The sequence below is a fragment of the Dendrobates tinctorius genome, unplaced genomic scaffold, assembly GCF_039654945.1.
Source record: "Dendrobates tinctorius isolate UK_male_01 unplaced genomic scaffold, ASM3965494v1 ptg000064l, whole genome shotgun sequence".
NCBI lineage: Eukaryota > Metazoa > Chordata > Amphibia > Anura > Dendrobatidae > Dendrobates > Dendrobates tinctorius.
Window position 1 is genome coordinate 43,585,635 of NW_027361732.1, and position 288,358 is coordinate 43,873,992.

Sequence of the window (288,358 nt, forward strand, 5' to 3'; positions counted from 1 at the left end):
TAGTTTCCATTAGCGGAGAGTCTGGACTGGCTTACTGAGATTGAAATATATACGAAGATTTAAAAGTACCACAACACTGTATACTGTTGTACGTTTCGAATACCTTTCCCTTTCTCTACTTTTTAAATTCTGGTGTAATACATAGTGAGACTGTGAGTGTCTGTGTCTGACTCCGGAAGTATAGACGGAAATTTACAATTACCCCTAGACTGGATATACCTAGTATGTGCTGATACAGTACCTTTGTTCAAAATTTTCTATTACGGTATCATCCATAGTGAGTGAGTTTGTGTGGTTTACGCCTTCTATATATACGGTGAATCGGAGAAACTAATTTTTACCCTATACTCGATACAGCTTGTATCATGTTAAACAGTACCTTTGTTGGACTTATAGTATTATGGTGAAATCCATACTGGGTAAGCGTCTGAGAGTGACTACGGGACTATGTATACGGAGATTTCAATTGTACCCTATAATATATATACTTGCTATCTTGTTATCCAGTACCTTTTTTACAACATTTTTTATTATGGTCAAACCCAGACTGAGTGAGCGTCTGAGGGTAACTCCGGAAATATATACCGAGATTTCAAATTTGGCCAACACTGTATACAGCTGTACGTTTCTGATACAAAACCTTTTTAGCTATTTAGATTCTGGTGTAATCCATAATGAGCCTGTGAACGTCTGTCTGTTACTCCGGAAATATATTTGGAGCTTTAAGATTACGCCAACACTGTATACAGCTGTACGCTTGTGTTACATTACCCATTTACAGCTTTTCGTATTCTTGTGTAATCCATACTGGGCCTGAGAGTGTTTGTGTCTGCCTCCTATGCAAATAAAGTCCATGGAGCCTCATTTAAGAGTCTCAAACACGGGACTAGCCAGATCTTCCTCCAGGAAAGTACCCAGCCAAGGAGTGGCTCCTTTCGGAAACCACCATTACCACCATATTAAGTGGCCCTTTGGCCCCACTCCTTGGCTGGGTCCTTCCCTGGAGGAAGATCTGGCTAGTCTTGTGTTTGAGACTCTTAAATGAGGCTCCACGAACTTTATTTGCATATTCGTATTTCCCAGGGAGCAATGCACCTAGGATTTCTCAGATTGAGTGCCTTTGCCGGCTCCCACAGTGTTTTCTTTGACTGGTCTCCCTGAGGTCAGTGATTGTTTTGTGATGTTGTGTCTGCCTCCTGAAATATATAGAGATTCATAATGTTTACACTATACTATATATACCTTGTATCTGGTGATACTGTACCCGTTTTCAACTTTTTATTTTATTGTGTAATCCATACTGAGCCTGTGAGCATCTGTGTATGACTCATGAAATATATACGGAGATTTACTGTTATCCCTAGACTGTATAGAGCTGTACGCTTCTGATACAGTACCATATATCTGCTGGTATTTTGGGTCAATTTTCCAAAACATGAGGAAGTATGATGGAAGAGGATGCGGACGTGTGTGCGTCATGGTGTAGCTCCGGAAGGCCTGTAAGGCTTCCTTTTCAGGGAGTAGGTAGTCTGCTTTTAAAGCCGGAGCATCAGGATCTGTTTTTGGCTTACATTGCTGAAACAGCCTCCAGCTCTATCGCCTCCTCTTCTGAAGTTTCAAAAAATGCAAGCACTGAGTTGTCAGTGCAGGCTTCTGGTCAGGAGCAACCCCTTTCCTTGTGTCCTACACCCACACCAAAAGTGATGGATGAGGCAGCACACGCTTCAGATTACTCCATGGAGCTCTTTTCACATACCATGCTTGGGTTCATTAAAAATGGGGCCCATCATATACTGGAGCATTCCAAATGGGGGACATCAGACACTGGAGCAGCATTTATGGGGCCCATTATACACTGGAGCATTAGAAATGGAGCGCATTATATATGGAGCATTATTAGGGTCCATCATACACTGGAGCATCATCCATGAGGCCCATCATATACTGTAGCATTCCAAATGGGGGACTTCAGACACTGGAGCAGCATTTACGGGGCCCATTATACACTGGAGCATTAGAAATGGAGCCCATTATATATGGAGCATTATTATGGCCCATCATACACTGGAGCATCATCCATGAGGCCCATCATATACTGGAGCATTCCAAATGGGGGACATCAGACACTGGAGCAGCATTTACGGGGCCCATTATACACTGGAGCATTAGAAATGGAGCCGATTATATATGGAGCATTATTAGGGCCCATCATACACTGGAGTATCATCCATGAAGCTTATCATATACTGGAGCATTCCAAATGACACAGTTTAATAGGTTACGGACATGGCGATACCAAATATGTGTACTTTTATTATTTTTTCTTCATTCAAATATTTATTTAGAGATAGAATATACAGCTCTGTCAAAAACAAACCACTTCCAAATCTTCAGTTTGTCTGATTTTTCTCTTTATAGGTATATTTTTGAGTAAAATGTGAATTGCTCTTTTTGTCTGCAAACTTCTAACATGTCTCTGAATTTCCAAGCAATAAATTTTGTTTTTTGTTCTGAAAAGGAGAAATGGTCAAAATTAAAAAAAATCCAGGGCTTTCAGACCTCAACTAATGCAAAGAAAACAAGTTCATAATCATTTAGAAACAACAATACAAATGTTTTAACTCAGGAAGAGTTCAGAAATCTATATTTTGTGGAATAAACAGCTTTCATGTGTCTTGGCATGCTTTCCATCAGTCTTTCACACTGCTTTTAGCACAAAAAGTTAAGCAGTTCTTCTTTGTTTGAAGGCTTGTGACTATCCATCATCCTCTTGATTACATTCCAGAGGTTTTCAATAGCATTCAGGTCTGGAGAATGGACTGCCCATGACAGGTTTTTGATATGGGGGGTCTCTTAATTTTTGCCAGAGCTGTATATTGATTTTTTTTATTATTATTTTTTATTTTTTTAATATTTTTACAATTATTTAATTTTTTTTTTACTTTTCCTAACTTTTTTACTTAGTCCCACTATGGAACCATCATTTTTTGCAGGCTGATCGCTTCTATGGCATGCAGATGAAGCAGCATCTACATGCCATATTAGCTGTCAGTGCTGCACTGACAGAGAGACTTGCTGATCATACACTGTGCATGATCAGCAACTTTACTTAGCTCTGGTGACCCGGATGTCATCATGATGACATCTGGCTTACCATGGCAACATCGGGACCCCACGTCACATGGGGTCTCTGATACAAAGGCAGAGGGGCTGTCAGACCCTGTGCCGGCTCCCGAATGCTACAATCCTGTTAGATCACAGTATTTTGGGGCTTAAAGTGCCAGGAGCGGTCTGTGACCGCTTCTGGCACTAAGTTCCCGGTGTCAGCTGTGAGAATCAGCTGACACCTGGCCGCGATCGGCCTCACTCCCGTATTATTCCATTCATGGTCAAATTGTGCCAGGACACATGGTCGGAATAGTACTCCTGATGTCAGAATGGGGTTAAAGAAGAAGTTACAGGTTTGTGAGAGCCAAAAATTTTGCATGTTTTTAGGTGACCAAATACTTATTTTCCACCATAATTTGCAAAATAAATCTTCCCAAATCAGACAAGGTGATTTTCTGGATTTATTTTCTCATTTTGACTTTCATAGTTGTTGTCTACCTATGATGTCAATTACAGGCCTCTCTCATCTTTTTAAGCGGGAGAACTTGCACAATTGGTGGCTGACTAAATACTTTTTTTCCCCACTGTATAATTTGTGTTGAACCCTCAATATTTGCTCTCATGAAGTCTTCTCTTTATGGTAATCTTAAATACTGAAATACCTACTTCTTGGAGAGTGTTCTTCACTTGGGTGGATACTGTGAAGGGGTTTTTCTTCACCATGGAAGGGATTCTGGGATCATCCACCACTATTGTCTTCTGTAGACGTTCAGGCATTTTTGAGATCTCTAGCTCACCAGTGCACTCTTTTTTTTTTGCAGAGTGTACCAAACGGCTGATTTGGCCACTTCTAGCATTTTTATCTCTGATAGATTTCTTTTTCAGCAGTGTCTGTTTCTTTTCCATTGAGATCTTCTTTGTGCACAGATTATGAGTTCACAGCAAGAGCTTCCAAATGTAAGGCTGGAATCACACTAACCAGCGCAAAATACGCTCCGTATTTTACATGCGTAATACTGATCAATGACCACTAAATAGTGGTCCGTAGGTCACCCGTAAGCAAGGTGAGGTCGCGTATTTTGCGCATGTGTGTCTCCGTATGTAATCCGCATGCAATCCGTATGGCGAGATTTTCTCGCAGCCTTGCAAAATGGACATTTAACGGTTTTGAGGCCTGCAAACAATTTAAATCATTAGCCTGCACCCTATTTAGACACTCAGAAACAGGTGGCTGCCTACATTCTGTACATTTCTCACCTTGCTTTCACGAGGTGTGTTGGTGTTCTTTGTGCAGCATGGCAGAGGGTCTGACATTCAATACAACCGAGCAGGTTCTCTTTACCTGGCTTTTGTTACGGCGCTTTGGCCAACCATATCCTGTGATAGTGGATCCGCGGAGGAGGAGACGCATGTGGGTACATCCACTTTTGAGGCAACGACTCACAAGAGGGCATTTTCACCGCCTCTATTCGTCTCTGCGGGAGCAACCGGACAAATTTTACCAGTACTGTCGAATGAGCATTTCCACATTTGATCGCCTCTTGGAGACAGTGCGCCCTGGGATCACCTTTCAGGACCCTAGGATGCGCAAAGCCATATCTGCAGAGGAGCGACTTCTACTCACAATACGGTATGTACTCCACAACCACATTCTCTATGTTCATAATGTGTGTGTTAATTTATGTTTTTTTGGCCTTCTTGGACAAAGTTTAATACCCTCATCTTACTCAAAATATGTTTCACCTGACACAGCAGAATGTTACATCTAATATGTACTGCATATCACTTAGTCATTGTGCCACCAAATATGTGTGTGTTGTTCTCTCTCATTTCCTACCAAGTTTGGTCGGCATGTAACTGATTTTTTTTTACTTTAGCCATTCTAACCTGGACTATTTCTGTTGTTCTACAGCTTCCTGTCCACTGGCCTGTCTTATGCCGCCCTCCACCATGAGTTTCTCATTGGAAAGTCCACCATTTCAGGCATAGTGAGGTCTACATGTGCACAAATCTGGACAAGACTCCATCAGGTGGTCCTACCTGAGCCCAGGATGGAAGACTGGTTAAGGATTTCAAGGGACTTTGAGGAGGACTGCCAGTTTCCAAATTGTATTGGGGCCCTGGATGGCAAACATATCAGGGTGCGTAAGCCGCCGAACTCAGGCTCCCAATTCTTCAATTATAAGCAATACTTTTCTGTTGTATTGTTGGCTCTGGTAGACCCTCAATACAAGTTTATAATTGTTGACATTGGGGCCTATGGAAGGACAGGAGACTCTAGAGTCTTCAATACTTCCATAATGGGTCGGCGGCTACGCACCAACCAGTTGGATCTACCACCACCACGCCAGCTACCAGGCTCCCCCGAACAATCAGACCCTTATGTCCTTGTGGCAGATGAGGCCTTTCAGTTATCACGTAATGTCATGAGGCCATATCCCCGGTGCAACCTTGACCACAGGCGCAGAATTTTTAACTTGCGCCTATCACGTGCTAGGCGACTGGTGGAGTGTTCCTTTGGGATTCTTTGTGCCAAATGGCGGGTACTCCAGTCTGCCATTCAGTTGAGTGAGCAAAATGTGAATGAAGTTGTGAAAGCCTGTGTTGTTCTGCATAACTTCACCAGGATCCATGATTGTTCCTCCTCTGATGGTGTTGTGCGTAGGCCGGACAATGTGCGCAGGGTGAGACCACCTATCATCCCTCAACGTAGACCGCTCTCTGGCCTCAAAGTGCGTGATATATTCACAAATTACTTTATCTCACCTGAGGGGGCAACGTCTTGGCAAGAGAATGCTGTGTCTATGTTATAATTTGTTTTTTTCAAAGTGTGTCTAAATATATATTACTCAAGCCTTTTTATGATTCTATGAGTGTTTCTTTGCATTGGTTGGTGTCTGTAAGTATGTTGTGATGGATAGTGAGAAATCACACAGAGACGTTAACTAGAGTAGACAAATTTTTAGTTTTGCCTTTTTTTTTTGTTTTGTCTTAAAGGCAAACATAATTTTGCCCGAACACAAATTTGGCAATGGCCAAAATGACCCTTTGGGCCTTCTTTAACTTGGTGTAACATTAACATTACCGAAAAAAAATGCACCAAACATTATGCAATAACAACATTGCTGCATGCCTACATTAACCTTCATTGGGCAACAAAGGGTGAGCTCCATCACCTAAATAAAGTGAATAAGATAACACTCACATTTCCTCATAATGTTTTCCAATCATAGAAAGATTCCACCATGACAGGCAAGGCTACCTCACATCTTTCACACAGATATTACCTGTCTGTAGAACAGACAATATTTAAGCATGCTACACTGGAAAGGATGAAAATACAAAACTCACTTGTTAAGACATTGAGAGAGCGTGATATTGTGAATGCTGGTCGCCTCAAATTGGTTTAATAGAGAATGCTAATAACAAAGTTGACTACTTAACTAAAGGCAAGCACGCCTTTCCTATGCATTAGCAAGTGATTAGTGTATTTTCATCTTTTCAGGTACCAGTATAGCGCATTTAAATATTCTCTTTTATACACACATGTAATATCTGTGTGAAAGGCGTGAGGTAGCGTTGCCTGTTATGATGGATTGTTTCATGTTTGGAAAACATTGTTTAAAAATGTGAGTGTTAAATTATGTTCTAAATGTAGGTGAAGGAGAACACCTGTTTTTTTGTCTAGATTAGAAGCACCAGTTAGATGTAACTGGACATCTCCAAATTTTTGAGTCATAAATCCTCATATGTAGGGGAAGGGGAACGGGGAGGAACAGCCTGTGGGTGCTGCTGGACATTGTGGCCAACATCGCCCTGTGTGGGGCCATACTGTTGCCCATGATGCTGTTGTTGTCCAGCCTCCTGGGCCTGTTGGTGATACTGCCCAGAGTAATAATGATGATGGTGAGGGGCTTCTTGTTGGCTATGGTAGGCCCGTGGCTCATACCCACCAAGATAGCCAGATCGTCCCCAACCAGGTTGGGACCAGCCTCCAACACTGGGTGGGTACAAGTGGCCATATTGGTGGGGTTGGCTTGAGGAAGACATTTGGGGCTGCGGAATAGAAGGATGGGTAGGGGGAGGAAAGGGTTGAGGTGTTGGCCCACGTATTAGGGGCTGTTCAGACCCTGCTTGAGCAAGCATCTGTGTGGATGGTCTCATGCGCATTAAATTTCTTGGTGAGAGCTGCCACCTCTCCAGAAATTCAAACACCTCATATGGGGTATTGGGGGGGGTGCTTGCATCAAGCAGGATCTGAATACACCCCCTAATACGGAGCCGAACCTCACGGGTAAGGGCACGGAGATAAAGGGTGAGGCTACGTGCATAGGCCTCCTCACCATCATCTGTAGTGACTCTGGACAAGTAATTCAGCACCCCAGTGTCCACATGGGTCCGGCTCTCTTGAATGGCGACCTGGCGCCTTCTTCTTATTCGCCGTGATGCAAGAGCAGCCTGTGGGGAGGGCCTGATCTGGGCAGTTGGGCTGCTGCTCAAGTTGCCCATCTCTTCCAGGATGGGTGAGGTTGCAGCTGCAGACCGTCCTGGTGGTGTATTGTGTAGGGCAGCCATTGTGTGTTCTGGTGATGCCTTCTCTTCAGCCATCCTTCTTGTAGGGGGAGAAGATGGGCCAGCCACCTCATCCCCTACAGGATCAATAATGGGCTCTGCCTCTTAGGCCTTTCCTCGATCCGTAAGGTTGGATTGAGTTCTGTTATGAAATAGAACAGAGGCAAAAATACATCAATATTTTTGTCCCTGTAAAGTATTTGTGTAATGTTTTTGTGTCATGTGGTGTGAGTTATGTACTTACGGTCTCAGAGCCAGAATTGGGGCGAGGAAGTTCAGCCGGTCATAGTAGATGTATTTGCGCTTGACATGGCCAGCATCCCCACTCCTGGACCGCTGCTGGCGTTCACGGCGGTACTGGTCCCGGATGCTTCTCCACCGTTTCATCACATCTTCCACTGCAATGTGACAGGAAAGATTGTCAAAATCACATATTTGAGAGGTCACATTTTCAAACAGTAGTCTAGGCATGGGGCCTTATGGGGGGTGTGCGTTCTACCCATGGTGGCATATGTAATTGGGCTACCCAGGGTCTCATTAGCTCCCCTGAAACTAATTTTAGTGGCTAGGAGGATGAGGAGGTTGTGGCCTAACCCCTAATTATGGCTGTGTGAAGCCACGTGTCACATCCTAATGTAACGGCCTCATGAGGCTAATAAAAGTACATGCACAGGAAGGGGGGGGCTGATTGTAGAGTCATTTTATAGCGCGCGCTAACGTTAATTAGATTTTTATGGTTGCACTTACGAATTTTCTGCAGCTCATCACGTGGTCTGTCACCAAAGTCATGGTACATCTGGCGACAGATGCGCCTCCATGACGCCTCCTTTCTTGTGCGGTTCGCATAGTTTGCGTCGCATGGGTCCCATATTTCTGGATGCTCCTGCACCAGCACAATTAGCATCTCGACATTAATATATGTGGACGCCATGCTGCTGCTGTACTCCGTGGAGGCGTACTTCCTGGATGTCTGGAGCGCTTTTTGAGCTCATTTGCATGTTTACGCTTCCTGATGATGGATTGGCCCATTTCCTGTTCACCAGCCAAAAGACCTGCGTATTGCTCGCAGGTCACACGTGTGTTCAGTGTGTAATCCGTATTTTTTGCGCACCCATAGACTTGCATTGGCGTACTACGGGCGTAGTACGCTGACAATCGCAGCATGCTGCGAGTGGCACGGAGCGGAGGATACGGAGGAGAAATATACGCCTGGTGCGAGTGACCCCATAGAGAATCATTGGTCCGTGTCTAATGCGTGCTTTTTGCGCCTCTCACGCACCCGTATTCCTCGCCAGTGGGACTCCGGCGTTAATGTCACATCTGGAATCAGCTCTAAATTTTTACCTGCTTAATTGAAGGTGGATCAATGAAATAAAAGACCATGCAGCCCAATGAAGAGCTTTTGAGATATTTGCCCATATACTTTTTCTCCTTCTAAAAAGAGGAAACTACATACTGTATATACTTGAGTATAAGCCGACTTGAGTATAAGCCGAGGCATCTACTTTTGCCACAAAAACTGGGTAAGCTTATTGACTCGAGTATATGCATTGTCCCATCATCCCTGTCCTGGTATGCATGGCTCCCCCGTCCCTATCCTTGTATGCATGGCTCCTTATCCCCTATCCTTGTATGCATGGCTCCCCAATCGCTGTCATGGTATGCATGACTTCCCCTTCCCAGTCCTTGTATGCATGGCTCCTTATCCCCTATCCTTGTATGCTTGGCTCCCTGGACTGCCCTTTTATGCATGGCTCCCCATCACTGTCCTGGTATGCATGGCTCCTTATCCCCTATCCTTGTATGCATCCAAACTCACCTGCCTGTGTGCCCTTGATGCATTTCGTTTTGAAGCCAGCAGCTCTTACTGCCAAGCGATTACATGGCTCTGCTCATAAAGGTAATGAATATTCACTCCATGCTTATGGGGGTGGAGATGCATGCATATTCATTACCTTAATGAGCGAGGCCATGTGATCGCTCGGCCGGAAATGCTGCTGGCACCGGAAGATGCAGCGAGGGCATGCGAGAAGGTGAGCAGGATGTCAACTGGAAGCCAGCGACTGCGGGTGTCACTGTGCACGCTGTAAGATAAATGAATATTCATTTCTCTTTAGCAGCAGGCACAGTTACAACTGCAGCCACCGGCTCCTGCCTCCTGTGACCCACTGCTCCGCCGCTCCCCCTCCCCCACTGGCCCTCTGGGACAATTGACTCGTATATAAGGCGAGGGGGGCATTTTCATCACAAGAAAATGTGCTGAAAAACTCAGCGTATATACGGTATTAACCACTTAAAGACAGAGCCACTTTGTACTTTAATGACTGAGCCTCATTTTCCAAATCTGACCAGTGTCACTTTATGTAGCAATAACTCTGGATCACTTTAACACATCCCAGTGATTCTCAGATTGTTTTTGTGACATATTGTACTTCATGTTAGTATTTGTCCATATTATTTGCATTTATTTATGAAAATATAAAAAATTTGGTAAAAAATGTGAACATTTCACAATTTTAAAACTTTGAATCTTTATGAAGATAATTCAAGTCCAGCATCCAAAAACCCCATTAAAAGTACATATTTATTTCAAAAGTTTATAAGTTGGATCTGGGAAAATGTTTTCCCTTTACTTCTAATAATGATTAAGATCGTATAGATCGAAACACATCTGTTTGTTTGTTCTATTTTTACTCATTTTTTATATGATGCCATCATGGATACAATTCTTAAACTTTTGAAATAAAAATGGACTTTTAAAGGAGTTTTTGGAAGCTGGACTTGAATCGTCTTCTAAATTTCCCTTCTTGCATAGTGAGCTTCCCTGTAATCAATACTCTCCAAGAAAGGTGACCTGAAATGTATATTTTTCTTCTTAAATCTTTATGCTCTTACACCAGATAGTTATGCTACACAAGCAAGTTAATAAATAACATTTACCATATGTCTACTTTACATCAGCACCATTTTTAAAACATAATTCTATTTTGTTAGGAAGTTAGAAGGGTTAAAAGTTTATCAGCAATTTCTAATTTTTTCAACAATTTTAAAAAGCCACAAACCATTTTTTTAGTGACTATCTCACATTTTAAGTGATTTTTAGAAGCCTATGTGACAGAAAATACCCAAAAGTGACACCATTTTAAAAACTGCACCCCTTAAAGTGCTCAAAACCACATTCAAGAAGAATATTAATCCTTCAGGTGCTTCACAGTAACTAAAGCAATGTGAACTGAAAAAATGAACAATTTACTTTTTTCCATAAAAATGTTACTTTAGCCTCAAATTTTGCATTTTTACAAGGGTAAAAGGAGAAAATGAACCTTAACATTTGTTGTAGATTTCTCCTGAGTTTGCAGATACCCCATATGTGGTAGAAAACTACTGTTTGGGCGCACAACATGGATCGGAAGGGAGGGAGTGACAGTTTGGAGTACAGACTTTGATGGAATGATCTGCAAGCGCCATGTTGTGTTTGGAGAGCCCCTGATGTGCCTAAGCAATGGAAACTCCCCACAAGTGACACTGTTTTGGAAACTAGATCAAACATGGAATTTTTATAGAGGTGTGCTGAATATCTTGAACCCACAGGTGCTTCACAGAATTTTAAAATATTGGACCATGAAAATTAAAAATTATGTTTTTCCACAGAAATTTTGTTTTAGCCCTAATTTTTTTTATTTTCACAAGGGTAGCAGGAGAAAATTGAATATTAAATTTGTTATTGTCATGCTGCAGCTCTGCAGGTAAATGCAAACTCCACAAAATGGCAGCAGAGTGGAGGAAAGACTGAAATACTGCTCAGAGCAGACCAGCAGCACTGCAGCAAGGCTACCACCAGGTGGCAGCAGAATAGTCAAGCAAGCCAGATCGATACTAGAGAGCAGTGCAGTACCAAGGGAAATACTAAACACAGAATCAGAGGAATGCCAAAAAGCTTAGTACTGGTCAGCAGCAGAAATACCAGAAGCAAGAGACAAGAGCAGGTCAGCACCAAAGTCGAGTCGGGTACCAGGGAATCCAAACACACAAGGACACACAGAGACTGGGCGGGCAGGGATGGAGAACACAGACACAAGCAAGTCAGCAAAGTGCAGCAGGACAAGCAAGGGGTTCTCCAGAGTCAGCTACACAAGCCATAGGCAGGAAATATAACTGATACTGCCTGCAGGAAGCAGTGGCGAAATAGCCGACCTGACACCAGAACGAGGCAGAGAAAAGTTAACCCCTGAATAACCAGACCTGGAAAAAGAGAGACAGGAAAAACCCAGTCTGGATCATGACAGTTATATAATGTCTGCTGAGTATGACAGAGCTCCCTATGGGAAATAATGAGGAAGAACAGCCTCTCATCTGGGTGAAAAACATATAGACGTTTATTGCGCCATGACAGAATGCAACGTTTTGACCATCACATGGTCTTTTTCAAGAATGCTTGAAAAAGACCATGTGATGGTCGAAACATTGCATTCTGTCATGGCGCAATAAACGTCTATATGTTTTTCACCCGGATGAGAGGCTGTTCTTCTTCATTATTTTGGATTTTGTGATGTCCAACTGGGTCTTTGGACTTTGAACGTGCCTCTCCTGGATCCAGAAGTTGCTGGCTGCCATTTCTTCTTTTTTAGAGCTCCATATGGGGTCAGAAACTACTTTTGAGGCACAGTGCAAAGCTCAGAAGGGAAGGAGCATTGAATGATTTACGAGTGCCATGTTACTTTAGCAGAAACTCTGAGGTGTCATGACAGCACGACCCCACATAAGTGACCCCATTTTACAAACTACACCTCTTAATGAAATCAACTAGGGATACAGTGAGCATATTGACACCATATGTGTTTCACAAAACTTTTTACCATTGAGCCGTGAAGAAAACAAAAGTAAAATTTTTACCACTATAATGTTGCTTTAGCCCCAGATTTTACATTTTCACAATGGGAAATAGGTAAAAATGACCACATGATTTGCTACACAATTTTTGGTCAACGTGTCAATCCCCATATTTAGCTGTGCAGAACTGTTTGACCACACGGCGAGATTCGGGGGAGAGGGAGGAGCGCTTTTTGACTCTTGGAGAACAAATTTTCTTAGAATAGTTTGCAGACACCATATACAGAGCCCCTAAGTGTGAAAAGCGCAGAATCCCCCTCAACTGACCACAATTTGGAAATTACACCCCGCTGTGAATTCATTTACAGGTGTAGTAAAAATTTTGCTAGCAATGGATGATGCTAAAGGAAAATGCAAGCAAGCCATTATGTTTGTAAATTTAAATGCAAGCAAACCATTATGCCCAGTATTTTGTAGTGTCCAGTACAATATGATCCGGTTCATGCTAGTGGAGACATGAACCCCATAAGTTAAGTGGGCCAAACATGTGGACACTAACTGTGTATTAGGCACACTATGGGCTTCAGGACGAGAGGTACATTTGGATTTGGGAGCACAGATTTAGCTGGATTTCTTTTGTTGGGAGCTAAGTCACTTTTCAAATTATGTGGACACCCCCTATATTTCTGTTAACAGATGACAACCTGAGTGAGGATTTGTCTTTTGAGGGTTGAGTAGAAGCTTTAATTGGTGGCATTTTGGAGTACAGAACATTTCGGATCACATTTATACTGAGCTCTACGCTGAGCACTTACATAGGAGTCTCCATCTAAATCTGGACTCTATGTGGCTTCTATTCAGCGGTATCCAGCTTTTCAGAGGTGCACATAACTGAGGCTGACCGCACTTTTATCCACAGCGCATCCATCTGCCTCATTATAGAAAATATTCCCATGGAGATTGCGTCTGAATTACATATTTCAGAGATTTACACAGAAATCCTGGTGTAAGCGCTCAGCACAGAGCACAGGATAAATGTGAGCCAAGCCTTACTGAAATCTTTAGGAAGCAGAATGAAAAAATCAACAGCAAGTCAAGAATTGGTTTTATTTATTTTTTACGCTGTTCTTCGTGCTGTATAAGTGATTAGATTACTTTATTCTTTGGGTCTGTGCAATTACAGCTAGGTCGATATATATCTGTTTTTTATGTTTGGCTGTTGTCAATCACTGGAAGATGCTTTTTTTTATAAGACCAACTTTTTTCTCCATATTTTGAGAGCTATATTTCTGCTGACAGAGTTATATTAGGGCTTCTTTTCGCAGGACGAGTCTATGTTTTTCCTAATACTATTTCCGGGCAGGCAGAAAGAACAAAAAACAGCAACTCAGAGATTGTTTTTTTTCTTATGCTGTTCATTATATGGTAAAAAAGATAAGACAGCTTTATTCTTTGGGTAAGTTAGATTACAGCAATATCAAATTTTTATAATTTTTTATGCTTTGGCGCTTCTGCACTAAAAAATAATTTTATTGAAAAAATATTGTTTTTGGATTACTATATTTTGAGAGCTGTAACTTTCATATTTTCCCACTAATCGAGCTGTATTGTGTTTTTTTTTGCGGGACAAGATGATATTTTCATCAGTACCATTTTTATTTACATTTGCCTTTTTTCAACACATTTTAGTCCACTTTTTTCCAGTGGTATGATGAAAAGCCATAGTTTGCAACGTTTTAATTTTTTTTTACTGCATTCATTGAAAGGTTAACTAGTGTGACAGTTTTATAGGCAAGGTCATTCCAGACACGGCAATACCAAATATGTTTATTTTAAATTTTTTACATAAAAATACATATTTATAGGTAAAATATATATTTTTTTTATTATGTTGTAATTTTTTAACCCTTTCACGACCAGAGGTCTTTTCATTTTTACGATTTTGTCTTTTGCTCCCCTTCTTCCCAGAGCCATAACTTTTTTATTTTTTCATCAATGTGGCCATATGAGGGCTTGTTTTTTGTGGGACAAGTAATACTTTTGATTAACACCATAGGTTTTAACATATGCACTGGAAAACATGAAAAATATTCCAAGTGTGGCAAAATTGCAAAAAAAAGTGCAATTCCGCAGCTTTTGATATTTTTGTTTTTTTTACCATGTTCACTAAATTCTAAAACTGACCTACCATTATGATTCTCCAGGTCATTACAAGTTCATAGACACCAAACATGTCTTTTTTATTTATGTGGTGAAAAAAATCCAAAATTTGGTAAAAAAAAAGCACCATTTTCCAATACCTGTAGCATCTCCATTTTCCATATTCTGGGGCTGGGTAAGGGCTTATTTTTTGCACGTGCTGAGCTCACATTTTTTTTTTACCATTTTGGTCTAGATACGATCTTTTGATCACCCGTTACTGCATTTTATTGCAATGTAGTGGTGACAAAAAAAAAATTCTCACGTTTCAAATTTTTTTCTCGTTACGCCATTTAGCGATTGGGTTATTTCTTTTTTTATATCGATAGATTGGGCAATTCTGAATGTGGTGATACCAAATATGTGTATATTTGATTTTTTTTATTGTTTTATTTTGAATGGGGTGAAAGTGGGGTGATTTGAACTTTTATATTTTTTTATTTTTTTAATATTTTTAAAAAGATATTTTTCTACTTTTTGCATGCTTCAGTACTCTCCACAGGAGTCTAGAAGCTGCAGTACTTCGATCTCCTCTGCTACACAAGGGCGATGGTCAGATTGCCTTTGTATTGCAGAAATTCTCACTTGCTATGAGCACCAACCACGAGGCGGCGCTCATAGCAATCCATCAATGACAACCTTAGAGGTCTGTTTCAGACCTCTGGTTTTCATTCTGACCCATCTGTGATCATTCAACAGGGTCACCGATAGGTGGCAATTACGACACACTTCCGGTAAGCGCGAGTTAAATGCCGCTGTCAGAAATTGACAGCAGCATTTATCTAGCTAACAGCTGTGAGTGCGAGTGGCTGTATAGATCAGCTGTCATGTGTCCGGAAAGATGCGGGCACAACGCTGGCGCCCGCACCAAACGGGGAGTCCGGCAGCAGCTTTCTATTACACCCAATGTCAGAAAGGGGTTAAAAAATTTTTTTTACTTTTTTTAAACGTTGCTATTGAGTCCCTCTATTAGACTTCCACTTTTTTCACTTTGATTGCAATGTTTTATAACTATCAGTGCTTCACTGACAGAAGCTTCTTAGATCATGGTCTGAGGCTTTCCATAGCTTGGTGACCCAGGGGTTGTCATGACAACCTCAGGTCACCATGGCAATGATCAGGCCCTTGCCATAACGTCGTGGGTGCACCGATCTTAAGGGAGAGGGAGCTCCGTCCCTTTCCAAGGCTCCAAAATGTTAAACAGCCAGGGGTGATGTTGGCACCGTCTTTGGCTGTTACTGCAGGAGCTTGTCTGTTAGCAGAACCAAGCTCCTGTGGTGATCATGTAGGAGGTGCTGATATTTCAGCACCTCCTGCACAATCATGCTGTGATCGGTCAGTCAGATTGACTTGCCGATCACAGTGCTCTGAGTGTGGGGACTGAAGGCATGGGTTCCCGCACCTCTTCCTGTGCTGCTCAGCTGTCAGTGACAACTGTTGGCACAGAGCTGTCCCTGCGTGTCTGCACAAAATGACAGTTTTAAATCATGTTGGACGTAGCACATCAAGATGCTGAAAGCTAAAACAGCTAAAATGCCAAAACTTGTGTCACTGTCCAAATATTTCTGGACCTAACTGTAGTTGGTAAAAATATAATTAGATAGATATGAGATAGATCGATAGATAGATCAATAGATAGATAGATAAATAGAATTCATGAGGTGTAAAAGATTTATTTAATAACATATGCAGCTTGAATTATGAATACTTGTGACAGATCAACTGTAAGCTATAGACATAATTGGCTGTGCTTTATTTACTATTTTAAGTAATCAATCATTTCTTCTTTGGTTTGGGTTTTTTATATTGTGTTTAGAATTCATAATTGGGAAAATAAGAGATTTGTATTCTATGGAATTGGTGAATATATTGTAAGCATTAACAAGTCAATCAGAAATGTATAGTGTGATGTGATCAATGTCAACAAGGGGGGGACTGTCTCCTCCAAACTCACTCCATTGTACCCTGTATTCTGAGTAGGGTAGCGGAGAGCAGCTCCTGCTACACTAACCTGCACATTCTACTCAGTTTCTACCAAACTTTGACTGCTCGTTACTGCTGCATTCATCGCACACATAAAATGTCTGTACAGAGATGTACAACATAATGTGGGTAGTACTAAGCATGGGACTCGATGCACATTAGTTCTTGCCACAATCAATGTCTATATCGAAGTACAGCACAGCAATGTACAGTGTGATACATGCTAGCATAAGAAGGTCCAAGCTTGGTGGCTCCTGCAATGCAGTTCCTGTGCCAAGTAGTTCCTTTTTCAAATGGTTCCTGCTGCCCAAGCATGATGGGAAAGTTGGGTGGAAAGCATATGCCTCTCACTAAGCAATCTTTGTTCCAGTTGTTTTCCTGCCCTTCAGTGAATTCTTTTTCTCCTAAAGTGGCCATCCTGAGATGGGCTATATACTGGTAAAGATATAATGGTGTAAAGCAGATATCTAAATGAAACATTTCAGAATTTCTACCAATAAATCTCATCAGACCCCACATGTCACCACAAAATACAGTGAATTTATTTTTTTGCTCCGCGTAAAGTCTCATCGAACTAGACATGTCATGGCAGCGCAAAATTAGTACTGCAGGGGGAAGAGTCTTGAGGAGATCATTTGCATATTCCCAGTGCCTTCTGGGATAAGTGAAGAGTCTCCGCGAGCTCAACGATCACTGGGTTTTGGCCATTGCAGCTGAAAAGAGGAAATCGGAAAACCGGGGGAAGAGTCTTGAGGAGATCATTTGCATATTCCCAGTGCCTTCTGGGATAAGTGAAGAGTCTCCGCGAGCTCAACGATCACTGGGTTTTGGCCGTTGCAGCTGAAAAGAGGAAATCGGAAAAACCGCGCGCCGATAGGCGCGCGAATTTGGGCTCATCTTTCATTGTTTTTAAGAAATCTCAAGATGGAAGAGGCCAGGAGCCATTTGGTGAGCTGCATTTCTTGCTACATGTTCACAGACTTACCAGTGGAAAAGCCAAACTTCACATGCCACAAATGCAAGCTTGTGTCCCTGTTGGAGGAAAAGTTGCAAAATCTCGAAGAGAGGTTAGCTACGTTGAAGATCATTAAGGAAGGTGAAGAGTTCTTGGACAGAGCAGAATTATCTCTTCATGTTACAGAAAGAGAAGAAATTCGAAGTGCACCTGAAGAAACAGAGGAATGGAGACATGTGACCCAGAGAAGCAGGAGGATCAGGAGGCAGTCAGCACCCATACTGCTCAGAAACCAGTACCAGGCTCTCACGCAGGAAAACAATGAAGAAATACATCAGGATAAGACTTTGCCATCAAGCAGCAACCTTGTACGCCTTCAGAGTCCTCCTGGATGGAGAAAGAAAAATGTTGTGAAGAAGAAACGGAGAGTGGTGGTCATGGGGGATTCCCTGTTGAGAGGAACTGAGGCCGCTATCTGCAGACCGGATATAACTTCAAGAGAAATGTGTTGTCTTCCAGGTGCAAAAATTAAAGATGTGTCTGACAGGATATCAGGACTCTTCAGACCTACAGATGACTACCCATTCCTGCTACTACATGTGGGGACAAATGACACTGCAAGAAACGACCTGGAAACCATCTGCAGAGACTTTGAAGACTTAGGTAAGAAAGTGAAAGAACTGGGAGCGCAGGTGGTCTTCTCTTCCATCCTCCCAGTGGATGGCCATGGAACAAGGAGGTGGAATAAGATTCTGCAGGTGAACAACTGGCTACGTCGATGGTGCCGTCAGCAACGATTTGGATTTCTGGATCACGGAGTGAACTACTTATACGATGGACTACTTGCTAGAGATGGGGTGCACCTTACGAAGACTGGTAAGCATGTATTTGGAAGTCGCCTTGCTACACTTGTAAGGAGAGCTTTAAACTAGAACAACATGGGAAGGGAAGCAAAAGACCAGAAAAAGCCATACACCTGACAAATGCTATTGAGAACTCTGCTATTAGAAGTGGAAAGGAAGAACAAAGACGAAAGAATCTAATTAATAAAAATATTGGAGAAAGAGAAACCAATCACAAACTAAAATGTTTCTATACTAATGCACAAAGCATGGGCAACAAACAAGGAGAATTGGAACTACTAACACAGTAAAAGAAATATGATGTCATTGGATCACTGAAACTTGGTGGGACAATACACATGATTGGAATACAAGACTAGAAGGATACAACTTATTTGCAAGAAACAGACTTGATAAACGAGGAGGAGGTGTCGCATTGTATGTTAGAAACGCGTATATCTGCACAGAGATTGAAGCTTCAGAGACTGGGAGTTCTGTGGAAACTGTTTGGGTAAGAATACAAGGACAGAACAATGGAAAGGACACCATTGTAGGCATTTACTACAGGCCGCCTGTGCAAGCTGAAGCTATGGATGAACTCTTTATGCATCAAATGGCCAAGTTCTCCAAAAAATATGACATAGTTGTCATGGGAGATTTCAACTATCCAGACATTTGTTGGGAATCTCTCTCAGGCAAAACTAACAGGTCAAGGAAATTCTTATCCTCTCTTGCTGACAACTTTATCTTCCAAAAGGTAAGGGAGAAAACAAGGGGAACTGCTACCTTGGATCTAATCCTTATAAACAGGGAGGAAATGGTTGAGGAGGTAAAAGTGGCTGGGACCCTAGGAGGTAGCGACCATGCTATTTTAGAATTTTGGATAACTAGAGGCGGAAGACCTGTGAAGACTCAGACGTCAAGGTTATATTTCAGAAAGGCAGATTTTAAGGGATTCAGAAAGAGAATTGGAGGGATCCAATGGCTGGATATCCTTAAAGACAAAAATGTCCAGGAAGGATGGGAAATCTTGAAAAATGAAATTCTCAAAGCACAGTTGTTAACAATTCCGAAAAGAGGGAAGAATAGGAAGCATTTAAGGAAACCAGGATGGATGAACACAGAAATTAAGCACATGCTAAAAAGGAAGAAAAAAATGTTTATAAAATGGAAAGAGGGAGGCATATCTAAAGAAGAATATAATGCTGTCTGCAGAACCTGCAGGGCACAAATCAGATTAGCTAAAGCTGAAAATGAATTGAGGCTTGCAAGAGATGTCAAAAGCAATAATAAAGGATTTTGGGGATATGTCAAAAGTAAAAGAAAAGTCAAAGATGCTATAGGATTTTTACAGGATGAAAATGATGCAATGGTAAGACAGGATGTTGAGAAGGCTGAACTTTTAAATTCCTATTTTGCATCTGTTTTCTCTCAGAAAGGAAATGTAACATCAACTGTTATTCACTGTCCTATTAAGGGAATAGAAGAATCCAGGATATCTATAAACAGAAAGATAGTGAGGAAACACTTAGCTAGCCTAAATGAATTCAAGTCTCCAGGTCCAGATGAATTACACCCCAGAGTACTGAAGGAGATAGCAGAAGAAATTTTTGAACCCCTCTCTATAATCTTTGAAAATTCTTGGAGAACAGGAGAAGTGCCAGAAGACTGGAGAAGAGCAAATGTTGTTCCTATCTTCAAAAAGGGGAAGAAGGTGGACCCAGGTAACTATAGGCCGGTGAGTCTGACTTCTATACCAGGAAAGATCTTTGAACAAATTATTAAACAACATGTATGTCAATACCTGGATAAGAATGAAGTGATTAAACAGAGTCAGCATGGGTTTGTAACTAATAAGTCATGTCAGACTAACTTAATTTCCTTCTATGACGGTATCACTGATTGGGTGGATCAAGGAAATGCTGTAGATATAGTATATCTTGACTTCAGCAAAGCATTTGACAAAGTCTCTCATACAATCCTTATTGAAAAAATGATTAAGTATGGAATGGACAAGGCAACTGTTAGGTGGATTCATAACTGGCTTAGTGATCGGACCCAAAGAGTGGTCATAAATGGCTGCACATCCAGTTGGAAGAATGTCTCAAGTGGGGTACCACAGGGCTCTGTCCTGGGCCCTGTATTGTTCAACATCTTTATCAACGATTTAGATGAAGGCATTGAGGGTAAACTGATTAAATTTGCTGATGACACAAAGCTAGGAGGGATAGCTAATACTAGAGAAGAGAGAGAGAGGATTCAAAAATATTTAAATAAACTGGAGAAGTGGGCAGCAACAAACAGAATGGTTTTTAACAGGGAGAAATGCAAAGTACTACATCTGGGCAATAAAAATGGAAAAAGCATATATAGAATGGGAGGAATAGGGCTAAGTGACAGCACATGTGAAAAAGACTTGGGTATACTAATAGATCACAGACTGAATATGAGTCAACAGTGTGATGCAGCAGCAAAAAAGGCAAATGCAATTCTAGGATGTATTAACAGAAGCATACAGTCTAGATCACGTGAAGTCATTATTTCCCTCTACTCCTCTTTGGTCAGACCTCATCTGGAATATTGTGTCCAGTTTTGGGCACCACATTTTAAAAAAGACATCAACAAACTGGAGCAAGTTCAGAAAAGAGCGACCAGAATGGTGACCGGTCTGCAAACCCTGTCTTATGAGGAAAGGTTGCAGGATTTGGGAATGTTTAGTTTGCAAAAGAGAAGACTGAGAGGAGACTTAATAGCTGTCTACAAATATCTAAAGGGCTGTCACATTGTAGAAGGATCAACTTTATTCTGATTTGCACAAGGAAAGACTAGAAGCAATGGGATGAAACTGAATGGGAGGAGACACAGATTAGATATTAGAAAAAACTTTTTGACAGTTAGAGTGATCAATGAGTGGAACAGGCTGCCACGAGAAGTGGTGAGTTCTCCTTCAATGGAAGTCTTCAAACAGAGGCTGGACAGACATCTGACTGGGATGATTTAGCGAATCCTGCTTTGAGCAGGGGGTTGGACCAGATGGCCCAGGAGGTCCCTTCCAACTCTACGATTCTATGATTCTATGATTCTATGATTCTAATTAGGCACTTTTTTGCTTTCATAAAAGAACCCTGAAGTAATTTATATATTGAAATTTGAACATATTTTACAAATCTAAAAATTTTCAAATGAATATAAATGTCATATTTTGTTTTCCTGTGTGCTGCACAGAAGTCTTAATGTTTGATGCAGAGCGTAAATCATGCTCTTGTCCCATATGCCATGCTAAGTGAGGAAGTTTTCCCATACAATTAGAATTGTTAATTGATTTGAGAAAACTATGCTTTGAAGGTATAAAACTGCTGACATTATTTCAGTAGGGAAATGCACTCCCAGGAGAAATAACAGAGAAGTACAATTTCTCTTCTTGTTTTGCTGGAAAATACATCTATAAAAACACTGTGAATCATGCTGTAAAAACTTCTGTGCCAATATCATAAATCTCTGATAATAAAGATTTCATTGTTGAAACAATAAAATACAATTTTATTATAACACAGAGTATCCACCTAAACATTGTCCTTTTAGCTGCCTTGAGTTAAATGTATGCACAGTTTTACAGTCTATAAACAGATCTGGAATAAAAGTTAATAAATGTCAAAATTTGCATTTCAAAAAATTCTAGCTGCATTTTAGGGAAGATCAATCTATGAACCTTTCAACATTATGTCAAATGAAATGCTAATTGTACCTTTAGGAATTTCAGAGACAGTGACAAGAAACTAAATGCTCTGTTCCTTTGCATCAGCAAGTCATAGATAATTGTATATCTACTCTTTACTCTTGTGAACTTCTGTAAAAAAAAAAAAATGGAAGCACGTTAGAAGAAAGGCTTTTCTTTTCTTTAACTCGGCAAAGTAAACTCCTTCAGCCACCCTTCATCAATCTGCCTTAATATGCGTTGTGTTAACATGTTGACAATAGGCGAATCACAAAGTACTTCATTTATTCATTTTATAATAGGTTCATCAAATGAACCCCATGTAAGAAAGCCTTTTGGGGGAATGAGGAGGGAAAAGCAAACTATACTAAAAAAATGTAGAAATTCCACCATGATGGTATGACTATATATACCTAAATTGCTTAGTGTTAATTAAAGATGTTAAAAAAACCTTTTGTGTTTCAAATATCCTAAGATGAAAAATGAATAACATTAAAAGTCTGAAACTAATGGTTTGTTCATTAAAGAGTTATATTTCTAGTGTAAAAAATAATCTTTTCAATAGGAAAACATTAAGTTGACTACTAATGTCTAGTACTGTATTTAAAAAATACATAAAATACATAATTAGGCATATTCTGTGCATAAGGGTGCATATTTTACAAAAAAAATCCCTAAGTTTTCTTTTGAGGTCCACGTTGTCAGACTGTACAGGCCCTTCTTCCTGTGAGTGGCACTTGTGTATCACCCTCTGGGCCCATTCCGTGAGTTCCTGAATCACTTTGTCACCTGGATTACACAGTTTATCCTGTTATATCTGCACCCTTATCATGGGGGACTTTAACATCTCCATTGATGATCCCCTCTTTCCATCTGCCACTCATCTTTTACCTCAGTCCTCCTCCTTCAACCCTTTACAGCTTACCAACTCTCCTAATCATGAAGATGGGAATACTTGTCTTCTGGCTCTGCTCAGTGCATGACTTTACTAACTCCCCTCTCCCACTTTCTGACTACAACCTTCTTTCTTTCTCTGTCAAGAACTGTCACCACACTCAGGACATCTCCACTTACCACACTTATAGAAATATCCATGTCATTAACATCCAGAAACTTTGAAGAATTTGCAGTCATCATTGGCCCCAATATCCTGCCTCTTATGTCCTAACTCTGCACTGAAACATTATAATGAAAAATTGCAAAGTGCCCTGGATGAAGCTGCATCTCCTATATTTAGAAAAGCTCGGCACAGATTGTGACAACCCTGGCAACCCTGGCACATGCTGCAAACACATTTTCTTCAGCGGTGCTCCAAGTGTGCCAAACGTTTGTGGGGAAAATTCAATCTGACCAAAGATTTCATCCATTTTCAAGTTTATGCTTAAAACATACAACTCTGCACTTCACCTTTACAAACAAGCCTGCTTCAACACCCTTATCAATATACTATCCAGAAATCCTAAACATTGCTTTGACACTTTTCATTCTCTCCTCAATCCAAGAGTACAAGCCATAACCATCGACCTCAGTGCTGACAATCTGGCCACTTATTTCAAAGAAAAAATTGACCATACCCAACAATAAATTCTCTCCCAATCCCCTAATATCGTGCATTGTTCTCCCTCCTGCACTGCATCTAGCTCACTTTCTGTCTTTGAACCGGTCATGGAAGAAGTAAACAGTTTTCTTGCATCTGCTTGCCCTACTACCTGCAGCAGTGATCCTATTCCCGCATATCTCCTCCAGTTCACTTCCCTGGTTGTCAGCACTTGCTAAACTAAAGTATTTAACCTCTCTCTTCTGGTATTTTTCCCTCCCCCTTTAAACATGCTAGCATACACCCATTACTTAAAAAAATCATTCAACCAGAACTGTGCTGCTAACTACAGACCTGTCTCTAATCTTTACTTCATCTCTAAACTCCTGCAATGTTTGGTTCACTCACCATCAGCTATCTCTCAGATAACTCTCTTGTTGACCCTTCACAATCTGGTTTCCGCTGTATACACTCTAAGGAAACTGCCCTCACTAAAGTCTCTAATGATCTAAAAACAGCAAAATCTAATGGTCTCTACTCCCTGCTGATTCTCCTGGTTCTCTCTGCAGCATTTGACATGGTATCACCAGCTTCTTCTCATTATGCTCTGTTCTATTGGCCTCAAATATACTGTTCTCCCCTGGCTCTCCTCCTACCTCTCTGAATGCTCCCTCACTGCATCTTTTGCTAGCTACTCTACCTCTCCTTTTCTCTTTACTATCAGGTTACCTCAAGGATCAGTCCGAGGCCCACTTCTGATCTCCTTATATAATGCCCCTATTGGACTACCTTTTCTTTCCTTTCCTTTGACTTTCTACTAATCCGTATCCCTCTTACTAAACTCTACCTTCTCCAATCTGTCTTAAATATAGCAGCCAGGATCATGTTCATTTCCAATGGCTACACCGATGCCTCTACCCTGTGTCAGTCACTGAACTGGTTGCTATCTGTTACAGAGTTCAATATAAACTTATCTGTCATGATCCATGCTGGATCATGTCAGATAAGAACACAAGTAACCTTTTTTTCTTTGAGCTTTGCTCAGGGTTGGTTTTGCCCCGGTGGCCATTAAGGGTTATTACACAGTGGTGTCTTTTTCCTAGTTTGCCCCCGGTGGTGGTTAGTGTCTTTGCACATGATAATTAAGCAGGTGTGATTCCTCACTTAACTATAAAGGTGTATCATTTGCTCTCACTGATTGTTGGTGATAGTATTCATTTCCAACCATCCTTGGTGGAGGAAGGAGCTAGTGAGAGAGTTCCTTGCAGCTCTGACAAGACCTGGTGAAGTTGCAGCGCTTCTGGAGGAAAGCTGCATTCTGGTGGTGGACTCTGTTGCTGGGAGCAAGAGCAACAGAGCAGAGCTAAGTGGTGTTTCCCTGTGTGTCACTTTCCCTTATGTGTGTTTCATTGCAGTGGTGGGATTAGTTTCTGCACTGTCCATTACACTAGCAAGGGATAGGTGCAGGGCGAGCTAGGCTTCTTAGGTTCCTGAGCGGCTCCCGGTGCGGAACCGGCCTAGGGATCGTTAGGAGTGCAGAGACACTGACTCAGGGGAGTGCAGGAGGTCTCCATGTCCCCGCTCCCTATTGCAGGGCCCACCATTGTTATTGTTTCCCTGGTGTTTCCCCTTATTATTTAAATTCGCCCTGCTGGAGGCAGTGTATCCAGGGTCGCGTGTGTTATAAATTCACCCTGCTGGAGGCGGTGTGTCCAGTCACACGTCGATCGTGACATTATCACTCTAACACACAAAGCTCTCCACAGTTCTGCACCTCCCTACATCTCTCCCCTCAAATCTGTCTATCATGCTACCAGTTCCCTCCATTCTGCTAATGATATAAGACTAACATCGCAAATAATCTGAACCTCCCATTCCCATCTCCAAGACTTCTCACATGCTGCGCCTTTTCTTTGGAATGTACAACCCAGGACAATTTGACTAATTCAAACATCTATAGTTTTAAGTGTGCTCTAAAAATGCATTTCTTTAGACTGGCCTATTGCCTCACCACACTTATCTAACTATCCCTGTTTTGCCCATACAAAATTTTCTTAAAAATCTGGACGCTCATAGCATCTGTTCGCACACTGTCCTTGCACTTAATAGCCCACTGTGTGAGTACTTGTACATATATGGGCTGATGACCAGTTCATGCAGTTTTAGGTGAATACCCTATTTATTATATTGATGGCGGGCCTTCCCTTCTTTCTTATGGTGGAGTCATGAACACTGACCTTAACTGAGGCAAGTGAAGCTTGCGGTTCTTTGGATGTTGTGGAGTCTTTTGTGACTGTATATTTTATGATAAGATTATAACTTCCCACAGGAGACTCTGGCAGCTTTCTCTGTAAAGAGGGTATTTGAATCTTTAATTTATGGCACCTCTACTAGTGCATACCATCATGTTAGGTCAGAGACCTCAATATATGCCACCCTTACCTATATATGGGTGTATTTCGGCAGAAAATGTTATTCTAACTTCAATACCGTTAATATAACCATTCTTCTCCTTTTATGTCTGCTTCTCTCCCAATGGAGCAGTGTTTTCTCTTGTTTTAGAGGAATAGCTGGTGGGTTTGGAAGAACCACACCCAACAATTACTAATACGACCTTATTGTATATTTGCATACCTTTGAAAATATTTAGAAGCACAAAGCAATGATCAAACAAGGTTTCTAATAATCTCCATTGCTGTCAATTATGCTTTATTGTTTTTACAGTGCTTTCAATTGCCATTACTACATGTTGACAAATTGGCACAAGTAGTCCCCAAATCATCATTACATCCTATTATAGTGCATGTAATTGCACCCCATATGCTTAGTACATAGTGGAAATAGCAACTCAGTTGAGCGTGGTATAAAAAGAGAACCTGAGTCTATGCTATATAGTAAACATGTATAAATTTTATTCAAAAACATTAAACATACATGTATAAAATTTAAGAAACAAGGGGGATCTTGAGCAGAAACATACAAGTATATATAGAAATTTAGGTCAGTGACGAATAGGCCCAAAAATGTTAACTATGAATAACTGACATATCACAGTAGCAAAAAATGGGGCATGCTGTTAATGTTATTCTAAAGTGCTAGCCATAACTGATATCCCAATAGAAAGGCCTAATGCTTAAATATATAATAGTCCCATGATATCCTGGTCAGTGGCCTAAAGAAAAGGGAGATCAATATACAAATATTGCCCACAAGGTTAATCCAATATAAGTATGTCCGTGGTTAAATGAACACTGACAAATATCTCTGCACCGTGGCCAAAGTGTAACAGGGCTCCAAATTCTGATTGCCAATAAAGACCAGGTATAGGAAAGGGACAGGCAGCAGAAGGATAATAAGTTAGTAATTAACCATAATATTGCCTAGTGTGCACATGGAGACTCGGTCCCCATTGTACGTTTCTCTAATCTTCCTTCCTCAGGGGGCATGGCTTATTAGGTCAGATGTCACTGAATATGTATCTGGCTCACCCGATCACATGGTCAGCGTGAGCCAATCAGGATGGCGTGCCGGTACGTGTGCACTATCGCCGCGGCCACTCACACCAGTACATTATCACATCAAATTAGCCAGGTCACGTAGGAAGGCTGGTGCCTGGCCATTACTACACAACCTAACAAGCCAAAAATGACAAGAGAAAACGAGGAGGAGACGGTCCGGGAAGAGTGTGAAAGCGCACGCATCCCAAGTAAGGTGCCTGAACTGAAAAAAGTGTCCATGCGCAATCTGCAAAAAAGGTTGAATCCAAGGTTAACCCCTAACTAGTTCCTACAGACTGAGAGTATATCAAACATGCAATATAAATATGCGCATATTATAAAACCAGTCCCGAAAGAAAAACTCTTATGCACATAGGCTATAACATGGCCTTAACTTACAGATAGTTATCCAAGCATAATTAAAATACATACTAACTAAATGAAATGTAGACAATTTGGGTCACGCTAATAATACTAATTAATTGTTATAATAAACCGAAGACAAAAAGATCAATCCCACAATACAGGTATCAAGTGGATAAATGTCCACCACAAATATATCCTTGAGGAGAGATCAGAAAGAACAAGGATAAGGAAAAATATTAATAATATAAAAAATTACTTTATTAAGTATTGCAACAAGATTAATATATAGATGCTGAGTAGTCATTTAAAACATACATTGAGACCACAGGTCATCCAGCTGTGATGCAACCAACCAGTCCCTAGCATAGCCTGTAGTGTGTTAGAAAGCAAAAACTAAATATTTGATATGTCTGAGAGTAGGTATATATTTATATGTAAAGGTACGAATAACCATGTGTTCTTTCAATCAGACCATAATGATAAATAACGAGAGTGCTTTGAATCATGTATGGACATTTATACACTTGGTACCTGTATTGTGGGATTGATCTTTATGCTTTCGGTTTATTATATCATAGGATCTAATGGAAGTAAATACCCATATTTTTACGGACTATAAGACGCACCGGACCATAAAACACACCCCAAATTTTAGGGTGGAAAATAGCAAAAAAAAATTTTTATAAGATGGGGGTCCATCTTATCGTCTAAATTTTAGGTATCTTACCTGAGCTCTACAGGGAAACCAATGATGCACTCCTCACCGCCGACACTAAGCTTCAGCATCGCCACACTTCTGTCACTGCCGGTTCCCATTGGAACGGATGTTGCCACAACCCCCTGGTAAACCTGCATTCCGACTATAAGATGCATCCTCCATTTTCCTCCCAATTTTTTTGGGGAAAAAGTGCGTCTTATAGCCCAAAAAATAAGATATTTTCTGTATGATCATTTTTTAGGTTATTATTATTTAATAATTGATTGTTTCTAATACTTTCTGCACTTAAAGAGGTTCTGTCTTCAAGTCAAGAGTGACTATTTTATTTCCGTTGCTCCCCTGAGTATTCTGTTTTTGGTTCTTTTTTTATTCTAATGCTGCCATACAGTTTCAAAGTTAAGGGTCTTTTTGTTTAGTGGCAAATCTTAGGTTCTTTACCAAGGGGGCATTGCTCACAAGACTCCCCGGGGGGCATGTTTTTAGGCTCTTGGTAAAAAACATCTAAATTAGCACTAGATAAAAAGGCCCAAAGCTCTGGAACCGTATGGCAGATTTAGAAATACCAACAAATAGTCAGGAGAGAAGCAGGAATAAAACAGGACAAAAACTGTAAAATTTTGACCTGGCGACAGGTCCTCTTTAAGTATTTTATAATAATTTCCACTGCTATATTTTTCCATGTGGGCAGCCAGAAAGAGTTTATAGATACGTTTACATTAATAAGCAATGCACATTTCTTTTAATAAGACGGCTCTACTTAGAGGAACTCTTGATTTCTTGAGAGTACACTTGTCACATGCTGGGCATATGAATATTGCTTCACATAATAAAATGTTTTGGGAATTATTAATATTCCAATAATTGTGCAACAATTTAGCTACGCTTGCTAGATTATTTAAATTCATTATAACATATATATTCTTTATACACGAAAACTGTATTTTCTGTCCCTAATCTCTTTTATGTTCAGCCATTTAAGCTATTTTTTCATGGTAATATTCAGTAATAATGAAAATTTCCATGAAACTTAGTTATATAAAAGGTTTTGTGATTTACGGAGCAGTGATGTTTCTCCGGTCATTTTCTTCACCTTCAATGTAAGCAAACGTCATTCTATACACTCTATTGGCACGGGGCTCAGACAAAATTCAAAGAGGCAAGCCGAGAAGTTCATTTTAAAATGGACATCATCTAGTAAAAGATATGGGTCACAGGACAATCAGATCTTCACTAATCCATAGAGGCTGCCACATGTGAGCGTTCACACAGATGCTGTTCTTAATAGCTCTGTTCATATTGGCTCTGAATAATAAATGAAATGTATCAGTATATTAATACTATTGTACATCAGTTTTGATATTAAGAGAAATAATGCAATATTAGTCACTAATATATTAAGTTCCCACCTGGGTTTTTACTGAGTTTAGCAATGCAAACCGTGATATTTTTAGCAAATATAAAATTCACCTAACAGTTAGACTTTATAGGGGAAACATTGGATGCTTTTGATGTTGTCATTATTAGTAATCTTCTAATGTGTCAGCGGTTTTATATTTCAGACAATAAGCAGTACACAAAAATCTATATATAGTAGTGTGGTGCACGTCCTCAGGTAGGCTTCAGCCATCCCCTCCACAGAGTCAATACTATAGTCAGAGAAATTATTAGCAGCATTTAGGAATAATCCAAGTTAAGGTATGACTTTTCTTATTACTATGCATTAGATTCCTACCTGGTCCTGTTCTTAGTTTAACATTCCGATCAGACTGTATGAAGCCACGGCCATTTCATGGTGAACCTCTCTGGTGGTCCCTAGCCTAAAAGGTACAGGGCTATGTGCCAATAACTGTTGAAGCACCAGCGCGCAAGCAGGGGGAGAAAACTGGTGTCCCATAGCACCCAGGCTGCAAGGCAAAGCCACCATGGCTCTAGGTCACATCATCCCACAAGCACAGCACCACAGCAGCAGCCGACACACAGCACTAACACCAAGCAGAGCAAAGCATAAAAACTCACCTATCCTGTTGTTTGGGTTTGATCCTGTCTTGGCTTCTTGCCCTTACTATGTTGTCTTTGTGATCCCCCTGATCTTGATCTTGGCTAGTATGATTTTGCATTTGACCCAGATTTTCTTTTGGCTATGATCTTGCATTCTGATTTTGTCTCTGGTTCTGTCCCTTCAGTTACTGAACAGACTGCTTTGACATCTCTTTCCTCAAGCATGCCTCTTCAACCAGGACCTGCTAGGTGGAGTAGGTAGCGATTATGTCTGTTCATGGTTGTCTTTTTGAGCCAATGGACTCAGTTAGACTTAACACTATATGAGCCTTTTTAAAAGCAATATTAGGTAAGTAGATTACCTATTATTTAAATCAGGTTTTTATTTTACACTTTTAGTATTAAATTTTTAAATAGTGATAGTCAAAATTTTGGGCACACCTGTTCATAAAGTGGTCTTCCTTGTTCTTCTTGAGCAGCAAAACCAGAAGGAGACACAAATAGAAACAAGGAGTAAAGAAACATTTCTGTAACAAACTCAGGGCCGCCATCAGGGCATGACAGCCCTTACTGCTGTATGGGGCCCGGTGATCAGCAGTATAGAAGGGGGGCCCGCATGTCAGGGGCCCCACTCCTGTGCTTCTAGTGATTGTGCCCCAAGTGCTGTGCGCTGCGGCCGGGCCTGCAGTGCACACATCAGAAGAGCCGCAACAGTGGCCGACATCAGATGAGAGCTGCAGAAGTGGAAGAGGTGAAGGACCTGTGGTGACATCATCATTATCACAGGCCTTCACTTGGGGATATGTCAAAAGTAAAAGAAAAGTCGAAGATACTATAGGATTTTTACAGGATGAAAATGATGAAATAGTAAGCCAGGATGTTGAGAGGGCCGAACTTTTAAATTCCTATTTTGCATCTGTTTTCTCTCAGAAAGGAAATGTAACATAAACTGTTCTTCACTGTCCTATTAAGGGAATAGAAGAATCCAGGATATCTATAAACAGAAAGATAGTGAGGAAACACTTAGCTAACCTAAATGAATTCAAGTCTCCAGGTCCAGATGAATTACACCCCAGAGTACTGAAGGAGATAGCAGAAGAAATTTTTGAATCCCTCTCCATAATCTTTGAAAATTCTTGGAGAACAGGAGAGGTCCCAGAAGACTGGAGAAGAGCAAATGTTGTTCCTATCTTCAAAAAGGGGAAGAAGGTGGACCCAGGCAACTATAGGCCAGTGAGTCTGACTTCTATAACAGGAAAGATCTTTGAACAAATTATTAAACAACATGTATGTAAGTACCTAGATAAGAATGAAGTGATTAAACAGAGCCAGCATGGGTTTGTAACTAATAAGCCATGTCAGACTAACTTAATTTCCATCTATGACAGAATCACTGATTGGGTGGATCAGGGAAATGCTGTAGATATAGTATATCTTGACTTCAGCAAAGCATTTGACAAAGTATCTCACACAATCCTTATTGAAAAAATGACTAAGCATGGAATGGACAAGGCAACTGTTAGGCGGATTTATAACTGGCTTAGTGATCGGACCCAAAGAGTGGTCGTAAATGGCTGCACATCCAGTTGGAAGAATATCTCAAGTGGGGTACCACAGGGCTCTGTCCTGGGCCCTGTATTGTTCAACATCTTTATCAACAATTTAGATGAAGGAATTGAGGGTACTACTGATTAAATTTGCTGATGACACAAAGCTAGGAGGGATAGCTAATACTAGAGAAGAGAGAGAGAGAGAGGATTCAAAAAGATATAAATAAACTGGAGCAGTGGGCAACAACTAACAGAATGGTTTTTAACAGGGAAAATGCAAAATGCTACATCTGTGCAATAAAAATGAAAAAAGCATATACAGAATGGGAGGAATAGGGCTAAGCAACAGCACATGTGAAAAAGACTTGGGTATACTAATAGATCACAGACTGAATATGAGTCAACAGTGTGATGCAGCAGCAAAAAAGGCAAATGCAATTCTAGGATGTATTAATAGAAGCATACAGTCTAGATCACGTGAAGTCATTATTGCCCTCTACTCCTCTTTGGTCAGACCTCATGTGGAATACTGTGTCCAGTTTTGGGAACCACATTTTAAAAAAGACAACAACAAACTGGAGAAAGTTCAGAAAAGAGCGACCAGAATGGTGACCAGTCTGCAAACTCTGTCTTTTGAGGAAAGGTTGCAGGATTTGGGAATGTTTAGCTTGCAAAAGAGAAGACTAAGAGGAGACTTAATAGCTGTCTACAAATATCTCAAGGGCTGTCACATTGTAGAAGGATCATCTTTATTCTCATTTGCACAAGGAAAGACTATAAGCAATGGGATGAAACTGAATGGGAGGAGACAAAGATTAGATATTAGAAAAAACTTTTTGACAGATAGAGTGATCAATGAGTGGAACAGACTGCCACGAGAGGTGGTGAGTTCTCCTTCAATAGAAGTCTTCAAACAGAGGCTGGACAGACATCTGTCTGGGATGATTTAGTGAATCCTGCTTTGAGCAGGGGGTTGGACCAGATGGCCCAGGAGGTCCCTTCCAACTCTACGATTCTATGACGTCATCACAGGTCCTTCAGCTCACAGGAGCAGCTGCATCTTCACTGCAGGAGCGTGGTCAGGTAAGAAGAAAGTTTTTTTTTTTAAATTTAATTATTGAAAGCGTCCAATATGTTTCCTTGGCAGGATGGAGACACATGTACCATGTGTCTCCATCCTGCCAGGGCAGATTGAAGGCACACAGGCAGATTGGAGTAGTGTGACACTGGGGGGCAGGATGGAGACGCGGCATGATTGGAGACAAGGGGCAGTATTGGAGACAGAGGGCAGAATGTAGATGCGGGGCATGATTGGAGACATGGGGCAAGATGAAAGACATGGGGGCATGATTGGAGACAGGGGGCAGGATTGGAGATACAGAGGGCAGAATGGACATACTGGGAATGATTGGAGACATGGGGCAGAATGGAGATATGGGGGCAGTATTGGAGATACTGGGGGCAGGATGGAGACACAGGGGGCAGAATGGAGATACGGGGCATGATTGGAGACAAAGGGGGCAGAATGGAGACATGGGGGCATGATTGGAGACACAGGGGCAGTATTGGAGATACTGGGGGCAGGATGGAGACACAGGGGGCAGAATGGAGATATGGGGCATGATTGGAGATACAGGGGGCAGAATGGACATACGGGGAATGATTGGAGACACAGGGCAGAATGGAGATACGGGTGCAGTATTGGAGATACTGGGGGCAGGATGGAAACACAGGGGGCAGAATGGATATAAGGGGCAGATTGGAGACACAGGGGGCAGAATGGAGATATGGGGCATGATTGGAGACACAGGGGGCAGAATGGAGACACAGGGGCAGTATTGGAGATACTGGGGGCAGGATGGAGACACAGGGGGCACAATAGAGATACGGGTCATGATTGGAGACACAGGGGGTAGAATGGAGATAAGGGGCATGATTGGAGACACAGGGGGCAGAATGGAGATACGGGGCATGATTGGAGATACAGGGGCAGAATGGACATACGGGGAATGATTGGAGACACGGGACAGAATGGAGATACGGGGGCAGTATTGGAGATACTGGGGGCAAGATGGAAACACAGGGGGCAGAATGGATATAAGGGGCATGATTGGAGACACAGGGGGCAGAATGGAGACACGGGGGCATGATTGGAGACACGGGGGCAGTATTGGAGATACTGGGGGCAGGATGGAGAAACAGGGCATGACTGGAGACACAGGGGGCAGAATGGAGATACGGGGCATGATTGGAGATACAGGGGGCAGAATGAAGATACGGGGCATGATTGGAGACACAGGGGGCAGAATGGAGATACGGGGCATGATTGAAGACACAGGGGGCAGAATGGAGACACGAGGGCATGATTAGAGATACGGGGGCAGTATTGGAGATACTGGGGGCATGATTGGAGACACAGGGCAGGATTGGAGATACAGGGGGCTGAATGGAGATGCGGGGCATGATTGGAGACAGGGGCAGAATGGAGACACGGGGGCATGATTGGAGACACGGGGGCAGTATTGGAGATAGTGGGGGCAGGATGGAGACACAGGGGGCAGAATGGAGAAACGGGGCATGACTGGAGACACAGGGGGCAGAATGGAGATACGGGGCATGATTGGAGATACAGGGGGCAGAATGAAGATACGGGGCATGATTGGAGACACAGGGGGCAGAATGGAGATACGGGGCATGATTGAAGACACAGGGGGCAGAATGGAGACATGAGGGCATGATTAGAGATACGGGGGCAGTATTGGAGATACTGGGGGCATGATTGGAGACACAGGGCAGGATTGGAGATACAGGGGGCTGAATGGAGATGCGGGGCATGATTGGAGACAGGGGCAGAATGGAGACACGGGGGCATGATTGGAGACACGGGGGCAGTATTGGAGATACTGGGGGCAGGATGGAGACACAGGGGGCAGAATGGAGATATGGGGCATGATTGGAGATACAGGGGGCAGAATGGACATACGGGGAATGATTGGAGACACGGGGCAGAATGGAGATACGGGTGCAGTATTGGAGATACTGGGGGCAGGATGGAAACACAAGGGGCAGAATGGATATAAGGGGCAGATTGGAGACATAGGGGGCAGAATGGAGACACAGGGGCATGATTGGAGACACAGGGGCAGTATTGGAGATACTGGGGGCAGGATGGAGACACAGGGGGCACAATAGAGATACAGGGCATGATTGGAGACACAGGGGGCAGAATGGAGATAAGGGGCATGATTGGAGACGCAGGGGGCAGAATGGAGATACGGGGCATGATTGGAGATGCAGGGGGCAGAATGGACATACGGGGAATGATTGGAGACACAGGACTGAATGGAGATACAGGGGCAGTATTGGAGATACTGGGGGCAGGATGGAAACACAGGGGGCAGAATGGATATAAGGGGCATGATTGGAGACACAGGGGCAGAATGGAGATATGGGACATGATTGGAGACACAGGGGGCAGAATGGAGACACGGGGGCATGATTGGAGACACAGGGGCAGTATTGGAGATACTGGGGGCAGGATGGAGACACGGGGCAGAATGGAGAAACGAGGCATGACTGGAGACACAGGGGGCAGAATGGAGATACGGGACATGATTGGAGATACAGGGGGCAGAATGAAGATACGGGGCATGATTGGAGATACAGGGGGCAGAATGAAGATATGGGGCATGATTGGAGACACACGGGGCAGAATGGAGATACGGGGCATGATTGAAGACACAGGGGCAGAATGGAGACACGAGGGCATGATTAGAGATATGGGGCAGTATTGGAGATACTGGGGGCATGATTGGAGACACAGGGCAGGATTGGAGATACAGGGGGCTGAATGGACATACGGGGCATGATTGGAGACACTGGGGGCAGGATTGGAGACAGATGGGGCAGGGTTGGAGACAGATTGTGCAAGATCATGGGGCAGGATGGATACGATGGAGACAGATGGGGCAGGATGGGGAGATCATATGGGGCACAATGGATACTCATGAGGGCAGGATGGGAGAACATATGGCTGAAGCAAGGAATGAGACACACGGGGTTCAGGATGGGGGACATTATTACCATAGGGGCTAATTAAGGGATATTATTACTGCAGTGATGTATTTATTTTATTTTATAAAATACTGTTTTAAATAGGGGGGCGGTCCTGTTACTGTGTAGAGTGATACTATGTTGCCTTTTTTTCTTCATGTGATGTAATGTAGAAGTTGGGAAAAAATAAGTAATGTGTTCTGCAAGCGGAGCTCTAGATAACTATTATTTCTTGCAGAGATGAGTCCTGGCTGGAAGAAGTGATGGCAGTGTGTGCTGGATGAAAGATGAAAAGCAAAGATGAAGGACTTCTCCTAGAGACATCACTGGTGAGTCAGTGTGTTACCTGTACACTGACACTATACACTGTATACTATATACAGAGGTCCTGTGTATAATGTCACAAGTGATCACTGTATTACCTGTGCACTGACACTATATACAGAGCTCCTGTGTATAATGTCACTGGTGATCACTGTATTACCTGTACACAGACACTGGATACTAAGTACAGATCTCCTGTGTATAATGGCACTTATGGTGATAGTATTGTGTTTTTTTATTACTGATCAGTATTGTAGTATTCATTCACCATGTGGTGGTAATATGTGGTCTGGTCATGGTGTTGCCTTTTTTTTTCCTTGTATGTGATAGTATTCAGTCACCATGTGGTGGTAATATGTGGTCTGGACATGGTGTGGCAGTATTTGTTCCTTGTATGTGATATTATTCAGTCACTGTGGTGGTAATTTGTGGTCTGGACATGGTGTTGCATTTTTTTTCCTTGTATGTGATATTATTCAGTCACCATGTGGTGGTAATATGTGGTCTGGACATGGTGTGGCAGTATTTGTTCCTTGTATGTGATATTATTCAGTCACTGTGGTGGTAATATGTAGTCTGATCATAGTGTGGTGGTATTTGATCCTTGTATGTGATATTATTTGAACACTGTGGTGGTAATATGTGGTCTGGTCATGGTGTTGCGTTTTTTTTCCTTGTATGTGATAGTATTCAGTCACTGTGGTGGTAATATGTGGTCTGGACATGGTGTGGCGGTATTTGTTCCTTGTATGTGATATTATTGGTCATTTTAAATATTGAAAAATAAATAAAAATATAACTAAATTGTATTGGATATTTTAACAAATGTATAATAGGTTAGCGTAGAGTAGAGCTCGGCCAAAAGTATCTACTGTGTTATGGTGGCGGCTTAAAAAATCTTTTGGCCAAAACAAAAGCTGCCGGCTATATGTGTGATATGGAGATGGGATCTGTTAATGTGTGATTAGTGAGAAGTGGAGTTTTTCCAAGAGAGACCGGTGGGACTGTGGACAGTTCAAGGGGTGGAGGGCAGGGCTGGGGTGGAGTCTCAAGGGGGCCCCGAAAATTTTGCCAGTATGGGGCCCCGAAATTCCTAGTGGCAGCCCTGAACAAACCAGAATATGTGTGAGGCTGTGTGCCCACGTAGCGATTTTTAAGTGTTTTTGCCGCGATTTTCGGCGCGAAAACGCTTAAAAATCGTGTACAGAACACCCCCCATGCATTCCTATGGCATTCCGCACATGCTGTGCTAATGCTGCGCTTTTTTCCGCGGCGGAATCGCATCGTGGAAAAAATCGCAGCATGCTCATTCTTTTGTGCGGAATCGCAAAGAATTGCCGCGATTCCGCACCCATAGGAATGCATGAGAATCGCTGACTTCCCGCATGTGGCTATGCCCACCATGCGGGAAGTTAAGCGTCTCATGTGCGGTTGGTACCCACGGTGTGGAGAAGAGGAGACTGTCCTCCAGGCCCTGGGTACCATACCCCTGTAAAAAAAAGAATAAAAAATAAAAAATCGGGGTATATTTACCTTCCGGTGTCCCGCGCTGCAATCCCGGCCTAAGCATTCCCAGTAATGCCTTGCGGCAAGGCCCTGTAATGACGTAGTCTCGCGTGACTCTAGCGGTCTCGCGAGATCGCTATAGCAATGCGAGACTACTTCATCACAGGTCTCGCAAGGCATTACTGGGAACGCTGTGGCCCGGGATGGCAGCGCGGGACGCCGGAAGGTAAATATACCCCGATTTTTTTATTTTTTTTAGCATTTTAACATCCTATCTTTTACTATTGATGCTGCATAGGCGGCCTCAATAGTAAAAACCTGGTCACACTTGTCAAACACTATGTTTGACGAGTGTGACCAACCTGTCAATCACTTTCCAAGCGATGCTTCAAATCGCTTGGAAAATGCTTGAATATCGCACGCGAAAATCGCGGCAAAATCGCGATCATAATCGCGGTGAAATCGCGCGGAAAAAAACGCGCAATTTCTGGGAAGGAGTCCGGTTTTTAGTGAGCGTTTTAAAACGCTACGTGGGCACATAGCTTGAAACCTTTGATTCCTCAAAATACCATCCCCTATTATTCTGATGCCAGCTTTAAATATCTTTGGCATTCTCGCAAGCAGATTCATCAGGTAACCACTAGAATGGCTTTCTAAAAGTCTTGAAGGAAGTCCCAGAGTTGCTGAGCACTTGCAGGTTATTTTGCCATCACTCTGCAGTCCAACTCATCCCAAGCCATTTCAATTAGGTTGAAGTTGGGCAATTGTGAAAGCCATAACATTTGATGTAGCACTCCATCTCTCTTTTTCTTTGTCATATAGCCTGAAGGTTTGTGTTCTCTCATTGTCCTGTTGCAACACAAATGATAGTTCTACTAATTGCAAACTAGATGGGATGGCATGTTATTGTAGAATGCTGTTGTAGTCATCCTGGCTAAGTGTGCCTTGAATTTGGAACATATCATTGTCAGCAGTGATATATTCCAAATTCTAGGCAGACCAGTGTCACCAGCAAAGCACCCTCTAAACCATTACATCTTATCCTTCATGCTTTATGGTAGGCATCACACATATGAAAACCATCAGCTCACCTTCTGCATCTGTGCAGAGATAATCTTATAAATGTGCTCCTCCTGTGTACTGTGTAATGGCCGTGTCTGACCGTACAGGAACATGGTCTAATCATACCACAACTCCTGGGCAGAGAAGGAAGCAAAAAATGTATACAGACATTACAGCATGGGATCACAAATAATTCTTTCTTTTAGGTAAAACATTTATTAAAACAGGCAGAGAAATGCTTTGCATCACAAAAATAATCAGTTTTGATCCCATGCTGTCCTGTCTGTATACTCTTTTGCTTCCTCCCCTGCCCAGGAGCTGTGGTATTATCAGACTATGTACCTGTACTGTAAGACACATCCTTTACACAGTACACAGCAGGGGAACATTTACAGTATAAGTCTATCTCAGCACAGGAATTTTTTTTAAACACATCCAATTGTGGAAATTATTATTACAAGAGGTATTGATTAAAATCAACTTTAAAATTAACTTTGTACATGGGAAATCCCTTCAACTCGGCAGTCCCATAGACAATAAATGGAATGGATGCCACACATGTGTACTTCTGCTAAATTCAGGATGTGGCTGCAGAGCCCTGTTCTCAGTCGTGTACAGCCCTCGGCTCAGGATCACTGTGATTCTCAGCAGTCAGATTACCAATTTTTCCCCAATCCCATGGATAGGGAATAGCTTGTTTTATTGTTAATAACCCTTTAAGAATAAGATTGAATTCTTTAGCATTGTTTATAAAGAGAGTAAATAAATGTCATAATAATGTTATATCATTTGGATACACAGAACAAGCATTCACACCATAGAGTAGCCTTATCACTTTAACTTGCTACATTCCCTGACTGTTGCAATATCATGTTTGATTTATTCATTATTGGCACTCAGTACATTAATCCTCACTGAAGTCCGGTAAATCAAAATTATACCATCTGGCTTCCTATTCATAATGATGAATTTGAGGTTGAGATGATTAAGTTTGCTAGTCCTTTGCATTTTAATGTAAAAATTAGAGTATTATAAAGGCATTTAGAAATGACCAATAGTTAGAATAAACTTAGTGACAGGATCTAATTTGTGTACTTGCTAGTAAAGCTTAATTTTAATTAGACGACTTGGTATTTCAGCACCATTTCAAATAGACAGAACTTTAGTGATTAGGAAGATGAAGCTGTTAAATTGACAAATGGAGCAAGAAACATTTACAACAGCACTAAGAAGCAAGGGCATTGATAATGATAACAGTGAGCTGATCTTCATTCTGAAAGATTAGCTTGTGAGTGGAAAAATTCTACATTTTGTTTTTACAACTCAACTTCACAAATGTACAGCTTAATCACATTAGAAAATACAAATCTACTATTGTGTGGCTTTATAGGACCCCTGAAATAGAATATGATCAATCTTTGAATTTTCTAAGTATTAAGACATATTTCTATATCTATGTGAATCATATATTAATCTCTCCAGGATTAGTACATTTGACACACAATTTTGGTATATGAACAAACCTAAATGATGGTGTTCTGGAGTCTAACCTCCATCAATGTCCTTTCTTTTCTTTTAGAGACACTATGCAATTCTACTTTTCAGAATTTTACGTGACTGTCACTAATTTTAATGGAGAGGTTCCCATGGGTGAATTCAAATAAGATGACAGTCATCCCTGTCAGCGGAGAGTCATTTTTGCCCTTTACCAGTCTGTATCTTTGTTGTCCCCAATGTCTGCTGCTTGACCTTGTTGTAATGGACTGCCATCTTAGAAATTTTAAGGATGGAGGCAACATGACGCTCACTGTATCCCTCTACTAGTAAAGCCAGAATTGAGCACTTCTTTTCCTCAGTCATGGTTAAAAGTTATTTTTTCATTCCTATTACTTGTGGTATATTACTAGCACTTGTTTTGCTATCCAGCTTGTCCTATTGCAAGAGGATTGTGAACACCACAGCAGGGTTTTTTATACTTACCTTCATTAAATAAGATTTGGTTCATGTGATCACCTAATTGGAAGCACATTGAGTAGAATGAGGTGTACTCTGGCTGGAACAACTGACACTGGAATGGAATGGCTATCAGACATGTGGAGAAGCTGATTATTATAACACTGTGCAGTGGTCTCTTAATTTTTGCAAGACCTGTATATATATATATATATATATATATATATATATACCGTATATTGTGGGATATAAGACGCACTCCAAATTTTGGGGAGGAAGATGGGAAAACATTTTTTTTTATAAAATTATGCTGTGTCTTAAAGTCCAGTTTTACGGAAGCTTACTGGGGTTGCAGCTTTTGAGAAGCGGGGTCACAGGTGACACGGTTGCTGCTCTGCAAGAAGCTGGCGGTGGTAGAAATGTGGTTATCCTGCAAGGCTGCTGCGAGCCCCAGGGTTTCAGAAAATGTCGGTGGAGTTCCTGCACTTCCTATTGTTTTCACTGTATTGGACTTCAGGAAATTGGCCTCCGGAGGCAGTGAATGCAGAGACTGAGATCTCAGAAGATCTCAGAAGACAAGAAAATGCTCAACCGCAGCTACATTTAGATTATAAGACTCACCAACATTTTATCCCAAAATTGGCAGAAAAAAAGTGTGTCTTATAATCCAAAAAATATGCTATATATATTTTTATAGTACACTATTGGAGGTTCAAGTGGTGAAACCATGAAGTAATCATCTGGCCTAAGACAGCAAAGAATTATTGATATCTAATTTGTAATATGGCATGCTAATTTTGCACTAAACTTCAAATTTGACAAACAGCGACAAACAGTGATATTACATATACAAATATTTTGCATTTTTTTTATTATTAGTTTTTTTTTAAATTCTGGACTCATGAACATAACTGCCACTGAAAGGATTTGCAATTCTTTGAAAATTTTGAGATGTTTGCTAAGTATGACTGAGTTGTTACGTTCAGTAAATCATACAGCCCACTGTTTATTATGTTGTGTAGATGAATACTATTGTTAGATACTGCTCACCTCTGATTTATGTGCATAACTTGGTCCAGCCTGCATGTGTGAAGTGCCAGTGTATGGACAGAGCTAGTGAGCCTTCAGATTTACTTGTTAAAGTCTAATAATAGCTTGAAGTCCAGCTCACAGTGGTTTTACATCTAGTAATCATTACTGCAAATCCACTAGAATTTAGGCTAGTTTCACACTTGCGCTGAAACGCATGTCAAAAGCGCATGCAAACGCTTGTAAACGCTGCATTTTTTTGTAGCATTATTGTGCGCATAACGACAAAAAATTGCAGAGTTTTTATGCGTTTGTAAGCGTTTTTCATGCGTTTGCATTTTTTATGCACAATGGTGTCACTTCACAGGACAAAAAAATCCTTGAAAAATTCTTGCAACACACTCCACCAATGGGACAGCAGTGGGCGTGTATTATGGAAATTCTTTATATAGACCCTGTTTACAGCTGAATTCTTCACATTTGCTTGCATTTGACTTGAGAAACATGGATCTGCGCTGGAAGAGTTTTTACTTTGACTTGGATCTGGACATGAGGATGGCTCAGGCTTATGCAGTTGCTTGCCATGAACAGAGGGAGAGAGAGAGGCAGTGAAGACGGCAGCGGTGGCGTTTGTGGATACATCCATTATTGAACTCCGGGAGAGCCGTGGAGCGTACCACACCCTCTACAGCGAGCTACAGGCAAACCCGGAGAAGTTTACGGATTATACCCAGATGACCCAAGAAACCTTTAGCTATTTGCTTGGTTGGGTACAAGAAGTCATCCGCAGACAGGACACGCAGCTCCGGCGTGCGATTACTCCTGAGGAACGGCTCCTGGTCACATTAAGGTACGTAGTTTTGCAAAACCAATGCCTGCAGAATTTTACTGGTTGTGACATGAACTCTTCCAAATCTGGCAGAATTATAGTTCTGCCATGTAGTTAACAAAAGGCCGCAGTATTTTTTTTATGGCATGTATTAAACAAAAGGCTGCAGATACTGTATATATATATATTTTTTTTACTTTCACGTGTGTACAAAAATCCCTAAACACAAATATTAATTTTTGTTTTTTCTTTGTGTCACAGATTCCTTGCTACTGGAGAGACCCTCTCTTCACTGCACTTCCAGTACTGGATTGGAATCTCCACATTGTCTGGAATTGTAGCGGACACCTGCCGGGGTTTGTGGAACGTTCTTTGTCCAGAATTCATGCCCCTGCCAACCGCAGAAAAGTGGTTGGAAATTGCCGAAAGATTCTGGACTGTCTGCAATTTCCCTAACTGGCTCTGAGTACAACTATAAAAAGTACTTTTCTACTGTACTCATGGCCATTGCGGATGCACACTGTAGGTTTATTGCAGTGGACATTGGGGCATTTGACCGTGGGAATGACACCCAGGCTTTTAAGAACTCGGACAATGGCAGGAGGTTGTATGGCAGTTGGGATGCCCTTACACCCAGGGCTGTGGGGTACTCGGTATCGGGCCCGGTGGATCTCAAAGGGAGTTGTCACGGCAACTGTGACCCGACCCGTGGCCCTGGGCACCCATTGTAAATGTTCAGTGTGAATGAATAAGTCGTGACGCCACCTGTGGTGTTCGGCAACGTAGATGTTAGGCCGATGCTGCAGACAGATCCTCTGGGACAGATGGTGTGGTGCAGCAGTGATGGTATAGCCCTCCACAGGCAGGGCTGTTGTCCCAGGGCAGAGTAGATATGGTGACACTTAGGTGGTGTAGTGTCAGGCGCAGGGGATGTAGCAGTGCCGGGCAGGTTGACGCGGGAATAAGTGGAGGACACCAGGACATGTAGTTCCAAAGCTTTACTCACAGTCTGTGGTACAAACAGGTGCCTGCTTCTGTGCCATGTCCTCCGGGTCTGGGACTCAGTCAACCCCCAGGCCAGATGGAATACTCCTTTCCAACACTCCGCCAACTTGTGCCTTTCTGAACGTCTCCTCTTATAGCGCCTTTAGACGAAGTACTCTTAGTACTGAGTTACACTGGAATTCCTCTCATCTGATGTTCCTATGAACTCTACTTGTACAGCAGACAGCTGTAGCCTGCTTCGGGGACTCCTTGCTACTAAGTCCCGGCTCACTATTCAGTTGCTGTTGTGCCCCCAAGTCTTGTGTGGGAATAAAGCATTTACAGCTTCCTATTCCTCCAGTGTCTGCTGCAGGACCATTAGTATCCATACAACCTCGGGGACCGGGCCCCGGCCTTGCGCTTAGAACTTCTAGGAAGGGCTCTCTTCTCACCCATGTCTTCTGTTCTCTTTTACTCCCCACATTCCGTACTAATCCTTTCTTTCAATGGAGAGTCAAGCTTTCAGTCTCTGTTGCTCTCTCTTTCTCCTTCCCGTGCCAGCAGACCCAGATCACTGGGATCTGCTGCAGCACTTCCATCCATCTATCCCTCTTTCTAGGGATCTTCTTCTCTCTCCTTCCGACTACTGATTAACTCACTTAAACTCTTCCCGCTCCTTGAAATGTAATCTAACTCCACCCACCTCCCAGCACGTTTCGTGTTCCAAGCAGGGAGCCACCAATGGGTGCTTTGCTATACTCCAAGCAGGGAGCCACCGAAGGTGCTTTGCTACACTACTTTGTGGTGTAGGGGTGCATGTGTTGGAGCGTGGTCAGGAGTCTCCACCTTACCTGGATGGTGAGATACCACACCTCAGGAGGAGGTGCAGTACCTCTGTGGTGACTGAGCCTCAGGGGCGCCACATACCCCCATTAAACACAGCATGTCCGCGGTCTGCAAGGCAAACAAAGTTGACAAACACAGGAACATACAAAATTTTTGCAATGCTTAGTAAACAGTTCTTATCTAATCTTCTCAATGTGAGAGGCACTCATTCTTGAACGTTACAAACAATTCTTAATTAACTATCTATCTAAAGTCCTAATTCAAAAGTACAAGTTTCATCATCAACACATTTTTTCATCATCTTTCCTTTCTAGCTCAAAGTGACAACCGCTAATACCTGGTTCATCACCTACATTTTCCCAATCTTCAGTCTTTATTCAAATCTCTCATTTCTTTATTAAAACATTCCTAAATCCTATATAAAAGCTATTTTCTAGTCTTCAATACTCTCATAAGACACATTATCAAATACTTCACATTAAGACATCAAGAATTCTTGTAAGTGCTGGACACCGCACCCAGCCGGGATCTCTTGCAGTGTCCTTTGATTGGAGTCATGCTCCAGATGAGGTAGACCTTATCTTCACAAAGTGTCTATGTAAAACCAAGAGAGGGCACCTAAAGAGGTGCAACTATTTACAAACGCAGTTCTGGATCATTCAGCGTCCATGATCTCCACAGTTCCAAACGAAGAAACGCTGCCAATCAAACTGGGCAACAAAACTGGAAACAGAAAAACATGATGAACTAAATCAAAGAAGGCACAATGGTGCAAATACCTTCCTGGGCAACAAAGTTAGTTGTTTTGCAGGTTGTGGCTAGTTGTCCCCTCCTGGGGTACTGGAAGCTGTTGACTTGGACTGCTGCTTCCAGGGAAATGCTCTGGGTATCCTGTTGCTGGCGGTCTACAAATTGCAGGTATTCCTTTTCTCTGGGAGTAAGGTTGTCATCTGCTGGTGTTAATGGGATGGCAGCGGAAGTAACTGCAGCCTGTACGGGCAGCACATCAACTGCCACTAATAGTATCCCAGTTGCCTGTGACTCTGCAGGAGTTACAGCTGGTACCAAGGGATGTTGTTCTGTCACTTCAGGTGGGACGGCTGCCAACAAGTAAGCTAGGGCTGTAGCCAGTACCGATAGGTGCTGCTCTGCGATCTCCAGTGGTACCACAGTGGACGGTACTACGGCCGGTTGTTGCGGGCTGGATGTAATTTGAGTGCCACCACTCGTGGTCCGGGTAATCACCGGACCATTTCTCTCCACAGGCACGGCTCCTAGTACCAGGATCATGGCAGGGGCGGCGACCATACCTGGTGCTTCCCGGTGATGTTCTGACACCTGCTTAGGTACCGGGTGGCGAATGATGGCAGCCGCAACCCCGGGAGTGGACTGATGAATGGCCGGTAGTTGCATCCGTGTTGGCACAAGATGGGGGCATGCTGGTAAAAGCCTGCGCGGCCGCGCTAGAGCCAGACTTGGACTCAGCTCCTGTCCCACAGCCTCCGGAACCCTCATGTACCTTCTTCTGGCAGGTCGCATCCAGTGACAGCACCGGCCTGGAGGTGGTGGCGGCCGCTGTAAAGGGTGTTGCAGCGGCTGTATGCTCCGCGAGTGTTGCTTGGGGGAGGATGGCTTTTCCCCGCCATTTTCTTCTGGCCTCTGCGCTCCTTCCATCATGACATTCTTCCCTTCTTCTTCCTGTCTCGCCTCTTTTCCCGCCACCGGCTCCCACCCCTCCTTTGGAGGGCGGTGTCTTTTTCCTACTCCTCCATACCAAGCCAGTATATGAACCCCTCGGGGGGTGGGCCATGTTGCCATTGCATAGAAGTTCAGACAGGGGAGGCCCGAACAGTTCGCGGTCTTTTCTTAGGAACACTCATGTTGTCACGCCCTTCTTCTCCGTGCTGGCGGCCATTTTTAGCATTCATTTTACAGTCTATCAAATAGGGTCTTCGGCACATTTCCATAAACTTTTAAGTTCGATAAACCGTAGGCACACAGAACCCGATGGCATCGCGTCTCGACATCCTGTTCGTGACGCCAAGTTGGGATGCCCTCACACCCAGGGCTGTGGGGTACTTGGTACCGGGCCCAGTGGATCTCAATGGGAGTTGTCACGGCAGCTGTGACCCGACCCGTGGCCCTGGGCACCCATTGTAAATGTTCAGTGTGAATGAATAAGTCGTGACACCACCTGTGGTGTTCAGCAATGTAGATGTTAGGCCGACACTGCAGACAGATCCTCTGGGACAGATGGTGTGGTGCAGCAGTGATGGTATAGCCCTCCACAGGCAGGGCTGTTGTCCCAGGGCAGAGTAGATATGGTGACACTTAGGTGGTGTAGTGTCAGGCGCAGGGGATGAAGCAGTGCCGGGCAGGTTGACACGGGAATAAGTGGAGGACACCAGGACATGTAGTTCCAAAGCTTTACTCACAGTCTGTGGTACAAACAGTTGCCTGCTTCTGTGCCATGTCCTCCGGGTCTGGGACTCAGTCAACCCCCAGGCCAGATGGAATACTCCTTTCCAACACTCCGCCAACTTGTGCCTTTCTGAACGTCTCCTCTTATAGTGCCTTTAGATGAAGTACTCCTAGTACTAAGTTACACTGGAATTCCTCTCGTCTGATGTTCCTATGAACTCTACTTGTACAGCAGACAGCTCTAGCCTGCTTCGGGGACTCCTTGCTACTAAGTCCTGGCTCACTATCCAGTTGCTGCTGTGCCCCCAAGTCTTGTGTGGGAATAAAGCATTTACAGCTTCCTATTCCTCCGGTGTCTGCTGCAGGACCATTAGTATCCGTACAACCTCGGGGACCGGGCCCCGGCCTTGCACTTAGAACTTCTAGGAAGGGCTCTCTTCTCACCCACGTCCTCTGTTCTCTTTTCCTCCTCACGTTCCGTACTAATCCTTTCTTTCTATGGAGAGTCAAGCTTTCAGTCTCTGTTGCTCTCTCTTTCTCCTTCCCGTGCCAGCAGACCCAGATCACTGGGATCTGCTGCAGCACTTCCATCCATCTATCCCTCTTTCTAGGGATCTTCTTCTCTCTCCTTCCAACTACTGACTAACTCACTTAAACTCTTCCCGCTCCTTGAAATGTAATCTAACTCCACCCACCTCCCAGCACGTTTCGTGTTCCAAGCAGGGAGCCACCAATGGGTGCTTTGCTATACTCCAAGCAGGGAGCCGCCGAAGGTGCTTTGCTACACTACTTTGTGGTGTGGGGGTGCAGGTGTTGGAGCGTGGTCAGGAGTCTCCACCTTACCTGGATGGTGGGATACCATACCTCAGGAGGAGGTGCAGTACCTCTGTGGCGACTGAGCCTCAGGGACGCCACACAATCACTTCAATTTCCCCATGCCACTGCCTCTTCCCCACACCGAAGCTCCGCCACAGCCTTTTGTAATGGTTGGTGTTGAAGCATTCCAGATGTGCCAAAACCTGCTCAAGCCCTACTCCAGCCGGGACTTGGACCACAACAAAAGAATTTTCAATTACAGGCTGACCAGGGCCAGGAGAACAGTAGAGTGTGCCTTTGGTATACTTGTATCTAGATGGTGCATTCTTGGCACAGCTATTAATCTGAAACTGGAAACAGTGGATGAGCTGGTGAAGGCCTGTGTTGTTCTCCATCATTTTGTAATTTCTCGAGAGCACCCGAACTTAGATCTTGATGATGTTGCTCCTAATCCATTGCCTGAATTTACACAGCACCCTCTCAGGTCATCCGTTGAAGTTGGCTAAATGAGGGACCAATTTGCGGTCTACTTCAACTCAGATGTAGGACGGGTGGAATGGCAAGAGCAAATGGTTTAAAAAAATTTTCTTGTTGGTATGTTAACAAAAAAAATGTTTTGATACCTGTTGTTGGTATGTTAATAAAAAAACTGTTTTGATACCTGTACTGAGTGCATTCTCTGTTTTTACACTCCCAATACCATAAGCAAGTAGCCAGGTGTATCAGTGAATTTATGATGCTGTGTTTTGTGCATCATAAATTCACTAATACTCCTGAGTAGGTAACTATATACTGTATACACACACAAGTTGTATTACCTTTATAATCTCTAGAGTCTGTGTTCAACTAACAGTGATTGTGGAGATAATAAAACACAAATGGGCATTACAATACAGATTAAACTGTAGCATCACTATAATCATCTGCACAATATATGGAGAGTTAAGCAACGCTGCAGGTTCAAACTCATGTGTATTCAGCTGCCCAGGTGTTATAATGATCCAAGGTCAGGGTATTTGTGAAGTATATATAACATTTATTTTCACCATCATTAATCAGTTTCTTCAACACACTCGTAATAAGAGTATGTGGTTAATTACAAGTAATACCTATAGTTCCTTGCCTTTTCTATAATAGTTAAATGAGGACGGTACAAAAAATGCAAGGTAACAATAGATATGCCTTGCACTCCACACCATCCTCTATGCCAGGGTTTCTAAAATCTATTCCTAAATGTCCACCAACAGATCATGTTTTAAGGATGTAATTCTTTTTCCCTCAGGTGATACTGTTATCACCAGAGTAATGGAATTACTTAAAACATGATTTGTTTGTTGGCCTTGAAGACTGGAGTTGGGGAACCCTGCTCAATTCAGTGTGTGCAATACACCTGATATCTCCATTACTAATGCTTCTTCTGTGAGTATAGGACAAATTCTGACTTATCTTTTCCACATCACTCTCTACATTCGTGTAATATTGCACAGACTGGATCCAGCAGGGTTCCCCAACTTCAGTCCTCAAGGTCCACCAACAGATCATGTGGTAATGAAATCCATAGCTCCATTGATAACTGCTTCACAAGAGCCAAAAAAAAGGATTCCATACAACATGATCTGTTGGTGTCCCTTGAGGACTGGAATTGGGGAACCCTGCTGGATCCACTATGTGCAATATTACAAGAATTTAGAGACTGCTGTGGAAAAGACAAGTCATGTAGATTGGTTTGGTTTTTTGGACAACACATATCTATATGTGACTTGTCTTTTCCACAGCAGTATCTACATTCTTGTAATATTGGATTAAAAACACATGTGACATGCACAAATGTGAACAAGTCGGTGGGACAATGTTCACACCACCCACTGACTGAAACACAAACAAAGCACAGAATGAAAAATGTGCAAAAATACCTTGCAGTAAGCCATATAATAGTAGTCAGCAAGTGCTGATAAAAAGATGACAACAAATACAGGGTATTTAGTCGATACTTTTTTTTGCAAAAAATGTATGCCAAGCTGCTCCAGCACGTCAAGGTAACCCCTATTGAAGCAGTCCCTATCTACTATATTTAAAACCTGAACGTGTGAACAGTGTCTAAAATGAGCAGGATTAAGACAGGCACTTACCTGTATGGACTCGTGGTGTGAGACAGCTCCTTTTGTGCATGTCACACAAGGGAGGGGTGGGGTCTCTCAAATCATGCATAAGTACAAACAAAACTGGATTAAAAACACATGTGACATGCACAAATGTGAACAAGTCGGTGGGACAATGTTCACACCACCCACTGACTGAAACACAAACAAAGCACAGAATCAAAAATGTGCAAAAATAACTTGCAGTAAGACATATAATAGTAGTCAGCAAGTGCTGATAAAAAGATGACAACAAATACAGGGTATTTAGTCTATACCTTTTTTGCAAAAACAGTATGCCAAGCTGCTCCACCACGTCAAGGTAACCCCTATTGAAACAGTCCCTATCTACTATATTTAAAACCTGAACATGTGAACAGTGTCTAAAATGAGCAGGATTAAGACAGGCACTTACCTGTATGGGCTCGTGGTGTGAGACAGCTCCTTTTGTGCATGTCACACAAGAGAGGGGTGGGGTCTCACCATGCACTATCGGGCGCACACGCAATGTTCCCATATCTTTAACATGGTGGTCGCAGGGTCTTGCGATTGTACGTGCTCATCAGCATTTAGCGTGCGCTGCGCATTTTACAGGTGTGCGCCCAGATGTGCCGTACGCTACATGTTGCATCTTTTGTTCCGCCTACATCGTTAAAAAATCACACGTGCACGTGTGCACCGAAAAATAGCATTACAGTCTATGGGGTCGCTGACGTGCGCTTGGATGCGCGCATGTCAGCGCTTTGTGTGAGCACACGATTTGAGTAAACAATGTCTAGACACTTGTCTAAACCTCCCCCTAAACAAGCAACATTGTTTGGGAGGAGTGATGATAAAAGAAGGTGTCTTCAGGGTCAGACCAATACTCTACAGACAGCCTTGCAGAGACCAGATAAGAGCATAGAATAGCTTTCCTACTGTGGATTCAAGCTTCAGAAGCCAAAATGTGAGTATTCTTCAACATAATGTCTGTGTGTCCTGTACAATTTTATAATGTACTAATGTATTTTTTGCTTAAATTTCAGCATGTCTTCTTCTGGATCGGTGTGTTCGCCATCTCGGCAAGAACTGGCCCAAGCTGATTGTGAGGTGAGGATGTTGCTGCCTTTGGGTAAGTTTAGCTGCCTCTTGAAATGTGTTATAATTTTTTTTTTCTTTACAGACATCGGACACGGCCAGTGAAGGTGAAGTGTGGGAGGAGTCTGAGCGGGAGCAGTCTGAGTGGGAGCAGTCTGAGCGGGAGCAGTCTGAGCGGGAGGATTCTGAGCGGGAGCAGCGTAGTCAAGTCATGGCGAGGAGACACAATGTTAGTATATAATCTGTCCTTTTTTTCTGTCTTTATTTTCATCTTTTATAGCCAGTTAAAGAAAAAAGAATCATCCAGCACAGTCCCTGAGAAAGAAATACCCGCAAAGCCACTAATAACCGCTATCAGTGTGACACCTGCAACCCTTGCTGAACGGGTGCATGTTTTCTTCCATGTGAAGAAAACACATGAAATATCATAGTAGAAAAAGACAGCAGGATGTCACTCACCGTTCTCTTGAAATGATTCACTTTATTTCATATTAATAAAGCATAGGCAATGTCACGGGAGAAATGCAAAAAGACGGACGACAGCCGTTTCGTGCACAATGCACTTCAACAGGTCCCATTTTCATCTTTTATCTTGCTTCGTCTCTGTTTCTTTTTCTATCTTTTTCAAGCTCCAAAATTACAAACATTCTAATAGTTTTTTTTTTTCTTATTCCCACAACGGGATGACGAAGAACTGTACATAGACAACGAGCACCTGATCCGCCTTGTTGAGGAGCGTATCCCATTGTGGGACAGCTGTGACCAGCAGTACAAAGACACAGTGGTGACCCGGCAGCTCTGGAATGAGGTGGCTGCAGCGATGATGGATGGCTGGGACAGCGCCTCTCCAACTTCAAAAAGGGCGTTCAGTAAGTATAAAGATGCTCTGTGATACTGCATTGATTTTTGGACCTGATGGTGCTGATGTGTTTGTGGCAAGATATATTCTTGCATCAAGCACACCAATGCCTTGTGGAAAACAGTGATTGCTTTTTGTTTTGAACTGCTGTCTTGAAGCTGCATCGATTTATGGTCCTGATGGTGCTGATGTGTTTTTGGCAAGATATATTCTTGCATAAAACACACCAATGCCTTGTGGAAAACAGTGATTGCTTTTTCAACTGCTGTCTTGATCCTATTTTGACTCTTGCTCTGGATGATACTGTTGTTTTGGCTGCTACATATATTCTAGCAGGAAACATAACAGTGTCCTCAGGATCAACAGTGACTGCATTGTGTCTACAATTTATTTATGCTGCAGAATTGACTGTTTGCAAAGTTCTATCAGGTGTGTGCTCATAATTATGTTGCCTTCAGTGCATTGTCTAACATTTTTATTTTTATTTCCCAATAGTGAACAAAATCTGCACACGTTGGCGATCGATGAAGGACCGCTTCAACACTGATGTTCGTGCTGAGGGACAGGTTTGCAGTGGTTCAGCGGCAAGGCGCAGAAGAAAGTACCGCTATCATCGCGAGTTGGCTTTCCTGAGACTGATCCTTGCCAGCAGAGCATAAGTTTTTTTTGTTGTTTTTATTACTATGTGCTTTTCTATTCCACAGCTGATGCTTCTTGTTAATGCATGATACTAATGTTTTCCCTTTCTTTCCACAGCACTTGGAGCAACACCCTGCAACGTGTCCCGGGAGCGGTTCTTCATCCATCGACCTCGGACCCGTCCCAGCCATCCGACAGCCAGGAAGCATCTTCCAGGTCAGCAACACAGACAGCTGGTGACCAGGAAGCTGGTCCATCAGGTGTTCCCCTGTACCAGGTCTCTGTCACTGGTTATGCGGGCACTACCCGCCAGCGGCAGAGGGCCTCGGACAGGTCTGTCATGCCCGAGTTCATGCACTTGAGCAAGGCCTTTCAGGGCAGCTTCAAGACGCTGTCCACCAGAATGGAAAGCGGTTTTCCCTGATGGAACGTGATTTTAACCACATGGAACACCGCTTCCACTCTGTTGACCAGCGCCTTGACCGTCTGGAGGCCGACCTCAACAGACCAGCACACCATTTCTTCAGTAAAATTGAACAGGGCATGGCGGAACACCTTAGTCCTGAGCAACAGCTGAGTGTGTTACAGTCGTGCAACACTGCTTACTTGCAGGCTATGCAGCAGAATTGGTATGTGCAGCAGTCAGTGGTGTCATTTCCAACAGTTCCACCTCTGACTCGCTACACCACCCTACCGACTTCTGCTGCATACCACTGCTCGGTCACCTGCATTCCCAGCGAAGCCAGACAACACTACACCACCCCAAGTCTGAGTGCTGCTGGACACTCCTCCGCCACCACCACTATGTCAAGCGCTGCTCCTGTATGGAGCACCACCACTGCACCACCAGCTTGGAGCCAAACCACCACAGAACCTGCTTCTGCCACTGACATCACCAGTCAACATCAAAAGAGCACTGCCTGCACTCCTCAGCAAAAGAGCACCACCAGCACTTCTCAGCAAAAGAGCACCACCAGCACTCCTCAGCAAAAGAGCACCGCCAGCACTCCTCATCAAAGGAGCACTGCCAGCACTCCTCATCAAAGGAGCACCACCAGCACTCCTCATCCAAAGAGCACTGCCACCAATTATCCTCGTAGTCTCGCCAGAACTTCTGCTCAGATCCCAGACAGGCAACCTCCTTCTAGGTGCACCGACACGACAACATCTCCAAGGATCACCGCCACTTCTTTGAGCACCGACCTAACTTTGTCCCCTTGTAGGAGCACCACCACTGCCACTTCTAGGAGCACCGCCACTGCCACCACAGAGCAGCAAATTGGTGACCCGCATTCCATCTTTTATAGGGCAATGCCACGGTCCACCATCACCAAGCAGTCGAGCAAAGTACGGCAGTCACCCGATGCAAGTCGGTCCAGGCAGGATACTCCTGCGCCAAAGAAAAGCAAAAACTTTGTTCGTCCATCCACCCTCTCCTCCTAATGTGTCTCAACCTGCCTCCATGTCCATTCCAGAGCCCCCTTCCCCCAGTACTTTGTCACCAATTTGCTGCTCTGTGGTGGCGGTGGCAGTGCTCCTAGAAGTGGCAGTGGCAGTGCTCCTAGAAGAGGGACAAAGTTAGGTCGGTGCTCAAAGAAGTGGTCGTGTCGTTGCTCCTAGAAGAAGGTTGCCTGTCTGGGATCTGAGCAGAAGTTCTGGCGGGACTACGAGGATAATTGGTGGCAGTGCTCTTTGGATGAGGAGTGCTGGTGGTGCTCCTTTGATGAGGAGTGCTGGCAGTGCTCCTTTGATGAGGAGTGCTGGCGGTGCTCTTTTGCTGAGGAGTGCTGGTGGTGCTCTTTTGCTGAGGAGTGCTGGCGGTGCTCTTTTGCTGAGGAGTGCTGGCGGTGCTCTTTTGATGATGACTGGTGGTGTCGGTGGCCCAAGCAGGTTCTGTGGTGGTTTGGCTCCAAGCTGGTGGTGCTGTGGCGATGGTGGTGCTCCATACAGGTGCAGCGCTTGACATAGGGGTGGTGGCGGAGGAGTGTCCAACAGCACTCAGACTTGGGGTGGTGTAGTGTTGTCCGGCTTCGCTGGGAATGCAGGTGGCCGTGCAGTGGTATGCAGCAGAAGTCGGTAGGGTGGTGTAGCAAGTCAGCGGTGAAACTGTTGGAAATGACACCACTGACTGCTGCACATACCGATTCTGCTGCATAGCCTGCAGTAAGCAGTGTTGCAGGACTGTAACACACTCAGCTGTTGCTTAGGACTAAGGTGTTCCGCCATGCCCTGTTCAATTTTACTAAAAAAAATGGTGCGCTGGTCTGTTGAGGTCGGCCTCCAGATGGTCAAGGCGCTGGTCAACAGAGTGGAAGTGGTGTTCCATGTGGTTAAAACCACGTTCCATCAGGGAAAAACCGTTTTCCATTCTGGCGGACAGCACCTTGAGGCTGCCTTGAAAGGCCTTGCTCAAGTGCATGAACTCAGGCATGACAGGCCTGTCCAAGGCACTCTGCCGCTGGCGGGTAGTGCCCGCATAACCAGTGACAGAGACCTGGGACAGGGGAACACCTGATGGACCAGCTTCCTGGTCACCAGCTGTCTGTGTTGCTGTCCTGCAAGATGCTTCCTGGCTGTCGGATGGCTGGGACGGGTCCGAGGTCGATCGATGAAGAACCGCTCCTGGGACAGGTTGCAGGGTGCTGCTCCAAGTGCTGTGGAAAGAAAGGGAAAACATTAGTATCATGCATTAACATGAAGCATCAGCTGTGGAATAGAAAAGCACATAGTAATAAAAAACAACAAAAAAAACTTACGCTCTGCTGGCAAGGATCGGTCTCAGGAATGCCAACTCACGATGATAGCAGTACTTTCATCTGCGCCTTGCCGCTGAAGCACTGCGAACCTGTCCCTCAGCACGAACATCAGTGTTGAAGCGGTCCTTCATTGAGCGCCAACATGTGCGGATTTTGTTCACTATCGGGAAAAAGAAATAAAAATGTTAGACAATGCACTGAAGGCAACATAATTATCAGCACATACACCTGATAGAACTTTGCAAACAGTCAATGCTGCAGCACAAATAAATTGTAGACACAATGCAGTCACTGTTGATCCTGAGGACACTGTTATGTTTCCTGCTAGAATATATGTAGCAGCCAAAACAACAGTATCATCCAGAGCAAGAGTGAAAACAGGATCCAGACAGCAGTTGAAAAAGTAATCACTGTTTTCCACAAGGCATTGGTGTGCTTGATGCACGAATATATCTTGCCACAAACACACCAGCACCATCAGGACCATAAATCAATGCAGCTTCCAGACAGCAGTCCAAAACAAAAAGCAATCACTGTTTTCCACAAGGCATTGGTGTGTTTGATGCAAGAATACATCTTGCCACAAACACACCAGCACCATCAGGACCATAAATCAATGCAGCTTCAAGACAGCATTTCAAAACAAAAAGCAATCACTGTTTTCCACAAGGCATTGGTGTGTTTGATGCAAGAATATGTATTGCCACAAACACACCAGCACCATCAGGACCATAAATCAATGCAGCTTCAAAGCAGCAGTTCAAAACAAAAAGCAATCACTGTTTTCCTCAAGGCATTGGTGAGTTTGATGCAAGAATATATATTGCCACAAACACACCAGCACCATCAGGACCATAAATCAATGCAGCTTCAAGACAGCAGTTCAATTCAAAAAGCAATCACTGTTTTCCACAAGGCATTGGTGTGTTTGATGCAAGAATATATCTTGCCTCAAACACATCAGCACCATCAGGACCATAAATCGATGCAGCTTCAAGACAGCAGTTCAAAACAAAAAGCAATCACTGTTTTCCACAAGGCATTGGTGTGTTTGATGCAAGAATATATCTTGCCACAAACACATCAGCACCATCAGGTCCAAAAATCAATGCAGTATCACAGAGCATCTTTATACTTACTGAACACCCTTTTTGAAGTTGGAGAGGCACTGTTCCAGCCATCCATCATCGCTGCGGCCACCTCATTCCAGAGCTGCCGGGTCACCACTGTGTCTTTTTACTGCTGGTCACGGCTGTCCCACAACGGGATACGCTCCTCAACAAGGCGAATCTGGTGCTCGTTGTCTATGTACAGTTCTTCGTCATCCCATTGTGGAACTTAGAAAAAAAAAACTATTAGAATGCTTGTAATTTTGGAGTATGAAAAAGATAGAAAAAGAAACAGAGACGAAGCAAGAAAAAAGATGAAAATAAAGACAGAAAAAAAAGGACAGATTATATACTAACATTGCGTCTCCTCGCCATTACTTGACTACGCTGCTCCTGCTCAGAATCCTCCCGCTCAGACTGCTCCCACGCAGACTGCTCCCGCTCAGACTGCTCCCGCTCAGACCGCTCCCACTCAGACTGCTCCCGCTCAGACTGCTCCCGCACTTCACCTTCACTGGCCGTGTCCGATGTCTGTAAAGAAAAAAAGAATTATAACACATTTCTAGAGGCAGCTAAACTTACCCAAAGGCAACAACATCCTCACCTCACGATCAGCTTGGGCCAGTTCTTGCCGAGATGGCGAATACACCGATCCAGAAGAAGACATGCTGAAATTTAAACAAAAAATACATTAGTACATTATAAAATTGTACAGGACACACAGACATTATGTTGAAGAATACTCACATTTTGGCTTCTGAAGCTTGAATCCACAGTAGGAAAGCTCTTCTATGTTCTTATCTGGTCTCTGCAAGGCTGTCTGTAGAGTATTGGTCTGACCCTGAAGACACCTTCTTTTATCAACACTCCTCCCAAACAATGTGGCTTGTTTAGGGGGAGGTTTAGACAAATGCCTAGACATTGTTTACTCAAATCGCATGCGCGCACAAAGCGCTGACGTGCACGCATCCAAGCGCACGTCAGCGACCCCATAGACTGTAATTCTATTTTTCGGCGCACACCATGCGCACACGATTTTTTTAACGATGTAGGCGTAACAAAAAATGCAACATGTAGCGTACCGCACATCTGGGCGCACACCTGTAAAATGCTCAGCGCACACTAAATGCTGATGAGCGCGAGCAATCGCAAGACCCTGCGACCACCATGTTAAAGATAGGGGAACATTGCGCGTGTGCCCGATAGCGCGATCAAACACTAGTGTGAACCCAGCCTTAGAAGGTACAAAAGAGTTTTTTTGTGCTTTTTGAGTCGATCCAATTCTTCATCATATGTGTTTCTGATGGGCTTTGAGTTGATCGAACTTGTGTTCATACAATTAACTCTTCTGTTCATTCTATATTTTAATGGATTTACAAAAATAATTGCCTCTGTGTGCTGGACTTCACACTATCATTGGTTTTTATCACTTGCTGTAAACTTTGAATATTCCTTTAACCCCTTAGTGACGGGCCAATTTTTTGAAATCTAACATCTGTCACTTTCTGTGGTAATAACTCTGGAATGCTTCAACATATCCCATTGATTTTGAGACTGTTTTTTCATGACACATTATACTTTATGATAATGGTAAATTTAAGTTGATGATTTACATTTAGTTATAAAAAATATCTGAAATTTGACAAAAATTTAAAAAAATTAGCAATTTTCAAACTTTGAATGATTATCCCTTTAGTGACAGAGCCAATTTTGTACTTAACCCCCGGAGCTTTTTTCGGTTTTTCGGTTTTGTTTTTCGCTCCCCTTCTTCTCAGAGGCATAACTTTTTTATTTTTCCATCAATATGGCCATGGGAGGGTTTGTTTTTGCAGGATGACTTTTACTTTTGAAAAACACCATTGGTTTTACCACGTTGTGTACTATAAAATGGGAAAAAATTCCAAGTGCAGTGAAATTGTAAAAAAGTGCAATCCCACAGTTTTTTTGTTTGGCTTTTTTGCTAGGTTCACTAAATGCTCAAACTGACCTGCCATTATGATTCTCCAGGTATGAGTTCATAGACACCAAACATGTCTAGGCTCTGTTTTAATCTAAGTGGTGGAAAAAAATCCAAATTTTGTTAAAAAAAATTGCGCCATTTTCCGATACCCGTAGCGTCTCCATTTTTCATGATCTCGGGTTGGGAGAGAGCTTATTTTTTGCATGCCGAGCTGACGTTTTTAATGATACCATTTTGGTGCAGATATGATCTTTTTTTGTCTGTTATTGCATTTTAATACAATGTCAAGGCAACCAAAAAAAGTAATTCTGGTGTTTTGATTTTTTCCCGCTACGCTGTTTAGCGATCAGATTATACCTTTTTTTATTGATAGATCAGGTGATTCTGAATGCGGCAATACTAAATATGTGCATGCTTTATTTTTTTATTGTTTTATTTTGAATGGGGCAAAAGGGGGGTGATTTGAACTTTTTTATTTTTTTATTTTTGAAAACATTTTCATTTTACTTTTGGCATGCTTCAATAGTCTCCATGGGAGACTAGAAGCTGCCACAACTCGATCGGCTCAGCTACATAGAGGCGTTGATCAGTTCACCTCTATGTAGCTGAATTACAGACTTGCTATGAGCGCTTACAGTAAGTGGGCACTGACAACCATAGCAGTCTCCAGGAGATCTCAGGTTGTTGTCATGCCGACACATCGGTGACCCGCGATCACTTGACGCAGGTCATTGGTGTGCGTATTTCCGGCACAATTGCTGGAAGTGCCATTTAAATGCTGCTGTCAGGATTTGACAGCTGAATTTAACTAGATAATAGCCGTGGGTGGATTGGGATTGCATCCACGTCTATTGCGGGCACATGTCAGCTGTTCAAAACAGCTGACATGTCCCGGGACAGATGTGGGCTCACCACTGAAGCCCATATCAAAGGGAGGGAGTCCGACATCAGCGTAAATGTACTCCTGATGCCGGAAAGGGGTTAAGCCAATTTTTACAATTCTGACCACAGTCACTGTATGAGGTTATACGATGTAGCTCTGGAGAGCTTCAACATACCCCACTGATTCTGAGGAAGTTTTTTTTGTGACATTGTACTTCATGTTTGTGGTAAAATTTCTTCAATATAACTTGCATTTATGAAAAAAATGGAAATTTGGCAAAAAATTTGAAAATTTTGCAATTTTCAAACTTTTAATCTTTGTACCCTTTAATCAGAAAGTGACATCACACAAAATAGTTAATAAATAAAATTTCCCACATGTCATCTTTACATCAGCACAATTTTGGAAACATAATTTTTTTGTTAGGACGTCATAAGGGTTAAAATTTGACCAGTGATTTCTCATTTTTCCAACAAAATTTACAAAACCATTTTTTAGGAACCACTTCACATTTAAAGTGAGTTTGGGGCGTCAATATAACAGAAAATACCCAAAAGTGACACCATTCTAAGAACTTCACCCCTCAAGGTGCCCAAAATAACATTCAAGAAGTTTATTAATGCTTCAGGTGCTTCACAAGAACTAGAGCAAGGTGAAAGGAAAAAATTAACATTTTACTTTTTTCACAAAACATTTACTTTGAAACCAAATTTTTTTATGTTTACAAGGGTATATGGAGAAAATGGACCACAAAATTTGTTGTGCAGTTTCTCCTGAGTACGTCAATAACCCGTATGTGGGGGAAAGCTACTGTTTGGGCGCATGGCAGGGCTTAGAAGGGAGGGAGCAATGTTTGACTTTTTAAATGAAAAATTGGCTGGAATCAATGGCGGTGCCATGTCATTTTTGGAGACCCCCCTGATGAACCTAAACAGTGGAACCCTAACCCCAACACACCCCTACCCCTAATTCGAACCCTATTCATAACCCTAACCACAACCCTGACCACAGCACACCCCTATTTGGAGCAGGCCTTGCATTCACTTCATGGGTAAACAGTATGGGAGTACCAAATGAATAATAATGGGAATTTTTGTGTCATGTGGCCATCCAGGACATGTGTTCAATTGGTTATTGGCATGTGTCCAAATTTGGAGCAGACCTTGCATTCACTTCAAGGGCAAACAGTATGGGAGTTACAAATGAATAATAATGGGAACTTTGGTTTCATATGGCCATCCAGGACGTCTATTCAAAGGGTTATTGTGGTGCGTGTAACTTTGGGGCAGGGCAGGCCTTGCATTCAATGCATAGGCAAACAGTATGGGAGTACCAAATGAGTAATAAAGGGGACTTTGGTTTCATGTGGCCATCTAGGATGTTTGTTCAAAGGATTATTAGGGTGCGTCCAAATTTGGGGCAGGCCTTGCATTCAATGCATAGGCAATATCAGTATAGGAGACCCACTGTTTAATAATGGGAACAACAACGCATACCCAGCTGATGGCTCTCTATGAATAGTGAGGACCAACTGCTGGACCGTTAAGACTAGTGAAGGCCGCCTGATGGCCCTAAAAAAATAGGCTTTGTGACTTTCAGAGTCCCTCCTTGATAAATGAAACAGGATGTGTGAGATGATGTGTCACACACCACATATCCAGATACAGTTGTAAAATGTTAAAATGACATTTCCCAGTGAATGCATTCGTCTTGATTGAAATCAATGCTAAAGTTGAAAAACGCATCAAAAACGCTACATGTGAACATACCCTAAGTGGTGGAGGAACATTTTTGTTTTGGCTTATTTATTTTGCCTTATATTCCAAACATTACCCTAGAAAGGATGTTCCTTAACATATTTCCCAGGAAAATCAATTTTGGTTTAGTTTTTACATGTTTTCTTGTGCGCCTGTAAAAGTGGTGTAAGACTCTGACAACATTGTTCACAGCAGTCACTTCGGAGTCAGAAATGCTTCCAGAGCTCTTCCCCATGATGTTCCCATGTCATTTGAGCACTGTTCCCATCGATTTCTGCTGTTTTCAGACCCTAAAAAGACCCCCCTGGGGGGCGATGAAGAAATGCTCGAGTTTCCCATAGACTAACATTGGGCTCGTACTCAGGTCGAGCACTCGCGCATTTCAATATGCTTGACCCGAGCATCGAGCACCAGAGCAACACTAATTGCATGACATAAGTATTATTATTAGTAATAATTATAATACATACACACGTGGTTAAATTGTTGGTACCCCTCGTTTAATGGCAGAAAAATCCACAATGGTCACAGAAATAACTTGAATCTGTCAAAAGTAATAACAAATAAAAAAATCAATGAAAATGTGCAAATGAAAGTCAAATAGATAAAGCAAGGGAGACACAAAGTGCAATAGGGTCTTATCCGATAGTAAGATAGCACTTTTTAAGTAGGAAGCTGCTCACCTGGTATTAGGTGGTTAAAGCACATGTAGGAGAGGCTGCCACAGATCCACAGGTAGGTAAGCTATATGTGGTATTTTCCTGAAGAAGGGGTGGTATTCACCCTGAAACGCGTAGATTAAACCACTTCTTAACTGTTACTACATCTTGGAAATCTATTATTTGGGCAGCGCTGGCAGGAATCCACATCTTCTCTGCAGTATATTGTATTTCAAATGAAAGTCAGACACTGCTTTTCAACCATGCTTCTAAAAAATAAAACTCATGAAATAGGCCTGGACATAAATGATGGTACCCCTGAAAATAATGTGACAAAAGGGATATATTAAATCAAGGTGTGTCCACTAATTAGCATCACAGGTGTCTACAATCTTGGAATCAGTGAATAGGCCTGTATAGAGGGCTACAGATTCTTTACTGTGCTCTTTGGTGACAAGGTGTGTATCACACACAACATGGACCGGAGGAAGAGAAGGAAAGAATTGTCTCAGGTGATTAGAAAGAAAATTATAGACAAACATCTTAAAGGTAAAAGTTATAATACCATCTCCAAGCAGCTTGATATTCCTGTGACTACAGGTGCACATATTATTCAGAAATTTAAGTTCCATGGGACTGTAGCCAACCTCCCTGGACGTGGCCACAGGAGGAAAATTAATGACAAATCAAAGAGACAGATAATATGAATGGTAAAAAGTAGCCCAGAAAAACTTCAAAACAGATTAAAGGTGAACTTCAAGCTCAAGGAACATCAGTGTCAGCTCACACCATCCGTCGTTGTATGAGCCAAAGTGGACTTAGTGGGGGACGTCCAAGGAGGACACCATTATTGAAAAAAAATCATAAAAAAGCCAGACTGGAATTTGCCAAACTACATGTTGACAAGCCACAAAGCTTCTGGGAGAAAGTCGTATGGACAGATAAGACAACAATGGAACTTTTTGGCTAGACACATCCGCTCTATGTTTACAGATGGAAAAATGAAGCATATGAAGAAAAGAAGACTGTCCCTGCTTTGATGCATCTGGCACAGGGTGTCTAGAATTTGTGCAGGGTACAATGAAATCTCAGGACTATAAAGGGATTCTAGAGAGAAATGTGCTGTCCAGTGTCAGAAAGCTTGGTCTCAGTCGCAGGTCATGGGTCTTGCAACAGGATAATGAAAAATGAGGATGAATGAACTCATGGAGATCAACATCCAACACTGCGGAGACACCATCACGTGTTTCTCAACGCAGTGATTCTAGAGCACTGCCCCCATCCCTTATGGGAAATATGCAAAACATGCAAAACAGAAGCCGCGGAGACACCATCACATGTTTCTCAACGCAAGCAATGACCAGCCAGGTCTTTCCCCGGGAAGGAACAACCACGGGAAGGGCAGTCTCCAATGAAGGAAACCACCTATGCCAAAACATGGTATCCATCCACAGACAGCTGTTTCGGGGTATTGCCCCTCATCAGTGTGGAGTAGGAAACTGGCTGGTAGGAGCAATGCCTAGTAAAAGACTGTGAAAAATGAGGATGAATGAACTCATGGAGATCAACATCCAACACTGCGGAGACACCATCACGTGTTTCTCAACGCAGTGATTCTAGAGCACTGCCCCCATCCCTTATGGGAAATATGCAAAACATGCAAAACAGAAGCCACGGAGACACCATAACATGTTTCTCAACGCAAGCAATAACCAGCCAGGTCTTTCCCCGGGAAGGAACAACCACGGGAAGGGCAGTCTCCAATGAAGGAAACCACCTATGCCAAAACATGGTATCCATCCACAGACAGCTGTTTCGGGGTATTGCCCCTCATCAGTGTGGAGTAGGAAACTGGCATGTTTTGCATATTTCCCATAAGGGATGGGGGCAGTGCTCTAGAATCACTGCGTTGAGAAACACGTGATGGTGTCTCCGCAGTGTTGGATGTTGATCTCCATGAGTTCATTCATCCTCATTTTTCACAGTCTTTTACTAGGCATTGCTCCTACCAGCCAGTTTCCTACTCCACACTGATGAGGGGCAATACCCCGAAACAGCTGTCTGTGGATGGATACCATGTTTTGGCATAGGTGGTTTCCTTCATTGGAGACTGCCCTTCCCGTGGTTGTTCCTTCCCGGGGAAAGACCTGGCTGGTCATTGCTTGCATTGAGAAACATGTGATGGTGTCTCCGCGGCTTCTGTTTTGCATGTTTTGCATATTTCCCATAAGGGATGGGGGCAGTGCTCTAGAATCACCGCGTTGAGAAACACGTGATGGTGTCTCCGCAGTGTTGGATGTTGATCTCCATGAGTTCATTCATCCTCATTTTTCACAGTCTTTTACTAGGCATTGCTCCTACCAGACAGTTTCCTACTCCACACTGATGAGGGGCAATACCCCGAAACAGCTGTCTGTGGATGGATACCATGTTTTGGCATAGGTGGTTTCCTTCATTGGAGACTGCCCTTCCCGTGGTTGTTCCTTCCCGGGGAAAGACCTGGCTGGTCATTGCTTGCGTTGAGAAACATGTGATGGTGTCTCCACGGCTTCTGTTTTGCATGTTTTGCATATTTCCCATAAGGGATGGGGGCAGTGCTCTAGAATCACTGCGTTGAGAAACACGTGATGGTGTCTCCGCAGTGTTGGATGTTGATCTCCATGAGTTCATTCATCCTCATTTTTCACAGTCTTTTACTAGGCATTGCTCCTACCAGCCAGTTTCCTACTCCACACTGATGAGGGGCAATACCCCGAAACAGCTGTCTGTGGATGGATACCATATTTGGGCATAGGTGGTTTCCTTCATTGGAGACTGCCCTTCCCGTGGTTGTTCCTTCCCGGGGAAAGACCAGGCTGGTCATTGCTTGCGTTGAGAAACATGTGATGGTGTCTCCGCGGCTTCTGTTTTGCATGTTTTGCATATTTCTCATAAGGGATGGGGGCAGTGCTCTAGAATCACTGCGTTGAGAAACACGTGATGGTGTCTCCGCAGTGTTGGATGTTGATCTCCATGAGTTCATTCATCCTCATTTTTCACAGTCTTTTACTAGGCATTGCTCCTACCAGCCAGTTTCCTACTCCACACTGATGAGGGGCAATACCCCGAAACAGCTGTCTGTGGATGGATACCATGTTTTGGCATAGGTGGTTTCCTTCATTGGAGACTGCCCTTCCCGTGGTTGTTACTTCCCGGGGAAAGACCTGGCTGGTCATTGCTTGCGTTGAGAAACATGTTATGGTGTCTCCGCGGCTTCTGTTTTGCATGTTTTGCAACAGGATAATGACCCAAAACACACAGCTAAAAACACCCAAGAATGGCTAAGAGGAAAACATTGCCATTTGGAAAAGGCAACGTTCACACACGAGACAACTAGAGCAGTGTGCTCTTGAGGAGTGGACCAAAATACCTGTCGAGATGTGCAGAAGTCTCATTGACAGATACAGGAATTATTTGATTGCAGTGATTGCCTCAAAAAGTTGTGCAACAAAATATTAACCACTATTTCTGTCGAGGCCTATTTCATGAGTTTTATTTTTTTTTTAAATTCTGTGGAAGCATGGTTGAAAAGCAATGTCTGACTTTCATTTGTTCATTTTCATAGATTTTTGATTTATTATTACTTTTGTCAGATTCAAGTTATTTCTGTCACCATTGTGGGTTTTTCTGTCATTAAACGAGGGGTGCCAACAATTTTGACCACGTGTATAAGTGATACATCTTTGTAATCAGATTCACTTACCCTATAATATGCTGCTCAAAGATTACATTGCAAAAACCTGCCCTTTAATAATAAAGGAGTCACAACTATATATAAAGATAAACATTTACTTTGTTTATTCAGCATGCTATTTTACTATTCAGATATTCATATAATAATAAAGATAAGGTAAAGTAATACATATTAAATTGTATTTTATTTAGAATTACCGTATTTTCTGGCGTATAAGACGACCAGGCGTATAAGACGACCCCCCAACTTTTCCAGCTAAAATAGAAAATTTTCTTAAAAGTCGGGGGTCTTCTTATATGCCATGTGTCATCTTATATGCCAGGTGCGGGGGAGTGGTCCCGATGACAAAAGGAGGGTGTATGTGGAGTTATCATCCCCCTTTTACCTCATTGGTGGCAGTGGTGCAGTCTGCGGGTCTCTGTGCTGGGGATTGGTGGCTCCTCCTTCAGCAGTGTGGCGGCTCTGTGCTGTGGATCGGCGGCTCCTCTTTGTCCAGCATGGGGGCGCTGTGCTGGGGGGCAGCTGCGGAGGCTCTCTGTCCAGCGTTGGGGCTCCGCCGGCATTTCCCCAAAGCCTGGAGGCCCAGGCAGCTCCATTGCTGCGATGCGGTGGCCTCCCTGAAAATGGCCGCCGGTTCCCGTGTATGCTCAGATTCAGATCTCGTCTCCCGAGATCTCGGGACGAGATCTGAATCTGAGCATGCGAGGGCTCCGGTGGCAATTTTCCGGGCTTTGGGGAAATGCCGGAGGAGCCCTGACGCTGGACAGAGAGCCTCCGCAGCCGCCCCCCAGCACAGCGCCCCCACACTGAACAAAGAGGAGCCGCCGCCGACCCCCAGCACAGAGCCGCCACACTGCTGAAGGAGGACCCGCCGCACCGCTGCCACCAATGAGGTAAAAGGGGGATGATAACACCATTTACACCCGCCCTTGTTCATCGGGACCACTCCCCCCATATGCACTCATCGTATAAGACGACTCCCGGCGTATAAGACGACCCCCGACTTTTAAGCAGATTTTCAGGGGTTAAAAAGTCGTCTTATACGTCGGAAAATCCGTATTTTTAGTTCAACCTACCCTTTGTAAATAACTTTAGCTTGTGCAATTTCTGGCTATCAACATGTGCATATGACAATATGAGTACTGTATATTCTGCACTCTTTTCTAGAGTGTTTGTTTCCTGAAGTACACATGCATTTATAGAATATTGATATATTGATTTGTTATTCATTCTATTAATATTCCATTTTGTCATAAACCGTTCAAGTGTAAATAAGGAAAATGTTTCAGTTAATGAAACACTTGAAAAATGGAATTATTTAGTGGTTACACGTGAGGAATATGATTTTTATATGTCTGTTATTTGCATGAAAAAACCCCCAGTATTTTCTTATGTCACTGGATGAGGGACGATGAAAGATCCATTCTTGTGTAAATGGCTATGTCTTACCATCACTCTTATGCTCGGCATGAAAGCTGTACTCCTGACATTAACTTGTGCATCAGTTGGAATTGAAGAGAGTTTAAAGTGACCTTGCCTGGCTGTTGAAGTAGAAATTATCTCTACCAGGAAATCAAATACAAGAATTTAATTGTTTGAGGTTTAACACATTTTAATACATTTATTTATACAATTACTTTTAATAAATAAGGTGATCTGAATAATTAGCAAATCTTTTTTACCAACATAATGATGCTCTGAGCAATATTATTTTCCATGTATTAATTTACGCCTTCAGCATTCCAATGATCATTTGTTTATTTTTTTCATTGACTTATGTCTTCCTAATTTTGCATTAAGGGTACATAAAACCTATATTTTTATATTATTTTTTGTTGGGTGGTAAATAGAAATTTTCACCAATTAAGTAATTAGCTGAAAATTAATTAGGTGGTTAAGATATTGTTTTTTCATATAACTGGATTCTTGTTGGTTATCATTAGAGATGAGCAAATATTTCAATGTTCGGTTCGGATTACGATCGCCGAATTTGCAATATTCACCGATTAATTCGTCGAATATTCACCGAACATAGCCGAACACCATTCAGCTCAATGGGAGGCAAAAATAAACGCATGCACAGCCCTTTAAAATGGCCCCAAATGCTGCCAAAGCACATCAAATGTGGTACAGACACCAGGAAAGTGGCTTCAATTCACTCACAGTTCAAATTTTAGCATGGAATTGCAGCAACCAGCCAGGCATGAGGTATTGGCGTCTGGGACAGCATTTACAGCTTTCAATTGAACGTCACAGTAAGACAAGGTAGATGAGGGATCGGTGTAGACCCCCTTTGCAGTGAGTCCTGATAGCATATGCAACACCTCTACCTGCTTTCATGCTGAACCACACTCAGGTGTCACAAATATCTGTCTTGTAAACTACCATTGTCAGAAAAATTTAAGGATAGTAACATGGGTAGTTGAGTCCAAGGAAGTGGAGGCCCTGATGGTGTCGGAAACGTACTGCTACAGGCAACACGCATTTAGGAAACACAACCAGGAGTGTTCACATTTCCAAAAATTATTGGCAGACACCACCAAAGCAGCATCAATTTCACCGCAGCAGAAATAGTATAATAGGCACCGACAGCTCTTCCACTACACCCAATGCAACAGATGGACACCCAACCAGGAGTGTACACAATTAAACAAATGAGACCTTACACCACAGAAGTGGCATCAATTTCACGAGAGTAGAAAGAGTATAATAGAGACCAATAGGTCTTCCACTAAACCAAATTCAGCAGATAGACACCCAACCAGGAGTGTTCACATTTCCAAAAATTACTGTCAGACACCACAAAAGTGACATCAATTTCACCACAGTATAGATAGTATAATAGGGACTGACAGGTCTTCCACTACTCCCAACCAAACAGATGGACACCCAAACAGAAGTGTTCATATTTAAACAAATGAGGGCTTTACACCACAAAAGTGTCATCAATTTCACCACAGTAGAAATTGTGTAATAGGGACTGACATGCCTTCCACAACACCCAATACAGTAGATGAACACCCAACCAGGAGTGTTCACTTTTTAAAAAATGACTTACAGACACCACAAAAGCGTTATCAATTTCACCACAGTATAGATAGTATAATAGGGACCGACAGGTCTTCCACTACACCCAATCCAACAGATGGACACCCAACCAGGAGTGTTCACATTTAAACAAATGAAGGCCTTACACCACAGAAGTGGCATCAATTTCACAAGAGTAGAAACAGTATAATAGGGACCAATAGGTCTTCCACTAAACCCAATTCAGCAAATGGACACCCAACCAGGAGTGTTCTTCACATTTCCAAAAATTACTATCAGACTTCACAAAAGTGGCATCAATTTCACCATAATATAGATAGTATAATAGGGACCAACAGGTCTTTCACTACACCCAATCCAGCAGATGAACACCCAACCAGGAGTGTTCACATTTTAAAAAATGAGGACCTAACACCACCGAAGTGGAATAACTGTCACGAGAATAGAAATAGTATAATTGGCACCGATATGTCTTCCAGCTGATGTAGACCAACCATGACTGTTCACATTTCCACAAAATTGTGTTAACATCAGCAGCAGCCACAGCAGGCACAGAAGCCACACTAAAGATATCAATGAGTGCCGTTATGTGACATTAATGCATCACAGTAAAAAATGCAATATCACCTAGTCTGTACAGTCTACGATTGGAGGGCAAAAGTCCTTGGAGATCCATGACATGTTTATCTTGATGAAAGTTAGGCAGTCTACACTTTCAGAGGACAGCCAGCTGCACTTATCCATCAGGACACCACCAGCAGCTCTGAAGACATGTTCAGAGAGATCGCTGGCTGCCGGGCACGATAAAAGCTCCAAGGTGTGTGAGGTGAGCTCAGGCCACTCATCCATTTTGGAAGACCAAAATCTGAAAGGGCCCAAACCCTCCCTGATGGTATTTATATTCAGTTTTTGATACTCCAGCACCATGCTCTCCATTCATTGACCACGTGTAAGATTTTGACTCTGTTGTGCTGGTGCACAAGTTGGTCTAAAAAAGTGTCAAAGGACTCACAGAAATTGCTACTTCCACCATTGCTGCTGCTAATGTTTTGGTGTTGATGAATTGAGGTGCCGGAGGTTGGAATTGTAGACCTGTGATGAGATCTGTATGCTTCACTGCTGTCTTGGAGAAAAGCTCTCTTAAGGTTGTGTAAAAGTGTGTTTCGATATTCCAGCATTCACGGGTCCCTTTCTATGGTGGTAATGAACTGGCAAAATTTGGTTTTAAAATGTGGATCTAACAGAGTGGCAAACCAGTAGTCAGCATTATTCCTAATCATAACTATACGGGGATCATGTTGCAGATAGTGCAGCAAGAAGGTACTCATATATCAGGTGGGATTTGGATGTTTCGCCCCGAGCAATTCACCCCGGGTAAATTTCGCCCCCGCACATTTCGTCCCCAGCATTTGGCCCCCAGGAGGTTTCGCCCCCGCACATTTCACCCCCAGCAGTCCCCAGCAGTACGCCCCCGGATGTTTCGCCCCCAGCAGTTCGCCCCCGGATGTTTCGCCCCCAGCAGTTCACCCCCCGGCAATTCACCCCGGATGTTTCGCACCCAGCAGTTCGCCCCCAGATGTTTTTCCCCCGGATTTTTCGCCCCCAGCAGTTCGCCCCCAGATGTTTCACCCCCAGCAGTTTGCCCCCGGCAGTTTGCCCCCGGATGTTTTGCCCCCAGCAGTTTGCCCCAGGATGTTTCACTCCCAGCAGTTCGCCCCCGGATGTTTCACCCCAGCAGTTCGCCCTCAGATTTTTCGCCCCCAGATGTTTCGCCCCCAGCAGTTCACCCCCGGCAGTTCGCCTCCGGATGTTTCGCACCCAGCAGTTCGCCCCTGGATGTTTCGCCCTCAGCACTTCACCCCCGGCAGTTCGCCCCTGGATGTTTTGCCCCCAGCAGTTCGACACCAGATGTTTCGCCCCTGGATTTTTCGCCCCCGGATGTTTCGCCCCCAGCAGTTCGCCCCCCGATGTTTTGCCCCCAGATGTTTCACGCCTGGAATTTTCGCCCCTAGCAGTTTGCCCCCGGATGTTTCACCTACAGCATTTTGTCCCTGGAAGTGTCACCATCTGATGTTTTGCCCCTAGCATTTTGACCCCAGATGTTTCACCCTCAGCTTTTGGGGTCAACATACAGGGAACAAAACATCTAGGACTGAACATACGGGGGGTAAAATATACAGGAAACCAATTGCTGGGGATTCTTGTGGCTGCCTTTTCAGCAGCTCTATTGGCTGGCCTTAAAGGAGTATTATCACCCTAGAACACAAAAACTGACATACTTACCTGTCGCAGCTGCAGCTCTTGGGTCCCAGAGTGCAGTCTAGCTGTTCCCCATGACGTCTTCTCCTGCTTCTGGCTGCCTTTTCATTTTGCCTGGATCACAAATCCATGAAGCATGAAGAATGCTGCGGCAGTGAGGCCGAATGTCTCCTGGCTGCTCACTGACATGACATCACTCCTGCCCCATTCATCAGTCAATCCAGGGGGCAGGATGCCTCTCCTGTCACCAAAACACTGCTGCGCATGCGCAGTGCCGCAATGAGATCAAGCAGAAGAAGAGGACGCTGGGAAGAAGGAGAGGACTCGTGGTGTTCTCCGGATCCAGCATGGCGATCACCAGCTCACACAGTCAGGAGAAGATCAGGCAAAGATGATCAGAAGACCTCTAGGTAAGTACCAGGAGGGGAAGATCGGCAGCATGCTTACCACAACATGATTGCTGAAAGCATGCTGCCTTATTTTGCTGTTCGGCATGAGAATACCCCTTTAATGCAGGCTATGTATGGAAGCAGGGGGACTGTTGACTGACTACAGGGTTAATCCCATCAACCATCTCTGCAGAACTGAGATATTGGCTTTGCTGAACTAAAGTTGTGGTTAACCAGCTTCTACAGAACCTCTTTATCAGATCTTCAGAAGGGGGTTTTGGGATTAGCCCTCACAGAACACTCTGCCAGTACACCAAAGAATGGAGCAGCAGATAAAAGTGGTATTCTCACTTCAGGATCCCTTTTTCTGTTGATGCACATTCCTCAGATTAGGCTAAGAATAGGGTCCAGTTGTATTCTGCATTGAACCAGCTGTTTATCAGCAGCTTTCAGCACCAACGACAAGGACAAGTGACTGGAAGCTGCAGTCACAGCACTCCATGATTTCAGTGAGATCCAGGGAAGATGTGACAGCTCTTGGTAAAGAGCTGATCCACCGCGACATGCCTTATACAGGGGCATGCACTGCTCTGTGCAGAGAAATGCATGTTCTGGACGGGACTCGATTGTGTGCATCTGGTCTTTCAGTAACAAACGGCCCTTTGGGGATAACCATTAAATTGGTGTGGCCCTTGGTGAATATGAGTTTGACACCCCGATCTAAGACAAGTGACCATCAATTTACTGTCATGTACTAGTGGTGTTACACTTAATGGCTTCTTTTTGTCATCCATTACATATCATACTATATCTAGTGATGAGCAAACCCGATCTGGAAAGTTCAGGTTTCGTATCGAACATTGCCTGCTCGGGTTCAACCACATCGACCCAAAACAAGCAATGTTTGGATTTTGCTCATCAGAAAATAAAAATCGCTTCTCTCCCCTTTGCCGAGGTCCCTACCTGTGTGGAGAGTCTTCTTGATCAAGGGAATCCCTAGCTAGGAATAATGAAAGGGATTCCCTCGGGAACGATGACATATTCACACAATGTGGAAGTGCATGGAAGAGGATTGAAGAGGACCGACCACGTCTGTCGGTGCCTCATAGAACCATAGGAAAAAGGATGATCACATGGCAATTATTTGTGTGTATAAAAATATAATTTTTATTGAAACAAATTCATTAAAACCATACTGCCAAAACTGGGGAAGTAGGAGAGTACAGATACACTCATTGCTCACAGTCACTCATTAAACGCGCAAATCCAGGAAGAGACAGCTAACACGAAAACGGATAGACATAGGGACTGCCAGCAATATATTGCAGCTACAAGGGGCAGAACTGAAAAAGCCCTAATAATAAACTACTACAAATATTAATATAGCCATAATTATATTGCAAGCTGTAAAAGCCACATAACAGATTATGATTTAGATGTCAACCATAAAACAATGCTGCTTGCCTGGCAAAAACCCTCATACCCATAATTACAATAATACTTCGCAAATATAATCAGACAACCATGGTCACTTCTGGTCCGCGCAACTGGAAGTAACGCTCACCACCCGAATGTGACGTGTCCGGGTGGTGAGTGTCACTTCCGGTTGCGCAGTATACCACGCTGCGGCTGGGAGATATAAATAATGGAGACACATGATTGGTACCAGGCCCCTTGAGAAAGGAGCCGAAATGCACGTCGGGGCGGAAGCGCTAGTCCAGGAGATAGCGGCACCCTGTATAAAAGATACCCAAAGGTAATTTTACCTGTTTATATTAAAAAACACACTCCCCTTGAAAAAGCAAATGCAAACCGCGGGATGGGGTACTGCCACTACTTAAGGTAATGTAGCAATACTTTTTCTTTTATTTATCTTCCTTATACCTTAGCTTTCAAATATCTAATATGTACTCTGGTCATTTCTGCCACATGGATTAACTTTTCTCTACCTGGAGTTGCATATTTTTTCTTGAACACAGGCTAGATTCACACTAGCGTTACTGGGCGCAGCGCAGGGCCACCGCTAAGCTCCGCCCCCGGCCGTGCCTCCTCCGGTCAGCTCCTCCTCCGATCACATGACGCTGCATGCGATCAGCATACCCTATACTTAGCGTTGGGTACGCTGGTCGTGCGCTGGTAGACTTTTGCCCACGCATTCGTCCTTTTTGCGCTGCGCCGACATGCGCCAAACGCACTGTGTTGCATTTTTGTGCGCTCGGTGCAGCGCAAAAAGGGCGGATGTGCGAGAATTTTGGGATGAATTCACAATAAATTTTCCTAATCAGAAGCTTCCGTTATTCTTATCTCACATTAAAAACTCATATTTTGCTTCAGATTTTCTGATTTTAAAACAGAAACATTAAATTGAAGCAAAATCTGGTGTGAAGGAGCTAAACAATAGTTTTTTCTACGACTTGTATTGTCCCAGTGGAAAATGATATATTTCTGTTTAAAAATGCTTCCAAGCTTCAAAAATGTCACATTTTCAAAGTGTGAAAGGAATAACGGGAGCCGAAACTAGCAAAATGCAGAATTCCATGATAATAAAAGGTTTACATCAGGAAAAACGAGCAAACATGTAAGAAGTATTTGTGAAAAAAAGCATACTAACTCAACGGTTCATTAGGTCGGGGTCATATGCAGCGTAAATGTCTAAATCCTATTAACATGCTCATGAAAAAATGCACAGTTAAAAAAAAAATGACATGCAGTGCAGCAGTGGCGTACCTACCATGTAGGCAGGGAACGCCACTGCCCCGGGCCGTCAGGGGCCTGCCACCAAGGGGTGTAATGCGCCCATGAACAGCGGGCCCCCTGGATCTATCATGCTCTAGTAGGTGCCTGTCTCCTCCTGGAGCATGGCAAGGATAAATGAATACTCACCGCCTGCTGGTGCGCTGCTTTCCTCACTCTGCTTCGATGCAGATCCTGAGACGTGAGTTATCACATGATTGCATACATCATTCTAGGTCCTGTATCAAAGCAGCGTGTGGCAGCAGGTGGTGAATATTAATTAACCCCCTGCCATGCTCCGGTAAGTGACTGGCACCTACTGGGGCATGGTGTACCCTCTTCCCAGCACTAATTCAGCATTGGAACTTCATTTCAGGCTGTTGACAGGGGGCATGGCTAAAGGGGCAGGGCAGAGGTTAGGAGACATGTTAATGAATCCTTAAGGTCCATTCACATGCACTAAGGAGTTGAAGCAGAAAATCAGCAGCTAATTCATAGCAGAAAATTCTACACTAAAATTGATATCTAGTGATGCGGGTTTGATGCAACAATCTTGTCCTCTGGATGTGATTGACAATGGCTGGATACCTGCAAATCATGGTTGGTGGACCAGATTACCACTCTGCTTATCAACATGGCAGGCCACTGTATCTCAAAGGCAGGACTTCTACTTTGAAGCTGAGCAGAGAATCAGACTGCAACTAAACAAGTGAGGCAAAGTTGGAATCAGTAGTCCTCACCCTACATTATACTATCCTCAAAGTTTCCCTTTAAGGTAAAATAATCACATAGTATTCTATATCAGCACTTTGTAATAGATAATTTTTCACATTTGTGCAACATAAACTTTGCAATAATTCTATATAATGGAAATGTTAAATGCTTACCAGAGTCATGCAGAAGGAACTGCTGCTGGATACCATCAATATTGATCCCCTTGAACTCCTGGGGAATAACAAGTTGATCAAGGGTTTGGGGCAACCTTGGAATATTGCCAAGTTGCCTTGATAATCGTATTGTTCTCTTCAGTGATGCTTTCTTTGGGAGAAGTGCTACAACATTAGAATAGACTCCTGAAATTACTCCTAGGAGAATCTGTTGTGGTGTCTCCTGTGTTGTCCTTGCCCTGGTGACTGCCTCATTGAGAAGTCGGATTGCTTCAGGTAGGTCTTGCAGCTTGTGCTGCGTGGTTGTGGGGATTGGTTAATTTCACCACTTCACCAGATGCTTCATTGGTCCAAACACGTCCCTTGCAAGTCAACCGTTTTTCACACACCCAGATGGAATGGACATCGTCAGTTGTTCGTTTGGAAAACACGGAAATGTGATTCTCATAGACCAATTTCTGCTTCCCATGTTTGGATAGGACTGAATTCATACTTGTAGAAAGAGAATTGTTGTGGAAGCTGACTGATTTTTTGTGCTAGTACACCTCTCTCTTTGTAGAGATTTTAGACACTGCTATGTTCTGATGTACAGTAAAGATGGAATAAAAGCTAGTCTAATGTAACTTGCAAGACACCTGACATGAAAATTGTTACATCTGCAACAAAACTTGCAAAAAAGCAGGTAAGTGCTTGGTCAGGTAAAAGTTCACAAAATGTTTTGAGTTTAAAGTGGTTTACATTGCCCACCTAAATCAGGCCTCATTCACACTGCATTTTTTTAATCTGTTTATTTTTTTCGTGGTATGTTTTTGTAACACAAAAACGTTTTAGAAACGTTTTGGAAAATGTCTTGTTAAATTAGCAGGCAAAATGCTCTGACACTATAATGCAATCAGTTGTGAGGTTTACAGATGGAAACAGATGATTTAAATTGTCACAAAAGTGCAGCACTCTGTAGAGTACTTTTGTGACATGTGTATTGATGACGAACGGGAATTCATGAACCACAAGTCAAACTGGTGACACATCCAAATACAAAATTCTGGGGCAAAACAGGGTACACACATCCGGGGGCAAACTACTGGGGGTGAACTGCTGGAGGCGAAACATCCGGGGGTGAACTTCCGGGGGCGAAACATCCGAGGACGAACTGCTGGGGTGAAACATCCGGGGGTGAACTGCCAGAGGTGAAAAATCTGGGGGCACAAAAAATCCGGGGGTGAACTGCTGGGGGCGAAACATCGGGGGGCGAACTGCTGGAGTGAAACATCCGGGGGCGAACTGCTGGGGGCAAAACATCCGGGGGCAAACTTCCGGGGGTAAAAAATCCAGGGGCAAAACATCTGGGGTGAACTGCTGGGGGCAAAACATCTGGGGGCGAACTGCTGGGGGTGAAAAATCCAGGGGCGAAACATCCGGGGGCGAACTGCTGGGGGCGAAACATCTGGGGGGAGAACTGCTGGGGGCGAAACATCCAGGGGCAAACTGCTGGGGGTGAAATACCGGGGGCGAACTGCTGGGGATGAAAAATCTGGGAGTGAAACATCCGTGGATGAACTGCTGGGGGCGAAACATCCCGGGGCGAACTGCTGGGGGCGAACTGTGGGGGCGAAATGCTGGGGGCGAAATGTACGGGGGCGAAACGTGAGAGGGAGAATCCTCCTGGGGGTGAAATGATAGGGGTGAAATGTACCTGGGGGCGAACTGCTGGGGGCAAATTACTGGGGGCGAACTCCTGGGGGAGAAACATCCGGGGGCGAACTGCTGGGGGCGAAAAATCCGGGGGTGAACTGCCAGGGGCGAACTGCTGGGGCGAAATGCTGAGGGCGAAATGTGTGGGGGAGAATTCTCCTGGGGGTGAAATGATAGGGGCGAAATGTGCGGGGGCGAAATGTACCTGGGGGCGAACTGCTGGGGGCAAATTGCTGGGGGCGAACTCCTGAGGGCGAAACATCAGGGGGCGAACTGCTGGGGGAAAATTGCTGGGGGTGAACTCCTGGGGGCGAAACATCCGGGGGCGAACTGCTGGGGGCAAAACATCCGGGGGCGAACTGCTAGGGGCGAAAAATCCTGGGGCGAACAGCTGGGGACAAAACATCCGGGGGCGAACTGCTGGGGGCAAAACATTCGGGGGCGAACAGCTGGGGGCGAAACATCCAGGGGCAAACTGCTGGGGGCGAAACACCTGGAGGCAAACTGCCGGGGGCGAAACATCCGGGGGCAAAAAATCCTGGGGCGAACTGCTGAGGCGAAACATCGGGGGAGAACTGCTGGGGGCGAGCTGTTGGGGACTGCTGGGGGCGAAATGTGCCGGGGTGAAATGTGCGGGGGCGAAATGTGAGGGGGAGAATCCTCCTGGGGGTGAAATGATAGGGGTGAAATGTACCTGGGGGCAAATTGCTGGGGGCGAACTCCTGGGGGCGAACTCCTGGGGGCGAAACATCCGGGGGCGAACTGCTGGGGGTGAAAAATCCGGGGGCGAACTGCCAGGGGCGAACTGCTGGGGGCGAAATGCTGGGGGCGAAATGTGCAGGGGAGAATTCTCCTGGGGGTGAAATGATAGGGGCGAAATGTGTGGGGGGCGAAATGTACCTGGGGGCAAATTGCTGGGGGCGAAATGCTGGGGGCGAAACTTCCTAAAACCAAGTCAGGCTCTACCATGAGGTCCAAGCCCATGCAGGGTTGGTGGCTGGGTAACAATTAAACAGTTAGACTCGTGTCCTTCGTCCCCTCCCGTCAATCATGAACAGCAGAGAGGGGAGGATTATCCTCTTCATCTTACAGTTGCTCGTCCATCACCTCTTCCTCCTCCATTTGTTCCTCGGATCTTGCACCTTCAATAACAGTTTGTCTGTTATCACCAGACCCCCTCGAGCTCAGTAAACCACCATCCCTTGGCACCCGCCTGCGTGACAACAGTCTTGAACTTAGAGACAATGTTATCCCTTTCGCATCCTCCTGTCCTTCCTCCTCTTCTTCTGGGACCATTATCTCCTCCCACAGGCTATTCAAAGTCTGCTCCAGCATATAGATGACCGGAATAGTGATGCTGATGATGGCGTCATCAGCGCTAACCATCTTAGTAGTAATTTCGAAACTGTGCACAAGGGTGCAGAGGTCCTTAATCTGTGCCCACTCTATAAATGTGATATGTGCCACGTCTGTACTGCATTGACCCAGACTATACAACATGACATACTGTGTCAGGGCTCGTTGCCAGTGCCACAGTAACTGCAACATGTGAGGAGTGGAATTTCACTGTATCAGCACATTGCATATCAACCTGTTAACTGGCATGGACAAAGACCTCTCTATTGATGCAAGTCGATGACCAAAGGGGCGCAAATGGCAGCAATGAGCAAACAGCTTACTTGCTTTCTGGAGCAGCTCACCCAGGCTAGGATAGTGGCAGAGAAAACGCTGTACCACCAGGTTGAGGACATGAGCCACGCAAGGCACATGTGTGAGCTTTCCTTGCCGTAGGGACGCCATCAGGTTTGCAGCATTATAGGACACGGTCTTCCCTGGATGCAGGTTCAGAAGAGACAGCCATTGATCAAACTCAGCCTGGAGAGCTGTCCACAACTCTTCAGCTGTATGACTGCGATCATATCAATTTTAATACTGCCTGATTGTGGTGACCCCTGGCTGTGCTGTATGGAGGTGGTGAGGATTCGCTCTGCAGTGTTGGAATGCATGTCTCATTAAGGCAGACGTTGAGGGAGCAGGTAGAGGCCCTAGAGGAGATAGAGGAGGCAGAAGTAGTGGAGGAAGTGTTAAATGTAAAGGTTTCTCATGCAATCCTTGGGAATTCCCAGACTTGTGGAGCAGCGCCTGTCCCCCCAGCCTCCAGAGTCACCCAGTGCCCAGTCAGCGAGATGTAATGCCCTTGGCCATGCTTACTCATCCAAGTGTCTGTGGTGAAATGTTCTCTAGCGACACAGATTTTGTCAAGGAATGGGTGATGTTGTCTGCGACATGCTGGTGAAGCGCAGCCACAGCTTTCTTAGAAAAGTAATGGCGACTGGGTAATTGGTACTGGGGGACTGTGACTGCCATCATCTTTCAGAATCTGCCAGGCCGAAAGGCAGCATTTCTGTGGCCAACAGATTGGAGATAGTGGAGTTCAACTTCTTAGCTTTGTCATGCATAGGAGGAACTTTTATGTGACCCCAACTGCGGAACCGTGGGCTGGCTGCAGTGCTGAGAGAGGGCTGAGTACACTGAACTGGACAAACTGCTGGACCGTGACAGTGGTGCAGGCGGAGAAGTTATGGTGGATCGAGAAACTTGTTTTGTGCTCATTCTCTGGGATCAGTCAAAAACAGCAAGCATGTCTGCTTCCATTACAGCTGAAGGCAGGCTCTCAGTCAGCGTTACTGGAGTAGGTAAAGAACCCGAGGTTCTGGGGTTGAAGACCTGCGTCTCAATAGTTGGCACGGTAACAGAGGAGGAAGGAGAAGCAGATGTGATTGATGGGGCAGCTGATGGCTGTTGAGGTCCGCTGCTCCACATCTTTGAGCAGTGGGATTCCCACAGTAAAGCAGGTGATTGCGCATGTGAAGGTTCATACATGTAGAAGTCAAATTATAGCACTTTTTACCATGACTAAGCTTTTTTTGGCAAAGTTTGCAGATTACGTGAGTTGTCTCATCCTTTGCAGTGTCAAAAAGAGCCCAGGCTAGGTAACCCTTGCCTCCCCTGTGAGCTGCAGACCCACAGATGCTGCTGGTCACAATTACAGGTGTGGCTTAGGATGCACTGCTCGTCGTGGCTGCATCACTACATGTCTGCGACGTATGGTGCAACGTAAGCTCCTCATTTTCCTCCTCAGATGACCTACTCAGCTGTGTGCCTCTATGTTCACACCAACAAATATATCGTGGCACTGCTGCGTTGGTGCACAAAAGAAGGTTCCCACACCAGTATAGATAATAATAAAAAAATTTTTGCACTCAACTTGTTGCAAAGTGAAGGTTTTTATTTGCAGTCACAAATCTAGACGTTTCGGCTATACAAACAAGCCTTCATCAGTATGCTGCAGGGTTGGTAAGAATACACACGGTACAAGTCAGATGCTACAAATCATACAGTCAAATAAAATAAAATGAAAATAAAAACATCTGAACAACACCAGAAAAAACTTCCATGGGTGCTTAAGTGATAGGAGGGACGGATTGAGGTATGAGGGAATGGAACTGAAAAAGAAAATATAAAGGAATAAAGAAAATATAAGAAAAAGGTGAAACCTACCAAGACTGCTCGTATGAAAAGGATTGCTGTATATCTAAAGTAGGAAAAGTATGGATGTATTGTAATTATGCCCAATAGTATAAATGAGATAGGTTGGTGATAGTTATATAACTACTCACTAGATATAAAGCCACCAACAGGGCGACGGTGGAGGTAGTGTGATCCATCTTGAAGATTTAGTTACAAAGATCTGGATTTTTTTTAAAAAAAAGGAAAAAATTATATATATATATATATATATATATATATATATATGTGACACAAGTCTTAAATGAAAACGCATCACGATACTATAATGATATAAGGTTTAATGCTATGTAGACTGACCTGTTATAATTAATAAAGGGAATGACAGGTTGAAATCCCATGGGAGACCTTGCTTAAAGGGTCTGGTGATGATTAGTGTTGAGCATTCCGATACCGCAAGTATCGGGTATCGGCCGATACTTGCTGTATCGGAATTCCGATACCGACTTCCGATATTTTTTCAATATCGGAATTCGGCATCGGAATCGGAAGTTCAAAGTTGATTGACAGCCTGACGTCATCATGATGCGCGGTGTGTGCGCATCATGATGCGCCGTCATTTCGGGCCTTCCGGGGGTCTCTGCCGGCCTGCCGGGGGGCTGTGTGGACTGCCCGGGGTCTGTACCGGCCTGCCGGGGGCCTGTGCCGGCCTGCCGGTGGTCTGTGCACCCTGTGTGGGTCTGTACCGGCCTGCCGGGGGGCTGTGCCGGCCTGCCGGTGGTCTGTGCACCCTGTGGGGGTCTGTACCGGCCAGCCGGGGGGCTGTGCCGGCCTGCCGGTGGTCTGTGCACCCTGTGGGGGTCTGTACCGGCCTGCCGGGGGGCTGTGCCGGCCTGCCGGGGGGCTGTGCTGATGTCCGGGGGTCTGTGCAAGCATCGTCCGATGGGACTACAAGTCCCATCTGGCGATGCCTGCTACCATGACAGTGATTGACACATTAGCCAATGATGGGACAGTAGTAGTCCCATCATCCGGCTAATGTGTTAAATGTTAAAAAAAAAAAAAAATACTACATACATACTACATACATACTACATGCATGCTACATACATACTACATGCTACATACATACTACATGCTACATACATACTACATGCTACATACATACTACATACAGTATATACTACATACATACTACATACATGCTACATACATGCTACATACATACTGCATGCTACATACATACTACATACATACTACATACATACTACATACATACATACTACATGCATGCTACATACATACTACATGCATGCTACATGCATGCTACATACATACTACATGCTACATACATACCACATACATACTACATACATACTACATACATACTACATGCTACATACATACTACATATATACTACATGCATGCTACATACATACTACATGCTACATACATACCACATACATACTACATACATGCTACATGCTACATACATACTACATATATACTACATACATACTACATACATACTACATGCATGCTACATGCATGCTACATGCATGCTACATGCATGCTACATACATACTACATTCTACATACATACCACATACATACTACATACATACTACATGCTACATACATAATCTTTGTTACCAGGGTAAAACGTTACAATTATGCCCATCATTAATTATATGATCTTAAAGAGGATTCTATCACTGCTTTCTGTAGAAGATACTCTAACTTCTATGACCACTAATTTTAGAGGTAAAAAGAGACACAATTGGATGCTGAAAAAATAGAATATGCAGAAAGATATATACACAGATGAGCTATAGGAGGCAGGGAGGGGAAGTCCGAGGGGGAACAAGAACAGGCGGTGACAATTGCGTGTAGTTCTGAATTGACGACTCTGTAAAATTAAGACAATATGTTAGTAATCCTGTAATAATAACACATTGACTTATTGACAAAAACTGTTCTCCATCTAAATAATGTTAAAGTGAAATTATAAGAGAATGGTAATAGCCACAAAATGGGGGAAATCTCAGATAAACAGATCTGGACACTCATTATATGAAAGACAGTAAATCATATTCTCTGTTAAGACCTTTTGGTGCTAAAGTTTGTAATTCATGTATCCAAAAGCAGTGATAGAATCCTCTTTAAGATCAGATAATTAATGATGGGCATAATTGTAACGTTTTACCCCGGTTACAAAGATTATTTTTCCATATGGGCACTTTTATGCCTAATTTCTCCTACAGCGCTTATCCTGTGTAAGTTTTACACAATATTACCACGGCACGCAGTGCATTTGGTCGTCAGCTTAACATTCCCATCTACAGTGTTTATTTCAAACGTCCCTTCCTGTGACGTGGTCTGGTCACTAGGGGCGACACTCTGGACACTGGAGGATGACGCGTGCTCCAGCGCCACCTCCTACCACACGCCCCCTACATTCACTCAGTATCAACTGAATGAAAACATGGACGGAAACGTCACTTCTGGTGACGCGGTCCAGTCATTCCAGGGTAGTCCCGCCCACCGCCTATTTAAAACCCACGTTACTAGCCATGGACACCCGGGATACAAGCGGTGGATACCGCGTTCTTCAGGGCATATCACGCCGCCACCCACCAACGGTAAGCCGACTCCCCCTCACTCCACTTCAGATATAATAGTGCTTTATAGCAACCTTAATCCTTAATGTACTATTTTCTTGATACAGCCGTTTTACACAGCGTGGCAACCATGATCTGATTCCCTATTTACTCTTAAATGAGCTGTGGCATGGCACTAAGTGAGTAACTTCATTAGTATTATGAGGCTCCTTTCTTTTTCAGCTACATAGATGAACTTATTAGTTCTTTTCTATCATCACTAGAGTTGAGCGATACCGTCCGATACTTCAAAGTATCGGATCGGAATGGATCGGCCGATCTTTAAAAAAAGTATCGGTATCGCCGATTCCGATACCGGAAGTCCCATTCAAGTCTATGGGACTTCCGGTATCGGAATAAGAAAAACCCTGTTTTTGCCTTGTACAGCCTCTCTGGGGTCTGTACGGGCCTTTCGGGGGGCTGTGCCGGCCTGCCAGGGGGTCTGTGCAGGCTCCGGTGGTCTGTGCCGGCCTGCCGGGGGGCTGTGCTGGCCTGCCGGTGGTCTGTGCAGGCTCCGGTGGGCTGTGCCGGCCTGCCGGGGGGCTGTGCCGGCCTGCCGGTGGTCTGTGCAGGCTCCGGGGGGCTGTGCCGGCCTGCCGGGGGGCTGTGCCGGCCTGCCGGTGGTCTGTGCAGGCTTCGGGGGTCTGTGCAGGCATCGTCCGATGGGACTACAAGTCCCATCGGGCGATGCCTGCTACCATGACAGTGATTGACACATTAGCCAATGATGGGACAGTAGTAGTCCCATCATCCGGCTAATGTGTTAAATGTTAAAAAAAAAAAAAAAAAATACTACATACATACTACATACATACTACATGCATGCTACATACATACTACATGCTACATACATACTACATGCATGCTACATACATACTACATGCTACATACATACTACATATATACTACATGCATGCTACATACATACTACATGCTACATACATACTACATGCTACATACATACTACATATATAATACATACATACTACATACATGCTACATACATGCTACATACATACTGCATGCTACATACATACTACATACATACTACATACATACTACATACATACTACATGCATGCTACATACATACTACATGCATGCTACATGCATGCAACATACATACTACATGCTACATACATACCACATACATACTACATACATACTACATGCTACATACATACTACATATATACTACATGCATGCTACATACATACTACATATATACTACATGCATGCTACATACATACTGCATGCTACATGCATGCTACATACATACTACATACATACTACATGCTACATACATACCACATATATACTACATACATACAATACATTCATACAATACATACATAGACATACAGTACATATAACATAGAGTAACATACTTACCAATACTTGTCACATTTATTCGTCAGCTTAACATTCCCATCTACAGTGTTTATTTCAAATGTCCCTTCCTGTGACGTGGTCTTGTAACTAGGGGCGACACTCTGCACACTGGAGGATGACGCGCGCTCCAGCGCCACCTCCTACAACACGCCCCCTACATTCACTCAGTATCAACTGAATGAAAGCATGGACGGAAACATCACTTTTGGTGACACGGTCCAGTCATTCCAGGGTAGTCCCGCTCACCGCCTATTTAAAACCCACGTTACTAGCCATGGACACCCGGGATACAAGCGGTGGATACCGCGTTCTTCAGGGCATATCACGCCGCCACCCACCAACGGTAAGCCGACTCCCCCTCACTCCACTTCAGATATAATAGTGCTTTATAGCGACCTTAATCCTTAATGTACTATTTTCTTGATACAGCCGTTTTACACAGTGTGGCAACCATGATCTGATTCCCTATTTACTCTTAAATGAGCTGTGGCATGGCACTAAGTGAGTAACTTCATTAGTATTATGAGGCTCCTTTCTTTTTCAGTTACATAGATGAACTTATTAGTTCTTTTCTATCATCACCAGACCCTTTAAGCAAGGTCTCCCATGGGATTTCAACCTGTCATTCCCTTTATTAATTATAACAGGTCAGTCTACATAGAATTACACCTTATATCATTATAGTATCGTGATGCGTTTTCATTTAAGACTTGTGTCACATATATATATATATATATATAATTTTTTCCTTTTTTTAAAAAAATCCAGTTCTTTGTAACTAAATCTTCAAGATGGATCACACTACCTCCACCGTCGCCCTGTTGGTGGCTTTATATCTAGTGAGTAGTTATATAACTATCACCAACTATCTCATTTATACTGTTGGGCATAATTACAATACATCCATACTTTTCCTACTTTAGATATACAGTAATCCTTTTCATACGAGCAGTCTTGGTAGGTTTCACCTTTTTCTTATATTTTCTTTATTCCTTTATATTTTCTTTTTCAGTTCCATTCCCTCATACCTCAATCCATCCCTCCTATCACTTAAGCACACATGGAAGTTTTTTCTGGTGTTGTTCAGATGTTTTTATTTTCATTTTATTTTATTTGACTGTATGATTTGTAGCATCTGACTTGTACCGTGTGTAGTGTTGAGCATTCCGATACCGCAAGTATCGGGTATCGGCCGATATTAGCGGTATCGGAATTCCGATACTTAATTCCGATACTTTTTTCATATCGGATTCCGGGATCGGAATCGGAATAGGAAGTTCCCATCATGCTATGAGCCTGCTTGCTTTGATTAAGCCAATGGGAATCCTCCGAAGTGTGGGCACATCCTGTTAGGCATGTAGGCATGTTAACTATTGGCATGGCTGTGATTGGCTGCCGAAATGATGTCATGATGCACTATAAAAGCCACCGCAGCCGCCATTTCTGGTCACTCTGCTGTGAATTCAGTTAGGGACAGGCTGCTGTAGAAGACTGTGAGGGACAGTTAGAAATAGCGATTCCACCAAACATCTAGTGCTTTACCCAGGCTACATAAACCACCACTGTAGCCTTCTTTGCCCTAGCAGCAGTGTTCACAGCTGTCTGCAAGGGCTGTGTGAGTGCAGCTCACGCTGTGGAGTGGGTCCTGCAGCCACGTCAGGCTGTAGGCCACCCAGTGTGATCACTGCTGCCTCATACATCTTTTATTTTTTGAGCTGCATTTTTTAAATAATTTCAATCTAGTGTGCTTCCATCCGTATCCATATACGTTGGTTGCAAACACTAGTAGTAGACAGCGGAGCCTTTCTGCAGCCTTTCAGTGCTAGTGTCCACTTTGCTGCACTGTTCACGGCTGTCTGAGAGGTCTCTGACTGTGTGTGAGTGCAGCTCACGCTGAGTAGTGTGTCCTGCAGCTACGTCTGGCTGTAGGACGCTCAGCGTGCGTCACTGCCTCACACATATTTTTATTTGAGTGCAGCTCATTTTTTCTTCTATTAGTGTGCATCCATCCGTCTCCATCTACGGTGGTTGCAAACACTATATAGGAGTACACAGCGGAGCCTTTCTGCAGCCTGTCAGTGCCAGTGCCCACTTAGCTGCACTGTTGACGGCTGTCTGAGAGGTCTCTGACTGTGTGTGAGTGCAGCTCACGCTGAGTAGAGTGTCCTGCAGCTACGTCTGGTTGTAGGACGCTCAACGTGCGTCACTGCCTCACACATATTTGTCTTTGAGTGTAGCTCATTTTTTCTTCTCCTATTAGTGTGCATCCATCCGTATCCATCAACATTGGTTGGTTGCAAACACTATATAGGAGTAGATAGAGGAGCCTTTTTTTCTGGCTTGTGCCCTGCCGGCGCAGCCAGATTAGTATTACCCAATTTTTTGGGAGCCTCATCTTTTGCATTGTAGGTTACCTGCCTGCATTGTAATAGCTCCAAAAAGTTGGTGATACTATCAGTTTCAATTCTTTGTTCTCATACTTTGAGTTTGTTTCAAACAAAGAAACCACATAAAAAGTTCACCAAACACTACATTTTGAACTTGTGTAGGCCACATCAGCTCCTATTAAAGTCTAGTCCACACACACACACTTCATAAAATTAGTGTTTCTTGTACCTGTAACCAGCTGTTCAGGAATAAGCACACTAAGGCCCCCCTTTGTACTTTTTTGCCTATCTTAAGCAGTCTTGCAAGATGAAGAAGGCAGGGAGTAAGGCGCGTGGGCGTGGGCGTGGAGTTTCAGCAGGGAGAGGACGTGGGGATTCTGCAGGGAGAGGACGTGGGGATTCTACAGGTAGAGGACGTGGGGATTCTGGGCCTGCTGCGGGCACCAGTGGATCAGCATCCCCCAGTTTTAGCAGGCAGCAGTCCTTTATGCGCAGCTTTGTAGGACCTCAACGTACCCCACTGCTGCGGGAGGAACAAATTGAAGCCGTTGTCGGATGGATGGCAGCTAACGCATCGACTTCAATTACTTCCGCATCCTCTCAGGGTCAGAGCACCGAAGAGCAACCATCTGTCTCTTCACCACCTGCCAAAGTGCCCAGGCAGTCAGAGAGACATGGACAGGAGCCATCACAGTCTCTACTTCTGTTCTCGGAATCTGTTGGCTTGGAAAGAGGGGGCCAGCCAAGCAGCATTCCTGAATGTGAAGAAGAGGGAGTATGCAGTGATGCGCAACTTCTTTGTCCCTCTGAATCTGAAGAGGCGAGTGGGCCAGTGCCTATGGTCAGCACACCTCAGTACGCATCAGATGATGACGAGACTCAGTTGCCACTTTCTGGTGCGTACGGTGCTGGCGAGACAACCCCGGAGAAGCAGCTGTTTGAAGAGGGGAGGGAAGATGATGAGGTCCTTGACCCATCATGGCGTGAGCAACAGGAAGGTGGTGGGAGCAGCTCGGAGGAAGAGATTCCCCTACCGGCCAAAACAGGAGGCAGAGGGAGGGGGAAGACTTGGTTGCCTGTACCCTCCACTTCGGCACCCGTTAGGAGCATTCCTCCTTCCAAAGGCAAACCGGGCGCTCACAAGAGTTGCAGTGCGTGGTCCTTTTTTGACACAGTTGCAGATGACATTTGCTTTGTCAAATGCAAGCTGTGTCATCAGAGAGTCAAAAGAGGGAGAAATGTCAGCAACCTCAATACCACAAATATGTGGAAACATGTGCGCACCAAGCACGAGTTGGAGTTGCAGAGACACCCTGAAGACGTAGGCCAACGTACAGCACCACCTACCACCTCTTCAGTTCGTGTTGGGCCCTCTTCCTCCAGCTCACACACTGCTGGTTCGGCTTCCTCACAGGATCGCCAAGGAAGAACCTCTGCCACTGTTGTCCGGAGACCCTGTCAGATTCCACCCATAACAGCACGTTCCCATCCATCACAGCCATCGGTAGCACAGGCATGGGATAAAAGGCGCCCTTACTCGGCAAACCATCCCCGAGCACAGTCTCTGAATGCTGGCATTGCCAAACTTCTGGCAGTTGAAATGCTGTCATTCAGGCTGGTGGACACTGACACCTTCCGGGACTTAATGGCATTGGCAGTCCCCCAATACAACGTGCCCAGCCGCTTTTATTTCAGCAGGCGAGCCGTCCCTGCCCTGCAGAAACATGTTGAGGGCAAAATAAAACATGCGCTACTAAACGCCGTTAGTAGCAAGGTCCACCTGACCACCGATGCGTGGACCAGTAACCATGGACAGGGACGATACCTTTCCCTCACTGCCCACTGGGTCAATGTTGTGGAGCCGGGTACGGATCTGGAGAGTGGCGCTGTACGTGTTCTTCCAACGCCACGGTTTGCAGGACTCCAGTCTGTACACATAGACTCCTCCTCCTACTCAAGTTCCTCAGAAACAGCAGAGCAGGAGCCTGTTACGACCGATATGAGCACAGCCGTGGCCAAACGTCAACAGGCTGTACTCAAATTAATTTCTTTGGGGAATCGAAGCCACACAGCGCAGGAGCTCTGGAATGCTATCAAGCTGGAGAGCGATGTGTGGTTTGGGCCAGCGAATCTCCAGCCGGGCTTGGTAGTGTGTGACAATGGCCGAAATCTGGTGGCAGCTCTTGGCCTAGGCAACCTCACACACATCCCATGTCTGGCACATGTTCTTAACTTGGTCGTGCAGAGCTTTCTGAGGGACTATCCGGATCTTGATGCACTGTTGCACAAGGTCCGCATAGAGTGCGCTCACTTGCGACGTTCCAGCACGGCAAGATCGCGCCTCGCTGCTCTGCAGCGACGATTTGGCCTTCCGGAACATCGCATCATATGTGACCTACCCACCCGGTGGAATTCAACGTTACATATGTTGGAGCGGTTGTGTGAGCAGCAGGCAGCAGTCATGGAGTACCAGCTGCATCAGGCGCAAACAAGTCGCACTGTGCGCCGTTCACACTTCAGCACCATTGAGTGGGCCTCTATGAAGGACATCTGCCTCGTTTTGCGTGCCTTCGATGAATCCACGCGGATGGCGAGTGCAGATGATGCACTAGTCAGCATGACTGTCCCCCTTATCTGCCTGCTTCAACAAACACTGCAAGCACTAAGGGATGAGGTTTCAGAAGAGGTGGAGGATGAGGAGTCCCAAATGCCATCTGCTTCTGGACAGTCTGCGCTACGTGTTTCCTCACAAAGGCCTAGGCAGGGGACACTTTGTGAGGAGGATGAGGAGGAGTCGATGGAGGAGGAAGACATCTCTCCAGAGGAGGGAGGTACACAAACCTCTACTCAGTATGTACAGCGAGGGTGGGGTGATGCAGAGCAGGTCGAGGTCACGCCTCAAACAGGGGACAGCGGTTCTTTGGCAGTTGGGAGTCTGCAGCACATGGTTGATTTCATGCTGCAGTGCCTGAGAAACGACCGCCGCATCGCCCACATTCTCGTCTCGGCTGATTATTGGGTGTACACCCTCCTAGATCCTCGCTACCGGGACAGCGTACAAAGGCTCATACCAACGTTGAACCGGGAGCGTAAAATGCGGGAGTACGAAGAGTCACTGGTGCAGTCCATAATGTTTTCCATTCCACCCGACAGCATTGTTGCTAGTGCTTTACAAAGCAGCTCTGTGCGTCGAGGCAGTGGAGGAAACTCTGCACAAAGAGGGAGCAGAGGCAGTGCCGCAGCACAAGGCAAGACCACTATGGCCCAAATGTGGCAAAGTTTTGTGTGTCCACCACAATTGTCTACACCATCAGCGACGCCTCGAGTCAGCAGGAGGCAACGCTTCCGTCAGATGGTGTCAGACTACATGTCTTGCCCTGTCGCTGTACTCCCAGATGGCTCTTCCCCCTTCAAGTTTTGGGTCTCTAAGCTGGATACATGGCCAGAGCTTAGCCAGTATGCATTGGAGGTGCTGGCTTGCCCTGCTGCCAGTGTATTATCGGAACGTGTCTTTAGTGCCGCAGGTGGTGTACTAACAGACCGTCGCACGCGACTATCTTCTGATAATGTTGACCGGCTGACTTTTCTGAAAATGAACAAGGCCTGGATCTCCAAAGACTTTGCCATTCCTCTTACAGACTAAATTAGTGGTTGGCAACTGTATCCAGGTCTGCTGGTGTGTTCATTTTTCTACCACCTGAACTATAATCCCTGTGCTTCAACACAGCCAGTTGTCGCTCAGATGTGTCGTCTGCACAGAGAAACACACTAGCTCCTGTGTTACTGGGGTTCAGTAATGCCAGCTGATCCCCTGCTGTGTAGATGGCAAAGTCTCCTGCTGCCTACACAGTCATACCACTACTGATTTTTAACCGTGCTCCAATTAGGCCTGTGGCTCCACTGTCTCTCGTATTTCCCCTGTCCTCCAACCCCGCCAGTTACAGCTCCGAAGTGGCGTCTGCACAATCCACACTTGTTCCTGTGTTACAGGTGTTCAGTCCGGTCAGTTAATCCCCTGATGTGTGTCCGGCAATGTCGCCTGCTCTGTCCACATTCCCATTATGGGAACAAGTGTGGATTGTGCAGACGCCACTTCGGAGCTGTAACTGGCGGGGTTGGAGGACAGGGGAAATATGAAAATCAGTGAAGCCACAGGCCTAAGTGGAGCTTGGTTCAAATTAGTAGTCTACAACCGATCTTAAAATTTCTTCAATGCAGCCTCAGCCTGCTCCGTGCTTGTCCCTGGGCTTCAACACAGCCAGTTGTTGCTCGGAAGTGCCGTCTTCACAGAGTAAAACACTAGCTCCTGTGTTTGTGGGGTTCAGTAACGTCAGCTGTTCCCCTGCTGTTTTGATGGCAATCTGTCCTGCTGCCTCCCAATTGACAGCACATCAGGCCTCAGCCTGCTAAGTGCTTGTCCTGGGCTCCAACATCGCCAGTTGCTGCTCATAACTGACTTTGGCATGGGTACTCCCTCCTGCCCAGCTTGGTTCCAGCCCTGCCTGCTGTTTCCGGGAAGTGTCAATGTCAGTTTGCCACCCCAAGTTGCCATGTCGTGTTGCGGTTGGGTTAGCCGAGGCTAGGGTGCCAGCAGTTTAGGTGCTTCCTATGTGGACTGCGGGTTCTGGTAAGAAAGGCTTGTTCCATAGTGCCAGTAGGACAAGCACCCCCTGTAGGACTGTGTGATTCGGTAACTGCGGCCAGCTTGCGGCATGCCAACTTTGCTTTTCAGGGGTAACTTCTGATACCCCTCCGTGTTCCAGCACCGTCAGCTGGTTCTCGTCAGAGCCTTTGGCCTAGGTGCCTCCATCTCGGTATCCGAGTTCCGGCAACGTCTGCTGGTCCTTGGTAGTGCTTTGTAGCACAGGTACCTCCTGCTTAGTAACCGTGTTCCAGCACCGTCAGCTGGTCCTCGGTTGTGCCATTGGCTCTTATTCCTTCTGCTGCCCCTCCGGGTGCCAGCACTGTCAGCTGGTCCTCGCTATTTCCATTTGCTCTTGCAGCTTATGCTACCCCTCCGGGTTCCTGCACCGTCAGCTGGTTCTCGGCAGAGCCTTTGGCCTAGGTGCCTCCATCTCGGTATCCGAGTTCCGGCAACGTCTGCTGGTCCTTGGTAGTGCTTTGTAGCACAGGTACCTCCTGCTTAGTAACCGGGTTCCAGCACCGTCAGCTGGTCCTTGGTTGTGCCATTGGCTCTTATTCCTTCTGCTGCCCCTCCGGGTGCCAGCACTGTCAGCTGGTCCTCGCTATTTCCATTTGCTCTTGCAGCTTATGCTACCCCTCCGGGTTCCAGCACCGTCAGCTGGTTCTCGTCAGAGCCTTTGGCCTAGGTGCCTCCATCTCGGTATCCGAGTTCCGGCAACGTCTGCTGGTCCTTGGTAGTGCTTTGTAGCACAGGTACCTCCTGCTTAGTAACCGGGTTCCAGCACCGTCAGCTGGTCCTCGGTAGTGCCATTGGCTCTTGTTCCTTCTGCTGCCCCTCCCGGTGCCAGTACCGTCAGCTGGTTCAAGAGGACAAAGAACAGGAAGACAACCACCAAGATGCAGAACAACAAGAGAGAGAAGACCAAGAAGCATAAAAAAAACAAAGCAGAAGAACATTAAGCATAAGACTAATACTCTGAGCAAATGATATTATCTTATTTATAAGCAGAAGAAGACTAAGCAGTGTATGGGGGTGAGTCCGTTCCTCCTCGTGGTGCCCCTGGAAAAGGCCTGCTGCTGCAGGCCAAACTGAACGCGGACAAATCCTGTTGTAAATCTTTTGTGACAGGCAGAACGGAAGGTGTAAACTTCTAACTTTTCCAGATAACAACTACAGGAATGCCTGACACAAACAAGAATATGATGAAGAAGAATAGGAAGAAGATGAAGAAGTTGAATATGTAGAATAATAATTGTTGAATAAGAAGAATATGAAGAATGTAAGAAAAGGAAGAAGAAGAAGAATGTAAAAAAAGGAAGTAGAAGAATTTAAAAAAGGAAGAAGAAGAAGAATGTAAAAAAGGAATAAGAAGAAGAATGTAAAAAAAGGAAGAAGAAGAATGTAAAAAAAGGAAGTAGAAGAATGTAAAAAAAGGAGGAAGAAGAAGAAGAAGAATGTAAAAAAAGGAATAAGAAGAAGAAGAAGGTAAAAAAAAGGAAGAAGAATAAGAAAGAAGAAGAAAGAAGAAGAAGACATACATGTCTGGCAAAATATAAATGAGGCTAACATAGTCAATATCTTTGTAACTCCTAACATCTTTAAAAAAAAAGTTTAATTCCTGCTATTCCATTTGATTGGGCTAAACCTCTATGGCTTTAATGTCTCCTCCACCTCCCACAATACATTCTACATTATTCTTAGTTGTTTTTCTTCATGTAGAATTAACCTACAAGGAAAGAAAGGTTTTTTTTTAATTCCGATATTTTGGCCCCATTGACTTGCATTGGTTCCCGGTATCGGAATCGGCGATACCGATACTTTTTTTTAAGATCGGCCGATCCATTCCGATCCGATATTTTCAAGTATCGGCTGGTATCGCTCAACTCTAACCGTGTGTATTCTTACCAACCCTGCAGCATACTGATAAAGGCTTGTTTGTATAGCCGAAACGTCTAGATTTGTGACTGCAAATAAAAACCTTCACTTTGCAACAAGTTGAGTGCAAAACATTTTTTATTATTATCTATACTGGTGTGGGAACCTTCTTTTGTGCACCAACGCAGCAGTGCCATGATATATTTGTTGGTGTGAACATAGAGGCACACAGCTGAGTAGGTCATCTGAGGAGGAAAATGAGGAGCTTACGTTGCACCATACGTCGCAGACATGAAGTGATGCAGCCACGACGAGCAGTGCATTCTTAGCCACACCTGTAATTGTGACCAGCAGCATCTGTGGGTCTGCAGCTCACAGGGGAGGCAAGGGTTACCTAGCCTGGGCTCTTTTTGACACTGCAAAGGATGAGACAACTCACGTAATCTGCAAACTTTGCCAAAAAAAGCTTAGTCATGGTAAAAAGTGCTACAATTTGACTACTACATGTATGAACCTTCACATGCGCAATCAACCTGCTTTACTGTGGGAATCCCACTGCTCAAAGATGTGGAGCAGCGGACCTCAACAACCATCAGCTGCCCCATCAATCACATCACCTGCTTCTCCTTCCTCCTCTGTTACCGTGCCAACTATTGAGACGCAGGTCTTCAACCCCAGAACCTCGGGTTCTTTACCTACTCCAGTAACGCTGACTGAGAGCCTGCCTTCAGCTGTAATGGAAGCAGACATGCTTGCTGTTTTTGACTGATCTCAGAGAATGAGCACAAAACAAGTTTCTCGATCCACCATAACATCTCCGCCTGCACCACTCTCACAGTCCAGCAGTTTGTCCAGTTCAGTGTACTCAGCCCTCTCTCAGCACTGCAGCCAGCCCACGGTTCCGCAGTTGTGGTCACATAAAAGTTCCTCCTATGCATGACAAATAGAGTTGAGCGATACCGTCCGATACTTCAAAGTATCGTATCGGATGGTATCGGCCGATCTTTAAAAAAAGTATCGGTATCGCCGATTCCGATACCGGAAGTCCCATTCAAGTCTATGGGACTTCCGGTATCGGAATAAGAAAAACCCTTTCCTGCCCTTGTACAGCCTCTCTGGGGTCTGTACGGGCCTTTCGGGGGGCTGTGCCGGCCTGCCAGGGGGTCTGTGCAGGCTCCGGTGGTCTGTGCCGGCCTGCCGGTGGTCTGTGCAGGCTCCGGGGGGCTGTGCCGGCCTGCCGGGGGGCTGTGCCGGCCTGCCGGGGGGCTGTGCCGGCCTGCCGGTGGTCTGTGCAGGCTCCGGGGGTCTGTGCAGGCATCGTCCGATGGGACTACAAGTCCCATCGGGCGATGCCTGCTACCATGACAGTGATTGACACATTAGCCAATGATGGGACAGTAGTAGTCCCATCATCCGGCTAATGTGTTAAATGTAAAAAAAAAAAAAAAAAAAAAAAAATTACATGCTACATACATACAACATGCATACTACATACATGCTACATTCATACTACATACTACATACATGCTACATTCATACTACATATATACTACATGCAACATACATACTACATATATACTACATGCATGCTACATACATACTGCATGCTACATACATACCACATATATACTACATATATACTACATGCATGCTACATGCATGCTACATGCTACATACATAACACATATATACTACATACATACTACATGCATGCTACATACATACTACATACATACTACATACATACTGCATGCTACATACATACTACATACATACTACATACATACTACATGCATGCTACATACATACTACATATATACTACATGCATGCTACATACATACTACATGCTACATACATACTACATATATACTACATACATGCTACATACATACTACATGCATGCTACATACATACTACATATATACTACATGCATGCTACATACATACTACATGCTACATACATACTACATATATACTACATACATACTACATACATGCTACATACATACTGCATGCTACATACATACTACATATATACTACATACATACTACATACATGCTACATACATACTGCATGCTACATACATACTACATACATACTACATACATACTACATGCATGCTACATGCATGCTACATGCATGCTACATACATACTACATGCATGCTACATGCATGCTACATACATACTACATGCTACATACATACCACATATATACTACATACATACAATACATTCATACAATACATACATAGACATACAGTACATATAACATAGAGTAACATACTTACCAATACTTGTCACATTGTTCCCCGAAGCCATTGTCTTTTCCGGGATAAATATTAACATAACAAACCACAAAAATACTCACCCACGATCCGAAGCAGTCCACGAGTGTGTCCCACGATGATCTTGGGTAGAGAACTGCAGCATCAGATGATGCTGCCTTTCTCTACGGGCTGCAGGAATCCAATGACGGAAGGTAGGTATCCTTCCGCACTGTATTCCTCCGCCACTTAAAAAAAAAAAGTCCCTAGTCTCACTTTATGCCATTGCTGTGTGGGAAATTCCCACACAGCAATGGCATAAAGTGAGACTAGGGACTTTTTTTTTTTTAAGTGGCGGAGGAATACAGTGCGGAAGGATACCTACCTTCCGTCATTGGATTCCTGCAGCCCGTAGAGAAAGGCAGCATCATCTGATGCTGCAGTTCTCTACCCAAGATCGTCGTGGGACACACTCGTGGACTGCTTCGGATCGTGGGTGAGTATTTTTGTGGTTTGTTATGTTAATATTTATCCCGGAAAAGACAATGGCTTCGGGGAACAATGTGACAAGTATTGGTAAGTATGTTACTCTATGTTATATGTACTGTATGTCTATGTATGTATTGTATGAATGTATTGTATGTATGTAGTATATATGTGGTATGTATGTAGCATGTAGTATGTATGTAGCATGCATGTAGCATGCATGTAGTATGTATGTAGCATGCATGTAGCATGCATGTAGCATGCATGTAGTATGTATGTAGTATGTATGTAGTATGTATGTAGCATGCAGTATGTATGTAGCATGTATGTAGTATGTATGTAGTATATATGTAGTATGTATGTAGCATGCAGTATGTATGTAGCATGTATGTAGTATGTATGTAGTATATATGTAGTATGTATGTAGCATGTAGTATGTATGTAGCATGCATGTAGTATATATGTAGTATGTATGTAGCATGCATGTAGTATGTATGTAGCATGCATGTAGTATATATGTAGTATGTATGTAGCATGCATGTAGTATGTAGTATGTATGTAGTATGCAGTATGTATGTAGTATGTATGTAGTATGTATGTAGTATGTATGTAGCATGCAGTATGTATGTAGCATGTATGTAGTATGTATGTAGTATATATGTAGTATGTATGTAGCATGCAGTATGTATGTAGCATGTATGTAGTATGTATGTAGTATATATGTAGTATGTATGTAGCATGTAGTATGTATGTAGCATGCATGTAGTATATATGTAGTATGTATGTAGCATGCATGTAGTATGTATGTAGCATGCATGTAGTATATATGTAGTATGTATGTAGCATGCATGTAGTATGTATGTAGTATGTATGTAGTATGTATGTAGCATGCAGTATGTATGTAGTATGTATGTAGTATGTATGTAGCATGCATGTAGTATGTATGTAGTATATATGTGTTATGTATGTAGCATGTAGCATGCATGTAGCATGCATGTAGTATATATGTAGTATATATGTGGTATGTATGTAGCATGCAGTATGTATGTAGCATGCATGTAGTATATATGTAGTATGTATGTAGCATGCATGTAGTATGTATGTAGTATGTATGTAGCATGCAGTATGTATGTAGCATGTATGTAGTATGTATGTAGTATATATGTAGTATGAATGTAGCATGTATGTAGCATGCATGTAGTATGTATGTAGTATTTTTTTTTTTTTTTTTTTAACATTTAACACATTAGCCGGATGATGGGACTACTACTGTCCCATCATTGGCTAATGTGTCAATCACTGTCATGGTAGCAGGCATCGCCCGATGGGACTTGTAGTCCCATCGGACGATGCTTGCACAGACCCCCGGACATCAGCACAGCCCCCCGGCAGGCCGGCACAGCCCCCCGGCAGGCCGGTACAGACCCCCACAGGGTGCACAGACCACCGGCAGGCCGGCACAGCCCCCCGGCAGGCCGGTACAGACCCCGGGCAGTCCACACAGCCCCCCGGCAGGCCGGCACAGCCCCCCGGCAGGCCGGCAGAGACCCCCGGAAGGCCCGAAATGACGGCGCATCATGATGCGCACACACCGCGCATCATGATGACGTCAGGCCGTCAATCAACTGAACTTCCGATTCCGATGCCGAATTCCGATATTGAAAAAATATCGGAAGTCGGTATCGGAATTCCGATACAGCAAGTATCGGCCGATACCCGATACTTGCGGTATCGGAATGCTCAACACTAATGACAAAGCTAGGAAATTGAACTCCACTATCTCCAATCTGTTGGCCACAGAAATGCTGCCTTTCGGCCTGGCAGATTCTGAAAGATGATGGCAGTCACAGTCCCCCAGTACCAATTACCCAGTCGCCATTACTTTTCTAAGAAAGCTGTGGCTGCGCTTCACCAGCATGTCGCAGACAACATCACCCATTCCTTGACAAAATCTGTGTCGCCAGAGTACATTTCACCACAGACACTTGGATGAGTAAGCATGGCCAAGGGCATTACATCTCGCTGATTGGGCACTGGGTGACTCTGGAGGCTGGGGGGACAGGCGCTGCTCCACAAGTCTGGGAATTCCCATGGATTGCATGAGAAACCTTTACATTTAACACTTCCTCCACTACTTCTGCCTCCTCTATCTCCTCTAGGGCCTCTACCTGCGCCCTCAACCTCTGCCTTAATGAGACATGCATTCCAACACTGCAGAGCGAATCCTCACCACCTCCATACAATAAGGAATAAATTCTTGGACTTTGAGTGCGCTGCCAGACGAATTCAATAACCACACAAGGTTAAAAAAGTTTAACCCTTTAATCCCTACGCGTTTCGAAGCATAACGCTTCTTCTTCAGGGGTAGATACATGACTACAGAGAGCTGTCATCACATTTATACATACACGATTTAAATTTGGCGCCCTCAGAGACACGAGGAGCGCCGCAAAAGGTCAAAGATCAAAGTAGTTCAAGCATCAAAAGTTCATGAAGGTTAAACATTCTCTAATTAAAAATAAAACTTTATTATGTATTACAGATAAAAGAAGAAGAAAAGAAAAAAGATAATAAAAAATATATATAAAAAAATGTATATATATGTAAAATGAACCCACGACGTTAAAAAAAGAAGGAAAGAGATCAAAGTCCAGCGAACACACCGCTACACCAGAGAGAGTGTTTGAATTTAAAAGAGAATTTGTAATCCGACCATTAGTATGAGTCTCAATAGTAGATATTTATAAAGGTAATAATGAGATGTATATGTATGAATAAAAATACACTAATGAAATTGATATATACAAAAATGATGAATAAAGATAAAAATAATAAAAATAAAGAAAAAAATAAAAATAAAATGTGTCACTAGTTATTTCGTTTCAAATTCCATGAGAAATCCGTGGCGTGAGCTGGAAGACAAAAGGCAAAAAAAGAAACAAGAAAAAACCGCAAATGGAGGAAACCATGATCGAAAACCGCTGAAGAAATATTAAAATATTGTATATATTAAAAGGAATCACCCAGAACAAGAACTAATTATTATAAAAAATCTGTATACATGAAGATATTTTTTTGAACAGAAAAACGCATAATTAATTTCAATTCAGCAGTCTATTCGAGATACGAGGTTCCAATAACACGAACCAGAGGAACAGAAAAAAATTGTAGTAAACGAAAAAATGCAAAATAATGACCAAAAAAAGGGGAATTAACACCTTAGTTTCCAGAACAATGTCCCATTATAAGGAATATGAACGAAAACAATACATAAAAAGTAAAAATTACGTCAAAACACATGCATGAATGAATGAAAATATTATTAAAAAAATTATATAATTACTATTGTTAATATGAAAAACGTGTAATAGATTACACGTTTTTCATATTAACAATAGTAATTATATAATTTTTTTAATAATATTTTCATTCATTCATGCATGTGTTTTGACGTAATTTTTACTTTTTATGTATTGTTTTCGTTCATATTCCTTATAATGGGACATTGTTCTGGAAACTAAGGTGTTAATTCCCCTTTTTTTGGTCATTATTTTGCATTTTTTCGTTTACTACAATTTTTTTCTGTTCCTCTGGTTCGTGTTATTGGAACCTCGTATCTCGAATAGACTGCTGAATTGAAATTAATTATGCGTTTTTCTGTTCAAAAAAATATCTTCATGTATACAGATTTTTTATAATAATTAGTTCTTGTTCTGGGTGATTCCTTTTAATATATACAATATTTTAATATTTCTTCAGCGGTTTTCGATCATGGTTTCCTCCATTTGCGGTTTTTTCTTGTTTCTTTTTTTGCCTTTTGTCTTCCAGCTCACGCCACGGATTTCTCATGGAATTTGAAACGAAATAACTAGTGACACATTTTATTTTTATTTTTTTCTTTATTTTTATTATTTTTATCTTTATTCATCATTTTTGTATATATCAATTTCATTAGTGTATTTTTATTCATACATATACATCTCATTATTACCTTTATAAATATCTACTATTGAGACTCATACTAATGGTCGGATTACAAATTCTCTTTTAAATTCAAACACTCTCTCTGGTGTAGCGGTGTGTTCGCTGGACTTTGATCTCTTTCCTTCTTTTTTTAACGTCGTGGGTTCATTTTACATATATATACATTTTTTTATATATATTTTTTATTATCTTTTTTCTTTTCTTCTTCTTTTATCTGTAATACATAATAAAGTTTTATTTTTAATTAGAGAATGTTTAACCTTCATGAACTTTTGATGCTTGAACTACTTTGATCTTTGACCTTTTGCGGCGCTCCTCGTGTCTCTGAGGGCGCCAAATTTAAATCGTGTATGTATAAATGTGATGACAGCTCTCTGTAGTCATGTATCTACCCCTGAAGAAGAAGCGTTATGCTTCGAAACGCGTAGGGATTAAAGGGTTAAACTTTTTTAACCTTGTGTGGTTATTGAATTCGTCTGGCAGCGCACTCAAAGTCCAAGAATTTATTCCTTATTGAATTGTGGTACGGTTCCGATGTGGACCGTTGGACGTGCAGCAGGCTGACTTACTATACAGGCTTTATTTTATCTTTGAGAAGGTGAGTTTAACACATTCAGTAATTGAACATTTTACCCGGATAAGACCCTATTGCGCTTTTGTTTCAACCTTCTAGTGAAAACCACCACCTCCATACGGCACAGCCAGGGGTCACTACAATCAGGCAGTATTAAAATTGATATGATCGCAGTCATACAGCTGAAGAGTTGTGGACAGCTATCCAGGCTGAGTTTGATCAATGGCTGTCTCTTCTGAACCTGCATCCAGGGAAGACCGTGTCCTACAATGCTGCAAACCTGATGGCGTCCCTACGGCAAGGAAAGCTGTGCCTTGCGTGGCTCATGTCCTCAACCTGGTGGTACAGCGTTTTCTCTGCCACTATCCTAGCCTGGGTGAGCTGCTCCAGAAAGCAAGTAAGCTGTTTGCTCATTGCTGCCATTTGCGCCCCTTTGGTCATCGACTTGCATCGATACAGAGGTCTTTGTCCATGCCAGTTAACAGGTTGATATGCAATGTGCTGACACAGTGAAATTCCACTCCGCACATGTTGCAGTTACTGTGGCAGCGGCAACGAGCCCTGACGCAGTATGTCATGTTGTATAGTCTGGGTCAATGCAGTACAGATGTGGCACGTATCACATTTATAGAGTGAAACGAAAAAAGTGATTTGGTACCGTGTTAGCCAGTAGAAAAAAATATATAAAGTGCTCTCAGTGAGAGAAACAAAATAGGAATCTTGTGGGTATGATACCTTTTAATGGCTAACAAATAATAGTGAATGTTGTTACAATGCAAGCTTTCGGGACTGCTTTTGTCCCTTCAGCCTGATGAAGGGACATAAGCAGTCCCGAAAGCTTGCTTTGTAACAACATTCACTATTATTTGTTATCCATTAAAAGGTATCATACCCACAAGATTCCTATTTTGCTTCTCTCACTGAGAGCACTTTATATATTTATAGAGTGGGCACAGATTAAGGACCTCTGCACCCTTGTGCACAGTTTCGAAATTACTACTAAGATGGTTAGCGCTGATGACGCCATCATCAGCATCACTATTCCGGTCATCTATATGCTGGAGCAGACTTTGAATAGCCTGTGGGAAGAGATAATGGTCCCAGAAGAAGAGGAGGAAGGACAGGAGGATGCGAAAGGGATAACATTGTCTCTAAGTTCAAGACTGTTGTCACGCAGGCGGGTGCAAAGGGATGGTGGTTTACTGAGATCGAGGGGGTCTGGTGATAACAGACAAACTGTTATTGAAGGTGCAAGATCCGAGGAACAAATGGAGGAGGAAGAGGTGATGGACGAGCAACTGTAAGATGAAGAGGATAATCCTCCCCTCTCTGCTGTTCATGGTTGACGGGAGGGGACGAAGGACACAAGTCTAACTGTTTAATTGTTACCCAGCCACCAACCCAGCATGGGCTTGGACCTCATGGTAGAGCCTGACATGGTTTTAGGAAGTTTCGCCCCCAGCAGTTCGCCCCCAGCAATTTGCCCCCAGCAGTTCGCCCCCAGGTACATTTCGCCCCCCGCACATTTCGCCCCTATCATTTCACCCCCAGGAGAATTCATCCCCGCACATTTCGCCCCCAGCAGTTCGCCCCTGGCAGTTCGCCCCTGGATTTTTCACCCCCAGCAGTTCGCCCCCGGATGTTTCGCCCCCAGGAGTTCGCCCCCAGCAATTTGCCCCCCAGCAGTTCGCCCCATGTACATTTCGCCCCTATCATTTCATCCCCAGGAGGATTCTCCCCCTCACATTTCGCCCCCGCACATTTCACCCCCGCACATTTCGCCCCCAGCAGTCCCCAACAGCTCGCCCCCAGCAGTTCTCCCCCGATGTTTCGCCCCAGCAGTTCACCCCAGGATTTTTCGCCCCCGGATGTTTCGCCCCCAGCAGTTTGCCCCCGGATGTTTCGTCCCCAGCAGTTCCCCCCCGGATGTTTTGCCCCCAGCTGTTCGCCCCCAGATGTTTTGCCCCCAGCAGTTCGCCCCCGGATGTTTTGCACCCAGCTGTTCGCCCCAGGATTTTTCGCCCCCAGCAGTTCGCCCCCGGATGTTTTGCCCCCAGCAGTTCGCCCTCAGATGTTTCGCCCCCAGGAGTTCGCCCCCAGCAATTTTGCCCCAGCAGTTCGCCCCCGGATGTTTCGCCCCCAGGAGTTCACCCCCAGCAGTTCGTCCCCAGGTACATTTCGCCCCCCGCACATTTCGCCCCTATCATTTCACCCCCAGGAGAATTCTCCCCCGCACATTTCGCCCCCAGCATTTCGCACCCAGCAGTTCGCCCCTGGTAGTTCGCCCCCAGATTTTTCGCCCCCAGCAGTTCGCCCCCGGATGTTTCGCCCCCAGGAGTTCGCCCCCAGCAATTTGCCTGCAGCAGTTCACCCCCAGGTACATTTCACCCCTATCATTTCACCCCCAGGAGGATTCTCCCCCTCACATTTCGCCCCCGTACATTTCACCCCCAGCATTTCACCCCCAGCAGTTCGCCCCTGGCAGTTCGCCCCCGGCAGTTCGCCCCCGGATTTTCCAAGCTAAAGTGTTGGGCATCGGTGCAGATTTCCTTCTCTTGACTCTGCAAAGCTTTTGAGTACACTTCTGATGAACATAACATAGAATATGTGAACAGCTCTTCAGACTCATTCATCTGTGGTTCTGTACAGTCAGTTGAACGGTTGGATAGTTGGGATGCGGGGGGATGCAAGGGGAATTTGGGTGCCACCTCTGTGGACCATACTGGGTGTGATGTTGAGGTGGAGAAAGAGAAGGAGAGGTCACTTGAAGCTGCGCTTCTTGTTAGTCACAGAAAAAAGAATTGTTTGAGTGTGGATGAGGCCTATATGAGAAAGAATTTATACTACAAACAATTTTAAAAATAGGTCCACTACTGTGTGACACTAGGAAGATAAAAATTTTTGTGGCCTCTAGACAGACAAAGCAACACTGTACATTGGGTACGGAAAGTATTCAGACCCCTTTAAATTTTTTACTCTTTCTTTCATTGCAGCCATTTGGTAAATTCAAAAAAGTTCATTTGTTTCTCATTAATGTACACTCTGCACCCCATTTTGACTGAAAAAAACAGAAATGTAGAAATTTCTGCAAATTTATTAAAAAAAGAAAAACTGAAATATCACATGGTCATAAAATTCATACCCGTTTCTCAGACACTCATATTTAAGTCACATGCTGTTCATTTCCTTGTGATCCTCCTTGAGATGGTTCTACTTCTTCGTTGGTGTCCAGCTGTGTTTAATTAAACAGATACATCTTGATTTGTAAAGGCACACACCTGTCTATGTAAGACTTCACAGCTCACAATGTATGTCAGACCAAATGAGAATTATGAGGTCAAAGGAACTGGCAAAGGAGCTCAGAGACAGAACTGCAGTGACTCACAGGCAATCCCACATGCTTTTTGACTGCATAACATGCACCAAAGATGTGAAGCGGGGATTTGGGTTTTCACTCAAGCACCGCTCAATGCTTGCCGAGCAACAAGCACATACGAGCACCGTGATACTAGAGTGATAACCAAGTATCACCGAGCACATTTGCTCATTCCTAATTCCATTCATTCCTAATCAGGGCAGCACGGTGGCTCAGTGGTGGCTCAGTCCTGGGTTCGAATCCCACCTAGGACAACATCTGCAAGGAGTTTGTATGTTCTCCCCGTGTTTGCATGGGTTTCCTCCGGGCACTCCAGTTTCCTCCCACACTCCAAAGACATACTGATAGGGAATTTAGATTGTGAGCCCCATCGGGGACAGTGATGAAAATGTGTGCAAACTGTAAAGCGCTGCGGAATATGTTAGCGCTATATAAAAAAATAAAATAAAAAAAAATAAAGATTATAAATAAAGATTCCTGCTAAGGAACATAGCAAGTCTGTTTTTCCAGCAACATCCTTGGCACTCTTGACCCTCCTCAGTTGCAGCCAAGCATACTGCATATTGAAAACCACCTGCTTGCTGATCCTTCTGACAGCTGAGACTATGACCAATCTCAGGTTTCACAAGCGCCATCTTTCAGCCCCTACACCAAAGCTGCTGGTCTACTGACAGACATTTCCTGCACCTTCTACCTGCTTCTGTACCAACCAAGCACCTCTGAACAGAGAGTACAGCACATCCTAGCCACCCTACTGCTTGCCTGGCCATCTGACTTGCTGCAATTCCCAGAGAGGTGAGAACATCTTGAGATCTCCTGTGAAGGACATCTACTGCTTCAGGACTGAGGTACTGTGGCTGCTAATGAGGGAGCTGGGAGAAAGGCACTTATTGTACATTCTTCAAGACAAAAAAGACAGTTTCCAACATTTTCAGTGTCGTTGATTTACATAGAAAGCAATCTACTGCCAGTTTATCTAGGTCAGGGTTCCCCAACTCCAGTCCTCAAGGCCCACCAAAAGATCATGTTTTCAGGATTTCCTTAGTATTGCTCAGGTGATAATTACTTCATCTGTGCAATACAAAGGAAATCCTGAAAACATGATCTGTTGGTGGGCCTTGAGGACAGGAGTTGGGGAACCCTGATCTAGGTTATCCCAAGGCTGAATAAACAGCTCAGCTTCATTAAACAAACTAAATTGGCCATAAATTGGTTATAACTTGCCTCAAAACAGAAAAGCTCCCCAAGCATTTTCCCTCAAAGTTTGGAAAATTTGGGCACAGTTCGGTTAATGATCGCGCTTCCATTAATGCTTTTGTTAGCACTTTGGCTAGGATAGTGGTGCTGTATGATGAGCGGGGAAGGGGTGTTTTATGAGAGGAGGGGGTGCATATAGGTCAGAGGAGTGTCAGAGTGTATTTTTTTTGTATTATCTTAATGTGTGTACATTCCGGCAGCCAATAACGGTGTAGAAACCATCCACAACGTCCAGACACAAGGGCTTCTGTCATTGGCTAATGAACTCACATGTCTCTGTCCATATAAAAAGTGGACATGTTGTTTTGCTGGTGCCATTTTGTGAGTATAGCAGGGCAGAAAGGCTGCTGCTGCAGGTGCTGCAAGTTGTCATATAGTTAGATAGGATCCTGTCCTGTGCGAAATTGACCTTCCATCATCAAACTTTTTTTGTGCTATTATAATAATAATAATAATTTTTATTTATATAGTGCCAACATATTCCGCAGCACTTTACAATTAAGCGGGGACATGTACAGACAATAAATTCAATACAAGTTAAGACAATTTAAACAGTGACATTAGGAGTGAGGTCCCTGCTCGCAAGCTTACGATCTACAAGGAAATGGGGGAGACACAGTAGGTGAAAAGTGCTTGTTATTTCAGGTCTGGCAATTATAATAAATAGGGATTTTAATATAAAGCTGCATGATCCAGTCATCAGCCCGTGTTTTTAAGTGCAATAGTCAAGTGTCAAGTGCAGTTATCGTGTGCATGGAGGGTGTGGAGACAGATGAATTGTAGGGTGCAGATTCAGAATAATTTTGTAAGGAGGGAACAGGGCAAATTTTAAATACATTAGATAGGGACTGCTTCAATGTGGGTTACCTTGACGAGGTGGAGCAGCTTGGCATACATTTTTTTGCAAAAAAACGTATCGACTAAATACCCTGTATTTGCTATTACCTTTTATCAGCACTTGCTGACTACTGTCATATGTCTTACTGCAAGGTATTTTTGCACATTTGTCATTCTGTGCTCTTTGTCTGTGTTTCAGTCAGGGTGGTGTGAACATTGTCCAACAGACTTGTTCACATTTGTGCATGTCACATGTGTGTTTTTAGATCCCACAGCGATGTAGCGACGCAGCAGCGGTCGTTACTTACCTTTCACACGCAGCGATGCTGACGTCCTCCCGCCCGCGTCCACGCGTCGCTCGTCGGCGCCAGCAGAAAGCGCCAGACGAGAAATGGACCCGGCCGATCTCGCGCGACAGACAGCGGGAGAGCCGGTCGGAGGTAAGTATCACACATAGCGATATCGCTAGCAATATCGCTGCTGCGTCACAAAATCGGTGACGCTTTAGCGATATGGCTAGTGATATCGCTATGTGTAAAACCCCCTTAAGGGGATGAGGAGAGGAAGAGGAGCCAGCAAAAGATACAGTGAAGGAGGGGTCAGAGAGGTAGGAGGAGAACCAGTAGAGGGCTGTGTCCTTGAGGGCGATAGAGCGGAGCATAGTGAGGAGGAGCTGGTGATCCACAGTGTCAAATGCGGCAGAGAGATCCAGGAGAATCAGCAGGGAGCATTGACCTTATGATTTAGCTGTTATTAGATCATTAGAGACTTTGGTGAGGGTAGTTTCAGTGGAGTGTAAATAGCGGAAACCAGATTGTAAGGGGTCGAGAAGAGAGTCATCCGAGAGATAGCGGATTAGACAGGAGCGTACCAAGCGTTCCAGGAGTTTAGAGATGAAGGAAAGGTGAGAGACAGGTCTGTAGTTAGCAGTGCAGTTCTGGTCCAGGGATGGCTTTTTAAGTAAAGGGGTTGTGATGGCATGTTTAAATGAGGAGGGAAATATACCTGAAGAAAGAGAGAGGTTAAATATTTTAGTCAGGTGAGTGGTGACCACTGGTGAGAGAGACTGCAGGAGATGTGAAGGAATGGGGTCACTGTTGCAGGTCTTCTTCTGAAACAGGCTCAAAGATGTCTAGTGAGCTTGAGGTGCGGCAGGGAAGGGGATCCAGGCACTGAGGAGATTGGGCTGAGATATCCTCATGGATGTGGTAGATTTTTTCTAGGAAATAAGTGGCCAGATCCTCAACTCTGAGGTTGGTGATGGGGGCCTGTACTTTAGGCTTCAGGAGGGAGTTTAAGGTTTCAAAAAGTCATTTTGGGTTGTTGGTTAGTGAGGTGATGAGGGTGATGAAGTTAGATTGTTTGGCCAGATGAAGGGCAGAGTTATAGGTTTTGAACATGAACTTATAGTTGATGAAGTCTTCTGCTAAGAGAGGTTTTCTCCACTGCCGCTCTGCACACCTTGAGCAGCGCTGAAGAAAGCATGTTTGCATTGTGTGCCAGGGCTGCCATTGTCTGTGTCGGGTCTTTCTGCATGTAGAAGGTGCTGCTTCATCTAGGGCATTCTTCAGTGTATTATTGAAGTCTGACAATGCTAAATCTGGACAGGAGAGGGAGGAGATGGGGGCTAAAGATGTGTGGAGATTGTCCATAAGCTGCTGGGTATTAATGGTACGTATATTCCGATAAGTGTGGTAAGTGAGAGTGTCCCGGGTGAGGAGACAATTCTTGACAGAGAAGGAAAGAAGGTTGTGGCCAGAGAGCGGGAGAGGGGAGTTAGTAAAGTCGTGCAGCGAGCCGGGACAGGAGAAAACCAGGTCCCGAGTATTCCTGTCCACATGTGTAGGAGAATTAGTAAACTGTGAGAGGCTGAATGAAGAAGTTAGAGAAAGAAGATGAGAGGCAGATTGGGAGAGGGGATCATTGATGGGGATGTTAAAGTCTCCCATGATGAGGGTGGGGATGTCACAGGATAGAAAGTGAGTAAGCCAGGTGGCGAAGTGGTCTAGAAACTGGCGGGAGGAGCCTGGAGGGCGATAAACAATCGCCACTCGTAAGGAGAAGGGCTTAAAGAGTCTGTTGGCATGGACTTCAAAGGAAGGAAATGTAAGTGAGGGAAGCGGGGGGATGACCTGGAAAGCACATTGTGATAAAAGGAGCAAACTAACATCTCCATCCTGTCTGTTCTCAGATCTGGCGGTATGTGAAGATTTCAGCCTACCAAACGAGAGAGCGGCAGCAGCAGTGGTGCCTGAATGCTGGATCCAGGTTTCTGTAATAGCCAGAAGGTTAAGGGAAATAGAGAGGAAAAAATTGTGAATGTAAGTTAGTTTGTTACATATAGACCGTGCATTCCAGAGAGCACATTGGAAAGCGATAGGAGAAGGCATGCACTGAATGTTGATAAGATTAGCAGGGTTTCTATATGCAGCTGGAGGAGAGTAATGTATGCTGGTGGAGGGAGGCCCAGGGTTGGGGGAGATGTCACCTGCAACTAGTAAAAGGAGAAAAAACAGAAAGAGCAGGTGGTGGGATGATTTGTATGAAAGTTTTGAGTGCTGCATGGTGGTATTGGATGGTTTGGAGTGGGTAAGAAATATCAGTAGAGCCTCAGATTTATACATGGGAGAGGGGAGAAGGGAGGGGTGGATATGGAGAGTGCACAGAATGTGTTAAAGGGTGGGCGAGTTGTGAGAAAGCAGAAGTAAAAACAAAAAAGCAGCAGATTGATATGATCAATGCATAATGTAGTACGACTGACGAAGAAGCATGTATGTATGAAAAGGTTATGCACCTTACCTGTCTCCTGCACTGTCCAACTGCCATTGTCTAACTGAAAAGCACTCTATCCTGTTGCACTTAATATCTCTTGCACGCATGACCCCGCACGCATGCTATCCCAACCAGAGCTAAATATATATGAAATGAAGTGTCTGCTAGCATCAGGTACCAAATGGTCACAATCTGTAATTAACCAATTAGCACAAGGCCAGAGCAGGCATTACTATGCAGGGTAAACAACCAATGCTGTTGTGTAGGCAGGAGTCCAGCATTCCTAATCCAAATCATTTGGGCTAATACTCTGTTGCAGTCAGGACTCAGGAGATCACATTTAGTAATCAAAATCATTGGGGCTAATATTGGGGTGCAGACACCAGGCCCCATTTCCTAAGCCAAATCATTTAGGCTAATACTATGTTGCAGTTAGGACTCAGGAGGTCACATTTACTAATCAAAATCTTGTGGGCTAATATTGGGGTGCAGGCAGGAGGCCCCATTTCCTAATTTTTTTTGAGAGCTAATATTGGGGTGCAGGCACCAGGCCCCATTTCTTAATTAAAATTGTTTGGCCTAATATTGGTGTGTATGCACAAGGCCCCATTTCCTAAGTGCTAATATTTGGGTGCAGGCAGGAATCCCCAGGTCCAAATGAAAATCATTAGGGCCAATACTGAGTTGCACGCACTAGACCCCATTTTCTATTCAAAATTATTAGACCTATCATTGATGTATATGCACGAGGCCCCATTTCCTAATCAAAATTATTAGGGCTAATATTGGGGTGCAGGCATTAAGCCCCATTTCTAAATCAAAATCATATGTGCTAAAACTGGGGTGCTGGCAAGAGATCCCATTAACTAATCAAAATTGTTAGGGCTAATATTGGGGTGCAGGTACCAGGCCCCATTTTCTAATCAAAATAATTTGGGCTAATATAGGGTTGCAGTCACCAGGCTCCATTTCCTATTCCAAATCATTTGGGCTAATATTGGTGTGTATGAACCAGTCCCCATTTCCTAAGTAAAACCTTTTGGGCTAATATTGGGTTGCAAGCAAGAGGCCCCATTAACTAATAAAAATCGTTAGGGCTAATATTGGGGTGCAGGCACCAGGCCCCATTAACTAATCAAAATTATTTGTGCTAATACTGGGGTATTAGGAGCAGGAAGCCCCATTTCTTTAGAAAAATTGATTGGTCTAATATTGGGGTGCAGGTACCTGGCCCCATTAAATAATCAAAATCATTTGGGCTAATGTAGGGTTGCAGGCACCAAGCCCAATATCCTATTCCAAATTGTTACTGTTAATATTGGTGTGTATGCACCAGGCCCCATTTTGAATGAAATTTGGGTGCAGACAGAATTAGTTTCTAATCAAAATTGTTTGGCTAATATTGGGTTGGAGGAAGGAGGCCCCATTTCCTACATGAAATTGTTTGGCCTAATATGTTCTGCAGGCACAGTATCTCAGAAAGTAAACTGTGATTGCTAATTTAGTGAAAGATGACTTACAGGTCTGGGTCTAGGGTTATGAACCAGATGGACCACCTAAAAAGTTCAATTGATTAATTTATATGTTAGAGAAAACCTACAAAAATTACTCCCATACAAATCATTTGTATTAAATTAAAAAATCTTTATTTCAGCTAGGATACATAAGAATAAATAAAAAAGGAGATACATAGGCGATAATGACTTTTGGATTTTCATTGGCTCTAAGCCATAATCGTCAACACTAACAGAAATAAACACTTGAAATATACCTCTCTGTTTGTAATGACTTTATATAATATATGAGTTTCATTTTTTGCATTGAAGAACTGAAATAAATTAACTTTTTTATGATATTCTAGTTTTGTCAGAAGCATCTGTATATATATTGTAGATATCATGGGAAATATACACATGCATATGTATCAGTACAAAATAAATTCATAATTAAATACACACGTTGGGTAAAGTTCCAATGCTTACATGAGAGTATAAATAGCAAGTGCAGATGCAAAAAATATATAAAAATATATGTAAATTGCAAGTGCATATGAATGTACAAATTCTGTATATTGAAAAATCTTTTTGCAGTTTAATCCATATATTAAGGAAAGTGCAGTGCTCACATAGGAATAATATAAAGTGCAAATGCAGGAAATTAAATATATAAAAATTGCATATGCATGTTAGTGAGTTTACAATAAACTTTCAATAAATGCATTTCCCCCAACATAATGAGAACACAAGCATTTCACAAAACAGATTATATGTAAGAGTTAATTACCAGCCCACACCCTCTAACGTACGTTTCACTGATAGATTCCTCAGAAAGTGTGTAAGGGGTCGGTCCAAATGGGTTGTTAATATACACAAATATATCCCATCTCGAGTTAAAATGTTCATCACCTGATCGGTTTCTGTCGTAGTGCTCCAGGTGAGCCCACGCCACCACTCGCAGGGTGCAGTGTCCCGAGCACACATCGAAACACCCCCCAGGCGAGTCATCGAGACACATTGACCTGACGACCGTGACACCGAGCCCACACCTAGTGCGCACAGGGCTGTGAGATAATGCATTCCAGGCAGCCTGATGTCAATGTCTCCCATAAGATTCTGCAATAACCGGAAAGACATGTAATCCTGGTAACTTTGACGCCACGTATACATAGCGCATTTCCTAATCAGAATGATCTGTTTAGCTCATCATGTGCTTTAGCGTTTCACTTATACCCAACACACACTAAAAAATAAATGTGTTATCAAAATGTGTGGAATAGTGGCAAAAAATAGTAGAGAACAAAAGTCAAAATATAAATACAGTGGGGAAAAAAGTATTTAGTCAGCCACCAATTGTGCAAGTTCTCACACTTAACCCCTTTACCCCAAGGATAGTTTACATGTGAATGACCAGGCCAATTTTTACAATTCTGACCACTGTCCTTTATGAGGTAATAACTCTGGAATGCTTCCATGGATCCTGGTGATTCTGACAATTTTTTCTCGTGACTAGAGATGAGCGACTTTGCCTTGTTAGGGTCAAGTTGGGTTTCATGAAACCCGACTTTCACAAAAGTCGGGTCAAACGAAATTGGCCGACTATAGTGAAAAGTCGGAGGCCGACTGAAACACGAAACCGAAAGCAAGTCAATGGGGAAGCAAAGTTGGCAGGGACTGGAGGTCAGTAAACACACCTACAGTGCCCATTTCAATGCCAAAACCATCAATTCTTATTACTGAAGCTTGTCAACCTTAATTTACTTCATAATAATAGTTATGCATTGAAAACTGGGGGTTATTTGGCTAAAGTTGTGGGGGGGTAGGGCTGGCTCCAGGTTTCATGTGCCCTGGGCCAAAGAGTGTCAGTGCGCCCCTTTAACACATACCACAACTCATGATGCTCCGATACGGCACAGAAATATAGGTATAGTAGAATGACAAATACTTCACTGCTTACATGACATGACTGATCTATTTTAAATTGTACAATAGCCCCAAAAAAGGACAGTATATTACTGCATACAGTATTATGGTCACCACATTGTGCGCCATACAGAATAATGAGCCCCATATATTTCTCCATACAGGATAATTGGTCACATATAATGTTCCATACAGTATATGATGAGCTCCACATAATGCTCCAGTATATGATGGGCCTCATGGATGATGCTCCAGTGAATGATGGGCCCTAATAATGCTCTATATATAATGGGCCCCATTTCTCATGCTCCAGTGTATAATGGGACCCGTAAACGCTGCTCCAGTGTCTGATGTCCCCAATCTGGAATGCTCCAGTATATGATGGGCCTCATGGATGACGCTCCAGTGTATGATGGGCCCTAATAATGCTCCATATATAATGGGCCCCATTTCTAATGCTCCAGTGTATAGTGGGCCCCGTAAATGCTGCTCCAGTGTCTGATGTCCCCTATTTGGAATGCTCCAGTATATGATGGACCCCATTTTTAATTAACCCAGGCATGGTATGTGAAAAGAGCTCCATGGAGTAAACTGAAGTGTGTGCTGCTGCATCCTTCACTTTTGGTGTGGGTGAAGGACACAAGGAAAGGGGTTGCTCCTGACCAGAAGCCTGCACTTAAGACTCAGTGCTTGCATTTTGTTAAACTTCAGAAGAGGAGGCAATAGAGCTGGAGGCTGTTTCAGCAATGTAAGCCAAAAACAGTTCCTGATGCTCCGTCTTTAAAAGCAGTCTACCTACTCCCAGAAAACGGAGCCTTACAGGCCTTTCAGAGCTACACCATGATGCAGGCTCAACACCTCCTGCCTTAGCTGCTATTTTGTTTTTGGCACCACCATCAGTAACAGGTGGCTCCCCACGGCCACGTCCGCATCCTCTTCCACCATACTTCCTCATGTTTTGTAAAATGGACCCAAAATACCAGCAGATATATGTGTCATGAATGAGTCACCGAGGAGGAAAAAACAAAAAGCAAGCTAAGCCCAGAAAACCGGAGAGGTTGGTAACTAGCAGATTGCAGACACCTGATCCTATCCACAACAACTAGCAGTAGCCGTGGAGCATGCCTACGGTGGTCCTAGATGCCTTGTCACGGCCGGAGAACTAAATAAGCCTAAAGAAAGAAAGGGAAAATCTAAACTGCCCCAGAGCAGACCCCAAAGCAATAGACAGCCCCCAACATGTATTGTCAGTGAAACAAGATGAAAACACAGACACAGATAGAAAGATAGACTGAGCAAATGATGGGGCCCTCACTAACTAGAAAGGACAGGAAAGAAAAGCTGCTGTTTGCAATCACGCAAAAAACCCTGCCAAAAAAAATGTCCAACACGTCTGATAGAAAAAGGCCCTGAAGTCGCTAGACTTCAAAACACTATATCAGCACTCAGGTATATTCTGAAGACAGAGCAAAAGAGATCAACTGATCAGAGACAAAATGGGGATTCAGCCCAGTCCCAGCCAGGGCTGGCGGAACACAAAAACTAAGTAAACCAGACAAAAACTCATATGAACAATAGCAGAGAAAACTTAGCTTTAGGAAGGCAGCAACCAAACTGGAAACCAAAAGCCACAGTCAGGAAAAATCACCAGCAAGAAACTAGGGAGTCAGCTGCCTTAAATCCAATCAGAAACTCCTGATGTCCAATCGCAGTCCTCTTCCTCAGGCGGCCGGTCTCTGCCATTTAGATCAGCTTCATTACCTCTCTTCACCAACAGAGGGAGTCCAGATAGAGAACTCACTACTCCTCTGTCAGCACAGCCAGCTCCATAACCCTCACCAGAAGCCAGAGGCAAACCCGAAAATGAGCTCACAACAGTACCCTTGAGGAGGGGTCACCGAACCCTCATCCACGCCACCAGGCTGATCAGGATGGGCCCGATGAAAAGCACGAACCAATCTATTGGCATGAATATCAGAGGCAGAGACCCAAGAATTGTCCTCCTGGCCATAACCCTTCCACTTGACCAAATACTGGAGTCTCCGTCTAGCCAGACGAGAATCCAGTATTTTCTCTACCTCATATTCCACATTACCTTCAACCAATACAGGGTCAGGAGGTGCAGCCATAGGAACTACTGGCTCAACATATCTCTTCAACAGCGACTTATGAAACACGTTAAGGATCTTAAACGTAACAGGAAGAGCCAATCGAAAAGAAACCGGATTAAGAATCTCCAAAATCTTGTAAGGTCCAATAAATCTTGGCTTGAATTTTGGAGAAGCCACCTTCATAGAGATATTCTTTGATGACAACCAAACCATATCACCCACTTTAAACCGGGGACCAATGGTCCTATGCCGGTTAGAAAACCGCTGGGCCTTTTCCTGGGACAGAGACAACTTATCCACTACTTGGTTCCAAATCTGCTGCATTCTCTCTACCACAGTATCAACACCTGGGCAGGCTGAAGATTCCACTTGCCCTGAAGAAAATCGAGGATGAAACCCAAAGTTACAGAAAAAGGGCGACATCAAGGTGGCAGAACTAGCTCTATTATTTAAAGCGAATTCGGCCAAGGGCAAAAATGAAACCCAATCATCCTGATCAGCAGATATAAAACATCTCAAATAGGACTCCAAAGTCTGGTTTGTTCTCTCCGTCTGCCCATTGGTCTGAGGGTGAAACGCAGAGGAGAAGGACAACTGAATTCCCAGCTTGGAACAAAAGACTTTCCAGAATCTGGAAACAAACTGAACTTCTCTGTCTAATACAATGTTCTCAGGAATCCCATGCAACCGAACCACCTGTTGTAAAAACAAGGATACCAACTCTGAGGAAGATGGCAACTTTGGGAGTGGTACAAGATGGACCATCTTAGAGAATCTATCACAAATCACCCAGATAACAGTCATTCTCTGAGAGACAGGAAGATCAGAAATAAAATCCATTGAAATATGGGTCCATGGCCTCTTAGGCATCGGCAAGGGCATCAACAACCCACTAGAGCGAGAACAGGGTTTAGACCGGGAACAAGTCCCACAGGACTGCACAAAATTCCTGACATCATGAGATAAGGCGGGCCACCAAAAAGACCGACTCACCAAACCTCTGGTACCAAAAATACCTGGATGACCAGACAATGCGGAGCAATGAACTTCAGACATCACTCTCTTCCTCCACTGGTCAGGAACATACAATTTTCCCATAGGATAACGCTCAGGTTTGTCCTCCTGGAATTCTTCCAGAGCACGTCTCAAATCGGGCGAGATGGCAGAAAAAACTACCCCCTCACCTAGGATGGTAGTAGGTGTCACGCTCGCGCCTTGGCTGAATGGCACAAGCCGGGGGTTTGTGGCCCCACTGGACCACAAACCAGAATACCCTGGAAGGGGCGTGACTACGACAGCTACCTCAGTCTTCACTGGAGCCTCTGATGGTGAGGTCAGGCTTGTGCGGCAGATAGCTGTCGGGTGCCACTCCAGGGTGGTGTCTGGCTGAGGCTGCTGGTCCCACTCGGGGACAAGTCACTTTGACAGAAGCTATAGACAGGCAGGCAGGTAGACACGACAGGCACGGCTGAGACACTGGGCAAGCAGGCGTGGCTAGGAGACACAGGGCAGGCGGGCACGGCTTGGAGACAAAGGACAGGCGGGCATGGCTTGGAGACACAGGACAGGCGGGCACGACTTGGAGACACAGGACAGGCGGGCACAGCTTGGAGACACAGGACAGGCGGGCACGGCTTGGAGACACAGGACAGGCGGGCATGGCTTGGAGACACAGGACAGGCGGACATGGCTTGGAGACACAGGACAGATTGGCGTGGTATGAGAAGGAGCAGATAGGGACCTGTTCACACAGCAGGTGTAGGCAGGAGGGAGTGGTGTATGCTGGAACAGGATTTGGACCTGTTCACACAGGGGTGCAGGTATGGATATAGGCAGGAGTGCGGCGTAGGCTGGGCGGCAAGGGAGCCGGGCAGGCATAGCAGCTAGGGAGCCAAGCAGGCAGAGCGGCTAGGGAGCCGAGCAGGCAGAGCGGCTAGGGAGCCGAGCAGGCAGAGCGGCTAGGGAGCCGAGCAGGCAGAGCGGCTAGGGAGCCATGCAGGCAGAGCGGCTAAGGAGCCGAGCAGGCGGAGCAGCTAAGGAGCCGAGCAGGCAGAGCGGCTAGGGAGCTGGGCAGGCAGAGCGGCTAGGGAGCCGTGCAGACACACAGATAGAGCTGCAAGGGTGCAGATGCACAGACAGGGAGGACACAAGGAAAGGCACGGCAGAGAAGGAACCACAAACAAGGAGACTGACAGACAGAGGTAAGACTGAGTTCAGACAGAGACACAGGGACAAAGACACAAGGACCAGGATATTCTGCCTCCTGGCAGGCGGACAGAGAACAGACAAGGCACTGGGAACAAGACTCAAGGGCCAGGATATTCTGCCTCCTGGCAGGCGGACAGAGAAATGCTAGGCAAGGTACCAAGACACAGGAATACGCAGTAAGAGCCTTCAGAGAAAGCAAGACATTGGACAGGGCCTGGCTAGCTCAGCAGCAAGGATCTAACTGAGTTTAGACATTGCACAGGCAATGTTTCAGTGGTTGTGGTGGAGCTAAATAGTCAAGGGCTCTAGGTGATTGGTCAGGGACCCATTAGCCAGGTGCACCCTGACTGCATAAGAACCAGAGAGTTCAGGCGCCGCCCCCTATGCACACAGTCAGGAAACATGGAGAGCAGCGGCACAGAGCTGGCAACAGACAGAGTTCACAGCATGGCTTGAAGCAGAAAGTAAGTTGGTGTACGGGGGATGGGAGGCCATGCAGTGATGCCAGCAGGGTTGTTACAGTAGGCTTGGTCACAATAGGAGAATCAGCAAACAAACTCCTAGAAAGGGAGTTTGCCTTAACATTCTTAGTGCCTGGAAGAAAGGAGACCACAGAATCAAAACGCGTAAAAAACAAGGCCCACCTAGCCTGTCTAGGATTCAAGCGTTTGGCCGACTCAAGGTAAATCAAATTCTTGTGGTCAGTGAGGACCACAACTTGATGTCTAGCTCCATCCAACCAATGTCTCCACTCCTTAAATGCCCATTTCATGGCTAACAATTTCTGATTCCCCACATCATAGTTGCGTTCAGATGGGGAGAACTTTCAGAAAAAGAAGGCACAGGGATTCATTTTAGACGTCACCGGATCTTTTTGGGACAAAACAGCTCCTGCACCAATCTCTGAAGCATCTACCTCCACCTGAAAAGGAAGTGAGACATCAGGTTGCCGCAAAACCGGAGCAGAAGTGAACCTCCGCTTCAGCTCCTGAAAAGCCGAAACAGCCTCTGATGACCAATTCAGCACATCAGCACCCTTCTTAGTTAAATCAGTCAGTGGTTTAGCAATACCAGAAAAATTAGCTATAAATTTACGATAAAAATTAGCAAAACCCAAAAACTTCTGGAGAGCCTTCAAAGAAGTGGGTTGAACCCAATCATAAATGGCCTGTACCTTGGCAGGGTCCATTTCAATAGTTGACGGAGACAAAATAAATCCCAAAAATGAAATCCTCTGTACACCAAAAAGGCACTTTGATCCCTTAACATACAAGGAATTCTCCCTCAAAATCCGGAACACAGTCCGGACATGTTCCACATGAGAATCCCAATCCCTGGAAAAGATCAAAATATCATCCAGATAGATGATCAAAAACTTATCCACAAAGTCCCGGAAAATATCATTCATGAAGGATTGGAAGACAGAAGGGGCATTAGTGAGCCCAAAAGCCATCACCAGGAACTCAAAATGTCCCTCCGGAGTATTAAACGCCGTCTTCCATTCATCCCCATGCTTGATGCAAATAAGATTACATGCCCCCTGAGGTCAAGCTTAGTAAACCAGCAAGCACCTTTAACTCTGGAGAATAAATCAGAAATCAGGGGTAATGGATACTGAAACTTAACTGTAATTTTGTTGAGGGAACGATAGTCAATACAAGGCCTTAATGAACCATCTTTCTTGGCCACGAAAAAAAACCCAGCACCTAAGGGCGAAGAGGATGGTCTAATATGATCCTTCTCCAACGACTCCTTAATATAAGATCGCATAGACTCATGTTCGGGTATAGATAAATTGAAAAGTCGACCCTTGGGAAATTTACACCCAGGTCTCAACTCAATTGCACAGTCATAACTCCTATGAGGAGGCAAAGACGCAGACTTGCTCTCACTAAATACATCATAAAAATCAGCCAAATAGTCAGGAACATCATGCGACTGGGGAGAGGTGGAGAAAACAGGAGTGTCGCCAAGAGAACACCGACAACCCCAACTCACCACAGACACAGATTTCAAATCCAAAACCGGATTATGGATTTGCGACCAGGGAAAACCCTGAACAATGGTATCATGTAAATTATGCAACACCAAAAATCTGCAATTTTCTTGGTGGTCTGGGGTGACCCGCATTATCACCTGGGTCCAAAACAGAGGTTTATTCTTCGCCAAAGGAGTAGCATCAATACCCCTCAAAGGAATAGGAGTCCGCAGAGGTGTCATAGGAAAACCACAACGTTTAGCAAAATCCAAGTCCATTAGATTCAAGGCCGCTCCTGAATCCACAAAAGCCTTTGCGGGAAATGTGGATAAGGAGCAGATCAGAGTAATTGCAAAAGAAACATAGGTTGTACACCACCCACAGCAAATCATAGAATCATAGAATCATAGAATCGTAGAGTTGGAAGGGACCTCCTGGGCCATCTGGTCCAACCCCCTGCTCAAAGCAGGATTCGCTAAATCAAATGTGTGTGCAAAACGTGTGTCTCATTTAGGGCTGACAGAAATAACATGAGAGGCATCTCCACAGAAAAAACACAGCTTATTACGCCTTCTAAACTCCTGACGTTGCGCCCTAGACAAAACTCCATCACATTGCATAGGTTCAGACATTTGTTCAAAATGTGGCAGCACCTCCCGTGTAGTCTTGCGTTCACGTAAACGCCGATCAACTTGAATGGCTAATGACATAGAATCATCAAGACCAGAGGGAACAGGAAATCCCACCATAGTATCTTTTAAAGTCTCAGACAAACCCTTCCAAAACAGAGCTGCCAATGCACTATCATTCCATGTAGTAGGACCGCCCACTTTCGGAATTTCTGACAGTATAACTCTGCAGGATCCTGACCCTGGTTCAATGCCAATAGGGCTCTCTCAGCTTGATCAATAGCATTAGGTTCATCATATAACAACCCCAAAGCTTGAAAAAATGCATCAACATTAGTCAAAACAGGATCTTCAGGTATCAAAGAAAACGCCCAATCCTGGGGATCGCCGCGCAGCAAGGAGATGACAATTTTAACCTGCTGCGCAGAGCTCCCCGATAAGTTAGGCTTCAAGGCAAGAAATAATTTACAATTATTCTTAAAATTCAAAAATTTAGACCGATTCCAAGAAAACACATCAGGAGCAGGGATCTTTGGTTCAACAGCATGTGAATAAGTGAGATAGGCAGAAATTCCCCGCACTTCAGCAGCGAGCTGCTCCACACGATCAGACAATTGCTTAATCTCCATCAAGGAGAAAAAGAAAAAAAAAAAAAAAAGAATTCTCCTACGGCCCCAGAAAAAAAAGGGGAGACAATATACATAAAAAAAAATTCTGACACTTTTTTTTTTACAATTCTCTCCTGCTTTTGAGTACCCTAGAATCTGCGACATGGATGGTGATTCTGTTATGAATGAGTCACCGAGGAGGAAAAAACAAAAAGCAAGCTAAGCCCAGAAAACCGGAGAGGTTGGTAACTAGCGAATTGCAGACCCCTGATCCTATCCACAACAACTAGCAGTAGCCGTGGAGCGTGCCTACGGTGGTCCTAGACGCCTCGTCATGGCCGGAGAACTAAATAAGCCTAAAGAAAGAAAGGGAAAATCTAAACTGCTCCAGAGCAGACCCCAAAGCAATAGACAGCCCCCAACATGTATTGTCAGTGAAACAAGATGAAAACACAGACACAGATAGAAAGATAGGCTGAGCAAACGATGGGGCCCTCACTAACTAGAAAGGACAGGAAAGAAAAGCTGCTGTCTGCGATCACACAAAAAACCCTGCAAAAAAAAATGTCCAACACGTCTGATAGAAAAAGGCCCTGAAGTCGCTAGACTTCAAAACACTATATCAGCACTCAGGTATATTCTGAAGACAGAGCAAAAGAGATCAAATGATCAGAGACAAAATGGGGATTCAGCCCAGTCCCAGCCAGGGCTGGCTGAACACAAAAACTAAGTAAACCAGACAAAAATTCATATGAACAATAGCAGAGAAAACTTAGCTTTAGGAAGGCAGGAACCACACTGGAAACCAGATGCCACAGTCAGGAAAAATCACCAGCAAGAAATTAGGGAGTCGGCTGCCTTAAATCCAATCAGAAACTCCTGATGTCCAATCGCAGTCCTCTTCCTCAGGTGGCTGGTCTCTGCCATTTAGATCAGCTTCATTACCTCCCTTCACCAACAGAGGGAGTCCAGATAGAGAACTCACTACTCCTCTGTCAGCACAGCCAGCTCCATGCCCTCACCAGAAGCCAGAGGCAAACCCGAAAATGAGCTCACAACATATATGGTACTGTATCAGAAGCGTACAGCTGTAAAAAGTCTAGGGATAACAGTAAATCTCTGTATATATTTCATGATTCATACACAGACGCTCACAGGCTCAGTATGGATTACCCAATAAAATAAATAAGTTGAAAAAGGGTACAGTATCACCAGATACAAGGTATATATAGTATGGTGTAAACATTCTGAATCTCCATACATATTTCAGGAGGCATACACAAACGCTCTCAGGCACAGTATGGATTATACAAGAATATGAAAAGCTGTAAATGGGTAATGTAACACAAGCATACAGCTGTATACAGTGTTAGGGTAATCTTAAAGCTTCTAATATATTGCCAGAGTAACAGACAGACGTTCACAGGCTCATTATGGATTACACCAGAATCTAAATAGCTAAAAAGGTTACTGCATCAGAAGCGTACAGCTGTATACAGTGTTGGCCAAATTTGAAATCACGGTATATATTTCCGGAGTCACCTGAGACGCTCACTCAGTCTGGGTTTGACCATAATAAAAAATGTTGTAAAAAAGGTACTGGATAACAAGATAGCAAGTATATATATTATAGGGTACAATTGAAATCTCCATATACATAGTCCCATAGTCACTGTCAGACGCTTACTCAGTATTGATTTGACCGTAACACTAAATGTCGAACAAAGGTACTGTATAACAAGATACAAGCTGTATCGAGTATAGGGTAAAAATTGGTATCTCCGATTCACCGTATATATAGAAGGCGTAAACCACACACGCTCACTCACTATGGATGATACCGTAATACAAAATTAAGAACAAAGGTACTGTATCAGCACATAGCAGGTGCATCCAGTCTAGGGGTAATTGTAAATTTCCGTCTATACTTACGGAGTCAGACACAGACACTCACAGGCTCACTATGTATTACACCAGAATTTAAAAAGTAGAAAAAGGGAAAGGTAGTCGAAGCGTACAACAGCATACAGTGCTGTGGTACTTTTAAATCTTCGTATATATTTCAATCTCAGTAAGCCAGTCCAGACTCTCCACTACTGGAAACTACATGGATACAAGTACAGACGGAAAGTTGAATGTTAGCAGAAATTTGGGAATTACTCATCATGGGAAAACCTCCTGGTAGATGTTGCAGAGGCGATGCAGACCCTCAATTACTGTGTCTGTGGAGACAGCGAAAATGGTTCTTTGTGAAGAAAGATTGCTTTATCGCAGTAGCGTGTATCACATCACCGTTACTCGTCTCCATCAAATTGTGATCAGAGATGTAGACATGGTCCTCACTGCCTATCATGATGTGTCTGGTCATTTTGGAGTGCAGAAGGCACAGGCCGTAGGCGATTCTATTGGATTGGCATGAGAGGAGACATTGAAAAATGGTTGCCGGAATGTCACACGTCCGTGACTATCACAGCTGTGAAAGGTGAGCATAAAGCACCACTGCATCCGCTTGTAAGTTGATGTTCATTACAAATGGTAGCCATTGATCATCTGAAGGTAGAGGCCAGCAGGACAGGCCATAGCTACATCTTAACCATCATCGATCAATACACCAAATTTCTAGTGGCCGTCCCTGTGAAGGATTTAACTGCCCAGACTACACAGCGGTGAAGCAGGGAGAGGTAAGTACTGCAACTTGCAAGTGCTGTGGCCATGACCAAGCAGGGGGGGCACACTCGTGGGCGATGGTACTGGCACAGGGCCCCTCATAGTATGCTGGTGTGTCTGATGGCGAGTGGGCACCTCCACCATCAGAGAAACTGTATTGTACTATGAGGGGGCCTGTGCCAGTGCTGTCGGCCATCAGTGGGCCCATCCACCTGTTCAGAGCAACGGCATTTGCCCAGGTGCGCCAGGTGTTGACCCCAGCCATTGGGGGTGGGTGGGCAGCCCACTTACGGAGGTTTAAAAAATGGCGATGGTGATGTGTTGGCTGGACATTCAACTGCTGCAAAGGGCGGAATTGGGCAAGTCTGAGAAAGAGGAGGCCAAAGCGAGGCAGTTTTCTGGCAACCTATGTGTCATCAGGGGAAGGTGAGACAAAATCCTTTGAAACCCATGCGTGGTTCATTTTAATGAAGGTTAGATCATCAACATTTTGGGTCCTTTTTTCTGTCAGGATTGATCCAGCAGCACTGAAGACTCTTTCAGATAACACACTAGCAGCAGGGCAAGCGAGCTCCTGTAAGGCATATTGTGCCAAATCAGGCCAGGTGTCCAGTTTAGAGGCCCAAAAGTCAAAGGGGAATGACCTGTGAGGGAGAACATGGATATGGGAGAAGTAGTTTGTAACCATAGTTGACAACTGCTGCCTCCTGTCACTTTTAATCGATGCAGTATTAGCAGTCGTGTGAGCGGTACTTGAGAAATCATTCCACAACATGGTCATTAAACCCCTGTCTCCAACGCCACTTCGGTTGTGTGCACCACGAACACCTCTTCCATTGTGCCCACTATGGCTCGTGGGAGAACCAGCACCGCTGCTGTGTGCTGGGAAAGCCTCAAACAAATGGTTTACCAGAGTTGCTTGTTTGTTAGCCAATATTATCTCTAGGTTCTCCTGTGGCATGATGTTGTGTAATTTGCCTTTGTAGCGTGGATCGAGGATGCTGGCCAGCCAGCAGTCATCATCCCTCATCATTTTGGCAATGCGGGGGTCCCTTTTTAGGATCCGCAAGGCATAATTGCACATGTGAGCCAATGTTCCAGGTGTCAGTGCTATAGATGTGACTGTAATGCGAACGGCAGATATACAATACTGTTTGAGAATCGGACAGCTCTATACGGTGTCTGTATGGAAAATTGTCAACCTCCGTCTATTTTTATACGGACTGACACGCTGTCTCTGTCTAGCTTTGACCGTGATCAAACAGCAGATATATGAAACTGTTTGAAAAGCTGACTGCACTATAAGGTGTAGGTCTGGAAAAATGGAAAAATTCCTCGGCTTGTTTTTCCAGAGTCACACCCAGATAGCTTCTATTTGTCCGTGATATCAGCCGGTACATGGTAGTGTGTGAGGAGCGTACACCGCTATACGGTGTGTGTATGGAAAATTGTCAATCTCTGTCTATTTTTATATGGACTGACACACGCTGTCTCTGTCTAGTTTTGACTGTAATCAAACAGTAGATATACAAAACTGTTTGAAAAGCGGACAGCTCTCTAAGGTGTAGGTCTGGAAAAATGGAAAATCTCCTCGGCTTGTTTTTCCAGAGTCACACACAGATAGCTTCTATTTGTCCGTGATACAAGTCGGTACACGGTAGTGTGAGGAGCGTACACCGCTATACGGTGTGTGTATGGAAAATTGTCAATCTCCGTCTATTTGTATACAGACTGACACACGTTGTCGCTGTCTAGTTTTGACCGTAATCAAACAGCAGATATACGAAACTGTTAGAAAAGCGGACAGCTCTATAAGGTGTAGGTCTGGAAAAATGGAAAATCTCCTCGGCTTGTTTTTCCAGAGTCACACCCAGATAGCTTCTATTTGTCCATGTTACCAGCAGGTACACGGTAGTGTGTGAGGAGCGTACACCACTTACGGTGTGTGAAAAAATGAATGCTCAGTAACTCACCAGAACAAAATAATAAAATTTGGAGTGCTTTGAAAAAAGCAGTTTGAACAGCAGTGTGCACACAGCAATCCAGCTAGCAGGTAGCCTTGCGCTGCTGCACACAACAAAAATCTTCCCCTTTCACTGCACATTAACTGTACAGTGAAAAGCGCTATCAGCAGAAGCAATTTTTTTCTTCTTCCCTGCCTAACGCTCTCCCTATTCAGAATCAGCAGCAGCTCTCCCTATTCTGAGATCAGCAGAAGTAAGATGGCGGTTGGCAGTCACGGCCTTTTATACCCACTGTGATGCCACACAAAGCCAGCCAATCACCTCAATGCCCTTCTCTAAGATGGTGGTGGCCGCTGCGCATGTCATCGCGTTGCCCACAGTGTGCGTCCTCCATCATTGGCTGAGAAAAGGCGCTGGAAGCATTATATGAAACGCGACTTTGGCGCTCTGCTCGGCGACCTCATGGCCAACCTCACGCTATGGTCGGGTTTCGATCGGCAAAACCTGACTTTAACTAAAGTCGGCTATTTTTTAATTTGACCGACCTGTTTCAATCAACTCTACTCATGACATATTGTACTTCATGATAGTGGTAAAATTTCTTTGATATGACTTGCGTTTATTTGTGAAAAAAAAACGTTTGGTGAAAATTTTGAAAATTTTGCAATTTTCCAACTTTGAATTTTCAACCCCTTCCCAACCTTTGACACAGCGTATGTGTCATGAAAGTCGGTGCCAATCCGACCTGTGACACATACACTGCATCATGAATTGATCAGGTTCCTGCAGGTCGGATGACCGGGGTCAATGAAAGGTCACCCGACCCGCAGGTACGTGGGGACCTATAGTAATGCCCCTCTGATACAGTAGTGACAGGGGCACAGAGAGGCATTGCGGCAGGGAGGGGGCTCCCTGCCACGCCCACCAGAGCAAAGCAATGCGATGGTGTTGTTCCAGAGGTCTCCATGTTGACCCCGGCTACAAAATGGCCACGAGGTCCTTCAGGGTCCTGGCATGAGGTGGCTTCCCTGTGCCTGCAGAGAACAGGTGCCAGCAAGCATTTCTTACTGCCTGTCAGATCGCTGATCTGAGAGAGTGCTATGCAAACTGTCAGATCAGCGATCTGACTTTATATAGCATTGTCCCAGTCTGGGACAATGTAATAAATTAAATAAATAAAATAGAATGTATAAAAATATATATTTTTTTAAATTCCTAAATAAATAAAAAAAAATATTTCCCAATAAATACATTTATTTATATAAATAAAAAACAAAAAAAATAACAACACATATTTGGCATCGCTGCGTCCGTAACAACATTCTCTATAAACCTGTCCCACTAGTTAACCTCTTCAGTGAACACCATGAAAAAAATAAAAAATGAGGCAAATAACAATATTTTGTCATCATAGCGCTGAACAAAAAGTGGAATAACATGCGATCAAAAAGATGGATATAAATAAACATGGTACCACTGAAAACATCATCTTGTCCCGCAAAAACGAGCCACCATGCAGCATCATCAGCAAAAAAATAAAAAAGTTATAGCTCGCAGAATAAAGCGATGCAAAAATAATTATTTTAATAAAAATAGTTTTTATTGTATAAAAGTGTCAAAACATGAAAAAATGATATGAATGAGGTATCGCTGTAATAATACTAACCCAAAGAATAAAACCACTTTATCAAATTTACCACACGCGGAACGGTATAAAGCCCCCCCAAAAGAAACTCATGAATTTCTGGTTTTTGTTCATTCTGCCTCCCAAAAAACTTAATAAAAAGCGATCAAAAAATGTCATGTGCCCGAAAATTGGACCAATAAAAACGTCAACTCGTTCCGCAAAAAACAAGACCTGTCGGCCGAAATATGGAAAAATTATAGCTCTCAAATTGTGGTGATGCAAAAACTATTTTTTACAATAAAAAGGGTCTTTTAGTGTGTGACAGCTGCCAAACAGAAAAACCGGCTTTGAATAGTAAATCAAACCCCCTTTATCACCCCCTTAGTTAGGGAAAAATAATAAAATAAAAAAAGTGCTTATTTCCATTTTCCCATTAGGGTTAGGGTTGGGGCTAACGCTAGGGTTGGGGTTGGGATTAGGGTTATGGTTTGTGTAAAAGTTAGGATTAGGGTTAGGGTTGGGTTTAGGGTTAGGGGTGTTTTAGGGTTATGGTTAGGGTTGGGATTAGGGTAAGGGGTGTGCTGTATTAGGGTTGGAGTTAGAATTGGGGGTTTCCACTGTTTAGGCACATCAGGGGCTCTCCAAATGCGACATTAAAAAAATTCCTGTGAAGCACCTGAAGGGTTAATAAACTTCTTGAAATTGATTTTGAGCACCATGAGGGTACAGTTTTTAGAATGGTGTCACTTTTGGGTATTTTCTATTATATAGACCCCTCAAAATGCCTTCAAATGTGATGTGGTCCCTAAAAAAATGGTGCTGTAAAAATTAGAAATTGCTGATCATCTTTTAACTTATAACTTGCTAACGAAAAAAAATTTTGGTTCCAAAATTGTGCTGATGTAAAGCAAACATGTGGGAAATGTTACTTATTAAGTATGTTGTGTGACATATCTGTGTGATTTAAGGGCATTAAAATTCAAATTTGGAAAATTGCAAAATTTTCAAAATTTTTGCCAAATTATCGATTTTTTCACAAATTAATGCAAAAATTATCAACCTAAATTTAACACTATCATGCAGCCCATTAAGTCACGAAAAAAAACAACCTCAGAATCGCTAGGATCCGTTGAAGCGTTCCTGAGTTATTACCTCATAAAGGGACATTGGTCAGAATTGGAAAAAATGGCCAGGTCATTGAGGTCAAAATAGGCCGGGTCATGAAGGGGTTAAATCACAGAGATATGTCACACAAAATACTTAATAAGTAACATTTCCCACATGTTTACTTTACATCAGCACAATTTTGGAACCAAATTTTTTTTTCTTTAGGAAGTTATAAGGGTTAAAACTTGAACAGCGATTTCTCATTTTTACAACAAAATTTACAAAACCTTTTTTTAGGGACCACATCACATTTGAAGTCACTTTGAGGGGTCTATATGATAGAAAATACCCAATTGTGACACCATTGTAAAAACTTCACCCTTCATGGTGCTCAAAACCACATTCAAAAGCAGAGCTCAGAAAGGAAGGAACGCCGTTTGAGTTTTCAATGCAAAATTGTCTGGAATTGAGATCAGACGCCATGACGCATTTAGAGAACCCCTGATGTGCCTAAACAGTGTAAACCCCCCAATTCTAACTTCAACCCTAATCCCAACACATCCCTGACCCTAATCCCAAGACAAACCTAACCCAAACACACCCATAACCATTATCCAAACCCTAACCCTAATCCCAACCCTAAAACCCTAACCGTAATCCTAGCTTTAGCCCTAACCCTAATTTTAGCCCCAACCTTAACCCTAACTTTAGCCCCACCTTTAACCCTAACTTTAGCCCCAACCCTAACCCTAACATTAGCCCTAACCCTAACCCTAAGCCTAACCCTATCCCTAGCCCTAACCCTGACCATAATAGGAAAATGGAAATAAATACTTTTTTTATTTTATTATTTTTTCTTAACAAAGGGGGTGAAAAAGGGGGTTTGATTTACTATTTATAGCTAGTTTTTATAGCGGGTTTTCATGTTTGGCTGCTGTCACACACTAAAAGATACTTTTTATTGCAAAAAATAGTTTTTGCATCACCACATTTTGAGAGCTATCATTTTTCCATATTTTGGCCCACAGAGTCATTTTAGGTCTTGTTTTTTGCGGGACAAGTTGACGTTTTTATTGGTACCATTTTCGGGCACATGACATTTTTTGATCGCTTTTTATTCTGATTTTTAGGAGGTAGAATGAACAAAAACCAGCAATTTATGCATAAATTTCTTTTGGGGGGGGTGTTTATACTGTTCCGCATATGGTAAAATTGATAAAGCTGTTTTATTCTTCGGGTCAGTATGATGACAGCAATACCTCATTTATATCTTTTTTATGTTTTGGTGCTTTTAAACAATAAAAACTATTTTATATAAAAAATAATTATTTTTGCATTGCTTTATTCTGAGATCTATAACGTTTTTATTTTTTCACTGATGATGCTGTATTGTGGTTGTTTTTTGTGGGACAAGATGACGTTTTCAGCGGTACCACGTTTATTTATATCCATCTTTTTGAACACGTGTTATTCCACTTTTTGTTCAGCAGTATAATGATAAAGCATTGCTTTTTGCCTTGTTTTTTTTAATGGTGCTCAATAAAGGGATTAACTAGTGGGACAGTTTTATAGGTTGGGTCGTTATGGACGCGGCGATGCTAAATATGTGTATTTTTATTGTTTAGATTTTTTTTAATTTAAATATTTATTTATTGATGGAATAAATATTGATTTTTTTATTATTATTTTTTAAAATATTTTTCCAATTATTTAAACAAATTTTGTTTATTTAATTCTTACTTTTACACTGTGTCCCACTATGGGACACTCATTTTGTGTAGGCCGATCGCTTCTATAGCATTCAGATCTGCATGCTATAGAAGGTGTCAGCGCTGCAGCTTCTATAACACTAACCTGAGAGACTTCCTGACATGCACTGCGCATGACAGGAAGTCTCTCAGCTCTGGAGACCTGGATGTCATCATGATGACATCGGGTCTTCATGGCACGATCGGGTCCCCGCGTCATGACGCGGGATATTTGATCCAAAGGCAGAGGGGCTGTCAGAGCTGACAGCCCCTCTGCCTGCTCCCGTAACGCTGCGATCATGTTTGATCGCAGTGTTTCAGGGGTTAAAGTGCCGGGAGCGGTCCATGACAACTACTGGCACTTAGTGCTGGGTGTCAGCTGTGATCATCAGCCACGCTCCCCCCATGAGCACGGCTGATCGCACATGATGTACAGTCCATGGGCATAAAGGCCTAGGGCACATGGACGGTATAGTACGTCAAATTTCATAAAGGGTTAAAAAGATGAGAGAGGCCTATAATTGACATCATAGGTACACCACAATTATGAGAGTCAAAATGAGAAAACAAATCCAGAAAATCACCTTGTCTGATTTGGCAAGATTTATTTTGAAAATTATGGTGGAAAATAAGTATTTGGTCACCTAAAAACATGCAAGATTTCTGGCTCTCACAGACCTGTAACTGCCTCTTTAATAGGCTCCTCTGTCCTCCACTCATTACCTGTAGTAATGGCACCTGTTTGAACTTGTTATCATTATAAAAGACACCTGTCCACAACCTCAAACAGTCACGCTCCAAACTCCACTACGGTGAAGACCAAAAAGCTGTCAAAGGACACCAGAAGCAAAACTGTAGCCCTGCACCAGGCTGGGAAGACTGAATATGCAATAGCCAAGCAGCTTGGCTTGATGAAATCAACTGTGGGAGCAAAAATAAGAAAATGGAAGACATACTACACCGCTGATAATCTCACTCGATCTGAGGCTCCACGCAAGATCTCACCCTGTGAGGTCAAAATGATCGCAAGAACAGTGAGCAAATGTACCAGAACCACATGTTGGGACCTAGTGAATGACCTGCATAGAGCTTGGACCACCGTAACAAAGGCTACCATCAGTAACACACTACGCCCCCAGGGACTCAGATCCTGCCATGCCAGACGTGTCCCCATGCTTAAACCAGTACATGTCCTGACCCATCTGAAGTTTGCTAGAGAGCATTTGGATTTTCCAGAAGAGTATTGGGAGAATGTCATATGATCTGATGAAACCTGTTTTGTAGAAACAAAACTCGTTGTGTTTAGAGAAGACAGAGTGCTGAGTTGCATCCAAAGAACACCATACCTACTGTGAAGCATGGGAGTGGCAACATCATACTTTGGGGCTGTTTCTCTGTAAAGGGACCAGGACAATTGATCTGTGTACATGAATCGTGAGAGTTTGAGTTCAAACCTCCTTCCTTCAGCTAGTGCATTGAAGATGAAACATGGATGAGTCTTTTAGCATGATAATGATCCCAAGCACACCACCAGGGCAATAAAGGAGTGGCCTCATAAGAAGCATATGAAGGTCCTGGAGTGGCCTAGCCAGTCTCCAGATCTTAACCCCATAGAAAACATTTGGAGGGATTTGAAAGTCCATGTTGCCCAGCGACAGGCCCAAAACATCACTGCTCCAGAGAAGATCTGCATGGAGGAAGGGGCCAACATACCACCAACAGTGTGTGCCAAACTTAAGAAGGATTACAGAAAATGTTTGACCTCCGTCAATGCCAACAAAGGATATATAATTAAATATTGAGATGAACTTTTGTTAATGACCAAATACTTATTTTCCACCATAATTTGCAAAATACATCTTGCCAAATCAGACAAGGTGATTTTCTGGATTTGTTTTCTCATTTTGACTCTCATAGTTATGGTCTACCTATGATGTCAATTACAGGCCTCTCTTATCTTTTTAAGTGGGAAAACTTGCACAATTGGTGATTAAATACTTTTTTCCCCATTGTTTATGTGTGAGAATGAAAAATGATAAAGAAAAAAATAAATAAAAAATAAAAATGATAAGTGAGAAAGATATATATATATTTATATATATATATATATAACAATAATAATTGCCAATTACTGCAGAAAAATGCTGAAATAAAAAATAAAAATAAGAAATATGAAAATTGCAAGAAATTAAAATAAAAAATAAACATAAAAAATAAATAATAAATGAAAAGTAATAATAAATAATAAATATGTATCACAAAATATAATGAAATGAATAATAGATAAAAATAAAAATAAAGAATGAGTGAAGAAACAAACAAACATACTTCACTCACGTATCCGTATTCAGACACACCATCTATACTCCTATATATGGTAAGTGATAATAGAAAAAAAATATACAGAATCACGACAGAAAAAGTGACAAATTAAGATGTGACAAATTTAAGAACCCAACACATGATGAAGAGGAGTACGACATGAAAAAATTAGGAAACTAATGGTGAAAACAGTGGATTTTATTGATACTATTATGTTTTATAACAATAACACCAGTGCAAGGACTAAATGATAAAGGGATAAAAGAGGGGTTCCATTGAAATGAAAGTAGATGTGTGATGAAGGGAAAGTTTCTACTATAGAAAAACAAATGCATATAGAATAGGTACACCCATGTAAAAACATATATAAGAGTGTAAAAATGTGTAGAAGTAGAGAAAAGGATTTTTTCACACATGTTCACATATGGATACATACATGCATATATAGGGAGTGCATAAATAAAAGTGTATACTTACCGATGGATTGAGGAATCATAAAAGGATTTGTAACAGCAACCCTATAGAAAAAAGGAAAAACCAAAGAGACAAAAGGGGAAAAAAACGTAAGCATATATAAGCATAGATTGAAGATTCTTTTCTCCCCATGGATCAAGTATAGAAGAACTCCATGCAAGACGTATCGTATCAGTTCAGGGACAAAAAAACAGTTTCCTAGTGTGAATAAAAACAATTTAAAACAAAAATTTATTATTAAAAGAATTTTTGATTATGATAGTAAAAAAGCCATATAGACTACTCTTAGAGAAAATGGACAAAGCTTAAAATCTGATTCAGGCCTTTGGGTCATACCGTTTTTAACTCCCAATTTGGTCTCTAGCTAGAGCAGGTTGTTCTTGAGATTTCCACCTCTAGGATTAACAAGTATACAGTTAATCACAAATATTATTCAAAAAAGTATTTTTTCTGTGTGTTTTTATTTTTTATTACCAGGTTAGCAATTGGTGTGTCTGAAAGACACCTCTCCATTACTAATTCCAGGGCTTGATGGCAGCTGCGATTTTTGACAAATCACAGCTGTCATCTACCTCTACTACCATTACCCCAATTACCACCACTCCTGAGCAATCAGGAAGAGCTGGGAAAAGCGCCAGTATTGGCGCATCTCATTTGACACACCAATTCTGGGGTGGCTGTGGGATTATATTTTTAGACTGTGAAAGGCCCAAAAACCAGGGACCTTCCCAGGCTGATAATATAAGCCAGCAGCTATCTGCTTTAACTTGGCTGGTTATCAAAAATAGGGGGAGCCCACAACATTTTATTAAATTATTTATCAGGTTAAACCAGGCTAAAAACAGGTGCAGAGATGCACTTACAATGCTTGTGCTTTTTTTAACTGTGGATGCTCAGCATCTAATGCAAATTTATAGGGAAAGTCTGGACAGAAGACTGAGCGTTCCTGAAAGAGAAATTGCCATGCTGAGGCTTAGAAACCCACACCATAGGTGATTTTATGCAGCGTAAAATGGAAGCACAGTGGGCATGGGATTTCTATAAATTCCATACACTGTTCTTGCACTGTACAATGCAGTGTTTTGGATGCAAGAAAAATATGCTGCATCTAGAAAGCTAGAATTACTGATTGTGGAGATGCAACCTAATATTTCTTCACACTACCCAAAAGAAAATACTTTTTTTTATCTGGTGTGAAGTTACAGTTCCATTTTGCAACAAAGAACTGTCAATAGAAGGCTGACAGATCTTCAAACTCCTACCATGGACAGGCTTTCCCTGCCTAGCAGATGATCCCAGAGGATCTCTGGCCTTCATTCACTAACTTCTATACAGGGATCTGGACTTATGCAGGGCCCCCTGGGTTGCATCCACGGAGTGTTTTCTGGCAATTTAAGCAGACTAGCAGGCAATGGAATATCAGAACTAAGAAGTTAAGATCAGGAACAACATCGAGAGGCAGAAAGGTAGTCAAAACACAATCCAAGGTTAAGAATAGGATTAAACAGGCTGAGTGAAAGCAAAATAGAATAGTATGAACCAGAGAAAATATATCCTATAACTGATAAGTAAATACTGACTGCTGATGGTTTAAATATGGAGGAGATCCACTCATGGATTTCAGTGAGGAGCTAATAACACTGATAATCAGCCTTCTGCTGCAAAACACAGATGGACTGGCAGAAGAATAACAATTTACAGCTGTCCAAAAGTTAAAATGAAGCACATTATCATCATGTGCAGTATCAGTGCCTAGAAAGAAAGGCAAATGCAGTGGGAGAGTTTTTAGACATGTCTGTTATTTAATGTAAGAAAAACGTGTCCACATTCCACAGAAATAACAGTGATTAAAGGTAATGCTTTGCTATATAGAAGAACTATTATTTTAAAGCTAAAAATGAATAGTTTGATGCAATTATTTTTAAAGTTGGCACCGGACTAAAGTGCCACCACAGTCCAGTTAGTCAATGACCTCTATGATTTTTCACATTTTATCTATTTTTCATTGGAACATTTTCTTGTCATCTAAGCTTGATGATTGTAATTATATTCAGTGTATAATCCTTGGGACATGTTCATGATCTAAAGATGCATGTAACAGTTCAAGTGAGTCTGATATTTTCAATCACTGCCTACTTTTCACTTGTTTGCATTATTTAACCTCTAACTTCATGCTCCAAGCAACAATCATAGTAAAATACTTTATTCTCTAATCCATTAAAGATTGAAGCATGTCATAAATCAAATTTCATAATGACTTGCCTTCTCTCATCTGACATGAGTTGCTTCCTTACTGAAAAGCTAAAGAAGCCGATCTGACTCTTCTAAATTGCCATTTTCTACTTAGTCTTTCTCTATGGTGTAATTTACTAAACTATTGCAATTTCTAACTATACTGAAAGTTGTTCACAATATCATTAAGAATAATAGGTTTACAGAACATACCGTATAACTAAATCAGGGTAATATAATATGATAGAGTTTTTCCACTGAAAATTTTTCTGCAATACCAATGTAAATCTGAATGCCATTCTGCAAATACAAAATAGCATTTAGGCTATGTTTCCATGGACCAGAATCTTTGTGCTTTCGACGCAGCTGATACCCCTTTCCGCCCAAAGCGCCACCCCCTGTTGTACACGTGGTGATTCTGGACGTGTTCATTGAACACATCCAGAATCACCGCATCGTATTCATAGACTGGGACATTTATCTTGCGGAGTCTGAGCATCACCACAAGATAAATGGACATTCTGGGGTCTAGAAAGACGTGCTGCATGTCCGCCGGGTTAGGCCGGTTTCACATTAGCGCTTTGTGTGCATATGGTGAACTACATTAACAGGTGTTTTCCATTTTTTTCTCTTCCAATGTTGGTGATATGGATTTTTAACTCTTTGTGGTAATTTAATAAAATAATTTTGATATTGAATATTACTCTGGCCTTTTGAACATCTGTTTTTCTTGACTATATATGTTTGTTTGATGTTAGGCATTATTTATCCTATTATGCACATGGAATATATTATATACATGTGTTAAACCATGTGGCTAAGTCATACCTGGTGGTGTTTGTGTATCTGAGGTCACTTTTTTCCCCTCATGCATTTTTGATGCGTTTTTTTCTTTGCATGCTTTTTTGTCACTTGAAATAAAGCTAATTGAAAGTTAGCTTCTGGGAAGAAAAAAAATTATTTCCTGTTTGCAGATATTTTGGGTGTGTGTGCACACAGTCAGTAAACGCTGAGGGTTGAATGCTGCGTACATCCACAGCATCCAACCTGCAGCGTCCAGCTGTTACAGCATAGTGGATGGGATTTCTAGAAATTCCATGCCCTCTATGCATGCACAGACGCCCATGGCTCACCTGCAGAGCCGTACATGTGGCGCGTCATTCCAGACTGCTGCATGTTTCTGTAGACGAGACTCAGTCTCCACTGTGTAAATTATCCGTAGACTTTCATTAGATGCGGTAAAACCGCATTATCTTCCTAATCACATGTGTATTAAGTGCAAGAATGCAGCTTACTACGCATGTGTACTAATTTAAATAATGGTAAATCTTGTGACACAGCCAGAAGCACAAGACACAGGAAGTGGAGGAAAGCAGAGAGTGAGGTCCCCTCCTTTTTTAACAAATAAATAATTAAAAAAAATAGTGGGGGTTCCTTCCATATTTGCTTACCAGCCAGAGTAAAGCAAACTACTGTGGCTTGTATTTCAGGCTAGTAATACTATGCCAGCCTGATAATACCAGGCCGCAGTAGTCTGCTTACCTTGGATGGTTAGCAAAAATAGTGGGATCCCCTCCAAAAAAAATAGCATGGGTTCCCCTATTTTTGTTAACGAGCCAAGGACAAAGCAGGCAGCTGCGGCTTATTTTCAGGCTGGCGAAGACCATAGACTTTGGCCCTCACCAGCCTAAAAATAGTAGTGTGCAGCCACCCCACAATTGGCGCATCCAAAGATACGCCAGTTGTGGCACTTTACCCAATTCTTCCCACTTTCCCTGTAGTGGTGGCAAGAGGGGTTCATATTTGTGGGGTTGATGCCACCTTTGTATTTTCAGGTAACATCAAGCACTCGGTTTAGTAATGGAGAGGCATCTATAAGACACCTGTCAGGGTCCTGACAGCGCCCACGTACAGCCTCCGCTAAGCAGGGACTCACCTGCACCGTAGGGACCCCTGGGGACAAGAACAGCTGGAAAATAAAGATGCACAGGACCTGAATGTAGAAGTTTAGCAAGCCGGCACTGGACCTACGGTCATGTGACTGCAAAGGGGCGGGGCTTAGCATCCTGCTTTCAGAGAAGGTAGAAAACTCAGAGTCGGGCAAAGCGGAGGTCAAGCATAATACAGGCAAGTGAGGTATAGGAGGGATAAACAGACAGGAGGCCAGACAAAACCAAAGGTCATACACAAGATATCAGTAAAGTACCAGGGATGAGACAGAACGGATAGTCAGGGCCAAGCAGAGATCAAAACCAAACAGACGTAGAAGGTACCAAGCAGAATCCAAAGCAATATCCAGAGAACAGACCGAGTCATACACAGAGAATCATGCAACCAGAACACAGCACTATCACACTCAGGGGTCACCACACAATGCCAAGGGCGAAAGTATAACTGACGGGGGATGGAAGCTTCCTGAGGCTATAAGAAGCCTCCCCAGAACCAATGAGAGGCCACCATAATAGGTCCCAGGTGTGCAGGTGAGAGTCTGCACTGAGATCAGAACATTAACCCCAGAAGTGCCGGTCACTGAGCACTGGTATCATGACAACACCTATCCATTACTAATCCTATAGTTATATGGTAAATAAAGACACAGCCAGAATAAAGTCTTTTAATTGAAATAATGACACAGACTCCTTTAATAGATTTTAATTAAACCATACTTACTGCATCGCCTATTTCACTGACGCCCTTGTCTCAAGGAAGAGAAATAAAATAAAAAAGCAACAATATCCTTACCTGTCTGCCGTGAAGATATACATACTGTCCCACGATGAGTCCAGCTCTGCTACATCTGGTTGCCTTTGGCTGAACGATGGCACTATGCCTCCACTCAGACTGACATCCAGAACCCAGCTGAGCTTGAAGGTGATCACCGGAGATAGCTCAGTCCCTGGCGGTCACCTGCACTGCAGTTCTCACGATCAGCTGATCGCTCGTGAGAACTGCAGTGAAGGTGAACTTCCGGCTGAAACAAGGTACACCATTATTTAAATTAGTACACATGCGTAGTAAGCTGCATTCCCACACTTAATACGCATGAGAGTCTCCGCTACATCAATAGACATGCTGGGGTCTGGAAAGACGCACCACATGTCCGTCCCAACAGGGAAGCTGGAGGCATCCGTGCACTCATAGTGGGCGAGGGATTTCTTGAAGTCCCATCCACTATGCTGTAACATCTGGCTGCTGCAGGTTAGACACTGCACGAGTACAGAGCATCCAACCCGCAGCGTTTACTGACCATAGCAACATACCCTTACAGCTTTTCTGTAGATTTTGCAATAGATTTATGTCAGTTTTGACCTTGTGCAAAGCTAAAGTCACAAGATGATTTTGCACTCTTTAGGTGTGGAACAGATGAGAACATGGTGGAACAGTGAGAGCATTGGAAATCTTGCCTTGCCAGTGGCTCTGCTTTTGTTGGTTGTGGCAGGCTGGGCATAGGATATTCACTTTCACTTCACAAGAAAAATCTGCACCTAAATTATTTTTTAAAAAAACTAGCCTATTAATGAACGTAATGTATCTTTGGTTGTTCGAGAGCCAGAAAGTAAAATCTACTGAACCTATGAATTGAGGTAGATTTGCACTATAATTGTACCAAATTATGGCATAAACTACAGTTGTCTCATTATAATCATATGTAGAGATTGATCAGGCAAAATTATAATTCACCTGTTCATGTGGATTTTCTTGGGAAATTTAATTTGCAGAGAAGTTAATCTCTGTAAATTTAATGTCCCTTATTGTGCTCTGGGGTCTGTTGAGGCCTATAATGAAGAACAGGTAGAAGAGGCATTTGATGGCGGATAAAAAAGACTTTGAGGACCTGATGGATAGCAGCAAACAACGAGCAGCTGAATAGGAGAGCAGTGAGGTGAATATTTATTTTTTATGTTTTTGTCTTAGTATTTGCCGGGCCTTCACTGTTCACCAAAATGGCAATCGAACCTTTTTTTTGTTCCTCTTGAATCAAATCGCAGCATTCAGTAAGTATAGCATTCTGCTACCACATATAATTCAAGAGTTTGCCTCACCATTAATTTCACTTAGCTGGATAATGACCTCTTCAGCAAACTCATGTTTAATAATCAACTATCTGCATTTATCTCCTAGCTCAAACCTATGATTACCTTTGTCTGATGTAAGCATTACAAACTGTTTTGGAGAGCCTTCCTTTTGGACGACGCTCATGCATGCCATTCCTCTGCAGTGTACGCCGTATTGTGTAACAGAAAATGCTCACTCCAGTTTGGCTTTACACTTCTTTAGCTAACTGCAGTGAACCTGTATTTCCATTTTCTTCAACCCTTTTCATCAGAAGATGATACTTTAAGGTGATAACATCCATAGTTAGCTTAGAAGAGTTTGTGAGATGGTTGCAGTTCCATCTTTATTACATTTTTGTATCACTTTTACTACAGTATTTTGACTGATAAATAAAACTTGTGTGTACCTTAAAGATAGGGGAAGGAATCTGAGAATTCCAAAACGGGTAGGATAATCTTTTTGGCTCTCTGAGCGCTCCATAGCGCTCCACAGCCTGTCACGTGACTCATCACGTGACTGTGACATCACGCAAGGTCCTGCAGCGTCTCTGCACCTTGCAGGCTTGCCCTCTGACGCGGCGTCTACACCACACACAGGCGGCCGCTGCAGAGCTACAGATAGGCGTTAGTCACCGGCCGGGACAACGTCTTTTATTAAAATCCTGCTCACTTTTATCCGGGATATCAGGAACCGTTTGGTCATGGATTACATATGAGACGGACCTATATATCTTGCTCACAATGAATCACCTCTGGGATTACCGCCTTTTCATGCTACTTCTGATTACAGAAAGGTAATTCATTCTTTGCTTAGTCCTGTATTGGGACACTTTTCACTAACTCTGTTCCATGCGTTCTGGTTTGCAGCTTTTATCTTTAGGGTACACACAGTAGCGCAAGTTTTCACAGCTTTGTTTTTTATTTTCTTTACTGGACAAATTAAGTGGTTTTTGTCCTAAAAACTTGCTGCTTTGGATTATAATTATCACGCTTAGGCTGGTTTCACATTCGCGCTTTTTAAGCGCACGCACGGCCGGGGGTAGCTCCGCCCCCGAGCCGGCTCTCTGCCCGGCGTGCCCGCCCCTTCCTTGTAGCGCCGCCTCCTAGCGCACAGCGGCGCCTGCGATCGGCGCACCCTATCTTTAGCATAGGGTGCGCAGATCGTGCGCAGGCCGTGCGCTAGTTGCGCTTTGACCTGCGCTGCGCACTTTTGACGGTGCGCCGTGCGCGCCAAAATCCGAAAAGTTTGATTTTGGCGCGCACGGCGCACCGTCAAAAGTGCGCAGCGCAGGTCAAAGCGCAACTAGCGCACGGCCTGCGCACGATCTGCGCACCCTATGCTAAAGATAGGGTGCGCCGATCGCAGGCGCCGCTGTGCGCTAGGAGGCGGCGCTACAAGGAAGGGGCGGGCACGCCGGGCAGAGAGCCGGCTCGGGGGCGGAGCTACCCCCGGCCGTGCGTGCGCTTAAAAAGTGCGAATGTGAAACCAGCCTAAGCGCCGTTGGCTCTACATTGATTTTGATAAATAAAACTTGACTGATCTTATTGTAGCCATTATCTTTCTTGTGTAAAAAAATTATTTACTTTCTTGGTTCTTGTGACATTTGTACATGTAGTAAAAAGGCAATGACATTTTCCAGCCAAGGTCACAAAGCAGAATGCACAAAAAGGATGCAGCAGACCCACTTACTAAAGGAGGTACCACAGGTACACAATACTGATGAAACAACCACTCTCAGCCTACCAGTCCATGGAACAAGGGACTGCCTCGTATTAGTGGAACGCCCCACAGGGTTGTGGGGTACTCAGTACCGGGCTGGACGGTTCTTAAAGGGGGATGTCATGGCAGCAGTGACCCGGTCCATGGCCCTGGGCATCCAGTAAAATTAATAAATGATGATAGGGCAGTTTGTAGAGGAAATAGTTTGTGACGCCATCCATGGTATTCGGCAAGGGTAGCTGACGCTGCAATGCAGATCCTCTGGGACGGTGTTAGGGCATCAAAGATGGTTAAGCTCTCCACTGGTAGAGCTATGTGTCCCAGGGCAGTTAGGATGTTAAAAGTGAAGATAGTAGCTGTTGTGGTGAGTGCGGTGCAGGACAGGTGAGATGTGAATGACTCAGATGACACAGCAAGGTGCAATTTCCAATGCTTTACTCACAGTTCACTTATGCACAGATGCCCACTTAGTGCCTTGTCCTCCAGGTGAGGGGTTCAGCAAACTCCCAGATATATTGCGTTACACCTTTCCAGGTCTCCCTTCTGTGTGTTTCCCTCCTGGCCGTCTCAATGCGCTGGTTTCCACCCTCATGCCCAGCACCTTCACAAACAGTGTTCCCAAGCCAGCAGCCACGGACCTTGTCGGGTGACGTCCTCTGAGTCCCCTTGCTCCTCTATGGCTGCCTTTTCGGTGAATGAATGTGGTTGTGGCTGAGATACGTACAGCTACCCCAGCCTCAGGATTGCTAGCTGAGTCTTGCAGTCCTCCACTAGTCTTAGGGGCCGCCTCCCCCACTGCAACCTGGTCCCTCCACTTTTGGATATGGGCTCCATGGGTGGCCTCCACACTTTCCGTGCCCAAGGACCCCTTGTGTCTTCCTGGGAGCTTCCTTCAGGCTCCTCTCACAACTCTCTCTCCAGCTCTTCTTACTGCACTCCTCCTTCTCATGTTTTCACTAACTCTCCTCAGACTCTGTCAGCCCTCACTCCTCTCACACCCCTCTGACTGACTGTCTGAATCTTTCCAGAGCAATCGCCTTACCTCAGCACTAACTCCTCCCACCAACTATCACTCCCTTAAGCTCCACCTCTTCTTCCTACCTTTCTCACTCACTTCCCAACACCCTTTCCTAGCCAGCCTGGGATGAGGCCATCCTCCTAATGGTACACCCAGATGCACTGACTGAACTGCTGTGTGTGTTGGGTGTGAGTGTTAGAGTCCTGGGTAGAGCTCCCTCCTTACCTGAGAGTGGGATACCACACCTCTTAATGAGGTGCAGTACCTCTGTGGCAACTGGACCCTCGGGGCGCCACATTAGAATTGCAACTGATGAAGCTTGCAATTGGGTACAAGTCACACACATGTATAGCACAGTGCCCAGCTGACAACCTATTACATGCCCCTACTATCTGATTAGTAGGTGGGCTGCCCAGAATACTACCAGTTCATCACAGAGGTGCAATCCTCAAAATTACAACGTCAACATTGATTGGCCTGGCTGCACCACGTAAAGATAAAATGTGCAGAAAAAATATATAATAATATTATAAGGTATTGGTTAATATTTTGGCCAAAATATGACACATCAATGGTCCTCATTGTCTTGTGATTCCCTACACTACAGTAAAATAAAAAGAACAGCCATAAAAATAGAAGGAACTTTAAAAATTCCAAAAATATTACATTTATAGTAATATCCATCCATGCATCATATCCATTTTCCTTTGTGACCTTGGCTGGTAAATACCGTTGCCTTTTTGCTGTATCTATAATTTAATTATTTGGGGATTTTTTTAAATTCCTTTTCTTGCTTTGGCTGCACTTTATATTTTATTCTTGTTGCATTTTTCTTTCATGTGGTGCCGTTGTTGACAGCATGAAATGAGAAGGGCTTTTCTTTGCTAAGTAATGCCCTTTTATAGTCAACTTTCTGCTAGACACTTATTCAAGGAATAATTATACTTACCAAATTTTTCTTAATTAGAATTTTGTACTGTAAGCTTTAGCTGCCGGCTGCAGCTGTGACAGGGCACTCTGCTCTGTTACAGGCCATGCGTGGGCGTCACATAGCAGTTATGTTAAATGACTCCTGCAGCCTTTGATAGGCTGGCGGCCTTTCAATGTTACTGCTATGTGACGTCAGCGCGCGGCCTGTCACAGAGCAGAGCACCCTGTCACAACTGAAGTCAGCCATTTTAACGACCATGCCGAATATGAAGCCACAAGAGGATGCCGGGGAGTGTATGAAGGTAGGGAGAATCCTCCTCTGTGATTGGGCAAGATAGTGGCCATAGGGGCGGACATAGGGACTATTCTATCACCGATATACGTGGATGAGATGTGTCTGAGGGATGTGAACACAGTTCTCTGTATAAGCGATAACAGATAGCGTTAACTCACTAACTCGTGTCTATTATTCCTTATGAGCTGTACGTGATTAGTCCGCAAGGATGATGCAGTGATGAATTCAACAGGTTTTATTCACAGTAACTTGATGAGATGAGGTAAGAAATCAGAGATGATGAAGGGATGAAGATGAGGTAGGAGTTAGTAGTACTGCAAGTTAGAGGCATGAAGTTAGAGGTAACAAGAGAATCCTTTCTCCAGTCCTGTAACATGTCTTATCCAAGATAGCACTAACAAAGAAGAAGGAAGTGAGATACAGACAGGAGGAGTAACATAAAGAAAGGTATTATGGGTAAAGCAGAGTAATAATACATGAAGAACGTAATGTAACAATGGCCAGTAGATGGCAGCAAAGTACAACAAATACAATAGACAGAATTAACCCATATGCATTACATTATGTCTTATAATGTCTGAAAAGTCTTTGCAAAGGATTAGCCAACAGCACAAGGTTCCAGGGAGGGGACATTATTAAAGTGGACATAGGGACCTAGGTTGGGGACATTGAATAAAGAGGCCCAGGATGGGGACATTATTACTGGAAGGGGTCCAGGATGGGGACCTTATTGAAGTGGACATTGGGATGCAGGATAGAGACATTAAATAAAGGTGCCCAGGATCTGGCACCTTATTAAATAAAGGGGTGACATAATTACTGTATGGAGGTCAGGATGAGGAACATACATTATTGGTTTATGGTGGCAAGTGGGGACATTATTACTGTATAGGCCAATCAGGGAACATTGTTACTGCTGTAATTTAATTTACTTTTGAAGTTACTGTCTGCCATGTGGGAGAACGCAAGGGAGTCCTGCTACTGTGCAGGTTGGCAATATGTCTTTTTTTTCTTCATCTGACATAATGTAGAAGTTGGGGAAAATACTGGGCAATGTGCTCTGGAAGTGATTAGCTATAGATAACTGTTATTTTTTGTAGTGACAAGTCCTGGTTGGTAGAAGTGATGGTGGTCTGCACTGGATGAAAATGAAAAACTTCAACTACAGATGTCAGTGGTGGATCAGTGTGTTACATGTACACTTACACTATATACTGTATACTGTGTACAGAGCTCCTCTGTATAATGTAGCTGGTGATCACTGTATTATCTGTACACTGACACTATATACAGAGCTCCTGTGTATAATGTCACTGGTGACCACTGTATTACCTTACACTATATATGGAGCTCCTGTGTATAATGTCACTAGTGATCCCTGTGTTACCTGTACACTGACAATATATACAGAGCTCCTGTGTATAATGTCACCAGTGATCCCTGTATTTCCTGTACACTAACTATATGTGGAGCTACTGTTTATAATGTCACTGGTGATCACTGTATTATCTGTACACTGACACTATATACAGAGCTTCTATGTATAACGTCACTAGTAATCACTCTATTACCTGTACACTGAAACTATATACAGAGCTCCTGTCTATAATATCACTGGTGATCACTGTATTACCTGTACACTGACACTATATACAGAGCTCCTGTGTATAATGTCACCAGTGGTAATATTAGTTAGAGTTGAGCGAAACGAGTCGGTCAAATTCATAAGTCGCCGACTTTCGCTAAAGTTGGGTTTCGCCGATCGAAACCCGACCATAGCGTGAGGTCGGCAATGAGGTCACTGACCCATGGGCCAAAGTCGCGTTTCACATAATGTTTCCAGCGCCTTTTCTCAGCCAATCATCAAGGACGCACACTGTGGGCAGCGCGATGACATCAGCAGTGGCCACCACCATCTTAGAGAAGGGCATTCGTGTCATTGGCTTGCTTTGTGTGGCGTCACAGTGGCTATAAAAGCCCTGACCGCCGACCGCCATTTTACTTCTGCCGATCTTAGCATAGGGAGAGGTTGCTGCCACTGATTCTCAATAGGGAGAGCGTTAGGCAACAAAGAAAAAAAACTGTGCTTCTTCTGATAGCGATTTCAACTGTACAGTTAGTGTGCAGTGATAGGGGAGGATTTTTGTCTGTGCACCAGCGCTGTTGGATATTAGGCTGCCTTACAAGGCTACCTGATAGCTGCAATGCTAGGTGCACACTGCTGTGCAGACTGCTTTTTTAAAAGCAAAAAAACTTTTATTCTGATTTTCTGCACAGTTACAGAGTGTTCATTTTTTCACACTCCATATAGAGGTGTACGCTCCTCACACACTACCGTGTACCGGCTGGTATCACGGACATATAGATGCTATCTGTGTGTAATTCTGTAAAAAAATAGATGGAGATTTTAAATTTTCCATACATACACCGTATAGAGCTGTCCGCTTGTCAAACAGTATCGTATATCGGCTGTTGATTACGGTCAAATCTATACAGAGACAGTGTGTGTGTGTGACTCCGTAAAAAAATAGACGGATATTTAAAATTTTCCATACATACACCGTATAGAGCTGTCCTCTTGTCAAACAGTATTGTATATCTGCTGTTTGATAACGGTTAAATCTATACAGAGACAGCGTGTGTGTGTGACTCCGTAAAAAATAGACGGAGATTTAAAATTTTCCATACATACACCATATAGAGCTGTCCGCTTGTCAAACAGTATCGTATATCTGCTGTTTGATGACAGTCAAATCTATACAGGGACAGCGTGTATGTGTGACTCTGTAAAAAAATAGACGGAGATTTAAAATTTTTCATACATACACCGTATAGAGCTGTCCGCTTGTCAAACAGTATTGTATATCTGCTGTTTGATAACGGTCAAATCTATACAAAGACAGTGTGTGTGTGTGACTCCATAAAAAAATAGATGGAGATTTAAAATTTTCCATACATACACCATATAGAGCTGTCCGCTTCTCAAACAGTATCATATATCTGCTGTTTAATAACGGTCAAATCTATACAGAGACAGTGTGTGTGTGTGACTCCGTAAAAAAATAGACGGAGATTTAAAATTTTCCATACATACACCATATACAGCTGTCCACTTCTCAAACAGTATCGTATATCTGCTGTTTGATGACGGTCAAATCTATACAGAGACAGCGTGTGTGTGTGAGACTCCGTAAATACATATACGGACACTTCCATTTTTCCAACACCGCATTGTCACCGTCAGACTCAGGGCCTGCTGTCCCGGCCTCGGCCACTAGGAGGCGCCGGACGGTCACATCACCGTCGGACTCAGGGCCTGCTGTCCCGGCCTCGACTACTAGGAGGCGCCGGACTGTCCCATCACCGTCTGACTCGCGGCCTGCAGTTCCGGCCTCGGTCTCTGGGAGGCGCTGTGCTTCAACCCCAAGTGATGGCGGTGATGGGTATGAGCCTCCTGCGCAGGCGTCCGCTGAACGCAGGCTTCGCTCCTCGGTCAGTCATGAAGGGGCTGGTGCATCACCATCCAGCCTGGTCCTGGGGGCGGTCCAGATGACATCATCAGTCCAGCAGCCTGTGAGGGCTGATCTGATCCCTCAAATACCTTGGGACTGCTCTTGCAGGCCGCCGGATATATTCTTGGTTCCCCTGCGTGTTACTGTGTGAATTGCTGTTTGACTGACTCTGACTTTTGCCTGGACTTCTGACTCTGCTTCTGCCTAACGATTCTGTACCTCTGCTGCCCTCCTGGTTTATGACTCTTACTTTGGCCTGGACTCTGACTCTGCTTTTGCCTAACGATTCTGTACCTCTGCTGCCCTCCTGGTTTATGACTCTGGCTTCGGCCTGGAATCTGACTCTGCTACTGTCTACTGTTTTTATACCATTTCTGCCTGACTGGTTTAGTCTCGGATATCGTTGCCTCTGGGTCCTGTATTGGAACACCTTTCTGGCGACCGTCCTGCTCTGGTCATTGCTCCTATTCAGACAGCGCCTCCTGGGCTCTGCTATAAATCCAGATCCCTGTATAGGGGTAAAGGGTATCAGTGTTTCTCGGGGTGCTGTCTGGCTGCAGTCCAGACCGCAGGCAGACGTCACACGTATAGAGCTGTCCGCTTGTCAAACAGTATCGTATATCTGCTGGTTAATTACGGTCAGATCTATACAGAGAGCGTGTGTGTGACTCTGGAAAAAATTAGATGGAGAATTACAAATTTCCATACATACACAGTATAGAGCTGTACGCTCCTCACACACTACCGTGTACCGACTGATATCACAGACAAATACATGCTATCTGTGTGAGACTCTGTAAAAAGATAGACAGAGATTTTCATTTTTCCATACATACACTGTATAGAGTTGTCCTCTTCTGATGCAGTACCGTATATCTGCTGGTTAGATTAGGGTAAAATCCATACTGAGACAGCGTTTATGTGTGACTACGGAAAAAAAGACGTAGGTTTTCATTTTTCCATACATGCACTGTATAGAACTGTACGCTCCTCACACACTACCATGTACCTGCTGGTATCACGGACAAATACATGCTATCTGGGGTGTGACTGTAAAAAAATAGACGGAGATTTAAAATTTTCCATACATACACCATATACAGCTGTCCGCTTCTCAAATAGTATCATATATCTGCTGTTTGAATGACGGTCCAATCTATACAGAGACAGCGTGTGTGTGTGACTCCGTAAAAAAATAAACAGAGATTTAAAATTTTCCATACATACACCGTATAGAGCTGTCTTCTTGTCAAACAGTATCGTATATCTGCTGTTTGATAACAGTCAAATCTATACAGAGACAGCATGTGTGTGTGACTCTGTAAATAAAAGACGGAGATTTAAAATTTTCCAAACATTCACCGTATAGAGCTGTCCACTTGTCAAACAGTATCGTATATCTGCTGTTTGATATCGGCTAAACCTATACAGAGACAGCGTGTGTGTGTGACTCCATAAAAAAATAGACGGAGATTTAAAATTTTCCATACATACACCATATAGAGCTGTCCGCTTGTCAAACAGTATCGTATATCTGCTGTTTGATGACGGTCAAATCTATACAGGGACAGCGTGTGTGTGTGACTCTGTAAAAAAATAGACGGAGATTTAAAATTTTCCATACAAACACCGTATAGAGCTGTCCGCTTGTCAAACAGAATTGTATATCTGCTGTTTGATTATGGTCAAATCTATACAAAGACAGTGTGTGTGTGACTCCATAAAGAAATAGATGGAGATTTAAAATTTTCCATACATACACCGTATACAGCTGTCCACTTCTCAAACAGTATCGTATATCTGCTGTTTGATGACGGTCAAATCTATACAGAGACAGCGTGTGTGTGTGAGACTCCGTAAATACATATACGGACATTTCCATTTTTCCATACACCGTATAGAGCTGTCCGCTTGTCAAACAGTATCGTATATCTGCTGGTTGATTACGGTCCGATCTATACAGAGACAGCGTGTGTGTGACTCCAGAAAAAATTAGATGGAGATTTACAAATTTCCATACATACACAGTATAGAGCTGTACGCTCCTCACACACTACAGTGTACCGGCTGGTATCACGGTCAAATACATGCTATCTGTGTGTGACTCTATAAAAAGATAGACGGAGATTTTCATTTTTCCATACATACACCGTATAGAGCTGTCCTCTTCTGATGCAGTGCCGTATATCTGCTGTTTAGATTAGGGTAAAATCCATACTGAGACAGCGTTTATGTGTGACTACGGAAAAAAAAGACGTAGATTTTCATTTTTCCATACATACAACGTATAGAGCTCTACGCTCCTCACACACTACCGTGTACCGGCTGGTATCACGGACAAATACATGCTATCTGCGTGTGACTCTGTAAAAAAATAGACGGAGATTTAAAATGTTCCATACATACACCATATACAGCTGTCCGCTTCGCAAACAGTATCATATATCTGCTGTTTGAATGACGGTCCAATCCATACAGAGACAGCGCGTGTGTGTGAGTCGGTAAATACATAGACAGACATTTCCATTTTTCCATACACCGTATAGAGCTGTCGGCTTCTCTAACAGTATCGTATATCTGCTGTTGACTCAGTCAAAAAATAAATGGAAATTTAAAATTTTCAATACATACATCATATAGAGCTGTACGCTCCTCACACACTACCGTGTACCGGCTGGTATCACGGACAAATACATGCTATCTGGGTGTGACTCTAAAAAAATGGACGGAGATTTTCATTTTTCCATATATACACCATATAGAGCTGTCCGCTTCTGATACAGTACCATATATCTGCTGGTTGGATTACTGTCAAATACATACTGGGAGAGCGTCTGTGACTAAGGAAATATATACGGAGATTTAAATTTTTACCTACACCTTATACAGCTGTACGCTCCTCATACAGTACCATATATCTGCTGGTATTTTTGTTACATTTTCACAAACATGAGGAAGTATGGTGGAAGAGGCCGCGAACGTGGGTGGGGGGGCAGCTGGTACTGAAGGTGGTGGTGGTGCATCTGCTGGTTATGCCAAAAGCACAATAGCAGCTAAGGCAGGAGGTGTTGAGCCTGCGTCAGCATCTGGCACAAGAAGGCATGTAAGGTTCCCATTTTCTGGGAGTTGGAAAACCACTTTTAAAGCCGGAGCATTAGGAACAGGTTTTGGCTTACATTGCCAAAACAGCCACCAGCTCTATTGCCTCCTCTTCTGAACTTTCAAAACCTGCAAGAACTGAGTCGTCAGTGCAGGGTTCTGGTCAGGAAACCACCTTTCCTTGTGTCCTTCACCACCACCAAAAGTGAAGGATGCGGCAGCCCACACTTCAGATTTCTCCATGGAGCTCTTTTCACATACCATGCCTGGGTTATCCAGTTAAATCCTGAATTCCCCAGTCCAAGATGAATCTGACATGAAGTGCACTGATACACAGCCACTGCTAGATGATTCAGCTGGTACATTGACCCAGAGCACTACATTGCCCTCACAGTCTACTGAGCCAGAATCTGACCCTGATCAAACTCAGGTGCCCCTTCCCGCATACTATATCACCGTACACGGTGACACAGAGGAAGGTGCAGATGAAATTGAAGAGGAGGTGATGGATGACCCAGTTGTTGACCCAGATTGGCATCCAATGGGGGAAGAGGGTGCCACTGGCAATAGCTCAGATGAGGAGAAGGATCCGCAGCAGGCATCGACATCGCAGCAGTGGTTTTCTTGCAGGCCCGTAGCTGTCCAAAAATGTGGAACAAAAACCAAAAGAGTTGGAGGACAGCTTGGCCACACGGTCAAATTAGCACAGCGTGCAAGCCCTGAAAATTTATACCATAGTAGGAAGAGTGCAGTGTGGCACTTCTTTGTCCAAAATCCTACTGATGAGGTAAAGGTTATCTGTAAGAAGTGCTTAAGGACCTTTAGCCGAGGGAAAAACCTCAGAAATTTGAGTGCCAGTTGCATGCTTAGACATTTAACCATCATACACTTGCAAGCGTGGACAGACTACAAAATGTCAGGTACCACATGTGCACCTGCTCCGACTGATGGTAGCCAGCAATGCTCCATCGCTTCCCCCGCTGTAAGACCACCACCACCACCGAAAAAGCACACCACCAGCAATAAATGTTGAGGTGTCGTCGCAAAGCCAAAGCAGTCAGGGAATCACAATGGTTTTTGTTGTGAGTTCATTTTCTGGTCTACAAGTTGTGAGTTCTCCTTCCAGGCTCCCTCTGGTGGCAACAGGAGGTAGTGAGGCTGATTTAATCAGTAGTTATCTGCCACCTGATAATGAGGATGACGATTGGACCTCAGGAATCTCAGATTGGATTTAAGACAGCCCACGCCCTACTCTGGTGCTGGTGATTCCTTCTGCTTGTCAGGTCTTGGTTCTCAGCTCTGTTCCAGTCAGCTCAAGCTAAGTTTCTCTGCTAATGTTCACACTTGATTTTGTTGTTCTATTCAGTTTTTTGTGTGGTCAGCCAGTCCCGGCTTGGGCTGTGCTGAATTTCCACTCTTATTTATCTGTATTTGTCAATTTGCTTTTTGTCCCTTATTAGATTGGCCTCTTTTTGCTCTGTCTCAGAATATTTCAGAGTGCTGATATAGTGGGAGAAGTCTAGTGACTTCAGGGTTAATTTTGTTATCAGAAGTGTTGGACATTATTTTGTAGGGTTTAGGCCCAAACTAAAGTTAGGCCCAAAACTAACTAGAATGGAGAGGAAAGGAAAGACACTGTCTGCAATCTGCCCAGTTTGGGCCCCATGGTTTGCTCAGCCTATTTTCCTGCCTGTGTTTGTGTTTTCATCTTGTTTCACCATCAATACACGTGTGCGAACTGTCTATTCCTTTGGGGGTCCGCTCTGGGGCAGTTAGTTTTCCCCTTTTCTTGCTTTAGGCTTATTTAGTCCTCCGGCCGTGATGAGGCATCTAGGTTCATCGTAGGTACGCTCCACTGCTGCTGCTAGTTGTGTGGTTAGGATCAGGGATCTGCAATCTGCATAGTTACCAACCTCTCTGGTTTTTCTGGGCTTAGCATGTTTAGGTTTTTTCCTCCTCGGTGACCCATTCATAACAGGTTTTGCAACGAAACACTGAATCTAGGCCATCACCACCAACACCATCACCAACCCCCTCTTAGTCTGTCCGGTCCACCGCTAGTTCCACCATATGCTGCTCTCAAGTCCAGCTCACCCTTGCAGACACTCTGAGTAGGACAAGAAAGTACTCATCCTCTCATCCGCGTACAATGGCTTTGAACGCCTACATTGCCAAACTGATCTCATTAGAGATGATGCCTTTCCATTTGGTTGAAAGCGAAGCTTTCCCAGAGCTCATGGCCAACGCTGTCCCATGCTATGAACTACCCAGTCGGCACTTCTTTTCTCGAAAAGCCATCCCTGCCCTCCACCTACATGTGAAAGACCGCATTGTCCATGCACTCAAACATTCAGTGATTGGAAAGGTGCACCTCACAACAGATGCATGGTCCAGTAGGCATGGCCAGGGCCGTTACGTGTCCATCACTGCGCACTGGGTTAATGTGGTGGATGCAGGCTCCACATGGGACAGCGGCGGTGGAACAGTGCTGCCTAGCCCACGGTATAGGAAACAGTTGGCTGTAGACGTTCGACTCTCCTCCTCCTCCAGAAGCGAAAGCTTGTCAACAGAGTGCAGTCACATGCGCACTCCATCTGCAGCTGCCAGTGTTGCACACGAGGAGTCCCACTATCGAACAGCTAGTGGCAAGCGGCAGCAAGCTGTTTTAAAGATGATGTCTTTGGGCGACAACAGACACACCGCGGACGTACTGGCTTACTACTTGCAGTGACAAACTGAGTCCTGGCTGGGCAGTCTACGCCAGGCAAGGTAGTCAGTGATAACGGCTGGAATTTTGTGGCAGCCATAGCCCTTGCAAAACTCACACACATACCTTGTCTGGCTCACACTTTGAACCTGGTGGTGCACTGCTTCCTAAATAATTATCTGGAGTTAGCAGCCCTGCGAAGACTGTGCTCGCACATCCATCGCTCACCCGTACACTCCAGTCGTATGCAGAAGCTGCAGCGATTGCTCCACCTTCCCAAGCACCGCCTAATCATAGACGTTGCAACAAGGTGGAACTCCACCCTGTGCATGGTTGAGAGGCTGTGTGAACAGAGGCAGGCTATAATGCATTTGTTGGAGGATACACAGGCAGGCAGTTTGAGGGTAGACATGGAGTTGTCGGGTGTGAAGTGGTCAAAGCTGAAAGACCTCTGTAAAGTCCTTCAGTGTTTTGAGGAATTCGCTTGGCTGGTAAGCGCAGATGACACAATCATTAGCATGAGCATCCCACTCTGCGTCTGCTCATGCAAAGTTTGACGCACATTAAGGATCAGGCATCTGCAGCGGAGGAGGAACAGGAGGAGGAGGAGGAGGGAAGCCTTGATGACAATCAGTCATTGTCTGGTCAGGGAACTGTCCTGGACGAGGTGGAGGAAGAAGAGGAGGAGGAGGATGAGGGGGATGATTATTTTGGGGAGGAGGATGCTTCTCAGGGGGCAAGAGAAAATGTTGGCGTGGCAAGGTCAGGTACAGGGTTTGTGCATGACAGGAGGGATGTGGATTTGCCAGAAAGTGCTCCTCCACCCACCACTGCCAGTGCATCATTGACACCTGGAACATTGGCCCACATGTGTGATTATGCCTTGTGGATCCTAAAAAGGGACCCCCCGCATTGCCAAAATGATGACGGATGATGACTACTGGTTGGCCAGCATCCTCGATCCACGCTATAAAGGCAAATTACACAACATCATGCCACAGGAGAACCTAGAGATAATATTGGCTAACAAACAAGCAACTCTGGTAAACCATTTGTTTGAGGCATTCCCAGCACACAGCAGCAGTGCTGGTTCTCCCACGAGCCGTAGTGAGCAATATGGAAGAGGTGCTTGTGGTGCACACAGCCAAAGTGGCGTTGGAGACAGGGGTTTAATGACCATGTCGTGGAATGATTTCTCAAGTACCGCTCACAAGACTGCAAAAATACTGCATCGATTAAAAGTGACAGGAGACAGCAGTTGTCAACTATGGTTACAAACTACTTCTCCTCTCATATCGATGTTCTCCCTCACAGGTCATTCCCCTTTGACTATTGGGCCTCTAAACTGGACACCTGGCCTGAATTGGCACAATATGCCTTACAGGAGCTCGCTTGCCCTGCTGCTAGTGTGTTTTCTGAAAGAGTCTTCAGTGCTGCTGGATCAATCCTGACAGAAAAAAGGACCCGTCTGTTGACCCAAAATGTTGATGATCTAACCTTCATTAACATGAACCATGCATGGGTTTCAAAGAATTTTGTCCCACCTTCCCCTGATGACACATAGGCTGCCAGAAAATTGGCTCGCTTTTGTCCTCCTCTTCCTCGGACTTGTCCAGTTCCTCCATTTGCAGCTGCTGAATGTACAGCCTACACATCAACATATGCCATTTTTTTAAACCTCTCAAACTGGGCTGCCCCCCCCTTGGGTCACCACATGGCGCACCCGGGCAAGTGCTGTTGCTCTGAACAAGTGGATGGGCCTACTCTTGGCCGACGGCACTGGCACAGGGCCCCTCATAGTACAATACAGTGTCTCTGATGGTGGGGGGGCCCACTCGCTGTCAGACACACCATCGTACTATGAGGGGCCCTGTGCCAGTACCGTCGCCCACGAGTGGGCCCCCCTGCTTGCTCATGGTCACAGCACTTGCAAGTTGCAATACTTACTTCTCCCTGCTCCACCGCTGTGTAGTCTGGGCAGTTAAATCCTTCACAGGGACGGCCACTACAAATTTGGTGAACTGATCGATGATGGTTAAGATGTAGCTATGGCCTGTCCTGCTGGCCTCTACCTTCAGATGATCAATGGCTACAATTTGTAATGGACGTCAACTCACAATCGGATGCAGTGGTGCTTTATGATCAGCTTTCACAGTTTTCCTAGTCACAGACATGTGACATTCCTGCCACTGTTTTTCAATGTCTCCTCTCATGCCAATCCAATAGAATCGCCTACGGCCTGTGGCTTCTGTCTTTTGCACTCCAAAGTGACCAGACACATCATGATAGGCAGTGAGGACCATGTCTACATCTCTCCTTGTGATCACAATTTGATGGAGATGAGTAACGGTGATGGGATCCACGCTACTGCGATGCAGCAATCCTTTCTTCACAAATAACCGTTTTCGCTGTCTCCACAGACAAAGTAATTGAGGGTCAGCATCGCCTCTGCGAAATCTACCGGGAGGTTTTCCCGTGATTAGTAATTCCCAAATTTGTGCAAACACTCGACTTTCCGTCTGTACTTGTATCCATGTAGTTTCCAGTAGCGGAGAGTCTGGATTGGCTTACTGAGACTGAAATATATACGAACATTTAAAAGTAAGCCAAAAATGTATACTGGTGTATGCTTTGAATACATTTCCCTTTTTCTACTTTTTATATTCTGGTTTAATTCATACTGAGCCTGTGAGTGTCTGTGTCTGACTCCGGAAATATAGATGGAAATTTACAATTACCCCTAGACTGGATACACCTGGTATCTGCTGATACAGTACCTTTGTTCTAAATTTTTTATTACGGTATAATCCATTCTGAGTGAGCATGTGTGGCTTACTCCTTCTATATATATGGAGATACAAATTTTACTCTATGCTATATACAGCTTCTATCTTGTTATACAGTACCTTTGTTCGACATTTAGTATTAGGGTCAAATCCATACTGAGTGTGCGTCTGAGGGTGACTACGGGAATATCTATGCAGAGATTTAAATTGTACCCTATAATATATATACTTGCTATCTTGTTATCCAGTACCTTTTTTTCAACATTTTGTATTATGGTCAAATCCAGACTGAGTGAATGTCTGAGGGTGACTCCGGAAATATATACCGAGATTTCAAATTTGCCCAACACTGTATACAGTTCTACGCTTCTGCTGCAGTACCCTTTTTTGCTATTTAGATTCTGGTGTAATCCATAATGATCCTGTGAACGTCTGTCTGTTTCTCCGTAAATATATTTGGAGATATAAGATTACACCAACACTGTATACAGCTGTACGCTTGTGAATCATTACCCATTTACTGCTTTTTATATTCTGGTATAATCCATACTGAGGCAGTGAGAGTCTTTTTCTGACTATGGAAATATATAGGGAGATTTACAATGCCCCCTATACTGTATACAGCTGTGTGCTTCTGATCCATTACCCTTTTACTGCTTTTTATATTGTGGTGTAATCCATACTGGGCCTGAGAGAATCTGTGTCTGCCTCCTCAAATATATACTGAGATCTACAATGTTTAAACTATACTATATATACCTATTATCTGCTGATACTGTACGCTTTGTCAAATTTTATATATACTTGTCGAATCCATACTGGGCCTGAGAGCGTCGGTGTCTGTCTCCTGAAATACTTACCGATATTTTTTCTACTTTCACTAAACTATATATACCTTGTATCTGATACAGTACCCTTTGAGCCAGAAAGTTCTCCACTCACCACTCTAAGTGCATCATTGACACCTGGAACATTGGCCCACATGTGTGATCATTTCTTGCGGATCTTCTTTTTATATTATGGTGTGATCCGTTTGTGTCTGCCTCCTGAAATATATAGAGATTCAGAATGTTTAAACTATACTATATATACCTTGTATCTGGTGATACTGTACCCTTTTACAACTTTTTAGATTATTGTGTAATCCATACTGAGCCTGTGAGCGTCTGTGCATGACTCATGAAATATATACGGAGATTTACAATTATCCCTAGACTGTATAGAGCTGTACGCTTCTGATACAGTACCATATATCTGCGGGTATTTTGGGTACATTTTGACAAAAATAGTAAGTGTGATGGAAGAGGCCATGGATGTGTGTGTGGGGGGCCAGCTGGTACTGATGGTGGTGGTGGTGCATCTGCTGGTCGTGCCAAAAACACAATAGCAGCTAAGGCAGGAGGTGTTGAGCCTGCGTCATGGACTGGCACTGGAAGGCCTGTAAGGCTCCCTTTTCTGGGAGTAGGTAAACTGCTTTTAAAGCTGGAGCATCAGGAACTGGTTTTGGCTTACATTGCTGAAACATCCTCCAGCTCTATCACCTCCTCTTCTGAAGTTTCAAAAAATGCAAGCTCTGAGTCGTCAGTGCAGGCTTCTGGTCAGGAGCAACCCCTTGTGTCCTTCACCCACAACAAAAGTGAAGGATGCAGCAGCCCACACTTCAGATTACTCCATGGAGCTCTTTTCACATACCATGCCTGGGTTCATTCTAAATGGGGCACATTATATATGGAGTATTATTTGGGCCAATAAAACACTGGAGCATCATCCATGGGGCCCATCATATACTGGAGCATTGTAAATGGGGCAGATTATATATGGAGCATTATTTGGGCCCATAAGACACTGGAGCATAATCCATGAGGCCCATCATATACTGGAGCATTCTAAATGGGGCAGATTATATATGGAGCATTATTTGGGCCCATAAGACACTGGAGCATCATCCATGAGGCCCATCATATACTGGAGCATTCTAAATGGGACAGATTATATAAGGAGCATTATTTGGGCCCATAAGACACTGGAGCATCATCCATGAGGCCCATCATATACTGGAGAATTCTAAATGGGGCAGATTATATATGGAGCATTATTTGGGCCCATAAGACACTGGAGCATCATCCATGAGGCCCATCATATACTGGAGCATTCTAAATGGGACAGATTTGATGAGTTTGTGATTTGATGTTTATCTCTCAATGGGAGATCGATATGCTGGAAGGTTGCCAGATTTTGATCTGAGGCCTACTCGAGTAGCGGAGAACAAACACACACAGAGACAGGGTATGTATCTGCAGGATGTTCCCCCTTTCCTGATTTAATTAGGTAGCTTATATGCTCATTTGAGTAGGCGGTAACATTACATCATCACATTTCATTGGACAATTGATCATTCAACAGTAAGCATAAATGGTTCCAACCAATCATATTCATATTCGTTAACCAATCAGATTGTACTCGGCTGTTAATTATTAGTATTTGTGTAGACGTGCTGAAAGCTTTAATAGGTCTTGGGTAAATTACACAAGACCCCAATATTATTCTCATTAATCTAGCCTCATGACAGTTATAGCTCCATTAGCCTCATTAACCTGTCTTACTAAGTATTCATGGCCCCAGTATCTACCTAGCATGTGGACGTGTAGTTTCAATGTCCAACTGGGTGCAGTAAACAGTTTATCCATCACGTACAATTTCTTATGAAGAATAAGGTTATAGGTAATCATTATCATGAGACAGCATTTTCATATACAGAGTATGCATGTAAGACCCCAGAAATACATTGATATTAAAAGGACATACAGAATTCCCTGTCAGTCCCCCCTTTTGAGAACAGATATGACTCTACCATTCACATATAGGTACATTCAAAGGCCTAATGCCAGTGTCGGACTTCCTAACCCTTCTTCTGCCGAATTCCCCATAGGGAAAGGGAGATCATATCTAATTCTCAACCTCAAACCATTTGCTCATAATCATTATTGTAAGGTTTCATTGTAATATACATAGTTTTAGTAATAGACGCATCAATCAATCTTTGAAGTAGTCCTCTGATACATGGTATGCAGCAGCATCCACAGGTCACAAGTACTGCTGCTACTACTGCCAGAGAGATGAGGAGGCTGGACACAAGATGACTCCATCTACCGAACCAGGATTCCAACCAGTCCATGAAGGGATTGTTGATACCCGAATTTTCTGCCAATTCTTCGGACAGGGATGTAAGACCCTCCAACGCCTTGGTGATACTCCCATCTGGACTTGTATTATTGGGGATGAAGGTACAGCAAAACGTTCCAAACATCTTGCACACGCCCCCTTTTTCCGCTAGCAACATATCCAAAGCCATCCTATTCTGATGTGTCATTAAAGAAGTTGGGCCTAATTGTTCAGCTATCCCTTTTACTGCATCCCTTGTGTAATTTATAAACCTTTGCTGATTATAATAAATATAATTTATCCAATCCACATTTTTATTAATTGTCACCCACCAAAAGAAAATTGATTCAAAACCTGCTGCTATCTGGTTCCTGGCCTTGTACTCATCCGGTACCCCTCTGGGTACCCCTATATTGTCTATATAAACTCTAGGATCAAAGGACCCAGCAGGTACTGACCTTCTATTTCTGTGTAGGGTTTCAACATTCATTCCACCTCCTTTAATCTCTTCTGATGAAATTATTTTAAATGGCATGAGCACTTGAACTAGAGCACAGCTGCCAACCCAACCTGGTGGCAACCTAGGCCTCAATTTCATATCTCCACATAACCACCATATGTCACTCCTTGCTATAGTTTGGTTTTGAAACCAACTGGCTTTAAAACCTCCTGTATCTGTATTTATTGGGATGGTGTTGTGACAAAACTCTGAAGTTAGATTTCCTACCCATCTTCCTGGTCCTGTTCTCAGGAAGCAAGTGTAGTCACCTGGATATGCATAAACTCTAGGTGGTACCTGATCAATTTTTGCTATTGGATACCGGACTGATAGAGATTGACACAGAACATTATCACTAGGGTCATATGTGGCATTATACAAAGCTAGAATACACTGTAAGTCTACTTGATCCTGTTCTGAATATCTGAGGGGAATAGTCCCTAAATGGGGCCTAGCGGTTGCACATGCAATACAATCAGTTTTGTTATTTTGCTCTGTAGTATACTTCATCCATAGCAACCATTCATTCCTCTCTGTGTAGTCTGTTTCTACGGCTAACTTCTCCTCATAGCCTAATTCTCCAATTCCATCAACATCCAACATTTCTCCTGACCTTTGGGGTTTGTCCTCCTCTTGTTCCTTGTCCTGTGCAGGAACAGCTTTTAACCAAAATGTTCCCTGCTGAACCTGTCTACCTGGGGTATACAGTCCCAATACATAGAGACCTTCATCTCCAAGAGAAAGGTTCATCCAGTGTTATAAGGAGAGGATTGCAAGAGAATCTCCAGTCCAAAACCTCTGGATCACAACCCCATTTTGGAATGGGTACAGCAATATTCATCCTCTTGAGGAGAGGCTTTCCTGATGAACTAACACGAGTCATGGCTTCCTCTGGCTTATACCCCCATGACGTTCCCGTGTTCCAAGCTGCATCTGACCAAGAATTACAGTTCTCATTTCCAGGTCTAGTTACACAGATATATACCACCGCCCCTTCAACTCCTGTTAGATATTTATAATTGGGGTTGCTACTCTTCTTCCCAAATTTAAGATTCCATTGACACTTCACTATCCGACACAAGTCCACCCTAAATGTAGCTGTTGCTGCCTTGGTGTCAAACCACAAGGTTACTGATGTGCTATTCTGAAGTGTCTCGTCCAGTTGTCCTTCTTGCAGTAGAGCTGCCAACATCATCAGGGACAGGACCCATATTCTTCCACTCCAGGACCTCATAGTAGCTTGTGTAGACCGGTCTTCCGTTTAACTCTACGGATGTGGCTTAGCGGGGACCATCAACCAGTGGCTCCAGTGGTCTTCGTGTCTTTTGGTCAGCAACCAATGTCTGGATTAACTAAAATAGAATCAAAAACTTATTTGTACACAAATGGGAGTCCCTTTTGGACTCCGGACCTGCTGCAGGGGTTGTCAAATAGTTACAACATCTATGTGGACAAGAGAGTACCTCAGTTGTGGTAGCTTCTGACATCAGGAAGGCCTCCAGTCCCCTGAAAAGAGATCAACACACACGAGCACATACTTCATACATCTTACCTTGGGCAGCCTGTATGAAGTCAATCTGCAGTCATTGAAACGGATAGGAGGGCCCAGGCGCACGTGTATGTCTATGGCATCTTTCTAGTCTATCTGTGTTGTGCGCATCTAATCTATGTTAATGTAAAGCTAAACAGGTGGACCCAGCATCTTTCTTCAGAGCACATAGTTTTTGTCTTCACTCACGTGCGTTGAGTCATGAGCCATCACATGGTGCAAGGATTTTGGCAAACATACCCACTGTCCCACCATCCACGGTTCTGAGCTCCAGCTTCCGACCAGACTTCAGTCTCTTCCCCGGTTGGTGACCGAGTCAGAGCCTGTAAGATACTTAAGTCTAACTGGTTATCTTTAATGCTCACCATGACCAGTGGAGGCGCCTCAGGGGTCTCCCAGTACCTTGGTCTTCTGGCTGATTCCCAGCCACTTTGTTTGCTTCGTGCTCCACGGGTTCCTTCTCATATGTACCCTCACTTCCACTATGGCAACCTCTTCCAGGGCCTGTTGATGTAAGAAAAGACCTTTTCTCCCCATATGGGGCTGCAGTTGTGGGTTCACCTGAAAACAATGACTTGTATATGTGGTGTCTTGCTTACCTTAAAGCCCCCTAAACGCCTCAATGAGTGCCGTCAACTCCACCTCCCCTGTAGAGTTATGAGGGAGGAGTGGTTCTGCTTTCTACTATCTCATGCTGTGTGATCGCCATACAACCAGGTTCTTGGACCTTCCGGAAAGAAAAACTCAAAATCCAGATTAATGAGAGATACCTTTATGGATTAAAAATATTTAAAAATAGCTAACTCTCCTCTCTTCTCCCCCCCTTTGGAAATCACCATATTAATACCGAATAGGGGGCAGAGTGGTGGATTTCCATTACACATATAACGGGATTTCCTCTTTTTTTTTTCTCTCTAACACATACTAAAAGCATTCCTTATCTTTGCTACCTGACAATTGCCTTCCATGGATATCTAACACTGCTTCAAGTCAAAGGCAACGTTGTACCTTGAACCATCTGCCTCTCCTTTTTCTTCTTATCAACATGCATTCTAAAAAAAAAAACTTGACATTATGAAAAACTAGCTGTATACCTTCTACAAATATGTATTATGCTATAATGTGAATCCAGTGAGCAAAGCTGCAAGCTGCGCTTCAACCAGGTACGTCTCTGGTTGCCCATTATTTAATGGACATCTGACAAGATTATAATTTTCTATGTCACTTAATGAAATTCCGTCGACCCAGGGAGTTGCAGGAATACCATGCACATTGAGCCTAAACACTTTATACTCTGGAAATCTGTCTGACAGAAATCCAAAACCAGTGAGCTGTTGGATATACCCTCCTGGTATAATTTTGACAATTCTCCAACCTTCAGGAGATATAATCAACATTAATCCAAATGTGCAATTAGGGCACGACATTTTCTCATGGAATATCTGGCACACACACACACACGGCAAGCAATACAACAGAATTTCACACATGAGATCATGCACTTCCACTTATCAGCAGAGAGTCTCAAAGGTCATTCACATTCCTTCACACAGATTCAATAAACTGTTAACTCCTTAAGCTTATTACCTCCTGGTGCTCCTGCTAAAAATCCTATCTATGTTTTCTGGTTGATACTTGACTGTATTGGGGCGAAAAATTCTCCTGGCTTGTCCTAAAATGTAAAATGCCTATGGCTTGCGGACCCGTACTGACTGCACTTCGCTAACTCAATGTACAGGCCGCACCTAGACCATATCTCTCTATCTGCCTCTTTCTCTGGTTGCTATTCACTTATTCTCTTAATATACGCTATTACTGTGTGCCCACATCTCAACAAGTCTACTTCATTATCACTCCTGCTTAGCAATATCTATGCCGACTGTACTACACCAATTCGATACATAGACTGCGTCCCGTTGTTATAAGAGGTTCCCGCTCACTGTTTGAACTTGCGTGTCCTAAACTGAAACTGATCAGTTGATAGGCATCAAACCCATGGGAACCTTGATAAGAAGGTTAACTATTTAGTGGTCCGGCCAGACCTCGTGACCCACCTGGTCACCTAACACTAAATCTCTACGTACTCAGTATGAGATGGCACTTCTCTACAGTTATAATAAACCAGAGAGCAAATCCAATTAACTATAGGCAGACTAATATGACCCAAATTTTCTTATTAGCCCAGTAAAAATCTTTTCCCTCAACTAAACCTGCTGAGCCTTGTATACTCAGAGATCTTATTTATCAACCAGAAGACTAAAGCTATCATTAGTATGCAGGCTAATGTAATCCCTACTACCTCAAAGTTCTTTAGCACCATTAGAGGGCAGTTTGTGCGTATCAGACAGAATAGAAGGTGGATAGACCTATCCTGTCTGTAACGGCGTTTTAATAGTACCTCTAGCACTCTCCAAGAGGACGTACGCAGTCTTCTTTATGCGTATGCCACCAGAGACGTGTCCTCACATGAATCCTGGCAGGCCAGTTACCATGGAGAGACGCTCCCAAGGGGCAAAAACACAGTAAAGAATTCCTAGTACCCTCAAGGTTGGTTCAATCATTCATGCGCAATCATACGTAGCAGCTTTTAGGTTTCTCCCTCCAGCATACGTATTATGTATCACAAGGATATTCTACGGTTCTTAGCGCTGGTATTTAAGAAGACAGACTATACTGTACCCCAAAAGCCGGTTCAGAGCATGTAGCAGAGGGGAGACACAGAATTTGTAAGAATCAATGGCTCTTACCTTCACCGGTGATTTTGATCTGTGTGTCCTCTAGGCCTTCAGTCTGCGGGTGCCGGATTTCAGGATACTGGGGTCTTCTGTTGTAACCAGCCCGCCCAATGAGACGCCACTGATGAGTTTGTGATTTGATGTTTATCTCTCAATGGGAGATCGATATGCTGGAAGGTTGCCAGATTTTGATCTGAGGCCTACTCGAGTAGCGGAGAACAAACACACACAGAGACAGGGTATGTATCTGCAGGATGTTCCCCCTTTCCTGATTTAATTAGGTAGCTTATATGCTCATTTGAGTAGGCGGTAACATTACATCATCACATTTCATTGGACAATTGATCATTCAACAGTAAGCATAAATGGTTCCAACCAATCATATTCATATTCGTTAACCAATCAGATTGTACTCGGCTGTTAATTATTAGTATTTGTGTAGATGTGCTGAAAGCTTTAATAGGTCTTGGGTAAATTACACAAGACCCCAATATTATTCTCATTATTCTAGCCTCATGACAGTTATAGCTCCATTAGCCTCATTAACCTGTCTTACTAAGTATTCATGGCCCCAGTATCTACCTAGCATGTGGACGTGTAGTTTCAATGTCCAACTGGGTGCAGTAAACAGTTTATCCATCACGTACAATTTCTTATGAAGAATAAGGTTATAGGTAATCATTATCATGAGACAGCATTTTCATATACAGAGTATGCATGTAAGACCCCAGAAATACATTGATATTAAAAGGACATACAGAATTCCCTGTCAGATTATATAAGGAGCATTATTTGGGCCCATAAGACACTGGAGCATCATCCATGAGGCCCATCATATACTGGAGCATTCCAAATGGGGGACATCAGACACTGGAGCAGCATTTATGGGGCCCATTATACACTGGAGCATTAGAAATGGGGCTCATTTAATATGGAGCATTATTTGGGCCCAAAAGACACTGGAGCATCATCCATGGGGCCCATCATATACTGGAGCATTCTAAATGGGGCAGATCAGACAATGGAGCAGCATCTATGGGGCCCATTATACACTGGAGCATTAGATGGGGCCCATTAAATATGGAGCATTATTTGGGCCCATAACACACTGGAGCATCATCCATGGAGACCATCATATACTGTAGCATTATGTGGAGCTCATCATATACTGTATGGAACATTATATGGGACCAATTATTCTGTATAGAGAAATAGAGAAATATATGGGGCTCATTATTCTGTATGGCGCACCATGTGGTGGCCATAATACTGTATGGAGTAATATACTGTCCGTTTTTTGAGCTATTGTAGAATTTAAAATAGATATCAGTCATTTCATGTAAGAAGTGAAGTATTTTTCATTGTACTATACCTATATTTCTGTGCCGTATCGGAGCATCATGAATTGTGGTATGTGTTAAAGGGGCGCACTGACGCTCTTTGCCCGGGGCACATGAAAACCTGGAGCCAGCCCTACCTCCCCACAACTTTAGCCAAATAACCCCCAGTTTTCAATGCGTAACTATTATTATGAAGTAAATTAAGGTTGACAAGCTTAAGTAATAAGAATTGATTTTGTTGGCATTGAAATTGGCACTGTAGGTGTGTTTACTGTCCTCCACTCCCTGCCGACTTTGCTTCCCCATTAACTTGCATTGGGTTTCTTGTTTCAGTCGGACTTCCGACTTTTTCCTATAGTCGGCCGATTTCGTTCGACTTGACTTTTGAAAAAGTCGGGTTTCATGAAACCCGACTCGACCCTAAAAAAGGCAAAGTCGCTCATTTCTAATATTAGTGTCATTAGTATTTCATTTTTTATTAATGATCAGTATTGTAGCACTCTTACTATATGGTGGTAATATATAATCTGGTCATGACTTGGTATTATTTCTTTTGTATGTGATAGTATTTGGTCACTATGTGGTCTGGTCATGATTTAACTGCATTATTCCCCTGTATGCGGTATTGTTTGGTCACTATATTGTCTGGTCATGATGTCACTGTACCAGCCACCTGTATGTAGTATTCAGTCACTATGTGGTGGTAATATGTGGTCTGGTCATGGTGTGGTGGTATTTGTCACCTGCTTGTGATATTATTTGGTCACTATGTGGTGGTAATATGTGGTCTGGTCATGGTGTGGCAGTATTTTTTCCTTTTATATGAAGTGTTATTGGTCTAGGTATAGTGGATTGTGTGTATGGAGGTCACTTGTTCTCTCTGATATCAATAAGGAGAAGATTCTTGATTTCCAATAGAGATTAAATACTTGGATGTTTAACCCCTGCCTCTCCTGTGACTAGTGTTAAGGGGAGAATATATGGCATATGAATATATACAAGAATCAAAAATTATACCACTATTATACTATATGGACGCTTTGCTCAAATATTAGAATCATATAGCTTTAAGAATCATGTAGCTTTAAGATATTCTTGATTTTCTAAGACTTATTTCTGTATTTCTGTATCCACCTAGTCTCCTCGATACTGGGTTAGGCTGGGCTAGAAAACGATAATTATGTGCATAATGATTATGTAGCGGATATAGGACATATGAGATCATATGAGATCAATACTAGTTTGCTAATTGGGATAAACAGTAATTTGGAAAAGAACCCATGATGTAACACAATGAGACAGCTTGATTTCTGTTATAAAAACTGTACATCTCTGATTAAAAGTAGCGAAGAATCATTTGACATGATATACCTCGTCTTGTGTACTCTTTTCTCCACGCACGTATAATCTCTGCCAGAGATCCAATTCAGCCACAGACAATTAAGATGACGACACACGAATTCTGTGTGCAATATCACTAGTACACAGTAGCAAATATACACTTACAGTGGTTCTACGGTAAAAAGAAGTAATCACATCAGTGTTTGGTCAGTAATTTGTCTAAGTATTTGTAATCCAAAACCAGGAGTGGGTGATAAATTCAGAAGTTGTGACGTGTCTCTATAATACTTTTCCTCTGATTGTTCCACTCCTGGTTTTGCCAGTACTAATGTAAAATACTGACCAAATACTGAATGTGTGAACATGGCCAAAGGATCAGTGATAAGTTAGATTGATGACCAAACAAATTTAAAGATTGCCTCCCCTCCTCCTTAAAACATAAGTTAACTGTGCTTTATCACATCTTTTGGAGATTAGGTCAAATTTCCTAGCCACACACAGGCCTGATTACTGCTACGCCTGTTCTTGGTCAAAAAGTCACTTAAATGGGACCTGCCTGACAATGTGAAGTAAATGAAAAGAACCTCAAAAGCTCTACGTCATGCATCGATCCAAAGTAATTCTGGAATAAATGGGAAACAAAGTAATTGAGATATATCAGAATTGAAAAGGTTTGAAAGCGATTTCTTAAGATTTGGGAGTTCGGCAAACCACAGTGAGAACCATAATCCACAATTTGTGAAAATATGGAACAATGGTGAACCTTCCCGGGAGTGGCCAACCAAAAGTACCATACATACTCGCGTATAAGCCAAGATTTTCAGCCCATTTCTTGGGGCTGAAAGTCCCCCCTCTCGGCTTATACGCGAGTCATATATGCCAGGGGGTCGGCGGGGGAGGGGGAACGGGGGTGTCAGATCATACTGACCTCCCCTGGCATGTCTCTGCAGCCCCCCTGCTTGTCCCACGGTCTCAGGCTTATTTCTTCAGCGGTCACGTGGTACCGCTCATTAAAGTCATGAATATGCGCATATTCATGACTTTAATGAGCGGTACCACGTGACCAAAGAAGGAAGGAAGGGAGACCATGGGAGAACGGGGCTGCAGAGACTGCACCAGGAGTTGGTAAATATATGTGATATTCACCTGTCCCCGGTCCATCGCTGCTCGCTGCTCTGTCCTCCGCATCCTCTGTCAGAGACATTCAGACAGCAGAGGGCGTGATGACGTGGTTAATGCACACCGCGCCCTCTGCTGCCTGAACGTCACTGACAGAGGACGCAGCAGACAGTGGTGAGCAGTGATGGAACGGCGACAGGTGAATAGCTCAGGTGCCGGGTCCTGAGCCAGCGGCGACACTGGCACCTGGCCCCCAGCAATGGAGAGGTGAGTATGTCTTTTTTTATTTGCAGCAGCATATGGAGTATAATCTATGGAGCAGCATATGGGGGCATAATATGTGGAGCATCTTATGGGGGCAGCATATGGGGGCATAATCTATGGAGCAGCATATGGGGGCAGCATATGGGGGCATAATCTATGGAGCAGCATATGGGGGCAGCATATGGGGGCATAATCTATGGAGCAGCATATAGGGGCAACATATGGGGGCATAATCTATGGAGCATTTAATGGGGAAGCATATGGGGGCATAATCTATGGAGCATCTTATGGGGGCAGCATATGGGGGCTGTTGTGAACTGGTCACCGAGGAGGATGACAGGAATAGGCTAGGCCACCAGGAAACCAGAAAGGTTGGTAACTTAGCAGATTGCAGATCCCTAATCCTAACAACACAACTAGCGGTAGCCGTGGGGCATACCTACGATGCCCTAGACGCCTCGGCACAGCCGGAGAGCTAATTAAGCCTAAAGCAAGAAAGGTGAAATCTAAACTGCCCCTGAGTAGAACCCCAAAGGAATAGATAGCCCCCAAACATATATTGTCGGCGAGACAAGATGAGGCACACGCAAAAACCCTAAAAAATCCAACATGACTGATGTACAAAAAACACTGAGGTCTCATGACCTCTCCCCCACTATATCAGCATTCTTGTGTAAACTGGCAGCAAAGCAAAAGGGACTAATATAACAGGGGACTGAACAAACTGACACAAGCTGTAACATATGGAGCGGGGTCCAGCATTGCCCCAGCAGGGAGCACGCTGAACCCTCACAGCAAAGCAGAAAGCAGAAAAAGGCAAAACCAGAACAGATGCAAAGGATTAGCAAAAGAACCACTTACCTGAAAAATGCAGGATCAGGCAGGAGACAGCAGACCTCAAAATGCACAGGAAGAAGCAATCACCAGCAGCAACTGAGGAAAGCCTGCTCACTTAAATACTCCCAGTCAGTAACCCCAGATTTCCAATCATCATCATCAGGTGGCAGACTTATGTCAATCCGGCCAGCTCCACTACCCACAGTAACCACCAGAGGGAGCCCCGACTCAGAAGTAAGAGAATTCATGACAGGGTGCATAATCTATGGAGCATCTTATTGGGGCATATTCGATGGAGCATCTTATGGGCCCATAACAATTATGGAGTAGCATATGGGGCATATTATTCTAAGGAGCATCTTATGGGGCCATCAACCTTTATGGAGCAGCATATGGGGCATATTATTCTATGGAGCATCTTATGGGGCCATTATTAACCTTTCTGCAGCATTATATGGGGCGTATTTTGTATGGAGCATCTTATGGGGCACATCATGAACTGTATGGAGCATTATATGGGGCTCCTGATTCAATATGGATATTCAAAAACATTTAACCTACTGATGTCTCAATTAATTTTACGTTTATTGGGGAAGAGGGGAAGAAACCAGGGGAAGAGTCCAGAAGAGATAATTTGCATATTCCCAGTGCCTTCTGGGATAAGTGAAGAGTCTCCGCGAGCTCAACGATCACTGGATTTTGTCCATTGCAGCCGAAAAGAGGAAATTGGTAAACCAGGGGAAGAATCCTGAGGAGATAATTTGCATATTCCCAGTGCCTTCTGGGATAAGTGAAGAGTCTCCGCGAGCTCAACGATCACTGGATTTTGGCCATTGCAGCTGAAAAGTGGAAATCGGTAAACCGTGCGCCGATAGGCGCATGAATGTTGGCTCATTTTTCATTGCTTTGAAATCTCTTTAATAATAACAATATGGAAGAGGCCAGGAGCCATTTGGTGAGCTGCATTTCTTGCTACATGTTCACAGACTTACCAATGGAAAAGCCAAACTTCACATGCCACAAATGCAAGCTTGTGTCCCTGTTGGAGGAAAAGTTGCAAAATCTCGAAGTGAGGTTAGCTACATTGAAAATCATTAAGGAAGGTGAAGAGTTCTTAGACAGAGCAGAATTATCTCTTCATGTTACAGAAATAGAAGAAATTCGAAGTGCACCTGAGGAAACAGAGGAATGGAAACATGTGACCCAGAGTAGCAGGAGGATCGTAAGGCAGTCAGCGTCCATACTGCTCAGGAACCAGTACCAGGCTCTTACACAGGAGAACGATGAAGAAATACATCAGGATAAGACTTTGCCCACAAACAGCAACCTTGTATGCCCTCAGAGTCGTCCTGGATGGAGAAAGAAAAATGTGAAGAAGAAATGGAGAGTGGTGGTCATGGGGGATTCTCTGTTGAGAGGAACAGAGGCCGCAAACTGCAGACCGGATATAACCTCAAGAGAAATGTGCTGTCTTTCAGGTGCAAAAATTAAAGATGTGTCTGACAGGATATCAGGACTCTTCAGACCTACTGATCACTACCCATTTCTGCTAATACTTGTGGGGAGAAATGACACAGCAAGAATCGACATGGATACCATCTGCAGTGACTTTGAGAACTTAGGTGAGAAAGTGAAAGAACTGGGAGTGCAGGTTGTCTTCTCTTCCATCCTCCCAGTGGATGGCCATGGAACAAGGAGGTGGACTAAGTTTCTGCAGGTGAACAAATGGCTACTTCGATGGTGCCGTCAGCAAGGATTTGGCTTTCTGGATCACGAAGTGAATTACCTATACGATGCACTACTTGCTAGAGATGGGGTGCACCTTACGAAGACTGGAAAACATGTATTTGGAAGTCGCCTTGCTACACTTATAAGGAGAGCTTTAAACTAGAACAATGCGGGAAGGGAAGCAAAAGGCCAGAAAAGCCATACACCTGACAAATGCTATTGAGAACTCTGCTATTAGAAGTGGAAAGGAAGAACAAAGACAAAAGAATCTAAATAATAAAAATATTGGAGAAAGAGAAACCAATCACAAACTAAAATATTTCTATACTAATGCACAAAGCATGGGCAACAAACAAGGAGAACTGGAACTACTAATGCAGGAAAATAAATATGATGTCATTGGAATCACAGAAACTTGGTGGGACAATACACATGATTGGAATTCAAGGCTAGAAGGATACAACTTATTTGCAAGAAACAGACTTGATAAACGAGGAGGAGGTCTCGCATTGTATGTTAGAAACATGTATATCTGCATAGAGATTGAAGCTTCAGAGACTGGGAGTTCTGTGGAAACTGTTTGGGTAAGAATACAAGGATAGAACAATGGAAAGGACACCATTGTAGGCATTTACAACAGGCCGCCTGTGCAAGCTGAAGATATGGATAAACTCTTTATGCATCAAATGGCCGAGTTCTCCAAAAAATATGACATAGTTGTCATGGGAGATTTCAACTATCCAGACATTTGTTGGGAATCTCAGGCAAAACTAATAGGTCAGGGAAATTCTTATCCTCTCTTGCTGACAACTTTATCTTCCAAAAGGTAGGGGAGAAAACAAGGGGAACTGCTACCTTGGATCTAATCCTGATAAACAGGGAGGAAATGGTTGAGTAGATAAAAGTGTCTGGGACCCTAGGAGGTAGCGACCATGCTATTTTAGAATTTTGGATAACTAGAGGAGGAAGACCTGTGAAGACTCAGACATCAAGGTTAGATTTCAGAAAGGTAGATTTTAAGCGATTCAGAAAGAGAATTGGAGGGATCTAATGGCTGGATATCCTTAAGGACAAAAATGTCCAGGAAGGATGGGAAATCTTGAAAAATGAAATTCTCAAAGCACAATCGTTAACAATTCCGAAAAGAGGGAAGAATAGGCAGCATTTAAGGAAATCAGGATGGATGAACACAGAACTTAAGCACATGCTAAAAAGGAAGACAGAAATGTTTATAAAATGGAGAGAGGGAGGCATATCTAAAGAAGAATATAATGCTGTCTGCAGAACCTGCAGGGCATGAATCAGATTATTAAAGCTGACAATGATTTGAGGCTTGCAAGATACATCAAAAGCAATAATAAAGGATTTTGGGGATATGTCAAAAGTAAAAGAAAAGTCAAAGATGCTATAGGATTTTTACAGGATGAAAATGATGAAATGGTAAGACAGGATGTTGAGAAGGCCGAACTTTTAAATTTCTATTTTGCATCTGTTTTCTCTCAGAAAGGAAATGTAACATCAACTATTCTTCACTGTCCTATTAAGGGAATAGAAGAATCAAGGATATCTATAAACAGAAATATAGTGAGGAAACACTTAGCTAACCTAAATGAATTCAAGTCTCCAGGTCCAGATGAATTACACCCCAGAGTATTGAAGGAGATAGCAGAAGAAATTTTTGAACCGCTCTCCATAATCTTTGAAAATTCGTGGAGAACAGAAGTCCCAGAAGACTGGAGAAGAGCAAATGTTGTTCCTATCTTCAAAAAAGGGAAGAAGGTGGACCCAGGCAACTATAGGCTGGTGAGTCTGACTTCTATACCAGGAAAGATCTTTGAACAAATTATTAAACAACATGTATGTCAGTACCTGGATAAGAATGAAGTGATTAAACAAAGTCAGCATGGATTTGTAACTAATAAGTCATGTCAGACAAACTTAATTTCCTTCTATGACAGAATCACTGATTGGGTGGATCAGGGAAATGCTGTAGATATAGTTTATCTTGACTTCAGCAAAGCATTTGATAAAGTATCTCACACAATCCTTATTGAAAAAATGACTAAGTATGGAATGGACAAGGCAACTGTTAGGTGGATTCATAACTGGCTTAGTGATCGGACCCAAAGAGTGGTAGTAAATGGCTGCACATCCAGTTGGAAGAATGTCTCAAGTGGGGTACCACAGAGCTCTGCCCTTGGCCCTGTATTGTTCAACATCTTTATCAACGATTTAGATGAAGGAATTGAGGGTAAACTGATTAAATTTGCTGATGACACGAAGCTAGGAGGGATAGCTAATACTAGAGAAGAGAGAGAGAAGATTCAAAAAGATATAAATAAACTGGAGCAGTGGGTAGCAACTAACAGAATGGTTTTTAACAGGGAAAAATGCAAAGAACTACATCTGGGCAATAAAAATAAAAAAAGCATATACAGAATGGGAGGAATATGGCTAAGTAACAGCACGTGTGAAAAAGACTTGGGTATACTAATAGATCACAGACTGAATATGAGTCAACAGTGTGATGCAGCAGCAAAAAAGGCAAATGCAATTCTAGGATGTATTAACAGAAGCATACAGTCTAGATCACGTGAATTATTGCCCTCTACTCCTCTTTGGTCAGACCTCATCTAGAATACTGTGTCCAGTTTTGGGTGCCACATTTTAAAAAAGACATCAACAAACTGGAGCAAGTTCAGAAAAGAGCGACCAGAATGGTGACTGGTCTGCAAACCCTGTCTTATGAGGAAAGGTTGTAGGATTTGGGAATGTTTAGCCTGCAAAAGAGAAGACTGAGAGGAGAATAACTAACTGTCTACAAATATCTCAAGGGCTGTCACATTGCAGAAGGATCATCTTTATTCTCATTTGCACAAGGAAAGACTAGAAGCAATGGGATGAAACTGAATGGGAAGAGACACAGATTAGATATTAGAAAAAACTTTTTGACAGTTAGAGTGATCAATGAGTGGAACAGGCTGCCACGAGAGGTGGTGAGTTCTCCTTCAATAGAGGACTTCAAACAGAGGCTGGACAGATATCTGACTGGGATGATTTAGCAAATCCTGCTTTGAGCAGGGGGTGGGACCAGATGGCCCAGGAGGTCCATTCCAACTCTACGATTCTATGATCTATTTTTCTTTTTGAAATTTACCAGTAGCTGCTGCATTTTCCACCCTAGGCTGATATGCGAGTCAATAAGTTTTCCCAGTTTTTTGTGGCAAAATTAGGGGGGTCGGCTTATACTCTGTCGGCTTATACACGAGTATATACGGTACCCCAACAGCGCAGCGACAACTCATCCAAGAGGTCACAAAAGACCCAACAAGATACAAAGAACTGCAGGCCTCACTTTCCTCAGTTAAGAAAGGGACTTGAGAAAAATGGCCTGCATGGCAGAGTTACCACTGCTGAGCTATAAGAACATAAAGGTTAGTCTCACTTTTGCCGAAAAACAACTTGATGATCCCAAAGACTTTTGGGAGAATACTCAATGGACTATCGAGACAAAATTGGAACTTTTTGGAAGGTGTATGTCCCATTACTTCTGGCTTAGGAGTAACACAGCATTTCATAAAAGAAACATCATACCAAGAGGAAAATACGACGGTGGTAGTGTGATGGTTTGGGTCTGCTTTACTGCTTCAGGACCTGGAAGACCTGCTGTGGTAAATGAAACCATGAATTCTACTGTCTACCAAAAAATCATGAAGGAGAATGTCAGGCCATTTGTTCATGACTTAAAGCTTAAGCGCACGTGGGTTATGCAGCAGGACAATGATCCAAAACACACCAGCAAGTCTACCTCTGAGTGGCTTAAGATAAACAAAATGAAGACTTTGGATTAGCCTAGTCAAAGTTCTGACCTTAATCCAATTGAGATGTTGTGGCATGACCTTAAAAAGGCAGCTCATGCTTGGAAACCCTCCAATGTGGTTAAATTGCAAAAATACTGCAATGATGAGTGGACCAAAATTCCTGCAGAGCATTGTAAAAGACTCATTGCCAGTTATTGAAAACACTTGATTGCAGTTGTTGCTGCTAAGGGTGGACAAATCATTTTTTCACACAGGGCCCTGTTGGCTTGGCTTTCTTTTACCCTTAAAAATAGAGTCCTTCATTTAAAAACTGAATTTTGTGTTTGTGTTATCTTGTCTAATATTTAAATTTGTTTGGTGATCTAAAACATTTAAGCATGACAATTATGCAAAAGAATAGAAAATCAGGAAGGGGCTAACATTTTTTCACACAACTGTACAGTATATCAACGAGGATACAAAAATTTTAGCCATATATGTATTAACCAAGTGCAGGGCCGGCATTAGGGGCAATCAGACTAGGAAGCTGCCTAGGGCCCCTGCTGCCCTAAGGGTCCCCAGCCAGGGGCGGACATACCGCAGGTGCCACTGCTCCAGGGCCCAGAGGTGGAAAGGGGCCCCTGCAGGCAGGCATGGTATCATGCAGCATCAGGCCCGTCTCACTTCCTCCTGTAATCATGCCAACACCTAGAGCCAGGGAGAGAGCGGCACGCAGAGTGCAGATCCCAGGGAGAGGGGAGAGAAGGCACATGTTTATTTATGGAGTGGGGAGAGTGACTTCGAGGAAAGAAGATCCAGGCTGTGGTGGATGGATGGCCTACGGAGTTGTTGGCTGTGGTGGATCTCCTGCTATGGTTGAGGGATTTGTCATCTGGATTTAACAAATTTTCTTAAGGATTGTTGGTCCTGGATACATGGACGTCGGTTGTGTTATTTGTCATTTGGAGGAGCCTGGACTGTAACTACAGACTATACTGGCGGGAGATACAAAATCTGTGGGCCGACCAAAAGTTCAGGGGCAGTGGGACAATTTTCCCTGGGAAAGGGATCTTGTGGACTGGGGATATTGTATTTTGACCATTTACCTGGATTTGTTGTAAAACCATGAACATATGGAATAAAAAATAGTTGCATTGCTAACCTGCCTAGGTGATTACTATAACCCACAATCCCAGATTTTCACAGTCTTCTATATTGAAAGTTTGGTATTTGCCTGGCATGCACGTCACCCAGGAACATCATTGCCCTCTGCTTTTTTTTTCTTCTTTGTATATTATATATATATATATATATATATATATATATACTGTATATATAAATATATAAAACTGAGTGTATGTATGTGTGTGTGTATCAGCCATGCCCACTCCACATAGAAACCAATCACTAAGCATCTTTCATTTCACCAGTGTTGTTTAAAAGAAGCTGAGCTGTGAATGGTTACTATGAGCAACAGTTTTCAGTTGTGGTAACTGAGGCCTATTATTCTTATCATTTCTATGGTGTTATCATCCTTCTGTAAAGCTAGAAATAACACAATTTATTACTGTGCCGACACAGACCACCCTCTGACACAGAATGCAGGGGGAGCCCAGGGAGATCCCAGTATCACACAGGATAAAATTAGATACAGGGCTCAGCAGACTGTATCTTTCAGGATAGGAATAGATACACAGCCCAGTATCACACAGGATAGGATTAGATACACAGCTCATCAGACAGTATCACACAGGATAGGATTAGATACACAGCTCAGCAGCCAGTATCACACAGGATAGGATTAGATACACAACTCAGCAGACAGTATCACACAGGATAGGATTAGATACCCAGCTCAGCAACAGGATGTGCCAAAGGAGAGGGCATTTTCATTCCAAGAATTCTGCTCATTCCATCTGATTTGCGTTTTGATTTTAAATGCCTCCAATTTCCACTTTGACTGGCATTTGCAATGGACATTAACAAAGCTCAGGGACAGTCCTTGAAAGTAGTAGGGATCAATTTGCAATCTCCATGCTTTTCTCATGGTCAACTTTACATGGTCTGTTCAAGAGTTGGAACTGCCAAAAATCTGTTCATCTTTGCACGAAAGCAAAAGCCTTTTATGTGATTATTATTATTATTATGCATTTATATAGCGCCATTTATTCCATGGCGCTTTACATGTGAAAATATAATCATTATAATTTGGGTGACCAAAAAAATGCCCACAGGAAAAATGCCCACAAGAAAATTGCCCACACTGAAAATTGCCAACATGGAAAATTCCCCACATGGAAAATTGCCCACACGGAAATTTGCCTACATGGAAAATTGCCCACACGGAAAATTGCCCACATGGAAAACTGCCTACATGGAAAATTGCCCACATAGAAAATTGCCCACACGGAAAATTGCCCACATGGAAAATTGCCCACACGGAAAATTGCCCACATGGAAAATTGCCAATTGCCGCATCACAAAGTTTCAGATCTATGATATTTGAGGTGCAAGGTGAGGATGTTCACATGATATGTGAAAATTGCCCATAGACATGAATACCCACAGGAAATAGTAGAGAGTTAAAGGTGAGATGCTCTGCAGGACAGACAATAGCATAGATCTATAGGTTAAATGCTCTGCAGGACAGGGGGATAGTATACAGGTATAGGTGAGATGCTCTGCAGGGCAGGAGAATAATATAGAATTATAGGAGAGATGCTCTGCAGCACAGAAGCACATTTGCTTCTGCTTTTTGAGGGCAGGAGTCATGATAATGTTCTGTTGGTTCTTGAGCTACGTTGTCATCTTTTGTTTTGAGAATTGAATGGCACTTTGAAGAGCGTTGCAGTCAGCATTTCGAAGTCACCACTGCGTTGATAGTATGAAATGCAAGATATTCAAACCCCAAGTAAATCGTAACTTTGTTGTTCCTCTGGCTAGAATACTTTAGATGAACTCAAAATACACTTTTATTGAAAAGAAATAAAAAAATATGGGGATAGATCTATTAAAGTACCGTACATGTTTTAACTAACCAAAGCATAATTGGCTGGCACAGCAGGAAAGCCATTGTTCACTGGGGTTGTACCAAAAGGAATGACATGATTGCCAATTGGAAACAATGGGGGATGGGGAAGTGCTGGAAGGCCCATTTGAAATAATGTCAACAAGGAAACCCAGTTGACTTCCATGGGGTCCTTTGAAATACAATACAGCACAACACAGGCAGCAAAGAAAATGCAGAATGGATTTCAACAAAGGTCTCTGGGCCCAGCTGACTGCTCCGGGTTCTACAGGTTCGGTTCACTCATATCTAGTCCCAGAGGACAGATTCTGTTCTTACGAGTTGTCATTCCACTCTCAGTGTGGTGTGTATGGGCCTAGAGACCCTGATTCCAATCCATTCTGCATTTTCTTTCATCCTATGCCTGCCTACACCTGCAGTATATGTGTATGATACATAACTATGTAGGATCTGTTTACTCTTACTCTTGGTAGTCATGCGGACAGGGAAGGAAGTGTTGGCGCCAGATTCACTGCCACTGAATCAATAGGAGAGCGGCGCTGCTATGGCCTTTCCGGTGTAACTGACTAGATTAACCTCCTGCCCAGAATATACCCGGGGTTAAAGTGGCCTAGGCCAGATTATACCCCTCTGATTCAGAATATACCCCAGATGTTGTAGATCAGGCAGCACACGGGGCACCAGGCAGCACACGGGGGGCAGAGACAGTGAACGGGGTCCCAGGCAGCACACAGGAGCAGAGACAGCGAAGGGGTTCCCAGGCAGCACACGGGGCCCCAGGCAGCACACAGGGCCCCCAGGCAGCACAAGGGCCCCAGGCAGCACAAGGGCCCCAGGCAGCACAAGGGCCCCAGGCAGCACACGCGGCCAAAGGCAGCACACAGGAGCCCCAGGCAGCGCACAGGGGTCCCAGGCAGAACAGAGGGCCCCAGGCAGCCTTCAGGGTCCCAGTCAGAGCACAGGGGCCCCAGGCAGCACACGTAGCTCCAATCAGCACACAGGATACCCAGGCAGCGCATAGGGGCCCCTGGCAGTGCACAGGGGCCTCAGGCAGCACACGGGGGCTCCAGGCAGCACACAGGGTCCCAGGCAGCACACAGGACCCAGGGAGTGCACAGGGGCCCAAGGCAGAACACAGGGCCCCAGGCAGCACACAGGGGCCCCAGGCAGAACATGGGGCCCCAGGTAGCACACGTGGCCCCAGGCAGCACACAGGAGCCCCACGCAGTGCACAGGGGCCCCAGTCAGCACACGTGGCCCCAGGCAGCACAAAGGATACCCAGGCAGTGCACAGGGGCCCCAGGCAGAAAATGGGGTCCCAGGCAGCACATGGGGCCCCAGGCAGAGCACAGGGGCCACAGGCAGGACATGGGACCCCAGGCAGCACACAGGGGTCCCAGGCAGCACACAGGAGCCCCAGACAGTGCACAGGGGGTCCCAAACAGCACACAGGGGGTCCCAGACAGCACATAGGGGGGCATAGGCAGCATACAGGGCCCCTGCGGGCTGTCTGTTCCCCCTTGTGTGCTGTCTCTTCCCCCCTTGCATGCTGTCTAGGGCCCCATGCGCTGCCTGGGGCCCTGTGTGCTGCCAGGGGCCCCTGTGTGCTGCCTGGGGCACTGTGTGCTAACGGGGTCCCCCGTGTGCTGCCAGGGCCCTGTGTGCTGCCTGTGGCCCCTGTGCTGTGCCTGGGGCTCTGTGTGCTGCCAGGGGCCCTGTTCTCTGCCTGGGGCCCCCGTTTGCTGCCTGGGGCTCCATGTGCTGCCTGTGGCCCCTGTGCTCTGCCTGGGGCCCCTGTGTGCTGCTTGGGGCTCCTTTGTGCTGCCTGGAGCCCTGTGTGCTGACTGGGGCCCCCATGTGCTGCCTGGGGCCCCCGTGTGCTGCCTGTGGCCCCTGGGCTCTGCCTGGGGCTCCATATGCTGCCTGGGGCCCCGTGTTCTGCCTGGGGCTCCTGTGCGCTGCCTGCGGCCCCCGTGTGCTTCCTGGGAACCTGTTCTCTGTCTCTGCCCCCGGTGTGCTGCCTGGGGCCCCGTGTACTGACTGATCTACAGCAGCTGGGGTATATTCTGACCCAGAGGGGTATAATCTGGCCTAAGCCACTTTAACCCCGTGTATATTCTGGGCGGGGGGTTAATCTGGCCTGTTACATCGGCTCCTCTGTTGGTCAGTGACATCACTATGTGCTCTTGTCTGCTGATCTGCCTGTCTTTCGAGAGCCCACAAGAACCAGGGCTCATCCACCTGAACACCCGCACTCAATCCCCACGGGTAGAACACCATTCAGACAACACAGGGTGAGAGGACCACACATTGGTAAGACTATTGGTTCACCAACAGAAAAAAACACAGAGGTGTAACGACTGTGCTCCCAGGGATCAAGGCCACGACCAGGCACAGGAGTACAGGTGCCTGCTTCTGCTGGATCTCCGTCCTCCCTGAAGATGCAGATGCAGATGACATGCAGCATGTTGCAGAGACCCATCGGGTCCCTGCACTGCGATACATGCTGCACTGCGACACATGCAGTGGCTGTGAGCTGACGTCGGTGGTGCAGCCACAGGGAGTGGCCCATGACAATGGCGCACACTCAGATGTCAGCTGCCGGGCTGTGCGGTGGCTACAAAAGATACTGGGTGATGTGGGAGCAGAGGAAAGGTGAGTAGAATGTTTTTGTTTTTAATTATGCATTAGGGGCAGAACGGGGACATATACACAAGCATTGGGGACCATGTAAGCAAGGATGGGCACATATATACCAGGAAGTGGGCATATATACCAGGATGGAGACCATATGGACTATATACACCAGGATGAGGACCATATATACCAGGATTGGGACATATCCTGTTTACCAGGATGCGGACATATTCACCAGGATTATGGGCATATATACCAGGATGGGGGACATTTTACTACATAATGAAGGGGGCAATTCATGTCTTTATAGAATTTAGAACAATACAGGGGCTCATACATCTGACCAACGTGTGTGGGGGGGCAGGTCCAAATTTCGCACTGGGGCCCATCGGACTCCAGTTACACCACTGCAAAAACATATCATACATTCGCAGCAAGAACACAAGGTGGTACAAGTGACAATCTAACCTTTCTGCTGTGCCTTCTGGGCTTCCAGGAACAACTATTTCTGCCAGGAGCACCCTGCTTTTGGTGGGCTCCCACTGAATTAAATATGACCTGCAGTCCCATGTAACTCCACAGATAATACAGTGATACTTTTATGAGTACTGATAGCAGTAATGGCTCCTATGGATCACATTGCTTCTGGTTCTGCATGTGCTGCTGTTTTGGGCTGGTGGGAGGATTAAGGCAGAATCAGTGAGGCTGTGTTCACACACATTGTTTTTTTTTCGCGTTTTTCCAGCGGATTTACCAAAAAATCCGCTCAAAAAACGCCTAAAAGAAGCTTCCCGTTCATTTTAATGCATTTTGCACTTTTTGTGCATATTGATGCATTTTTTACCGTGAAAAAAACACTTTGTGGTAAAAAAACGCAGCATGCTCATTAATTTCGCTGTAAATTTCGCATTTCTGGTTATTTTCTACGTGTCTGGGGACGCTCTGGAAAAAATTGCGGCAAAAAATGCACGTTTTCTGGGAAGAAGTCCGATTTTCATGCAGAAATTTTCTGCATACGTGTGCACATAGCCTGAGAGATGAGAGCAGACTATATCTATCCATTGCTGATAATGACAGACGGCTACAAACTCAGATCTTCATTTTTGCAGTTTTGCACTAGATCAACTGTAAGGCTATGTGCCCACATAGCAATTCTGAAGCAGAATAAACCTGAGCAGAATCGCACACCCTTCTCCCGGGAAAACACATGCGTTTTTTGATGCGCTTTTGTAAGCGTTTGTCAAGCGTTTTTGCATGCATTTTCCTAAGCTTTTTTGCCCATATAATCGATGGTATGCGGAATCGCGTGCGATTCCGCAAAATTAATGAACATGCTGAGTTTTTAATCGCTAAGCGTTTCCACAGCGGTTTAAAATGCACCATTGGCACAACATGTGCGCTTTTCATTAAAAATCAATTGTATGTTTTTCTTAAGCGTTTCTGCAGCAGAATCGCTTGTCTAAAAGCGCTGCAGAAACGCTTAAAAAACACTATGTGGGCACACAGCCTAAATCACAAGTTAATCACACATCATGTGAACATCCTCACCTTGCACCTCAAAAATCATAGATCTTAAACTTTGTGATGCTGCATTTGGCAATTTTCTGTGTGGGCAATTATCCGTGTGGGCAATTTTCCATGTGGGCAATTTTCCATGTGGGCAAATTTCCGTGTTGGCAATTTTCCATGTGGGCAATTTTCCGTGTGGGCAATTTTCCGCGTGGGCAATTTTCCACGTGGGCAATTTTCCGAGTGGGCATTTTTCTGTGTGGGCAATTTTCCTGGGGGCATTTTTCCTGTGGACAATTTTCCTGTGTGCATTTTTCCTGTCGGCATTTTTCAGGGAATCGCTAACGGGAAGACAGGATGTGGGATTAATTATAACAAACTAGAGACGCGTGACCTGGCGACATACGGTTGAACACACCATCACTAAGACTGACTATAGGGGTTGCTCAGGCACCTCACCATTGGAAAGAGTGCCTTATATACAAGATGCCTCCCAGCTATTGGATGGGAGACAATTTTCAGAGAGGTACTTTAACTAAATGTCTCTCAGCTGACAGCATGCACATGCTGCCCTTTTTGAGCATGGGAGAATGCACAAGCATGTACTAGGTGCAATGCCAGACCACAGTGCAGTGCGCACAGAGGTGACAGCTTCCAAGGACACTGCTGCAGCAGAGTCGGTGAGTAAGCCGGAGTCGATGCTTGGTGGGAGGAGGGGAACCATTCAGAGGTGCTCGCAGACTCTACATTATGATTATAGAAATATAATCAGAAAGATGCAACACAATTAGAAAAACTAAATCATTTTATTAAGTCATATAATCTAAACAACATGATAGTATTGAGATAGAGAACAAGTGAAGATAAAAGTGGGATCTTTTGGAAATAAGTAAGAGTTCACTACATAATCCTTTCATATAAATTAGATATTGTGCATTATTGCTCAATACCCAAAGGTGCCGTCCTTAAATGTTAACATGTCTATATTTTATGACTTTAAAAAGTGATTTATTATTTCTTTCTGGCTTTCAACTTTCTGATTATATTGATTTATCTAATATTGATGTCTCTAGGTCTAGTTAAATTGATTATACCTGTAAAGGTCATATATACATTGCTCACCATAAATAGGTACACCCCAACAGATTTGTCAGAAAACCTATCATTTATTTTCAGAATCAATATTTTTTATTCAATACCATACTACAAAATACTCCCACAAATGTGGGCCATTGATTGCAAACAAAATTTTCTATTTTTAAGGCTATGTGCACACGTTGCGTATTTACTTGCAGAAATTTCTGCAAAGTTTCTGCATCTGTTGGCAGGAAAAATGCTGCAGCAAAAATGTGGACTTTTGCCACGTTTTTGGTGCATGTTTACACACGATGCAGTGTGGCATCAGAGTAATGGTATTAGGGCTTGGTGTCATCAGCTGTCCTTGACACCTAGCCCTAGGCTTAGTAATGAATAGGTGTCATCCTGACATCCTCATTACTAAGCCAATAAGTAAACACACAAATTGTCACCAGTCTGTGTAGAGCGTTAACAGAACGAATGTACGTAGGCTGTAAACAAACAGCAACTGTTAATTTTAAAGAAAAAAATGGGAAAAAAATTGCATGGGCTTCCGCGTAATTTTAATAACTAGCAGAGGGAAAGCCGACAACTGAGGGATGATGTTAACATTTTGGGAAGGAGCCAATAGCCATAAAGGTTCCCAGGCTATTAATATCAGCTCACAGCTGTTTGCTTAGCCTTTACTGGCTAATTTACAGGGGGACCCCAGAAAAAATTATAAGTTATAAACCTAGCACTCAACTTTAAGATATTCAGAGGAATATTTATTGTAGTACGTAAAAAAATTTTCGTATTGATTTGTGAATGATGAAAGCAAACGGATGGAAAGTATGTACAAATGGTATGAGGGATAGGGTTTTTTCCGTGGTTGAACAGGAGAGTCTCTCGACTCCTCTAGCAAAGTCATAGGGTAGCCTCTCTCCTTGAACTTGTTGGTCATTTCATTAAGCCTTTCCTCTCTTCTTTTGTCATTTGTGACAATACGACGCACTCGCTGATATTGAGATTTAGGTATTGCCCGTTTAGTGGAGGGGGGGTGTAGGTTTTGGAAATGGAGTAGGCTGTTACGATCCATCTCTTTTGCGTATAAATCAGTAGACAGTGTTCCATCAGTGCCCTTGGTGACCATGGTATCTATGAAGTGTATGTGCCCAGGATCATGTCCCATGGTAGATTGGATACCTGGCCAGGATGAATTCAGAAAGTTAAAGAACGTATGCAAGGACTCCAGGGGGCCCCCCATATGCAAAATATATCATCTATGTAGCATTTCCACATAGTAGAACAGATCACTCGAGTGAGTAGCATTCACATGCCATAATTGCACCCTCTACCTGCCACTACTGAGACTCACTCTCTTATTAATCCTCTCTTCAATAGATTAAGAGCACATGAATCTTCACAATAGGTTTAATATCTATTATCATGTATTTGGTACAGTACGGTTGATTGAGCGCAGTTTCTGGTTAGGTTTGACTGCATTTAATGATGTTGCTATATGTATGACCATATACTATGTACATACCTTGTTTCTGTTCATTTTTTGTTATTTGAGTTTTTTTTAATGTTTTTTATGTTTAGTTATCTCCTATGGCTATGCATTTGATTTTGTAGTAACTGAAGAAGGTCAAAATTTGACCAAAACTTTTTTTACGTACTACAATATTATATATATATTCTTATGAATATCCTAAAGTTGAGTGCTAGGTTTATAACTTATAACTTATAACTACTTGGTTTGGGAACCTAACTTTTAGCACCATTACTTAAGTTGTGCTCACGGTGTTTTTCCCTTCCCAGAAAAAAATTGACATAGGGTCCCCTATAAAATCTAACCAGTGAAGGCTAGGTAGACAGCTACAGGCTGATATTAATAGTCTAGGAAGGGGCCATGGATATTGGACCCTCCCAGGCTAAAAACATCAGCTCTCAGCCGCACATGAAAAGGTGCCAAATCTGGTGCTTAGCCTCACTCTTCCCACTTGCCCTGTAGTGGTGGCAAGTTGGGTTCATATTTGTAGTGGTGATGTCATCTTTGCATTGTCAGGTGACATCAATCCCACAGGTTAGTAATGGAAAGGCATCTATAAGACACCTATCCATTAGTAAACCCATAGTGATATTGGATAAAAACACAAACACCCAGAATAAAGTCCTTTATTTGAAATAATGACACAAACTCCTTTAATGAATCTTAATTAAACCATACTCACCGAACGCATAATCCACCGAAGCCAACGTCTCCTGCAACAAAAATAAAATAAGAAACCACAATATTCCTCCCTTGTCTGCAGAGAAGATCCATAATGTCCCACAACAATGCTGATCACTTCGAGAGCAGTCACTGATGAGAATATCAGAGCTGATCAGCTGTTGAACTTGAGTGAACGCTCTCACAGCAGCTCAGTGATACATTGTGGCAGCGATTACCTCCTGTCAGTATATCACTGGTGGCCGAGTAGAGCATTCACATCTCCTGATGTGACTGTTCTACACTTGAGATCAGTCTGGAACACTAGGGATTACGTAGATTACGATGGTGAGGTGAGTATATGTTGGTTTATTATTTTAATTTTTCTTTGGGGATTTGGTGTTAGGTGAGTATAAAGGGTTTTTTATTTTTATTTGAATGTGTATGTAATTATTTTACTTTTTTTTAACTGTGAGCACAGGAGCTGGCTGATGAGACTATGTCTCCCAACAGCAGCACCTGCTGTCACTGTTATCAGTGAAAGCAGACATAGTCCGATGGGAGCAGTAGCCTCATCACCCCACACCTGCTGACCTGCGGTAAGCTTTTTACCGCAAGTCATTGCTGTGGGTCACAGTCACAGCTGCGGGGTCATGCTGACATCACAGTGCTCTGACCAACGGTCTTACCGGAAGTAGCGTTACCGCTGATAAGAACCATCGCACCGGTGTTTTACATTCTATCACACAGATGACAGGATGAAAAACACCATAGGATGCCAGTAAAATGCAAACAATGCAAACAGTTATCTTTGTTTCTTTCTGGTTTGGGTAACAGGTGTTTTTCATGTATTCTGTTGTTCTGTCCAATCACCTTTCTTATCCAGCTTTAAATACCTTCCCCTACTAGTGTTTTCTACAGGTGATAGACTTTGTTGGGTTTATTCACTTTGCTGTAATTTATGTTTGTTACAGTTGTTTTGTGTGTGATTCCTTTATTCCTTAAGGAACTGCTATTTAATTTTCGTTGGAGCTTCTTAAGGATGAGCCACTGTTGAGTTAGGGTGTCTTTCTGTTATCTTAGAGTGCCAAACTCTGAGGTCAGGCTCTGACTGACCAGGGTCAGAGAAGGGCTTTTTCCTAGTTTGAAAGCAGGGATTTTGGCCCACTCATCCATACTAATCTTCTCCAATTTCAGCTCCCTCCAAAGATTTTCCATTGGGTTCAGGTCTGGAGACTGGCTAGTCTGCTTCAGGACCTTGAAATGCTTCTTACGGAGCCACTCCTTATTTGCCCTGGCTGTGTATTTCAGGTCATTGTCATGCTGGAAGTCCCAGCCATGACAAATTTTCAATGCTCTTACTGAGGGAAGGAGGTTGTTGGCCAAAAACATGCGATACATGACCCCATCCATCCTCCTTCCAATACAGCGCAGTTGTCCTGTCCCCTTTGCAGAAAAGCACCCCCACAATACTTCATGGTTGGGATGTTCTTGGTGTTGTACTCATCCTACTTCTTCCTCCAAACATGGCAAGTGAAGTTGATACCAAAAAGTTCTATTTTGGTCTTATCTTACCACATGACCTTCTCTCTTGCCTCCTCTGGCAGTGACAGTGTAGTGTGTTACTAACAGTAATGTTTGAGACTGTGGTCCCAGCTCTCTTCAGGTCATTGACCATGTCTTTCTGTGTAGCTTTGAGTTGATTCGTGACTTTTCTCAGAATCATCCTTACCCCAGGCGAGATGTTGCATGGAGCCCCAGACCAAGGAAGATTGACAGTCATCTTGTGTTTCTTCGATTTTCTAATAATTGTGTCAACAGTTGCTGCCTTCTTGCCAAGTTGATTGTCTATTGTCATTTAGCCCATTACAGCCGTGTGCAATATTGTCCCTGATATCCTTGGACAGCTCTTTGGTCTTTGCCATGGTGGAAGCTTGGAGTGTGATTGAGTGTGTGGACAGGTGTCTTTTATACAGATAATGAGTTCAAACAGGTGCAATTATTACAGGTAATAAGTGCAGAGTAGGAGGGCTTCTTAAAGAAAAACCAACAGGTCTGTGAAAGCCAGAATTCTGGCTGATAGGTAGGTGATCAAATACTTATTTCATGCAATAAAATGCAATTTAATTTTTCAAACATCATACAATGTGGTTTTCTGGTTTTTATTTTTTTATTTTTAGATTTTGTCTCTCGCAGTTGAAGTGTACCTTTAGAAATTACAGACCTCTCCATTTTTTGTAGGTGAGAAAACTTGCAAGGTAGGCATTGTATCAACTACTTCTTTTCTCCACTGTATGTGTATATATATATATATATATATATATATATATATATATATACACATGCACACAAGTTTTATATGTATGTATATAGATATATATGTGTGTATTCATAAATATATACACACACACACACATAAGATGCAGAATGGATTGTAAAAGTAATTCACTGAATTGCAACAAATTTAGTTAGTGAACCATAAATTGGTATTGAACATGTAACTTTTACATCAATGGCCAAAGGTCTGCTCTTTTTCCTTTTGTTATGTCAATAACTATTTTTGAATTATACAATTTCTGTGATTAGTACAGAATCTATTGTTATTTTTTTTTTTGCAGAAAACCTTTGCTTGTTATTTAGGACAAACGCAACCTATATCAGTAATCATGTCAGGTCTTGTTCTGGAAAAGCCACGATTAGAAATGCATTTAGTGACATACACAATATCTTAATAACTTATTGAAGTTGCAAGCTATATAAAAATATTGCATTTGCCATGGTAAAAGTGCACTTTATATAAAAAAAAAATCCTTGAACGTATACTCTTAGGTCCAATTATAAAATGAATGTTTTAATCTGCAATACATTCACAGACCAAGAAGAAAACATTCCTTATTATAAATATGACCTTTTATCGAGATACGTATAGGGTACATTATTTATGTACATGGCCAAGGAGCTCCACCAAGAGGAAACCTTAAACAATACATTGAGATAAATGTTTCTTACATTAAATCTAAATGTACAGTATGATTTTAATATGTGAAATGGAAAAAACAACGACCAGGCAACAAATATCGGAAAAAATGCTATCGATAGCAAATAAATTTATGGCTATACAATGCAAAATACAATAATATTGCTATAATAGTAATATATGAGATGAACGAAATGGATATATACCACTCAATTAAAATAGTACAGTAAAAGATATTGCATGATGAACTATATGATGATAGCAACCAAAGATGTGTAAAGAGTAAATATTATGCATAAACGTACCAACTGTATAAAATGTGAAACTTTGGAAATGCTATACATAGAATGGGTAAATATAGATGCTGTAGTTTTGTGCATTTACGACAATGATTTCACGTTGAAAGCATGCTACAAAACTACAATAAATGGATTTTTCTAACCTTATTTCTCAGAAATGCTGCAAGAAATCAGCAAGGGCAAGCTGTGAATTTATATTATCACAGCAAGTCCTACAATAATGTTATTTTTAACTCTTATTTTTTTAAAACCCATAATATTCACAGTACAAACACCATGAAATGTTGCATGATTGGCATTTAAGATTCATATGAATTTCTACTGCACATTTTCTGTGTTCAGCTATCAACAATCCTTAATCCTAACTAAAGTTTCCATTGAGTAGTTAAAGTGAGCCTGTCAGCTGATACATGCTGCCCATGGCTTGGGCAGCATGTATCAGGCAATATTTTCACAAGGGTAACAGGAGAAACTTGATGTCAAAAGTTGTTGTCCAATTTGTCCTGAGTACGCCGATACCCCATATGTGGGGTTAAATCACTGTTTGGGTGCACAGCACAGCTCAGAATGGAAGAAGAACCATTTGTCTTTTTCAACACAGAATTAGCTGGAATTGAGATCAGACACCATGTCGCATTTGGCGAGCCCCTGATGTGCCTAAACAGTGGAAACCCCCCAATTCTAACTCCAACCCTAGCCCCAACACACCCCTAACCCTAATCCCAACCTCCCAACCCTAACCGTAACCCTAACCACAAACCTAACAAACCTAAAGCTAACACACCCCTAATCCCAACCTTATCCCTAATCCAAACCCTAACCTTAATCCCAACCGTAACGTAATCCAAACCCTAACCCCAACTCTAACCCCAAACCTAACCCTAACTTTAGCTCCAACCCCAATCCTAACCCTAACTTTAGCCCCAACCCCAATCCTAACTCTAACTTTAGCCCCAACCCTAACCCTACCTTTAGCACGACTAACTTTAGCCCAACTCTAACTCTAATGGGAAAATGGAAATTTTTTTTTATTTTATAACTTTCCCTATCTAAGATGTTGATAAAGGGGGTTTGATTTTTTTTATCACTATGGAAGGGTCTATCACAGTGATCAAAATGAACAAATAGGAAAAAAATCTCGTATTATTGAAGGCTGCCGGCCGGCAGATCTCGGCGGGTGCACTGTGCATGCGTCCGCCATTCTCTCCTGGAAGAAAAAGTCGGCGGCCCAGGGGACTTCAGGGGGGCCTGTAGGGACAATGAAGGTATCGGGCGGTGATCGGGGGACCAGGGACCCTATTTCTTTCTCCTCTAATATGCGATCACATTAAATCTGACTTTTTTTGCGGTTGCCATTATATTTTTGATAACGGCGATCGCAACACCGGGGTTGGTAAAAACTGACCCTGGCAGCCGAGACCCCAGAGAAAATCTGATGCTGGGGGGTGCTATAAACTTAAACCTCAGAACTTTTAAAAAGCGGCGCTGTGGTTAAAGTACCCTGCCGTCGTTAAAAAGCGTATCAGCGGTCGTTAAGGGGTTAAATGTAACTCTCATCATTCTCCCCTGCTCTTGCCGATCGCTGGCAAAGCAGGGGAGAATGATGAGAGCCGTGTTCAGCCTCCGGCGATGGGGAACAGTGCTTACTGCAACGCTTCTTCCCTGGCGCCCGTCCGTGTGCTCCTGATGCGGCACACAGATGCCACACGTGTGCCACAAGTATTACCCACACAGACACTGACATCTCTGGTACCGGAAATATCAGGACATGTGAAAGAGGCCTTATAGTGGGTTTTTATGTTAGGCACGTGTCACAAGCTAAACGATGCTTTTTGTTGCAAAGAAAATAATCACCATATTTTGAGAGCTATAATTTTTCAATATTTTGGCCCACAGAGTCACATGAGGTCTTGTTTTTTGTGGGACGAGCTGACGTTTTTATTGGTATAACTTTCAGGCACTTGACATTTTTTGATCACTTTCTATTCTGATTTTTAGGAGGCAGAATGAACAAAAATCAGCAATTCATGAATTTCTTTTGGCGGGGCATTTACACAGTTACGCTTGTGTTAAAATTTATAAGGCAGTTTTATTCTTCGAGTCAGTACGATGACAGCGATACCTCATTTATATAATTTTTTATGTTTTGACGCATTTATATAATATAGACCATTTTATAGAAAAAATAATTGTTTTTGCATCACTTTATTATGACAGCTATAACTTTTTTATTTTTTTTACAGTTATTTAAATTTTTTTCTTCCTTCTAATTTTTACATTTAGTCCCACTATGGGACAATCATTTTTAGCAGGCTGATCGCCTCTATAGCATGTAGATGCAGCTATAGAAGCTGTCAGCGCTGCACTTTCTGCACACTGACCTGAGAGACATCCTGACATGCACAGCGCATGGCAGGAAGTTTCTCAGCTCTGGTAACCCTGATGTTGTCATGATGACATCGGGTTACCATGGCAGCGATCGGGACCCCACCTCACACCGCGGGGTTTCTGATCCAAAGGCAGAGGGGCTGTTGTGTTCGATCGCAGCATTTCAGGGGTTAAAGTGCCAGGTGCGGCCTGTGAGCACTCCTGGCACTTAGTACCAGGTGTCAGCTGTGAGCTGTGAGAATCAGCTGACAACCGGCCGCCCCCCAATGTGCGTGACCAATCGCTATGACATACTATACAGTCCATGGTCAAATTGTGCCGGGGCACATGGACGGTGTAGTACATCAACTGTCAGAAAGGGGTTAAGTTTCCTTATGCTGGCTTATTCCAATATTGGCATCTGAAATCTCTAGTGTAAGGCCATACTTAGACTAAATATGTCTAAGTATGCCATAAACATTTGCTAACAATCCAATGTTTTTTTTTATTTTAAAAGTTTGTTAGTAATGAAATATATAAACATTTCCACATTTAATAACCTAAAACTATTACATAATGATAGTATTTTCAAAAAAGAGAAACAACTATTTGTTTGGATTGTTTCCCATAATAGCAGGCTAGCTGCATTAAAAAATAGTGGTGATGAAATAGCCGTAATATTTATATTTGATAACTTTTTTTCTTGCAAAATGCCATGAACAAAGTTTTAGGAAACATTTTGTCATATAGAAACTCAGTCATCCCTAAATAATAAAGTTTTCACCATGGTATCAGAAGTCTTCACTGACCCCATTTATATAGCGAAAGGAACGTTAAGGTAATATCTTGAAATTGCACCAGTTTATTAAATTATCCAACCTATTCACAGTGAAAGGATAAGATCTGTAGCTTAAAATATTTCATGTATGTACTGTGGGCAAAACTATTTAAGTTTTTATCATGGATGAATGATAATTGTATTTCCTTTCAAAGTGATTCTTTAGTGAAATATGTTATTATGAATTCAAGAATACAAAACCAACTATAAGTATTGTAACATTATTCCATGACACAGTGAAATGACATAACAATTTACCTGTCAGTCAAATGTCAAACAAGATGATTTCAAAGCAATTTAAAATATTCTTATTCACCATTGATAGTGTTTTTTTCCTTTCGACTAGTTACTTTTGCAGAATAGAGAACTTAAAATGCAGAAAATCATCATCATTACTTAAAAAATAATGTTATCCTTATTGTAATTATAGGAATGATTGTTATGTTTAGTATAATTAATTCATTAATTTATTGAAAGGTTGTCCAGTTAAAAGAAACTTTTTTTTAGATGGCCTTCCATTGTAGTCCTGGGCTGGGCAGGAGCTGTATGTCCTGACCGCCGGATCTGGAAGTACAGGGGACTGCAAGTTTCTGAGCGACATTGAACACCTGAGGCCACGGCAGCGGATCAGGAGCACGGGGCTGACAGTGAAAAGGACAGTACCCGTGGAATAGGCTCACGCTGACAGCCATACAGGTTAGAGAAACCATCACGCAATAGAGGGTTGCAGCTTAGTTACAAACAGCAGAGACCCGCAAACAAAGCGCAAAAGGAAGGTCCCAAAACCCCACCTGACAGGGTGGATCCCCTGAATGCCTCGAGGCGAGCCGGACTCAATCTATCACCTGTATGTGGTACTCCGGATTGCAACCACTTGCAAGTAAAAGGTAAAGAAACTGCACCTCTCTGTGTCCTTCTCTTATTTCTCCGCACCCCAACGTTCACCGCCATCTGAACTATTAATCAAATATATCTTTGCCCTGAGGCCCCCGCTCTACCCGTGGGGAGCTGAACCATCTTGGCTGCGTCTCCATCAGTCCCAGGGAACCAAAAACCACAGCGTCGGCCATTAATTGCCGAACACCACGCGTGGCGTCACGCTTAAATACCACACAACTTTCCCCTAATTTATTACTGGACGCCTCAGGGCCACGGACCGGGTCACTGCCGCCGTGACATCCCCCGCTGAATTTAACGGGCCCGGTATCGAGTACCTAAGGCCCTGCAGGGCGCTCCAACTGGCATCACAACAAACAGGATTTATCGAGCCTAGCAAAGCTGGGTACAAGGAGCCTGGCAAAACTGGGTACTGTGTGCCATAGACTTTATTAAATTGAGTGCTAGAGACTTTAATGAGCTTTCAAATAACCGCCATAACTGCGTCACACAGTGTGTGTGAGCAGAGAGGGGTGTGCCATTGTGGGCGGAGCCAGAAATAAAGTATGACGCGAAGCCCTGCCCGCGCTCTGACGTTAGTGGGCTAAGTGAAGCTGGAGCTGCGCTCTATTGTGAGCAATTGAAAAGCAGGAAGAAAATGCCCAACTCGGGTGAAGATTCAGTGGCGGTCACAGCTGCAGCCTCCATAATGCCGCTATCAATGCCATATATACCAGGAGTGGCCTGGTTACCACAGTACTGAGGGGAGTCGCACACTCTGAGCGATTTTAAGGAAAGACTGTGTAGTTTGTTCAAAGTGTACCCCCTGTCTGAGAGTCAAAAAGTCAGCATCCTCAATGGCCAGTTAACTGGTGCGGCCCAGAGGGAAGTAAAGTCCTGGCTGGACACTGATAAAGGCACTGTCAAACAAATCTTGGCTAGACTGAAGGACACTTTTGACACCCGCACTGCAGCAGTGATAAAAATGAGATTCTTTGGGTGCAAACAGAGGGTGCAGGACAGAATACGGGACTATGCTCTTAACCTTCAGAAGGCGCTACGGGCCGTAAAGCAGGTTGACCCTGAGAGCGTGCAAGATGAAGAGAGATTACTAATGGAGCAGTTTATAGAGGGACTCCAGTCTAACAATCAAAGGACACAGCTTCGTGTAATGGCCTTACAAAATCCTGAATTGGACTTTGCACACTTTAAAGCCCCCATTACACACTGCGATATCGCTAGCAATATCGCTGTAAAGTCACTGATTTTGTAATGTTGCAGCGATATTGCTAGCGATATCGCTGCATGTGATACTTACCTCCGACCCGCTCCCCTGCTGCTCATCGTTGGTCGCGCGAGAACTCCCTGGACCATTCCTTGTCGGCCACTTCCTGCGGCGCTTCCTGTGGAGAGACGAGCGATGAGCGTGGAGCCAGGCGGGAGGACGTCAGGATCGCCGCATCTGACAGGTAAGTAGTGACCCCTGAGCCCTGCGATGTCGCTGGTGAGATCTGCCTGTGTGGCAGCTCACTAGCAACCACTTAGCGATGCACCAGCGATCCATATTGATGTCGGGATCGCTGGTGCATCGCTAAGTGTAACGGTACCCTAAGGATAGATCCATCCGGGTGCTGCGTGAACCAAATCCTAGCAGCACAGAGCCCTCTAAGCATCCTGCAATTACATACCAGCAGGAGGCAGCATCCTTTCCAAAGACCCCTATTGAGACTGACAAGCCATCCCAAGATGATGACTCTGCTGCAGACGTACGTCTCCAAGTCGAGGAACTAACCAAAAGTGTGGCTGCACTCACAAAAACTGTGCAGTCCCTGCAAGTGGCTCCAAAGAAAAAGATCCAGCTGGCCACTGACCAGAGGGAGAGATAGCGATCGTTACGACGAGGACGGACAGCCCATCTGTCGCCGCTGCAACAAGGCGGGACACCTAGCAAGATTCTGTCATTTAAACAAGCAACCCCTGGGGCAAAAGGCCAACCTTCAGGAGTAAGATAACCAGGCCCACCAAATGGGCGAGACAAGTACATAGGAGGACGGCCGGTCCTGCCCGTCGTGATTGATGGTTTTCCGATGAACGCTTTACTGGACACCGGCTCCCAGGTGACAACGATGCCATATGTTCTTTTTAAGCAGTACTGGGCTGATACAAACATTACTCACCGCCCAGATAAAAACCTTGCCATCTTTGCCAGCAATGGTCAGCCCTTGCCTCAGATGCCATATAAAGAGGTGACCATCAAGATTGGCCGAGTAGAATTGCAATCGCAAGGTTTGATTATAGTTGATATTGACAAACGAGAATGCTATCCTATGATGACTTTAGGCACTAATGTAATTCAAAATTGTCTTGGAGAAATTATTGTTTTGTTACAACAGGTAGCCGAGACCGCCAGCTCCAGTCAGCAGCGAGTCCTGCAAAAGGAGATCAGAGCCCTGATGCAGAGACAAGAGGTAAATCTGTCTGGTGGAGAAGTCGGCAGTGTCAAAGCAAGTGATCCTTTCCCCATTGCAGTGGCATAGGAAGGGGGGTGCGGGGGAGCGGGCCGCCCCAGGCGGCACATGTGTGGGGCGGCGCAGCACGGCAGGAGCAGAAATTCCTCCTCTCTGTGCTGTGGGAGAGAAGCGTGGAGGCGGCCGAGGCGCAGGTGGGTCACTCACCATTTGGGAGGAGGACGCTCTGCCTCTCCCCAGCCTCCCTCCATGCTCAGTCAGCTGCTGAGCTCTTCCTGCGGGCGGCTTCCTTCGTCAGTGTCACACACACAGCAGGCAGCCTGTGTAAGTGTAACTTATACTGCGGCCAGGGGCAGAGGAGGCGGAGCTGAGCCTGCACATTACTGTCTGTGCTGCCTGGGAGCAGGCAGTGTGTCAGAATGTCTGTGTGATTAATCATTAACATCCCTAACCAGTAACCGCCCAGGCCGGTACCCCCTCCCAAGCGCAGCCATTTTATTCCTTTCCAGACCCCGCATCCGAGCAGGCCATTCACCGGGGGGGCGCCAAATTCGGGAACAGCCCCGGGCGGCAAAAGCTCTAGCTACGCCTCTGCCCCATTGCAGTACCTCCCAGAAGTGAAATGTTAATTTGGTGTAGGGCAGCAATAGGCCTCAGGGGTCAAGATTACCTAGCCCTGGTAGAACCTATGTACTCTGATAGTAGGCCCACTATCCTGACAGCCAGAGGGGTAGTTGATGTCCGCAAGGGGAGAGTACCAATATGCATCTTAAATTGTGGGGAGAGAGAGGTCCAGTTACCCCAGTATGCCACCCTTGCTAAGCTGTTCACTGTCAGTAACAATGCCCATTGCAGTACCTCCCAGAAGTGAAATGTTAATTTGGTGTCGGGCAGCAATAGGCCTCAGGGGTCAAGATTACCTAGCCCTGGTAGAACCTATGTACTCTGATAGTAGGCCCACTATCCTGACAGCCAGAGGGGTAGTTGATGTCCGCAAGGGGAGAGTACCAATATGCATCTTAAATTGTGGGGAGAGAGAGGTCCAGTTACCCCGGTATGCCACCCTTGCTAAGCTGTTCACTGTCAGTAACAATGCAATAGAGGCACTAGAGCCCTTGCTTTCATCTGACAAGGTGGAAGAGAATGGCTCTGAAGGGCAGCAGGAAGATTGGTGTCAGCAGCTACACGTAGGCACTGACTCCACCCCTTCGCACCAAAAACCTGGAGCTTACCGGGTGGCACGAGAATTTGAACGGGTCTTCAGCAAACATCCTCTAGATTTTGGGCAGGCAAAAGGGGTCCAACACCATATTCCCACAGGAGATCATCCACCCATTAAAAAGAGGTACCGGCCTGTACCCCCAGCACACTATGAATGTGCCAAGAGAATGTTACGGGAGATGAAGGAGGCTGGGGTAATCAGAGATAGTTGTAGCCCCTGGGCAGCTCCATTAGTCCTCATTAAAAAGAAAGATGGTACTATGAGACTGTGTGTAGACTACAGGCGGATTAATAGCATTACATATAAGGGCGCTTACCCATTACCTAGAATTGAGGAATCACTAGCTGCACTGAGAACCGCTAACTATTTCTCTACCGTGGATCTCACCAGTGGGTATTGGCAGGTTCCTGTGGCAGAGGCAGACAAAGAGAAGACAGCGTTTACAAAACCAATGGGCCTCTGCGAGTTTAATTACATGCCGTTCCGGCTCAGCAATGCGTCACGAACATTTCAGCAGTTAATGGAATGCTGACTTGGACATAAAAACTTTGAAACCGTTCTGCTGTAACTGGATGACATCATCATCTTCTCCAAAACCTACGAAGACCATTTGAAGCACCTAGCCGAGGTATTCGAAGCCCTGTCCAACTTTGGCTTGAAAGTAAAGCCGTCCAAATATCACCTTTTGAAACCCAAGGTGCAGTACCTAGGCCATTTGGTGAGCGCGGAAAGTGTGGCACCAGACCCTGACAAAGTCATCGTTACCTGGGACTGGCAAAGACCCAGCACTATTCATGAAGTAATGCAGTTTCTTAGGTTAGTAGGCTACTACCAAAGATTTATCAAAGACTTCACCAAAATAGCTGCACCCCTGCAATATCTTCTAGTAGGCCAATCCAAAAAAGCCAAGAACAAGAGTCTTCCGTTCGAGTGGAACAAAAGGATAGAAGAGTCCTTCATCAGGATGAAATTAGCCCTCACGGGAGATGAGGTCCTGGCCTGCCCTGACTATGACCAACCATTTGTACCTTACACTGACGCCAGCAACGTTGGATTGGGAGCAGTGCTGTCACAAGTGCAGGAAAGACAGAGAGAGAGTGATTGCCTACGCCAGCAGGAAGCTTCGTCCCACTGAGAGGAACCCCGGCAACTACAGTTCCTTTAAACTGGAGTTCCTCACCATAGTCTGGGCGGTAATAGAGTGCTTCAAGCACTACTTGGATTCAGCAAAGTTCACCATCTACATGGACAATAATCCACTAACCCACCTTGAAACAGCAAAGCTTGGGGCACTTGAGCAGCGATGGATGGCCCAGCTGTCCAACTACGAGTTTACCATCAAGTACCGAGCAGGACATAAGAACGCTAATGCGGATGCACTGTCCAGGATGTCCAATTCGTCAGATGGGGGAGAAGATCCAGAAGAACTCGAAGAAATCGAGTTACCAGCCTTCCACCGTCCAATTGTAGCCCAGCGTTCCCAAGGGTGAGGAATAAGCGCTTTATCGTGCAAGAGGTAACGTTGAACCCATTACAACATCATGAGTGGGCAGAGACACAAGATAGTGACCCAGCTGTTCATCTAGTAAAGGAGTGGCTGGCACAAGTGATTCACACCCTGGTCCAGATGACCCACGGGAAGCACAGCAGTTATGGAAGGAGAGAGGCAAGCTGTTCATCTACGAGGGTAAACTGTGTCAGAGGAACATCAACTCGCGCACACACGAACTGGTCTGGCAGGTGGTAGTCCCGAAGCAGGATGCGCCAATGGTCTTGGAGGCGTACCACAATGGAGCAAGACACTTCGGGTGGAAGAAGTTGGAGGTCCTATTTCGTGAAGGATTCTACTGGGTTGGCATGAGGAGAGCCATTGAGAAGTGGTGCCGAGAATGTGGCCCATGCAACCTGCGCAGGAAAGACCGTAACAGCCAGCAAGCCCCATTACAGCTGATCATCACAAAACAGCCACTTGAACTGGTAGCCTTGGATCACATGAAGTTAACTCCGAGTAGAAATGGCTACCCCTATGCTCTGACCATCGTTGACCATTACTCAAGGTTCTTGGTAGTCGTGCCTGTTAAAGACCAAACAGTGAAGATAGCAGCCAAGGCATTTCAGCAACACTTTTGTTGACTGCACGGATACCCTGAACAAGTGCTCACCGACCAAAGTCCAGCCTTTGAGGCAGAAGTGTTCCCGGAGTTCTGTAACATGTACGGTTGCAAGAAAATAAGGACGACGCCGTACCATCCACAGATAAATGGTATATGTGAGAAAATGAACCAGGTGGTCATTGAATTATTGAAGACCTTACCTCTGGAAGAATGAAACCAATGGCCAGAGAAGTTGCCAGATCTGGTAGATCTATATAATCATATACCGGTTAACTCCACCAATTGCACTCCGGCATACCTGATGAGGGCAAGACCTGGCAAGTTACCCATTGATTTAGACATGGGAGTATTAGCACCTGAGACGACATCACCAGATGCAGACTGGGATATAGAGCAGCGGCAACAATACCGCAAAGTGCAAGAATGGGTGTAGAAAATTTTGTCCCAAGCAAGACAGAGGCAGGAAAAGAATTACAATCAACACGCCCCTGCAGTTCCCTTGACACCAGGAGAACAAGTACTCAAAAGAAAGAGACGAGTTCACAAACTAGATGACCAGTGGGAGGCAGAGCCATACACTGTTATACCTTCAGACTTTAATAACACCAAGGTATGCCTCATCACCAAGAATGGAGGAGAAACCTCAGAGACAGTCTCAAGAGATCATCTAAAGGTGTGCCCTGATCAATTGAAAGACAAAGAGGAAGTCTAAGACACTCCACGGCCAACAGTAGAGGTGGAAGAGAAGATCTATACTATCCTTGGAGTATTTCCTCTGACGTGGACACAAGTGAATCAGGCTATCGTAGTACCAGTCCTAACCTTTCACCAGCCTACTGCACCGGATGAAGCAGAGACTCTTAATGGAATGGCTCCAGTAACAGATGCCACATCTGCAGTGGAATGCGGAAATCTGTCCCCTGCTAGCAGCAAATCTGTCAATCTCATGGTGAGTCTAAGAGTCAAGAGAAGGCAGTCCACAATACCAAGATTACACAAGTCCACTTATAGCGTAGTGACTAGTGCACCAACAGTAGACATTAGAAAACAGGTCAGGTCATCAGAGATACCTATACTGCGTAGATCCACTCGTAGTACCAGAGGTCAGATCCCTGTCCGTTATAGAGAATGCATAATGTAAATAAATTAATAAGAATGTATAGTTGTAACCGTTAAGCATGAGAGCCTACAGAGACTTACTGCATGAACTTTTTAAGTATTCATAATAACCAGTTGAAGGACAATTGGGCCACAGGACTATGTGTGGTCAGAACTTTATTTGTAAATAGTTACCCCAACTTGGCCTTGAAAATAAGCTGCCGGCATGGCCGAAAAGCCAGGCCCATCTACAGAGTGCACTGTAGCCACGCCCAGGGACGACACGCAAACTGGGCTAAGGCGGTTCCCACCAACCAAACCCCAGGTACAAAGACCAAGACAATTCCTGGATGTCAGCATAAGGACTGGTCGCTGCAGTAACTGTGTTATTGTTTCTTTTTCTTTTCTGGTTTTGATCATTTTTACATTTTTAAGACTTTGTAGATTTTCATTAATTGTTGTTAACAATTCTTGTTATGTTTCCTCAGTTCGGGAGTACTGAACTTCACTGGGGGGAATGTGGCACCCCAGAGTCCGGTTGTCATAGTGACATTGCCTCCCTCTAAGGGGTAAAGTCATGCCTGGAGGCAGGAAGGGGGGCCCCAATGCCAGGTAACATAGATTACATGACAATTCCTCCTGCAGATCAGAAAGGGGAGCTTCCTTATAAATTCTGGCCAGCAGATGGGGTTAGTGAGTCAGCAAGCAGTCAGCTGTGAGAGAAAACAAGGGAGTTGTCATGGAAATCGGAGCAGCTGAGCAGATGACAAGACAGTTAAGCCAGAGGTGAAGGATCTTTCTGGAAGATCCAGTCAGTTGGTGAGGGAGAGCTGATCTGTGAGGAGGGGAAGGACAGGAGCAGAGATAAGAGGCTCTGGGGAAGCTAAAAACTGCATATAGCAGACCCCAGAGCGAAGCGTTAATAGAGAAAAAGGGACGCCAGAGTTCTGGGCTGGGCAGGAGCTGTATGTCCTGACCGCCGAATCTGGGAGTACAGGGGACTGCAAGTTCCTGAGCGACATTGAACACCTGAGGGCACGGCAGCGGATCAGGAGCCCGGGGCAGACGGTGAAAAGGACAGTGCCCTTGGAATAGGCTCACGCTGACAGCCATACAGGTTAGAGAAACCATCACGCAATAGAGGGTTGCAGCTTAGTTACAAACAGCAGAGACTTGCATACAAAGTGCAGAAGGAAGGTCCCAAAACCCCACCTGACAGGGTGGATCCCCTGAATGCCTCCAGGCGAGCCGGACTTAATCTATTACCTGTATGTGGTACTCCGGATTGCAACCACTTGCAAGTAAAAGGTAAAGAAACTGCACCTCTCTGTGTCCTTCTCTTATTTCTCCGCACCCCAACGTTCACCGCCGTCTGAACTATTAATCAAATATATCTTTGCCCTGGGGCCCCCGCTCTACCCGTGGGGAGCTGAACCATCTTGGCTGCATCACCATCAGCCCCAGGGGACCAAAAACCGCAGCGTCGGCCATTAATTGCCGAACATCATGGGTGGCGTCACGCTTAAATACCACACAACTTTCCCCTATTTTATTACTGGACGCCTCAGGGCCACGGACCAGGTCACTGCCGCCGTGACATCCCCCACTGAAGTTAATGGGCCCGGTACCGAGTACCTAAGGCCCTGCGGGGCGCTCCACAGCCTCTTGCACAGTACCACCAGCGGAACACCATCACACTATGCCTGCGCGAGTTCCACGCAAATGCAGTGAATCATTCGGCTGATACTGGCAGCAGATGTGTGACGTGTCTACAGGCAGATTAAAGGGGTTTTCCCACGAACGAAAGTTCATGTCTGACCATGTATGGAGCATACCATATCTCCTGGGCAGGGGAGGAAGCAAAAGACAATACTGACATTACAGCAGGGGATTACAGAGGATTCATTTTGTGAGGTAAAATATTTCTCTGACTGTTTTTAAACAATTATCCTAAACACATGTCAAAATCCACAATAGAGCGCCTCAAAAGGTGCAAGCTGAAGCTTTTAAAATGGCCTCCACAGTCGCCTGATCTGAACATCATTGAAAATATGTGGCTAGACCTCAAAAGAGCAGTGCGTGCAAGACAACCCAGGAATCTCACAGAATTGGAAGAATTTTCCAAGGAAGAATGGCTGAACATACCTCAAACAAGAATTGAAAGAGTCTTGGTTGGCTACAAAAAGCATATACAAGTTGAGATACATGCAAAAGAGGGTGCTATTTAGTACTAACCATGCAAGGTGCCCAAACTTTTAAATCGACCAATTTTCCTCTTTGTAGTTTTTAAAATGTAAAAGATGAAAATATATATTTTTTTTCTAAAATAAAAAAGAAAATATGTCATTAACTTTAGGCCTATTAGAGATAATTTTATTTTAAACTTGCTTACCTGTTCACAATAACAGTAATTTTAACCAGGGGTGCACAAAGGTTATCCGATAGATAAAAGTGTTGCCTGTGAAGCACAGTTAGTGTTTTTGCCTGTCATACAGCAGGTCCAGGGCTTGATAAAGTCTAGGTAAAAGAAGAGGTTGATTTAAAATTTGCTTTGCATGATCTTTTTTCACTGTTCCACTGCAAAGTCATTGGCAGTGGAGCGGAACAGAGCCGCTGGGTGAGGAGGTGAAGAGGGGTATGACTCATGCAGGGAAGAGACTTCCTGTTTCCACATAGAACAGAGAAAAGAGAATAATTAGCTAGGTAGAAGAGCAAAATGAGCAACTGTAAGTACCCGGTGTTATATAATATGATTATTGCAGTATATTCAGTTATTAAAAACTTTGACTGATGTGCGTCTTTAATACCCAAATGTAAAGCTGGCTACATATGTAAAATGGCAAAGAGCAGTAGTCATGACTAAGCTGCTGTCCGGTTATACTCTGGCACTTTAGAGGAAAACCTTTTCCCAGTCCCAGTGTGTTGTAAGGTGTGGGGTGCATCACACTCAAGAGTAGGCAGCAGGTCTCAGCTGTCTCCAGGACTCCATCTTCTGTAGCCACCACACTCAACTCAGGGGAGATCAAATTCATTGCAACAAGCAAACAGTTACTGGTCAGTTCAAGTTCATCATTGTAACATGTGGGATAGGGCACAACATTTCATATGCTTTACTTTGTTAGCACAACAAATCTTCACACCTCCTGAATTCCAACTCATACTCCCCCAATGAAGTGAAACATGTGAACAAATTAATCAAACAAAGAATTAAAAAACACAAGTTAAAAAAAACTATCATAATAAAATATGGAGATACAAACACTGAGCCGTTCCTACAAAAACACCGCCATATCTATTTTCTCATTTAACCCTAAAGGTCCTGTGGCATTCGTTCGTAGAATCCACTTAGATTCTCTTTGTAAGAGAATTCTATGATTGTTTCCCCCTTGGGTTGGCTGTTAGAGTTGAGCGAAACGGGTCGAAAAAATTCAAAAGTCGCCGACTTTTGGCAAAGTCGGGTTTCATGAAACGAAACCCGACCCTAGGATGAGGTCGGCCACGAGGTCGGCGACTTACGCGCCAAAGTCGCGTTTCAAAAGTTTGTTTTGCGCTCTTTTTCAGCCAATCAGGATCCACGGACACTGTGGGCAACGTGATGACCTAGGCACGGGTCACCACCATCTTTCAGAAGGGCATGCAAGTGATTGGCTTGCTTTGGTGGGCGTGACAGGGGGTATAAAAGGGCGTGCACGCCGACCGCCATCTTACTTCTGCCGATCTTAGTATAGGGAGAGGTTGCTGCTGATTCTGTAGGGAGAGCGATAGGCAGGGAAGAAGACAAAAAAACTGCTTCTGCTGCTAGCGATTTGGCCTGCACAACACACAAGTCACTGTGTGTGCAGTGCAAGGGGAGGCTATATTGTGGTGTATCAGTGGTGTTGGTTGTTGGGCTGCCTTTTAAGGCTTCCTGACACGCTGGCATTGCTGTTTACCCACTGCTCCGCAAACTGCTTTTTTAAAAGCAATCCAATCTCCCTTATCCTCTAGTCACTTTTGTCACAGCTGTGCCATCGAGCCTGTCACATAGCGCTCAAATATCAGTGGGCCTCACACAATCCACAAGTGTCCAGTGTCCAAAAGTGTGCGCAGAGATTCAAAATCTCCATTATCCTCTCGTCACTTTGGTCACAGGCAGCTGTGCCATCGAGCGTGTCACATAGCGCTCAGATATCAGTGGGCCTCACACGATCCACAAGTGTCCAGTGTCCAAAAGTGTGCGCAGAGATTCAAAATCTCCATTATCCTCTCGTCACTTTGGTCACAGGCAGCTGTGCCATCGAGCGTGTTACATAGCGCTCAGATATCAGTGGGCCTCACACAATCCACAAGTGTCCAGTGTCCAAAAGTGTGCGCAGAGATTCAAAATCTCCATTATCCTCTCGTCACTTTGGTCACAGGCAGCTGTGCCATCGAGCGTGTCACATAGCGCTCAGATATCAGTGGGCCTCACACAATCCACAAGTGTCCAGTGTCCAAAAGTGTGCGCAGAGATTCAAAATCTCCATTATCCTCTCGTCACTTTGGTCACAGGCAGCTGTGCCATCGAGCGTGTCACATAGCGCTCAGATATCAGTGGGCCTCACACAATCCACAAGTGTCCAGTGTCCAAAAGTGTGCGCAGAGATTCAAAATCTCCATTATCCTCTTGTCACTTTGGTCACAGGCAGCTGTGCCATCGAGCGTGTCACATAGCGCTCAGATATCAGTGGGCCTCACACAATCCACAAGTGTCCAGTGTCCAAAAGTGTGCACAGAGATTCAAAATCTCCATTATCCTCTCGTCACTTTGGTCACAGCTGTGCCATCGAGCCTATCACATAGCGCTCAGATATCAGTGGGCCTCACACAATCCACAAGTGTCCAGTGTCCAAAAGTGTGCGCAGAGATTCAAAATCTCCATTATCCTCTCGTCACTTTGGTCACAGCTGTGCCATCGAGCCTGTCACATAGCGCTCAGATATCAGTGGGCCTCACACAATCCACAAGTGTCCAGTGTCCAAAAGTGTGCGCAGAGATTCAAAATCTCCATTATCCTCTCGTCACTTTGGTCACAGGCAGCTGTGCCATCGAGCGTGTCACATAGTGCTCAGATATCAGTGGGCCTCACACAATCCACAAGTGTCCAGTGTCCAAAAGTGTGCGCAGAGATTCAAAATCTCCATTATCCTCTCGTCACTTTGGTCACAGCTGTGCCATCGAGCCTGTCACATAGCGCTCAGATATCAGTGGGCCTCACACAATCCACAAGTGTCCAGTGTCCAAAAGTGTGCGCAGAGATTCAAAATCTCCATTATCCTCTCGTCACTTTGGTCACAGGCAGCTGTGCCATCGAGCGTGTCACATAGTGCTCAGATATCAGTGGGCCTCACACAATCCACAAGTGTCCAGTGTCCAAAAGTGTGCGCAGAGATTCAAAATCTCCATTATCCTCTCGTCACTTTGGTCACAGGCAGCTGTGCCATCGAGCGTGTCACATAGCGCTCAGATATCAGTGGGCCTCACACAATCCACAAGTGTCCAGTGTCCAAAAGTGTGCGCAGAGATTCAAAATCTCCATTATCCTCTCGTCACTTTGGTCACAGGCAGCTGTGCCATCGAGCGTGTCACATAGCGCTCAGATATCAGTGGGCCTCACACAATCCACAAGTGTCCAGTGTCCAAAAGTGTGCGCAGAGATTCAAAATCTCCATTATCCTCTCGTCACTTTGGTCACAGGCAGCTGTGCCATCGAGCCTGTCACATAGCGCTCAGATATCAGTGGGCCTCACACAATCCACAAGTGTCCAGTGTCCAAAAGTGTGCGCAGAGATTCAAAATCTCCATTATCCTCTCGTCACTTTGGTCACAGGCAGCTGTGCCATCGAGCGTGTCACATAGCGCTCAGATATCAGTGGGCCTCACACAATCCACAAGTGTCCAGTGTCCAAAAGTGTGCGCAGAGATTCAAAATCTCCATTATCCTCTCGTCACTTTGGTCACAGGCAGCTGTGCCATCGAGCCTGTCACATAGCGCTCAGATATCAGTGGGCCTCACACAATCCACAAGTGTCCAGTGTCCAAAAGTGTGCGCAGAGATTCAAAATCTCCATTATCCTCTCGTCACTTTGGTCACAGGCAGCTGTGCCATCGAGCCTGTCACATAGCGCTCAGATATCAGTGGGCCTCACACAATCCAAAAGTGTCCACTGTCCACAAGTGTGTGCAGAAATTCTAAATCTCCCCTGTCCTATAGACACCTTGTACCTTGTTTTACATTACTATATAGTTTGTTGGATTTTGTCTACATTTCTACCAAGAATGAGGAAGGCTGGTGGAAGAGGCCGTGGAATTGGGCGGGGGTTGGCAGCTGGTAATGATGGTGTTGGTGGTGGATCTGATGGTAGTGGCAAGAGCAAAATTGGACCGAATGCAGGAGGTGCTGACCCTGCGTCATCGTCTGGCTACATAAGGCCTCGAACGCTTAGTTTTCTAGGAGTTGGCAAACCGCTTTTAAAGGCAGAGCATCAGGAAAAAGTTTTGTCTTACATTGCTGACTCAGCCTCCATCTCTATCGCCTCCTCTTCTTCAGTTGTAAAAAGTAAAAGCACTGAGTCATCATTGGAGGCTCATGTTCATGAACCACACCTTTCCTTGTGTACTTCACCCCAACCAAGATTGAAGGATGATGCAGGCCATACTACTGATTACTCCATGGAGCTGTTTTCACATACCATGCCTGGATTATCAAGTGAAATGGTGAATTACCCAGGCCAAGATGAATCTGACATGGAGTGCACTGATGCACAGCCGCTGATGGATGATTCTGCTGGTACATTCACTCAGAGCACTACATTGTCCTCGCAGTGTACAGAGCCAGATTTTGACCCTGATGAGACTCAGGTGCCCCTTCCCGCACACTATACCACCATACACGGTGACACAGAGAAAGGTGCACATGACATAGAAGAGGAGGTGATGGATGACCCAGTTGTTGACCCAGATTGGCATCCATTGGGGGAAGAGGGTGCTGCTTCCAATAGCTCAGATGAGGAGCATCCACAGCAGACATCGACATCGCAACAGCTGTTATCTGGCAGGCCCGGAGCACTCCAAAGACAGGTTCCAAACATCAAAAGAGTTGCTGGACAGCTTGTCCAGAGGGTCAAAAGATCACAGCGTGCTAGGCCGCAAAATGTCTGCCAAAGTAGGAAGAGTGCAGTGTGGCACTTTTTTAACAAAATCCTCATGATCAGGCCAAGGTTATCTGTAAGAAGTGCGCAAAGACCTTTAGCCGAGGGAAAAATCTGAAAAATTTGAATACCAGTTGCATGCTTAGACATTTAACCAGCATGCACTTGCAAGCGTGGACACAACACCAAACCTCAAGTGCCACATGTGCAACTGATCACAACGAAGGTAGTCAGCAACGCTACATTGTTTCCCCCACTGTAAGCCCACCGGTTAGCACAGCAGCAAATGTTGAGGTGTCGTTGCAAGACCACAGCAGTCAGGGAATCCCACTGTTATATCAACGAAAAACTGATTCTAGGCCATCAGAAAGAACACCAACTCCATCACCATCATCAACCCTCTCTCAGTCCACCCTGTCCACCGCTACTTCCACCATATGCAGCTCTCAAGTCCAGCTCACCCTCCCAGACACTATGAGTAGGTCAAGAAAGTACTCAGTCTCTCATCCGCGTACACTGGGTTTGAACGCCCACATTGCCAAACTAATCTCGTTTGAGATGATGCCCTTTCGGTTGGTGGAAAGCACAGCTTTCCGCGAACTCATGGCCTATGCAGTACCACGCTATGACCTACCCAGTCGCCACTTCTTCTCTCGCAAAGCCATCCCAGCCCTCCACCATCATGTGAAAGACCGCATTGTCCATGCACTCAAGCAGTCAGTGAGCAGAAAGGTGCACCTCACAACTGATGCATGGTCCAGTCGGCATGGCCAGGGCCATTACGTGTCCATCACTGCGCACTGGGTTAATGTGGTGGATGCAGGGTCCACAGGGGACAGCGGTGGTGGGACAGTGCTGCCTAGCCCACGGTATAGGAAACAGTTGGCTGTAGGCGTTCGACCCTCCTCCTCCTCCTCCTCCTCCAGAAGCGAAAGCTCGTCCACAGAGCGCAGTCGTACGAGCACTCCATCTGCAGCTGCCACTGTTGCACACGATGTGTCCCCCTATCGAGCAGCTAGTGGAAAGCGTCAGCAGGCTGTGTTGCAGATGATGTGTTTGGGCGACAGACACACCGCCGAGGTGCTGGCCGAGTACTTGAAGCGACAAACTGAGTCATGGCTGGGCAGTGTGCATCTTGAGGCAGGCAAGGTAGTTAGTGATAACGGCCGTAATTTTGTGGCAGCCATAGCCCTTTCAAAACTCAGCCACATACCTTGCTTGGCGCTTGGCTCACACCTTGAACCTGGTGGTGCAGTGCTTCCTCAAAAATTATCCGGAGTTAACAGCCCTGCTCCAGAAGGTGCGAAGACTGTGCGCGCACATCCGCCGGTCGACTGTACACTCCGTTCGTATGCAGAAGCTGCAGCGATTGCTCCACCTTCCCAACCACCGCCTCATTATCGACATTGCAACAAGGTGGAACTCCACCCTGCACATGGTGGAGCGGCTGTGCGAGCAGAGGCAGGCCATAATGCATTTGTGGGAGGATACACGGCCAGGCACTTTGAGAGCAGACATGGAGTTGACAGGCGTGCAGTGGTCGAAGCTGAAAGACCTTTGTAAAGTCCTTCAGTGTTTTGAGGAATGCACACGGCTGGTAAGCGCAGACGACGCCATCCTAAGCATGAGCATCCCACTTATGCGTCTACTCATGCAAACTTTGACGCACCTTAAGGAGCAGGCGTCTGCAGCCAATGTTGATGAGGAGGAAGAGGAGGAGGGAATCCTTGATGACATTCAGCCATTGTCTGCTCAGGGACCTCTCCTGGACGAGGAGGAGGAAGAAGAGGAGGAGGAGGAGGATGATGGGGATGATTACTTAGGGGAGGAGGATGCATCTCATGGGGCAAGTGAAAATGTTGGCGTGGCAAGGTCTGGTACAGGGTTTGTGCGTGATTGGAGGGATGTGGATTTGCCAGAAAGTGCTCCTCCACCCAGCACTCGCAGTGCATCATTGACACCGGGAACATTGGCCCACATGTCAGATTATGCCTTGCGGATCCTAAAAAGGGACCCCCGCATTGCCAAAATGATGAACGATGACGACTACTGGTTGGCCAGCATCCTGGATCCACGCTATAAAGTCAAATTACAAAACATCATGCCACAGGAGAACCTTGACCTAATATTGGCTAATAAACAAGCAACTCTGGTAAATCGGTTGCTTGAGGCATTCCCAGCACACAGCAGCGGTGATGGTTCTCACACGAGCCGTACGGGCCGGGGGCAGCTTGGCAGAGGTGTTCGTGGTGCACACAGCAGAAGTGGCGTTGGAGACAGGGGTTTCATGACAATGTTGTGGACTGATTTTTCAAATACCGGTCACACAACTGGTAATACTGCATCGATGGAAAGTGACAGGAGACAGCAGTTGTCAACTATGGTTACAAACTACTTTTCCTCCCATATCGATGTTCTCCCACACAGGTCATTCCCCTTTGACTATTGGGCCGCTAAACTGGACACCTGGCCTGAATTGGCACAATATGCCTTACAGGAGCTCGCTTGCCCAGCTGCAAGTGTGCTATCGGAAAGAGTCTTCAGTGCAGCTGGATCAATCCTGACAGAAAAAAGGACCCGTCTGTCAACCCAAAATGTGGATGATCTAACCTTCATTAAAATGAACCACGCATGGGTTTCCAAGGATTTTGTCCCACCTTCCCCTGATGACACATAGGGTGACAGAAAAATGGCTTGCTTTGGTCCACCTCTTCCTGGTACTTCACCTATTTCGCCTTTTGCATCAGCTGAATGTCCAACATCAACATATGCCACTTTCTAAAACTCCCTAACCGTGCTGCCTCCCCCCCATGGCCGGGGTCACCACCTACCGCACGACACCGTGCGAGTGCCGTTGCCCTGGACAGGTGGGTAGGCCGACTCTTGGGCACGGGCACTGGCACAGGGTCCCTCATAGTGCAATCAAGTGTCTCTGACGGTGGTGGTGCACACCCGCCGTCAGACACACCGCTGTACTATGAGGGGCCCAGTGCCAGTACCGACGCCCACGAGTGGGCCCCCCTTGCTTGGGCAGGGCCCCAGCATTTGCAATCTTTACCTCTCCCTGCTCCTCCGCTGTGTAATCTGGGCCGTCAAATCCATACTGTGCCTGACACCGTCTGAGCCTGCCTCCTGAGACATATATTTTGAATGTGTACGCTATCCGTACATGTTATCCGGGGATACGGTACCCTTTCTAACCTTTGTGCAATCACATGCAATCCATACTGTGCCTGACACCGTCTGAGCCTGCCTCCTGAGACATATATTTTGAATGTGTACGCTATCCATACATGTTATCCAGGTATACGGTACCCTTTCTAACCTTTGTGCAATCACGTGCAATCCATACTGGGCCTGACACCGTCTGAGCCTGCCTCCTGAGACATATATTTTGAATGTGTACGCTATCCATACATGTTATCCAGGGATACGGTACCCTTTCTAACCTTTGTGCAATCACGTGCAATCCATACTGGGCCTAACACCGTCTGAGCCTGCCTCCTGAGACATATATTTTGAATGTGTACGCTATCCATACATGTTATCCGGGGATACGGTACCCTTTCTAACCTTTGTGCAATCACGTGCAATCCATACTGGGCCTAACACCGTCTGAGCCTGCCTCCTGAGACATATATTTTGAATGTGTACGCTATCCATACATGTTATCCGGGGATACGGTACCCTTTCTAACCTTTGTGCAATCACGTGCAATCCATACTGGGCCTAACACCGTCTGAGCCTGCCTCCTGAGACATATATTTTGAATGTGTACGCTATCCATACATGTTATCCGGGGATACGGTACCCTTTCTAACCTTTGTGCAATCACGTGCAATCCATACTGTGCCTGACACCGTCTGAGCCTGCCTCCTGAGACATATATTTTGAATGTGTACACTATCCATACATGTTATCCAGGGATACGGTACCCTTTCTAACCTTTGTGCAATCACGTGCAATCCATACTGGGCCTGACACCGTCTGAGCCTGCCTCCTGAGACATATATTTTGAATGTGTACGCTATCCATACATGTTATCCAGGGATACGGTACCCTTTCTAACCTTTGTGCAATCACGTGCAATCCATACTGGGCCTAACACAGTCTGAGCCTGCCTCCTGAGACATATATTTTGAATGTGTACGCTATCCATACATGTTATCCGGGGATACGGTACCCTTTCTAACCTTTGTGCAATCACGTGCAATCCATACTGGGCCTAACACCGTCTGAGCCTGCCTCCTGAGACATATATTTTGAATGTGTACGCTATCCATACATGTTATCCGGGGATACGGTACCCTTTCTAACCTTTGTGCAATCACGTGCAATCCATACTGGGCCTAACACCGTCTGAGCCTGCCTCCTGAGACATATATTTTGAATGTGTACGCTATCCATACATGTTATCCTGGGATACGGTACCCTTTCTAACCTTTGTGCAATCACGTGCAATCCATACTGTGCCTGACACCGTCTGAGCCTGCCTCCTGAGACATATATTTTGAATGCGTACGCTATCCATACATGTTATCCAGGGATACGGTACCCTTTCTAACCTTTGTGCAATCACGTGCAATCCATACTGGGCCTGACACCGTCTGAGCCTGCCTCCTGAGATATATATTTTGAATGTGTACGCTATCCATACATTTTATCCAGGGATACGGTACCCTTTCTAACCTTTGTGCAATCACGTGCAATCCATACTGGGCGTGAGAACGGCTGGCGAGCTGTTAAGCAAGCTACAGCACCTGTCCAGACAAGTACAGGGATTCCCTAGCGAGGAGACTTATTTGATTGTTTTCAATGTTGGGACAGCAATTTTTGGGGAGCACTATACTCTGGAGAATGATAGATGGGGCCCACCATACACTGGAACATTCCAAAGGTGGACATCAGACACTGGAGCAGCATTTACAGGGCCCATTATACACTAGAGCATTAGAAATGGGGCCCATTATGTTTGGAGCATTATTTGGGCCCATAAGACAGTGGAGCTTCATCCATGGGGACCAACATATACTGTAGCATTATGTGGAGCTCATCATATACTGTTTCAAACATTATATGGGACCAATGATTCTGTATGGAGAAATAGATGGGCCTCGTCATGAGATGTAAAAAGTGAGGTATTTTTCATTGTACTATACCGCTGTTTATCTGCCGTATCGGAGCATGATGAGTTGTGGTATGTGTTAAAGGGGCGCTCTTTCGCCCAGGGCACATGAAAACCTGCAGCCAGCCCTCCCCCCCCACAACTTTAGCCAAATAACCCCCATTTTTCAGTGCGTAACTTGTATTATGAAGTTAATTAAGGTTGACAAGCTTAAGTAAGAAGAATTGATGCTTTTGGCATTCAAATGGGCACTGTAGGTGTGTTTCCTGTCCTCCTCTCACTGCCGACTTTTATTCCCCATTGACTTACATTGGGTTTCGTGTTTCGGGACGACCCCGACTTTTCCCTATAATCGGACGATCTTGCTCGACCCGACTTTTGGAAAAGTCGGGTTTCACGAAACGAAACGCGACCCTAAAAAACCAAAAGTCGCTCAACTCTATTGGCTGTGATTCTTTTTCTACACCTGCGAACCGCAGAGACTCTGCATTACCCCCATGCACTTTTTTAACATGCTCTATCAGACGAGGGACCCCTTTTCCTGTGGAGATAGACTGAAAATGCTCTCTAAATCTAACATACAATGGACGAATAGTTTTTCCCAAATAATAAAAACCACAAGGACAGAAGATGACATACACAACATGGGTTGTTTTACAAGACATAAAGTTCTGGACCTCATGCTGAATTGTTCCAATTTTGAGAGAGTTTCCTGTCTATTTAGGGGCAGAAGGGGCAGTTCTTGCACTTGTAATTGCCTACAGGACTGTTCAGACCTAGCCAGTTTTTTTATCACTTTTATATCTGTTGCAGACAGATCTTTTAAGTTTTTACTTCGGCGACTCGCAAACAAAGGACCTCTCTTGACAATATCAGATAAATCCTTGTCCCTCTCTAATAAATGCCAATTCTTTCTGTTGACATTCCTGATATAATTGTCCATTGGACTGAAAGTAAACGAAAAAGTGAAACGTTTTTTATTTTTTTCTGCAGCAAGGTTTTTATCTGCAACTGTTTGAGAGGCATTCAAGTTATCAACACGGGACATGGCGTTATCTAGAACTGCACTAGGATAACCTCTATTCTCAAAGCATTTTTTCAAAGCCTGTGCTTGTTTTTGATAACCAGCATGTGTGCTGTTAAATCTCTTCAATCTCAGGAATTGTGCATACGGGAGGGAGTTTTTCCACATAATATGGATGTGCACTATCAAAATGCAAGAGACCATTAGTGGCAGACGGTTTCCGATAAATTTCCGTGTGCAAGGACCCATCATGTACCCACAAATTAATGTCTAGGAATTCCAGACATGTGTCCCCGAACTTATATGTGAACTTCATATTCATCTGATTATTGTCATTTAGCCATCCCACAAACGATGAAAAAGTAAATTCTGTTCCATCCCAAACTATGAGCACGCCATCCACATAGTGAACAAATAAATGGATATGCTTCAGAAAGGGATTGAGAATCGAATAAATATATTTCTCTTCGAAATCCGTGGGGAACAAATTTTCAAATGTGCATGCAACGGGCGTGCCCATTGCGGTCCCCTCTATTTGTTTGTACCAAGTGTCATCAAATTGAAACGCATTGTGGGTGAGGATAAATGACAAACTCTCGCAAATAAAATTCACCGTCTCAGGATCTTTTCCTGTGCTGCCAACAATGTGTCTAATAGATTCAACCCCCTGACTATGTGGAATTCTGGTATAAAGGCTATCAATATCGATTGAGGCCATGCAGAAATTATCCTGCCAATCAAAATCTTTTATGATGTCAATAAAGTCCCTGGAATCTTTAACGTATGAAGGGATTTCTCGGAGTAGAGGGCGCAGCAGCCAATCTATGTACTGGGATAGGGGCTCTGTGAGTGACCCTATCCCAGACACGATGGGGCGACCTGGGGGACATGTTTGAGATTTATGCACCTTAGGGATGTGGTACCAGTGAGGTTTTTGCAGAAAATCGGGTATTAATTTCTCCGCTCTTTGTTTTGATAAAACATTCCTCTCCACATATTTGTGCAAAAGAGATCATAAATTTTCTTTGAACCTATTCGTTGGGTCTGATTTCAATACCAAATATGTTTGGGTATTGAGTAACTGTCTCTTTGCTTCTGCCACATAAAATTCTTTTGTGAGGAGGACAACATTACCTCCTTTGTCCGCTGAGCGAACTACAACATCAGACCAACTTTGGATTTCTGTTATTGCTTTTTTCTCTCTTGCAGACAAATTTGGAGAGGAGTGTTGATAAATAACAGCTTCCATGTCCTTAATTACTTGTGCCTCAAAGACATCCACTATATTACCAGGAGAAATTGGTGGCATATAGGTGGATTTACATCCTCCCATAAACGGTAGAACCTTAATTTCTTCCTAATCAATTGTATCCCCTTCTGTTGTATTTAACTCTAACAATTTAATGGCATCATCTCTGATGTCAGCTAAGGACCTTTAGGGTTAAATGAGAAAATAGATATGGCGGTGTTTTTGTAGGAACTTCTCAGTGTTTGTATTTCCATATTTTATTATGATAGAGGTTTTTTTATCTTGTGTTTTTAATTCTGTGTTTGATTAATTTGTTCACATGTTTCACTCCATTGGGGGAGTATGAGTTGGAAATCAGGAGGTGTGTCCACATGTGCATACGTCTAAATTTCCACCTGCCTGCATTCCAGCATCAGGACCCGTAGAAGCGCAAGTGCGTGAAACGGCCGTCATCCACTCTCTGTATGTTCCTCCCGTGCCAATGCCTATTAATCAATAAGGAATTTTCACGACAGAACGGTGAGTGCCATCACTTTCTCTCTTTTGTACATAATCAGATTACATGTTTGCTTTTCAGGATTGAGCACCCGTTCAGAAGGTAGTTTGGCGGTCGGTTTAGGTGTGTGATTTTGGACTTGAATAGCAGTCATGGAACTGCTTAGGGGTTAAGGAGCAGTGCCGAATCTTCTGTCTCTTCTATTTATTTTGCTACAACAAATCTTCAGCTTCACCACTTGTTCCTCCTCGACTATCCCTAAGCCCATTGACTCTGTCAGCCCAAGAAATTTCCTGTCTAGTCCCCCAGTACAACTGGCATCAACCACCTGCCCTTCATACGGTTCCACCTACATCTTCCCCTGTGCACCAGAGGACATGATGCGTCTTTCAGCCCCCACGTCAGCCATGGACTACTGACGTTTCCGGAATGTCCTCACTGGATATCAGTATGGCCTCCACTGCCTTGAGTGATTGGTATATTCTGGCTGTAAGGATTCCAGATTTTCCTTTGTGCCTGTTTGCCCTGATTCAAGATGGAGTCTTGTATCTCGCCTTGCCATGGAACCTCCTGTCTCTCTTGATTATTTAAGTCCAGGTCATGTGCTCCTCTTTGCCTGAGTATTTTGTTGATGTTGGCTCCTGAGCTCCTGCTGTTCTGCTGGTGGACTCCCTGCTGCTGCTGCTCGTTACTCGGTGCTGTGCCTCTCCTCGTTCTGCTGTCTACAGTGCTCTGGGCTTCTCCCTGATGCTGTCTGTGCTTAACTACTGTCTGGACTTCTAGTTGGAGCTATTCGCCCCAGAACTGCTATGGCCTGTAAGGAATCCTGACATCATCTTCTCCTCTAGGTCTGTGTTTGTGTGGACTGCTGTGTGGGACTTGTGCAGACTTACAGCCCGAAAGGTACACACAGTGACCTTTACTTGTTAATGCCACTCCTGTATAAAGCTGGTCTTCCACGTTTAAGTGCCGAGTGCATTCCCTCCTTTATGATTGCTGGACTTCTACACTTTAGTGCTGTGTGCGTGCTCATTCATAATATGGCTGAACTGCCTCATTAAATGCGGTGTGCTTACTCACATACTTTCTGCTGGACTCCTACATTTAGTGCCTTGTACACACCTGCATTATATTACTGTTGGACTGGTTATATTAGCGGTCACGCCCCGCTCTTCACTAAAGGGCCTGTCACACTAAGCGATATCTCTAGCAATATCGCTATAACTTGTGACGTTATAGCGATATTGCTAGCGATATCGCTGTGTCTGATACTTACCTACGACCGGCTCCCCCGCTGGTTATCGCTGATCGCGCGAGAACGTCCTGGACTGTTTCTCGTCGTCAGCTTCCTGCGGCGCTTCCTGCTGTGACGACGAGCAACGAGCGTGGAGCCGGGCAGGAGGACGCAGGATTGCCTAGTGTGACAGGTAAGTAGCGACCCCCGTCCCCAGCGATGTCGCTGGTGAGATCTGCCTGTGTGGCAGCTCACTAGCGACCACTTAGCGATGCACCAGCGATCCTGACCGCGTCATATCGCTGGTCGGGATCACTGGTGCATCACTAAGTGTGACAGTACCCTAACTCTGGACACTTCTATATTGAGCTGTGTTTTTGATACAATTGCAGGAAGTGCTCTATTAGTTTTGCTTTACTTGCATCATTCCATATTGTGCTGTGTTTTTGTTACTATTGCAGGATGTGCCCTGTTAGCTTTGTTACACTTGTTAAATATGCTTATTTGCATCTACTTTGGTCTCAGTGTTATACTATCCCACGCAATCAGATTTTGTAATCTAATATATAAAGCTCAAAGTGTGTATGTATGTGTGTGTATGTGTGTATGTCCGGGATAGGTATCCGCACCGTCGCAGCTACAGCCACAAAATTTGGCAGTCACACGTCTGGACCCCGAGAGCGTCCTAAGCTATGCTTTGAGGTGAAATTTTAACCCCGCGCGTTCCAATTCACCAAACAATTTTGCCCCTCTCTTCATACTGGGGGAAAAAGTGTGTGCGTGTCAAGCCCCGCCCCTCATTATGATGTCATAATGCCCCTATTTGCATACTGGGGAAACAGTGTGTGCGTATCAAGCCCCGCCCCTCATTATGATGTCACAATGGTTGCCATGGCGCGCAGATGTTATCATAGGTTGCAAGCCCTGCCGCCGCTCATTATGATGTCATAATGGTTGACTGTGGAATGGAGGATGTGTGATGAGTATATGGGCACCGGACTATGGGATGGAGGCTATGTATGATGGGTATATGGGCATGGGACTATGGGATGGAGGATATGTATATGGGCACAGGACTATAGGATGGAGGGTGTGTGATGGGTATATGGGCACTAGACTATGGGATGGAGGATATGTTTGACGGGTATATGGGCACGGGACTATGGGATGGCAGATATGTATATGGGCACGGGACTATGGGATGGAGGATGTGTGATGGGTATATGAGCACAGGACTATGGGATGGAGGATATGTATGACGGGTATATGGGCACGGGACTATGAGATGGCGGATATGTATGATGGGTATATGGGCACAGGACTATGGGATGGAGGATATGTATGATGGGTATATGGGCATGGGACTGTGTGATGGGTATATGGGCACTCGACTATGGGATGGCGAATATGTATGATGGGTATATGGGCACGGGCCTATGGGATCGTGGATATGTATGATGGGTATATGGGAATGGGACTATGGGATGGAGGATTATTATAATTTGCTATAACTAACCACAGTTAGTTACTATGCCCGGGCAGCGCCGGGTTCTTCAGCTAGTCTACTATATAATCGTCTAATTCTGTCTGTCTCTCTGTTTGTAACGGAAATCCCCCATCGCTGATTGGTCGAATTGGTGCGGAATTCGAACGACGCACACCACCCCTGATCCTGCTGCACGGAGGTCAGCGGCAACGCAGCTAAGAGATGACCGGCGCTAGCCTGATTAGTTGCAGCCGGCCGTGCGTGACCAATCAGTGACAGGTGCAGCTTGACCTCAAATTTCCATGGGATTTGAACCACGCTTTTCTGATTGGTCGCGCCCGGCGACCAATCAGCGATATTGGCGCGGCATATAACCCTCACTCACAGCGCGATGTAGTTCACTCATCTTTACTGAACAAGTTCTGTCAGTCACAGTGCCACATAGTTCAGTCACGTTTACTGAACAAGTACATAGTTTAGTCACATTTACTGACGAAGGTCTGTCAGTCATAGTGACACGTAGTTCAGTCACGTTAACTGATATAATGGTTTATATATTTTGATAATCTGTTTAATAATTTCGTTCAGCTGTATTAAGTTCTATGAGATATAATATTTAATGATAATGTATATATTTTACCTGGAAAATCCTGTGTATTCATTGCATTATTCTTAAATCTTCATAAATAAACTACATACATATTCTAGAACACCCGATGCGTTAGAATCGGGCCACCATCTAGTACCCATATAATTGGCCCTAGCAACCTCCCGCACTTGAACTTGACCTTGTTACTGTACTTCACTATCTGACAACTACTAGGAAGTGAGTCCCTTTTCTAACCTTTCTACCGCCTCCCACTGTGTGCTAGTCCCAAACATCAACTATTTAATTTCCTATATCAGTATATACTAAACCTATTGTCCTTATCTTATGCCATAGGTCCTAATCTATGTCTTGCCCTATACAGTACTCTACCAACATCATACATTGCTACATACAGTAAAATGCACATTACCATATTAACAATACTTATACTACACAATATCATATTACTCACTAGACGTATAGAGGCACATTACGTAATTTTTGTCATCATTGACAGCAACAGGGCAATAAAGTCCACACCCCTACACATGCAAGAAAAAATATGTAATTCTACACATTTTGGTGAGATCAACTTTCATTGTATAGGATGCTTCCTCATGGCAAAGATGTATTAGGCATGATAGGCCCTGTCATATGAGCATGGTAACAGATTATTTCCTCCTTCCCATAGAGAAAAAAAGTGCATGCTTGGCTAGAAATACAAAAATTGAAAAACTAAAAGTAAATTCTGTTAAGAAAGCTACTATGTATGTTTTTTTTATTAATTTAATTCATTTTTTTATGAACCTTATATAAGTTTGGAAATAAAAATGAATAATCCATGAAATATTTTGTATTTAATCGAAAAACGTTCACGCTGCATGCTACATAGCAATATACAGGCACAAATACCTCATGACTGATCATAATCTAAATAGTTGTAATAATTATAGGACATGCTAAGTGAGCTCAATGTAATGATTTTAGATTATGTGTATTGACCTGTAAATTAATTTTCGAGTCAGAGCTCTTAGAGAGAGATCAGTTGGATCTTGTCCAGTCTAGCCACTAACTAGTGTGGTTTAACCGCATTCTGACGCTGCTCTTATTATTATTGCTGGGTAATCACACTTTATGCTGTCAAAAATAAATAAAAGATTTTTACAGAAAGCTATTTCTTTATAAAACAACTTGTTTTGTCCTGTCTTATTAGCGCTGTTTCATTGCTCCCTAATGGTGTCAGTTACTGAATGCAAAGTCAAAATCACAGGACCTGTTAGTGATACAGTACTCACACCAAAAATCCCAAATACAGCTTGAATGGATATAGTAGGTAGTGCTGACAGTCAGTTTGACCCTAAACTAGGCCATGATTCCAATGGTGGTTTCAGTAATTACCTGGTTTTTAGGTTTTTACAATTTAATCCTTAAATGACGTCTGTCACCAGGTTTTTTGCTACAGCATCTGAAAGCATCAAGATGTAGGAGTACAGATCATGATTTCAGCGATGCATCACTTACTGGGCTGCTTAGTGTAGTTTTTATAAAATCATTTTTTTATCAGAAGCTTATCACTAGAGAACTAGTGAACCTGCTGCCATATAGTCCTCCATGTTCATGATCTCTGTGTAACCCCACCCTCACCACTCATTGGCAGCTCTCTGGGCACACTGTGCATGGGAAGAAGGCTGCCAATCGGTGGTGTGGGCGAGGTTATACATGCTCAGCATTCAGAAAACTGCTAAATTGGCTGCAGATAAAACAGTGATTTTATGAAAATGACAGCAAGCAGCACAGTAAATAAAACATCACTGGAATCAGGGTCACTCTCAGATGATGTTGCAAAAATCTTGTAACAGATTCCCTTTAAACAGGGATCTGATCATTATCAAATGTAAACCACTGATCAGAAATTATGGAGTAGCAAGTCAGGAGCTAGGCAGGGTCAAAACCAAGCAGTACTACAAGTAGTCCTACAAGCCAAAAAGTATACAGATAGTAAAAAAAACAGATTCCAGAAGTTACTGTAGGTATAAACAAAAAATGCAACTCAGACCAAATTAGCAAATCCGACCACAAAACCAACCTAAACTGATATCTGATACCTGAGAGATTGAAATGGTGCTCTCAATGTTTTAATTAGCCAGATGACTTAACCACCTGATTGACCCACCAGCTAGAGCCAAGCAGTGAAGCAGGGAAGCAGAATAGGAGGTGAGGTGCATTGCTCATGCATCATACATCCCCCATCCAGTCTTTGGCACATCTTCATATCTTTACCACCGAGCAATGAAACCCAAGGCCTCTTCACACTAGGACTTCTAGCACTGATGAGGCCCGTGACAATTCTGTGCAAGTGCGCATAAGATTATGACATCACAATATGCACTGTGAGTTTGAGCACGTACGCGGAAATGTACCAGGCATTATCATACAGAGCCAAAAGTCGCAGAGTGACGTGATGTGAAGAGGGCCAGGGATTCAGCACTCAGCAAGGGTGACAAGAAGATGCACTGAGAACCAGACAAGGGACAATACACAGGTGGCCAGCCAGCCACAATTTGGCTGCATCCATGCAGAGGCTAATTTTAAAAAATCTGGCAAACGCAGATTTTTGTAATATTCAAGTAAAATTCAATTCTACTCTAATATATTAACTCACCTATATTGCTGAGACAATGTGGGAGCAGGTCATTACAGGTTGTAAGCTTTTTTTAAGAAATGGGTTTTCAGGTTCCATCTGAAGGATCCAAATGTGGTGGATAACTGGATATATTGTGGCACAAAATTCCCCCGGACAGGAGATATTCGGGAAAAATCTTGGAGGTGCTTGGGTGAGGAGCAAATAAGCGTGGAGAAGAGAAGGAGGTCTTGGGAGGACCGGAGATTATGTGAGGAAAGATACTGAGAGATTAGTTCGGAAATATACGGAGGAGAAAGGTTATGGATGGCTTTGTAGGTCAATGTTAGTAGTTTAAACTGGCTACGCTGGGAAATTGGAAGCCAGTGAAAGGATTTGCTAAGAAGGGAAGCAGGAGTGTAGCGAGGAGAGAGATTAATGAGTTGGGCAGCAGAGTTAAGGACAGACTGGAGGGGTGCAAAAGTGTTAGAAGGTAAGTCACAAAGGAGGATGTTGCAGTAGTCGAGGCGGGAGATGATTAGGGCATGCACAAGCATTTTGGTAGAGTGAGGGTTGAGGAAAGGATGGATTCTGGAAATATTTTTGAGCTGGAGGCGACAGGAGGTGGTGAGAGCTTGGATGTGTGGTTTGAAGGGCAGGGCAGAGTCAAGGGTTACTCTGAGACAGCGTGTTACCGGGACAGTGGAAAGTGTGAATTCATTTATCATGATAGATAGACCAGGTAGGGAAGGTATGCAAGATGAGGAAAGATAATTAGTTCAAATTTGTCTATATATATATATATATATATACATATATATATATATGTATATATATAAAAGTAAAAAAAAAGTAAAAATAAAAAAAAAAAAAAATAGGCAGCACTCAAATTAAATGTGAAAAAAAGTGGATACTTTACTGATCCTCCAGTGGCAACATTTCAATGGTGACCCGTCTTTATCAAGATAAAGATAAGGCTTGATAAAGACGGGTCACCGTTGAAACGTTGCCACTGGAGGATCAGTAAAGTATCCACTTTTTTTCACATTTAATTTGAGTGCTGCCTATTTTTTTTTTTTTTTTTTACTTTTTTTTACTTTTGTTAATTTGGCTGTTTGGACACTGCTGAATAGATTTTGCACCAACTATTTAATTTTGGTAGTGCTGCCCCCCTTTTTTTGATATATATATATATATATATATATATATATATATATATATATATATATACACACTCACTGGCCACTTTATTAGGTACACCATGCTAGTAAGGGGTTGGACCCCCTTTTGCCTTCAGAACTGCCTCAATTCTTCGTGGCAGAGATTCAACAAGGTGCTGGAAGCATTCCTCAGAGATTTTGGACCATATTGACATGATGGCATCACACAGTTGGCGCAGATTTGTCGGCTGCACATCCCTGATGCGAATCTCCCGTTCCACCACATCCCAAAGATGCTCTATTGGATTGAGATCTGGTGACTGAGGAGGCCATTTGAGTACAGTAAACTCATTGTCATGTTCAAGAAACCAATCTGAGATGATTCGAGCTTTATGACATGGCGCATTATCCTGCTGAAAGTAGCCATCAGATGTTGGGTACATTGTGGTCATAAAGGGATGGACATGGTCAGCAACAATACTCAGGTAGGCTGTGGCGTTGCAACGATGCTCAATTGGTACCAAGGGGCCCAAAGAGTGCCCAGAAAAAATTCCCCACACCATGACACCACCACCACCAGCCTGAACCGTTGATACAAGGCAGGATGGATCCATGCTTTCATGTTGTTTACGCCAAATTCTGACCCTACCATCCGAATGTCGCAGCAGAAATCGAGACTCATCAGACCAGGCAACGTTTTTCCAATCTTCTACTGTCCAATTTCGATGAGCTTGTGCAAATTGTAGCCTCAGTTTCCTGTTCTTAGCTGAGAGGAGTGGTACCCAGTGTGGTCTTCTGCTGCTGTAGCCCATCTGCCTCAAAGTTCGACGCACTGTGCGTTCAGAGATGCTCTTCTGCCTACCTTGGTTGTAACTGGTGGCAATTTGAGTCACTGTTGCCTTTCTATCAGCTCGAACCAGTCTGCCCATTCTCCTCTGACCTCTGGCATCAACATGGCATTTCAGGCCACAGAACTGCCGCTCACTGGATTTTTTTTCTTTTTCGGACCATTCTCTGTAAACCCTAGAGATGGTTGTGCGTGAAAATCCCAGTAGATCAGCAGTTTCTGAAATTCTCAGACCAGCCCTTCTGGCACCAACAATCATGCCACGTTCAAAGGCACTCAAATCACCTTTCTTCCCCATTCTGATGCTCGGTTTGAACTGCAGGAGATTGTCTTGACCATGTCTACATGCCTAAATGCACTGAGTTGCCGCCATGTGATTGGCTGATTAGAAATTAAGTCTTAACACACAGTTGGACAGGTGTACCTAATAAAGTGGCCAGTGAGTGTATATATATATATTTTAGTTCAAATTTGTCCATATATATATATCTAATATATAAAGCTCAAGTGTGTGTATGTATGTATGTATGTATGTATGTCCGGGATTGGCATCCGCACCGTCGCAGCTACAGCCACAAAATTTGGCACAGTCACACGTCTAGACCCCGAAAGTGTCCTAGGCTATGTTGTGAGGTGAAATTTTAACCCGGCACGTTCCAATTCACCAAACAATTTTGCCCCTATCTACATAATGGGGAAAAAGTGTGTGTGTCAAGCCCCGCCCATCATTATGATGTCATAATGGTTGCCTTGGCGACGCTGATGTCATCATAGGTTGCAAGCCCCTCCGATCATTATGATGTCATAATGATTGACTATGAGATGGAGGATGTGTGATGGGTATATGGGCACTGGACTATGGGATGGAGGATATGTATGATGGGCATATGCACACGGGACTATGGGATGGAGGATGTGTGATGGGTATATGGGCACTGGACTATGGGATGGAGGATATGTATGATGGGTATATGGGCATGGGGCTATGGGATGGTGGATATGTATGATGGGTATATGGGCACGGGACTATGGGATGGAGGATATGTATGATGGGTATATGGGCATGGGACTATGAGATGAAGGATGTGTGATGGGTATATGGGCACTCGACTATGGGATGGCGAATATGTATGATAGGTATATGGGCATGGGACTAAGGGATGGAGGATGTGTGATGGGTATATGGGCATGGGACTATGGGATGGAGGATATGTATGATGGGTATATGGGCATGGGCCTCTGGGATCGTGGATATGTATGAAGGGTATATGGGCACGGGACCATGGGATGGAGGATAATTATAATTTGCTATAACTAACCACAGTTAGTTACTATGCCCGGGCAGCGCAGGACTCTTCAGCTAGTATATATATATAATGTGTCGCATGGATTTATGCCTTTCTATGTCAACAAAGGAATGTGTTCCTCAGACCATTTGGGGGAATCACAACCATGAAACAGACCTCAATTACAAGACAATAACTGTTCCTATATTTTCGGTCACAACTGTTTATCTCCCTCCCATAATGATAGTTCTGCTTCATGTCACTTGTCTTATCTATTGCATTATTTCTGTGCCCTGTTGTGTATGAATATGTGATTCTTCAGATTTTGTGTTTTTCTATGCCTGATGAAGAAACCTAAGTAGTCTCGAAAGCTTATGGGTCGCCCTCCCAGGGCTGTGGGGTACTCGGTACCGGGCCGGTCTCTCAGAGGGAGGTGTCACAGCAGCGATGACCCAGTCCGTGGCCCTGGGCGCCCATGTAAAAGGGGTAGAGTGATGGAATAAAGTTTATGAGTGATTTGTGACGCCACCTGTGGTGTTCGGCAAGGGAGGTGTTAAGCCGACGCTGCAGACAGATCCTCTGGGACAGATAGTGGGGTGCAGCAGTGATGTTATAGCCCACCACAGGTAGGGCTGTAGTCCCAGGGCAGAGTAGATGAAGAGGATAGGTGTTGAGGAAGAGGGTGCAGTGTCTGGCACAGAGGTGTAGCAGTGCTGAAGAAGTTGCAGAAAGAAGGCAAGGACACAGCAGAATGTAGTTTCTTTACCTTTACTTTGTAAGTGCAGTCCAGGGTCCAGATTACAGATGGCACAGGAGCTGATTAGCTTGGAAGCAACTTAGGAATCTCTATGTCAGATGGGTTGTGTGGTCTCCTCTCTGGCGCTTACTTGAGGTACATGCAGTACTGTGTTACACTGACGTTCCTCCTTCTTTCCTTTTGGATCTACCTCGTATGGCAGACAGCTGTAGCCTTCTATCTCCTTTGGCTCACACGTTGCTGTGGTGCCTCCGAGTCTTAGATGGGAATAGAGCATTTACAGCTTCCTATTCCTCTGGTTTCTGTTGCAGGACGGTCAGTATCCATACAACTTTGGAGACCAGGTTCCAGATCATGCGCTCTAGCTGGGAATGAGCCTCAACTCTCTGCTCAACCTCCCCGCTCTTCTCCTCACGTCCACGCACTTCGCCCTCCTCACAGAACTGACTAACTTCCCCTTCCCAGCCCCCAGAGAGCAGCTCTTCCCCCAGTTTTGGTTCAGAGCTCCCTCTGCTGGCCTGGAGTGGGAACTGTGTTGTGTGCATTGATTAACTGCTAGAGAGACCCTTCATTGCTTCCAGGCATGACATCACACTCCCTAGGAGGAAGGCAATGCCACTGTGGCGATCATACTCCTGGGGGCACCACACTCCCCCTAGTGCAATTCAGTACTCCCGGACTGAAGAAAAAAAACAAGTAAAACATATAAACAATTAAACAATTATAAATGTACAAGATTTAAAAAAATGAAAAATACAAAAACCACAGCTCAAAAAGAGTCCTATGATGATTAGTCCATGGTCATTGAAAACAAAATGAAACTGTTCAAAAAGGTGGGTTCTTACAGAGTCTCTGTAGGCACAAAACTTAAAACGTTGCATATTTACATTTTAACATAACATAATTTACTTATATACGAAACCTGAGGGGTAGTATACCTTGGGTACTACGGACAGACCTGCGTAGCACTGGTGTGGTTGGGGACCTCACTGGTTGCGTGGTGCTAACTACTGGTGTTGTGTGTGTTGTACTGGATACACTACTGGTGGTTCAGCGTAACTCAGGGATACTAGACTTTCTAGGACCATTTATATTCACTGTAGGTAAACTGGGTAGTAGCTGTCTCTGAATTCTTATACTCCCCATGGGCATGACAGATTCACCACTGACAGGAGATGATTTCTCTGGCTCCACTGTTGGTGTGGCATCTGCTGCCTGAATTTCCTGATTTTCAGAATTTTCTTGAGTCACTTCTTCTTGCACTACCAGTTGGGGAAAGGTCAAAACTGGCACCACTATGGCTTGATTCGCTCTAGTCCAATTTGCAGGGAATTCTCCGAGTATAGTGCTGACCTTTTCTTCTTCTTCCTCTATGGGCTGAAGGTTGTTTTGCTCTTCCATTCTGTCCTTTAGTTGGTCAGGGCACAGTTTCAGATGATCTCTCGATACTGCTGATGAGTAGAGTTGAGCGAATTTTGCTTTTTTAGGGTTGCGTTTCGTTTCGTGAAACCCGACTTTTCCAAAAGTCGGGTCGAGCAAGATCGTCCGATTATAGGGAAAAGTTGGGGTCGTCCCGAAACACGAAACCCAATGTAAGTCAATGGGGAATAAAAGTCGGCAGTGAGAGGAGGACAGGAAACACACCTACAGTGCCCATTTGAATGCCAAAAGCATCAATTCTTCTTACTTAAGCTTGTCAACCTTAATTAACTTCATAATACAAGTTACGCACTGAAAAATGGGGGTTATTTGGCTAAATTTGTGGGGGGGAGGGCTGGCTGTAGGTTTTCATGTGCCCTGGGCGAAAGAGCGCCCCTTTAACACATACCACAACTCATCATGCTCCGATACGGCAGATAAATAGCGGTATAGTACAATGAAAAATACCTCACTTTTTACATCTCATGACGAGGCCCATCTATTTCTCCATACAAAATCATTGGTCCCATATAATGTTTGAAACAGTATATGATGAGCTCCACATAATGCTACAGTATATGTTGGTCCCCATGGATGAAGCTCCACTGTCTTATGGGCCCAAATAATGATCCAAACATAATGGGCCCCATTTCTAATGCTCTAGTGTATAATGGGCCCTGTAAATGCTGCTCCAGTGTCTGATGTCCACCTTTGGAATGTTCCAGTGTATGGTGGGCCCCATCTATCATTCTCCAGAGTATAGTGCTCCCCAAAAATTGCTGTCCCAACATAGAAAACAATCAAATAAGTCTCCTCGCTAGGGAATCCCTGTACTTGTCTGGACAGGTGCTGTAGCTTGCTTAACAGCTCGCCAGCCGTTCTCACGCCCAGTATGGATTGCACGTGATTGCACAAAGGTTAGAAAGGGTACCGTATCCCTGGATAACATGTATGGATAGCGTACACATTCAAAATATATGTCTATACAGCATGAGGCAGGCTCAGACGGTGTTAGGCCCAGTATGGATTGCACGTCATTGCACAAAGGTTAGAAGGGGTACCGTATCCCCGGATAACATGTATGGATAGCGTACACATTCAAAATATATGTCTATACAGCATGAGGCAGGCTCAGACGGTGTTAGGCCCAGTATGGATTGCACGTCATTGCACAAAGGTTAGAAGGGGTACCGTATCCCCGGATAACATGTATGGATAGCGTACACATTCAAAATATATGTCTATACAGCATGAGGCAGGCTCAGACGGTGTTAGGCCAAGTATGGATTGCACGTCATTGCACAAAGGTTAGAAAGGGTACCGTATCCCCGGATAACATGTATGGATAGCGTACACATTCAAAATATATGTCTATAGAGCATGAGGCAGGCTCAGACGGTGTTAGGCCCAGTATGGATTGCACGTCATTGCACAAAGGTTAGAAGGGGTACCGTATCCCCGGATAACATGTATGGATAGCGTACACATTCAAAATATATGTCTATACAGCATGAGGCAGGCTCAGACGGTGTTAGGCCCAGTATGGATTGCACGTCATTGCACAAAGGTTAGAAGGGGTACCGTATCCCCAGATAACATGTATGGATAGCGTACACATTCAAAATATATGTCTATACAGCATGAGGCAGGCTCAGACGGTGTTAGGCCCAGTATGGATTGCACGTCATTGCACAAAGGTTAGAAGGGGTACCGTATCCCCGGATAACATGTATGGATAGCGTACACATTCAAAATATATGTCTATACAGCATGAGGCAGGCTCAGACGTTGTTAGGCCCAGTATGGATTGCACATCATTGCACAAAGGTTAGAAGGGGTACCGTATCCCCGGATAACATGTATGGATAGCGTACACATTCAAAATATATGTCTATACAGCATGAGGCAGGCTCAGACGGTGTTAGGCCCAGTATGGATTGCACGTCATTGCACAAAGGTTAGAAAGGGTACCGTATCCCTGGATAACATGTATGGATAGCGTACACATTCAAAATATATGTCTATACAGCATGAGGCAGGCTCAGACGGTGTTAGGCCCAGTATGGATTGCACGTCATTGCACAAAGGTTAGAAAGGGTACCGTATCCCTGGATAACATGTATGGATAGCGTACACATTCAAAATATATGTCTATACAGCATGAGGCAGGCTCAGATGGTGTTAGGCCCAGTATGGATTGCACGTCATTGCACAAAGGTTAGAAGGGGTACCGTATCCCCGGATAACATGTATGGATAGCGTACACATTCAAAATATATGTCTATACAGCATGAGGCAGGCTCAGACGGTGTTAGGCCAAGTATGGATTGCACGTCATTGCACAAAGGTTAGAAAGGGTACCGTATCCCTGGATAACATGTATGGATAGCGTACACATTCAAAATATATGTCTATACAGCATGAGGCAGGCTCAGACGGTGTTAGGCCCAGTATGGATTGCACGTCATTGCACAAAGGTTAGAAGGGGTACCGTATCCCCGGATAACATGTATGGATAGCGTACACATTCAAAATATATGTCTATACAGCATGAGGCAGGCTCAGACGGTGTTAGGCCCAGTATGGATTGCACGTCATTGCACAAAGGTTAGAAGGGGTACCGTATCCCCGGATAACATGTATGGATAGCGTACACATTCAAAATATATGTCTATACAGCATGAGGCAGGCTCAGACGGTGTTAGGCCCAGTATGGATTGCACGTCATTGCACAAAGGTTAGAAAGGGTACCGTATCCCCGGATAACAAGTATGGATAGCGTACACATTCAAAATATATGTCTATACAGCATGAGGCAGGCTCAGATGGTGTTAGGCCCAGTATGGATTGCACGTCATTGCACAAAGATTAGAAGGGGTACCGTATCCCCGGATAACATGTATGGATAGCGTACACATTCAAAATATATGTCTATACAGCATGAGGCAGGCTCAGACGGTGTTAGGCCCAGTATGGATTGCACGTCATTGCACAAAGGTTAGAAGGGGTACCGTATCCCTGGATAACATGTATGGATAGCGTACACATTCAAAATATATGTCTATACAGCATGAGGCAGGCTCAGACGGTGTTAGGCCCAGTATGGATTGCACGTCATTGCACAAAGGTTAGAAGGGGTACCGTATCCCCGGATAACATGTATGGATAGCGTACACATTCAAAATATATGTCTATACAGCATGAGGCAGGCTCAGACGGTGTTAGGCCCAGTATGGATTGCACGTCATTGCACAAAGGTTTGAAAGGGTACCATATCCCTGGATAACATGTATGGATAGCGTACACATTCAAAATATATGTCTATACAGCATGAGGCAGGCTCAGACGGTGTTAGGCCCAGTATGGATTGCACGTCATTGCACAAAGGTTAGAAAGGGTACCGTATCACTGGATAACATGTATGGATAGCGTACACATTCAAAATATATGTCTATACATCATGAGGCAGGCTCAGACGGTGTTAGGCCCAGTATGGATTGCACGTCATTGCACAAAGGTTAGAAGGGGTACCGTATCCCCGGATAACATGTATGGATAGCGTACACATTCAAAATATATGTCTATACAGCATGAGGCAGGCTCAGACGGTGTTAGGCCCAGTATGGATTGCACGTCATTGCACAAAGTTTAGAAGGGGTAACGTATCCCCGGATAACATGTATGGATAGCGTACACATTCAAAATATATGTCTATACACCAGGAGGCAGGCTCAGACGGTGTCAGGCACAGTATGGATTTGACGGCCCAGATTACACAGCGGAGGAGCAGGGAGAGGTAAAGATTGCAAATGCTGGGGCCCTGGCCAAGCAAGGGGGGCCCACTCGTGGGCGTCGGTACTGGCACTGGGCCCCTCGTAGTACAGCGGTGTGTCTGACGGCGGGTGTGCACCACCACCGTCAGAGACACTTGATTGCACTATGAGGGACCCTGTGCCAGTGCCCGCGCCCAAGAGTCGGCCTACCCACCTGTCCAGGGCAACGGCACTCGCACGGTGTCGTGCGGTAGGTGGTGACCCCGGCCATGGGGGGGAGGCAGCACAGTTAGGGAGTTTTAGAAAGTGGCATATGTTGATGTTGGACATTCAACTGATGCAAAAGGCGAAATAGGTGAAGTACCAGGAAGAGGTGGACCAAAGCAAGCCATTTTTCTGTCACCCTATGTGTCATCAGGGGAAGGTGGGACAAAATCCTTGGAAACCCATGCGTGGTTCATTTTAATGAAGGTTAGATCATCCACATTTTGGGTTGACAGACGGGTCCTTTTTTCTGTCAGGATTGATCCAGCTGCACTGAAGACTCTTTCCGATAGCACACTTGCAGCTGGGCAAGCGAGCTCCTGTAAGGCATATTGGGCCAATTCAGGCCAGGTGTCCAGTTTAGCGGCCCAATAGTCAAAGGGGAATGACCTGTGTGGGAGAACATCGATATGGGAGGAAAAGTAGTTTGTAACCATAGTTGACAACTGCTGTCTCCTGTCACTTTCCATCGATGCAGTATTACCAGTTGTGTGACCGGTATTTGAAAAATCAGTCCACAACATTGTCATGAAACCCCTGTCTCCAACGCCACTTCTGCTGTGTGCACCACGAACACCTCTGCCAAGCTGCCCCCGGCCCGTACGGCTCGTGTGAGAACCATCACCGCTGCTGTGTGCTGGGAATGCCTCAAGCAACCGATTTACCAGAGTTGCTTGTTTATTAGCCAATATTAGGTCAAGGTTCTCCTGTGGCATGATGTTTTGTAATTTGCCTTTATAGCGTGGATCCAGGATGCTGGCCAACCAGTAGTCGTCATCGTTCATCATTTTGGCAATGCGGGGGTCCCTTTTTAGGATCCGCAAGGCATAATCTGACATGTGGGCCAATGTTCCCGGTGTCAATGATGCACTGCGAGTGCTGGGTGGAGGAGCACTTTCTGGCAAATCCACATCCCTCCAGTCACGCACAAACCCTGTACCAGACCTTGCCACGCCAACATTTTCACTTGCCCCACGAGATGCATCCTCCTCCCCTAAGTAATCATCCTCATCATCCTCCTCCTCCTCCTCTTCTTCCTCCACCTCGTCCAGGAGAGGTCCCTGAGCAGACAATGGCTGAATGTTATCAAGGATTCCCTCCTCCTCTTCCTCCTCATCAACATTGGCTGCAGACGCCTGCTCCTTAAGGTGCGTCAAAGTTTCCATGAGCAGACGCATAAGTGGGATGCTCATGCTTAGGATGGCGTCGTCTGCGCTTACCAGCCGTGTGCATTCCTCAAAACACTGAAGGACTTTACAAAGGTCTTTCAGCTTCGACCACTGCACGCCTGTCAACTCCATGTCTGCTCTCAAAGTGCCTGGCCGTGTATCCTCCCACAAATGCATTATGGCCTGCCTCTGCTCGCACAGCCGCTCCACCATGTGCAGGGTGGAGTTCCACCTTGTTGCAATGTCGATAATGAGGCGGTGGTTGGGAAGGTGGAGCAATCGCTGCAGCTTCTGCATACGAACGGAGTGTACAGGCGACCGGCGGATGTGCGCGCACAGTCTTCGCACCTTCTGGAGCAGGGCTGTTAACTCCGGATAATTTTTGAGGAAGCACTGCACCACCAGGTTCAAGGTGTGAGCCAAGCAAGGTATGTGGCTGAGTTTTGAAAGGGCTATGGCTGCCACAAAATTATGGCCGTTATTACTAACTACCTTGCCTGCCTCAAGATGTACACTGCCCAGCCATGACTCAGTTTGTCGCTTCAAGTACTCGGCCAGCAACTCGGCGGTGTGTCTGTCGCCCAAACACATCATCTGCAACACAGCCTGCTGACGCTTTCCACTAGCTGCTCGATAGGGGGACACATCGTGTGCAACAGTGGCAGCTGCAGATGGAGTGCTCGTACGACTGCGCTCTGTGGACGAGCTGTCGCTTCTGGAGGAGGAGGAGGAGGAGGAGGGTCGAATGCCTACAGCCAACTGTTTCCTAGACCATGGGCTAGGCAGCACTGTCCCACCACCGCTGTCCCCTGTGGACCCTGCATCCACCACATTAACCCAGTGCGCAGTGATGGACACGTAACGGCCCTGGCCATGCCGACTGGACCATGCATCAGTTGTGAGGTGCACCTTTCCGCTCACTGACTGCTTGAGTGCATGGACAATGCGGTCTTTCACATGATGGTGGAGGGCTGGGATGGCTTTGCGAGAGAAGAAGTGGCGACTGGGTAGGTCATAGCGTGGTACTGCATAGGCCATGAGTTCGCGGAAAGCTGTGCTTTCCACCAACCGAAAGGGCATCATCTCAAACGAGATTAGTTTGGCAATGTGGGCGTTCAAACCCAGTGTACGCGGATGAGAGACTGAGTACTTTCTTGACCTACTCATAGTGTCTGGGAGGGTGAGCTGGACTTGAGAGCTGCATATGGTGGAAGTAGCGGTGGACAGGGCGGACTGAGAGAGGGTTGATGATGGTGATGGAGTTGGTGTTCTTTCTGATGGCCTAGAATCCGTTTTTCGTTGATATAACAGTGGGATTCCCTGACTGCTGTGGCCTTGCAACGACACCTCAACATTTGCTGCTGTGCTAACCGGTGTGCTTACAGTGGGGGAAACAATGTAGCATTGCTGACTACCTTCGTTGTGATCAGTTGCACATGTGGCACTTGAGGTTTGGTGTTGTGTCCACGCTTGCAAGTGCATGCTGGGTAAATGTCTAAGCATGCAACTGGTATTCAAATTTTTCAGATTTTTTCCTCGGCTAAAGGTCTTTGCGCACTTCTTACAGATAACCTTGGCCTGATCATGAGGATTTTGTTCAAAAAAGTGCCACACTGCACTCTTCCTACTTTGGCAGACATTTTGCGGCCTAGCACGCTGTGATCTTTTGACCCTCTGGACAAGCTGTCCAGCAACTCTTTTGATGTTTGGAACCTGTCTTTGGAGTGCTCCGGGCCTGCCAGATAACAGCTGTTGCGATGTCGATGTCTGCTGTGGATGCTCCTCATCTGAGCTATTGGAAGCAGCACCCTCTTCCCCCAATGGATGCCAATCTGGGTCAACAACTGGGTCATCCATCACCTCCTCTTCTATGTCATGTGCACCTTTCTCTGTGTCACCGTGTATGGTGGTATAGTGTGCGGGAAGGGGCACCTGAGTCTCATCAGGGTCAAAATCTGGCTCTGTACACTGCGAGGACAATGTAGTGCTCTGAGTGAATGTACCAGCAGAATCATCCATCAGCGGCTGTGCATCAGTGCACTCCATGTCAGATTCATCTTGGCCTGGGTAATTCACCATTTGACTTGATAATCCAGGCATGGTATGTGAAAACAGCTCCATGGAGTAATCAGTAGTATGGCCTGCGTCATCCTTCAATCTTGGTTGGGGTGAAGGACACAAGGAAAGGTCTGGTTCATGAACATGAGCCTCCAATGACGACTCAGTGCTTTTACTTTTTACAACTGAAGAAGAGGAGGCGATAGAGCTGGAGGCTGAGTCAGCAATGTAAGACAAAACTTTTTCCTGATGCTCTGCCTTTAAAAGCGGTTTGCCAACTCCTAGAAAACTAAGCGTTCGAGGCCTTATGTAGACAGACGATGACGCAGGGTCAGCACCTCCTGCATTTGGTCCTATTTTGCTCTTGCCACTACCATCAGATCCACCACCAACAACATCATTACCAGCTGCCAACCCCCGCCCAATTCCACGGCCTCTTCCACCATCCTTCCTCATTTTTGGTAGAAATGTAGACAAAATCCAACAAACTATATAGTAATGTAAAACAAGGTACAAGTTGTCTATAGGACAGGGGAGTTTTAGAATTTCTGCACACACTTGTGGACAGTGGACACTTGTGGATTGTGTGCGGCCCACTAATATCTGAGCGCTATGTGACACGCTCGATGGCACAGCTGCCTGTGACCAAAGTGACGAGAGGATAATGGAGATTTTGAATCTCTGCGTACACTTGTGGACAGTGGACACTTGTGGATTGTGTGCGGCCCACTGATATCTGAGCGCTATGTGACACGCTCGATGGCACAGCTGCCTGTGACCAAAGTGACGAGAGGATAATGGAGATTTTGAATCTCTGCGTACACTTGTGGACAGTGGACTCTTGTGGATTGTGTGCGGCCCACTGATATCTGAGCGCTATGTGACACGCTCGATGGCACAGCTGCCTGTGTCCAAAGTGACGAGAGGATAATGGAGATTTTGAATCTCTGCGTACACTTGTGGACAGTGGACACTTGTGGATTGTGTGCGGCCCACTGATATCTGAGCGCTATGTGACACGCTCGATGGCACAGCTGCTTGTGACCAAAGTGACGAGAGGATAATGGAGATTTTGAATCTCTGCGTACACTTGTGGACAGTGGACACTTGTGGATTGTGTGCGGCCCACTGATATCTGAGCGCTATGTGACACGCTCGATGGCACAGCTGCCTGTGACCAAAGTGACGAGAGGATAATGGAGATTTTGAATCTCTGCGTACACTTGTGGACAGTGGACACTTGTGGATTGTGTGCGGCCCACTGATATCTGAGCGCTATGTGACACGCTCGATGGCACAGCTGCCTGTGACCAAAGTGACGAGAGGATAATGGAGATTTTGAATCTCTGCGTACACTTTTGGACACTGGACACTTGTGGATTGTGTGCGGCCCACTGATATCTGAGCGCTATGTGACACGCTCGATGGCACAGCTGCCTGTGACCAAAGTGACGAGAGGATAATGGAGATTTTGAATCTCTGCGTACACTTTTGGACACTGGACACTTGTGGATTGTGTGAGGCCCACTGATTTCTGAGCGCTATGTGACACGCTCGATGGCACAGCTGCCTGTGACCAAAGTGACGAGAGGATAATTGAGATTTTGAATCTCTGCGTACACTTGTGGACAGTGGACACTTGTGGATTGTGTGCGGCCCACTGATATCTGAGCGCTATGTGACACGCTCGATGGCACAGCTGCCTGTGACCAAAGTGACGAGAGGATAATGGAGATTTTGAATCCCTGCGTACACTTGTGGACAGTGGACACTTGTGGATTGTGTGCGGCCCACTGATATCTGAGCGCTATGTGACACGCTCGATGGCACAGCTGTCTGTGACCAAAGTGACGAGAGGATAATAGAGATTTTGAATCTCTGCGTACACTTTTGGACACTGGACACTTGTGGATTGTGTGTGGCCCACTGATATCTGAGCGCTATGTGACACGCTCGATGGCACAGCTGCCTGTGACCAAAGTGACGAGAGGATAATGGAGATTTTGAATCTCTGCGTACACTTTTGGACACTGGACACTTGTGGATTGTGTGCGGCCCACTGATATCTGAGCGCTATGTGACACGCTCGATGGCACAGCTGCCTGTGACCAAAGTGACGAGAGGATAATGGAGATTTTGAATCTCTGCGTACACTTTTGGACACTGGACACTTGTGGATTGTGTGCGGCCCACTGATATCTGAGCGCTATGTGACACGCTCGATGGCACAGCTGCCTGTGACCAAAGTGACGAGAGGATAATGGAGATTTTGAATCTCTGCGTACACTTTTGGACACTGGACACTTGTGGATTGTGTGCGGCCCACTGATATCTGAGCGCTATGTGACACGCTCGATGGCACAGCTGCCTGTGACCAAAGTGACGAGAGGATAATGGAGATTTTGAATCTCTGCGTACACTTGTGGACAGTGGACACTTGTGGATTGTGTGCGGCCCACTGATATCTGAGCGCTATGTGACACGCTCGATGGCACAGCTGCCTGTGACCAAAGTGGCGAGAGGATAATGGAGATTTTGAATCTCTGCGTACACTTTTGGACAGTGGACACTTGTGGATTGTGTGCGGCCCACTGATATCTGAGCGCTATGTGACACGCTCGATGGCACAGCTGCCTGTGACCAAAGTGACGAGAGGATAATGGAGATTTTGAATCTCTGCGTACACTTTTGGACACTGGACACTTGTGGATTGTGTGCGGCCCACTGATATCTGAGCGCTATGTGACATGCTCGATGGCACAGCTGCCTGTGACCAAAGTGACGAGAGGATAATGGAGATTTTGAATCTCTGCGTACACTTGTGGACAGTGGACACTTGTGGATTGTGTGCGGCCCACTGATATCTGAGCGCTATGTGACACGCTCGATGGCACAGCTGCCTGTGACCAAAGTGACGAGAGGATAATGGATATTTTGAATCTCTGCGTACACTTTTGGACACTGGACACTTGTGGATTGTGTGCGGCCCACTGATATCTGAGCGCTATGTGACACGCTCGATGGCACAGCTGCCTGTGACCAAAGTGACGAGAGGATAATGGAGATTTTGAATCTCTGCGTACACTTTTGGACAGTGGACACTTGTGGATTGTGTGCGGCCCACTGATATCTGAGCGCTATGTGACACGCTCGATGGCACAGCTGCCTGTGACCAAAGTGACGAGAGGACAATGGAGATTTTGAATCTCTGCGTACACTTGTGGACAGTGGACACTTGTGGATTGTGTGCGGCCCACTGATATCTGAGCGCTATGTGACACGTTCGATGGCACAGCTGCCTGTGACCAAAGTGACGAGAGGATAATGGAGATTTTGAATCTCTGCGTACACTTGTGGACAGTGGACACTTGTGGATTGTGTGCGGCCCACTGATATCTGAGCGCTATGTGACACGCTCGATGGCACAGCTGCCTGTGACCAAAGTGACGAGAGGATAATGGAGATTTTGAATCTCTGCGTACACTTTTGGACACTGGACACTTGTGGATTGTGTGCGGCCCACTGATATCTGAGCGCTATGTGACACGCTCGATGGCACAGCTGCCTGTGACCAAAGTGACGAGAGGATAATGGAGATTTTGAATCTCTGCGTACAGTTTTGGACAGTGGACACTTGTGGATTGTGTGCGGCCCACTGATATCTGAGCGCTATGTGACACGCTCGATGGCACAGCTGCCTGTGACCAAAGTGACGAGAGGATAATGGAGATTTTGAATCTCTGCGTACACTTTTGGACACTGGACACTTGTGGATTGTGTGCGGCCCACTGATATCTGAGCGCTATGTGACACGCTCGATGGCACAGCTGCCTGTGACCAAAGTGACGAGAGGATAATGGAGATTTTGAATCTCTGCGTACATTTGTGGACAGTGGACACTTGTGGATTGTGTGCGGCCCACTGATATCTGAGCGCTATGTGACACGCTCGATGGCACAGCTGCCTGTGACCAAAGTGACGAGAGGATAATGGAGATTTTGAATCTCTGCGTACACTTTTGGACACTGGACACTTGTGGATTGTGTGCGGCCCACTGCTATCTGAGCGCTATGTGACACGCTCGATGGCACAGCTGCCTGTAACCAAAGTGACGAGAGGATAATGGAGATTTTGAATCTCTGCGTACACTTTTGGACACTGGACACTTGTGGATTGTGTGCGGCCCACTGATATCTGAGCGCTATGTGACACGCTCGATGGCACAGCTGCCTGTGACCAAAGTGACGAGAGGATAATGGAGATTTTGAATCTCTGCGTACACTTGTGGACAGTGGACACTTGTGGATTGTGTGCGGCCCACTGATATCTGAGCGCTATGTGACACGCTCGATGGCACAGCTGCCTGTGACCAAAGTGACGAGAGGATAATGGAGATTTTGAATCTCTGCGTACACTTTTGGACACTGGACACTTGTGGATTGTGTGCGGCCCACTGATATCTGAGCGCTATGTGACACGCTCGATGGCACAGCTGCCTGTGACCAAAGTGACGAGAGGATAATGGAGATTTTGAATCTCTGCGTACACTTTTGGACACTGGACACTTGTGGATTGTGTGCGGCCCACTGATATCTGAGCGCTATGTGACACGCTCGATGGCACAGCTGCCTGTGACCAAAGTGACGAGAGGATAATGGAGATTTTGAATCTCTGCGTACACTTTTGGACACTGGACACTTGTGGATTGTGTGCGGCCCACTGATATCTGAGCGCTATGTGACACGCTCGATGGCACAGCTGCCTGTGACCAAAGTGACGAGAGAATAATGGAGATTTTGAATCTCTGCGTACACTTGTGGACAGTGGACACTTGTGGATTGTGTGCGGCCCACTGATATCTGAGCGCTATGTGACACGCTTGATGGCACAGCTGCCTGTGACCAAAGTGACGAGAGGATAATGGAGATTTTGAATCTCTGCGTACACTTTTGGACACTGGACACTTGTGGATTGTGTGCGGCCCACTGATATCTGAGCGCTATGTGACACGCTCGATGGCACAGCTGCCTGTGACCAAAGTGACAAGAGGATAATGGAGATTTTGAATCTCTGCGTACACTTTTGGACACTGGACACTTGTGGATTGTGTGCGGCCCACTGATATCTGAGCGCTATGTGACACGCTCGATGGCACAGCTGCCTGTGACCAAAGTGACGAGAGGATAAGGGAGAATGGATTGCTTTTAAAAAAGCAGTTTGCGGAGCAGTGGGTAAACAGCAATGCCAGCGTGTCAGGAAGCCTTAGAAGGCAGCCCAACAACCAACACCACTGATACACCACTATATAGCCTCCCCTTGCACTGCACACACAGTGACTTGTGTGTTGTGCAGGCCAAATCGCTAGCAGCAGAAACAGTTTTTTTGTCTTCTTCCCTGCCTAACGCTCTCCCTACAGAATCAGCAGCAACCTCTCCCTATACTAAGATCGGCAGAAGTAAGATGGCGGTCGGCGTGCACGCCCTTTTATACCCCCTGTGACGCCCACCAAAGCAAGCCAATCACTTGCATGCCCTTCTGAAAGATGGTGGTGACCCGTGCCTATGTCATCACGTTGCCCACAGTGTCCGTGGATCCTGATTGGCTGAAAAAGAGCGCAAAACAAACTTTTGAAACGCGACTTTGGCGCGTAAGTCGCCGACCTCGTGGCCGACCTCATCCTAGGGTCGGGTTTCGTTTCATGAAACCCGACTTTGCCAAAAGTCGGCGACTTTTGAATTTTTTCGACCCGTTTCGCTCAACTCTACTGATGAGGTTTCTCCTCCATCCTTACTGATAAAAGCACACTTTGGTGTTGTCGAAATTTGATTTTAAGACGGTGTAGGGTTCAGCTTCCCATTGGTCATCCAATTTATGCATCCTCATTTTCCTCTTTAGGACTTGTTCTCCTGGTGACAAGGGAACTGCAGGTGCATGTTGATTGTAGGTCTTTTCCTGTTTTTGTCTCGCCTGAGCTAGACTCTTCTCTACACACTCTTGTACTCTTCGGTATTGCTGCTGCCGCTCTGTATCCCTGTCAGCATCTGGTGATGTTACCTCAGGTGTATGGACTCCCATATCCAAATCAACAGGCAGCTTGCCAGGCCTTGCTCTCATTTGGTAGGCTGGAGTGAAGTTGGTGGAATTCACAGGAATGTGATTGTAGAGGTCTACCAGATCTGGCAACTTTTCTGGCCACAGATTCCTCTCTTCCAAAGTCAAGGTCTTCAGTAGATCAATCACCACCTGATTCATCTTTTCACACATGCCATTGGTCTGTGGATGGTATGGTGTTGTCCTGATCTTCTTGCAACCGTACAAGTTACAGAATTCCTGGAACATTTCTGCCTGAAAAGCGGGACCTTGATCTGTAAGCACTCGCTCGGGATATCTGTATGGTCGACAAAAGTGCTGTTGGAATGCTCTGGCTGCTGTCCTGGCTGTTTGATCCTTGACAGGCATGACTACCAGGAATCTCGAGTAGTGGTCAATGATGGTAAGAGCATAAATGTAGCCTGAACAGCCTGGAACCAGCTTCACATGGTCCAGGGCGACCAACTCGAGTGGCTGTTTGGTTATTATTGGCTGCAAAGGAGCTCGCTGGCTGTTACAGTCCTTTCTGTGCAGGTTGCATTGTCCACACTCCCAGCACCAATTTTCAATGGCTTTCCTCATACCAGCCCAGTAGAATCTCTCCCGGAGCAAGGCTTCCAACTTCTTCCATCCGAAGTGTCCAGCTCCATTGTGGTATGCTTCCAAGACCATTGATGCCTCCCTCTTTGGGACTACCACTTGCCAGACCAACTCGTGAGTGCGGGCATTGATACTCCTCTGACACAGCTTTCCCTCATAGATGAACAGCCTGCCTCTTTCCTTCCACAACTGCTGGGTTTCTTCAGGAGCATCCGACTCTGGGCGTGAGTCAGCTTGTGACAGTAGCTCCTTTACCAGGCGGACTGCGGGGTCGCTATCTTGGGTTTCTGCCCAGTCATGATGGGGCAATGGATTTAGGGTGGCCTGCTTCATGATAGACCTTCTGTTTCTCACTCCTTGGGCACGTTGGGTCGCAATTGGCCGGTGGAAGGCAGGTAGCTCAATTTCTTCTAGGGCCTCAGGGTCTTCCCCTGCATCTTGCAGATTAGGCATTCTGGACAGCGCATCAGCATTGGCATTCTTGTGCCCTGCTCGGTACTTGATGGTGAATTCATAGTTAGACAGCCATCGCTGCTCCAGTGCACCTAGTTTTGCAGTTTCCAAGTGAGTCAACGGGTTGTTGTCCGTGACGATGGTAAACTTGGCTGAAGCTAGGTAATGCTTGAATCGTTCAGTCACAGCCCAGACTATGGCGAGGAACTCCAGTTTGAAGGAACTGTAGTTGTCAGGGTTCCTTTCAGTGGGACGAAGCTTCCTGCTGGCGTAGGAGATCACTCTTTCTTTGCCATTCTGTACCTGTGACAATACTGCTCCCAGTCCCATGTTGCTGGCATCAGTATGCAGAACAAATGGTGATCATAATCTGGGAAGGCCAGAACTTCATCTCCTGTGAGAGCCATCTTCAGTCGAGTGAAGGACCTCTCCAGTTCCTCATTCCATTCAAATGTAGTACTCTTCTTCCTGGCTTTCTTGGGCTGGCCCACCAGAAGATTTTGCATAGGGGTGGCTATCTCAGTGAAGCCTTTGATGAACCTTCGGTAGTAGCCTACCAACCTGAGGAATTGACGTACCTCATGGAGGTTGCTGGGCTTCTGCCAGTCCCGGATGACAGTGACTTTGTCAGGATCCAGTGCCACATCTTCTGCACTCACTACATGACCGAGGTACTGTACCTTGGGCTTCAGGAGGTGGCATTTGGATGGCTTCACTTTCAGGCCAAAGTTGGACAAGGCTTCAAACACCTCAGCCAGGTGCTTCAGATGGTCTTCATAAGTCTTGGAGAAAACAATGACATCATCAAAGTACAACAGTACTGTCTCGAAGTTCTTGTGTCCAGGACAGCACTCCATTAGCCGTTGAAATGTCCCAGGGGCGGTGCAGAGCCCGAATGGCATGTAGTTGAACTCACAGAGACCAATTGGGGTAGTAAACGCTGGTTTCTCCTTGTCTGCCTCTGCCACGGGAACCTGCCAATACCCACTAGTGAGATCCAAGGTGGAAAAATAGTTAGCAGTTTTAAGTGCGGCTAATGACTCCTCAATTCTGGGTAATGGGTAGGCATCCTTATGTGTAATGCTGTTAATTTTTCGGTAATCAACACACATTCTCATGGTACCATCTCTCTTTTTCACAAAGACTATTGGTTTTGCCCAGGGGCTACAACTGTCTCTGATCACCCCAGCCTCCTTCATTTCCACAAAATACTTTTGGCACATTGGTATTGTGTTGGGGGTATAGGCCGGTACCTTTCTTTAATGGGGGGATGATCTCCAGTGGGGATATAGTGTTGAACCCCTTTTGCCTTCCCAAAGTCTAGGGGGTGTTTACTGAATACCCGCTCATACTCCTGAGTCACTCGGTAAACCCCACTCTTTTGGTATGAAGGGGTGGATTCAGTTCCCATCTGCAACTGCTGACACCACTCCTGCTGCTTTACAGAGCCATTGTCCTCCACCTGGTCGGATGAGGCCAAGGGCTCTGCTGCCCGTATTGCATTGTTACTGACAGTAAGCAGCTTAGCAACTGTGGCATACCGAGGTATTGTGGCCTCATCCTCCCCACAATTCAAGAAGCGTACAGGTATTCTCCCTTTGTGAACATCAACTACCCCTCTGGCTGTCAGGACAGTGGGCCGGCTATCAGAGTACACTGGCTCTACCAATGCTTGATAATCGTTTCCTCTGAGGCCTATGGCTGCCCGACACCAAATTAACATTTCACATCTGGGGGGTATCACAATGGGGAAAGAATCACTCACTCTGATGCTGCCAATTTCTCCACCAGACAGTTCTACCTGTTGTCTTTGCATCAGGGCCTTCTGCAGGGCTCGTTGTTCACTGGAACCAGCAGTCTCGGCTACTTGTTGCAACAAAACAATAACCTCGGCAAGACAATTTTCAATCACATTAGTACCTAAGGTCATCATTGGGTTACATTCTCGACGATCAATGTCTACAACTATCAGACCTTGGGATTTTAACTCTACACGCCCCACTTTAATAGTAATCTCTTTACATCCTACTTGCGGCAAGGACTGACCATTGCTGGCAACTACTGTCAGTTCATCACTTGGGCCGCGTGTAAGTTCAGAGTCAGCCCAATACCGCTTGTAAAGGATATATGGCATAGTTGTCACCTCAGAGCCAGTGTCCAGCAGAGCATTCATTTGGATGCCATCAATCACCACTGGGAGGATCGGTCGCCCTCCAACATACTTGGCTCGCCAGTTCTTTGTGCCTTGTGGTCCTACTCCTGGGGTTTGGCCCTCTGCCCCAGGGTGGTAGAATCTTGCGATGTGGCCTGCCTTGCTGCAGTGACGACAGATGGGACGTCCGTTCTGGTCATAGCAATCGTTGTCTCTCCCTCGGCGTGGTGGGATCCTCTTCTTCCGTAGTAATGGGACATCCTCTGGACTGGAGGCCAGCTGGATCTTCTCCTTTGATGACTCCTGCATGGACTGCACGGATTTGGCAAGTGCAGCCATAGTTTTGGTCAACTCCTGGACCTGAAGATGCAGTTAAGCAGATAGATCTTTGTCCAGAGTCTGTGCATCAGCCTCCAAAGGGCTGAGAGGGAAAGATGCTGCTTCTTGATGGTATGTGATCGCTGGGCGCCTAGAGGGCGCTGGGCGGCTGACAGTTGGTTCATGCAGCACCCGAATAGACCTGTCTTTGAAGTCTGCAAAGTCTAGGTCAGGGTTTTGTAGGGCTATGATGCGCAGCTGTGCTCTGTGGGTACTGGACAGGAGTCCCTCAATAAATTGCTCCTTTAGCAGTCTGTCTCCATCTTTCACACTGTCTGGATCAATCTGCTTTATGGCTCGCAGTGCCTCCTGCAGGTTAAGTGCATAGTCCCGTATACTGTCCTGCACTCTCTGCTTACACCCAAAGAATCTCATCTTTATTTCAGCTGCAGTGCAGGTGTCAAAGGTGCTTTCCAGCTTGGCCAGAATCTTTTCAACAGTCTCGTTATCACTGTCCTGCCAGGCTTTTACTTCCCTCTGTGCTGCACCAGTTAGCTGCCCAATAAGGATGTTCACTTTTAGGTTTTCAGACAGAGGATACACCTCGAACAAACTGCACAGTCTCTCTTTGAATTCACTCAGGGTATGTGACTCACCTGAGTACTGCGGCAGCCAGGCCGCTCCCGGTATATAGGGCATGGACAGCGGCATTATGGGGACTGCTGCGGTGGGTGCTGATTATTGCGGTGCCCTGGATGCAGCGCTGGCTGCTGGATTCAGCGGCGCTATTGGAGCCGCAGCTGCGCTGGGCCCTGCAGCTTGTGGCGCTATGGGGTTTGCAGTGGTGTCCGCCGCTGCGTCTGCTCTTGCTTCAGACATTCTCTTCCCCCCTAGTTAACGTTGGCCAGGCCCTGGGTTGCGCTGGCTTACCGGTTACCGTCTCCACCGGCTGGACGATCGGGGGACGCTGGGGCTGCAGGCCTCGGCTTCTCACTTCTCACGCGCTGGCCTCTTCCCGTGCGGCGCTTCACTTTTTCGCGCTCCTCGGCTGGCTACGCCCACGATGGCATGCCCCTTTGGTTTCCCGCGCGCACCAAGCATCGGGGTAATGGCGGCGATGGCGCTGACAGTCTGTGGCACACAACACAGGCTCTGGCACACAGGACCTGGGGACACCGGGCTCTGTAAATCCTGCTTGTGATGCCAAAATGGGTCCCCCTCCCAGGGCTGTGGGGTACTCGGTACCGGGCCGGTCTCTCAGAGGGAGGTGTCACAGAAGCGGTGACCCAGTCCGTGGCCCTGGGCACCCATGTAAAAGGGGTTGAGTGATGGAATAAAGTTTATGAGTGATTCGTGACGCCACCAGTGGTGTTCAGCAAGGGAGGTGTTAAACCGACGCTGCAGACAGATCCTCTGGGACAGATGGTGGGGTGTAGCAGTGATGTTATAGCCCTCCACAGGTAGGGCTGTAGTCCCAGGGCAGAGTAGATGAAGATGATAGGTGTTGAGGAAGAGGGTGCAGTGTCTGGCGCAGAGGTGTAGCAGTGCTGAAGAAGTTGCAGAAAGAAGGCAAGGACACAGCAGAATGTAGTTTCTTTACCTTTACTTTGTAAGTGCAGTCCAGGGTCCAGATTACAGATGGCACAGGAGCTGATTAGCCTGGAAGCAACTTAGGAATCTCTCTGTCAGATGGGTTTTGTGGTCTCCTCTCTAGCGCTTACTTGAGGTACATGCAGTACTGTGTTACACTGACGTTCCTCCTTTCCTTTTGGATCTACCTCGTATGGCAGACAGCTGTAGCCTTCTATCTCCTTTGGCTCACACGTTGCTGTGGTGCCTCCGAGTCTTAGATGGGAATAGAGCATTTACAGCTTCCTATTCCTCTGGTTTCTGTTGCAGGACCGTCAGTATCCATACAGCCTTGGAGACCAGGCTCCAGATCATGCGCTCTAGCTGGGAATGAGCCTCAACTCTCTGCTCAACCTTCCCGCTCTTCTCCTCACGTCCACACACTTTGCCCTCCTCACAGAACTGACTAACTTCCCCTTCCCGGCCCTCAGAGAGCAGCTCTTCCCCCAGTTTTGGTTCAGAGCTCCCTCTGCTGGCCTGGAGTGGGAACTGTGTTGTGTGTATTGATTAACTGCTAGAGAGACCCTTCATTGCTTCCAGGCATGACATCACACTCCCTAGGGGGAAGGTAATGCCACTGTGGTGACCATACTCCTGGGGGCACCACACTTGCAATTTGTTACCCTGTTTTCAGTTGGTGGTTAAAAGGTATAAACCACTAAGGACTCTCAAATCTTAACATTTTTTCTATATATTGTGGCAGGGCTAAGGGTCGTGTAATTGATGGGAGATATGTGTCTCATAAATGGCTGGGAACGTGGGTGTGGCTACAGCCTTATAATGTGACCTTCTCCTGAAACAGAGAGCTGTATGTGGGGAGGACTACACCTCCCAGCATGTGCTGAGACTCGCGGTCGGAGTCTGCAACCACAGACATTTATGTTTTGTTTGCCTAAGCTAGAGGCTATTTTTGGTGATACGCTGTTTTATGGTTTATGACAGAAATAAACCTCAGGAACTTTGGAAGAACCTGTCTCCTGATTGTCTCCCGCTGCACCTGAGTGAGTCACATCCCTACAATTGGTGGAGAATGCGGGCAGCGGTCCCAGCAGAGACTTGAGCCAGTTGCTGCATGTCCTGGGTGAAGTTTGCAGCGGGGCAACAAGCACTGCCGGGAATCATGGAGGACCTCATGAAACACCTGGTCCAGTCGCAGGCACTGCAGCAGGAAACCAACAAGCTGTTGTTACAGCAGATCCAGCAAAGCCAGCAGGAGCAGCGGCAGCAGTTCCAGCAGAGCCAGCAGGAACAACGGCAGCAGATGCAGCTTCTGGCAACCGCCATCCAGGAGGGCAGGACGAGTGCCCCAACCCCAGGTTGGGCTGATGCCACCGACGTCGAGAAGGCGGTAAGACGCGCATTACAAAAAATGACCCCTGAGGATGATGTTGAGGCCTTCTTGACGGTGTTTGAAAGGGTGGCTGAGAGGGAAAAACTTCAGCCAGAGCGGTGGGCGGAGGTACTGGCCCCATACCTAACGGGGGAGCCCCAGAAGGCGTACTTTGACCTGACGGTACAAGATGCCAGAGAGTATCCCAAATTAAAAGCGGAAATTCTCGCCCGCTTGGGGGTAACAATGACTACCAGGGCACAGAGAGTTCATCATTGGGCCTATCACCGGGACAAACCCCCGCGCTCCCAAATGTTTGACCTGTTGCACCTGGTCCAGAAATGGCTGCAGCCAGAGTCGGCTTCCCCTGCACAGATGGTAGAGCGAGTTGTGATGGATCGGTTTGTGCATTCTCTGCCGAGACCTCTACAGACTTGGGTTGCCCAGGGTGATCCCCAAAATGCTGATGAACTGGTTGGGCTGGTCGAGAGATACCAGGGGATGGAAGGTTCCTTAGGGAAGCAGCCCATTCCATATTGGGGGTCCCAGCAGGGGGCGGAGTCACATAAAGGGGTGGTGTGTCCAAGGTCAAAAGGGGCGGGGGAGGCGGTGCCCAAGGTCCCCTCGGGTGTTATTTGCTGGAAGTGTCATGGGCCAGGACATATAGCGGCCCGTTGTCCCCAGACCACCGAGCAGATGGACTGCAGCATGGGACGCCGTAGTTCATACTACACATATCCAGCTTGCAGTGTGAACTCGCTACCTAACAAGGGGCCACAAGCGTGTCCCGTGAAGGTGAACGGTCGAGCAGTAATGGCGCTTCTGGACTCCGGGAGCTTGGTGACCCTTGTGAGGGCCAGTTTTCCTCTAAACATATTCCCGGGTAAAAAGATTGGTGTTCAGTGCATACATGGCGATGCAAAGGATTACCCTATGGCTAGGGTGAAGATTGAAATGGCGCATGGCACCGAGTTGGCGTTGTTCGAGACTTGTTGCATCCCATAATTATTGGCCGGGATTTCTGTCTGTTTTGGGATCTGTGGGGGATGGGTTCTGAGTGTGCTAGCAAGAGTAGGGAACCAATCCACCCCACTGAGGTATCGCCACCACCAGAGGCAGACGAGTTTCCTTTATGTGTCCTTGTTGGGGATGAAGAGGAAGGGTCCCCTGTACCTGACATCCCGGAGTTAGGGGTGGCTGGGGAGAATTTTGGGACTGCCCAACATAGGGACCCCACACTAAGGGAAGCCTTTAACAATGTCACCGTCATTAATGGGGTTGCACAAGAGCCGGGAGCAGACACCAGGTTTCCCCATTTTATGCTGAGTGGGGAATTGTTGTACCGGGTCACGAAAATAAGGGAGGAGGTGGCAGAGCAGTTAATAGTACCAGGCCCCTATAGACGAAAAGTGTTGGACATGGCCCATTCACACATCTTGGGGGGACACCTGGGGGTGGAAAAAACCCAGGAACGGATTGTACAGAGGTTCTATTGGCCTGGGTGTCACCGGGAAATAGTAAACTATTGCAGGTCCTGCCCGACATGTCAGTTAACTGCCCCCACATCTCATTTTCGGAACCCTCTTGTGCCACTGCCCATTATTGAGGTGCCATTTGAGAGAATTGCCATGGACTTGGTCGGTCCCTTAGTTAAATCAGCTCGGGGCCATCAGTATATATTAGTCATCCTGGACTATGCCACACGCTATCCTGAGGCCATTCCCCCGAAAAACTCCTCCGCGAAGAGTATAGCCCGTGAGCTGGTCCATGTGTTTTCCCGGACGGGTTTGCCGAAGGAGATCCTGACCGACCAGGGGACACCTTTTATGAGCAAGGTGATGAGAGAATTGTGCAGAGTCTTGCAAATTTCCCAGCTGAGGACTTCAGTGTACCATCCGCAGTCAGATGGCCTGGTTGAGAGGTTTAACAAGACCCTGAAGAGCATGCTGAGAAAAGTCATAGAGGAAGATGGTAGAGACTGGGATTGTCTCTTACCGTATTTACTGTTTTCTATCCGTGAAGTTCCCCAGGCCTCCACGGGGTTCTCCCCCTTCGAGCTTCTGTACGGCCGGCATCCGCGAGGTCTCCTAGATATAGCCAAGGAAACCTGGGAAGCCGAAGTCACGCCCCACAGAAGCGTCATTGAGCATGTGGCACTGATGCAGCAGAGGGTTGCGAAGGTGATGCCCATTGTTAAAGAACATCTCCGCCAGGCACAAGAGGCTCAGGCCAGGGTCTACAACCGGTCAGCCAGAGTGAGGCAGTTCAATCCAGGAGACCGAGTTCTCGTGCTAATCCCGACGGTGGAAAGTAAGTTCTTGGCCAAGTGGCAAGGGCCATATGAGGTGGTGGAGAAGCTGGGTGACGTAAACTACAAAATCCACCAACCCGGAAGACGGAAGCCATACCAGGTTTACCATGTTAACCTTATCAAGCCGTGGCAAGATAGAGAGCCAGCGGTAACTCCGTGCTTGCTGGGCAACCTAGAAGGGGAGGTTGGAGCCGTTACCATAGCGGAGACTCTATCGAAGGCCCAGAAGCAGCAATGCTGGGAGTTACTCCAGAAAAACCGCGACCTGTTCTCAGAGTTGCCGGGGTGCACGAAGGTGGTGGAGCACGAAATTCTGACCGAGCCACATGTGCGGGTGAACGTGAAACCATATCGGATTCCTGAGGCCCGGCGAGAGGTAATCTCCAAGGAGGTGCAGCGTATGTTGAAGCTCGGGGTCATTGAGGAATCCAAGAGCGGCTGGTCGAGCCCGATTGTCCTGGTCCCAAAACCTGATGGTGAATGGAGGTTCTGCAACGATTACCGGAAGCTGAATGAGGTCTCCAAGTTCGACGCTTATCCCATGCCACGCGTTGATGAGCTCATCGAGAGACTTGGACCTGCCAGGTACATAACCACTTTGGATCTGACCAAGGGATATTGGCAGATCCCCATGGCACAGGAAGCCAAGGAGAAGACGGCATTCTCCACACCAGACGGGTGCTTCCAGTATGTCCGGATGCCGTTTGGCCTACAGGGAGCTCCAGCAACCTTCCAGAGGGCGATGGATAGAATCCTTGCACCTCATAAGCTATACGCTGCTGCATAAATGGATGATATCGTCATCTTTACTCCGGACTGGGAGACTCACCTGGAAAAGGTCCAAGCAGTGTTTGACGCTCTAAGAGAGGAGGGGTTTACAATAAACCCGAAGAAGTGTGCCTTGGGGAGAGAAGAAGCCAAGTACCTCGGATATGTAGTGGGGCGTGGCGAGATCAAACCCCAAATCAATAAAGTGGAGGCAATTCAAACATGGCCGAGACCTCTGTCAAAGAAGCAAGTTAAAGCCTTCCTGGGGATTGTGGGATATTACAGGAGGTTCATCCCAAATTTCGCCACAATGGCTGCACCTCTAACTGATCTGCTTAAAGGGACAAAGTCAGTGATGGTCAGCTGGTCTGAAGAAGCAGAGTCAGCCTTCCAAGAAATGAAGGGAGCTCTTTGTAAGCAACCCGTTTTGGTGGCCCCAGACTTTAAACGTGAATTTGTCCTCCATACAGATGCCTCAGATGTCGGGGTAGGAGCTGTCCTTTCCCAAGAGATACGTGGGGAGGAGCATCCTGTTCTCTACTTGAGTAGGAAGTTGACTTCTTGTGAGAGAAATTACTCAGTTGTAGAGAAGGAGTGTTTGGCCATAAAATGGGCAGTGGACACATTACGGTACTACCTGGTGGGACGGAAGTTTAGGTTAATATCCGACCATGCCCCACTCAGGTGGATGAGGGAAACCAAGGGCAAGAATGCTAGGGTCACCCGCTGGTTCTTAGCCCTACAAGACTTCAGCTTCCAGGTAGAGCATAGGGCCGGGAAGCTACATGGGAATGCCGATGCCCTCTCCAGAATCCCTTGCCTGGTAGGTGAAAGTGCCAAGCCCCACGGCTTTAGGCAGAGGGGGGAGGTATGTGGCAGGGCTAAGGGTCGTGTAATTGATGGGAGATATGTGTCTCATAAATGGCTTATCTTCATAATGTAAGGCATAAGTAAAGCATACCAGATATTGTTATTGTTTTTGTTTGAAGGACCTGTGGTGAGGTCACAGTCATGTGACCAGTCAGCTGCTGGGAACGTGGGTGTGGCTACAGCCTTATAATGTGACCTGCTCCTGAAACAGAGAGCTGTATGTGGGGAGGACTACACCTCCCAGCATGTGCTGAGACTCGCGGTCGGAGTCTGCAACCACGGACATTTATGTTTTGTTTGCCTAAGCTAGAGGCTATTTTTGGTGATACGCTGTTTTATGGTTTATGACAGAAATAAACCTCAGGAACTTTGGAAGAACCTGTCTCCTGATTGTCTCCCGCTGCACCTGAGTGAGTCACATCCCTACAATATGTACATTTATTCTGTATATATGCTGCTATATGCTCATTTATAAAATGTGAAATGCTCACCTCTCCTGTGCTGTAGTAAGCTCTTCGGTATCAGGATACAGCATAAATATATGATGCTGCTGACCAAATGAATTCTCTTTCCTCTAAAACAGAGGAAGCATAATTATTAAAGTTTGCCATATACTGTAGCAGGAGCAGGGAGGGGAGCTCTGGGCCACCAGTTGTTTATTACTGATCTACAATGCCTATGTAGAAAATAAAGGAAGGATGTGCATTACTTCAATATTGCAGCCTAAGGCTAGTTTCACACTAGCTTTTATTCCATGCAGCGCACAGCGCCGCTAAGCCCCGCCCCCTGCCGGCTCCCTGCCCGCCCCATCCGGCTATCGCACATGGACGCATGCGATCTGCGCACCCTATCTTTAGCATTGGGTGCGCAGATCGTGCGCTGGCCGTGCGCTAGTAGGATTTTAGCGTGCGCTGCGCTCTTTTGAAGGTGCGCCCGTGTGCGCCGAACGAAGCATGTTGCATTTTGGTGCGCTCGGCGCACCTTCAAAAGTGCGCAGCGCACGCTAAAATCCTACTAGCGCACGGCCAGTGCACGATCTGCGCACCCTATGCTAAAGAAAGGGTGCGCAGATCGCATGCGTCCATGTGCGATAGTAGGCGGCGATGACCGGATGGGGCGGGCAGGGAGCCAGCAGGGGGTGGGGCTTAGCTAGTGTGAAACTAGCCTTAGATTAGTTTGAAACTAGCTACTATAGCTTAAAGTAAACTTTATACAGATTAGTTCCCTTCTACATATTATAATAAAGCTAAATAATCAATAAATTATTATCTTCACAAATAGCTCGAACAACTCAAAGTTTGTTTCTGACAAAGTTTTCTGAACTGACAAGTTCACATCTAGAAAAAGTTTGAAGTGTAAACAATTATGTGTATTGCCTAAATAATTCATATTTAATCTTCCTGCAGCCAGAAGTTTCCCTGAAATCATTTCCATGTCAAAGTTTTCAAACCTAATCCATGGGGAATGTTGGTATAAAACTGTACAAGGACCTTTCTAAGTAATTACATTTAAAAAAAAAAAAAACTCTTCAACGCCTTTGTCCTCTAAGTCAAAATTCAAATATCAATCAATTTGAGCTCAATTTTAAGGAATAACATAAAAAAGAATAGTAGCCAGTCCAATTGCAAATCGCTTGATGAATCTTCTTTGAAGAGCTGCCAATAATGCTAATCATCAAATGGTTGAATCCATGCTCTGTAAGGATGCATTTGTAAAGAGTGGCTATCTCTGTGACTTTGACAAAGGAACTGCTGACTTGCATCACTGTTTGTCTTGTGATGTGAAAGAGCAAATCGATTTATGGAGCCTTTGCTTGCAGATGGAAGATATGATTTGTATGCAGAAAGACCTCACTTCTGTGTCATTTGTTTATTTATCCACATCTCTTCCCAGTCTCTGTGTATATAATTAATGCATGCAAAACATAAACAGATTTGAGTTCAGGGAATTGCTTTTTTATCACACTGGGATTAATATTTATATTTAATTGTACAGTACAGAAGAACAGGGTTTCTATTAAGTTCTCTTAATCATTTACAAATAAGTCTGGGAAGTTGTAGTTAAAATTACATACTGGAATATTAAAGAGCAAATGCCAGCCATAGTTTATATTAACATGAACAGTTCCAAATTTACACAGTGAAGAAATTACAGGAGAAAAAAAAATAATTCTAAAGAACTTTTTAGTTAACTTTCATGGTGCCACCCGTTGGACCACAGACTTTACTTTCTTTTGATGCGTGGAGCTCTTACTCCAGTGTTAGCTATGGCAGCATGATAACTCAGTGGTTAGCACAGATGCCCAGATCAGAATCCAAGATTCCAATCCAATCATGAACAACATCTGGATGGAGTTTACATACTTTCCCCATATATGCATGTGTTTCTTCCAGGTATTTTGGACACCTCCCAAAGCCCTACATCTTTTAGTCTCTAAAAATGATAGGATATTTAAATTAGATTGTTGCTTTAATAACATTATTTTTTTGAATGTGTTTCTAAATAGTTTTACTTTAAAGGGGTTGTCCACTTACACTGTTCAACAGCAAATTTGTAAATTGCACAGAAATTGCTAATTCGCATAGATTTGATGCTGATGAAAATGAAAATGACAACAGTGGTGACCTCATCATGGCCCTGAGGTCACCGCAGTTCAGCCTGGCCTCGATGATGTCACTGCTGGTGAATGATGCTATGCTCTCAGCAGCTCATTCACCAGTGGTTTTCAGCCGGGACGGTCGCATCTTGGCACCGTCCAGGTTGAAAACTATTTTACCCCAGATATGGATAATGGCATGGGATACAACGATGGACAGATATGGTATATTGTTGTTTTTTCATTTTACTTTTACGACAGGAGATCGAGGGCTATGCTTGGATTAGGCGATGCAGTAAGTATGGTTTAATTGAGATTAATATAGGAGTCATTTTTTCAAATAAAGGTTTTAATTCTGGCTGTGTCTTTATTTACCATATAACTTTAGGATTAGTAATGGATTGGTGTCTTATAGACATCTCTCCATTACTAAGCCATGGGCTTGATGTCACCTAACAATACAAAGGTGACATCAACCCCACAAATATTAACCCCACTTGCCACCGCTACAGGGCAAGTGTGAAGAGATGGGCAAAGTAAAAGAAAAGGAAAATCTAATAGGCAGCTGTGGGCTGCTGTTTTTAGGCTGGGGGGTTTATATCAATGGCCCCTTACCAGCCTGAGAATAACAGCCCACAGCTGTGAGCTTTATCAAGGCTGATTGGCAAAAATGGAGGGACCCCACCCCATTTTTAAATTATTTATTTAAATAACAAATATTTAAAAAAACAGCGTGGGGACCCCTCTATTCTTGATAACCAACCTTGCTGAAGCTGACAGCTGAAGGCTCACATGTCTCCCTTAACCACCAGGTCCTCATTGAAATTTCAATTCCAAGCTGTAAATGCTAGGCCAGACCCTGATACCTCATGCATGGCCCATGACTAACTGCTGCTGTATCATTTGAAAATTTCTACTGTGGGTCAATTGATGACACTTTTCATGGTGTCTGCCTGTAACTTTAGCTGTTTAAAAAACTTTTTGTGATCCAATAGAGGGGGACTTCACCCCAAATAATTGTTTATATTATAGAGGAAACTGTCTTGCATCCACTTGTTGGAGAATGACGGTGAATGATTCCACACCAACCACTCACAAGTTAGGCAGAGAATGGCTCCTGATACACTCACAGTCAGCACACCCAATGAATGAACAGTGTCATGAATGTAATATCAATCGATGGGCAATCTGATTAAAACTTACTCCACTGTGCCCTGTGCCCTGCTCTCAGCAGTGTAGCAGAGAGTGGCTGCTGCTACACTTACCTACAAGTTTAGCTAAGCTGCTTCTGCTTCTCAAAACTGTGGCTAGGGCTAGCCACTCCTGCTTTATTCATCAAAACGTTATACAGTGAAGTGGGCTAAAGCAACCCAGAAAGGGGGAAGGTGGTGCTTACCGAACTTCTGTGCACACCAGTTCCAGCTGCATTCAGCGACCACGTGAAAGGGACAACTGTAAGGGGATGAAGGAATGTGCTTCCCTTTGTTCCTCCCTTGTAACAGGTTCTGATATCATTTGCTGTAACATAATGTATAGTTATTATTGTTGTTATGGTACTGCGACACTTATAATGAATTACCACTCATATGGAAGGGTATTGCTACACCTACTGGTGTATTACCTTAGACGTCAAATCTGTAATGCGTATATGTGTTCTGCTATGTCTTTATGTATACTGTCTTATATCTTGTTGTTTCTATGTACATAGGTTGTGCACTGTGGTTTATAGGGAGAGCATAGTATCTTCATTTGGCCACAAGATGGAGGGCATTTCAGTACATACAGTTCTTAGATTAATAGACAAATCAGGACATGTTTCAAGTAGGAGGGGCTTGCTGTGAGGTAAGAGAGGAACGTTTCCTGTCTTTCTGCAGTCGGGCTAGGGAGCTGAAGCCGCTCAGTTGGGGCCAGAGAGCCCCCACCATCCTGGGGGCTAATGCCCTGGGGACAAAGCAGTGGCCCCGTATTATTTGAAGCTTAAGCTCATCCATCCAGGGCCAGTGGGAAGAAGACTGCAGCAGTGACAGCAGTGAGAGCAGTGTCAGTGCAATGAAAGTTCAGTGCTCTAATTGTGGACACAGCAGAAAGGACAGGCAGATCACTCACCATGTGGCAGATCGCAGCCTGGGCGCATTCTCTCACAGCCGGGGTGAGACGGCTAAGGGAACCACCAGTGAAAGTGAGTCTGGACAGGGAAGACGCTGAAGGGCTGTGTGTCACGGTATGACCCGGGTACATGCTGTGTAACAGTGAGAGGAGTACAGCGAAAGTGGAAGATATGTACTGCTTGAAACGTGATGTTAATGCTGTAACAGAACTGGATGTGCTGTGTCCTGAAGTCAATAAACTTGTTCAGTTGAAAGTTGATATGGACTGTGTCTCACTTCTTGCAAATCTGCCTAGAGAGGGTCTCATGCAGCAGAGGGAAGATCCTGAAGGAGCTGGACCTGGAGACACAGATATGCTGATTAATGGACATTATTTCCATGTAAGAGGAGGTCAGGGCACAGAGATGAATAAGTGTGCAACCATGACTACAGTCCTGGCACTCCCTTACACAAGAACAAAAATTTTTTGACATGTGTGGAAAAAATGCTGCAAAATGAGAATGCTTTCAAACTAGAAATCTGAGTAGTTTTTTTAATCATTTGAAATGTAAAATGAACATTTGGAGTGACTACCCTTTGCCTTTGAGACAAAATCAACTTTTCTAGGTACACTTCTATGAGTAACCTATGTGATAATAGTCATCATTTTCATGTATAGATTTGAAACAAAATCATTGATTGAAACAGCTGTGTAGAAGGCTTAAAACTGCTACAAAGGTGATGTTCTGGAAGATAGTTTCATGTCACTGGTCATAAACAGTGGCAAAACTGAGCATAGCAATTATACTGTATTAGTAAGGTCACTCCCAGGCAAATATACTAAAGCAGATTGAGGTTTCAAGTTGTGATGTTGAAGCTCTTTTGAAGAAGCATAAAGAAATGAAAAACATTGAGGACCGTAGACGCATCTGTCAGCCTTGGAAACTTAGTTGCAAGTGCAGCAGACAGCAGGTGCTGCTACACTAACTTACAGCTAAGGCCTGTTTCACACTTCAGTTTTTGTCCATCAGTCAAGATCCGCCGTTTTGCAAAAAAAACGGATCCGCTATTTTGTTTGGCGGATCCGTTTTTTTCCCATTGAGTTGCATTACCGGCGGATCTTGACGGATGGCCATCCGTTGGATCCGTTTTTTTGCGAATCCGCCAAAATTTTGCCGTCCGCCGACATGCCCGAATGGAGCATGTAACGTTTTTTCAGGTGGCAGGATTCGCACTTCACACAGCGCATGCCCGAAAGACTTCACTCAGCCTGAAATTTAACCCTAAAGTCTGTTCTGGAGCCTGGAAAAAAAAAAATCTCTCTCTCTCTCTCTCTCTCTCTCTCTTCCCCCCCTCCCGGGCTGCGGTTCCTTTAAAATTCTTCATTCATCGGATCCGTCAAAAAAACGGTCCGGTGGCATCCATTCACATCAGTTAGCAACGGATACGCTTTCCGCCATTTTGGTGGATTTTAACTGACACAAAAAAACTGAAGTGTGAAACAGGCCTAAGCTGCCCCTGCTTCACCAAACTAAAGCTAGCCACTCCTGCTTCACTCACAGCCCACATCGAAGCACTGTGCAGTGATGTTCAGTGAAGTCATTGCAGAAGTAGTTATATTGGAATAAATTACACAGACTGATGGATAAAATGTGAAATATTTAGCTGTAACAGAAGGCAGTTTGTTTGCTGAAAGTCTGGAAAGCAATAAAATATAGAGTCTCTGCAGACAACAGTGAAGTACATTAGAGGTTCCTTTCAAGTTTGGGGCTGCATTTCAGCAAATGGTGCTTGGTATCTTGAAGAATTGATGCTGTTTTGAAGGTAAAGGGCAATCACAGCAAATATTGATTTGATTTAGTGTTCTGTTTGGTTAACATACTATTCATTTTGTTAATTGATGACAATAAACTATTAATTCTTCTAATTTTTAACTCATTCTTACTTTGCAACATATTTTCACGTCTTCCTAAACCTTTTGTATTTATGTACAGTCATGGTTGAAAGTGTGCACCCTTGAAATTGTTCCTGAAAATGAAGTATTTCTCCAAGAAATTTATTGCACTTACACTTGTTTTCTTATGCGTATGTTTATTTCCTTTGTGCGTAGTGGCATAACAAAAAAACTGAGATAAAAGGCAAATTAGACATCATTTCACAAAAAACCTCAAAAATGGGCCAGACAAAATTGTTGCACCTTTCCAAAATTATGGGTAAACAACTTTGTTTCAAGCATGTGATGCTAGTAAAAACTCACCTGTGGCAAGTAACAGGTGTGGGCAATATGAAAATCACACTTTAAATCAGATAGAAAGGAGAGAAGGTGACTCAATCTTTGCATTGTGTGTTTATGTATGCCACCTAAGCATGGAGAAAAGAAAGAGGAAAAGAGAACTGTCTGAGGACTTGGACATGGACAGCAGAGAAAAATTGATGAAAGGTAACAACTATAGATGAGCGACTTTGCCTTTTTTCGGGTCGAGTCGGGTTTCACGAAACCCGACTTTCGCAAAAGTTGGGTCTAACGAAATCGTCCGTTTATCGTGAAAAGTCGAAGGCCGACTGAAACACGAAACGCAATGCAAGTCAATGGGGAAGCAAAGTCAGCAGGGAGTGGAGGACAGGAAACACACCTACAGTGCCCTTTTGAATGCCAAAAACATCAATTCTGATTACTGAAGCTTTTCAACCTTAATTTACTTCATAATACTAGTTACGCACTGAAAAATGGGGTGTATTTGGCTAAATTTTTGGGGGGGTAGGGTTGGCTCCAGGTTTTCATGTGCCCTGGGCCAAAGAGCGCCCCTTTAACACATACCACAACTCATGATGCTCCGATACCGTAGAGAAATAGCGGCATAGTACAATGAAAAATACTTCACTTTTTACATCTCATGACTGATATCCATTTTTAATAGCTCCAAAAACGGACAGTATATTACTCCATACAGTATTATGGCCACCGCATAGTGCGCTATACAGAGTAATAAGGCCCATATATTTCTCCATACAGAATCATTAGTCCCATATAATGTTCCATACAGTATATGATGAGCTCCACATAATGCTACAGTATATGTTGGTCCCCATGGATGAAGCTCCACTGCTTTATGGGCACAAATAATGCTCCATACATAATGGGCCCCATTTCTAATGCTCTAGTGTATAATGTGTAGAGTTGAGCGAAACGGGTCGAAAAATTTCAAAAGTCGCCGACTTTTGGCAAAGTCGGGTTTCATGAAACGAAACCCGACCCTAGGATGAGGTCGGCCACGAGGTCGGCGACTTACGCGCCAAAGTCGCGTTTCAAAAGTTTGTTTTGCGCTCTTTTTCAGCCAATCAGGATCCACGGACACTGTGGGCAACGTGATGACATAGGCACGGGTCACCACCATCTTTCAGAAGGGCATGCAAGTGATTGGCTTGCTTTGGTGGGCGTCACAGGGGGTATAAAAGGGCGTGCACGCCGACCGCCATCTTACTTCTGCCGATCTCAGTATAGGGAGAGGTTGCTGCTGATTCTGTAGGGAGAGCGTTAGGCAGGGAAGAAGACAAAAAAACTGCTTCTGCTGCTAGCGATTTGGCCTGCACAACACACCAGTCACTGTGTGCAGTGCAAGGGGAGGCTATATAGTGGTGTATCAGTGGTGTTGGTTGTTGGGCTGCCTTCTAAGGCTTCCTGACATTCCTGCATTGCTGTTTACCCACTGCTCCGCAAACTGCTTTTTTAAAAGCAATCCCAATTTTTTTTTTTGTCCTGCTGAGAAGAAAAAAAAACTGCTTCTGCTGCTAGCAATTTGGCCTGCACAACACACCAGTCACTGTGTGTGCAGTGCAAGGGGAGGCTATATTGTGGTGTATCAGTGGTGTTGGTTGTTGGGCTGCCTTTTAAGGCTTCCTGACAGGCTGGCATTGCTGTTTACCCACTGCTCCGCAAACTGCTTTTTTAAAAGCAATCCAATCTCCCTTATCCTCTAGTCACTTTTGTCACAGCTGTGCCATCGAGCCGGTCACATAGCGCTCAGATATCAGTGTGCCTCACACAATCCAAAAGTGTCCAGTGTCCAAAAGTGTGTGCAGAGATTCAAAATCTCCCTTATCCTCTAGTCACTTTGGTCACAGCTGTGTCATCGAGCCTGTCACATAGCGCTCAGATATTCATTGGGCCTCACACAATCCAAAAGTGTCCAGTGTCCAAAAGTGTGTGCAGAGATTCAAAATCTCCCTTATCCTCTAGTCACTTTGGTCACAGCTGTGCCATCGAGCCTGTCACATAGCGCTCAGATATTCATTGGGCCTCACACAATCCAAAAGTGTCCAGTGTCCAAAAGTGTGTGCAGAGATTCAAAATCTCCCTTATCCTCTAGTCACTTTGGCCACAGCTGTGCCATCGAGCCTGTCACATAGCGCTCAGATATTCATTGGGCCTCAAACAATCCAAAAGTGTCCAGTGTCCAAAAGTGTGTGCAGAGATTCAAAATCTCCCTTATCCTCTAGTCACTTTGGTCACAGCTGTGCCATCGAGCCTGTCACATAGCGCTCAGATATTCATTGGGCCTCACACAATCCAAAAGTGTCTAGTGTCCAAAAGTGTGTGCAAAGATTCAAAATCTCCCTTATCCTCTAGTCACTTTGGTCACAGCTGTGCCATCGAGCCTGTCACATAGCGCTCAGATATTCATTGGGCCTCACACAATCCAAAAGTGTCCAGTGTCCAAAAGTGTGTGCAGAGATTCAAAATCTCCCTTATCCTCTAGTCACTTTGGTCACAGCTGTGCCATCGAGCCTGTCACATAGCGCTCAGATATTCATTGGGCCTCACACAATCCAAAAGTGTCCAGTGTCCAAAAGTGTGTGCAGAGATTCAAAATCTCCCTTATCCTCTAGTCACTTTGGTCACAGCTGTGCCATCGAGCCTGTCACATAGCGCTCAGATATTCATTGGGCCTCACACAATCCAAAAGTGTCCAGTGTCCAAAAGTGTGTGCAGAGATTCAAAATCTCCCTTATCCTCTAGTCACTTTGGTCACAGCTGTGCCATCGAGCCTGTCACATAGCGCTCAGATATTCATTGGGCCTCACACAATCCAAAAGTGTCCAGTGTCCAAAAGTGTGTGCAGAGATTCAAAATCTCCCTTATCCTCTAGTCACTTTGGTCACAGCTGTGCCATAGAGCCTGTCACATAGCGCTCAGATATTCATTGGGCCTCACACAATCCAAAAGTGTCCAGTGTCCAAAAGTGTGTGCAGAGATTCAAAATCTCCCTTATCCTCTAGTCACTTTGGTCACAGCTGTGCCATAGAGCCTGTCACATAGCGCTCAGATATTCATTGGGCCTCACACAATCCAAAAGTGTCCAGTGTCCAAAAGTGTGTGCAGAGATTCAAAATCTCCCTTATCCTCTAGTCACTTTGGTCACAGCTGTGCCATCGAGCCTGTCACATAGCGCTCAGATATTCATTGGGCCTCACACAATCCGAAAGTGTCCAGTGTCCAAAAGTGTGTGCAGAGATTCAAAATCTCCCTTATCCTCTAGTCACTTTGGTCACAGCTGTGCCATCGAGCCTGTCACATAGCGCTCAGATATTCATTGGGCCTCACACAATCCAAAAGTGGCCAGTGTCCAAAAGTGTGTGCAGAGATTCAAAATCTCCCTTATCCTCTAGTCACTTTGGTCACAGCTGTGCCATCGAGCCTGTCACATAGCGCTCAGATATTCATTGGGCCTCACACAATCCAAAAGTGCCCAGTGTCCAAAAGTGTGTGCAGAGATTCAAAATCTCCCTTATCCTCTAGTCACTTTGGTCACAGCTGTGCCATCGAGCCTGTCACATAGCGCTCAGATATTCATTGGGCCTCACACAATCCAAAAGTGTCCAGTGTCCAAAAGTGTGTGCAGAGATTCAAAATCTCCCTTATCCTCTAGTCACTTTGGTCACAGCTGTGCCATCGAGCCTGTCACATAGCGCTCAGATATTCATTGGGCCTCACACAATCCAAAAGTGCCCAGTGTCCAAAAGTGTGTGCAGAGATTCAAAATCTCCCTTATCCTCTAGTCACTTTGGTCACAGCTGTCAGGGAATCCCACTGTTATATCAACGAAAGACTGATTCTAGGCCATCAGAAAGAACACCAACTCCATCACCATCATCAACCCTCTCTCAGTCCGCCCTGTCCACCGCTACTTCCACCATATGCAGCTCTCAAGTCCAGCTCACCCTCCCAGACACTATGAGTAGGTCAAGAAAGTACTCAGTCTCTCATCCGCGTACACTGGGTTTGAACGCCCACATTGCCAAACTAATCTCGTTTGAGATGATGCCCTTTCGGTTGGTGGAAAGCACAGCTTTCCGCGAACTCATGGCCTATGCAGTACCACGCTATGACCTACCCAGTCGCCACTTCTTCTCTCGCAAAGCCATCCCAGCCCTCCACCATCATGTGAAAGACCGCATTGTCCATGCACTCAAGCAGTCAGTGAGCAGAAAGGTGCACCTCACAACTGATGCATGGTCCAGTCGGCATGGCCAGGGCCGTTACGTGTCCATCACTGCGCACTGGGTTAATGTGGTGGATGCAGGGTCCACAGGGGACAGCGGTGGTGGGACAGTGCTGCCTAGCCCACGTTATAGGAAACAGTTGGCTGTAGGCGTTCGACCCTCCTCCTCCTCCTCCAGAAGCGAAAGCTCGTCCACAGAGCGCAGTCGTACGAGCACTCCATCTGCAGCTGCCACTGTTGCACACGATGTGTCCCCCTATCGAGCAGCTAGTTGAAAGCGTCAGCAGGCTGTGTTGCAGATGATGTGTTTGGGCAACAGACACACCGCCGAGGTGCTGGCCGAGTACTTGAAGCGACAAACTGAGTCATGGCTGGGCAGTGTACATCTTGAGGCAGGCAAGGTAGTTAGTGATAACGGCCGGAATTTTGTGGCAGCCATAGCCCTTTCAAAACTCAGCCATATACCTTGCTTGGCTCACACCTTGAACCTGGTGGTGCAGTGCTTCCTCAAAAATTATCCGGAGTTAACAGCCCTGCTCCAGAAGGTGCGAAGACTGTGCGCGCACATCCGCCGGTCGCCTGTACACTCCGTTCGTATGCAGAAGCTGCAGCGATTGCTCCACCTTCCCAACCACCGCCTCATTATCGACATTGCAACAAGGTGGAACTCCACCCTGCACATGGTGGAGCAGCTGTGCAAGCAGAGGCAGGCCATAATGCATTTGTGGGAGGATACACGGCCAGGCACTTTGAGAGCAGACATGGAGTTGACAGGTGTGCAGTGGTCGAAGCTGAAAGACCTCTGTAAAGTCCTTCAGTGTTTTGAGTGATGCACACGGCTGGTAAGCGCAGACGACGCCATCCTAAGCATGAGCATCCCACTTATGCGTCTGCTCATGCAAACTTTGACGCACCTTAAGGAGCAGGTGTCTGCAGCCAATGTTGATGAGGAGGAAGAGGAGGAGGGAATCCTTGATGACATTCAGCCATTGTCTGCTAAGGGACCTCTCCTGGACGAGGTGGAGGAAGAAGAGGAGGAGGAGGAGGATGATGGGGATGATTACTTAGGGGAGGAGGATGCATCTCGTGGGGCAAGTGAAAATGTTGGCGTGGCAAGGTCTGGTACAGGGTTTGTGCGTGACTGGAGGGATGTGGATTTGCCAGAAAGTGCTCCTCCAACCAGCACTCGCAGTGCATCATTGACACCGGGAACATTGGCCCACATGTCAGATTATGCCTTGCAGATCCTAAAAAGGGACCCACGCATTGCCAAAATAATGAACGATGACGACTACTGGTTGGCCAGCATCCTGGATCCACGCTATAAAGGCAAATTACAAAACATCATGCCACAGGAGAACCTTGACCTAATATTGGCTAATAAACAAGCAACTCTGGTAAATCGGTTGCTTGAGGCATTCCCAGCACACAGCAGCGGTGATGGTTCTCACACGAGCCGTACGGGCCGGGGGCAGCTTGGCAGAGGTGTTCGTGGTGCACACAGCAGAAGTGGCGTTGGAGACAGGGGTTTCATGACAATGTTGTGGACTGATTTTTCAAGTACCGCTCACACAACTGGTAATACTGCATCGATGGAAAGTGACAGGAGACAGCAGTTGTCAACTATGGTTACAAACTACTTTTCCTCCCATATCGATGTTCTCCCACACAGGTCATTCCCCTTTGACTATTGGGCCGCTAAACTGGACACCTGGCCTGAATTGGCACAATATGCCTTACAGGAGCTCGCTTGCCCAGCTGCAAGTGTGCTATCGGAAAGAGTCTTCAGTGCAGCTGGATCAATCCTGACAGAGAAAAGGACCCGTCTGTCAACCCAAAATGTGGATGATCTAACCTTCATTAAAATGAACCACGCATGGGTTTCCAAGGATTTTGTCCCACCTTCCTCTGATGACACATAGGGTGACAGAAAAATGGCTTGCTTTGGTCCACCTCTTCCTGGGACTTGACCTATTTCACCTTTTGCATCAGCTGAATGTCCAACATCAACATATGCCACTTTCTAAAACTCCCTAACTTGCTGCCTCCCCCCCCATGGCCGGAGTCACCACCTAGCGCACGACACCGTGTGAGTGCCGTTGCCCTGGACAGGTGGGTAGGCCGACTCTTGGGCGCGGGCACTGGCACAGGGTCCCTTATAGTGCAATCAAGTGTCTGACGGTGGTGGTGCACACCCGCCATCAGACACACCGCCGTACTATGAGGGGCCCAGTGCCAGTACCGACGCCCACGAGTGGGCCCCCCTTGCTTGGGCAGGGCCCCAGCATTTGCAATCTTTACCCCTCCCTGCTCCTCCGCTGTGTAGTCTGGGCCGTCAAATCCATACTGTGCCTGACACCGTCTGAGCCTGCCTCCTGATGTATAGACATATATTTTGAATGTGTACGCTATCCATACATGTTATCCGGGGATACGGTACCCTTTCTAACCTTTGTGCAATCACGTGCAATCCATACTGGGCCTAACACCGTCTGAGCCTGCCTCCTGAGACATATATTTTGAATGTGTACGCTATCCATACATGTTATCCGGAGATACGGTACCCTTTCTAACCTTTGTGCAATCACGTGCAATCCATACTGGGCCTAACACCGTCTGAGCCTGCCTCCTGAGACATATATTTTGAATGTGTACGCTATCCATACATGTTATCTGGGGATACGGTACCCTTTCTAACCTTTGTGCAATCACGTGCAATCCATACTGGGCCTAACACCGTCTGAGCCTGCCTCCTGAGACATATATTTTGAATGTGTACGCTATCCATACATGTTATCCGGGGATACGGTACCCTTTCTAACCTTTGTGCAATCACGTGCAATCCATACTGGGCCTAACACCGTCTGAGCCTGCCTCCTGAGACATATATTTTGAATGTGTACGCTATCCATACTTGTTATCCGGGGATACGGTACCCTTTCTAACCTTTGTGCAATCACGTGCAATCCATACTGGGCCTAACACCGTCTGAGCCTGCCTTCTGAGACATATATTTTGAATGTGTACGCTATCCATACATGTTATCCGGGGAAACGGTACCCTTTCTAACCTTTGTGCAATCACGTGCAATCCATACTGGGCCTAACACCGTCTGAGCCTGCCTCCTGATGTATAGACATATATTTTGAATGTGTACGCTATCCATACATGTTATCTGGGGATACGGTACCCTTTCTCACCTTTGTGCAATCACGTGTAATCCATACTGGGCGTGAGAACGGCTGGCGAGCTGTTAAGCAAGCTACAGCACCTGTGGTTTGCACACGTAAGTTTTTCATTTTTTCAGGAATGACGGTTAGGCCTAATTCCGGAACTGCGGTTGACCTGCACTTACTGGGAAATCATTGTTCGCGGGTAATAATTGTAATCAGTGATCCCCATCACTAACCTTGTTCAGTGGGTTATCTGCACCTTTAAGCGACAAACGCTGGCCTTTTCAGTGTAGCGCACATGCAGCCACGGACATGTAAGGGCATGACACACCAGTTATTGGCCAATCTCATGTGCCAGAGCCTCACATGTCAATCTAGTAAGCCGGACTCGGACCGCGGGGCATGACGGAGTCTCGTTCGTTAACGGAATTAAGCTTGCAATGTGTGCATCTGTTCTGTAGCTGGCATGGTTGAGGTTTCCCAGGTGGAGTCGAATTTAACCGTAGGCTCCACTCCTGGTGGTGCCCTTCTGGACATTCCTTTATGGTTCAGCTTTGCAACCATACTGCCCACGTAAAACAAACACTTTGCCTTCATGAACGCTGTTTGGAGGGTCATGACTCGTGGGAATAACGCCGCCCAATCAGTTAACCTGCTAGAGAGATTCTTCATTCTTCGTTGCTCCCAAGCATGACATCACACTCCCTAGGAAGAAGGTAATGCCACTGTGGCGACCGTACTCCTGGGGGCGACACAAGTGCACTGATGCCCAGCCACTGCTCGATGAATCTGCTGGTACATTGACCCAGACCACTACATTCCCCTCGCACGCTACACGACCTGAATCTGACCCTGATGAAACTCAGGTTACCCTTCCCATATACAGTTCCATCTTACACGGTGACAAAGAGGAAGCTGCAGATGAAAGTGCAGGTTCGGCCCACCCACCATCAGACACACCACCGTACTATCAGGGGCCCTGTGCCAGTGCCGTCGCCAACAAGTGGGCCCCCCCTGCTTGCCCAGGATCACAGCACTTGCAAAGTTGAAATACTGTGCAGTGAGATGGAAGATGGGGACGACGAGGAATCCAGACAAGTACAGGGATTCCCTAGAAAGGAGACTTATTTGATTGTTTTCAATGTTGGGACAGCAATTTTTGGGGAGCACTATACTCTGGAGAATGATAGATGGGGCCCACCATACACTGGAATATTCCAAAGGTGGACATCAGACACTGGAGCAGCATTTACAGGGCCCATTATACACTAGAGCATTAGAAATGGGGCCCATTATGTTTGGAGCATTATTTGGGCCCATAAGACAGTGGAGCTTCATCCATGGGGACCAACATATACTGTAGCATTATGTGGAGCTCATCATATACTGTTTCAAACATTATATGGGACCAATGATTCTGTATGGAGAAATAGATGGGCCTCGTCATGAGATGTAAAAAGTGAGGTATTTTTCATTGTACTATACCGCTATTTCTCTGCCGTATCGGAGCATGATGAGTTGTGGTATGTGTTAAAGGGGCGCTCTTTCGCCCAGGGCACATGAAAACCTGCAGCCAGCCCTCCCCCCCCACAACTTTAGCCAAATAACCCCCATTTTTCAGTGCGTAACTTGTATTATGAAGTTAATTAAGGTTGACAAGCTTAAGTAAGAAGAATTGATGCTTTTGGCATTCAAATGGGCACTGTATGTGTGTTTCCTGTCCTCCTCTCACTGCCGACTTTTATTCCCCATTGACTTACATTGGGTTTCGTGTTTCGGGATGACCCCGACTTTTCCCTATAATCGGACGATCTTGCTCGACCCGACTTTTGGAAAAGTCGGGTTTCACGAAACGAAACGCGACCCTAAAATACCAAAAGTCGCTCAACTCTAATAATGTGCCCTGTAAATGCTGCTCCAGTGTCTGATGTCCACCTTTGGAATGCTCCAGTGTATGGTGGGCCCCATATATCATTCTCCAGAGTATAGTGCTCCCCAAAAATTGCTGTCCCAACATTGAAAACAATTAAATAAGTCTCCTCGCTATGGAATCCCTGTACTAGTTTGGACTCCTCATTGTCCCCTTCGTCCATCTCACTGCACTTGGCTGTTTAGGCAGAGGGCGTACAGACGTGATGTCATTGCACTCTCTGATCAGACTATCACTGTCAGGAAACGCGGAAGACGTCATGGCGGTGTAGCAGGGAGAGGTAAGTATTTCAACTTTGCAAGTGCTGTGATCCTGAGCAAGTAGGGGGGCCCACTCATTGGCGACGGCAGTGGCACAGGGCCCCTCTAATAGTACAGCGGTGTGTGGTGGTGTGTCTGATGGCGGGTGGGGGTGGGGTGTCTGACGGCAGGTGTGGGTGGGGTGGCCTCCCACCGGCAGAAACAATTTTGCATACTATGAGGGGCCCAGTGCCAGTGCCGTCGCCCATGAGTATGCCCCCCACCAGCTCAACGAACCTGCACTTTCATCTGCACCTTCCTCTTTGTCAATGTGTAAAGTGGTATAGTATGCGGGAAGGGGAACCTGAGTTTCCTCTGGGTCAGATTCTGGCTGTGTAGAGTGTGAGGGGAATGTAGTGGTCTGGGTCAATGTACCAGCAGAATCATCTAGCAGTGGCTGGGCATCAGTGCACTTGTGGCGTCCCCAGGAGTACGGTTGCCACAGTGGCATTACCTTCCTCCTAGGGAGTGTGATGTCATGCTTGGGAGCAACGAAGGATCTCTCTAGCAGTTAAACCAACACACAACACATTTCCCACTCCACGCCAGCAGGGAGACCTCTGAACATGACTGCTGAGGAGCTGCTCTCTGTGGTCGGGAGGAGGTAAGTTAAGCCATTTTGTGCAGGGAAGGGGAAGTGTGTGGATGTAAGAAGGGGAGCTGGAGGATGAGCAGAGTTAAGGCTCACTCCTAGCTGGAGCGCATGGTCCGGATTCCGGTCTCCGAGTTTGTAGGGACACTGATGTTCCTGCAGCAGAATCCGGAGGAAGTAGCAGCTGTAAATGCTCTGTACCCAACTGAGGCTCGGAGGCCCCAGCATCGACGTGTGTGAGCCAGAAGGAAAAGGCTACGGCTGCCAGCCATATGAGAAAGTTCCAAAAGAGAGTCAACAGGGGGAACTTCATTGAACTCAGCACTGCGAGTACCTCAGATAAGCGCTAGAATGGAGGCCACACTACCTATCTGCAGAGAGAGAAATCCAAATTGGCTTCCAGGCTGACCAACTCCTTCTCCATCTGTACTCTGAGTCCTGGACAGCACCTACCAAGTACAGGTAAAGGAACTGCACGACTGTGTCTGTCATCTTTCTCCTGTGCCTGGCGCACGGCTCAGCTGCATCCTGCACTGCACACCATCTCCCAACTCTTTCATCTGCCCTGCGACTACAGCCCTACCTGTGCAGGTCTTCTACATCTTAGCAGCACCACAACATCTGTCCCACAGAAGCGACTATGCAGCGCTGGTCAATCTAATCAGAAACCAGAGGTGGCGTCACGAATCATTCACCTATAAATGTAATTCACCCCTTTGAATGGATGCCCAGGGCCACGGAACGGGGCACCACCACCGTGACACATCCCTGTGTGACACCGGCCCAGTACCGATTAACCTCACTGCCCTGGCTGGCCACCCACACTCCATGTCAGATTCATCTTAGACTGGGGAATTCACGATTTGACTTGATAACCCAGGCATGGTATGATAGAAAGAGCTACATGGACTAATGTGAAGTGTGGCCTGCTGCCTCATTCAGTTTGGGTGGGGGTGCAGGACACAAGGAAAGGGGTTCTTCCTGACCAGGAGCCAGCACTTGACCACTCAGTGCTTGCATTTTTTGAAACTTCAGAAGAGGCGGGCATATTTGATGGAGTCTGTTTCGGCAATGTAAGCCAAAACCAGTTCCTCATGCTCCGCCTTTAAAAGCGGTTAACCTACTCCCAGAAAAGGTATCATTCCAGGCGTTGCGGTCCAGAGCATGACGCAGGCTCAACACCTCCTGCCTTAGCTGCTATTGTGCTTTTGCCACTACCAGCAGATGCACCACCACCATCATCACCAGCTGGCCCCCCCGCACCCACATCCGCGGCCTCTTCCACCAAACTTCAAAATTTTGCACAAAATAGACACAAAATAACATCAGATATATATGGCACTGTATCAGAAATGTACAGCTCTATTCAGTCAAAGGATAATTGTCAATCTCCATATAAATTCCATCAGTCACACAGAGGCGCTCACAGGCTCAGTATGGATTAGACAAGAATATATAAAGTAGACAAAGTGTACAGTATCATCAGATAGCAGGTATATATAGCATAGTTTAAACATTAACAATGTACGTCTATGTATCAGGTAGTAGTGTTGAGCCACCACGCTAGTGTTTTGGTTTGTCACACAGGAGGCAAGTTCGTCGAATGTTCGTCGAACGCCATTGAAAACAATGGCAGGCAAACACAAACACATACAAACACATAGAAAACAATTACAAAACACCTTAAAAGGTGTCCCAAAGCAGAGAAAATGCTCAGAAGGCAAAAATTACATATGGAAAAGGGCAACTACATTTAGAAAAGAGGTGGAGGAGTAAAAGGAGGAGGTGGAGGAGACACAGATATAGGCTTGTCTTTCCCTTATGAAGTCAAGAAAGGCTGGAATAAAAATGGAAAATGCCATCCAAAAAAAAAAATTCTGAAATCGAACATGATCATATACCGTCGGACTTCCCACCAATAAATTATGCCAACTGGCGATCGGGCGGCGTTATTCCAACGAACCACCAAACAGCGTCCATGAAGGCAAAGTGTTTGCTTTCCGGGGGCAGTATGATTGCAGAGCTGAACCTTAAAGGAATGTCCAAAAGGGCACCACCAGGAGTGGAGCCTGCGGCTTAATTGGACTCCACCCGGGAAACCACAACCATGCCAACTCAAGAAAAGATGCACATATTGAAAGCTTTGTCAATTGTGTGTGTGGTGTGGTATGTCCGTTTGTAGTTGTGCTAGCAATTTGTCAGCTTTATTCCGTTAACGAATGAGACTCCGGCATGCCCCCGCGGTACGCGTCAAGCTTACTAGAGGGATACGCGAGGCTCTGGCACTATCATGGTCTATCATGGCGTTACATGTCCAGGTCTGTATGCGCGCTACACTGAAAGGACCAGCTTTTGTTGCTTACAGGTGCAGATAACCAGCAGAACACCGTTAGTGATGGGGATCTGTGATTTCAACTATTCCCCGCGAACGATGATTTCCCAGTAAGTGCAGGTCAACCGCAATTCCTGAATTAGGCCTAACCGGCATTCCTGAAAAAATGCAAAAAATTACACGTCCAAACCACAGTTGCTGTAGCTTGCTTAACAGCTCGGCAGCCGTTCTCAGGCCCAGTATGGATTCGACAAGATTCTAGAAAGTTGATAAAGGGTACAGTTTCACCGGGTAACACGTATATATGTAGCATAGTTTACACATTAAAAACCTATGTCTATATATCAGGAGGCAAGCTCAGACGGTTTCAGGCCCAGTATGGATTAGACGTGATTGGACAAAGGTGAGAAAGGGTACCGTATCACTGGATAACAGGTATGTATAGCATAGTTTACACATTAAAAATGTAGGTCTATATAACAGGAGGCAGGCTCAGACAGTCTCAGGACCAGTATGGATTAGACGTGATTGGATAAAGGTGAGAAAGGGTACCGTATCACTGGATAACAGGTATGTATAGCATAGTTTACACAATAAAAACCTATGTCTATATAACAGGAGGCAGGCTCAGACGGTCTCAGGCCCTGTATGGATTAGACGTGATTGGACAAAGGTGAGAAAGGGTACCGTATCACAGGATAACAGGTATGTATAGCATAGTTTACACATTAAAAACGTAGGTCTATATATCAGGAGGCAGGCTCAGATGGTCTCAGGCCCAGTATGGATTAGACGTGATTGGACAAAGGTGAGAAAGGGTAACGTATCACCAGATTACAGGTATGTATAGCATAGTTTACACATTGAAAACCTATGTCTATAGATCAGGAGGCAGGCTCAGACGATCTCAGGCCCAGTATGGATTTGACCAGCTTGTACAAAGTTGAGAAAGGGTACATTATCACTGGATAGCAGGTATATATAGCATAGTTTAAAAATTTAAAATCTCCATGCTCTCAGTATGGATTAGACAACAATCTAAAAAGTAGAAAAAAGGAAATGTATTTGAAGCGTACACCAGTATACAATTTTGGTGGTATTTTGAAATCTTCATATATATTTCTGTCTCAGTAAGACAGTCAAGACTCTCCGCAATAGGAAATGAGATGCATACAATTACTGACATAAATTCTAGTGATTGCAGAAATCTAGGAATTCCTATTCACGGGATAAACTTCCGTCACAATTCTCAGAGGCGATGCAGACCCTCAATTAATTAGTGTGTTGAGACAGCGAAAACCTTTCTTTGTGAAGAAAGTGTTGCTGTATCGCAGTACCGTTGATCCCATCGCCATTACTCATATCCATATAAATTTGATCACAGGGAGAGATGTAAACATGGTGCTCACTGCCTATCATGCTCTGTCACGTAGCTTTGGAGTGCAAAAGACAGAAGCCACAGGCCGTAGGCGATTCATTTGGATTGGCATGAGAGGGCACATTTAAAAATGTGCGCTGGAATGTCAAAAGTCTGTGGGTAGGAAAACTGTGAAAGCTGATGAGAAACCACTACTGCATCTCATTGTGAGTCGACGTCCATAAGAAATGGAAGCCATTGATCATCTGAAGCTAGATCCCGGCCAGCGGGACAGCGCATAGTTACGTCTTTACCATCATCTTCTGTCAGTTCACCAAATTTGTAGTGGCAGTCCCAGTGAAGGATTTGACAGTCCAGACTACACAGCGGAGGAGCAGGGAGTGGTAAACATTGCAAATGCTGGGGCCCTGCCCAAGCAAGGGGGGCCCACTCGTGGGCGTCGGTACTGGCACTGGGCCCCTCATAGTACGGCGGTGTGTCTGACGGCGGGTGAGCACCCCAACCATCAGAGACACTTGATTGCACTAAAAGGGACCCTGTGCCAGTGCCCGCGCCCAAGAGTCGGCCCACCCACCTGTCCAGGGGAACGGCACTCGCACGGTTGCGTACGCTAGGTGGTGACCCCGGCCATGGGGGGAGGAGGCAGCCCAGTTAGGGAGGTTTACAAAATGGCATATGTTGATGTGGGACATTCACCTGCTGCTAAAGGTGAAATTTGTCAAGTCCCAGGAAGAGGCAGACCAAAGAAAGCCATTTTTCTGTCAAACTATGTGTCATCAGGGTAAGGTGTGACAAAATCCTTGGAAACCCATGCATGGTTTATTTTAATGAAGGTTAGATCATCCACATTTTGGGTCAACAGACGGGTCCTTTTTTCTGTCAGGATTGATCCAGCAGCACTGAAGACTCTTTCCGACAGCACACTTGCAGCTGGGCAAGCGAGCTCCTGTAAGGCATATTGTGCCAATTCAGGCCAGGTGTCCAGTTTAGCTGCCCAATAGTCAAATGGGAATGACCTGTGAGGGAGAACATCGATATGGGAGGAAAAGTAGTTTGTAACCATAGTTGACAAGTGCTGTCTCCTGTCACTTTCAATTGATGCAGTATTACCAGTCGTGTGAGCGGGACTTGAAAAATCAGTCAACAACATGGTCATGAAACCCCTGTCTCCAACGCCACTTCTGATGTGTGCACCACCAACATCTCTTTCAAGTTGCCCCAGGCCCCTACGGCTCATGTGAGAACCATCACCGCTGCTGTGTGCTGGGAATGCCTCAACCAACCGGTTTACCAGAGTTGCTTGTTTGTTAGCCAATATTAGGTCAAGGTTCTCCTGTGGCAAGATGTTTTGGAATTTGCCTTTATAGCATGGATCCAGGATGCTGGCCAACCAGTAGTCGTCATCGTTCATCATTTTGGCAATGCGGGGGTCCCTTTTTAGGATCTGCAAGGCATAATCTGAAATGTGGGCCAATGTTCCCGGTGTCAATGATGCACTGCGAGTGCTGGGTGGAGGAGTACTTTCAGGCAAATCCACATCCCTCCAGTCACGCACAAACCCAGTACAAGACCTTGCCATGCAAACTTTTTCTATTGCCCCACAAGAAGCATCCTCCTCCCCTAAATAATCATCCCCATCATCATCCTCCTCCTCCTCTTCTTCCTCCACCTCGTCCACGACAGTTCCCTGAACAGACAATGTCTGACTGTCATCAAGGCTTCCCTCCTCCTCTTCCTCATCATCCTTGGCTGCAGACGCCTGCTCCTTGATGTGCGTCAAAGTTTGCATGAGCAGACGCATAAGTGGGATGCTCATGCTTATGATGGCGTCGTCTGCGCTTACCAGCCATGTGCATTCCTCAAAACATTGAAGGACTTTAAAGAGGTCTTTCAGCTTCGACCACTATCCACTTGTCAACTCCATGTCTGCCCTCAAAGTGCCTGCCCGTGTATCCTCCCACAAATGCATTACGGCCTGCCTCTGTTCGCACAGCCGCTCAACCATGTGCAGGGTGGAGTTCCACCTTGTTGCAACGTCGATAATTAGGCGGTGCTTGGGAAGGTGGAGCAATTGCTGCAGCTTCTGCATACGACTGGAGTGTACTGGCGACCGGCGGATGTGCGAGCACAGTCTTCGAACCTTCTGGAGCAGGCCTGTTAACTTCGGATAATTATTGAGGAAGCACTGCACCACCAGGTTCAAGGTGTGAGCCAAGCAAGGTATGTGTCTGAGTTTTGAAAGGGCTATGGCTGCCACAAAATTCCGGCCGTTATCACTAACTACCTTGCCTGCCTCAAGATGTAGACTGCCCAGCCATGACTCAGTTTGTCGCTGAAAGTAGTCGGCCAGTACCTCTGTCGTGTGTCTGTCGCCCAAACACATCAACTGCAACACAGCCTGCTGACGCTTTCCACTAGCTGATTGATAGTGGGACACATCGTGTGCACCACTGTCAGCTGCGGATGCAGTGCTCGTGCGACTGTGCTCTGTGGACGAGCTTTTGCTTCTGGAGGAGGAGGAGGATTGAACGCCTACAGCCAACTGTTTCCTATACCGTGGGCTAGGCAGCACTGTGCCATCACAGCTGTCCCCTGTGGCCCTGCATCCACCACATTAACCCAGTGCGCAGTGATGGACACGTAACGGCCCAAGCCATGCCTACTGGACCATGCATCAGTTGTGAGGTGCACCTTTCCACTCACTGATTGCTTGAGTGCATGGACAAAGCAGTCTTTCACATGAAGGTGGAGGGCTGGGATGACTTTCCGAGAAAAGAAGTGGCGACTGGGTAGGTCATAGCGTGGTACTGCGTAGGCCATGAGTTCGCGGAAAGCTTCGCTTTCAACCAACCGATAGGGCATCATCTCTAACGAGATTAGTTTGGCAATGTGGGCGTTCAAACCCAGTGTACGTGGATGAGAGGATGAGTACTTTCTTGTCCTACTCATAGTCTCTGGTAGGGTGAGCTGGACTTGAGAGCTGCATATGGTGGAACTAGCGGTGGACATGGCGGACTGAGAGAGGGTTGATGATGGTGATGGAGTTGGTGTTCTTTCTGATGGCCTAGATTCAGTCTTTCGTTGCAATATCAGTGTGATTCCCTGACTGATTTGCCCTTGCGACGATAACTCAACATTTGCTGCTGGTGGTGTGCTAACCGGTGGACTTACAGTGGGGGAAACAATGTAGCGTTGCTGACTACCTTCTTTGGGAGCAGTAGCACATGTGGTACGTGAGTTTTGGTAGTCCGTCCACGCTTGCAAGTGCATGGTGGTTAAATATCTTAGCATGCAACTGGTATTCAAATTTCTCAGATTTTTCCCTCGGCTAAAGGTCTTTGCGCACTTCTTACAGATAACCTTTGCCTGATCATTAGGATTTTGTTCAAAAAAAGTGCCACACTGCACTCTTCCTACAATGGAAGACATTTTGATGCCTTGCACCCTGTGCTATTTTGACTGTCTGGCCAAGCTGTCCTGCCAATCTAGGTCAACAACTGGGTCATCCATCACCTCCTCTTCAATGTCATGTGCACCTTCCTCTGTGTCACCGTGTATGGTGGTATAGTATGCGGGAAGGGGCACCTGAGTTTCATCTGGGTCAGATTCTGGCTCAGTTCACTGCGAGGACAATGTAGTGTTCTGAGTAAATGTACCAGCAGAATCAACTATCAGTGGCTGTGCATCAGTGCACTCCATGTCAGATTCATCTTTGCCTGGGTAATTCACGATTTGACTTGATAACCCAGGCATGGTAGGTGAAAACAACTCTATGGAGTAATCTGTAGTGTGGCCTGCCGCATCCTTCAATTTTGGTTGGGGTGAGGGACACAAGGAAATGTGTGGTTCATGATCATGAGCCTCCAATGATGACTCAGTGCTTTTATTTTTTAAAACTTCAGAAGAGGAGGCGATAGAGCTGGAGGCTGAGTCAGCAATGTAAGTCAAAACTTGTTCTTGAAGCTCCGGCTTTAAAAGCGGTTAACCTACTCACAGAAAAGGGAGCCTTCGAGGCCTTGTGGAGCCAGACGATGACGCAGGCTCAAAACCTCCTGCATTAGGTGCTATTTTGCTTTTGCCACTACCAGCAGATCAACCACCAACACCATCATTACCAGCTGCCAACCCCTGCCCACTTCCACGGACTCTTCCACCACACTTCCTCATTTTTGGGGAAAATGTACCCAAAAAACCACCAACTATATGGTACTGTAAAACAAGGTACGTGTATATAGTAGTGGGGAGAATTTCAATCTCTCTAGACTTCAGGACACAGTTGGATTCTGTCAGGCCCTGTTTATTTTACACCGCAATGTGACAGGCAGATTCTGGATGGTGTAATAAATGTGGATAGAGGACTGTGGAGAATTGGAATCTCTGTAGACTTCGTGACACAGTTGGATTCTGTCAGGCCCTGTTTATTTTACACCGCAATGTGACAGGCAGATTCTGGATGGTGTAATAAAGGTGGATAGAGGACTGTGGAGAATTGGAATCTCTGTAGACTTCGGGACACAGTTGGATTCTGTCAGGCCCTGTTTATTTTACACCGCAATGTGACAGGCAGATTCTGGATGGTGTAATAAAGGTGGATAGAGGACTGTGGAGAATTGGAATCTCTCTAGACTTCCGGACACAGTTGGATTCTGTCAGGCCCTTTTTATTTTACACCGCAATGTGACAGGCAGATTATGGACGGTGTAAGAAAGGTGGATAGAGGACTGTGGAGAATTGGAATCTCTCTAGACTTCAGGACACAGTTGGATTCTGTCAGGCCCTGTTTATTTTACACCGCAATGTGACAGGCAGATTCTGGATGGTGTAATAAATGTGGTTAGAGGACTGTGGAGAATTGGAATCTCTGTAGACTTCAGGACACAGTTAGATTCTGTCAGGCCCTGTTTATTTTACACCGCAATGTGACATGCAGATTCTGGATGGTGTAAGAAAGGTGGATAGAGGACTGTGGAGAATTGGAGTCTCTCTACACTTCAGGACACAGTTGGATTCTGTCAGGCCCTGTGCCTATAGCAATGTGACCAACAGAAATTGCCTAGTGTAAGACAAACTACAAGGTGTATATAGAATTGGGCAGAATTGGAATCTCCCTAGAGTGTAGGTATGTAAGAATGGACAAACTCCTCGGCTTTTCCTTACAGAGTCACACACTTAGATAGCTTCAATTTGGCCGTGATAACAGCCGTTACACAGTACTGAGAGAGGAGCGTGCACGTACACCTCTGTATGGTGTATGTAAAATTGTCAAGCTCAGTGTTTTTCTATATGGACTGACACACGCTGTCACTCTCTACTTTTGAATGTAATCAAACAGCAAACATACGAAACTGTTTGAAAAACGGACAAAACTATAAGGTGTAGGTCTGTAAGAACGGACAAATGCCTTGACTTTTCCTTACAGAGTCACACACGTAGATAGCTTCAATTTGGCCGTGATAACAGCCGTTACACGGTACTGAGAGAGGAGCATGCACGTACACCGCTGTACGGTGTATGTAAAATTGTCAAGCTCCGTGTTTTTGTATACGGACTGACACACGCTGTCTCTCTCTAGTTTTGAATGTAATCAAACAGCAAATATACTAAACTGTTTGAAAACGGACAAAACTATAAGGTGTAGGTCTGTAAGAATGGACAAACTCCTCGACTTTTCCTTACAGAGTCACACACGTAGATAGCTTCAATTTGGCCGTGATAACAGCCGTTACACGGTACTGTGTGAGGAGCGTACACCGCTGTACGGTGTGTGAAAAAATGAACGCTCACTACATCACCAGGACAAAACAATACAATTTGGATTGCTTTTAAAAAAGCAGTTTGAACACCAGTGTGCACAGCAATGCAGCTAGCCTTAAAAGGCAGGATAATCACCACCAGCGCTGCTGCACAAAGGCAAAAATCTTCACCTTTCACTGCACAGTAACTACAGTGAAAAGCGCTAGCAGCAGAAGCAGTTTTTTTTCATTTTGCCTTCCTAACGCTCTTCCTACAGAATCAGCAGCTGCAGCAGCTCTCCCTATTCTGAGATCAGCATTAGTAACATGGTGGTCGGTGTCCCGCCCTTTTATACCCCCTGTGACGCCACACAAAGCAAGCCAATCACTTGCATGCCCTTCTCCAAGATGGTGGTGACCGCTGCCTATGTCATCACGTTGCCCACAGTGTCCGTTCTTCCTGATTGGCTGAAAAAAGGCACTAAGGCATCTTTTGAAATGCGACTTTGGCGCTAAAGTCGCTGACCTCGTGGCCGACCTCACGCTAAGGTTGGGTTTCGCTTCATGAAACCCGACTTTGGCGAAAGTCAGCGACTTTTGAATTTTTTCGACCCGTTTCGCTCAACTCTAGTAACAACGCAGGATAAACCGGATGGTGGATAAGCAGCCCCAATCAAGTTACTAAAAAATGCAAGCTGTACTGCAGGCTCAGGGTGCATCAGTGTCAGCCCAAACTATATGCTGACATTTGAATAAAATATTATGGCAGCTGACCCAGGAGGACCCCACTGCTGACACAGAGACATAAAAAAGCTAGACTGCAGTTTGCCAAAATGTACAGTATATGAGTAAGCTAAATTCTTGTGGACAGATGAGACCAAGATAGAGCTTTTGGGGAAAGCACATCATTCTATTTAATGAAAGTGGAATGAAAAAGGAGGTTAGTAAAACCTGGTGTTTGTGACATGTGAAAAAAAAATATATCAATTAGTGTAATATACAATGACATATTATCAACACATACACCCAAGGACTATGAGCGACCCGTTGTACCAATAACAGGACAATCAAGGGGGAGGGAAGAAAATTCCAAGGTACAACAAAGGGTCATGATAAAATTGCTTTATTCGCAATGCAGGGCAAGTTGAAGGAGGCACAAATACAATGCTGTAAAACCATAAAAACATCACCCACGATAAGGGACACAGGGGCCCATGTTGCCAGTACTGCACTTAGATATAATCATGCTAATAAAGAAGAAATATGGTGACTCATAATGGTGGGTGCAATGCACATGACATAAAGCCAGGCTATGGATCAATAAGTCAAAGCAAAATTCAAAGACATATCCACATGTTGTACTCAATAATAAATATTACCTGGACACAATGGCAGATGGCAAGCAGGGGGGCTCTGGGTCCGCCCCAACGCGTGTTTCGGAACACCTTCGTCAGCCGGCGCAAGTAATAGTGAGAGAGACGCAGTTTAAATAACGGGCATAGACCTGAAATCAGACTGGTGGCGTGACCGGAAGTAGTAATGTGTTGTCCTAGTAACGTGCACACTAATCGCGTGCATAACTAATGAGTCAGTGCGACAATGTAAATCGGCGCCTGGGCGATACCCCCGCCCCTCCAAGCATGACAGTGAGGAATTGTGACGCCCAGAACACACGGGGCCCCGCGCGACTGGACGCCCATAATACCTGATGTCAGCATAGGAAGTGAGGGAGCCACACAAGCGCAATGGGAAGACTAGAAAGACTGCCACCATGTTGGAAGCTGGCATAAATACAAGAATCTACATAGAGTCATAAGAGCAATGTGTTGGCACACAAAGAAGGGGGATATTAGCCATCCATTATATAAATAATATAAATAAATCATATAAATATAGATTAAATGGTCCTAGATATTAGGCATAAGCGTAATAGGAGTCATTATAATCAATAGAGAACAAATATAATGAAATGACAATCGCAAATAATCAACAAAAGTATACATATGTATATATACATATACTGTATATAAAGGATATACAAACTCACAGTTTATCAATAAAGTACATACAATGATAATCGAAATATCACAATAGTAACAAGAATATGAAGATCCTTATATAATCAGAGAGTCATAAAAATATGAACTATCATTATATAAGCCCCAAATATGATGGATAATCGATCATCCTCCAATCATGCCATCGACGGAGAAGAAAATGAAGCTTCTCCACGATGTTTATACAGCACCATATAAATATATCAAATAAAGTCATATAACGGATAATGGATGATCAATAATCCTCCAATTATGCCATTGACAGAGAAGTGAAAAAAGCTACTCCAAAATATCTTATATAACACCATGTAAATATATTAAAAAAAAAACATATCACAGATGGAATCAAATGAACAAAAATAGAACTCCATAATGCCGCAACAAAGTCCATTAGTCATGGAATCATATGAACTCCTGAAACATCCAGTATGTGGTAAGGAGACTTCATATCAATCATGTAACAATATACACTCCTGGCACGTCAGCAATAGAAGAAGGAAACTTCACTTCTGTATACATATACACCTGCCAATCCATCCGGAGGCCCGAATAGTCAATAATCAAATAAAAAATAAAAAGATAAAATCAAAGCAGGAATGAAAATATATAGGTAAAACAGCAAGCAAAAGGGGAAACTCAGCAGTAACCTAATCTAAATAGTTTCCTTCTATTGCTGACGTGCTCTTATGACTATATGTAGATTCTTGTATTTATGCCAGCTTCCAACATGGTGGCGTTCTTTCTAGTCTTCCCAGTGCGCCTGTGCGGCTCCCTCACTTCCTATGCTGACGTCAGGTGTTATGGGCGTCCAGTCTCGCGGGGCCCTGCGTGTTCTGGGCATCACAATTCCTCACTGTCATGCTTGGAGGGGCGGGGGTATCTCCCAGGCGCCGATTTACATTGCCGCACTGACTCATTAGTTATGCACGCGATTAGCGTGTACGTTACTAGGACAACACATTACTACTTTCGGTCACGCCGCCAGTCTGATTTCCGGTTTATTCCCCTTTATTTAAACTGTGTCTCTCTCACTATTACTTGCGCCCCCTGACGAAGGTGTTCCAAAACGTGCGTTGGGGCGGACCCAGAGACCCCCTGCTTGCCATCTGCCATAGTGTCCAGGTAATATTTATTATTGAGTACAACATGTGGATATGTCTTTGAATTTTGCTTTGACTTATTGATCCATAGCCTGGCTTTATGTCATGTGCATTGCACCCACCATTATGAGTCACCATATTTTTTCTTTATTAGCATAATTATATCTAAGTGCAGTACTGGCAACATGGGCCACTGTGTCCCTTATCGTGGGTGATGTTTTCATGGTTTTACAGCATTGTATTTGTGCCTCCTTCAACTTGCCCTGCATTCTGAATAAAGCAATTTTATCATGACCCTTTGTTGTACCTTGGAATTTTCTTCCCTCCCCCTTGAAAGTGGAATGAGGCTTACAAAGAAAAGAACACAGTACCTAGAGTCAAATTTGGTGAAGATTCAAATATGTCTTGGGGTTCATTTGCAGCCTCTGGCACTGGGTACCTTGACTTTGTGCAAGGCATCATGAAATCTGAAGATTATCAAAGCAAAAGCTTTTGGATAGCAATGTAGTGCCCACTGTCAGAAAGCTGGGTTTACAAATACAGCCTGGAACACAGTGACCTAATACAACCTGGTGCAGAGTATCCATAATACAACCTGGAGCCCAGTGACCTAATATAGTCTGGTGCTGTTGGAATATGTTTTTTTGCAACATCTACAGTCCTGTCTATGAATGTTTAGTTGCTAGTTTGTATGCTGTTCATAATGTTAGAACAAAAAAACTCCCGGAGCTCACACAGGGATAGCATGTGACTATATTTCCTGTTTTTCCTGTATCCGAGTCATAGATTCATAGAATGGTAGAGTTGGAAGGGACCTCCTGGGTCATCTGGTCCAACCCCCTTCTCAAAGCAGGATTCACTAAATCATCCCAGACAGATGTCTTTCCAGCCTCTGATTGAATCAAAAATAAGGAGAAAAAGACTAGGCTAATGATGGTATGCACATCCCAATAGTCAATAAAAAACCTTTATTTCATATTGAATACAATAATCTAAAAACATTTAGCCACCCATAAACAGGCACATATCATGCAATTCTATATAACAAGACAGCCATGTACATTGCAGGCAAAGATAAGGCAGAAAAACAGACTTGATATCAAGCATATAATAAATCAATGTAAGAAAAAATGTAAATCCTAACCACCCTAAAGCATGTGGAACTAACCACAGAATGAAATTGCCTACTGCAAAAGGCACCCAAGAATGGTTATACCATGGCTGAGATTGCAAAATTGCAGTGGATGCATAATGAGCAAATTGGAACCACCAGACACAGGTCAGAGCAGCAAGAGTCCCAAAGGGATTAAAGAAAAGGGGTGGTGGGCAGGCCCCACGCGTATCGCCGCTTTGACTAGCGGCTTCATCAAGGGAAGTGAGTTCCATATTGAAAAGAGTAGGTTTAAATACCTATACCAATGATCAGAGAGGCGGAGCGATGCATAGCAAAGACACCTGGAACTCGTGGATGCATAAGCATTTTTGCTTCTCTGCCTACAGGCTAGGTATTGCACTCCACTGGAGATTGAGATATGACAGTAGCGCACCCCTCCTTTTGCATTTCATGTACTTGTCTTCCTCTGTGTTCCAGGGGTCTTTTCTCAGGGTAGCACACATTTATTGTAACGTTGTCTATACATATTTTCTATATTTGTTATATTTCTTGATTGGTTGTACTGGTGGTCAGTCATGGATTGGGATGCCAGAGAGGCTGCCTGGTTGGCACAACCATCCAATCCATTTCAAACGGTAGACACTTCTGTATCTGACTCAGGTTTTTCTATCCTCTGTACAGAGCTTACTAAAGCTCATAAAACAGGAGTTAGGCTTTGGTGGAACATGAGAGGCGGAGCGATGCATAGCAAAGACACCTGGAACTCGTGGACGCATAAGCATTTTTGCTTCTCTGCCTACGGGCTAGGTATTGCACTCCACTGGAGATTGAGCTATGACAGTAGCGCACCCCTCCTTTTGCATTTCATGTACTTGTCTTCCTCTGTGTTCCAGGGGTCTTTTCTCAGGGTAGCACACATTTATTTTAATGTTGTCTATACATATTTTCTATATTTGTTATATTTCTTGATTGGTTGTACTGGTGGTCAGTCATGGATTGGGATGATGCCAGAGAGGCTGCCTGGTGGGCTCAACCATCCAATCCATTTCAAATGGTGGACACTTCTGTATCTGACTCAGGTTTTTATATCCTCTGTACAGAGCTTACTAAAGCTCATAAAATGGGAGTTAGGCTTTGGTGGAACATCAGAAGTCTGGAAGAGTATCTAAAGGCGGGTTTGTGCCCCAGGGCTTGCGTATTTCTATTTTTCCAGCTTGGGAACCCTCTGCTGCTTTCCAGCAGACCTGGGAGCAGGGTCTGGAATGTTGCTCTGGTATACTGATTAATATGCTTTTAGACCATGACAGGTCCCTGTTTGCTTCCACCAAAACACAGATAAAAGATTTAGAAACTAAGCTTAGCAAATTTGAGGCCACTCAGGTCAATACATTCAAGACCAAATTGAAAGAATCTCTTGATAAATATGAGGCTGAGGTGACGTCAAGGAAACGCAGTAAATTTCAAAGGGACAAAACTGATTATGAGCAACAGACGGTTTATAGGTGGAAACATAAGGGCAATGCTCGTGTACATAGTCCAAGTAGGAATAATTCCCCGCCTCCTGGAACCGAACCTTCCCTTATGGAGGCTAGTTCCAGTGATTTTTTATCCTCAACCGGAAGCAAAATAGACCGCCGACCAGACGCGGTAGGGGAAATACGAATCGCCAAAAGAAAGCCAAGCTGTTACAGGGGTCAGGCCTCTCCATATCAACATACGTACCAAACCAGAAGCAAAAAAAATACGGGGACTGTATTGGCTCCTTTAGAGTGTGACTCTAGGATGTCATCTAACGATTTACAGGTGATTAATCTATCTGAGTATACTTTATCACCTGCAGGATTATCTGTATTACAAAGGGGTCTGACCTTCATTCCCACTCATAAAATTGACAAATTTTCTTTATTCAAAGATTTAGATCTTTTCTGCAGGAACCTTACTTTTCAGGTCATGTATAAGAAACCAGACCTGATACAGTCCATTCCATCGGATTAATGTCAGGCCTTTCAAGATTTATTGGAATTGCTCGAGGAAAATGAGTCTGTGACTAATAGGAGAAAATTTCCATATACGAATAAGTCTTCCAGGGCTCCCTCTTTCTCTTTGGTTCCCGCCATCAAAATTTTCTTTGAGTTGGTCAAACGTGACATTTCTTCAATGTCCCCTCAGGTGTGTACCATGCCTAATTTGACACCACTAGAGAAACGTGCTTTCATCTTAAGAACAACAAGGAGACAATTATTAAGGAAGCTGACAAGGGGGAAATGTCGTCTTATGGCCCATACAAATGTACTTGAAGGAGGCTAGTAGACAACTGAGCAACTCTTGTATTTATCAAAAGTTGCCTTCTGATCCCACACATGTATTCCTCTCTAAATTTCAGGGACTGCTTTGCTAAGCCCATAGCTACGGTATCATCACTGACAGTGAGAAGCGGTACTTGTGGATGGACAACCCAGTTACGGCAACATTCTATATGTTGCCAAAAGTACACAAAGACAACCAAAAACCCCCTAGGTCGGCCGATCATCTCCATCATAGGGAGTCTATGTGAAAAAGCTGGCAAATACTTGGATTTTTTTTCTACAGCCTTTTGTGCTTTCCTTGCCCTCATTTGTCAGGGACTCTGCCCATTTTATTGACATTTGCTGTCATATTTCTTTACCTATGGAGTTCTGTATGGTAACATGTGACGTGGAGTCACTCTACTTCAACATTAGTCATGACAATGGCATCGAGACTGTTACTTTCTTCTTGAATAAGGTTGGTCCAATGGACTATCGACATAATGCATTTCTTCTTGAACACCTCAGATTTGTCCTCCATCACAATTTTTTCTCTTTGATAGGACATTTTATTTACAAACATTGGGAGTGGCAATGGGGGCCAAATGTGCGTTGGCCTATGTTAATATCTTTTTAGGCTGGTGGGAGGAGAACACCATTTATCCATTGGAGACTTTTCAATCCCAGGTCTGTCATTGGCATCGCTATATCGACGACCTTTTCTTTATCTGGAGAGGTACGGAGGAAGACTGCAAATGATTCTTGAGCAGTCTCAATGTTAATTCTTATAATATCTTTTTGACACATTCCATTTCTAACACCTCTGTTACATTTCTAGATTTGACATTTGAAGTCGATGGCCAACATTTGATTACCAACCTTTTTCGTAAATCAACAGCAAGTAACTCCTTATTGAAGTTCCATAGTTTTCACCCAACACATCCCAAGTGTCAGGAACACCACACTGCACTTGCTCACTGTGCCAGTGTGGGTGTCCTGAGTACAAAGACAGTACTCACAGATACCTGTGGAGCAGGGCAGCAGCGGTGGTGATGCGTGCTTCAGAGTATCAGGACCTGAAGCACATGACTGCTGGGGGCGTGGCCTAAGCTCCACAGATCAAGGAGCTGCAGGGAAACTCCTAGAAAGGTAACTACGGGGCAATGTTACCAAGGGGCATAGACAGAGACAGAAACCAGATGAAGCCAGGGTCAAAGCACCATATAGCAATACAGTACCACGGGGTTTAGACAGAAAGGATAGTCAGGACGTAGCAATAGGTCAGAAAACCAGAACGGGCAATAGACGGTACAATAGGGACAAACTGTAACGGAGTAACGATAGCCAAGCCAGGAGGTCAGAACCGGAGAAGACAGTAGTACCAAAGCGAGAGACGGAGTACAGAGTGAGGGAACAGGCCGGGTCATACATGGGAAGCAAACAAGCAACGCAGCATACACGCACACCAGGGGTCAGACACACCAGAACAACAGTATAGCTGACAGAGAGCCCTGGTAAAGAGTGAGTATAAATACCCCTCCCAGATCCAGAAAGAGGCCACGAACACTTAACCCTGTGAGTGCAGGGCAAGAACCCTGTTCAAACCATGACAGTACCCCCCTCTTAATGGGGGGCCACTGGACCCCCAGGCTTGTCTGGGTATCTGGCATGGAAAGCCCGCACCAGACGATCGGCATGCACCGAACTGGCCGGAACCCATGACCGATCCTCCAGAGAGTACCCCTTCCAAAGTATCAGATACTGGAGTCTCCGGCGCACCCACCGGGAGTCAACAATGCGCCCTACTTCATACTCCAGCTGCCCCTCTACCAGCACTGGCAGAGCATTTGATGAGGGATCCTCTCTCACTGTCCCCACAGGCTTTAACAGGGACCTGTGGAAGACATTAGAAATTTTAAAGGAGGTGGGCAGCTGCAGTCAGTAGGCTACTGGGTTAACAACCTCCACAACTTTGTATGGGCCAATAAACTTGGGGCCCAGCTTTATAGAAGGTATCTTAAGCTTGATATTGCGGGTGGATAGCCACACCTCCTCCCCTACTGCAAATGCTGGACCTGGCCCCCTCCTCCTGTCAGCAAACCGCTTATAGTTTTCCTGGGCCTTGGAAATATTCCTCTGAACCTCCCTCCAAAGAATTCTAAGACGTTGTGTCACATCCTCAGCACCAGGACAACCTGAATCCATACGGGAAAACTCTCCAAAATGTGGGTTAAAGCCATAGTTGACCTGAAAAGGAGACTTCCCAGTAGACTGACTCACACGACCGTTGAATGCAAACTCTGCCATGGGCAATACCTCACACCAGTCCTCCTGCCTGGAAGAGGCCAAGCATCTCAGAATCTGCTCCAACGATTGGTTCGTGCGCTCCGTCTGTCCATTAGACTCTGGGTGGTAGGCAGAGGAGAAGGACAACGAAATCCCCAGCTTTTTGCAAAAAGCCCTCCAGAATCTGGCTACAAACTGTACCCCTCTGTCTGACACCACATTCATAGGCACTCCATGTAACCTAATTATATGCTGCATAAATAAGCGGGCCAGGGTTTCGGCAGATGGTAATGCGGGGAGAGGTACAAAGTGAGCTTGTTTTGAAAACCTATCCACCACCACCCATATCACCGAGTTGCCCCTGGAAGGAGGAAGATTTGTGATAAAATCCATGGACAAATGTGTCCATGGTCTATCCGGAATTGGCAAAGGCACCAATTCCCCGGCCGGCCGGACCTGAGAACTTTTAGAACGAGCGCACACCCCACATGCAGTCACAAACTTTTTAATATCTGTTACCATAGAGGGCCACCAGAAATCCCTTGCAATTGCCCCCCGGGTAGCTGCAATCCCAGGATGAGCACTCAACACAGAATCATGAAATTCCTGCATAAGTCCGAGACGGAAACGTTCCGGTACAAACAATTTACCCGGGGGTTTACCACCAGGAGCCCGAGCCTGGGCCTCCAAAATCCCTCTCTGTAACTCAGATGAGATTTCGGCCACCACTACTCCTGGCTGAAGAATGAAGGAGGGAGGTTCTGGAGGGGACACCGAATTAAAGCTTCGGGATAAGGCATCAGCCTTGATGTTTTTAGATCCCGGGCGGAATGTGATGGTAAACTGAAAACGAGAAAAAAAAAGCGCCCACCGAGCCTGTCTGGGGGTCAATCTCTTGGCAGACTCGATATAGGTCAAATTTTTGTGATCAGTGATGACTGTAATGGGATGAACAGACCCCTCCAGGAAATGCCTCCATTCTTCAAAAGCCAACTTTACCGCCAACAACTCTCTATTGCCGACATCGTAATTTCTCTCGGCAGAGGAAAATTTTTTAGAGAAGAAGGCGCAAGGCCTCAGGTTAGTAAGGGTAGGAGGGCCCTGAGACAAAACTGCCCCCACCCCCACTTCCGAGGCGTCAACCTCCACGACAAAAGGTCTTGATGGGTCGGGTTGTACCAATACAAGGGCTGAAGAAAAGCACTTTTTTAATGTCATGAAAGAGTTTTTTGCAGCTACAGACCAATTTTTTACATCAGCTCCCTTGAGAGTGAGGTCCGTTAGAGGCTTTACCACCTGCGAAAAGCCCTTAATAAATTTCCTATAAAAGTTGGCAAAACCCAAAAATCGTTGCAACCCTTTCAAGTCATGAGGTTGCACCCACTCCGTAACAGCCTGGACTTTCTTAGGATCCATGCGGAACCCCTCCCCTGACACAATCAACCCCAGAAAGGATACTTCTTGCATGAAAAATGAGCATTTTTCCAGCTTGGCATACAAATGATTCTCCCTCAGTCTCATGAGAACCATCCGCAAATGGTGCAAGTGAGATTGACTGTCCACCGAGTACACCAGAATGTCATCCAAATAGATAACCACAAAATGACCGATTAAATTAGAGAAAATTACATTAATAAAATTCTGAAAAACAGCAGGAGCGTTGGTGAGACCAAAGGGCATAACCAAGTTTTCGAACAGCCCTTCAGTCGTCAGGAATGCTGTTTTCCATTTGTCCCCTTCACGGACTCTTATAAGGTTATATGCCCCACGTAAATCCAGTTTAGAGAACCACTTGGCCCCGGTGAGTTGGTTACATAGATCAGGAATTAGGGGGAGAGGGTATGTATTTTTCACAGTAATTTTGTTTAATTCCCGAAAGTCGAGACACGGCCGCAAACCACCATCTTTTTTCTTAACAAAAAAGAAGCCCGCTGCCACAGGTGAAACAGAAGGCCTAATATGCCCTTTGCGGAGACTCTCAGTAATGTACTCCTTCATGGCTAGACGTTCGGGCCCGGACAAATTGAACAGGCGAGCCTTGGGTAACTTGGCTCCAGGGACTAGATTAATGGCACAATCAAAGGGTCTATGTGGTGGTAGCGCCTCAGCCTCACTTTCAGAAAATACGTCTTCAAAATCTTTCAGGCACTCCGGAATACCTTCCAGATCGACAGACGACACTGACACAGATTTTACTGGGGTGACAAGAGTTGTCAAGTTACAACATAGACCGTTAGCCATACAACCCCACTGAATGATCTCCCCTGTGACCCAGTCAAAAGTAGGATTGTGACGTTGAAGCCAAGGCATACACAGTATCAGTCCAGCCGGCAGATTATTTATGACAAAACATCTTAATTTTTCCACGTGAGTGGAACCCACTTTCAGAGAAAAGGTATCAGTCATGAAACAAATTCCCTCCTGGGTGATAGGAGAAGAATCAATTGCCACGATTTTAACAGGATCTTTTAACCTGACTGTCCCTATCTTATGAAAAGTCACCACTTTGGCATCGATCAGATTAATAGAAGAACCACAGTCAACAAAGGCGGTAGTCCCAACCGGACCGCCTGTAAGTTCCAGTTCCACCGGAAGCAGAATTTTAGTAAGCGAGTAAAAGGGTACCTGGGAGTCTGGGCAACCTCCTCGATTGTTACCCAGACTCAGTCGTTTTCCTGACGGCTTCACTGAAGAAGGGCAATAAGGACAGTTCCTTCTCCAATGTCCAGCGGATCCACAGTAAAAGCACAATTGGTTGTTTCTTCGGTGTCGCCTCTCTTTTTCCTCCAATGATGTGGCACCAACCTCCATGGGCTCAGGACTAGATGCAGAGTCTCTCAGATTGGAGAATAAAGGGGTCTCCTGCAGCATGACCCCTCTTGCCCGCAGCCTACGGTCCATGCGGACAGCCTGGATCATAGCGTCCTCCAAAGAATCCGGTGGAGGATGAAGGGCTAGGGCATCTTTCAAACGTTCTGACAGGCCTCTGCAGAACAAACCCCGGAGGGCAGCGTCATCCCAGGAGACCTCCGCTGCCCAGCGTCTGAACTCAGAGCAGAACCATTCAGCAGAGTTCCTTCCCTGTGTCACATTCATCACCATATCCTCTGCCAGACGCACTCTATCAGGCTCATCATAAATGTGCCCCAGAGCCTCAAAGAACAAATTCACAGACATGCGTTCAGGAGCAGAGGAAGAGAGAGAGAAAGCCCATGCCTGTGGAGCCCCCCGAAGTAGGGAAATGACGACCCCCACCCTCTGGAACTCATCCCCGGAAGAGCGGGGTCTCAGAGAAAAAAAAAGCTTGCATCCTTCTCTGAACGACCTGAACTCCTTTTTATCCCCTGAGAAAAGGTCTGGCAATTTGACTGGAGATTCTGGGAATGCCAATGACACATCTCTATCCCCAGCACAAGAATCCCCTGTAGCGGCAGCCCCCTGTACCGTATCCACCAACTGTTGCTGGGTCTGGGCCATCGTGCGCTGTTCCACATTAAGTTTGTGGAACATTTGGGTCAGGTGCTTGACCTGATCAGCCAAAGCTTGTATGGGATCCATGACGATAACACACTTTTTTTTTTTTTTTTTTCCTCAGAGGGGGAAAAAAAAACTGAAATGGTCAGCTATAATGTCAGGAACACCGCACTGCACTTGCTCACTGTGCCAGTGCGGGTGTCCTGAGTACAAAGACAGTACTCACAGATACCTGTGGAGCAGGGCAGCAGCGGTGGCGATGCTTGCTTCAGAGTATCAGGACCTGAAGCACATGACTGCTGGGGGCGTGGCCTAAGCTCCACAGATCTAGGAGCTGCAGGGAAACTCCTAGAAAGGTAACTACGGGGCAATGTTACCAAGGGGCATAGACAGAGACAGAAACCAGATGAAGCCAGGGTCAAAGCACCAGATAGCAATACAGTACCATGGGGTTTAGACAGAAAGGATAGTCAGGACGTAGCAATAGGTCAGAAAACCAGAACGGGCAATAGACGGTACAATAGGGACAAACTGTAACGGAGTAACGATAGCCAAGCCAGGAGGTCAGAACCGGAGAAGACAGTAGTACCAAAGCGAGAGACAGGAGTACAGAGTGAGGGAACAGGCCGGGTCATACACGGGAAGCAAACAAGCAACGCAGCATACACGCACACCAGGGGTCAGACACACCAGAACAACAGTATAGCTGACAGAGAGCCCTGGTAAAGAGTGAGTATAAATACCCCTCCCAGATCCAGAAAGAGGCCACGAACACTTAACCCTGTGAGTGCAGGGCAAGAACCCTGTTCAAACCATGACACCAAGATGGGTGTACCCGTTGGTCAATTCTTACGTATAAGACGTAACTGCACTCGTGACCAAGACTTTTTGTTCCAGGCACGTCAACTTACCAACAGATTTCGGCAGAGGGGCTATCTTCAAAGAATTATATCTAAAGCTTTTCAACGGGCAAAGGGACAGGACCAGATATCACTTCTCTCCACAAAGAGGCGTAATCAGGATCCACCAATCAAATTTGTCACTGATTTTAACAGCAGCTGGCATCAGGTAAAATCCAAATATTGGCCTATTTTGAGGACTGATGCTCAGACTGCTGCTGTGACATCAGAAAGGCCACTTCTTACATCAAGAAGGGCCCCAAATTTACATGACGTACTGACTCAGAGTCACTTCGTTAGGCCCACTATTAGGCTTGATAGGGGTATTAGTCCCTGTGAGGACTGCAGTATTTGTTCATGTATGTCTCCCACAAGGGATATTTTCGTGGACCCGATAACCTCTAAGAAAGATCCATTAAGGACATATGTGAATTGCAAAACAAGGGGGGTGATTTATGCCATCGTTTGCACCTATAACAAAATATATGTTGGACAAACTTCACAAGAGCTTCGCAGGAGGGCTCAGAAACATTTGTCCACTATACACCTGGCGGCAGCTGACCAAGAGAAAGGTAAAACATCATTTAGGGCAGACAGAAATAGTATGAAAGGCGTCTCCACAGAAAAAACACAGCTTATTACGCCTTCTAAACTCCTGATGTTGCGCCCTAGACAAAACCCTATCACATTGCATGGGTTTAGACGTTCATTCAAAAGGCAGCAACGCCTCTCGTGTAGTTTTACGTTCACATAAACGCCGATCAACTTGAATGGTTAATGACATAGAATCGTCAAGACCAGAGGGAACAGGAAATCCCACCATAACATCTTTTATGATTTCTGCCAAACCCTTCCGAAAGAGAGCTGCTAGGGCATAGTCATTCCATTTAGTAAGAACCGCCCACTTTTGGAATTTTTGACAGTATAACTCTGCAGGATCCTGACCCTGGTTCAATGCCAATAAGGTTTTCTCAGCTTGATCAATAGCATTAGGTTCATCATATAACAACCCCAAGGCTTCAAAAAATGCGTCCACATTAGTCAGAATAGGATCTCCAGGTGTCAGAGAAAAAGCCCAATCCTGGGGATCGCTGCGCAGCAAGGAGATGACAATTTTAACCTGCTGCACAGAGCTCCCCGATGAGTTAGGCTTCAAGGCAAGAACTAGTTTACAATTATTCTTAAAATTCAAAAATTTAGACCGATCCTCAGAAAACACATCAGGAGTAGGGATTTTTTGTTCAACAGCAGATGATTGAGCGATATAGGCAGAAATTCCCCACACTTCAGCAGCAGTGAGCTATTCAACATGATCAGACAATTGCTTGATCTCCATTAGAAAAAAAAAATCCTCCTACGGCCCCAGAAAAAATTCTGACACTTTTTTTTTTTTGTTTACAATTCTTTCCTGCTTTTGAGTGCTCTAGAATCTGTGGTTGCAGACCCTTGATCGTATCCACACAACTAGCAGTAGCCTTGGAGCGTACCTACGATGATCCTAGATGCCTCGACACAGTCGGAGAACTAAATAAGCCTAAAGCAAGAAAGGGGAAATCTAAACTGCCCCAGAGCAGACCCCAAAGGAATAGATAGCCCCCAAACATATATTGTCAGTGAGACAAGATGAAAACACAAACGCAGGTAGGAAAATAGACTGAGTAAACGATGGGGCC